Raw genomic sequence first — 233,089 nt, 5'->3', positions numbered from 1 at the left:
GTCCACCATCCCGAGTCATTTAATTCTCAGAGCCCCATGGATCAGGGCGGTGAAATGATCGCAATGGGTAGTCTCACTGTAAAAATAACTTAAAACAAAACCAAGTCTCAGAAACCTTACTTACGTTGCCAAAAGTCACAAACCCCAAAGTAGCAGAGAGGGAGTTTAAACCCAGGCCATTCTGACTCCAAAGCCAGCTCTGTCACCAGGCCCAGGAGACCTGAGCAGGGCAGAGGCCGGGGTCCGGGGCAGGCCCCGGAACCCGCTGTGAGGCAGGAACAGGGCCTTGGGCTTTCTCAGCCTTTCAGGGGCCCGGATGATGTCACTTCCCCAAGGGATTACTGGGCTCATCTCCCAGGCCTTGTCTGGTGTCCAGCAAATTCCAGCAGCCTGGAGGAGGTGGGTGGACCCAAGAGTGGGGAGTAGCAGAAAAGACAGGGCACGGGCGATCATAGTGACAGGCATTTAGTCCCTGAAACAACTGACCATGGAGTTCAATGTGGGGACAGAGAGGAGAGAAGCCAAAGCAGGGGACTGCGCTGGGGGTGGGGGTCGAGCCTCAGTCCCACATTGCCTCGCTGCTTCCTGGCTCCTGCCTCCAAAAATACTGTCCCCTTCCCTGAGATCTTGCTTCTTCCTCCTTCAAAAGTAAGTTTGAGATGTCCCCTCTTTCTACCTCAGCCATCCCCTCCGACCCTTGGATACTTTTTTTGGTCCCCAGAGTGCCAGCAACCAGATCTTCTGACTGAGGAATGGGACACAGGCTGAAGAGTCCTTCAAGCCTCCCTCCATTCCTTCCAAGTCTCCTCCCTCCAGCCTCGTCCAGCTTTAAATACTACCCAAGTGCTGACTGTACAAAAATATTTATCTCCGGCCTGGACGTTTCCCTGAGTTTCCAGGCTCTGGCTGTTCCATGTGTCCACGTGCGTATCTAGAGGACATCTGCAAACAGACATGGTCAGAACCGAATTCCCCATCTTCCCCTTCCCCGCCCCCACCTGGCTCCTTGCAACGTCATCCGCATCTGAGCTGAAGCCACTTCATTTTTTCCCAGTGGCACGAGCTAAACATCTGAAGGCATCTGAACTCTTTTCTCTCCCCCTCACTCCACAGCCAGTCAGTCAGCGAGTCCTGTTGGCTCTACCTTCAACGTGCATCCATGTCCTGACTGCACTGCGCACCGGCACTGCTGCGGGCACCCCCACTCCTGCCTTGGTCAGAGCAGTGGCCTCTGTACTGCCCTTCCTTTGACCTTGACCCTGCATTCTCCTCATCCCAGCCGCAGGCTGGTACTGTAAGCAGCCCTCCTGCTCCTCCACTCCAACCTTCTGATGGCATCCAAGTTCACTGCAATCCCAAAGTCTTTCAAAAACTACCAGCCCTTCATGCTCCTCCCCTCACCTGTTTGCTTTCCCCTCCTGCTATTCTGTGGGCTCACTGCTCCAAGCACATTGTATTTCTCGCAGTTCCCCCAGCATTCTGATCCTGCTCCAGCTTGGAGGCTCTGCAGCAACAGTACCCACTGCCTGGAATGCCCTTCCCCCAGGTAACCTAATCACTTGCCCCTTTAACTCCTTGAGACCTTGATTCAAAAGTCATCTCGTGCTTGCCTTCCCTGAGCTTCCCAGTTGAAACTATAAACCCCGACCTTCCCTAGCCTCCTTCCCTGCTTTATTTTCCTTCACAGAACCTACATCATCTAATGCATTGTGTATCTATTCATTGGAATATCTGCCTCCCCCTTCTAGTCCTATGACAACACTGTCTTTTCTGTCTGTTATTGTTTGCTTTGCTGCCGGGGACGGTGCCCAGGGTGAGACGGGCGCTGAGCAAATGTTGCTTGAGCACCTGTCTTAGAGCCGCTGCTGCCCTGAGCAGTGAAGATGGGATAATGAGTGAAACTTGGCAAAGTCTTTGAAGTTTAAGTCTTGGGCAGCATTTCTCCAACTTTCCTGCATTCAACCTACCGGCAGAGCTCTCAGAATGAAACACTATGGCTCCACCCCTGGATTTTCTAGGGAGGGGCCCCAGGGGTGTGCACAGTGCACAGGCTCCCTGGGTCTTATGAAGGTCATGTGGGGGTTACCTTTTGGTCTTCTGGGATAGACTGAAACACTCTCCAGAAAGCCTGGGGTCTCACTTTCACTGCACTACCCACTCCCCATTAAACAATTGTTTTCACGCCTGTCTCCTCTCTACACAGTGTTTTGGACAGCGACAGCCATGGTCTCAGCACAGCATTAGGGGCCAGTAAATGTCTGAGAGCGCGAATGAATGGAAGGTGAATGAATGATGACAAGACAGATGAATGAATAACGGGACTCTGGTTACAAAGGAATTTCGAGTTCGCGATCTAGGTGGGAAAGTTTCCAAAGACTTCCCCCCGTGCCCCAGGGTTGCAGGAGGGGCTGGTACTTCAGAGGTCGTGACGGTTTGGTTGTCTGTGAAGGTGGCTGCTCCTCCAGCTGCCTGGGGTCGGGCGGGCCGCAGAAACGCAGAGCACTAGGGCTGCGAGGCCACCCACCAGGCTGCACCAAGACGCACTTTTTTTCTGCCGGGTGCAGCCGTTGCCATAGCTACAGACGCGCCCTGGCGATGAGGGGGCGGGGTCATGGTGGCGTCATTCAGAGCGCGACGCTGCCTCCGGCAACTCCCGCCTCCTCCCGCTGAGAGACCCTCGGCCCGCCTCTGGAGCCCTCCACCTGCCCGTCTACCCCCGCTCATCCCCAAAGCGCCGGCTGCGCGCAGGCGCGGTGCCCACCGGGGCGCGCGGGAGAGCCCGCGGAGCGCATGCGCGCTGCCGGGCCCGCCGTCGCTCTGGTGTCGCCGCTGCCACCGTAGCTGCCGTTACCGCCTCCCTGCCGGCAAGTGTGGGAAAGGGGAGCTGAGAACCGCTGCCGCCGTTGCCGCCATGGGGGTGAGTGAGGCAGAGGGAGGAGACGCGAGGCCCCGGAGCGCTCCCCGCTCCACTCGCCCCCTGTACCCCCATTGTTCCTGACCCCCCTTCTCACGTGACCCTGACACCCCCCCGGCCTCCCGTGACTCCCTAGCTCCTAGGTCACCGGACTTACTCATTCTAAGTGTCCCCACGTTCGGCCCAGCCCGGGAATCCCCTGGGGAGCCCCCTTCCCCTGTTCCCCCACCCCATGCCCCCTCGCCCTTCCCGTCGCGTCCGCACTGCCTTCCTGGCTAACCTGTTATCTTCTTGGCCGTCCCCTACCCCCGCGGTGATCTTGGGGTATCCTCCCGTCCCCAGGGGTCACTGTCACCTGGTTGTCACCGGCTTCGCGGCTTGCCCTGGCCTGGGGGCACAGAGGCCCACAGAAAAGAAGGCACTCAGCCAAGGTCACGTAGACAGTGAGACAGTGAGCAGGGGCCAGACCCCGACTCAGTCCCCTGAATCCCTTGCAGCTGAGCTTCCCGCTACTCAGATTCCCAGCAAAGCCGGTTCCCCTACTCTTTCGAAACCTCTCCACCAGGTTCCTCCTGCTTCTGAAACAGTCGCTTCCTTTGCAACAGAGGCCTGCCCCCACGGCCTCCTAGGTGCGTGGAGGGGGTGCTTATTATTACCCGAGTTGTCATGGGCCTTAAGACTTTGCAGGGGGGACGCTGTGTGGAATGTGAGCGGGGTGTTGGGGACGGCCCCAGGAGCAGGTGGATGGAGGCCACCTGTTCCGTGCAGTGCCGCCTGGAGGTGCATGTGACGCCTTTCTCTGGCACGTGCTGGTAGGGGGTTGGCAGAAGCCATGAGTTCACCTTCCTAAGGCCCAGATAGAGTAGTATCTGTCACTCCTAAAAATGTAACCCTTCCTGGGTATATTCCTAGCTTTTACATGGAATTTCCCCCACCTTTAGGGAGCCCTGAGTTTGGAGTGGGAGCCACCTCAGGTCCAGCCCCATTCACTGGCTACTAGCGTGATTCTGTGCTATTGACATGGCCTTTGTGAATTTGAGTGTCCTCGTCTATGTGATGAGGATAATGGTGCTTGCTCCTTAGGGTAGGTGTGAGGATTAGTGGACCCCGGCTGGGTGGCTCAGTTGGTTGGAGTGTCATTCTCTACACCAAAATGTTGCGGGTTCAATCCCAGTCAGAGTGCGTATGGGAGGCAACCAATCGATGTTATACTTGCTCTTTTTCTCTCCCTCTGTCTCTCTTAAAAAAAAAGCCCGGCTGGTGTGGCTCAGTGGATTGAGCGCTGGCTTGTGATCCAAGGGGCCGCCAGTTCGATTCCACCAGGGCACATGTCTGGATTGCAGGCCAGGTCCCCAGTAGGGGGGCGCACGAGAGGCAGCCACACATGGATGTTTCCCTTCCTCTTTCTCCCTTCTCCTTCCCTCCCCTCTCTCTAAAAATAAATAAATAAAATCTTTAACACACACACACATGCATCCTCGGGTGAGGATTTAAAAGAAAAAAAGAGATAGTGGATGTAAATAGCCAAATAGATGCCCCTTAAATAGTGACTTTTATTTTTGCCTGTATTCTCAGCCCTCAGTTATCTGGTATAGATTCGTGCTATTTTTACTTTAACCCACTGGGTTTGTTCCTACTATTATTAACCTGGATTTTTTCCTCAAACAGTTACTGATTGAACGAATCTACTCGTTAGACAAAAACAGTTGTCTAATCCATGCCAAAGCACTTTATGTCGCCCATGTCAAACCACACCCATCACGTTTCAATGCGGGGTCTTGGATACTGCGTGTTTCGTATGTAGAAAATCAAGTCTAGAGACTTGACATACTTAGACTTGGGGGAAAGGTCCCAGACCCAGCTCTAGTTGAAACTAAGTGAGACCTGTGTGCCCAGTATCCCTTGTTAAGTGTCTGCCCAGCACTATAGTCTGGGCAGAAAACAAGAAGCATAACACGCCATTCTGGTTGGACACATCCTCGTCAGCCAGGTTGAAGGCACAGGCCTCAGAGATACCATGGGCCTAGCTTTGCGTGGGGCCCAGTCTTGCCCCTCACGTTTCGCCTGCGTGTTTCTCAGAGAACGGCCCTAACTCCTTTCTTCTGGCCTGAAACCGCCTCAAAAGAGAGACTTGGTTTTTCCTCCCTGAAACAGAGCTGGAACCCTCTCATTATCCTCGGTCCTCAAGGGTGGGGGCTGTGGGCACCCCAGTGCAGTGTTGGGGAGGTCATCCAGCGGCCACGCTGCAGCAGAGGGCCCTGCTGCCTCTGATGGCCAAACTCAGCGGAGAGTGATGTCCCGGGAGCGCCGCGCTGAGTGGCAGCCGCGTGTGGTCTTTCAGAGATGAGGGTGTAGGTGGCTCCCTGCGCCCAGAGCAGAGGTCCTTCCCAGACCTTGGGTACTTTGTGGGCTGGGGACATGAACACTGAAAATCTAGGAGGTGCAAAATCCCTTTTCAGAAAGGCGCCTCCTGCCCCCACCTGGCTGTCTTTTGTTTCTTTAAATTTCTGCATGTCAGAGAACTGAGTGTGGAGATAACCGCTTTGGTGGGAAGGGCAAGGGGAAGAGTTTCGCAGTTGCGTGTAAAAGCATGTATACCACACTTTATAGTAGGTGTTGTATAAATGGGATGGATGGGGTAGTGGAGGGAGCACGGACTCTGGGATTCAAACCTGGATTCACTCTGGGGTGATTCTTCAGGTGTGAATTGAGCACCTGCTGTTTGCAGAGCACCGTGTGCGAGCTGGCAGAGAACGCAGGCGCGCCCCACCTCACAAAGTATGCACTCCACTCATGGAGTGCACGGTCTGGGGACCGGGGAGTGCAGAGTGGTGGTAATAGGGAGCACTCTGTTTGCTGGCTCTGTGACCCTGAGCGTCGTCTGACCTCTCGAAGCCTCAGTTTTCTCATCAAGGAAGTGGGCACACATACCTTGCTGAGTTACGGTGAAGATTAAAATAAATCATCTTTATTAAAGCACTAGCAGAGCGTTTGACCAGTGGGTCCTTGTTCGCCCCATTTTACGGATGAGGAGATTGAGGTTCAGAAGAACTGAGTAACTTGGCCAAAAAGAGGTGAAGTAAGTTCAAAGTCACATAGCTGCCAGGCAGAAGAGCCGAGAAGCAAATCCAGGTCCCCTGACTCACAGTCTCACACTCCTTACGATACAAAGCTCCCTTGGGGAAGACACTTAACCACAGTGAGCGTTACCGTTCACTGTGCTCATTTCCCATTTCAATTAGGAGAATTTTCCTGTGTCCCTGCAGGAGAGTCCCACCTCTCCAACACGGCAAAGCTAATTGGAACAGTAGGAGACCACTTCTGGTGTGTGCCAGGTTTGAGGGGGTCCCCTGCCCGTCTGGCCCAGCCTGCCGCAGCCTGCCTCATGCCCCACACGCAGCAAAGTGCTTAGGGGCTCTCTCGTTGTCTGCAGTGGGCGTCATGGCAGCCCCAAAGCCCACTCCAGGGATTGCCTGGCTTGCCCATTCCCCTGTGAGAATGAGCCTGTAAGTCTCCTGGAGGCCCAGGTTGGCCGTCCAGGTTGCACTGAGAATTACTTCCTTTGTGTGCTTAGAGAGATGAGGTCCTATGGAGGGAACCTGCGTTCCGGGGCTCTCTGGGTCCCCGGAGTCACACTTTCCTTCCGTGCCCCCGATCCTTCAGCTCTGTGCCATGTTAGGAGAGCTGACCAGCGTGCGGTGGAAGAAGGGAGCATGCACCCTCTGTAGAGGTGAGCTGACCCCTGACCCACCATCACAGCTGACCCTGAGGCCAGTGTCGACGCCCACTTTTCTGGAGGTGGAGTTGCTTTCATACACACGCAGGGGTGGCAAGAGGGGTGTCAGCCTGGCCTGGCCAATGCCGAAGCTCGTGTTCTTTCTGCCCTGTCGCACAGCCCTGGGGACTTCATCTCGGGGTTCCCTGTTCCTCACCCCATCTCAGTGTAGGGCTGGGGCTTGGGGGGCGCTGTGCTGGCATGTCACCCAGCTATCACCAGCCAGAAAGGGTGCGAGAAGTGAATTGCTGAATAGCTGCCCGAGGCCTCATCTGGGCCTTGACTGTGGCCGTGCTGAGCAGCGCTCTGACGCCGACGTAGGCTCTCCCGGTGGGAGATGGCGCGACTGGTGGGACAGACACTGGAGCTGGGGCCTGGCCCCTGAGGTGGAGTCTCCCCTCTACTATTTACTCTCTGGGGAACTCGGACTGAGACATGCCTTCCCTTTGAGCCTCGGTGCCCTCTTGTGTGAGGGAGGTGATTTTCCTGCCCTGGGACTTGAACTCGGTAATGCACTTGGCCAGCCGAGTGTGTCTCACTGTTGTCTGGAAACCAAGCCCCTGAAGGAAAAGCTGGAGGCTGCAAAACCTGTGCGCTCTGAGTCTGGCCCCCTGAGTTGTGAAGGCACCTCGTTCTCTGTTGTCTGCTCTTTGCTCCAGAGAGGCGGGCCGGGATCCAGCCAAGCTACCGGCCGGCGCGCAGCCGCAGATAATAAACGGCTGGTGCTGGGTGAGTTCCTGCCCAGAAAAGCAATCCCTGTGAGTTCCTGGTACCAAGCTTTTGCCCCCTGGTTGCTTGAAAGTAGCTGTTAGCAGTGTCATTCCTGGGGGACCGAGGGTGGAATTCATCCTGAGAAACTTTCCCAGCAGCTGGCTTTTCAACTCACCCTTTCCTGGGACTGATCAGTGTCCACTAAGGTGTGACTGGAGGAAGCAGAGCCCTCTCTCTGGTGTGCTCAGAGCCTTTAGGGTGCCTTGCACGCGGCTGGGTGGGCGAGCCCCTCCAGATGGACGTGCTGCTCTGGTCCTTGGGCATGAGAACGAGAGCTGTTGTTTATCGAGGACATGTCGTGTTAACTGTCACGGGCTTCGCTCTTCCAGGTGGGCGTTCGGGGCCCACTTGTCAGATGAGGGAAGGAGGCTGTGTTTGCCTGAAGAGCAGACAGAGGCTGTGGGTAAGGTCTGTCTGGCTCCAGAGCCAGGTTCCCTCCCTGCGGCACCAGCTTCTTACAGGAGCACAAGAGGGTCCATTTAGGCCTGGAGAGAACCCCACGTGAGCCTCAGAGTGGGACATGCTCAGGGTGCAGCGGCGTGCAGTTCACCCCCTGTGCGGTCATTGCCTTCTTTGCTCCCTGCTGCCTGTGTGGCTGCAGTTTGGCCTTGCTGACCACGTGTCGGCATGGCCTCTGTCCCCAGGTGAACCCCTTGGGGCTCTTCGCTCTGCCCCACCACTGCTAGGTGCCCAGCGGACCTCCCTCTGGTCGGCCTTGGCTGAGCCCCGCTCCTGGGGAGGGCTCGGTCTCCTGCAGCTGGAGAACTGTGACCCTGGCTGAGTAGGGGCCCAGCTCCTAGAGGGGCTGCCCCGATCAGTGCTCTGTCTCCTAAGCTGGGAGACACTGAAAAGGGCTTTGAATAAATGAATGCTTGGGGACAGCTGCCATCTCCTCCCTGAAACCTGCCCTGAATCTGTCTAAAATCAGCTGGTCCCTTCGTAGGAGGGGATAGGTGAGGGACTGCCGGGTGCCAGGCTGTGCTGCAGGCATTGCGTCTGGCTCCCACTGCGTGTTCACAGTGACCCAGCAGTCCCCAGGGTCAGTACTCGTACTGACCAGGAAACCACGGCGTCCAGTGAGCGGCATCCCGCACTGGGAGCTGCTGCTGCGGAGGCCAGGTCAGTGGGCTGGGTGCGGAGACAGAGCCTTTGGTTGGCTGAAGTGCTTCAAGGCAGCTTTGCTTTTTCTCTGTTGCAGAGGAAGTCGAGCAAAGCAAAGGAGAAGAAGCAGAAGCGTTTGGAGGAGCGAGCAGCCATGGATGCTGTCTGTGCCAAAGTGGAGGCAGCCAACAGGGTGACTCTCCCCTCCTTCCCAGTCCCTTCCCCCTGGAACTGCTGCTTGGTTTTTCATTTTCCTTCTTTTGGCGCCACCCTGTGGCAGAATTGTGTTACTACCCACCCATATCTGCTGTCTCCTTACTGAGGAAAACAAGCCCTAATGGGTCTGGGAGAGTTAACAGGTGGGCCAGAGACTGGCCTGCATGTGCAGGAAAAGGTGGACCCGAATGCACGAGGCAGCTCCTCTCTGTGGGTCTCCTGGCCAGTAGAGGGTCCGGAGAAATTTTTGTTAGGATTTTGTGTTTTGGGGAGGAAACTTCCCTTGTAAAATGTGGTTTAATTTTCTCATTCATCCCTGCAAACATGTACTGACTGCCCATGAAGTACCAGAAGCTGTTCTGGGACCGGGAAGATTCAGCCACCTGGTTTCCAGGGCCTCCGTCGGGAGAGGAGTGGCTGTGAATCTGAGCCCAGATGGGCCGGCTTGCAGACTGACCCAGAGAGATGCCGGCCATCCTTCCTGCCCCCTTCATGTCCCTTCCGTGTTCTCTCAGCCCACGCAGAAAACAAGCCATATTTAAAAGTCCGTGGCTCAGGGACATGATTTTCCATTCTGAGCTTTGACCGGGTGGTTAGCCGGGGCTTCTTGGAGGTACACAGGTGGTCGGTCGGCCTCTCCTGCTCTGGTGGGTGAGCGGCGAGCTGGTTGGAGGCCTGCAGGCCGGCGCGTGGTTCAGGCTGGTGAAGCGTCTTCCCCGCCTGTCAGATGAAGCTGACAGCTCTCTCCGGCGCCCTCTCCCAAGCCTCCCCCTTACCTGTGATTTCGGAGCTGAGGCAGAGGGAGAGTCCACGTGAGGTCTGACCTGCAGAGGGCTGTGCCGCGAGCACCATTCCTCTGTTCCTTCCTCCACAGCTCAGGGACCCTCTGGAGGCTTTCCCAGTGTTCAAGAAATACGACCGCAATGGGTGAGTGTCCCGCACTCCATCTCCGAGTGCCTCCAGGAACCCACCCCCAGAGTGGGCTTCCTTAGACTCGGGCCTTCCCATTCTCCTCTGTTAGGGAAAAGTAGAAGCGGTGGCCCGCGCCCTGCCAATATAAAGTCCCCCAGTCAGGGTGACAGAAGGATTCGAGAGGGAGCAGAGACTGCGTCATCACAGACTGATGCCCCCGGGACTGGTTATTCTCTCTGGACAAAGAACCACAGGGCTGACACCCTTGAAAAGTCATCCAGGCTGACTCTCCTTTTATACGGGGGAACTGAGGCTCGGAGAAGTTGAAGGAGATTTCTGAGCTTACAGAGTGTCTCTCTGGCAGCTGAGCAGGCTTTTAATTCCCAATTCCATGCTCTTTCCCTCAGTGGTAGCATAAAAGTTAAGAGCCATTGACTGGCTTTGTGACCCTGGAAAATTAAGAAATTTTTCTTAACCTCTCTGTGCCTCAGTTTTCTAATCAGAAAGGGGCCTAATAAAAGTATCTTCCTGAGGGAGTCGGCAGGAGGACCGGACTCCCTGCCCGGAGCTGGCTTTGGCGCGATGGGGTTGCCATCATTGCCGATGCAGTTCACGCAGGGTCTGGGTTCCAGCCCCTCCCCCCTTCCTCTCGCTGTATGAAGTAGGGGCAGGGTCGGTTTGACCAGAGCCTCGCTGGCTGAGGAGGAGAAGGGGGTTATGGTTTCAGAGACTCACAGCTGTGGGTCTGAATCGTAACTGTGCCTCTTATTTACTATATTTAGACAAGTCAGTCACACTCTGCAAGCCTCACTTTTTATTTTTTTAATCTGTTCAATGAAGATGCCAGACTTGCAAGGTGGTTTTTAGGAGGAAAGAGAATTATCCAGCTCTGTAAATAGCAGCTGGTGTGAGTACTTTAATGAACGAGACAGGCAAATGCAAATATATGAGTTACGAAGCAAAGACTAGTTGGCAACATTATGCTTGCCTTTCATAGCTGTACCTGAATTTCATAGTATCACATTAATTTATTCATTCTTCTCCCTGTCTGGGATCAGATGCAGCACAGTTCCTCTGGTGGCTTTGTCATTTGGCTTCCAGGGTGGGGGGGCCTTTGACAGAATTCCGAGGTCCCTGACCATGTAGCTCTTAGTGCCCTGAAGTTCACATTCCCGCCGACCCCCAGGAACACGGACCGGCTCTGAAGCAGTCGTTGCCCGCTGACTGCGGGCCCCTCAGTGCCCGGGGTCACGCGTGGTTGGTGCGGCTGTGGTCCCGCCTTCGCGAACTGGAAGAACTCGGGTGGCGGGGTTTCTTGTGCGTGCGGACTGCCCTCCTGAAAATGTGCAGCTGCCACCGACGCAGCGCTGTGTCTGGGAGTCTCTGGCCGCCTCGTGGTCACTGTGCGGACTGCCCTCCTAAACACGCAGCTACGACCGTCACAGCGCCGTGTCTGGCATTTCTAACTGCCACGTGGTCACTCTGCAAAGAAGGGAAGTGTGCTCTGAGCCAGGAGGTCACAAATTTAGGAGTCCGAGCAATGTGCAGATCACCCGGCATGCCAGTCAGCAGGCGTAGGGGGTGGGACGGCCCCCGCCCGCCCCCCCATAGTGGGGTCATGTCACAGGTCACCGAAGTCCTCCGTAAGGACCTTCGGAATGTGGCACTCACTACCTAGAAAACGTGATTTCACAGTTTGGCCAAAGCATTTAGCTGTAATTTACTTAGTTTCATTTAGAGTAAATGGCAGATTAAGATACCGTACCGCCTACAGCACTTGTTAGTTTAGGGAAGCCCTGTGGGGTTGGATGTGTTGCGCTCTGTTTGGTCAGCCGAGAGCACCTGCCGTGCCCTCGCAGCTGACCAGCACTCCACACAAGGGGGTGTAGGCCGTGGTCTCTTTGGAGGGCCTGAGTCACCCCGATGCTTTCAAAGGACAGTGACGATGAGGAAGAGGCCCCCTGGGAGTCTAGTGAGGTGTCCATTCAGAATTAAAGCAACAGGAAAAATGCCGGGACTAAGGAAATGGGAGAGGGTGGAGAGACAGAGGGGTGGCAGAGAGGGACAGAGCTTTATAAAGTGCCAGTCTGGTAAGGCCCGTGCAGGGGAGGCGGGAAGGGACCTTGTGGTCAGGGGGTGGGCCTGTGATGACAGTTAACGATCTTGGCCCAGAAGGCTTGGTGGCTTCGCAGGCCCCTCTCTAGCTGTGACCAGGGAGGCGTGCTCGGCTGGCCTCTTCGGGGCGGGTTAGGTGAGAGCAGGCTTGCCACCTACCAGGCTTCGGGCGCACGGGCTGAGCAGGGCGAGCCGGCCTCAGACGCCGCCCACTCTTCTCAGGTTAAACGTCTCCATCGAGTGTAAGCGGGTGTCTGGGCTGCAGCCGGCCACCGTGGACTGGGCCTTCGACCTGACCAAAACCAACATGCAGACCATGTAAGCGTGCCCTGGCCGCGGGGCCTCTCCCCTGGCTGGCCTCTCCCTGCATCCCCGGTCCTGACCGCCTGCGCTTTCCCAGGTACGAGCAGAGCGAGTGGGGCTGGAAGGACAGAGAAAAACGGGAGGAGATGACGGATGACCGAGCCTGGTACCTCATTGCTTGGGAAAACAGCTCCATCCCCGTCGCCTTCTCTCACTTCCGGTTTGACGTGGAGTGCGGGGATGAAGTCCTGTATTGGTAGGAGCCTGGCTCGGGGCGGCGTGGGGAGGAGACGCTGGTGCTGCCCTAGGCCCTCTAGCCGGTGGCTCTGTCCGAGGACAGTCTAAGTCCACTGGCCTCCAGGGGCACACCTTCTCCCGACCGGCCCAGCGGCCTCTCCACGTCTGGTCTCTGCTTCCTTCACCCAGCTACGAAGTGCAACTGGAGAGCAAGGTGCGGCGGAGAGGCCTGGGGAAGTTCCTCATACAGATCCTGCAGCTTGTGGCCAATAGGTAAGGGCCACCCCACGTGTGGGGCAGTCGGAGAGAGCTGCCTGCGGTGTCCACTGTGCTGTGCGCTCCGTGAAGGACCAGGCTCAGGGGAAGGTTTTTGAGGAAAGGCTTCTAGACCTCCCTCAGTCAGAGTTCCTTGTCCTGCTGTGACCCCAGATTTTGTACATTCGCTTCAGTTGCAAATGGGGATGCAGAGAGGAAGTGGAGAAGCCAGTCGGGTGGGGAGGGCGACTGCCTGCTCAGTCTCATCGGCACCCTGCCGGAGGGAAGCCCTGGGTGCCGTGGGGGCCCAGACCGGCTGTAGTTGGGGCTCTGGAGTGCTGTAGGCAGACGCACCGGGAGAGGAGGCGCAACTCCGCGCCGTCTCTGCCTTCTCAGCACGCAGATGAAGAAGGTCATGTTGACGGTGTTCAAGCACAACCGCGGTGCCTACCAGTTCTTCAGAGAAGCACTGCAGTAAGGAGCTGGGCCCTGGTGTGGGACCCGCCCCACTGCCTCATTCCTGGTCCTTGCCCGAGTTCCTCCTGGCCAGTGCTCACGGGGGTAGAGGTGGAGGGGGCGAGATGCCTTTGGGCTCGCTCTCCCACCCACCTCCTGCACCCTCACTGCCAGGGTTTGTGAGTGTGGCTGGTGGGGGAGCCCCGGGCCTGGAGTCTGCTCCCTGCAGCCAGTCCTTTCCTCCCACCCGCCCTGCAGGTTTGAGATCGATGACTCTTCCCCCAGCATGTCCGGCTGCTGTGGGGAGGACTGCTCCTATGAGATCCTGAGCCGGAGGACCAAGTTCGGGGACAGTCAGCATTCCCATGCGGGTGGGCACTGTGGTGGCTGCTGCCACTGAGCTCCTCAGCCAGAGTCCTCTCTCCAAGGCCGGCCCTCTCCCAGCCTCACGCTGCTTGTCAGGCGCCCTCAGAGCTGTGGCCTCCTCAGCCCTGCACGTGCCAGGCTACCCCTTCGCTCTCCTGGAACAGCAGGGTGCCAGGGCGGAGCCAGAAGGAGAGGATACTGCGGGAAGAGTCAGTGGAGGCCTGGGCACGGAGTCATCCTCGCTCGGAGGCTGCCCTCTCCTCCGCTCTGTGGCCCTGAGCTCGAGATTCCCTGACTCCGCTGCAGCTGGATTCTTGACAGACCCCCTTCCCCACTCACACGATTGGACAAATGGAGTGTTCGTACCCACCTTTATGGAAGTCCTGGAGCCCTGGGTCAGGGTGTGGCTGGTCCTCAAAGAGGAATGGACTTGGAGTAAGGTCTGGGCACAGAGAGGCTTCAGAGAGCCTCGGGCCTCGTGGACGGAGTGCTCTGATGGAGACGGTGGGTAGGTCTTTGTGCTGCGACACAGGGAAGCAAGGGAGCGCTTGCCAGCTGTGCTTTTGTGGATCCACAGTTCAGAGTGGAGTCGTTCCAGGGGACCAGCCCAGCCGACTCTGGGAAGAAGGCTGCCTCCCGCCCTCCACCGCTGCCGGCGAGAGAGGCCGAGGGGACCGGGAGTAGGTGTCGAGTGGGGCCACCACCGCTTGTTTGGGCTTTCAGACTTTGCTGCTTTTGGACTTTGCTGTATCCTAAGCTTACCTTTTGATCTGTGGCAGCGGCTTGAGTTTTTCATTCACAGGGAAATGTCAGAGGCGCCGCCTGTCCTCTCCATTGTCCCTCACTGCTCTGCCCCTGCCCCCACCCCCAGTCCAGATACCTCCGTTCTCACTCTCAAGGGGGAAGTAACATCAGGGAGCCCCTCGCCTTCCCCCAGAAGGGCCTCGTTGCTGGCAGAGCCCATGCCAGTCCCTCTCACGTCTCGGTGCTGATAGCTCCCTGCAGGTGGAGCGTCCTCCCTCTGCAGAGAGCCCCCAGCCAGCAGCAGGCCCGGCCTGCACTCCCCAGCCTCGCCCCTCGCCGCCTCAGTGAGGCACTAGTGCCACGGCCCTGGTGGGCAGCTCAGGCCGCAGCAGGAATGCCTAGGTGCCCCCCGCCCACCGTGGCAGTGGACTGGTGGTGGTGAGGGGGCGCTTTCCTCTCTTCTCACAGGATAGAGAGGGTGTGGGGTCAGAGCTTGCATTCCCTGGTCTCTAGGCCTTACTCCCCCTCCAGGGAAAAAAGATGACCAAATCCTATTCCAGGAGAAAATACCCAACACGTCCCTGTACACGTCCTTGGGCTCTGCTTTAGGGAGTGTCTTCTAAGTCCTAGCCTTTGTGAAGCTGCTGCCCTGGAGGTCTGTGGGGCCTTCTGCCTCGGAGTCTGTCTGCTCCCAGCCCACCTCCTGCCCTGACTCGGGCTTTGTGCTGATGGGTCTCCCGGCACTGTTCTTGCTTCTCCCCAGGTCCCTGCTGCTGCCAGGTCTCTGTTCATGGCCTCCTCCGCCCAGCCCCGCCCCTGCGGAGCGCTCCGCCTTGCTCTCGACCCTGCCCACAGTGGGCTGGTCATCCCCTGGAGAGGGCACCATGGCTTTACACTGGAACTAGCCCTCCTGCGCCCTTGTCCTGCTGGCTCCCCCCGGGGAGAGTGTCCGTTTCTGGAAGGGCACTGGTGGGCTTCTGGGAATAACGTAACGACAGAGCAAGTTTAGCAAGAGTGTTTCCTCTGATCCCCATTCCTCAAAGGACGTGGAACAACAGTTATTTATTGTCTTAGATCATGGATTTTTGATACCTCCCACTCAAGGGGACCGAAAGGAACCCCCAGTGTAAATCCCACATAAGTGAGTTCAGTGTCCGTGTCCCTTTGTGGTCATGAGACACCTGGCACTGTCTCCATTGGTGGCCACTCGGTGCCATGCCCTGCCCTCTGGGGCTCTGCTGGCCAGTTCCCGAAGGGCTGCTGGGGAGGTCAGGGCTGGGGTGCACGAGGCACTGCCTGAGACCTGCAGGTCACTCTTGTCTGTCAAGCCCGTTGGGTCCCGGCCACCAGGCGGCGTGGGGACTTTCTCCACTGCCCGGCTCGGCTCCGAGGACCCTAGTGGGTCTCTGCCAGGCTTTTTTGTTTGTTGTTCGGGGCACATTAAAATGTTTTTAAAGATTTTTCTTTTAGTTGCATTCACTCTGTTTCAAGTTTTTGTTGATGTCAAATGTGCATATGACCTGTGTACGGTTTTTAACCCTTTCTGGGCTTTTTAGAGAAAACTTTAAAGATAAACTCCTTGATATATATTTTTTCTTTAGCAACTTGTTATCACTGGAATCAAAGGGGAAAAGTAATCTCTTTGCATTGGTGTATTTGTATGTCACAAATAAAAGATGCTTTGTTCAGCTGCTGGGGTGGTGCCTGCTGCTGGGGTGCTGGGTGGCACGGGGCCCCAGGACACACCAGTCCTACTGCGCGCATGCGCGGTGCCACCAGGCCTGCTCCCTGGGAGGCCTGAGACTGAGGGAGCCTTGGGCATTTGGGGCGGGCAGCCAGAGCTGGGAACTGAGACCAAGTACATGTGTTTCTGCCACTTCCCAGAAGCCCTGCGTAGAGGTCAGAGGTCTGAGGGGTGCCTGCTTTGCCTCCCAGAGAGTCCCAAGTGTTGTCACGCCTGATGTCTGTGCCTGCACACTGATTTCAGGCTCCATGTGGAGCTGGGTGGACAAGCGTGCCAGTGTTTCTCCCTTCTACTTGAGTGGATCACTCCGGGTATTCTTTGTCTCTTAGAAAGATTCCAGCCCCCTTGTCCCTCTGCTCACCAAAGGCACAGACTCAGCGGAAGGGCAACTGTCGTCAGGCCTGAAAGGGCAGGAAAGTGCTGGTGGTGGGTTGGGGGACGGAGCAGCCGTACAGCTTCTCTCCCAGGCGGGACCCCTGCCCATCCATCCCAGGCCAGCAGGACAGGCAGGAAGTGGGCCGGGAGCTCGGCTCAGGAGCACTTCCCGTGCACACTGACTGGCTGGCCTGTCGTGCTGCTGCGTGGCCATCACGTCTGCTGCTCCCCGAGCGTGTGCGCTCCAGAGGGTCAGTCGTCCGGGGGAAGAGGAGCAGGGTTGACTGCTGCCGGGCGGCTCCCAGGAGGTCGAGGCCTCAGCCCTGTGGGCAGGGGCACCCCCAGGGGGTGGTCTTCGCAGCTGTGTTATCTTTGAGGCACAAAGAGAGACCTTGGGAAGGGAGAGCGCATTCTGCTGGCTAATCACACAACACATTTCTCATGTGACAAAAAGTTCCTTTTCCCTGAAGGCTGTTTTAATCCCAGGCCAGGAAAACCTTGGAATGACCATCCGATAGTAAATGGCCAAAGTCGGAAAGAGCAGGCCCTTCCTTCATCCTCTGCGCCCTCTACCTTCCTAAGTGGCCAGGGCCCCTCCTTGGTCCTCCACAGAGGCTGCTCCAGCCTCTGCCTCCACCCTTCCCTCCTGCTGCAGCTCCAGGGGCACTTGCAGAAATGCCACACCAGCCAGCAGGGGGAGCAAGAGGCTCCGCTGCCTGGTGAGAGGTCGCAGCCTGAGCTGGTTTTCCCAGTGGAGGAAGCTAGGCGCCAGCTGGTTTCTGCCGCCAGGCTCTGAAGGTGGTCCGTTCACACGCGGGCAGGGTCAGTGCAGTTTCTTGTGCCTCCTCCCTGGTGCCATCCCTCTGCTTCCTGAGGACCAGGTCCGGGCGGACGGGGAGGTGCTGGGGAGGAGCCTCGCAGACCTGACAGCCCGAAGCAGACCTGTTGCCTCTTGGCCGTGCCTGGAGGAAATGGGCATTTGGTGGCAGCGCCCCCTCGGTGCTCCCATGTGCTGGGCAGGGAGGAGTGCTGACTTGACCACAGCCCTGTCCCCTCCCAATGCTCGGGTCCTCAATCTAAAGGTCACGAGAGCCCCAGAGTGTAAAGTAACTTGTTCACGGCCCTCGTGGTCCATGGCAGAGCCAAGATGTGAGCACAGGGCAGGTGTGTTACCCCACAAAAGGGTCAGGTGACCCGAAGCTCGGGAAAGCCCCGGCGGACATGGCGGCAAGCTAAGGAACTGTGCTGTCAGCCTGACTCCCAGCCCCCTGCCCTCCCAAGCTGCCTCCCTGCAGATCTGGGGTGAGGTTGGGCTTCTGCTTCCTGAGGAGAGCCTTCTGCCCCCACAGTCCCCCCAGCAAATGGGAGGCCCCCTTGCTCCTCCCTACCTTGATCTTCATCGTGCTGGGCCAGCGCAGCCCCCGGGACGAGGTTGTCCCCCGACAGGACATTGGTGTCCAGGTGGCCATGGAGGCTGGCGTCACTCTTCAGGACGGAGCTGTAGTTGCCTTGCTGGTCCTCTCCAGGCCCCAAGGACAAACCTGACTTGGTGCCGACCAGCAGGTCGCCCCCGCCTGGGAGACGGGTTACTTCTGTCCCATGCTGGGGGCTGCCAGGAAGGACGGGGACCAGCTGCGAAGACCAGTATCGAGCAGCAGCTGCTGGTGAGGCTGACCCACCAAGGAGGGCCCCCTTCCCGGGTGAAGCCAGCCTTTGCCAAGCTGGAGTTGTCAAACGTGAGCGAGGCGACCCAGTCATTGTCACACATGGCCACTGGTTGTGGGCTGCAGGCCGGAAGGGGTTAACCATCACCTGGCTCCCTGAGGGCAGGCAACCCCTGGCCCACGCCCTCCCTGTGCCTCGGCAGCCCACCTTCCAGGGCTGCAGGACCCTGGGGCTCTTCCAGCCAGGACAACAGGACAGCGGTGTTCCACCAGGGGAGCAGCGGCTCCCTCCCCACCCGCCACTGTCTCTGCACCTCGTCCATGTCACTCTTCGGTCAGATCAGGGCCTGCCCCTGGCCTTCTGGAGCCTGGGAACAGCAGTGCTCCAGGAGTAGACACCCTCCCGCCAGGACCCTATGTCATCCCAGCCCCACCTGCACCCCAGGGTCTCCTTGCTCCTTGTTGGGGACGCCCCAGACCCATGTGGACACAATTTCCCTAACCGACCCTTCTCTTCTAAAGGGGCCAGCCCCTCCTGTCCCTTCCTCTTGCTGGACTTTGCAAGAATTTCTCCCTTTTGCATTCCCAGGTGAAGGGAGGTGACCCTGCAGATCAGTGTTGGACCTGTGGCCAAGACCCCACCCTGGGCCCTCCTCCTTTGGTCACCGAGCACCTTCCAAGACTTTGCTGGGGCTCCGGCTAGTGCTCCTGCCCCAGGGAGACAGCCCCTCAAGGCCTAGAGAGAGGCCGCAGCTGCCCTCAGCGAGGTCCTGAGTGGGCTCTTCCCGGGCAGCCTTTCCCCTGGCCAGCCCTGGGGCTCAGTGCCTGGCACCCACTGAACAGGGCAGGAGAGGCTCCTAGCTCAGGTCCACACCAGCTTTGTGTCAGATGCTCTGGGAGGCAGTAAACTCCAGAAAATATGTGTGTCAGGGGGGTGGGTGCTGGCCCCACCAAGGGATTTTCACCTGCTGGCCCCATAGGGCTGTGGTCGGGCCTGTCCGCAGGACTCATGAGCTCCATGTTTGGACAGAGCAGCTGGTGGGCTGGAGCCTGGCCTGGCCCCCATGGGTCTGGGGTCAGCTCTGGGAGGGGACCTGGGATCTTCCTGGCCCAGACATGGCCATCAGGGCCTGGGTGCCCGGCCCGCAAAGCTGGTCTCAGGAGAAGGGACCAGCTCCCCTGGCAAAGCCATCCCTAAGGTTTGAGATCTATTCCTATTGCCCCACTCAGGAGAGGGAGAGTGGGAGGGCCAGCTTGGGTCTTTCGGTCAAAACCAGAACCCCAGGCTGGGACCTCTGGGCCCCCTCCCCGCCCGCCGATGCAGCAAGACACTCCCAGCTATCCAAGCACAGTGTGTGGTCCTGGGGCGGGAGAGTGCGTAGAGCCGTTGTCAGGATGTTAGAGGAGACCCCCGTCCCGTGGAAGCCTGTTCATGTCCCCAAGTCCCAGGGAGTCTGTCACCCATGGGCGACCTCCCTCACTGGACTGGGGAGACCCCTCTCTTGCTTGCTTATTCTATTGCTGTGAGTGCCCAGTGCGCAGTCTTGGAAAACACGGGAGGAAAAGACCGAAAAACGTCCCCTTCAGACAACACCACTGTTGACAGTTTGTGTTCCCTTCTGCCTTTCATCTGTGCACATCCACTTCTCTAGATGTCGTTTTTTTGTTTTAGAAAGACAAGATCGGCCCTGGCCAGCGTGGCTCAGTTGGCTGGGCGTTGTTCTGTGGAGCAAAGGGCTGCCTGCCGGTTCGATTTCCGGTCGGGGCGCGTGCCTGGGTCGCAGATCCCGGCCCTCGTCTGGGCGTGGGAGAGAGGCAATGGACCAGTGCTTCTCCCCCTCTCTTTCTCCCTCCCTCCTCCTCTCTCTAAAAATAAATGAATAAAATCTTAAAGGAAAAATAAAGGTCAATTCACATTTTTTCTTGCTTTTTTTCTTGTCTGTTTTGGAACCGAGGTGTAACAGGCACAGAGAAATGGGCACAGGTTGTGCCTGCCCAGCCGCTCCGATAGACTAATCACAGAGGGAACACGTTTGTGTAACCAGCACCCAGAAGTGCCAGCAGGCCTCCCCCAGGCCCCCCCGCCACCGGGCACACGCCTCCCCTTGGTCCTGCCCGCTGCTCTTTGTATCCGTAGGGCCACACGGTCTGCTCTTCCACGCCAGGCCTCCGCCTCAGCGCTGCGTCTGTGGGAACCGGCCTTGTCCTAGCTGTGGTCTGTTCTCTTCACTCCCTATGGTGTTCGGTTGTGTAAAGCACCGCAGCGCTCACTACTCTCCCGTTAAAGGCCTGTCTCTGCTCTTTGGGAGGGGTGGGCTGCTGGGGGGCTGGGGGCAGAGCAGAGGCGTTAGTATTCATCCAACAGACCTAGGTGCCACCCCTGCCCTGGAATGGTACTTAACCCCTGCCAGCCTCTTTCTTCCTTTCCAGTGGTGCTTCTGAGAGAAGCCATGTCGAGGGGGCCCTGGGTCCGATGTTCCTGTTCCTTCTCCTCCAGCCCCTGTGAACGAGGGGGACGTGCGTTTCTTCAGGGAGTAACCCCAGGAACGACAGAAAGGCCAGTCCCGTCCTCAGGTATCTCCGGGCCTCCTGGCTGGCTGTGCTCTCTTCCGGGAGTTACTTCTTTGTTCCTAGGACGCACACTTGACAAAGCCCAGTTAGGACAGTAGGGAGATTCCTGTCCCTTCCTAGCTAGAGGCAGGCAGCTGGGGCCTGGACCTCCCAGCCCTGTGGTCTTAGGCTCTGCCCTTTGAGATGGGGAAGGAGGGATTTGGAAGAATCTGTTCTGGGCTGTTTGCCAGAGCCTGGGACAGGGGGAGGCAGGGAGCCAGGTAGGTGGGGGTGGGGCTGGCCTGAGACTGCTGGACATTACCAATCCCCTGCCTGTGGTGCAGAGGGTGGGGGAGGGGGAGGGGGAAGGGGGGGAGGGAGGGCCCTGGGTAGCTCCTCTAGGAGCCCATTCCTCCAGAGGAAGCTCAGGCCCAGCCCACCCTCCGGGGCTCTCACTCTGGGTCTATGGCCACCTTTCTGTCAGCCCCCTTTCTGCCCCCAGGGGCGGAGGTTTCTGTAAAGCTCCGTCTTCCAAGTCCCTTGTCACCCCAGGTCACCCCACCCCGCCGCAGCCTTCTATCCGATTGCCCACAGTATCAAACCTGCAGCTTCTGAAACTCGCATAGCAGCTTGTGTGAGGGTTAAAGCCTGGGGTTGGAGCAGGGACACCTGCGCTGGAGTCCTGCCCAGGCAGCCTTGTAGCTGCACGACCTTCAGCAGGTCTCCTGGTTCTCCGGGCTTATTTCCACCTTTGTAAGAACGTTTGAAATGATAGCATCCCCCTCCTGACCTTGTAGTGAAGACTGAACGAGATGGCGGAGGTGAGGCCTGGGTGGGCTCCATGGCTGGCTCCTCACCCTGCTCCTGTCGGCCTTACACCTGCTGCTCAGTCGGCTGCGTTCGTGAAGGTCTGGGTGTTGGACGTGTGCGGGCCCTTTGGAGACAGTGGTGGACCAGGCAGACTTTGCCCTCGGGTGGCGCCTGTGGAGGGATGGAGACCACTCTATGGGTAGCGCTGCCCCGGGGGCTGCTGGGCACCGAGGCGGCCACACGGGGCCTGGGTGGCCAGTGAAGGCTGACTGACAAAGTGCTGCCCCGACACTTTTGGTCACACCACCGCATCCTCCCCAGCTTCTCACTAAGCGCTTGTTTCCTCTCTCCCCTCAGGAAGGACAGTTCGTTGGCCACGGAGCCCTTGTTTACCGTGTGTTCAGAACACTGGCAGGAACGCAGGACGGCCTCGTAAATACTTTTTTTCCTTCCTTTTTTTTTCTTTTGTTGGTTGGTGGGTGGTGCTGTGGTGGTGGTAGTGGTGGGTGATGGTGTCTAGTAAATATTTGTTGAATGAGCTGTAAGCGGAGGTCTGGAAGTTGGAGCGCTGAAAAAGGAGGGTAGGTAAGAGTTGAAAAGTGTTCTGGGTATTGGCTGGCAAAAAAGTTCATTTAATTTTTTTCCATAAAATAAAGGACACATTTTCCTTCCTTCCTTCCTTCCTTCCTTCCTTCCTTCCTTCCTTCCTTCCTTCCTTCCTTCCTCCCTCCCTCCCTCCCTCCCTCCCTCCCTTCCTTCCTTCCTTCCTTCCTTTCTTCTTTAGAGAGGAGAAGGGAGGGAGAAAGAGAGGGAGAGAAAGCAAACATCAATGTGTGGTTGCCTCTTACACATCCACTACTGGGGACCTGACTTGCAGCCCAGGCATGTGCCCTGACTGGGAATCAAACCAGTGACCCTTTGGTTCACAGACCTCCGCTCAATCCACTGAGCTACACCAACCAGGGAATACTTTTCATTTTCATCAGTAACTTTATTGATTTAGATATTTTGAGTATGTTTCCCACTATTGGTTTCTAATGGCAGAGGCCAGGGGTGCTGCTAAACATCTTCCAATTCATAACATGGCCCCACAGCAAAGGATTATTTGTCCAGAATGTCAGTAGTACCAAGACACATTCAGTCACCACAACTTCTCCATACACTGCACAAATCTTTTTTTGCATTTGTTTTTACCTTTCCTGACATAATAAAGCACAATATACCAAAATGTGTATTTTCTTCCATTTTCAATATTAAAATGGCTGCACAAAAATTCACTAACTTTGATTTTTTAAAAAAAACACACACACTGGATCCTGGCTGGTGTAGCTTAGTGGATTGAGCGCAGGCTGCAAAGCAAAATGTCACGGGTTCGATTCCCAGTCAGGGCACATGTCTGAGTTGCGGGCCAGGTCCCCAGTGGGGGACATGTGAGAGGCAACCACACACTGATGTTTCTGTCTCGCTTTCTTTCTCCTTTCCCCTCTGTCTAAAAATAAATAAATAAAATCTTTAAAAAATACACACTGATATGTCAGTTGCCACAATACAATCTAACAAAATTTTATCACATGAAGACAACTAAGCATTACTAGAGCCATCGTATGGGGAAAGAACCAAACGAACTTTTTGGCCAAATCTACGGAAATAAGGAAAATGCAAAAGAGCAAAAGGCAGGGTGGGGTGGAGACAGGGGCGGCCGGAGTGGGAGAAACCGGTGAACAAGGAGGAATGTATGGAATGGTAAGACATGAGGCTGGAGAATGAGATCCAGAGATTGGGACGTGGTCCAGTAAGCAGTGGGAACCACCAAAATTTAAGTAGGTGTGTGATTTGTTAGATTTATGTTTAAAAAGAAGGAAGGAAGGGATGTAGAGAGAAGGGAGGAAGGCAAGAAGGTGGGTTGCCATTGCGTGGTGACTGGAATTAGAGAGTAAAAGAGGAGGGTTCATTTAGGAACTTAGCGTCAGGCCTTCTGGCCAGAAATAATGGAGGCTTGGCGGAGAGTGAGGCTCTTGAATAGAGAGATTCGAGTGCTGTATGAATGGAGGGAGGAGTCAAGAGTGCCATCTGGGTTTCTACTTATGTGATAGGGTGACCACAGATGTCCATCACGAAGATAGGCGGCTTTGGGGGCGGAGTGTGACCTGCTCCGCCTTCCATGTCCCGCCTATCGGTTGTAGGATGGCGTCGATTGGCTGTTTCGAGGAACGCGCCAAAAACTGACAAGAGCGGGAGGGAGGTGTATCCTGTCGTCATTTCCGTGATATTTTCGGTCCTCCCTTTCCCGGGCGCCCTAGCTCCGGAAATCCGTCCGGGACAGCCATTTTGACTTCCCGACCTTGGACTCTGACGGCTGTCAACCGTCCACCCGGTGCGGTCATGTCTGCGCTGACGCCGCTGCTGCTGAGAGGCCTAACGGGCCCGGCCCGGCGGCTCCTGGTGCCGCGTGCCCAGGTCCATTCCAAGCCTCCGCGGGAGCAGCTCGGGACCATGGTGAGGAGCGGGCCGGCCCGGGAGCCCCGCGGCGGATTCGGGGCCGGCCCGGTCTGGCGCGCTGGACCTCGGCGGCTCCGAGGACGCCCTGCGCGCCGCTGCTCGGCCGGGCGTGTCCGGAGGGCGCTGGGGACAGTGCCCGGGTCACAGCCTGTCGGTCGGTTCACCGGGGGGCCTTAGTGAGCACTTGGTGAGAAACTACTGAGAGGGCAGTGATGTTATAGAAAGTAACGGGGTGGCACTTCGTCAGCGACGGTAGTAATTGCTACCGCGATGAGTTAGTAGGGCAGGGGGCAGCGAATACCCAGCGGGTCTTTGTAATTCGCAGAAATATGGGAGGGTCTAATCCTTAATGACAACTGTCTCCTGTTTGGCGCCTTTATGCCTTGCCTCAATGGCAGAGCCCAGCCTCGAATGCAAGTCTCCGGAACCCAGGCCTGCCGGCCTGCAGCCAGGAGCAGAGCCGGGAGGCCGCTGCGCTTGAGGACTGACACCCGCTGCGCGCCTGCGCTGTGCCAGGCGCTGTGCCCACACTGCCGTGCAGGTCTCAGGCAGCCCTCTCAGGGACCCGAGAGGAAAGGGCCATTACTACTCCGTGGAGCGGTACTGGAATTTAGGAGCAGTGTGTCGACTTGTCAAAAGTCACACCCTTCAGTGGCAAAGAAGGAATTGGGACTCAAGTGTGACTCCAAATTTTGCTGTGACCTTTAACTACTACAGGGAATATGGAAATGGCTGTAGGAAGCCTTTTATCCCCAGCCCCAAAGGTTCCACAACAGTCCTGGAAAGGAGATGGGAAGGGAGGGTTTTTTATTTTATTAATTTTTAGAGAGAAGAGAAGGGAGGGAGAAGAAAGGGACGGAAACATCAGTGTGTGGTTGCCTCCCGAGGGCTCCCTACCTGGGGGACCTGGTATGTGCCCTGTCAGGCATGTGTCCTGACAGGGAACAGAACCGGCGACCTTTGGGTTCCTAGGCCGTTGCTCAATCCACTGAGACACACCAGCCAGGGCAGGGAGGGGTTTTTAAGGCGAGGAAGGGGAGGTGCATTTTTAGAATGATCAGCCCATGCAAGGTTCCTGGATCCCAACAGACCAGCCATAAGCAGGTTTAAACTGTTGCTCCCATCCCTTCCCTTTATTAACTGATGGTGGATTTCTCTGTGGAGCCTAACTAACCTTGCCGGCCCCCACTTCCTTATTTGACCCTTGACCTCGAGGCCTGGGGGAGCCTTAGACCTGCTATGTTTCTTCCTTCTGGAGCCTGAGTCTTCACTCATTGAGGGGGCCTTTGGGCTGGGCTGCCTGGGAAGGCCGCTCAGAAGGCCAGAGGCCTGGGGGGGTTCCTTACCCGGGGCTTCCTTCTCTTGTGCTCTGTGTAGGATCTCGCCATTGGGCTCACCTCCTGCTTCCTGTGCATCCTCCTGCCGGCCGGCTGGGTCTTGTCTCACCTGGAGAGCTACAAGAAGCGGGAGTGAGGGGGCTGCCCTCTCCCTCACCCTGGGACCCGACCACCCTGCCCGTCCTGATGGTGCCCGCTGCATTCCCGGCTCGTGTCCCCAGAGCCCATCCTTCAGTTACAATGACCTCTTCTGCGATCGTGACCTTGATTTCTCCATCGGGACATCCTGGGACCACATATTTCAGTTTATAAGGCCCTGTTTGGTAGGACCCCCCTACCCCTTGTAACAATAAAGTCTATTTAAATCTTGCCTCAGAAACTCATGGTGACTTTGCCCTGGGCTTCTGCCTCCACGCTTCAGCAGAGGTTGCTTTTGGGTGGGGTGTGGAGAAGGGGGCTTGGCTGGTCTCAGGGTCCCACTGGCTGGCTGCCGGTGGGAGGTCTCCGGTGCTCAGACAGTCTCCTTGCTGGCTGGGAGGGCTCTTTTCTCTGTGTGCTTTCGTGATTTGAAATGTTTTCTGGCTTCGTGGGAAAACAAAGCCTGTGGTCCCTGGGCAGCCTTTCGTGCTCATCTTCTCTAGCACCGCTGGTCGCGCCGCTGGTCTCTAGGCTCAGGGCTCTGTGTGTTTGTCTGGCCCCCGTTGGGGTCAGCCTTCCCCCTCAGCAGTCGGTGGGCTGCAGCCATTTCTCAGGTGCCGTTGCCTTTCCTGGTTGGAGGGCTCCATTCTTTTTATCACTATATCCATAAATGCTTATGGGTTTCTTGTTCTCCCGGCTGTTTCTCTGTCCCTTCCCCTTCTTAGCTTGGGAGATTTACTGCTCTTTCATCCCTAGGGCCCTTCCTGGGGGGCTGGGGTGGCTTCCTTAGCTGGGCGATGCACTGCGTGGAGCAGAGTCCTGACGTCGTGTCTGGAAGGAGCTCTCAGACCTGCCGCCCGCACCCCTGGAGGACAGCTCCAGCTCTCCTCTGTGTTCCCTTTGCTGGGGTGAGCTGCGTGATTTCTGAACAGACACAGGGTCAGCGTCCCCCGTGGAGCCAAGGCTGCCAGGACTCCAGGGGCCGGGATGGAGGCAGAGCTGCCGGGTGAGAGCCAGGGGCTCTAGGGTGTGGTTGGCTTTAGGCTCCAGGCATCGGAACACACATCTCCCCAAAGCCTCCGCTGCACGGCTCTCGTTTCCTGATTCATGTTCACAGAAGCTCAAGGTGGACCCTGCTCTCCCTCCCTTTGTCTAATCCTTCTTGGCCTTCTCGTGTGGTGTCCCGTGATGCCTGTGGGGCTCAGTGCCTGGATCCTGTATCAAGTTCAGCTCCTGCCCATGGCTGCTTCCCTGAAGGGTGGGGAGCTGGTCACCTGCCTCCCGAAAGGCTTGTTTGCTTCTACACAGGCCTGGCTTTGTGTGTCTGTGCCTGAAGGGACAGCGCCTAGAATGCTGCGAGGTACTCACAGGTTGGGGTGTCGGCCAGGGGAGGGGCAGCCCAGGTGGGATCTGAAGGGCCTACCTAGTCCAGGATCGGGTGCGACGGCGTGGGGGGCATACACTTGGCACCTGCAGATACCTCAACAGCTCCCTTGTCTTTGGGGGGAGGGGCCTTATGGCCATCCTCTCCCAAACTACGGCGTCACCCCTGTGCCTTGCCTCACTCTGGGAGGCTTTGCCTTTGACACATCTCCAGCAGAGCACTCCAAGCTGCTTGGTCCTCGGTTGGCCTGGGTTGCCATGAACACCGATCAGGCCCTAAGGTAGCGATGTAGCAAGAATGGGACCCCAGGAGAAAAGAGCTGTCTTAAGTTTCTATAGTAATTCCACTGTCCTGCCAAGGATTTTGATTTGGATGTCCCCCACTTTTCATGCTTCTGGAACGCAAAGGGACAGCGGTCCCCCTTGTCCTAGGAGACAGCAGCATGCATGGACATGGTTAGGGTCACACACTTGGGGGTGGAGAGAGAGTTTAGGGTGCAAGTGACCTGTCAGTTTTGAACCCTGTTCTTCCTTTGGTTCTTAGTGTGGTGACTAGGTCTTAAATGTGGTCACATTTCAGTGCCCCTCTCTCACCTCTAACTGAATCGGATGCTGGGGCCATTATTCCCTATGGAGAACGTGAGGCTCCCTGTACTCCCAAACGCCTCTTCTATGTCTGAGGGCTTCGGCCCCATCCCGAGTCTCAGGGGCACTGGCTGGCGGCGCTGGTGTGCACACGGGCGAGGGGCAGATGGCAGCCGTGGCTGCCACTGGAATGTCGAGAGCAGCAGACTGGGAGGCAGAGAGGTCTGGGTTCGAGGCCTGGTTTGGCCACTTACTTTACGACCTTCTGCAAGTCATCCAGCTTCTCTGAGCCTCAGTTTTTATCAAATTAAGGTGGGTGGCCAGGAGAGTAATGTCCTCCCCGAGATGTCCATGCCCTAATCCCTAGAATCTGAATATACCTTACCTGGCACAGGGGACTTTGCAGATGTGATGAAAGGTAAGTGTGTTGAAGTGGTAGGTCACCTGGTGGGCCCCATGTGGTCACGAGTCCTTATGGTGGATGGCAGATGAGGAAGGCAGATGACGGTCATCCCAGAGATGCCACCTGAGGACTCTGCCCCGCTGCCTGCCTGCCTGCGCTGGCTTTGGAGGTCGAGAAGGTGGGCCAGGAGCCAAGGAACACAGTGGCCTGTAGGGACTGGGCGCAACCCTCAGTTTACAGCCAGGAAGCACATGGGGACCTCGGTCCCTGCCACAGCTGCAGGCGACGGAACTCTGCTGCCAGTGTGGGCAGGTAGGAAGGAGGTCCTTCAGAGCCTCCGGAAAGGGTCCCAGGCAGCAGGTGAGTCATTTTTGTCCTGCGTGACCCACACCAGACCTCGGACCTCCAGAACTGTGAAGCTATACACTGTGTTCTTTTAAACCGCTGGGTCGGTGGTGGTCTGTGTATGGCAGCAGTGAGGGAACCAGCACATCACTCTGGTGCTTGGAGGCTCTCCCAGAGAGTCTGGCACACTCAGACTGGGTCCTCAACAGACTTAAGATTCTTTTTTAAAGATTTTATTTATTTTTGGCGGGGAGGGGAGGAAGAAAGAGGGAGATTGCAAAGAGAAACATCGATCGGTTGCATCTCCCATGCCCCCAGTAGGGGATCAGTCTGCAACCCTGGCATGTGCCTTGACCAGGAGGAATCAAACCAGTGACCCTTCACTTGGCCAGATGGTGCCGAACCCACTGAGCCACACCAGTTAGAACCAGACTAAAGATGTTTTGGAGTGTGAGGCATTCATAGGAGGACAGTGCCCCGAGGAAGAGGGTGAGTCTAGGATGGGGAGGTCTCTCCCTTCGCCGCCTCTGCCCCTCCTCTGCTTGCTTTCTGCCTTGGGGGGCCTGGAACCTGCCTGCAAGCACCAACCTGGCCTGCAGGCCTCACGCACAGCCCCTGCCACGCTTCGTCAGTCTGGCCTCTGATTCTGGGGCTGCCACCTCGACCCTTGTGGGTTCCTGCAGCAGCAGCCCCAGGGGTTCATCTGGGGGCAAGCGCACTCCCACTCTCCCATCCAGCAGCTGCCTGCCTCCTAAGCTCAGAAAGGATCGCTGAGCCCTCGTGTTTGGCTAACCTTTGAGGCTTTTTCCTGGCCACAGCCTTCCCAGGGCCCATGCCCGTGTCCTTGTCACCTGGCTTTCTCCACTGAGAGGTGGAAGAGGTTGGGTGGGCCTGGAAGCCATGTGGCCCCCTGGGCCTCTCTGCTATCCTGTAAACCCTTCCTCTGAGGCCAAGGTTTTACGTAATGGGGTCCCGCTATGGGGTCTTCTCTCCCTCCTCCTGACAGAATCCTACAGATGTGGGGTGCAGGTCCGCTGCCCGCCAGCAGGGCTGTGAGGAGGCATCTGTGCCATGTCAGTATCTGCAAAATAAAGCTCTGGGCTGGCGCCTGTCCCCTTTGCCACGGTGTCCCACAACAGCCGGAACCACATTGCCAGTGTGGCTGTTTCTGTACAGACCTCGCCGGCCAGGGGCAGAGGCGCCAGCCGTCTCTGGGTCGGCTGCTGGGAGGCAGAGGCAAGTCTGGGGCTGTGCTGGTGGCTCCTGGCAGGTGTGCAGCTGAGCTTTAGAGGCGTCAGGGCAAGAAGCAAGACTAAAATGGTAAAGAGTAACCCACGGAATGAGGGTAAGAGAGTTATTAGGCACAAGTGAACCAACATAGAAAAGAGTGTGCTCCCTTCCCTGCCATGGACCCTCGTTGAAGGAGGGGGTGGAGAGGTTGGAGTTGTCTTAGAGCTATTTTCAAGATTTTGAAAAGCCTAATAGATATGTTTTTGTCATCAATTGTCTTATTAACCGTTCATAAATACCAGCTCTACTCTACTAACCAATGAGCTGACTGGCAGTCACAGATTTCACTGTCAAAATCCGGAGAAGGAATGGAGTTTGGTAGGCACGGGGTTCAAATTGGGTGGACCCTTTGTTTTCCTGAGTTTGGAAGAAACCCCAAGGCTCAGTGACCCCATAAATAGTAATTTGCAGTGTTTCCGGGACACAGATGGGACATTTGTAGTGTTGGGGTGGGAACGTCACCGTGGGCTGTGTGGTGAGCCAGGCACCACTGCACCTGCCTCCGGGCAGGAGGAAGCGCGTGCGCATGGTCAGTCTCATTCCCCTACTGTCAGGAGCTAAGGGACCTGATGGGGGCCCAGGCAGGCCGCTCCAGCGCCAAAGGCCACTGCGCTGTCATGAAAAAGGCCCTGAACAGGGAAAAGCTAGGAGCCAGAGCTCCGGACTGCGGACCCGCTAGATGGCAAGACCTTCAGCGTTCAAGGCCTTGCCACTTTGCAACCATTTTATTTTTAGGTAATTCACAGGCAACTTTAACGTCACACAGAAAGATCCCGGGTACCCTTTACGTGCTTTCCCCCACGTAACATGGTAACATCTTGCAGAACTAGAGTGTACGTAGCAGGGTACTCACACACACCTGAGATGCGGGATGTTTTCATCTCCACAGAGATCCCGCCTGTTTCCTTTTTACGCTAACACCCACTCTCCTCTGGCCCCCACCTCCTCCTTAACCCCTGGCAGCCACTCGTCTTTTTCATTTTTATCAACTCCCCATTTTTAAAAAGACCTTGCTTTTTTCAATCAGAAGAGCACAGGGTCGAGTTAGGTCCTGAGACTCTGGCCGTGACACGAAGGGAGCGGGTTCTCCCTGCCGGAAGCAGGACACCAAAGCCCGCTCAGAACGCAGGCCTGTGGAGATGGGGTGGTGTCCGGGCACTGATTCCCTGACTCCTCGGCCAGGCGCTCCTCCCTGCCGTGAGTTCGGTACCCAGCGCAGCACTGCTGCCCTGGGTGATTTTAATTTTACCTTCCTACTTATCTCCATCATACAATCCACGTTTCGAATTGCAGAGAAAGGAAAACTGAACTGGCTCCGGGAGGCTCTTTTCAGCCCCAGGAGCTTGGAGAACCTGGGAAGATGGAGCCCAGGAAGTGCGCGGGTGCAAGGTGGGTGGGGCAGCCGTCCCAGCACCAGGCTGCGGCTGAAAGGGCAAACACCCCCTCTAAATGCCTACGCTCGAGGGGTTCCCGTTGCTAGAGGCGTTGCCAAGGAGGGGCCACGAGGAGGGCCTCTCTTCCGGGAGGAGGGCGACTGGTAACCCGGAAGCGATCAGCAGTGCGGCGCTGTTTAAAGATGGCGGCGGAGGAACCTCAGCAGCAGAAGCAGGAGCCGCTGGGTAGCGACTCCGAAGGTACTGACTCGGGGTGGGCTGTGCACCCCGGGCTAGTGGGAGCGATGCTAGGACGCTGGTGCCCAAGGAGGTCAGGGGCGGAGCGGCCGGAGGCTGGGGACGAAGCGCAGGTCGGCCCCTTCCTCCTCCACCGCTGCCGCCGCCTCCCCTCCCCCTCACAATGGAAGGAGCTGCCGCCGCGACCCCCGGCCGGGTTGGCGGAGCAGGCCCGGGTCCGCGGCACTTCTTCCTCACGCGCTCCCGGGGCGGGGCCTGAGCCGCCCCGCCCCTCTCTCAGCCTCCTCAGCGCCGGGCTCCCAGGTCCGCGGCCCGGCAGCTTGGTCGTTTGCGTTCAGGCCGGCTGAGGCCTGTGTCGGTTCCGTCGCCGGCCCGCCTTCCCCAGACCAGCCCGTGTCCGCGCCCGGGAGGGCGTCGTATTACAGCGGACTGCGGAGCACAAAGAACTGGGCGGCCGCTGGGGATGCTGCGGGCATCTGGGGGAGTGAGCGGCCGCGGGTGTGTGCCCCTGAAGACTGCAGCCTGCGTTTCCGGGGGAGCCCCGTCTTCTGCCCTTGCAGCTCTTTTCCGCCTTGCTGTGCATTGTTTTCTTTGATCCCTAAAGAGTTGGCCCTTTCAAAATGGTGCCACTCTTCTTTTTCACCCACGAGTTAGGCCCTGGGGACTGAGTAGGTCTCTTGGGTGAGAGGACAACCCCATTGCAGGTCAGGGGAAGGGACGGGTCTGGGATACTCAGGCCCCAAAGTATTGACCTTAGAAGTCATTTAACACATACACCGGTTCCAGCCGCACATCTGAGGGACTGAGCACTGGGAGATCCAGGCTCCCGGAAGGGACTTGTTCAGGATCACAAAAGATAAGAAGAGCCAGGACCAGAATTCCTGGCTCCTGGCTCCTCGCCGGTGGCTGCTCGGTGGGGTCCACAGGGCGGACCTGCCCAGCTCTCCCATGGGCACGTAATAGTATGCTTGTACGTATCATCTCAGGGTATTTCAGTGGGGGAGGAAGAGGGTGGAATTAGCCTCTCTCTAAAGGGGAGGAAAGCTCCTCTCTAAACCTTCTTGGCAGTGAGGTGGCAGAGGAGAGCTATTGTGGAGAAGAGCTAAGCCTTTGGAATTAGGCACACGGGGGTTTGACCACAGGTCTTTAGTAGTTGTGGTCTTGGGCAGATACTTCACCTGTCTGTATCTGTTTTATCTGTAAAATGGGCACCATTAAGAATACACAGGACAGCAACAGGAGAAAGGGTGTGGGCAAGTAAAGTGCAGGCTCACAGGAAGCTCTCCTCCTCTTACTGTCCTCAGGAGACCCTGCCTAGTCCCGGAGCATCCCCAGTCTGCTAGCAGCGATGCTAGAAGGCCTGGAAGGGGGTGCTAGAGCTGGAGGGACACGCCTTGGGGTGATCACCTCTGCCCCCCCGCATTTTAAAGATGAGAAAACTAAGTAAGACCTGACAGGCAAAGGGCTTTGCCAAGGTTACATAGTTGGGTAGAGTGAAATGGAAGATGTGTGCTTTCAGATTTCAAGCCTGCTCTCCAGGCTGCTTTTGTTCTGGGTCTGGCTGCCTGGAGAGGAGCTAGCCAGGGCCCACAACAACCCTTGGCCGCCTTCCTCCTTCAGGTGTTAACTGTCTTGCCTACGATGAAGCCATCATGGCTCAGCAGGACCGAATTCAACAAGAGGTGAGGGGCTGTGGCCCACTGCCCGTTGTTTTTCTCTGCTTCGGAAGCCCTCTCCTCTCCAAGCTGTGCTGGACACTGGATACCTTTATTGGGGGGTGGGGGCCACTGTTCACCCTTCATGTAGGTGCCCTGGCTGTTCAGTGTGGGCCACTGTAGCCACCTGCCCAGACCATGATGGGTTTCCTGCCATTCCCCCCACCTCCGCCGCAGATTGCTGTGCAGAACCCTCTGGTCTCGGAGCGGCTGGAGCTCTCGGTCCTGTACAAGGAGTACGCTGAGGACGACAACATCTATCAACAGAAGATCAAGGTGGGAGCCTGGCTGAGGGGCAGGGAGAGCCCTGGGTGTGGGCGTGGGCCTGCTTTACTTCTGCTTGTGGGCCCTGGCCTCCTGGAGGGTAGGGTGTCAGGGGCTCCCCTGGTCGCTGATTCTTAGGTGTGCGGACTCTGGAACCAAAGGCCCATAGTAGGCCCTTCAGTGTCTCAGCCGTGGGGTCCTGGTCTGTAAAACTGGGATGAAAGCAGGAGCCTGTGGTGATGAGGCTGTGAGAGAATGACACCTGTTGGGGGGGTGCAGGCCGCTCTCGGGAGGTGGGTGGTCTCGGTGCTCACGGTGGGGCCGAATGGGCTGGGGCTGTGTGGGGCACAGGTGTGGGGCAGGCATGTGCCCCACAGTCTGCTTCTAGGGTCTTTGTGGAGAGGCAGGCAGCAGTGGGGGAAGGGGCCTAGAGCCTTTGTGCCAGGTGTGGTGCTTCATTTACAAACAGGTAAGTTTAACCACTCACTCACCTGTGAGCTGGGGGGTTGAAATGTGGCGGCGTGTGTGAACGGTATCCATTGGCGCGCCCTGGGGTTTAGTAACTTACTTCTCCCCTCCCCCTAAAGATCAGAGATGCTTAGAACCTTTCATGTGAAAGGAGGGGCCTTTGAGTGACCCATGCCAGGGGCCAGGCAGGTCACCTGGGTAACAGATGTCAGCCGGGTCCAGTGGTGAGTGCGGGCACCACAGCCCCGAAAAAGCCAGTAGCAGTGAGTGGAAGCTCCTGAGGCCAGTGGGAGTGACCATGACTGTCACTCCATTGTCGCCAGATCTGTTTTTTCAAGAAGCCAGAAATTATTTTGATATGAGGTCTCCAGACTCCTAACAGTTGGCAGCTGGTTCACATTTAAAATGTGGTGTGGGCCAAACAACACCGCTGCAGCCCAGCTCCAGCTGTGCACGGCCTTGATCAGTGTGCCTGTGATCCACCTGAGGTTTGTGGGGAGGGGAAGGCACTGGCTCGGGGGCCTACAGACCTGGGTTTGGGTCAGGACCACACCACCTCCAGCCATGTGAACTGGGGCGGTCTTCTCAGATCTGGGTAGAGAGGTCTCTGCCTCACAGGACGAGTGTGAGGCTTGCCGAAGGTGACAGTGGTCAGGTGCCAAGCTCAGTGGTTGGTTAGTGGAGTGGAGCCCCAATTTCAAGGCCTACCTGTCCCACTTAGGTTGCCCTGGCAACATTGACAGGGTGGGAGTCTCGGGTTCTTTCCCATCAAGTCATTCAGCAAAAGTTCGGGTGTCTGCATGCTGCGTGTGCGGGAGACCGCCACCCTCACTGTGCGTTGTGCCCGAACCCACCTTTGCTCCCAGGGAGGCACCTGAGTCTGGATGTCATCCAGGGAGTCCTGGATGGCAGGGCTGGAGAGAGTGGGTGACTTTGTGAAATGGACTCTCTGAAGATGAATAGATAATGGCCGCTGGCCGTCAGCCCAGGGCCTGGCAAGGAGTAAGTGCTCAGGAGGAGTATAGTAACTTCTGGAAGCCGTGGTGATTTGGGCTTTGTGAGCTGTTGATTCAACCTGAGTGGGCCATGCTGTGGGCCAGGTGCCGTCCTGGGTACAGCAGGTAGAGTGATGACTTCCACTGACAAATTCCTGCCCGCGTGACACTTCGTGGGAAGACAGGCAGTGAGCTACAGGTGACTGAAATGTCTGCTCCAGGGGACAGTAAGCGCCGTGGAGAAGAGTGAGGCGGGACAGGGAGGGGGTGGAGGGTGCTCGGTGAAGGGCTTGCTGAGAAGGTGGTGTGTGGGTGAGTGAATGGGTAGGCATGCGAGCAGGTTGTGGCGGCCTGGGCAGGAGCGTGCAGGTGATTTGAGGACCAGGGTGGAGGCTGGTGGGGCTGGAGTCGAAGGGGAGGCAGGAATGGGAGATGTGGGGGCTGTAGCCAGAGAAAGGACTCGGGGTATTGTCAGGCTTTGGGGTTGCTCAGGTGGCTGGGGTGAATGGGATGAATGCGGGTGGAGGCATGGAGGCTGCTGTGGAAGCTTTGCGATAAAACCAGCAGGCAGTGGGAGGGACGCTGGGGCCCCGGGCTCCGGGGCTCCAGGGCAGGAGGGTTGAGCAGTGGGAAGCACTTGATACCAGGTGCATTAAGGGTGGTGCCGAAAGGCCCTGCATCGGATTGGATGTGGTGTGAGGATGGCCGTGAGGTTTTAGGCTGACAGGCAGGTTTGCAGTTGATTGGGGGGGAGGCTAGAGGAGCAGGTGCATGGGGAGATCAGGACCCGCCGAGCCAGGCTGGGCAGTTCAGAGGAGGTGTATGTGAGGCCGGCTGGATGTGTGAGTTGAAATGGGAGTTCAGGGCTGAGACGGGTGGACAAAGAGTTACAATTAGGGCTGTTGAAACCCCAAGACTGAGGACATCCAGAGTTGATCAGCAGAAACTGTCCCAGGCCTGAGCAGGGTTGTGTCATTCACGTGACAGTCGCTGTGGACACGTATGTGTCATGACCATCTCTGACAGGTGACACAGTGTGTCTTGAAGGGTGTTACCTGGTTTGGAGGTGCCCTTACCCTCACAGGTTAGAGGGACGAGGAGGAGTGGCGGTAAGGTGGGAGGACAAGGAAAGCGCCCTAAGTCGTGGGAAGTTGTGTGCAGGTGTCTTGGGGTGGGGCCTGAGGAGAGTGGAGGCAGCATGAAGGAGCCGTGGGGGAGCAGGGGAGCTGCCCAGGCCGGGGCGCGAGGCACGTCTGTCAGGCAGCACTGACAGCCCACTCGTGTGGGCTGGTCTGTGGAGTTGGGGGAGGAGACGGGAAGAGATCACACAGGTGGCACCTGTGAGCGGGCAGGTGGAGGTGAGGAGCCGAGGAAGGTTGGTTCCTGTCCCAGCCTGGGGCGTGTGCTCTGGCCTTGCAGGGTTTGAAAGGCTCCATCCATGGGACAAACAGGTCAGGGGCTGGCTCGCTTGCCCGTTTGCTGAGCAGACAGCTCTGCAGGCCCCAGCCATATTCTAGGTGTTGGAGACGGGGCATGTTGTGGCCAGGGGCTCATGCAACTGGTGTGAGCATAATTCACGGTGTCCTAAGGCTTTTGAGCTCTGGGAAGTAGGTCACTGAGTGACTCTCACCATCAGGGACAGCAGCCAAGGGTGGCAGGTAGCTCTTTGGAGCTCAGGTGCCACTGCTGCGGTGTGACGTTCGTCAGGCGGCTCCTTGGCCTGCCTTGGCCCTGGCCAGATGTTGACAGGCAGGGGTGGGGCGGGGCTGCCTCTTTGCAGGACCTCCACAAAAAGTACTCCTACATCCGCAAGACCAGGCCCGATGGGAACTGCTTTTATCGAGCTTTCGGGTTCTCCCACTTGGAGGCGCTGCTGGATGACAGCAAGGAATTGCAGAGGTGAGGAGGGTGGGCACTGAAGGAGGTGGGTGGCACAGCCCCACGAGGGCCTGCGGGGCTCCCTCCTCCTCCCTCCCGATGACCAGGAGGTCTCGCTCCACCAGAGGCCTACGCTGCTGGCGCAGGAGCCCATGCCTGCCTCCCTCTCCCTCATACTGCAGGTTCAAAGCCGTGTCTGCCAAGAGCAAAGAAGACCTGGTGTCCCAGGGCTTCACTGAGTTCACAATTGAGGATTTCCACAATACGGTGAGCCCAGCTGCCTTGCTGCCTGCTCTGCTGGAGTGGAGGGCAGGTGGCCTGGCTGTGGGGGGTCGGCCCAGCTCCTCCCTCATCTTGCCCTCTGTCCCCGCTGGTGGCAGTTCATGGACCTGATCGAGCAGGTGGAGAAGCAGACCTCAGTAGCTGACCTGCTGGCCTCCTTCAACGACCAGAGCACCTCGGACTACCTGGTAGTCTACCTGCGGCTGCTCACCTCTGGCTACCTGCAGCGGGAGAGCAAGTTCTTCGAGCACTTCATCGAGGGCGGGCGGACTGTCAAGGAGTTCTGCCAGCAGGTGCGCCCCCTACTTGTCAGATTCAGGGCCCTCCTCTTTCTGTCCTCTCAGGGTGGGGAGCGCCAGGGCCTGGGGACCAGTGGGGGCGGGGGGGGGGCACTGAGACCTGGGCCCTGACCCACGCCTGTGCCGCAGGAGGTGGAGCCCATGTGCAAGGAGAGCGACCACATCCACATCATCGCCTTGGCCCAGGCCCTCCGCGTCTCCATCCAGGTGGAGTACATGGACCGCGGGGAGGGCGGCGCCACCAACCCGCACATCTTCCCTGAGGGCTCCGAGCCCAAGGTCTACCTTCTCTACCGGCCCGGACACTACGACATCCTGTACAAGTAGGGCCGGCCCTGCCCGCCGCCACCCTGCTGCCCTCCCCTCTGCCAGGCGCTAGACATGTACAGAGGTTTCTGTGTGGTTGTAAATGGTCACATTTCACTCCTCCCTCCCTGTCACACAACCTTCTGTGTTCTATTAAAGGGGATGCTGGTGGTGAGCCGCGTGTGCGTGTCCCTGCTCTGCTGCTGCCTGCCTGGCTGCTCTGTGTCTGGCTGTGCCCCTTCCCCCTGGGTGGGTCCCCACACCTCCCTGCCAGCAGCAGCTTTGAGAGGCTAGGCCTCTTGGGGCACCCCTCCTGGTTATTGGGATTCTGCTTCCATTGTGCCTCCCTCCTTCTGGCTGGCCCCAGGGGCTTCCATGGACGTTTGGAGGTTCCTTGGAGACTCATCCAGGGACCTCGGACCATCAAGGCTTCGAGCTGCTCCCTCATGGGCCCACCTCCATCTGTAGTCAGGCCAGGGCCCCAGACCCCAGCTGCCTGCTTTCCGCCAGGGGTCTGCTCGGTCAAGGACTACTGGGTGGAGAGGGCCAACATGATGCGGGGGGCCTGGCTCAGCAGGTGGTAGGGCTGGGGTGCCTCCAGTGTGCCCCCACCCTGGTGGGGAAGGGGCAGCCTTCAAGCCCCTGCTCGGCTGAGTCCCCAGGTCTAGGCAGGACTTGCTGGGCTACCATCCCCCGTCCACCCCAGGCCCTGTGCCTGTGCCTGCTTTGCACCCCTTTTGCTTGGGCCACAGTGTCTGCATCGCCTGCCTTTCTGCCTTCACCTCCTTTCCTCCCCACCCCAGACTTGTGGGGGCTTAGCCCCCAGGCTGTGAGCTCCTTGGGGGCAGGCCCTCAATAAATGTGAAGTGCTGCTGCCCACCTCCGCCACTGTCTGCTCGCCGAGCGCACTCAGCAGCCCCTGTGGGTTACCTTCCTCACCCAAGCTGGGGCTCGGACAACGGGGGCTGCAACAAAGCGAGGTCTTTATTAGGAGAGTCCTGAGGCTCAGGGGCTGAGGGAAAGGGTCAGGGGGCCAGGTCCAGCTGCAGGCTTCCGTGACCTATTAGAGCTGGGAGCGAGGTCCAGCAGGCCCAGGTGAGTCTGCAGGCAGAGGAGAGAGGTTGGGGGGAGTGGTGGGCTGTGGGCTCCCAGGCTGCCTCCCTGCGTGGGGGTGAGCGGGTGTGTTAGTGCGCAGGGGATTAGTGGGCAGCCACACAGTGGGCCAGGCCCTGCTTACCAGTCCTGGTCAGGGTGTGCAGTGGGTGCCATCAGGCTGGAAGGCAGAGGACACTGAGAACTGGCCCTGGGGGGGCGGGGCAGGGAAGGGGCTGGCGGGCTAGGGAAGGGGCTGGCGGGCTGCGGGCAGAGCCACAGGTACCTACCCACGGGGAAGTAGTGGGGGAGCCGCCGCAGGTAGATGCTTTCATCCTTCTCCAGAAACACACAGATGATCAGCCGGTCCACCTGCACCAGGGCCTGTTCAGCCTGGGGGAAGCCACCCTCCCAGCTCCTGGCTCTTATCACTGTCCCTTTGCCCCCAGGCCCTGAAGGGTGACCTGCTTTGCCTTTGGAATGGCCGCTCAAACTAGGCTATACCCTTGACAGAAGAGGTTCACTGTATGTTAGGAAACCAAAGTGGCTAGACAGAAGGGGAGGGCATGCAGAAAGGACTGTTGTGGCTGGAGGCCCTTGGTCAGGGTACCCTGTGCCCTGGCCCTGGGCAGTGTCTGATAGGCCTGGTCAGTGGGATCCAAATTCGCCTCCCCCCATGCCTTCTGGCCCTCTCAACTGGGCCCAGACCTCACCTTGTCCTTGTGCTGCTCCAGCCACTCCCGCAGCGTGGCCAGCACTACCTCGGCTGCTGCCTCGTTGGGGTAGCCTGGGGACCAGGCAAGAGGGAGAGCCTTGGCTCAGGCCTGCAAAGCACCCACTCCCTGCCCTCTGCGCCCCCCGCCCCACCCCTCTGCGTGCCTGGGCCGGCCACTGCCCGCCCACCCGCCCTTCCTCCTCGCCATGACTCCACTCACCAAATACGCCGGTGGAGATGCAGGGGAATGCCTGGCAGGGGTGGAGGGTAGAGGGGGTTGAGGTCAGCGTCAGCGCCTGGCCCCGCCCACCTGCCTGAGTGGGGCCCTTTCCATCTGCCCCGCTGCTGCCCACACCGACCACAGCCCCGCCCCACCCTGCCCCGCGCGCCCCTCACCACGGAGCGGAGCCGGTGCTCCATCAGTAGGTCGAGGCTGCTCAGGTAGCAGCTGCGGAGCTCGGCAGCCTGGCTAGCGCTGGGCTGTCCGTGTGCGATCGGCCCCACAGTGTGGATGACATCTGCGGGAGGCCACCAGGTCAGGCTGGCCGGGATCGCGGTCCTCGGTTCTCCTGCCAGCCTGCGCCCTCTCCGCCCACCCGAAGTTCCATGGCTCCCCACGGGAGGACCTCACCCCTGGGGGCACACGGCGTGCTCTGAAGTCCAAATCCACGCCTCCATAGACATGGCAGGCCCACGCGGGGTGGCTCCCCACATCTGTGTGCACCGGGCTGAGACGTGGGGTGCCAAGGGGTGCAAGAAGGCCCCGTCCCCTGAGCTCTTCCCCCACCTCCCTTCCTGTCCCTGTCCCTCTCCAGCCTCCATGCACCCCTGTCAGCCTGCTTCTTGGGTGTGCGAGGAGGGGCCAGGTCCCGGCACCTAGGGTTAAGAAGTGCCCCCTGAGGAGGCCTCCAGCAAATCTGGGAGCCGCACCAATGACGCAAGTCTCCCTGTGTGCGCCCCACAGGGATGCAGGTATCTGGACTCACACTTGGCAGGCAGCCGATAGCCGCCAGTGATCTTGGCCTTGCCGGTCTCGCAGTTCTGCAGGGTCCGGCACTCGTCAGTGAGCAGGGGCCCAGCGGCCCGGTGAATGCAGCCGTCCACTGCAGGGGAAGGGCAGTCAGCCGTGGGCTCCCCGCGTCCCGAGCCCGTTTCAGAGATGGCTGAGGCCCACAACAAAATGGCCCCAGTCCCCTCTGTTGTGCTGTGGCTCACGTGGTACCCAGCCTTTCTCCCGCAGCTTCCGGCCGCTCTTATCGCCTCCGACCCCCTCCTCTGCATTGTTTCCCACCTAGGGAAATCGAGGCACCGAGAGGCTACCGCTGACCCAGGCTGACAGTGACGCCGTGTGGCCGGCAGGGGGCGCACCCAGCCCGCCCTGCTCTTTCCTGGAAGCGCATTGAGGGCGCTGGCGAGCAGGGGCCTCCGCGGAGGTGGGCGGCTCTGAGTGGTCCGTGGGAAACGCCACCCAAGCCCGGCCAGGGGTAACCTCTTCCCCTGGGTTCCGCCGGGGTGCGACAGCCGGCATGGTGCACCCGGTCCCAGGGTGCACCGTGGGGAGGCTCAGGCTGCTGCAAAGGCTCTAGGATACACTGTGCAGTTGTGGAAGCTGAGGCCAGAGTGACAAGTGGCAGATTAGGTAGGGGCCTGGAGCCTGGTCTTCCTGGCCCTCCAGGGGCGCACCCTGCTCCTTAACGAGCTGCCTCGTTAGCACATCCGGCTTAATTGGGGTGGGGCCTGGGCTTGTTAGGAGAGAAAGGGTGACTCTGGGGCCTAGCCAGAGACTCTGGGGACCCGGGCCCAGGTAAACAACTCAAGCAGGGCAGGAGGAGCCCTTCAGATCCACCTCTCCTGGGTGCCAGGGCCTGCAGGAGAGGAGGGGCCTGGCCCCACGCAGGCTGGGGTCAAGTCCAGGCTCGCCCATCACAGCCTGTGCCAAGAGGGTGTGTTGGCAAGTCCTTTCCTCTCTCTGAGTGTCTACTGCCTCATCTGGAAAACAGGGACAGTGATGTCTCCTCAGGGGTGGAGTTGGGGTCCTGGCCAGGAGAAGACCACCCTCCCCTGGCAGCTCCCCAGCTCCCACCGCTCCCAGGCTGTGCCTGGAGCTCCCTGGGCACCAGCTGCTGGCTGCTCACAATGCTGGGAAGGACCACTGTCTCTCCATTTTACAGACGCACACAGTGAGGCCCTTCCTCCCCCATCACAGCCCTGCCCCAACGTCTGGGCACAAGTCCAGGGACACCAGCTGGGCCGCCCCCTCTTCTGCTTTCTTTTGTGCCCTGTGGGTCCCAATTAAACCTAATTTTGTGACTTCATTCTAAGCTGGTACCAGATTTCTCAGAGCATCCCACGGCTGGGGTCGAATGGGGCAGAGGAGTCGGGGGAGCCCTGGGGGGCTCGGACTGAGTTCCCGCCCCGTCTGCGGTGCAGGGATCAGGGCAGCTACAGGCCTGGCGTGCAGTGTCCATGTGCAGTATGTCTGCTGTGGGTGGGGGCGCCAGGTGACAGCCCGGCAGGAGCCACAGAGCCGGGCCACTGGGCTCAGATCCCAGCCTTGCCGGTCACAGGGGCGTGACCCAAGGTCCATTCTCTCTGGATCTCAGTGGCCCCATCTGGAAAATGGGATGATAGTAGACAGCCACCTCACAGGGCTGTTGAAAGGATTAGGTGAGTTAACTCCCGTAGGGCAGTGATTTTCAACTGGTGTGCCACCAGAATCTTCAAAACATGACTACGTGACGATTTAGTCAGGGGCACTGCCCTCTTTTCCCTTAGATCGTGAAATGGGCAAAAAAAAAAAAAAAAAAACCCAGCCAACAAACACAACAGTAGCTGTCTATACCTATCTTTTTTGTCAGATCGGCAAAAAGTATACTTTTGGTGTGCTGCAGAAGTTTGGTAATTAGTTTACATGCCATGCGATGAACCTCGATGCTGTAGGTGCTATAGCCAGCGCCTGGCATGAGCGAGTTTGACGTGTGTGCTGGCTCTCATTTGATTGGGACAGCCTGGGCCCGTGCTTGAGGCGTGTGCACCGGGGAGTGCGTGGGGAGGCGGCGTCCAGCCCAGGTGTGTTCAGAGCACAGGGCTGTGTCTGAGCCAGCCCTCCTGGGGCCATCCCAGCCCTGCCCAGTGGTGTCAGCCGCTTGGCACCCAGCTGCTGTGCCAGCTCCCTGTGCTGTCGGCCAGGCAGATGACCTTGGCCGGCTGCAGGGGCCGGGGGTGGCGTGCGGAAGTGGAGCTCTCTGGGATCTGCGTTGCAGGGATTTAATGTTTCCTGCCCAAGTGGACAGGCCCGCAGCCAGGCCTTCAGGGCTGACCTGGGGGCATGAGGTGGGAGGAGGGAGAGGAGCCTCCCGGTGGCCTCCAGTGTGGGGCCGAGCTCTGTGACTGCCGTGCTGGCAGCTGGGGCAGCAGTCCCTCAAAGCCGAGCTGAGGGATGGGCCCTGTCACCACCCCTGGGCCAGAGCCCAGACTGGCCCCTCCTGCCACCTCCCTGTCCACATATCAGCTTTGTGGTCCTCCCACATCTGAGTGACACAGGGGACCCCTGCTGTCTCAGCTCCTGCCCTGTCCCCCCACACCGTCTCTGACACCAGGCTCTGTCCTGGGCTGGTGTGAGGCTAAGCGGAGCCCTGGAGACCACAATGAGGAAGCTTCCTGGGGCTTCATCCCAGAAAGAGCTCCTTCCCCTCCCTCCAGGACCCAGGGGCTTCTGGAAAAAGCTCTGGGCCCTGGCCCCTGGGGCTGCCTGGTGGGAGGGGATGTTCCCAGTACATACCAGCTGAACCCTTTGTCCCCTCCCCGGATCCCTCAGCTGCATTCAGGCAAGCCTCACACCTCCGACTCGACCTCCACCCCACCCAACCAGCAGAAAACCCGAGTCCCTCCTGGAGAGGCCGCCTCCCTTCCAGCAGGTCAGGGCTGGACCCTCCGCCTCCAGAAGCCTGCCCGGGGCCCACCCGGCCTCCTCCACCAGGTGCCGAGCAGTTGCCCTCCATGGTCTTGTTCTGTCCCCACAGCCACCCCAGGAGGGGCTGTTAGTGGTCCTGCTTTAGAGGAGAAGAAACTGGGGCACAGAGAGGGTGAGAGTCTTGCCCAAGGTCACACAGCTGGGCACTCTACTCGTCTAGGGCACCGAAAGGGTCTCCCGCACACCCCCGCCCGGCTGTCTGGCTCCTGCTCGCTGTTCTCACCTTCTCTGGGAAGATGATGTCTGTGCCTGCTGTGTCAGCGTTCCTCCTCATGGCCAGCCCCTGCGGCCGGGCTCCTGCCCTCTCCTCCCGCCGACATTTCCCCCTCCCGACAAAGAGACTACTTCGGGGACCCTTCGTTGCTCAGAGGTCTGTAGCCACTCATCTTGCTTGACTGTCCAGCTGCGCCCACCCAGCAAGGCTGCCTTGGAGACCCTCTGTCTGTGTCCTGCCATGCCCCCCATCTCTTCTGCCTGCTTCCTGAGCTCCTCGGACGCTGCTGCTGCTGCCTCGGACCCCATCTGCCCTCTCTGCCCCAGCCCCGCCGGGCCCCAGGCGCTCCCCCCAGACAAGCCCAGCACCCTGCTTGGGAGCCCAGCAGCCCTCCTGCCAAAAGCTTGGCCTCCACACCCCACACTCGGCCTTCCGGGCTTCCGCTCACACCCAGCCCCAGCCTCCGAGGCTGGGTAGGTAGGGACGCACACGGGGAGAGGCCAGGGCTGAGGCCAGGCCTCCTCACAGCCAGCGGAGCGGAGGCAGGCAGGCTCCTGTGGGGGCCATTTGCCAAAGCGTTTAGGATACATTGGCCGCTATTTAGGGTGCTGTAATATTCATGAAGGGAAGATTAGATATTTAAATTTATTCAGTAATAAATGCATCTCAGTGGGGGAGCATTCCTCATGCTAAACAAACAAGCAAGCAGGGGCTAATTAATTATTTACAGGAACTCGAGGAGGCCTGTGGCCTGTGGGCCAGCGCAGCACTGCCCGGCCCGAGGGCAGGAGACGCAGCCGCCCTCCGTCTTCCCCCACGGCCCTGTCTGGTGGCTGTGGCCCCTGCACACCCCTTCTGGGGTCTCTCTCCCCAGAAATCCTGCCCACGAGCTTGCTGGTGGCTTTGGGCAAGTCACTCCACTTCTCTGAGCCTCAGAACTGGCCGCAGAGAGCTGTGGGGTGGCCTGGGGGTGAGATGGCGGCCAGAGGGACTGAGCAACTCATGCTGGAGCAGAGCGAACAGAGTCGGAGCCCTTCTGCAACGCGCCCACTCCTCCGCCCCTTCACGGCGTCACCTTGCTCTCTGCCCTCCGTGTCCTCGTCTGTGCAAGGTCAGGGGCAGCACCGCGCTCCAGGGGGAGGCTGCGCCGGAGTGCCCTGGGCTTTATCGCTGCCACCCCGTTTTCCAGATGGGGACACCGAGGCCCAGCCACAGGCTCTGTGGTCAGAAGACTGCCTTGCCCCTCACACTCTGAGGCCTCCTGTGCCGGAGAAATGGGATGAATGGTGGGGAGCTGGATGTCCCCAAGAAGGCCCCCAGGGGGTGTGGGTCCTAGAGGTCATGCCCCACCCAGACACCTGGGTGCCCAGCCTGAGGCGAGCCCTCTCCAGCCACTTGATGCCAGGGCTGGAAGGGGCCAGGCCCCGCTGGGCCAAGGTGGAAGCTTGAGTCCAGGGCTGGAAGGGGCCAGGCCCAGCCTGGACAAACAACCCAGCCGGGACCCTGGGCCCTGTACCCCTGCACTGTCCTTCCGTGCTCCTCCCTGGGCCTGACTGAGCCTTGGGGGCCACAGCCCCACGTGACGCCCCAGTGCCAGGACCAGTTCTGTGATTCTGCCCATGCCCTCCTGGTCACTCATTCATTCAACAAATGCACGCCAGCCCCCAGCTCTGTACTAGGCTGGGCCTCAGCCCATTGGCCCGTGGGGGGTGTAGAGCCCACCCTTGCCAGGCCCCACCCTTGCAGTGCCAAGGGGTGGGCGCCCCAGGGAGAAGATGGATGGACGACAGCGCCGTGATGTGATCTGAAATTCATTATGGGGTGAGATCAGCTCCTTAAATGGGGATTTGGAAACATTAGGGCTTCATTATGTACACAACGGCCGCGCCTCATTCATCATGCAAAAATCACTCTCGTTATTAAAACTCCCCGAGGCAGCTGCGTGTGGGGGCTTGGTGGCATCTTGCCCGCGGGGGGCAGGGCACGGCCCCACCGGCCTATGACAGAGCCTCCTGGGGACGGAGCCCCGTTAGCCCTCCGATCCAGGGAGGGCCAGCTGAGGATCCCGCCCGGGAGTGGGGTTCGCCGCTAGGGACTCGGTGCCTCGGTTTCCTCATCTGTAAAGGAGCAAGCTGACAGCGGGCCCCACAGCCGCAAGGTGAGAGGGTGCGAGGCCCTGCGGGGGTGCTCTGTGGGGCCCTGCCGTCCACACGGTGGCGGGAGGGCTGGGGCCTTCACTTAGGGGAAGCACTGTCACTCCCCTGCGGCTCCTCGAGGTCCATGAAACAAAATCCTCAACTCAGAGTGAGGCTGGGGCACCATCTCCCACCCCCAGCACAGCCCCGCCCAGGCCCCGCCCTGCCCACCCCCTGCCCGCCCCCCACCCCCGCCCCCACTCAAGTGTGGCACACGGCAGTGCTCAGAGTTTGTGGGCTGGTGGTTGGCCTTGGGGGCCACCTGCTTTCTCTGAGCCCGGCGCAGCCCAGGGAGGGGCTGGCCACAAACAGCCTGGCCTCGTGGGGCTCGAAGGACACGTGGCCCACCCGCTGTGCCACGCCTGGGAAGCGACTGTGGATTGGTGGCATGGGATGAGGGGAGATAGGGCTGGGCAGAGGGGCTGGGCTGGCCAGTGGACGGGCAGAATACTCAGAGGCTGATCCTCCTGGGCCTGTCCGTCCATGAACAGAGGCGAACAGGAGAGAGAGAGAAGGAAGAGCAGGAGAGGATGAGAAATGGGAGAAGGCACGTGCCAGGGAGACAGGGTGAAAGGGAAATGGAGGGAAAGCAAGTGAGAGAGGGGGACAGCCAGGGGTAGACCCAGGGAGTGAGCTGGAGCCAGCAAGGCGGAGGCAGAGACCCAGTCAGGAACAGAGTCGGCGGCGGAGACAGACACAGAGTGAGAGGCACAGAGAGAAGGGGAGGGAGGGCACCACCTACCCCCCAGGATCGTGGGTGTGAAGAAGAGAGAGGCTGCGCCCAGGGTGTTAGGTTCTACCATGGACTACCATGTGAGGCAGGGCAGGGGGCAGGGATTTGCACACATGCGCACAGGCACCTGGGCTGGGGCAGGGGACCTGGGCGTAGCTGGCCCACACACGGCCTGCACCGAGCACCTACTCTTAGCCCAGAGCTGGACAGACTGGCGCCTGTGCACGCCCCTTGGGGGGACAGCCTGATGGGGAGCAGTTGGTACTTAACCACACAAATGAAGCCTGGCTATTGAGGGTGACCAAGTGCTGGCCCTGGAGGCACAGGGTCTGCTGTGTCCCATTGCTGAGAACACCGCCAGGATGGTGGCAGGCCCTCGGGGCAGGCGTGAAGGGTGGTCTGAGAGCCTGGTTGAGTGCTCAGAATGGCTGTGGCAGGGAGGCTGGGGAGGCCAGGCAGTGCTCTGGGCCAGCAGGAGCATGTGCAAAGGTCCTGGGCCAGAGAGAGCTGCGATGTGTGTGATGGGCCCGGGACACTGGGGTGCAGGGCACACACACGGACCTGCCACGTGGGCTGGGGAGGGGGCTGCAGGTGGGCAGGGGCCAGCCCCTGCAGCGTTGGGTGGGGCCGCTGACCTCCGGACGGAAGCAGGTACCACCGGCAGGGAGCGTGAATGTGAGAGTGGGGGGGGTCGGAGCTCCGTCCTGCTCTGCCCGCCTGCGTCTGCAGTGACCGCCTGACGGCAGCCTGGCCAACCCTCTGGCCAGCCCTCTGGGGCGCTGGCCAGGCGGGAGCAGAGATGGCGGCCACGCCAGCGGAGGAAGGCATCCTGAATTAATCTGTCACTAGAGCTTGGCCGTGGCAGGCGCAGTCATGATTTAGATGAATAATTGAAACGCTCCGATACATTTATTATCCCTTTAGTGCAAAAGTGGCAGAGAAAGACGAGGGGTAATTGAAAAAGCGCGCACAAATCTCCACGAGAAAGCCGGCTCCTTATCGCCGGGTAAACATTTCAGCCCTAATAAACAGGAGAGACACACGTCAGGGCCCTGTCGATTCCCATCCTGATTTAGGACCTGCCTCCCTTCTTACCATACAATAAGAGAGTGTTCAAAATTTTTTTTTTCTATTGAGCCAGTAAAAGGCTCTCCAGGAGGGAGGTGAGAGAGAAGTGGGCCGGGTGGTCTCCAGGCCCCAGGGAGGCTGGAAGGCTGCCGGGCCCCATATGTCTCTCCAGTGCACACACTGGGCCTCCATCTGGTGGGCCTGCCCACCCTCTGTACCTGTTGAGCTCCTATTCAACCGTTAGGGCCCAAGTCAAATGCCCCCTCTGCTGGGAAGCCTTCTGCCAAAACGGGTCTCTCTGAGGGCAGAACTGAGTCCCGAGTCCCATTGTTGAGCCCAGGTACTTCCCACTGTACACACACACACACACACTCAGAGAGAGCCCTGGGAAGGAATGGGGCGTGGGGGGCTTCCCTAAGAGTTATCGTGGCCAGAACCACCTAGTGTGGCCGCAGGGCCTGGTGGAGGCTCAGCCCCGCGGTGAGGCAAGCCCCGGAGCCCTGGACCCTGTGGGGCACGTTCTTTCCACCCCAGCAGCCCCTGGGGGCTTTCACTGAGGTTGGGGGTGCCCGGCCAGCTCCCGCCCCTGCTCCCCAGAGGCTGCAGGCCTCTCCCACTCTGAACCATCACACCCTAGCAGCACAAACTGGGCTCAATGCACCCAAGTCCTGCAGGCCAGGCCCTGGCTGGGCGGCTCAGTCAGTTACAGCGTTGTTCTGCTACGCCAAGGGTGTGGGTTCGACCCCCGCTCAGGGCACATATGAGAAGCAACCAGTGGATGCATGGCCGAGTGGAGCAGCAGACTGATGTTTCTTTCCCTTTCTCTCTCTCTCAAATCAATTAAAAGTAAAAGTAAAAAAGCCTTGCAGGCCAGGCCCCACGCCCCTCTGAGGGCCTCCTTCTGAGCTGAGAGCTGCCCCGGGCCCTGCTGGCTTATCCTGCTGTCCCCTATCCCCCCTCTCCCCCGGCCACAGGACTGGCCGGGCTCCCCAGGGTAGTGAGACCTGTGTCCCAGCTCCTAGAGCAGGACCCAGCACACGCAGGGTGCAACTGACTGCCCCACAAGATCCCCCAGCACCCTGCTCCCAGGAGGGTGAATTCTAGGGGAGACCAGCAGTGAGAACAAGCCCAAGACACCATCCATTCAGGGGGATCAGTTCTGTGGAAAAAGGCACAGGGCAGGGGCGGGGCCAGGTGGGCGGGGGCCAGGCGGGGGGCCAGGTGGGGGGGCCAGGTGGGCGGGGCCCGGTGGGCGGGGCAGCCTCACTCACTGGCCCGCGCAGGCGGAATGGGACTACAGCGTGTTACCTGCCTGGACAGCTAGACCTCTGGATGGGTGGTGATGGAGGAGGGTGGGTGGACGGGTGGGCAGGCAGATAAATGGGTGGTGACAGGAGAGTCGGGGGTGGGTTGAGGCCTGAACCCCTCATGGTGGACTCAGGAGAGAAGGGCCGATTGGGGTCCATCTGGGCAGAGTCAGGCCAGCCTCCGGACCCCCAGCCCCAGACTATACTGTCTGGGTCCCCACCCTGGAAGGCCGGTGGGTTGAGGATGGCCCAGGGCACAGGGCCCACCTGAGGGCGAAGATGGCTCGGGGATCTGGGGCCCCCTCTCTTCCAGTCCCAGGCAGGTGTTGGGCCCCCACCAGCCCCAGCCTCGCCCCTCCCCCACCCCCTCCCCACCACCTGCACCTTGTTCCAGTCACATTAGCAGAGTGACAGGCGCAGCGAGGACTCGCGGCGGCTCCATAAATCTCAGCCAGCGTTAAAAGGCTGGACTCCTCGCCCACTTCCTCCCGGGTCCTGGCTCACCCCATCCATCTCTGCGTCAGCCGGGCCGCACATGGGGGCTGCGCTAGCCTGCGCTCACCCTCAATGACACAGGAAGGGGAGCTAGAAGGACCCCCATGGGCCTTCTGCCCTTAGTCTGGCCGGAGCAGGTGCCCTTTGACCTCCCAGAGAGAGGTCACCAGGCCGTCCATGAGCCACACCCTGTCCTGCCTAAAACCTCAGCGGCTCCCACACCCTCGCCAGCAAGTTCTTAATACACAAGGCCATCCCTGCCTTCACCTGTAGTGCATTCATTCATCCGACCTCCACTTATCGAGCACCTGCTCTGTGGGCCAGACCCCCCTCCAGGTGCCCTCTGAGCTTCTGTTCTCAGGGGAGACAGACTGTAAACAACGAACATCACGGGCCAGTGAATGATGAGGCAGGTCAGCGGGGAGGTGCTCTAAGGAAGTAAAAACTAGAGAGGTGTGAGGGGCCGGGGGAGCAGGGTGGGCAGGGCAGGTGGCTGTAATTTCGGTTAGGGGTCGGGGTCGGCCTCAGTGAGAAGGCACCGTGCAAGTAAAGACTGGTGAGAAGCGAAGGAGCAGCCACGTGGCTGTGTGAGGGGGAGCATTCTGGGCCGCGGAAACAGCCAGTGCAAAGGCCCCGAGGCAGGAGCGGGCCGGCCTGTTCTGGGAAGAAAGGCAGGGGTGTGGTGGGGAGTCTGAGAGGTGGCCGGGGACCTGTGGGCCTTGGCCTTAGCGGAGTTTTGAGCAGGGGAGGGGTGTGACCTGACCTAGGATTTAGAAGGCCCACACCTTTCTGTGAACAGTGAGTGACTAACAATCCAGCTCCTCAGGTGGTCTCAGGCTCTTGCTGCACCGCGAGCCTGCCCTCCCCGGACTGGGCTCTGACCTCTCATTCTCCTGAGCGTCCCTCAGGCCCCACGCTGCCGTCACCCTTCCCAGCACACCATTCCCACCGCTCTCCACCAGCTCTCTCCTCCCCACGCCGGGGGTGCCGGCGGGGCACTACCTCGTTCCAGGAGGAGCCACGTCACGCCCAGGCCTGCACAGGTGCCACTCGCCAAGCGTCACCGTACCTGTGAGCACCGCCCCGACACAGACCACCCTGTGTAGTGAGGGAGGGTACCATCTGGACTGTGAGCTCTGGGAGGGCATGGGCCACACCCCTCCGGCGCCCAGTGGATCTGTCCGGGCACCCAGTTCAAGGCCTGGCACATAGTAGGTGCTCAGTCACCGGGGGTGAACGAGGGGGTGGCTGCGGGTGGAGCATGGCAGGCGTCACAGCAACAGGGCGCCAGGCTCCTCCGAAAGGACAGGCTTCAGAAGAGGGTCCCGATTGTGCCCCATCCTCCAGCAAAGCCCCCTCCCCATTCTCTGAGGCCTCCAGGGTGGCTGTGCCCTCCACAGGGACAGCTGGAGGGTAAGTGGGGAGGGAGGGAAAACATCTCCAGCCACAAACACACCCCGCCCACGTCCTGGCCGGTCACCGACAGCTCTTAGTGCTGCTCTTATTTATTCCTGACCTTCGCTGCCCCTTTTATTTTTCCCCCTTTTAAAACCTGGCCTGGGCCCCGCCACCGCTGCCGTAAACACAGCCCCGGGGATTTATCCTACGGCGCATTAACCCCTGCCCCCTGCCTCACCAATCATCCTGCTGCCTGCGCAGACAGCGGGCGGCCTGGCCACTGCAGCCCGGCGCCGGGGCGAGGGGCTGGGAGGCAGCCTGGGCCCAGCTGGCCAGGGCGAAGGCCCTGGGACACAGGGGTTGCCCCATCCCCGGGCACCTGCTGGCCCTGGCCTGGCTGCGGAGCCTGCCCTGGCCTCCGACCTCCTGCCCAGCTGTCCTGCTGGAAGCCCTGCCTCGTGGTGACCGTGAATAGTGAACACACAGACGGTCTTGAGGGTGAGTGGCCGGCGGGACTCTCCCTGACCACAAGGCCTTGGCCTGCTTTTGGAGCTGAGCACAGGTGACAGTTTTGTCCTCCCAGGCGGGGAAACTGAGGCCAAAGGGGTGCAGAGCACGCCGAGGGCACGTCAGGGTCAGGAGCAGGGCCGGCTTTCCCCATGAACACCTGCCCCCTCCCCAGGTCCTGGCCTGGGCCCTTTAAAACCTTACAGGTTCCCTACCTCCCAGTTACAAACCAGGAGGCCCCTGTTCAGAGGTTGGGGACCTGCCCGGGTCACCCAGCTATAAGGGACCCAGGCCTGCCAAGCAGGGGTTTGGCTTTGCCTACAGGGGTGGCAGACCAGACAAGGCCCAGAGGGTGGGAGGCAGAAAAGGAGGCCAGAGGAGCGCCGGGGGCCACGGGAAGGCTGTGGCAGTGAAGGCCAGCAGCAAGCTGGGCTCAAAGGGCAGGGCGGGGGGAGCAGGAGGAAAGAGGCAGCCGTGGAAGGAGCAGCATCACCCGCACCCCAGGCCCCACCCGTCCCCGCAGCCCGGACCTCAGGAAGGGTTCACTCACCACCGCCGCCTCCGAGCAGGGAGCTGTTGGCTGCAAGAGAGAGAGAAGGCGGGTCAGTCGGGCCTGGTGGGCGAGGTGGGCGCTGCCAGCTGGGCCTCCCTTCTCGGGCACAGAGTCTCCTCTGAGGCCACGCAGAGAAGGGGGAGGTGAAGGGGCGGGACGTCCTCCCCACTGAGGCCTAACAGGGCCTGGGGTCTGGGCGGTGGTGAGGGCGGGCCTCGGAGCCGCCGGGGTCCTGCCCGCTCACCCCGGGGGCAGCTGCACGTGGGGTCTAGAGTGGCAAATGACCGCGGCCACGCGTGTCTATCCTCTCACTCACTCACTCAGTCTCTGCCCCCACACTGTCTCCCGAGGACCTTGGCAAGGGTTGGGCCTGGGGCACAGCTGTGGGACGAACAGGCCGTCCCGGTCCCGGCCTTGGGGGCTCACCGGCCGCAGAGGGCACAGACCCGAAGCTGCTAGGAGACAAGCTGTTGCTGCAGCCTGGGCTGGCGAGCAAGGGGGCGAGGGAAGAGCACCCAAGACCGTGGCCCAGGGCTGGGATGGCGGTGGCCGTGCGGGAGGTTAGGGCCTGGTTCTGGGGCAGTGCAGCGAGGCCAGCCGGTGGGTGACTTGAGGGTCACCTTCCCCGTGCCTCAGTTTCCTCAGAGAGAAAAGGTCGAGGGAGCTCCTGCCCTTTCCCCATCCCTCGACCAGAGCTGGCCAACCAGCTGCCGTGGCTGCCTGTCCATCTGGCTCTGCCCCCTCCCGCCTCTCTGCACGGGGCTGATGGGGCGGGCAGAGTGAAGCTGGCAGCCTCTCCACTGGAATGTCAGGGCCGTTCAGGTCAGTGCCCGCTCTCCAGCAGGGGCTCCAGCGCCTGGCCACACAGCTGCATCTGCGTCAGCTGCCGGCACTGATCAGGGCAGGTGCCGGCAAGTCAGGGCAGGTGCGCCCCAGGCCGCAGCGCTGCCCAGGTGGGGAGGCCAGCTGCGCCACGGCCCTCAGCTCCTCCACCTCTGGCACCGACCCTGCCCCCGGTTGTGTTGTCCCCTCAGCGTGAGGGGACTCACAGCAGAGCCTGCCGTTGTAAGTGGGGGCCGTTTCCGGCTGGCCGGGCTGTGGGCCCTGGGTGCCATTCGGAAGCTGCGGACGCTGCTAAGTGGTGTCGGCGGCTCCGAGTGGCTGGTCTCCCAGAGCTGACAGCGCTCCGCCTGGGGAATAATTAATTCCACAGTCCGAACACCCAGGGCTGCACGTTGCCACGTTACTTGCCAGATTAATACAAGCAGCTAATTAAGATGGAGAGGCGAGGAGCGGCCGCGTGCTCCCAGAGCAGAGCTGGGGGGCTGCGGGGAGCTCGGGGGGGGGGGGAGGTGGTGGTGAGGCAGCTGGAGCAGGAGGAGAGGGGCCACGGACAGACACCCGGGCAGACAGGCCGGTGGCCGAGGGGCTGGGCCCGAAATGGCCCTGGTTGTGGCCTCTGCCCAGGAACATACGTTTGGATGACAGAGTGAGGGCCTCACACATGGGCTCCTGTTTACTGTCATAACAGCCACAGGGAAGGGCTGCTTTCCCCTTTGAGGCTGAGGAAGCCGGGGCACAGGGGTGCGTTGCACGCGGCAGGAGGATTGGAAGGGGGTCTGTCTGACTTGAAGCCAAGCAGAAAAGTAGGCAGACCTCAGGGCAGACTCCCCGGGGGACTGTTGCAGGGAGGCAGCCCTCCGGGCCAGGGCGGGGCCTGCCTGCCCCACACAGAAGGGGAGCTCACAGTAGGCCCGCCCTCACCCCAGTAGGCCGGCCGCGGAGCAGGGGGCTGGGCTGGGCGTGGGACAGCCCTGCCCTGGAGCCCTCAGGGGCATCTCCTGGAGTCTGAGGGGCAGTCCTGGCGGCTGTCTGTCTGAAGCTGCCTTCTGTGGCCCTTCGCCACCTCCCTCATCACCTCCCTCTCTTAATTAACACCGGCTGCAAACGAGCTGGCTCCCACTCTGCTGGCTCAGGGCCAAATGCGTTGGCAGGGAGCCTCAAAGGGGCAGGAGGGGAGGGGCCCTGACCTGCTGTTCCGCAGGCCCCTGTCTGCCCCCTGGACCCTCCGTGTGTGACCCTGCCCCGGAGAGGGAACTGGGGTGAGCCACCTGGTATCCTCTGGGCCAGCAATATCCAGGAGCTGAGGCGGGGGGCCTGGGGCTGAGCTGGGAGAAGGGCCTGCCAGGCGGCCAGGTGGCATTACTGTCACAGGTGGGAAAGGGCAGGTGGGGTGGACACTGGCTCAGACTTGGGCTGCACAGAGGCCCGATCACCACTTGGCCCCGCCTCAGGGGGTGCCTTAGGAGGCTGGTCTGCAGCGTCCCTCGCCTCCAGCCCACCACACTCAGCAGTCCTGTGGGTGGGGACTCGGGGAAGGGCAGCGACCCCATGGCCTGGACCAGGTTGCTCCCCTGCTCTTCCTCAGGGGGGCCCCTGTCTGGCTGTCCCTCCAAGGCCCTGGCTGCCTCTGTACGACTGACTAAGGTCCTCAGCTGGACCAGGCTGCCGGGCTGAATGGCCTGGGGGTTTGCAGAGGACATTGAAAAAGGGGGGCAGTGCCAAGGACACCCACAGGCCATCCCTTGGGTGCGTCACCCAGCCCCCTACCTGAAGCAGGGGGTTCCGGGTCGTCCTCTCCCCAGGCCAGGGCTGCCCTTCCCCCTCCCTGAGCTCGGATGCCGGCCTTGGGATCCCAGCTCCTGCCCCTTCTGCTCTCTGCCCCTCGTGCCCCTCTCAGTTTGGGTTCAGACCCTGAACAACTGTTGAGTAGCCCATTTCTCAGACAGGGAAACTGAGGTGTACAGAGAGCCTGCGTAGGGGTTTGAACAGCACAGTTGCCGGTGGCCCATGTTCTTCACCTCTGTCCCTCCCTGAGTCTGGAAGAGTTCTCAACCCCTCCACTGGGAGGTGTGGTGACGGCCGAGTGGCCCAGTGATATGGGGGTGAGCGTTGGGTTTCCAGTCCAGGCTGGGGCTCTACCCAAGGGACCCAACCTGCCCTGGGAGTCGGGTCTTTGAGCTCACGAGGGGCTCGGTCAGTTGGGCCTGGGCCTCACCCTGGCGGCCCCAGGAGGGGCATGAGCCTCATTCTGGCTTTGGGGGGGTGCAGGTTGCTGGGACAGAGGGAGCACCTTGGGGGCTTGGGGGTGCCTGGTCTGAGTTGGTCGGTCGGCTCCCGCTGCAGCCCGAGGTGGTGCAGCCCCACTGCGTGCCCTGCCGTGGCTGTGCCTGTACCATGCTCCACTGGGCTTGGTTAACTGGCTCCAAGCCTCAGCGCTGGGCCTTGACCTTGGAGTGGAAAGGAGGTCCGCACCACTTGTCGCCAGTCACTGCCAAATCCTCTGTGCCCGATGGTGGCCCTGTAGGTTTGGGGCCTTGGGGCATCTCCCCCTCTCCCACACATTGGACTGGCTCTCCCCTGCCCCCACACAACTGCTCATACAGTGCACACCCCCAAACCCCACTCCACACCTTCTCAGGCCCCGTGCACCTCCTCCGGGGAAACCCAGCCCCTCCCCCACCGGCACTCCCTGTCCCTGTGGGGGCCAGGGTCCATCCCCAGCCTGAGCTCCAACTCCTGACCTAGTTCAGGGGCTGGCATGTGGCCACTGCCCTGTGAAAGGGAGGCTGCTTGGCCACTGTCACTGTAGGTCAGAGGAGGCCCTGGGGGCAAAGGCAGACCCGAGGGCCCCTTCTTCCCTCTCTACTCAAAACAGTTTAATTGGGTGCCAACCACGAGACAGGTGCCACCACGTGTACAGAGAAGCAGCAGACACTGTCCCTGGAGGAGGGAGCTCCGGTCCTGGGGGCGGGGTAAGGAGTCCTCGCCATGGGGAGGGACCTGCTGGGCTGGTGCAGCCCTAAGCCCAGGCAGGCTTCCCAGAGGAGGTGGCCTGTGAGCTGAGGCTGGAGGGAGGCAGCGCCTTCACGGAGAAGGAAAGACACGCAGGGAGGGGCAGGCAAGGGCCCGACGGGGCAGAGTTTTCTTGGAGAGAATGGGGAGCCTGGTGGGCTGGGCCTGACTCTCCACCGCTGAAGGGGGCTCCGAGGGGCTGAGGAGCTGGGGTGGGGGAGGCTCTGGGGCACACAGACACTGCCTCCTCCTCTGGTTACCGCCCCCCCAGCCCCCCTCTGTCCCTGCTCCTGACCGTAGCACCGTGGTAGGAAGACAGCCCCCACCCGGAGGGCCCAGCCCGAGTCTGGGGCCCAGAGCGCTTTTAGGAACCCACGAAAATGTTGTAATTTCTTTTAAGAAAAAAGTGAACTTTAAGGTTGGAGAAAATGTTTTAATATATAATGTTAATATATTTGTCTTTACGCCAATAAAGTAATCAAATCTAACTTTCACATTTTTTGCGGAAGAGGGGCCACCCCGGCAGAAGTGTCTGGGCGGAGGCCAGGCCGGCTCTGGACTCACGTGGGCCCATCCACGTGCACCCCACGTGGGAGACGCCATTACTAACCCACATCGCTGATGTGGCTCTTCTCACGCTGCAGAGCTGAGCATCTTCTAGCCCCTCCCCCCCCAGCTTCTTGATCAAAGCCTGGCCACCGCTCGCTTTGGCCCTGGGAACCGGTCCCTCGCCTGCCTGGCCCATGGACCCCACTGGCCGCATCCTGGCTTCCCCTCTCCCCTCCATCTCTCCCTTAGCCACTCTCCTGATCCTCGCACTCGCTCCGTGCCCCCGTGCCCCAGGGCCTTTGCATGAGCTGGTGGTACCTCTGTGGGGAAGATGCCCTCGCCGCCTCCCACCCTAGGAGTCAGTGCTGAGGAGCGCACCAGCTGCCGGGGTCCAGGACGAGACCCTGGTCACGCCCTCCCGAGGTTATGAATCACTGTCTCCAGCCTCTTTGCCTCCCAGGTGAGCGCCCTCCTGCCTTGCCGCCCCACCACCTCGCCTGGGGTGTCTCATCCACAGCTGTGTCCCCAGCTCCCAGCACAGAGCCCAGTGCACAGCAGGGACCGGCTGGCAATTTACTGAACAAACCAAATAGGTTGTGTATGGGTTGTGCCCAGAATCACTCAGCTAGGCCGCCCAGGGCCTGCCCGGCTTGAAGCCCAGGCTCTTACCCCCCGGGGTCTTGCAGAGGAGCCCACCCCTCGGGCTGGGGCCTCGGGAGCAGGACCTGGGGTGGGGCCTGCAGGCCACAGGGCGGGCCCAAGGGCAGTGGCAGGAGAGGCGTTGGCTTTTCCCTGCTGGGACCGAAACCCTCCAGCTCTGGCTGGTGTGGCAGCGAGGGGCGGGGGTGGGCACCAAGGGAGGACACTGAGGGAGGACAGAGGGCACCGCACGAGGCTGCTGGCAGAGGGGAGACTCAGTGACCTGGGGAAAGCGCTGCGCAGGTGACTGGGCCAGGGAGAGGCCCACCCACGGGCACGGCGGTGACACTGAGCCCGCACAGCCCCGTGTGACTTGTGCCCCAACCTCTGCTCTGAGCACCTTGTCCTGGCCTCCGATGCTGGAGAGGCCGCCAGCCAGGCTTGGGGAACTGGGGGCTGCGGCCCCGCACCCCCGCAGGCCTGGTGCACTGTGCTCCTGCCTCCTTAGTGAGGCCAGGTCCTGGCTCTCTGTCACTGGACAAATATGAATCCAGCCCCTCCTGTGTGCCAGGCTCCGGGACACAGCGGGCGAGGCCCTGCAGGCAGAGCCGTCCTCCAGCAGGGCTGGGAGATGACGGCAGCGGCAGCGAAGAAACAGATGAAAGAACTGGTCCGCACGGCCCGCCGCAGTTGTGAAGGGAGCCAGGGGGAAGGGAGTGGCGGACGGGCGGGCAGGGCTGGTCCACAGGAGTCAAGGGACCAAGGGACCTGCGGGGTAGAGGGAGCCGAGTGAGGAGCACCCCCAGGGGCCAGCCTATGCAAGGGCCCTGAGGCACAGCCAGGTGGCTGCTGCGGCTGCAGCTGAGAGAGTGGGAGTGAGAAGTAGGGGAGAAGGTCAAGGGCAATGGAGGCAGGAGGGGGACCGCTGGCTACTGCACTGTCCAGGGGGTCCCTTTCCAGACCTCCCTGTGTGTCCTGACACGGCGGCCCCTGGGGGTTCACTGCAGCTGGCCAGTTCTGGCCTGGGCCCCCACAGCTCACCTGTGCCCTGGAGCCTGGCCCAGAGCCTGGCACCTGCGAGGTGATGGCTCATTACTGACTGGCTGCCTTGAGCAGCACAGGCAGGTTTCGGGGAGCGGGCTTTGTTCTCGGGAAACCAGTGCCGTTGCCCCCCCACACCCCCCAGGCCAGTGGTGTTCTTGAAGGTGAGTCGTTTAAAACCTGTTTTAGATGAGAAATGCCCCATGGAGTGAATAAAATGTAAAATGTGCTGACTTTTTGAAGATAAAACAAGAGACTTCAAAGGCATCTCAAACTGCTAGAAGTTGCCCAGTTCGACAAGCTCTATCCCCCCAGGCCAAGGTCATCCCCCCCCCCCCCGTCCTCTAAGGTGGGGCTGGCCGCGAAAGTGTGAGGGTTACTGGACATTCCCCAGGCTTGGGGGAGCTGGCGGGGGGCAAGGGGGCTCACTTCTATCGATGCCGACCTCTGGCCTTCACAGGAGCCTCTGCCCATCATCTGAACGCCTGCTCCCCTGCAGGTGCCCTTCCCGCCCGTCTTCCGGTGGGGAGACGGAGGCCCAGGAGGTGAAGTGACTTGCCTGAGGCTACAGCACTTGTGGAGGGGGCCCATTGTCTTAATGCTTTTCCAGGCCTGGTCCTGGGTCCCGCCCCACACTGTGAACTCGAACTCGAGCCTGTTGCTCTACCCACTGGTGCCTCAGTTTCCTGATCTGCAGGGTGGGCAGGTCATTTAACCGACACCCTCATGGGGCAGAGATGACAAAGAATAAAATGCTGTAAAACTGCTGTGGCCTCATATGGTGTCACAGTGGCAATGGGTATGGAAGCTGGAGTCCCTGGGCGCAGGGGGTCCGCAGCTGTCCCTGGTCAGCCAGGGCGAAGGGCGAGGTCAGTCTGGGGACAGGCTGGGTCAATGACAGCAATAATAACGACAGCAGCTTCTTAGCGGGCACACTCTCCAGCGTCCAAGGGAGAGCCGCGGGGACTTCACTAAGTGTGCGGCTCCAGTCACAGACGGGGACACAGGGGCTCCAGCAGGTGCTGGGCCCCAGGCCGCAGGCGTTAGGATTGCGGAGACAGGATTCGAATCCCCCTGGTCTGACTCTGGAGCCGAACACGGAGCTCCCTGCCCGGCCACCCGCGGCTCGTTCGCCTGCAGGACCCAGCCCCTGCCCCTACTCTCTGAGCAAATCCCTGCGATTCTTCAAATCCACTGGGAGGCGTACCCAGCGGGGCTGCCACTTCTAGGGGGCCCCCTCTCACTGGCCCTGATCCCTCTGCCTCCCATAACCTTCACCTCTCGTTCAACCTTATCCACCCGGTTCTTTGGCCCCCTCTGCCCTGGGAGTCCCATCCCCAGGCCTCTCCCTGCAAAAGCCGTCTGGTCAGCCATCAAACTCACAGCTGGCGACTCAGCTGGGATTCCCGCCGGCTCGGGCCTCTCCTGCCTGGGTTCTTTGGACTCTGCCCCTGGAGCCCCAACATCCCAGCTAGCCACCCCCCAAGCTGGACTCCAACCCTCAGACCCCCCAAACCCATCCCCGGGCACCTTCCACCTGTTGGTATTTTGTTACACAAGACATTCATGGATAATATACATCAACCTAAACAGGCAGAAACAAAACGCAAAAGAGAAGTGAGGTGTCTGTGAATGCATCACTCAGATCCAACGAGCCCCTGCTCGCATTTTCCTACAGGACCTCGCAGACGTTAAACAAAAATAAAAATAGTTAATAACGCATCTATCAAGCAGATCCTCTGTGCCAGGCGCTGGGCCAAGCCTTTCAGGTGGATTCTGCACCTCGTCTTCCCCTCCCCCAGAGCCTGTGAGAGGGCGTTATTGTTCCTGCTCTGCAAACGAGGCGCTGCAGGCTGAGCAACTAGCTCAAGGTCGCGCAGCTGCACTGGGAAGTGGGGAGCCAGGGTTCGAATCGGGCCATCGGACTTCCAGGAGACCCTCGAGGGCTGCGGTGGGCAGCCTGGGCCTCCCCTCCCCCGGGAGCCAGAGGGCAGATGCTCAGCGTCCCACCATTAGCATAACCATGAACGTGAGCCTCCCTGAAACCCAGTTACCAGGAGATGGCTTGGGCCCCAGCCAGCTGGGCGCAGTCTCCATCCGCACAGGAGCGAGGGGCTGGGGCCCGAGGGAGCCCTGGCGGGTGGGAGAGCCCATGGCTGATGGAAGACGCCCTGGGAGGGGCTCCTGCTCTGGGTGGTGAGGGTGAGTCCTGAACGCAGACCACTGATCAGTCCCACTGGACCATCTCAACTACCTCAAGGGCAGGTCACAGGTTCTCCTGCCTCCAGTTTGCAGGGTGACCCCAGGCAGCCACCTTGCCCTGTCTGAGCTTCAGTTTAAAACCAGGGGCTGTTTGAGCAGAAAACAAACCCTGGGTTTGCAGGAGGGAAGAGCACTTGCTGGCTCTGACTTTGAACTTCCCCATGAGTGATCGAGGCCTACCCACTGTCTCCTCCCTCCGGGACCCCTGCTCTGCTGCCCCTCCCCCTCCACCGCACCCTTTCCCGTTGATTTCATGTGCACGCACACGCCCCCTGGACCTGCCGCCAGCTCAACAATTACGCCACCGCCACCGCCACCGTGGAGGAGCTGAAGCCTCCCCGCCCCCCCCCACCTGCCGGGAGCCAGCCACCCCGCCATTAGCAGGATATTCCCTAGGTTTGCATGTCTTCATTTTACATACAGTGGAGCCCCTGGGATTGGCTGCTACTGTTCCCACAGTGTATGGGAGACAGACCCAGGCCGGCCCCAGCTGCTCTGGTCAATCTGTTTTCACTGCTGTATAGTATTCTAGGCAGGGATGTCTCATACTCACCCACCCGTCCCCCCACTGACCAACGGGCAAGCGTGGCTGCTTTGTCTCTTGCAAACCCAGCTGCAGGAGCCTCTCTCACACGCCCCGGAGCACACACGTGCCAGGGTTTCCCTCGGGGAGTCGCCGAGGAGGGGGACTGCTGGGCTGTGGTATTCACGCATCTTTCACTCCACTAGTCATTGCCAAATTGCTCTCCAAAGTGGTTGTTCAGATGATCGCTCTAAAATACAAATTAAATCATGCCGCTTCCCTGCTCAAAACTCTCAAATGGCTTCCGATTACACCTAGAATAAAACCCATACTCCCCTCCACGAATGCCTGGCTGCATCCCACACTCTGCCCCCCGCCCCCCATTGTCTGGTCTCCTTCCTCTTCCTCCGATAGGTCTGGCTCTTTCACGCCGAGGAGCCTTGCACGTACTGCTCCCGCCGCCTGGCGCGCTTTTCTGTCAGCTCTTTCCACACTGGCTCCTTCTCATCCTTCAGGTCTCAGTGAAAGTATCACCTCCTCTGAGAGGCCTTCCTTGACTACCCAGGGAAAGTGCCTCCCTCCCTGTTCCTTGTTTATCTCTGTTGGAGCCCACACCACGGTCCTGTGATGATGTCATCCCTGAATTTGTTTGCTGCTGTGTTGCCAGCGTGGCAGCTTGCAGGGAACCTAGTCTTCTTTGGTCATCCCTGTATGTCAACACGGCTCGGCACCGAAGGACTGCCCTTAGTGCCGCTCATTCGTGCAACAGACGTTGATTCGGGCTCGGCCTGTTGGATGCAATGTCTGGAGGGGTGAGCTGTGGGGGAGGGGCTCTGCAGAGGGGGTGTGGCCCAGCTGAGGGCAGAGGGGCAGCCAGGCTCGGCCCCTGGCTTCGGCCATGGCTATGGGGAGCCCCGGCAGGTGCTGGAGCAGGGAAACAGTAGGGTCAGTCTTACACTTTGGAAAGGTCCCCCTCAGAGCTGACCGGGGGCAGGGGCTAGCGGTGGCCACGGATGGGCTGACAGAGGGGCCGGCAGAGAGGCAAGGCCAAGCCCACGGGGACCAATTAGAGGGCCGTGCGAGACGGCAGTGGGTCAGGCATGGCGGGATCCGCTGCCAGTGCGGCCGAATCAGGTCAAGGGAAGGAGCACTTGGTGTGCGAGCCTCCCCTCTCCTGCCCCCGCCCCACCTTCCATGGCAGCAGGAAGCTGGGAGGGAGCCCCCTGATTTCAGAGAGGTCAGCGGAAATCCAGCGGCTCCTCCCTGGGTCCTGGGGAGGCACCCTTGACCTAGCCCTGACCCTCGGGCACAGACGGGAAAGGAAGGCCCTAGAAGGAGAGCAGTGGGAGGAAGGCCTCCAGCTGGAACGCCCTTGTCGCTGCTAGAGCAGGGCGTGCCGCACTGAGGCCCCGCAGACAGCACCGCCTTCTCTATAAGGACGAAGCAAGAGGCAACCATCACGGCCCAGGGGGTTTCCCTTAGACAGCGGGGAGGACTTCCTTGGAAACTGCCCCAGACGCGGCCGGGTGGGCCTGCCTCCCCGGGGCCGCCTGTGACCGGTGCCCGCTGCACCTGACTGGGACTCTCAGGACCAGAGACTCTGTAGGGTGGGGGCAGCGGCTCATCCAAGGTCACTCAGCCACGAAAAGGCAGGTCAGTCTGGCTCCAGGCTGAGTGCTCCTTCAGTGGGAGGGTCCGGGTGCCTGTCTGAAGGGCCAGCAGGGCTGGAGGTGTGGAGAGCCCCCATGCCCTCCCTGCCTCGGACCTGGGGCTCGGGGAGCCCAGAGCACCCCTGCCCTCTAGGCCTCAGGGTGGCCATCTTACCCCCTTCCAGGCCGTGTCCTGTGGGGGACAAGATAGGATGCCCCTGGGCTGGGCGTCCCTCCCCTCTGTCTTCCTGACCTCCCAGCCGGGACTCCTCTCTGAGGAGGGAGGAGGGAGGAGGAGGAAGAGGCTGGCAGTAGCAGCCATTGGTATGCAAGGCCCTGCCTCAGCCCCTCCAAGGCCCAGCCTCTCTGCATGGCCCTTTAAGAGTCCCTCCTAGGCAGCAGTAGCTTGGCAGCTTGGTGGTTGCTGGGCAACCCCATCCTCCCCCCTCATCACTGGCACCCTCCCCCTCCCCCTTTCCCCTCCTCTGTGCCTCCTTCCAGGCCCAGTCTCAGCAGTGCACTTAGCTCAGAGCACGCCAGGCCTGGCTGCACCTGAGCCCGAAGGTGGGGACCTTGAGCGACCCCACCCAGCCCGAGCCCTGGCCCACAGCTCTGTGCCACCAGGACTTGAGGAGGGAGGCCCGGGCTCGGGACACCCCGTTGGTGGGCTCCTCTGCCCCTGCATCTTCCATGGTGGGAGCCTGTTGGGGGCAGGGCAGAGAGGACCCCAGGGGAAGGGCCCAGGGAGAGTTACCAGGGAGGCGCTCAAGAGCCCCTGGGTGGGGAAGAGGCCAAGGTTGTAAACGGGGTGGGGAGGGAGGGGGTGGGGAGGGGCCCAGAGTTCCGAGCCCCGAAAAGAAGGTCAGCAGGGGTCAGAAGAAGCACAGTGATGGGGTGGGGGCACCAGAGGCTGGCCCCAGTAGAGGTCTCTGAGACCCCAATCTCAAAACCTGGCATCTTCCACCCCATGGCCCTTGGCCCAGCCGTCCCCTTCTCCGTCCTCTGGCAGCCTTGGGGACCCCGCCCTCTGGCTCCCCAATATCTTGGGCGTGTGCCCTTGCTTTGTCCCCCAACTGCCTTATCAGGTTTGCTCCTTTGGCCTCACCTCTGCTCCCAGGTCCTCGACCCCCTGCCCAGGGGCGGCTCGCCCTCCGGCCTCCCTGCCTGGGCACATGAGTGGCCCCTGCAGGGCCGTCCTTCAAGACATGGTTCGCTCACACCTCCCTGCCTGAACTTGGGCTGAGGGTAACGGGTGAAGGAGAGTGGAGTCAAGAAGTGCTTAAATCACCCGCAAAAGCACCAGCTCTTCTGGGAAAAACAGCCAGGGAGTGAGCGGGGGAGGGACAGAGCGGGAGCCGGCCCTGGGCATCCGGCGGAGATGCGGGTTGGGGGCGCAGCGATGCCACTTGTGGGGAGAGGAGGAGGCTCCCAAAGGCCGGAGGGCCCATCAGACACAAGCAGGGGCGGGGGCTGTAGCCTCCATCCCCCGGGGGAGGCGGGCTGGCCCGGCGCTGCCTCTGCTCCCGCCTCTTCGGACCCTCTCCACCCACCTGGCGTCCCAATCTCTCCCACCTCACCTCCCGTCGCCCCTCACCCAGGCCCTGCCCCTGCCCCCGCCCTAAGACTGGAAGTGTGTCTGGCCTCCCTCCCACTGAGCCCCCAGCCCACCACTGTCTTAGGGCAGTGCCTAGTTTGAGACAGCTGTCACCATAGCCTGCCAGGGCTGTTCCCTTGGCCACTGGGCAATGTCTAACTGCTCCTGCCATACACCGGGCCCTGTGGCAGATGCTGGGGACACAAGGGGACTGCAGGAGGTGCTGGGGGCGACGGACGCCAACCAAACGCGGCTCCGGCAGTCTGAAGTCTTCGTGGCTGTCTTCCGCGCCACGGGGAAAACACCGGCTGCCCGCCACACCCTGGGCTCAGTGAGTTAGAGTGCCGTCCGGTAGATAAACACTGGAGTTGCACAAGTCACAGGTAGTCACAGACTGACGGAGCTAAGTGCTGCCGAGGGGAAGCTGAGGGAGCAGGGACAATGGGGCCACCTCATTAGGAAAGATGGGGTTCAGGCAGGCCTCTGGGAGGCCAGGACAGTGAGCCCTGGACTGAGGGGAGCAGGAGCTGGCCAGGCGGAGAGGCAGCGCAGGGCAGGGACACGGGGCCCGGCCCCAGTGCCCGGGGCAGGAGTGTGCCCAGAGGCAGGTGGCTGGGGGGGAGGTGTGGTCCCTCCCTGGCCAGCAGCTTCTCTGGGACAGCTGCCCCCGCCACCCCTTCCCGGGTCACACCTGCTCCCAGAGCCCGTCCTCAGGAGTTGCTGGCTTCGTCTTGCCTGGCTTTGATCCCTGGTATGCACCCTTCCTACAGTGCCCTCTCTGGGACTTCTTCCTGGGCTGGGGACTTTGCTCCCCGCCCTCCTTGTGATTCTGCACTGGGGCCCACCCCGCCGCCCTGTACCCTGACCGTGTGCTTGTAGGGAGGGGCCCCGAGCCCCTTGCTGAGCAGGCCGGAAGTGTTAGCTCGCGGTGGGGGTCGGGCACCGCGTGGTGGCCTTAGGACTTGGTCTGAGAAGCCACTTGGATGTCCTGGTCAGGGCAGGTGTGCCCGTGGTTCATGGAAACACCCCTGGGTGCACCAGGGTGTCACTGGAGGCCATAGTCTGGGGTCCTAGAGGGCAGAGATGAAGTTCTTGTGCCCCCAAGCAGGGCTGAGGGTGGCATGACCTTGGTTGACAACAGTCTAACAATGGTGAGACTGTCACACTAGCCCTGGGGGCTCTGTGGTGGCCCCACTGAGGTGAGAAAATTGAGGGGCAGTGAGGCTGGGGTAGCGCCTGGGGTCACGGGCGGGCCCGTGGAGAGCCCAGATCTGGGCCCTGTAGAACGGCAGGCAGGCGGGCAGGGAGGCGGGGGTGCTACAGGCAGAGCCTGCCTGACCTCCGCTGCCCAGTGGGAGGGCCCGCCACACCCAGCTGCTGGACTCTGTGTGTGTGGGGGGGGTGGTTACTGCCACCCTGGGGGCAGGGAGCTGGGGCTTGTTGAGCCCAAGGTTGAAGCCACAAATGGTCCCCAGATGGCTGCTGCCTCGGGCTGAGAGCCCGGCTGGGTGACTGGCTCAGACCTGCTGGGCCGGGGCCCATCACCCTGGCTGGCGCTCACAGGGGCTCGGCAAGCATTTGTGAATGAACCAGTGATCTTTCTGAATCTCAGAACTGGTGGTCCCCGGCTGTGCTCACACTCCCTCCTGGCACTGGAGCCTTCCGAGATAAAGGCCAGGCCCCCCAGGCTTGGTCAAGGCCCTGTGCACCTGGCTGGGCTGACACCATCACCTCCCCACGTCCCGACTCCCATCCCCTGAACGCTGACCCAGGGTCCCTCCTCCCCAAACCACGGTTCTTTCAGGTTGCAGCTCCTGTGAGCAAGCCAGAAGGAGCGTCCGAAGTCTGCCCAGAACGTTCCCCTGACCCTCTGTGACCTGGATGACAGCCACCTCCCTTGGGCAGCTGTCCTTGCCTGTTGCAGCTGACTCGGCCCTGTGTCAGCTGACCCAGGCCCCCAGTGTCCTGGGGTCACTCGGTCATGAGGACGTCTGTCGCAGCGCAACCATGCTGATCCTGCTAAGGCCTGTCTGGGTGCCCTTTGCCCCTGCAGGACTCCCTGCTTGGTCTTTGGCGCTCCCCCAAAGTGCTCGGGACGCGGAGCACCTCCACAAACAGTCTGTGAGCTGTGCAGCCACCAGGCTGAGTTACGGTACATCCGCTCGAGGGAATATCACGCAGCCATTAAGACCACAATTATGAAGATGATATTTTGATACCTGAGAGCAACAGTCAAACAGAGCGGCTTGCACACCACCCACTCTGCCTTGCGGTGCTGAGCGCTGCTCTGGGCCAGCCCTGGGCTTGGCATGTGGGCGGCAGGGGTGGAGAGGGGTCCCTCCTTCAAGGGTGCAGTCGGGAGAGCAGGAAGCACGCACATCATTCCTGAGCAACATGCGCAGTGCCGCGATGGAGGGATGCTGGAGCCCAGGGGCCCCGGCGTCCATCTGGGGGTCCGGGCAGGCAGGAGGGAAACCGCAGCGCTGTAACAACGCCAGCTGACAGCGTGTGGACAAGCCTGGAAGGGCGCAGAGGAACCAAGACTGTGGACGCCACGGGCCAGTGGCATCGTGGGTGATTTTTCTTTCCTTTATTAATGGTATAATGCCATGTGGGCCATAAATAAAAAAAGTGGGAGGCAAAAAAATAATAGCTGTTTGGTGAATTGAGTAGAAATCGGGAGAAGTAAGAAAGGGAGTTAAGGGGAAGTAAATGGGAAGGGAGAGGCAGAGAGGGCAGAAGCACTGAGGACAGGGGTGGCGGCCACAGGAGGGGAAGGCCTCTGTCTGCCCCTGGGCTGGGGGCAGGAGGGGTGGGAAAGCACGGGTGGGGTAAGGGGGCGCAGCATCCCTTCCCTCAGGGGACCCTGGGAATCTCGTCCCCCAGAGGAGAGGTGGCTTGGCCGGGCCTTGAAGGACAGCAGAGAGCACCGCGTGCTGAGCCCCTGGAAGGGTCTGACGTGGCTGGAGCTGGGTCAATGGGTGGGAGGCGTTGGGTTGGTTCTGGGGGGAGGGTCCCAGTCAGACTTCAGGGAGTCTGGGTATGGGCCAGCAAGCAGTTGGGGCCGAGGCGCAGAGGGTGTTGTCGGCAAAGGCAGGGACTGAGAGCAGCCCTCCAGGGAGGGAAATGGATGGCGGGAAGGGATGGCGGAGCTGGAGCTCAGCAGAGAGCTCCTTACTATCCCAGAGGTGGTCAAGAGCAGAGGGACTTTCCAGACTAAGAGGAGGGAGGTTTGGTCCCCCCCCCACACACACCCTACACAACCGGGTGCAGAGTCCCTAAGGAGTGTGCCGGGCACTGCCCCAGCCATCTTCCTGTTCAAGGTCTCCTTCAACCCTCACAAGCACCGTCGGAGGCGTGCGCTTAATGCTCCCATTTCTCTACAGAGAACGCTGAGGCTTGCAGAGATTAAGTAACTTGCTCAAGGTCACAGTTGGGCGGGGTGGGGGCTGGGGGGCTGGGATCCGACCTGCCCCTGCTCACTGAGGCAGCTGGGTGGGGCAGCGCAAAGGGAAGCCGGGGCGTTTAGAATAAATGCAGAGGAGAGGCTATAATGGGGAAAGGGCACCAGGCCAGGAGGAAGGGGTTACTTTCGCAGTAGGGTAGGAGGTTGGGTACCTGTTCGTGAATGAATGCATGGGTGGACGGACAAATGAATGAGTGAATGAATGAAAGAAAAAAATGAATGAGTGGGTACAGAGAAAAGGGGTGTAAGGAGAGGCTGCGCGAGCAAGAACCCCTTTCCCTCTTCCCCGCCCCCGCGCTGGAGGCTGGCTTTGAGAGCCTCCCTCCTCGCCCCGCGAGGGGGCTGGCTTCCAAATCTCCTTCTTCTACCCCCCCAGCCATTTTCGCCACAAGGCAGGGGTAGGAGGCCGCGGAGGCCGTTTCTCCCTGGCTGGGCCCGAGTCCCCGCGCGGCGGCGCAGCCTCCCGCGCCGGGTCCCGCCGGCCAGTGCGCAGCGCGGCGCCCCCGCCCCCGTCGCCGCCTTCCCGCCCGTCCCCCCGCCCCGCTCGCTGCCTCCCCTTTCTCCTTCCCTCCCTCCCCTCTCCGCGCCTGCACGCACGGCCCCCGCCGCCGCCGCCGCCGCGAGGGGAGAGGCGGCCGCCCTGCACTGGTTCCCGGCGCCCTGCTCGCCGCCGCTGCTCGCGCAGGCACTGCTGCCGGCCCTCGCCCCGCCGAGCGCACCCACCCGGGCAGACGCACCCGGCCAGACGCACCCGGCCGCCGGGAACAGCCCCGCGCACAACCCCCGCGACTCCTCCGGGCGCCGGAGCTGGGCAGATGCGCCGCTGCGAGCCCCTCGCCCCGGGCCCGCCACCGCGCTCCGCCGCGCGCCAGGGGCTACACTCCCGGGCCCCCCTGGGCGCCTTCCAGCTTCGGTTCCCGCCCGCTCCTTGGAATAACCCCTGAGGCTTCAGCCTTCGCCGCAAAGTTTCCCGAGGAGACCCGCCTCCCCGGCCGCTGCGCAGGTAAGGAAGGATTCACGGGGTGGGGGCCGGGGGCCGAGAGAGCGGGACGGGGCGCCGGGGCCAGCGAGGTGGGGGCTGGGAGTGCACGGAGGCGGCGCGGGTTCGGGCTGCCCAGCTTTGCCCGGGCGCCGCGGGGGCCGTGTCGCCTTTGGGATTTGGGGCTGGGGCCCCCGCGTCGACAGCGGAGCGCCGGCCCCGCCGCGGGGAGGCGCGGGGTTCGCGGTTGGAGGCTCCACTCTCTGGAGCCGAGGCTGGAAAGGGCGGGGGCTCGGCTAGAGCTCCAGCCGGAGCCCCTCTCTGCGCCCCCGGGGAGGCGGCCCGGCCCGCAAGGGGTCCAGGTTTGGCTGGCGGGTTCCGGCCCCCGCCTCGCACGCAGGAACCAGAGGCTTGGGGCGCGTGGAGAGAGGCAGCCGGCCGGCTCAGGCGCGGCGCTCCGGTTCCCACCAAGCGCTTGAGTCACGGCTGGAGCGAGGTTTTATTTTTAAAACGACTTCAAGGGGGGCATAAGCAGCCTCCAACTTCCCTCCCTGCGCGCGCTGTGTACTGTCAGCCCTGTGCGGGGCAGGGGGCCGGGGCTGTGCACCTGGCGCCGGAACGGCGGGACCGCCGAGCTTGAGTCCCGGGGCTGCGAGGCCCCCCACCCAAGCTGGAGGCCAGGCACACGCCCCTCCTCGTGGGGGACTGGAGGCTCAGGGAAGGAAGCACGGGGAAGAGTCGTTGCCCAGCTGCAGGGAAGCGTGGCTGATCAGAGCCCTCTGAGGAGAAAGTTGTGGAGCTGGAGCCATCAGAGAGCCGCCCAGGCTTCCAGGTGGTCCGCGGGCTGCAAGGCTCTCTGGGATGTGTGGTTTTAAGAGAATACAGCCTGGCTGGGGTGTGCCAGGCCCCTGCAGCCCAAGCCAGAGCCCTGATGTAAATAAATAAAGCCCAGGCAGGGTTTGGGGGTGTGTGTGAAGGTGGGGGTGGGCAGCTGAGTCTGGTTCTGCCCCACCCTGGTGCCGGGACCTTCAGGGAGGAGGAGACCTGCCCCTTCTGGCCCACTTTCCGGGTGGCTTAGGAGTTGGGGAGGAGGCTCGCCTGCGTGGCAGCACCAAGCTCTTCGGGGTGCTGGATGCCTTGGGCAGCGGGCGGTGGGCTGGGGCGTGGCCCTCTCTGCCCAGCAGCTGTGGGGAAGGCGGCCACGCTCAGGGGCTCCGGGCTGTGGTTTCTGGAGTGAGAGCCAAATGCATTGCTTCCTGCCAGCCCCAGGAGGAGAGGCGCAAACATCACCTGTCAGCTGGTGCCGACTCCGTGGGCGACTGTTTGGGGCTTCCTCCGAGGTTTAAAATGGAAATGGTCTGAGATGCAGGGCCTGTGCCCGCAGAGGACACTGCCCAGCAGGGTGGGCAGCGTGGGGACCCTGGTGGGCCTGCAGGGCAGGAGGAGCCGGGGGCCTGTCACATTCTGACTGAGGGGCTGGCCGTGGGCAGGTCTGAGAGCAGGAGAGAGGGGGGGCAGATGGGGATGTGTGTGGGGGGCTCTGTACGTGGCCCCAGCCCGGTGGTCTCACACAGACACAACCGGCCCCACGCGCCCTAGAAGGCCTCCCAGTGGGAGTCCAAGCCAGGTGCGTCCGCAGCTGCCTCGGCCCACAGGCGGCGTGCGCCCTCGCTCCTCCCGCACTTACTGCTTCCAAGCCTCTCCGCCTCACCGAGCCTCAGTTTCCCTCGTTGGTGAGGAGGGGTTGACTGTATTCAACTCTCAAGGCTGAACGTGGGGGGCTCTGGACTGTGTTATAAAATGGGGTGGGGTGGACAGGTACCCTGCTCCTGGGCTGGAGGGGTCCCAGAGGACTGGGCACCCACAGAGCCCTTGGGGGGTTGGGGGAGGTCGGAATCCCAAGGACGTGATGCTGACCGGCAGTGGTGCCCCCCCCCCTCCCCCCCCCCCCGCACACCTTCTAATGAAAGCCCCTGGGGGGCCCCCCAGCTTGTTTGTAAGGGGGAAAGTAGGGAGGGGTGCGGCCGCCCCATCGGCCCGGCTACCAGGTCTGTGTGGGAGGCTGTCAGCCCGAAAGACTCAGCTCTGCAGACTTGGGGCCTGGCGGGTGAGCCCAGGTCGCCTACTGGGTGCCTCTGGTTTGCTGCCTTTGGGGCCCTGCTTCCTTGCCTGCACAGGGGGATATAGTGGCTGCCCCCCCACCAGAGAGGATATGTGGGCACCCCAAGTGTGGGGGAGCAGGGCAGGGCAGGGCACAAAAGGTGGGCAGGTGGTATTTGTGCTCGCTCCTGAGTCAGCTAAGGGATGGACATCGGCGGCCCCGAGCTGTGGCAGTTGTCAAGGAGCTGGCCTGAAGCAGGGGAGGATGCGGCCCCTGGGCACAGTCCCCTCTGCCCAGTCAGGTGTGACAGAGGCTGCAGGCTGACGTGGGGAGGCAGGGAGCTCGGTGCTGGGTGTGGCGTGCTCGGCAGCTCTGGGCCTCTGGGGGGGCAGCCAGTGGACGGGGCGGATGGCTCCGGAGTGGCAGTAAGCAGATAAAGGCCCTGTCCTGCAGTTGGGCGGCCCCACTGTGTATCTCTGGGAGTTGGGGACCTACTGGCTGTTGCCTCCCCAGCCAGCCAGGCTGCCCAGGAGTCAGGGCTGAGGAATGGACCGATCTCCGAGATGGGTCTCTCTGGGGCTGTGTGGGGCTCTGGCCGGGCCAGTCCTTCTGCCCCCACAGTGCTAGGGACTCGCGGTTCCTGGGAAGGGTGTCTCTGCCTGGCCTGCTGATCTGGAACAAGTGACCAGGTCTCGTGGGGCCTCAACACCCTCACCCGTGAGAAGGGGTATGTGTCCATCTTGGGGTACCCGCCATAAGATGATGCCTGTGAATTTCTAGCACAGAGTTTATGCCTGGCCATGGGGGCCCCTGTGTGGGTGACACCTGGCTCATGTGGAGCTTCCAGCTTCTTCAGACCTTAAAGTGGCAGGAAGGACCTACTCGGGCCCCTACCCCAGGCACCAAGGCCCAGAGGGGTCTCTCCCACCTGCTGGCCGCCATGCCTGGCCCTGGTGACAGTGGGAAGGTCCGGGAGTGAGGCGTTGTCAGCTGGGGTGAGGCGGGGGGTCCTGCCTGTGGCCCCCCCTGCGGGGGGTCCTGCCTGTGGCCCCCCCCTGCCCGGGGACGCACTGCGAGGGACTGTGTGGAGGGGCCCGAAGGCTATGGGCGTGGCCGGAGGTCCCAAGTGCCTGTAGAAGGGCGTGAGGGAGTGGCCCCGGGGTGCTCACCCTCCCGAGAGGCTGCCAGGGCTCTGGAGGGTGGGGCTGGCTCAGGCCTAAGTAAGATCTGCTTGTTGCCTTTGGTGCACAACCCTGTCTGGGATTGGGGGGGGTCTCCCTTCCCAGAACCTGGCTTCTCTTTCCCCAGACAACGGGTTCAGGCCTGCTCCTGTTTGTGTGAGGGCACAAGGTGAAGGGCGAGGAGAGTGGACCCGATGGCCAGAGGAGACGGGGCCAAGTACAGCACGACCCCAGGGTGCCCCAACCATGCACCTGCCCCCCAGCCAGCCTGGCCTTCCCCGGCGCAGCTGGAGCGGAGCGGGCTGCACGGACCGGGCCGTGTTTGAGCAGGCCGGTGTCTGCCTGGGCCGGCGGCCGGATGCCTGTTTACGGCTGGGGCGGCCCCCAGAGCCCAGCGGCTCCCCAGGGTCGGCAGCTCTGCGGATGATGTCAGCAGCAGGGGCCTCGGCTCACCTTGCGGAAGTTGTTTGCTGGGTTTGCTGCAGCCCTGGGTTTTGAAACGCCCACTGTGGGGCTCGCAGGCTTGTGTGTGCTGCCCCCACACCCCGCAGAGTTGGGGCCAGGGAGTGTGGGTGAAGGGAGGGAAGGGGGCTTGGGCGAAGGCATTGCTTTGGCTGGTGGGGGTGTTGGCCCACAAGGCACCCTGTTCAGCCCCCCCCAGCTCCCTGGCTTTTCTGTTTTTACCTCCCTCCCTCCCTTTCCTGTTCTTTCTCTCTTTCTCTCTTTCCTTCCTTCCTTCCTTCCTTCCTTCCTTCCTTCCTTCCTTCCTCCCTCCTCCCTCCCTCCCTCCCTCCCTCCCTCCCTTCCTCCCTCCTCCTCCCTCCCTCCCTCCCTCCCTCCCTCCCTCCCTCTTCCCTTCCCTCCCCTCCTCCCTCCCTCCCTCCCTCCCTTCCTTCCTTCCTTCCTTGTGTTGGGCATGGGTTATGGGCTGGGGAGCGTATAGTTGGGAATGGGGGTCAGATGGCAATTGGATGCCCCTCTTCCCACTGTGGAGCCTTGAGCTCTGCAGGTGGGGAGGCAGCCCTGTGAGGCTGGGTGACAGGGGTCTGCTGGGAGCTGGGGTCAGGGAAGGGGGTGCAGGAGCCGAGATGTGAAGCAGGGGCAGGAAGCGGTGAAGAGGAGGGACAGGAGGCAGGGGCCGGGTGGGCAGGACCAAAGGGAGGGGCTGCACGGGACGCCGGGCAGGTGGGGGAGGCACCACGTGCGGGCAGGCGGCCACACATGGGCGTCTGACAGCATGTCCAGGGCTTGTGGCCTGTCTCCTCGGGTCTCTGCAGGACTGTCCCTCTCTGTCGGGACTCTCGGTGGGCCCTTGGAAGGGCGGGCTCCCTGGGCCCAGGGTGCAGGGGTCCCCTATTCCTGAGTGTGACCTGTGTGGACAGGCGGGCCCAGCACTGGGTGGGCCGAGAGCGGGAATGCTTGTGATGGGGGCGGTGGCTCCAGTATAGACTGACAGCTGTCAGTGACAAGCAGGCTTCCTTGGAAACCCTCTCCTGGCTGTGACTGTCCCCCGTGCAGAGATGGGGCGCTGGACAGAGGGATGATGCTGGGGAGGAAGGGACCGAAGGCCAGGTCTCCTGGAGGCACCAGGACCAGCTGTGTGGGGCTCAGCTAACCACTAGGGGACACTGCCTCCCAGGCAGCCCCGCGCCCAGGTGCTCCAGGCTGAGCTCGGAGGAGGGACTCCGAGGCTGGGAGGCAGTGGCAGGCTCTTTGAGTGGATGTCTTTGTGCTTAATTAAAACTGGGATTAAATGGAGGGTCACCGGGGCGCTGGTCCTGGCCATGCCGGCCCCCACTGAGCCCGAGGGCCAGCTCCGTGGCAGCCAGCTCCGTGCTCCTGGTACCCCCCGCCCCGCCTGAATTCATCGCTGGCACCAGACTACAACAGATTTAGCAAACTGAGGGTGGGGGGAGGAGAGAGAGAGAGGGAGAGAGAAAGGAAAGGGGGGCCGACTCTGGAGAGGAGATGGCATTTATCCACACAAGCAAATTGCTCTTGTCGGTTTGTCCCCTGCCGCCCTCCACGCCTCACCCCCTGCGACGCCTGGGAAATGCTGCCTGGAGAAAGGTCCTCAAAATGCCGCTGGGCGCTGGCGCCAGGGTGGGCTTTCCCAGGGGTGGGCGCCAAGGGCTGCTCTGAGGAGGGAGCAGAGAGCTGAGTTCTCAGGGGCGTGGGGGGGAGGGCGGAGCACCGGGCTGCCCTGGGGGACAGCGGGGACAGCGGGGCCGCAGGCCGGTCCTGAGTGGTGGCAGGCTGGTGACGAAGGGGCGCGTCTGTCTCAGGCCCAGGTGCCTCCCTGGGGCCGGGTGCGGGCAGCCCCCAGCGGGTACGCAGTGCCAGGCAGGGCGAGTGAGCGGGCGAAGGAGCGGTGAGCCCGCGCTGGAACCAGCGTCTCAGGACCTGGTGTGGGTGGTAGTGAGGGGCCCGCCTTCCCGCCGGGCCTCCTGGGGGTGCGGAGCTTCCTGCAGGGACACACCCTCCTAGGCCTTGGAGCAAGTGCGGACCAAGGCCCCCACAGGCCCTGCCCAGCAGCTGCCTGCAGGCTTTTCTGGGGAGACCTTGATTTAGAGCAGGCCCCTCTGTGGTCAGTCCTGAGGGACCTGGTCCCGGCTCCAGGAATCTGGCTGCTTCAAGTCCCAGGTTCCTGGGAATTTGCGTCAGGCAGCACCAGGTGGGTTTGGTCTGCCCAGGGCCACGGGCTCCCAGTCTGGGCTGGGCCTCCCCTGCCCTGTGTGGGGGGCTCATCCTCTCAGAGAGGCTGCCCGTGGTGGGCCAGGCGGGGGGCTGGCCGTAGCCGGGTCACCCAAGGTGTGTCCTAGTGGGGCCAGGTCAGGATGGGGACACAGACATGCATCGTGCTAATGCTTCTCGCACGCTCACACACATGCTTCCCCACACACAAGCTCACACCTAACCCTTCTAACCTGTGTTCCCATAGCCACAGGTTAGTTAGTTCATTTCACCCCACTGCGCTGCGAAATGAGTGGTGCTCACATCCCCACCCTCCCCGAGAGCAGGGCTAAGAAGGGGCTTCGTGGCTGCTCCCACCCCGACCCCGGCCCTTGTGCAGCCCCCACCCGTCCTGCCTTCTCCAGACAGAGCCGCTGCTGCCCATGGCCCCTCCCTAGGCCTGTCTCTGGTCACGGGGTGGATGCTAAGGAATGGGCCGCAGGGATGACAGTCTGCTCCCCAAGCCCTGCTCCAGCCCAGGTGGCCTGGCCATTGTCAGCCCTGCGCCTAACCTCTGACCCCAGGAAGGGGGCCCAGCAGTCAGCTGAGCGGGCAGGTGGGCACTCGGTGGGGTTACCGCCTGCAGCCAGCAGAGGGGGCTGGCCATGGACCAGAGAGAGGGCTGCGGGGGTCCCGGAAGCCCTTTCTCTCCTTCCTGAGGCTGCATACCCCGTAGAGTACCCTCCTGCCCCCAGTCACAGCGGGGCTCTCTATGTCTGGGCGTCCCCACTACTGCCGGCCAAGAGTTTAGACAAGGCCCCTAAGGGCCCAGCGGCAGCCTGGCTATGGGACTGTGAGCCCTGAGTCTTGCCGAGGTTGGGGCTGTTCAGAGGCCCGGGCAGCGCCATGCCCCAGCTTCCAGGGGCCTGACTTGTCTTCTTCCTGTTGTGGGGCGGGGGCGGGGATGGGGGGGGGTGGAAGTTCAAGGTGTAGGACAAGGCCTTGTCCAGGGCCATGTAGAGGTCGGACCAACCCTGAGGCAGCAGGCTGCAGAGCAAAAGCACTGAGCACTGGATCTGGGGGACCTGGATTCAAATCACACCTGTTACCTATCATCTGGGTGCCCCTGGATGCCCCACTCCCCCTCTCTGTGCCTCAGTCTCCACACCAGTGAAATGGAACAACATCACACACGCCTCAGGTTGGAGTACAGGCTGAGTGTGGCGGCACCTGTGGACAGGCTTTGTGGGAGGCAGCAGTCACTGAGCCAGTGGCAGGGGCAGCACCAGCCTCAGGCCCTCAGGAGTGACCCACCCTGCCTGGCAGGCAGGCTGGGGACAGCTCCTGAGCTCCCGACAGGCCCCTCATTGGGCAGAGGGAGCCCTGAGGTCTGCAGCCCCAAGGGCAGCAGGCGGACAGACAGGGGAAGGGAGGGCACCCCGATGGCCCAGTTGTGTTGGGGCGTAGGCTGGCCGTGGACAGTTCTGGGGGGAGGGGGAGAACTGAGCGCCTGGCAGCTCTGGGAGGCAGTAGGCGTTGGGGGATGGCAGGAGCCAGAGGGGTTAGGGACCAAGTTGTGGAAAGGGAGTTTGTAGGGCTCAAATGTCACTGTCTCCTAGGCCAGGTCCCCTGGGATGGGGTCAGGCGGGACCCCCTGGGTATCTGCTTGGCACCTCCTGTGAGCCAGGAGTCCAGGTGGAAGCTGGGCCAGGGACCAGTGCGCCGGGTCCCGGGAGGGCGGCCTTGCTGAGCATCTGCGCCCACCCTGCGCCACGGACCCTCCCGTGCAGGGTCCCCGACGCTTCATGGCAGCCCACATCACAGGAGAGGAAGCTGGGGCACAGACAGATAAAAGCGACTGGACCACGGCCACACAGCCCCGACTTGGCATCTCGCAGCCCGGGCCCCACCACATGCCCGAACCAGAGGCAGTGGGCGTCGTCCTGGCGGTAGGGGCCACTCACGCTGCGCTCGCCACGGGCCGGCCGCAGTAACTCGAGTCCCCTAGCGAGCCCCTGAGTTGGGCACTCGTTTATCCTGACGTCACCCCAGGAAGCAGACACGGGCAACGTGACTTGTCCAAGGGACACTGAGGACTGCGGCCCTCTGGGTCCCCACAAAGGCTCTTGAGATGGAAACTGGGACACAGATTGCGGGCGGCCCTGAGGTCTCCAGGGCCTGAGGTTCGTCTCTCCCGCTTTTCCCTGGAACCGCGCCCTTTCCGGAGCTGGGGACCTGCCCGGGGACACGAGCTGTCTCCTCCGGTCTCAGAGTCTTGGCCTCCTGGAGGGTCCCCTGCTGTGCCCACACTCCTGAGGCCTCCCTGTGGGCAGGCCCAGTACTGGCCTCAGTGACATGTGATGCCATGTGACATGAATGGGGGTGTCAGGGGCGGGCTCAGTCTCGGGGTGGGTGTGAATGGGGTGAGCGTCCGGGAGGCCAGGGCATGGCTTTTCCCTCCAGGCCCGTGACGTCAGCGGGTGGCCCAGCTGGGCCCGGCTGCCCGCTGGTGCCCCAGAAGAGCTCGCGCTGCGTCGGGAGGGGGGCCCGGGAGGTCGCCAGCGGCCTGCGGTCACAGAGCAATCTCCATTAGGGCCCGTGAGCGAGCGGCTGCAGCTCCTGGAATCCTATTAAAAGCTTTTTCATTGTTCCCTGTGATACGCTCCCCTCCGTCGGGACCTGGGCATGTTGATAATTTATTTGTGGAAGGGAAAGGGGCGCAGAGTGCAGGAGGGAGGGAAGTGTCATTATTTACTCAGCCGCTTTCTGGGGCGGGAGCCCTTCCTGGGGCAGCTGGAGCGGTGGGCACGGCACCCCCGAGTCAGGAGGTGGGGCCGGGCCTCAGGGAGCTGAGGGCCTGGGCCTGGGCCTCTGAGAGCCAGCCCCCGCCTCCGTCAGAGCCCAAGGGAGTCTCGTGCAGCCTGACCCTGCCGTGGGCTGGGGATGGGAGTGTCTAGGACGTCACGGCCCTGCCCTTGGCGTGGGTGGCCGTGGTGGCAGCCTCCCTGGGTCCTGAGGGCGCAGAGTTCAGAGACGGCTCCTGGGGTCTCCAGGGTGGGAAGGGGACACCAGTTGCCGGGTGGGCTGATTAAGGGACCTCGTATCCCCATAGCCACCAGCTACGTGACTTGCTCAAGTCCCTGCACCGCTGGACACTACAAAACAGGAAGGGACCTCGGCCTCTCTGGGGCAGACGAAATTCAGAACTAACGACATTAGCCCCCCTCACCAAGTTCACACCATGGGGTGGAGTCACTGGCAGAGTCTCATGTAGTGCTTACAACGTCTCTGTCAGCAGAACCCCGCTTCTGCCCTTTTACACCTGAGGAAACTGAGGCACCGTCACCCAGGTTCTAAGCCGCAGGAAAGGGATTTATCTGAACCCGAGCCTCTCAGCGTGGTCATTGATTCCAGTCCCCAGGCCTGAAGAGGGAGCCAGGGTTCTCCCCTGCAGACACCTGAAAGTATTGAACTTGGTGGTCACAGCGGCACCGTGGGGCATGGCCCCCATCACCCCGAGGAAACAGAGGCTCAGAGAGGCGACATCATTTGCACAAAGGCGGGCGGAGCAGGATTTAAACCCGGGCTGGCTCTGGGCTCTCGAAGTATCGCCCGTGCTGGGGGCTGGACTGCCTGGTGCGGGGCCTCGGTGCCCAGGAGGAGGAGCGCAGGGGCTGGGCCCCCACAGAGGGTCAGGCCCCGGGGCTCCGATCGGCCTGAATCCCCTTCACACACTCCCCTGACTGGCTGACTCTTTAAACTGCAATGCTGGGAAAGGCAGCCGGGACACCACAGGGATGCCACCCCCGTGCCCACCTCTAGCACAGATACTGCCAGATGTTTAAAGATTTATGTTTAGCCCTGGCTGGTGTGGCTCAATGGATTGAGCGCTGGCCTGCAAACCTGAGGGTTGTGGGTTCGATTCCCAGTCAGGGCCCAAGCCTGGGTTTCGGGCCAGGTTGCCAGTAGCGGGTGCACAAGAGGCAGCTACACACTGATGTTTCTCTCCCTCTCTTTCTCCCTCCCTTCCCCTCTGTCTAAAAATAAGTAAATAATAAAATCTTTACAAAAATCAAGAATTTATGTTTAATCAAGTCACTCGCCGACCCCGAGATCATCGGTGGTGCCCTGTCTTGAAAACTGGAGTCCAAGCCCCTTGGCCCGGCCTTTCAGACCTTCCCCGCCCGGCCTCCAGTCCCTTCCCCGTTGGGCCTGTGGGTGTCACAGCTCACACCTCGCAGCCTCCAGCGGTGCGGTCCCTTGTCCTGAAAGCCACCTGCGCTCCCCACGTCTAGCGAATGTCACTTTGCCCGTGAGGGCCTTTCTGACTGACAGGAGGGACTGGCCCTTCCTGCCTCCCCTCCCCCGAGCACTTGGCAGGCCCCTCATTTGACGGGTGACACAGGACAGTGCAGGTGGCTGCAGCTCACATCTGCCCCACCTCCAACTGCCTTTCGGCCTCAGGCCCCTGCAAGGTGCTGCTTCCCGGTGCAGCGGGGTCTGGCCTGCACTCCTTCATCCACCCCAGGCTCCTGCGCCCGAAGCGTGCTGATGAGTGGCTTTCTCTTTACAGCTGCTCTGGGAGTGGGTGGCGTTAGCCCATTTTACGAGGAGAAAGGGAGACCCAGGGCGGTTCAGTCACCCGGTGGAGGACACTGGCGAGTCCCAGGAGGAGTCGCAGGCGAAGCTGGGCCCCGGGCAGGCAGGCATTCCCTGAACCCCCTCCCGCCTGCCTGGCATTCGGTGGGGCATTACATGCAGGTCTCCTTTGATTCTCACAGTTGCCCAGGGAGGGATGTACTTGGTGGATCCATTTTACAGGTGAGGAAACTGAGGCTAAGAGAGAGAGATAGGGAGGCAGAGCCCTGGCCTGGAGGCTCCCCGGTGCCCTGGCTAGGGGCAGGGGCTTTTCCCGTGTCCTGTGTGCTTAGAGCTGTCCTTTCAGAGTGGGGGTGGGGCGGGCCCCGCCCCGTGAAGCTCCCCCCCAGGGGCCCTGCCTGGCTCCCAGGCTCGCAGCCTGCCCTGGCTGAGCATCCTCTGGGCGAGAGGACACTGGGGAGGCAGCGCGCCCAGCGGCAGGGCGGGCGTGGGCCCTGCCCCCACGGCAGCTGCCGGCCTGGCCCTGTGGCCTCTCAGACAGACGGGGCCTGTGAGAGCTGGGGGTTTTGGGGGAGAGCTGGGCTCCCGCGGCAGCCGCTCAAAGGCCTCATTGTGGCCGGAGGCTCCGTGGGCAGCCGCCCCCGCTGCAGGCGCCCACAGAGCCCAGCCTTTGTGCCCTGGCACGGCCCCCGCCCTGCCCTGACCCAGGTTCCTGTGTGCCGGGGGCCTCCCTGCTCAGGGGCTGCCTGGGGTGGGGGTAGAGTCCGTGGTGCCAGGACGCGGGGCCGGCATCCCCACTGCTGGCTCACAGACACTGTCTGGGGGCGGGGGAGGGGCTGTGGAGCTGGAGCGTTTATTAGTAATAATAGTAATAATAATGATACAGCAACAGCACAGCAGTAGCAACAACGGCATCTGCGGCCACTCGAACTCCTGCCACACGCCTGCTGGTGGGCATCCGTGCGCCCCACGGAGCCCCCAAAGCAGCCCTGCAGACCGCGGACGGTCATTCGCCCCGCTTTATTTACTTATTTATTTAAAATTTTTAATTTAATTTTAGAGAGAGGAGAAGGGAGGGAGGAAGAGAAGGAGAGAAACACTGGTATGTGAGAGGCACATCAATAGGTTGCTTCTCGCACACCCCCAGCTGGCGACCTGGCCTGCAGCCCAGGCATGTGCCCTGACCGGGAACCAAACCGGCGACCCTTCATCTTGTGGGACAACACCCAACCCACTGAGCCGCGCCGGTTGGGGGGGGCCACAGCCCGTGGTTAAGCCCCAGGTGCTACCACCCTGTCGAGCCCCCGTGGGGATGGCCGCCCTGCCCGGCCTCACTTGATTCTCGCCACAGCCCTGTGTGCCCGGGGCCAGTCAGCCCGTCCGAGGGCTGAAGAGACTGCCGCTCCGAGACGCGGATTGGGGTGCCCTGCAGGGGGCGGTCCTGGGCAGATGGCCTCTCACAGTCCCCACCTGCGTCCTTCCTCGGGCTCCTCCTTCAGGGAAGGTGACCTGGTTGCCTGAACTTTGTGGGTGGGTGGGGTGGTGGAGGAGGTGAGGGGGTCCCAGCAAGAGACTTGAATGACTTTGAGGCTGAGCTCCTCCCCCCCCCGCCCCCCCACGGTCACTCCTGGGACCGGGTGTTACGCCTCCATTGCACAGTAATGAAAACTGAGGCCCGGAAAAGGGGGAGAGGACTGGCCTGGGCACCCCAGCCTCGGGTGCTGACTGGGCCCGAAGGCCGTGCTGTTCCCCAGGACGCCTCTGCTGGCCCTGGGCGGGGGGCGGGGGCGGCCGCGGCGGTGCAGCCGACTCCGAGTCCTTCCTGCGCACCCGGCACTGAGCAGAGAGCTGTGTGACACGTCCTCACGGGGGCCTTACTCGGGAGGCGCTGCTATTATCCCCATGATACAAATGAGGAAGCCGAGGCACCAGCCCCCCAGAGGGTCTCCCAAGTCCACCAGTCCCTCACCCCCACCCCGACCTCCCAGCAGCGGAGGAATGGGGCTCTGAGTGGGGCCAGACAGACAGACAGACAGCTCAGGGACCTTCTGCAGGGCAGGCTGCAGAGCAGCACTATCCTGCTTCTGAGGCCGCCTCTTCATCCTCAGCCAGATCAGTTTCCCCATCTGTGAAATGGGCACCGAGCCTGCGTGGCCCCTTCCTAGGGCCCCATCTGCAGACCCGCTCACTGCTGGGGCCGGGCCGGGCCTCACCTGCCTCCCCCCAGTGCTGCCCTCCCCCAGAGCCTGGAGGCCAGCTCAGGCCTGGATGTGGGATTAGAAATAATGTTAATATTCACAGCATGCGGGCTGGTGAAATGTCAGGGTGGTCGCCTGCTCTTCCCTTGGGCTCTCTCCTGAGGACAGGCAGTCAGGCCCTCGGGCCTTTGTGCCCCAGCACCTCCCGGCCAGGGCCCAGGTGACCCCGCAGGGAAGCCAGGGGCCAGACCCCAGTCCCCCCCAGCCCTGCCAGCTTCCTCCTTATACCCTCACACCAGCCCGGGGAACCTGAGCCCCGGAGACGTAAGCAGTTCCCGGGGGACTCTCAGCCACCCCTCGGGGAGGGCGCTGCCAGACGCCCCTGAGGCCACCACGGGTCCAGCCGGGACTCAGTCCCAGGGCCTGACTCCAAGTCCAGTGCTCTCCCTACTTGCTTTCCTGTGCAGGTCGCCCAAGGACAGATGGACGAGGCCTGCCGCAGCCCGGGGATGCCTGCTGTCCTTTGGGCAGCGGCTTACGTGGCCCTCGGTAGAACGCAGGGCTCAGGTCTCTGTTCTTTCCTGACCACGTGTCCGCGGGTGCTTCGGTGCCCTCCCCCCTCCGTGCCTTGGTTCCCAGGGTTCCCAGGGGGGGCGAGTCCCCCACACAGGGCTGTGTGCAAGGCTGGCACAGCGAGGGGCGCAGGACGGCGGGTTGAGCAGGTCCCCCTCTGGCCACACTCTGCCAGGCTCCAGGTAGCTCAGCCTGCCCTGCTCCCAAGGATCCTGATGGGGGAGACCCAGGCAGGCTGGCAGGACCCCAGGCAGACCACCCACACCTGTGGCACAGGAGCGCAGACTCACAGAGGGAACTGGAGGCAGGCTCTCCTTCGCCCCGATGTCTGGGCTGGGTCCTGTGCACTCCCAGCCTTGCTCTTGTCCCACCTCCACAGGCTTCTCCTTGAAGGTGGCCTTTTCTGCCCCCCAACCCCCGTCCCACCGTCCCATTCCTTAATCCTCTTCACTCAGCCTTGCCAAGGGGGACAGTCTGTGATGTCCTCTACCATGTACTCCAAGGGCGCCACCCTTGGGGTACAGCTCCCAGAGCCCTGGGATCCCCCAGGCCCCTCACCTAGCCACCTCTCAAAGCCTCTCAAAGCCCTGTCCCAAAGACAGGATGACGTGGGCAGAAGTTAGCCCCTTGTGGGCTCCCAGTTAGGGCAGGGAAGGGGCTGGTCCCTCTGGGCGCCCAGTGGGTGACCGGGTGGGTGTGTGGGTCTGCAAGCCAGGGAGGAGCTGAGGAGGAGGCGGGGGACTCTGGCGGTGGCTTGGACTGCCACCTCCTGTGGCGAGAGCCGCGTGGCGGCCCCTCCCTCCCCAGGGCCTGGCACTGACTGAGTCCCGCCGTTCCGGGGCAGGGGCACCCGCGCTGGGACGGCACTCCGGCTCCCGGGCGGGCAGCAGAGCTGACGGCGGATCAGGCTAGCAGCTGTTTGCGGCGAAACTAATCTGTCTGGGCCTGACGGACGGCCACACACCGCCGCTAATGCGATTTCGCATGGGAGAGGCCTGCACAACGAGGGCTGGGTGCGCGCCGGCCCTGGGCCCAGGCGGCACTTCTGTCCGAGCTCTGGGTCCCTGAGCACTCGGGGCGGGGGACAGCAGGCCGGGGCTGGTGGTCTGCTCCCCGCGTGGTGGGCTGCCAGACGCCCCTGAGGCCAAGTCCGTCAGATGGGCAGGGCTGGGGCTCAGCCCTTCGAGTTCTTCTCCACCCCCATGAACACTAATTCATCCTGAAAGGACGGACAGAGTGGCCATGGGCCTCTGGTCTCACTCCAAGGGCTCTGGGGCCTAACTGGGCTCCCCTGGATCCTGGGCCACCCCCCACCCCATCCCTAGGCCGTGTCTTTCCTCCCTGGAGGGGCAGTGAGAGGCTCAGTGAGTGACTTACTCCAGGGCATTGCTGCTCAAAGGAGAGGTGGGGGCTGCTCATGGACGTGGTTGGCAGAGTTCGGTGGACGAGGAGGGCAGGGTCCCTGGGCCAGAGCGAATTTCTCCTAGGGGGGATGCCCTCCCCTCCTCCTTCCAGGGAGGAAGAGCGCCTTCGGAGGTCAGAGGGATGGATCTGGGCAAGCCCCCCACTGCCAGCCTCCATTCCAAATGGGGGGATGCTCGACTCCAAATCTGGAAGGGTGGCAGGAAGTGCAAATGAGTATTGTCTGTTAAAGATCTTTCTGAGCTGGGAGGCCTTGCAACCACGGAGGGGTGGTGAGAACTGTGCTCCTCCCGCTGCGGGAGAGGCCTGCAGCATTGACTTGGAGACCCACCCTCTTTCCAGCCCCACGAGACAGGCAGGATCAGAGTGGCATGGGACCCACGAGGCGTGCCTGCCTACTGCCTTGGGCAGACGGGGCTAATCAACCCCAGCACTCCCTCCTGCTGAGCTGGGGTAGGCGGCCTGGGAAGGGAGGCACCCCAGGCAGGCATTTTGCAGAGGAAGAACGAACAGGGGCTCAGAGGCAGAGCAGCGTGCCACAGCCACCAGCCTCTAGGGGCCGGGATGGGCTTTCAACCCAGTTCTTCTGACTCCAGACCTTCGTGCTTATGGGAGCTGGTGGTCCTGCTCCCCACGTGGAGTTCGGCCACGGTGCCAGAAGGGCCCCCACTGGAGCTCACCCAGCCCCCACTGGACGGGCGCGGTGTGGCCAGGCTATGTCCCCTCCTGGCCTGCTAACCTTGATGGACTGCATCCTGCCTGTGCTCAGTCTAATCACAGCCACTTACATTCTGGGCCCTTGACTGCAGCCAAGCGGTGCATGTGAATGTGGGGTTTGTGATTCCCGCCAGCATGCTGAGCCCGACAGAGGGGTGCATGGGGCTGGAGAGGGTCAGCGGGTTGTCTCAGAGCTGCGGGACGCCAGGGGTGGGGCTCAGGGCCTGGGGGTGGGGGGATGGGCGGGGGGGATGCCCCTGTTCAGCTCCAGGGCTGCCTTTGCACAGCCTCCTGCTTCGTTAGAAGGTAGTTCTGCTGGCGTCCAGGTTACCCTTTTAATTAAGCCAATTAATTAGAGCCTTTAATGAAGCAGATGAACCAGGCCAGGTTCTGCAAATGGCCTGTCACAGCACATGGTTTCCTGCAGGTCAGGATTTGGAGGGGCTGCTAGGCCGGGCCTGCAGTCCTAGGGGGCTGAGAGGCAGTCCAGGGGGGGCTGTGTCACCCGCGGGAGTGTGGCCAGGAACCCAGGCCTGGGGCGGGGAGGCGGGGCTGGTCTGAGGCTGCAGGTGCACTTCTAGACCCCCGTGCCCCGACAGCACAGACAGCCCAGGGCTGAAACTGGTGGTGGGACTGACACGTGGTGGTGGCGGCGGAACCCCCGGGGGGGCCCCTGTGGGGGCCATTCGCTCACTGGGGTTCTCAGCAGGTGCGACTGCCTGGGTGAGGGGGCCTGGGGGAGCTGGAGCTCGGGTCTCTGCCCCTTGACCTCCCGTTCCGCACCGGGGGCTGCGCGCTGAGCACGGCCCAGGGGCCCCTAGCCTGTCCGCAGTTGCAGAAAGAGGTTCGGAGGGCGGAAGGGGTCTGCTCAGCGCCACCCAGCAGCTGGTGGCCGGCCTGAGGTGTGAGGGCACGTCCTGGATTCCTTCCGTGCCACCCTGCCCGCCATCTCGCCACCTCGGGGGCCTGGAGTCAGCTTCCTGGGTGCTGGGCGCTGTGCCGAACGCTCCGCCCAGGTGACGCCACTGAGCCCCGCCCCCAAACACGCTCCGGCCCTTCGTGCGCCCAGCAGAGGGCACGGAGAGCGGTGGGCCTGCCAAGGGCCCGACGGCAGCCTGCTCCGCATGGGGACAGTTGGCTCGGCCACCACAGGGGCCACTCGGGTTAGACAGGGGGAGGGCCGACTGACAGCGGAGCAGGGTCGTCAACAATTTTGTGGAGGAGGGCAGCGGCCACTTCCCCCGGAGACTCCGAGCTCCGCCCTGGCCAGCCCCTTCCGTCCTCGATGAGTCCTCCCGTTGCCACTCATCCTCTCTCTTCTGGAGTGGCCACCCCTCCTCAGGTGCCACTTTCCAGTCAGTTTTTAAGGACATTTAGGGTCTCCTATGAAAAACAAGCCCCCTGAACCTACCGTTTCCCTCTAGCGGCTGCCCTCTTTCTCTCCTCCCCTCCATTGCCAGATTCCTCAGAACCATCAACGATTCTCCCTCTTGCCATTTCCCAACCCATGGCACTCTGGTTCCTAGCTGCCATTTCTTCCTTTTCTGTGCCGATGTTGTCCCCTCCAGGAAGCCCTCCTTGCTTCTCCCAGCCTGGTCCAGAATTTGACTCTCATCATGGCCCACCCGCGTATCTAGAGTGTAGCCTTGGCCCCTGACCCGCTGTGGCCAGCACCCGGCCTGGCGTGGAGGCCAGCCTGGAGGGGGCACTGGTGCAGGGGTGTGGGGCAGCCACTAGCTGTGCCTCCAATTTGTCTCGAGAGGGACACCGTGGGGTGGGCAGGAGACAGGCCTGGGAACAAACGCCATCATCACATCACAGACACCTCTTTACACATCAGCTGGAAGCGGCCCAGTTTCCGGGTGGATGGAGTTGCCCTTCATTAGCAGGAACCGCAGGGACCTGCGCTTTGCACAGGCCGGTGCGGGGGAGGCACAGCTGGAGCGGGGGCGGGCAGTGGCAGGGGCGGCTGGGGGTCTGCCCGGCCCCATCGCGCACGCCTCCCGCCAGGAGGGGAGCGACTCGCCCCAGCGCTGGGAACAGCACCACAGCCTCTGTCTGCAGTCAGCCCCCAGCAGGCAGCAGCACTGCAGGGGCGGGAGCCTCAGCGCCCTCTCTACCCCGGGCGGCCTGTTAGACAAGCAGTGACCGTCCCCGGAGCAGTGGGTGGTGGGCTGTGGAGTGAGTGCCAGGTGTGTCCCCTGCCCCTTTACTGCCTCAGTGTCCCCCTCACTGCAGAGGGCACCGGTCCAGTACAGTGCTTAGCACCTGGCCCGGCTCGTGACTGCCAGGTGTGGTCCAGTGCCTTCAGAGTCGCTGGAGCAGGTGGGGGGGGGCATGCCAGCTCCCACTGACAGCTACGTGTGCAGGGCTCTCAAGAAAGACATCTGGTCAGTTGTTTGGACCTCAGGCCTCCTATCCACAAAATGGGGGCAGGGTATGTTTTTGCTGCCGGGAAGGGGTGGCAGGAGGCTGTATTCGAAGAGGAGGGAGAGGAAAGGGGGCTCAGGAGTCTACCTTGACTTCCTTCGAATGTGCAGCCAAGGCAGCTGGGACCAAGTCTGCTTTGCTCTTGGTCTTCCGGGCCACCCAGGCCCCGGAACCATTCCTGTGTGGCTTCGCCAGAGGAGTGGCGGGTGAGCCCGTGGAGAGGCTGAGGGAACAGAACCCCAGCCCTGTCTGCAGGGTCCTCCCCCCACCCCAGCCCTGCCGCCGCCAGCCCTCCCTCTCACTGCTTCCTGCTCCCCACTCCCCACCCCCAGGCTCTGCTTCAGTGCCAGAAGAAGCAGCCCCCCCACCCAGAGGAAATTCACACCCACAGCCAAACAAGCTGTCTGCAGGGAGGAGGGTGGTGAGGACGGGGGAGCAGCTGTGGGAACAGGAGGCGCTGCAAGAGGATGGACAGACAGATGGAGAGGCAGAGCTCAGGTCTCCATCTGTAAGCGATGGGTGGGGTGGGGGCAGGTGGGCCACCAGCCCAGCCCTCACAGCCCAGAGAGACGGGGCCAGGTGCCGGCAGGCAGGGCCAGCAGGTCGTAGGAGAGAGGGCCCCCTGGGGGGCTCTCCTCACCAGCAGCACCCCGTGAGAACAGTTGAGAACCCAGTGCAGGTGTCAGGCCAGTGATGGTGTGGGGTGGGGGTGGCATGAACCCCAGGCTGAAGTCAGGGGTCTGAGGCACCTGGGGAACGGCCTGTCCCGTGCCCCTGGACAGGCCCTTGGTCTCTCTCTTGTAAAGCACGCCTGTGCCCCCTGACGCTCACAGCTCAAGGCCCTGGGCTTGGGCTGTCTGCACACCCCAGGTTCACTGCCACAAGGACAGCCAGCCACCCCTCCTCAGCCTGGCGGCTCCGCCCAGCCCAAGGCCTGCCCTGGCCCTCCTTTTGGCCTCTGATCACTGCCCTCCGGCTCTCCCCTGGCCACCCCACTATCAGGCCTCTCCCTGCTGCCGGGTGCACCACTCTGCCTACCATGGAATGGGGCTCTCGGTGCGCTCATTTGCTTGATTAGCCCCCGGCAGCCCCAGCGGCCCCTGCACCACTCTGGGCCTCAGCTAGCCCAGAATGAGGTCTCTGGGACCAGCTGGCTGGTGGCTGGATTTAGGGAAGGGGAAGCCCTCTGCACCTGTTCCTCCCCGTTCCCGCCCCTGTGGACTCAGAGTAGGTGGGGTCTGGTGCTCTGGTTGTAGGGGTGGTGCAGGTCCCCTCATCGGCCCTGTTTGGGTGCAGCTCCTGTTCGGTGAGCAGTTTCACCTGCAGAGGTGAAGCGAGAGCCTTGTAGGGAGTGAGCCCTCGGGGCCAGGCTCCGTGGCAGCTCCGAGGACCCCCCGGAGACATGCAGCCCAGTCCTGGCCCTTTCTGGCTAGTGAGGAGGAAGCCTGGCGTGGAGCCAGTGGTCCCTCTTCAGATGCAGAGAGAGGGGTAGAGGGACCGACTTGCTGGTCTGGCTGGTGAAGGCCTGGGGCCTGGACTATAGGGGCGCCTCCCCTCTGCCTGCTGGAGGGGGGTCTTTCAACAGAAAAGTGTGTGTGTGAGGTGGGCAGCCCGGCCTGAGCCCCTGTCAGCTCTGGGCCACAGTGGGGGGCCAGGTCCGGAGAGGGGGCTGAGGGAGACCTTCCCAGAGAGGGGGGCCTGATAAGGCTCTTGTGAGGAGAGTTGAAAGGGAACAGTCCTTCTGACCATTTACTATGTGCTTAGCGTTGTGCTGTGGTTATTATGTTCATGAGCCCACTGAATTCTCCCGGCAGCCCCGAACAGGCAGCAGCACCCCCATTTCACAGGGTGGGAGTGGAGGCCTGAATTGGTGAAGTCACAGGATTTGAACTCGGGCAGGTCCCACCCCAAAGGCGCTCTCCTTCTGCCCCACGCCCTGTGGGCTGCAGCTGCCCAGCTGCACTGCTAGGTGCTTCCCCGTCTGCGGTCAGGAAGGGCAGCCCAGTGCGCCGCTGCCCCCCCCCCCCCCCCCCCCCCCGCGCAGCTCGGCCCTGATCTGTGAGCAACAGCGTGATCTGTTAATAGCGGGCTGCGTTACGTACGATTGCAAACCCATTATAGCCCTATTAATCTAATAGATGACACCCTATCACAGCGCCCAGTGGCACTGTGTTTCTGAGCACTGTCCACCCACGGGATTATTAATTCTCTCATTTGGTGGCTGCTGGAGGAGGTAAGGCATCTGAGCAGGGTGACCTGCTCTTCATGCCCTGGGGGAGCCCTGGGGACCCCTGCCAGCCTGACCACAACCCCTCACTGCTCATCTCAGCTCTCAGCCTGAAGAGGTACCTGGGAGTGGAGGCAGCCTGGGGCTGGGCTTGGCCTGGGCAGTCACCGGTGGGTGGGGCAAGCCGGGGAGGTGGGCCTGTCTTCTGCTCCCCTTTATGCCAGGCTGGGGTGGGAGGCACCTGCAGCCGCACACCTGGATCGAGTGGTGAGTATCAGGGCAGGCCTCTCTCAGGGCCACTGCCGCACGGCTTCTAGAAGGGGCAGCAGATGCCCCAGGCCCAGAGATGCTGTGAGGACACCGGGGAGGGGGCCGCGGCGGAGCTGGCAGCTGCCAAGTGCAGTGGGCGCAGCCCTGTAATTGGGCAGCCTGTTCCCAGATAAGGCCGATGACACTGAACAGCTTCCCGCTCCACACGCGCTTCGGCCGCTCATTTCCTGCTCCCGCAGCCGGCGATGCCAATTACCTCGCCTCCTGCTCGCAGCCGCCGGCAGCTTCTGGAGCCGCCAGACAATTCCTCTGTCATCGGCCTGGCCTGCACCCCCTCCAGAGGGTGGGAGGGCACGGGGAGGGTAGCTGCAGGGTGAATGGGACCAGCAGCGGGGGGTCTGCGCCAGGCAAGGCTGCGGGTCAGTTTGTGACACGTGGGCCCAGGCCACCCCGGGGAAGCCCCGCTTGCTCTCCTGTCCCCATCCCCTGAACCGGGTTTACTGTTCGCTGCATGAGCTGAGCAGCCGGCAAGGGGCATGTGCACAGAACAGACTGCCCCCTCCCTTTTTCCAGCAGCTTCCCTGCCTTATTCTCCCTTCCCTCTGCCCCCTTCCGCTCTCCCTCCCCCACGGTGCAGACCCAGGCCCCTGATGTGAGACCCTGGACAAGTCACTGAGCCCCTCAGGACCGGCTGCCTCTAAAAGGGGTGATGGGGCAGTGCAGCGTGGGTGCGAGGACAGGGTGAGGTGGCATCTCAGGGCACTCAGCTCCCTGGCAGAGAGGACACTCCTTCCCCTTGAGTGCCCAACACTGAGGTCCTGCTTGTTGGGTGAGGACAGGTACCCATTTTGGGGAAACTGAGGCTCAGGCTCGTACAGGTTTTAGTCGATGCCGAAACGATGGAACACTCTGGCCCTTCACCACTGTGACCACCCCCCACAGGACACGTGCTGGGTACGAAGGGGAAGGGGCCGCCTGTCTGAAGGGGCAAAGGCTGGCTCTCGACTCCTCTTGCCCTCACCCTCAGGGGATGGGGGAGAGGCACGGAAGGGTGCGAGCTGTGAAGAGGGAACACTGTGGGTTCCCGCTCCCCTTCGGGTGAAAGTGGCCAGCCCCAGGGCCAAGAGGGGTACAGCAGAGCTGGCTGCCCGCAGGAGCGCTGGGAGGAGGGGCCCCCAAGGTGGGAGGCTGGACAAGGGAGGCGGGTTCACTAGCTCTGAGGGGGCATTCCCAGGCCCTTTCACAGGCAGACCTCGAGGGCTCAGGGTCCCCTAGGCCATCCCTGCCTGCGAGGCACCTCCTCTCTTACTGGGGGAACAGGCAGCACTGAGGCTGTGGGCAGGGAGGTGCCTGTGCCAGGGTAGGGGGCCCACCGGGCCAGCCCTCCATGGTGCAAACAGGGAAACGGAGGCCCAGGCGCACAGGGGGTGGATCAGACAGCCCCTGCAGGGCGAGTCAGACCCCGCCCTTCCTCCAAGTCTAGGTGCATTGCTTTTCCAAGGGGTCTCCGTGGAGTTTTCAGGTGTACCGCGGGGACTCTTGGTCGTGAGAGGCCCATCTCTATGCACTGATTGGTAGTCAGTTACCCCTGACCCAATAGGAGAGAAACGTCGACGACCCTGGGGGCGCGGTCAAGATGCAGGGGGGAGGGGCAAGCTACTTCTGGGGCTCTGGTGGGCCGCGTGCTTGCGTGGGTGGCTGCGCCGACCGACCGAGGAGGGCAGCACAGCGAGGCTACGGCCCCCTCCCCCCCTAGGGGGGAGCGGCCGAACAACTCCCGAAGGGGCAACTAACAGACCAATTAAGCTGCCAATAAAAAATTTAATCAAGTAATAATGCACCTTACTTTGTTTAATTAGTGTTCTGTCAAGTGAATGAATATTTAAGGCGCGGGTGGCGGTGCCAGCATCTGCCCAGCGGGCAGAGAGGCCGAGCCCACATTTCAGTCGTCCTGACAGCTTGGCACTCCGGCATTGATCGCCGCCGCCACCGCCCGCCCGAGAGGCCCGAGGCGGGCGCGTGGGGCGCACGTGGGGCGTGCTTTGTCCCTGCCTGGCAGGCCCGCTACTGCAGGCCGGCCGCAGCCTGGGCGTCGGTTTTCTCATCCGCAAAATGGGGGCCGGTGTCTAGAAGAGCTCTGCCAGTCCTAAAAACATAAGTTTGGACTGGTTTTATTTCTGGAACCTCCCAGGAGGGTGCAGAAGGCATGCGGAGCCTGAGAGCCCTGTCGGTGCTGCCCCTGTCCCCCAAGACTACTGGCTCGGGACATCTGGGGTCTGTCCGCTCCGTGGCTGCAAGGTCAGAGCTGTGTCTGCCTGTGAGATGAGTGGGTATCTGGACTGTAGGTCGCAATTCCACGGTATCCTGGGAGGTGCCCCTCCATGCGCCCCCAGCGTGAGGACTGAGAGCGGGTCTTTCCAGCGCGTGCAAGACTCGCGCCGGGCCTGTCTGGGCTCTACTTCCGTTTACTCACCCTTTCATTCAACAACTTGGGAGGGCCTATGCTCTGTGCATAGCCCAGGCCCTAGCCCAGGGCTTCTTTTCCTAGAAAAGGTGCCACTTGAGCTGCCTCTTGAAGGCCTAGTCTAGGAAATCTGCGAGCTGGCCGGGTCACCCCCCTTCCCACTGGTTTCTACCTGAAATGCGCGCAGCACGGCTTTTGGCGGTAACCAGAGAGCCCTGGGGTCCTGGAGTATAGCCTGCCCCTCGGGGCTCATTTGCAAATTTGCGACGCTGGTGTGTGTGCGCGTGCTACTGCGGCAGGGACAGCGAGGCCAGGATCTCCCTCCACAACTCAAGTATCCTCAGTCGTGGCCTCTTGTCTTCCTGCAAAGGGCAAGGCGCAACCCTGCTCCCCAAACACCTGAGAGTCGCGCGCTGGAAGGACTTTGGTAATTATTTGTTTCAGTTGAGCTGTTTTCAGTGTGGGCTAGGCTGAGTCTTGTAATGAGTATGGATTTGCCAGTAAATAAGTCCCCTGCTTCTAACCCCTGTAATAAATGCATTTGGAGTAATCTGGCGATCACGCGGTGTAATTTGCTGGCTGTCAGGGCAGATTGATGCGCCACACGCTGACTTTGCCGCTGTCCGCCCTTCCTTCACGCTGCGCCTGGGTCCCTGCCCCCTGCTGGAGGCGAGGGCCCTGCTGGGGAAGAGGAGTGGATGTGTTCTGCTCAGACCCCGGTCTGGGGCCTTGCAGTCCCTCCTGCACCCAAGGGTGCAGGCTTTCAAATCATCTGCCTCTGAGCCCGTAGGGCCCCCCTGGGGGCCAGTCCAGGGCTCTGAACTGCCATCAAACTGAAACAAAACGTCCGGTCCCTGGTGCCGTCCTGGGCTGGCTATACTGGATCGTCTGTGGGTGGGGTCCCTGTCTGCATTTAAGAACGGCTCCTCCTGGCCCCAAGTTAGGCAGCCAGGGCACCTTTGGGAGTGTCCTCCAGTGGAACAGCGAGTTCCAGCTATCCTTTTCAGAGGAGTCGACGAAACGCTCTTGTACTTCCTTCCACTGCTTCTGTTGGCTCCTTTTCCAAACAAATGCTGCCTTGTCCACCCCTCTGAGGTGTTTGTCCCGATCTCCACCTGCAATGCCTGGCTGGGGTACCTGTCTCTGCCTGGGGGGTGTCCACTTGACCTTGCTCAAATGCCCCCTCCTTCAAGAAGCCCTCCTAGACTTCCCCAGAAAGGGGTTGCTTCTCTGCACGTCCCTGGCCGGGCATCACGGTGGTTTTTTTTACACAGGGGCCTGGTCCTGCCACACTCTGAGGGCCGCACCTCCCATTGGCTTCTGTAAGCAGCGTGGAGGGGCAGTCTCGGCAGCGAAGCCGCTGTAGAGTGGCCAAGGGCGGGGACGCAGGAGCCAAGCGAACTCTGGCGCTGTGTGCTCTCGGGCTGACTGCGTAACCTCTCTGTGCCCATTTCGTCATCTGAACAGTATGGAGAGTGACACTAATCTGCTCATCAAAGGGTTAATGCTGGCTCCAGAATGAACATTTTTAAAACACCTGGGGCATCGCTTGTGCGTTGGAAGTGCAACTCGCGACACAGCCCACGTGTACAGCAGACACCAGGGAAGCCCAAGGAGTGGAGGAGGAGGGGGAAGGTGTCCAGAAGGAGTGATGCTGTGCTTTTCTTGAAGGATGAATAGGAGTTCGTCATGCAGTGGGAGAAGGGCAGTCTCGGGCGCCCCAGGAAGACTCCATTACTGGCCCGTGACCCTCCTTGACCTCCCCCCCTCTGCTAGCTGAAACTCACGTGGGAATGAACCTCTAGAGGGGTGGGCTTCGGGCGGCACGGGTGTGCGTGCTTCAGGGTGAGGAGCAGGGACGCACGTCAGCATGTGCCAAAACCCGGCAAAACCCTGCCCCCTCCCGACAACACAGCTCTCCACCACCTGTCAGCCAGCAATCATGTTTAATAAAGGCCCCAAATTAGACAGACAGCCGAGCTCAAGCACCTTCGCTCTCACAAAGCAATTAGCACAGACAAAGCCTCCCGCTTCCTTCCTCGCAGGCCCCAGAGAGGGCGGCGGAGGGCGGGCGGGGCCTCCAGGAGCGCTGCGGGGAGGTTTGGAAAGGAACCTGTGATAGACCGAGAGGTGACAATGAGTTGCATCCGAGTGAGGGCTCCTCTGTCACCAGGCAGCCTTGGGGAGAGTGTGTCTTCCCCGCATCTTCCCAGGTGACCGGGCTCTGAACAGCGACACCCACACACCCCAGGTCTCCGCTCCAGCCCCTCTCACTCTCCCTCTCCCGCATCCCCTCCCTCACCTTCTGAGGGCAGCTGCAGGCTGGGTTTACATGAATAAAAACATCAGTCAAAGGGGAAAAAATCCCAAACTGCACAGTCTGGGCTTCGGGACACAAAGCCAGCCAGCCATGTCATGCTGCTGGCCCCGCGTGCCGTGGGCTGCAGGAGGGGCCTCACCCAAGGGACAGCCGCACCCAGAAGCAGACTGTCCAGTGCCTCTGGCCCCGCGGGGAGGGGGGTGTGAGCTCTGAGAGGCCAAGAAGGGTCCACACGGGGCCGGGACCTGGGATCCTGCCTCCCCAGCCTTCTCCTCCCGGCACGGGCAAGCAGGCGCTGTTTTCTCTTGGCCGGAGGCCTCAGGCCCTGCCCTGGCTGGGCCTACAGGGCGGGCGTGTGCACGTGACGCGTGGCCCTCACCCAAGACCTGCCTGCAGGCTCTCACAGAGCTGGCTTCTTCCTCTTTGGCCTTATTAGCACCCGGAGTGTGTCCTGACAACACCAGAGCAGGATGCGGAGTGGGGGCCTCTGGCCAGACATCGGACGGCACGCATAAGGGGGCTGTTCTGAGTTCTCCCCTCCCCTCTGCTCCCCCCAGCAGGCAGCCTGGCTTGGCACCCACAGCCCAGTAGAGAGGCTGGCAGAACGGGGGCTGTCAGCCAGCACGGCGGGCACTCAGTGGCCAGGCGCCCAGAGTTTCACAAGGACCTTCATCATTCACTTGTTCGTTCGTTCGTTCGTTCATTCATTCATTCGTTTGCTAAGTGCATTCGGAGCCCACACACACGTCAGGCAGGAGGAATGCCGCGGTCTCTGAGGCAGATCGGGTCCTGTCCCCATTTCCCTGAGAGGGGTCTCGTGGGGGACAGGCCAGACACAGGGCAGTGACAGTGCTGGGGACATGAGTTTCGATGAAGGAGCCCGGGGCCAGCACCTGACCCAGACACGGGCGCCGTGGGAGGTTTCCCAGAGGAAAAGCGGGCAGCACGCAGGCCTGGAGGTGGGGTGACGGTGGCCGAGCAAAGGGGTGCAGGACCGAGTTCCAGGAGAAGGGCTGGGGTCGGGAGGCCAAGGAGCGAAGGTGCGGGGGTGAAGGGTGGGGGAGTACGGAGCGTGAGAGAGGGGTGCTGCCAGGCCTTGTCAGAGGCTGGGCTCGGCCCAGGGGTGGCTGGGGCCCGGGAGAGCTTCAAGCCAGGGCCCGACGAGGTTAGCTCCGCCTTTTGCGAAGGGTTCCCTCCCTCTCCTTTCCCACTCCCCTCCAAAACCACCCACTCGGTGAGACTGCAGCGTGTGTGGCGGGTGGTGTGCCCCTCCTGAGCTGGAGAAGGTTCAAAAGGTGGAAAGCGGAGAGGCCGCCCTCTCTTCATGCACAGCCAGGCTGAGGGAGAAGGACGCAGCAAGGCTCACACCACGCCCAGTGCCCTGGGCGGCTCAGAGGAGAGCACAGCCAACCCCGCCTCGGGGAGGCTTCCTGGAGGAGGCCGCCTGTGGGGGGCCTGGACAGGTGAACAGGAGCTTGCTAAGTGGCTGTAAAGAGCGTCACCCTGCTTAGGAGAGGTATGCCTGGGAGGTAGGAATGCAGTGAGGCTTTATTATCTTCCTGGTCCCTCCGAGCACTTTAACCTACTTTGTCCTCCAGCTGTCCCTCTGAGGGCCCTGTTTTACAAAAGGGCTGCTAAGCTGCATATATAGATGATATATAGCTGAAGGCAGGTGGCCTGAGGTCACGATGCTGGACAGCAGCAGGGGTGGCATTGGGACCTAGGCGTCCAGCTCCGGTGCCCACACTGACAGCCAGTAGGCCGAGCTGCCCACAGTGCGTACAGGAGGCCAGCGGCAAACACCTGTTGTGTGGTAGGCCGATGCCAGGCCCTGCCAAGGGGCCAAAGTGCCACTGGGATCCAGGCCCCCTCCCCCATGCTGGGCAACCCCTGGGAGACTGCACGAGGTGTCCAGTGACTCCCAATGACCTGTCCTGGTCCATGAGCCAGCGGCCCTCAACCAAGCCAGCCCTGCCTGGGGGCCAGCGTGCCCACCTGTAGGAATGTGCAGCTCCTGGAGGCCGCAGGGGGAGGCCTTGCCCCGGGCGCCCACTCTAGCCTGAACGACAAGGCAGCGTCATTAAGAGGACTCTCGGCCCCCTCCCCGCTGCTTCAGTCTCCCTGGAGAGCCGTGAGGGGGAGTCTATTATCAGGCACATAACAGCTGCTGACGTGAAAATGAAATATAAACTCAATACCTGCGCCTTCCGGCTCCCGCATCACGTCCCCACTACAAGTGACGGCCAACGGCTATCACCCCATCTAACAGGATGAGGTTGGGACAAAGGTCCCCAGCTCCCCAGTGTTTCTCCCTGGGGCTCAGGGGTCCGGAGTGGAGCCCAGGCTCTGCCTCCCTGTCGCTCCTGACGGGCGACGGCGGAGGTGCGCCGTGGCTTGTGCACACCCCCCCCCCGGGGCTGCTGTCTGGCCTGCCAAAGTCTCGGACTCGCCCCCCAGGGGTCTGGCAGGTGTAGCCAGGCTTGGGGACTGGGGGTGGCCCCAGAGCTGTTTGCTTTCCCGGCTGTGACCCCCAAACACTCCCCACACAGGGGTGGCAGGAGGAGGCAGGGGGGGCTGCTCCCTGCTCCCAGCCCTCAGCCAGCAGTCCCCCTGACTTTTACGAGTGGCCTGGCAGTGCGCTGGTCCCTGTTACAAGGCACTCAGGGACCCTGACGACTAATTCGATTTAAAACAGCCTTGCAATAAAAGCTCAGAACGGAAAACTGCCGAGTCTTGGGGGTTATTTAACAAATTGCCTCACAGATAAATACATTAAAATGATTCTCAAAGTGGAGCCCTTCGAAGTTGAAGTAAAATTAAGAAAGTCGAATCAAAATGTAAATCAATGGCGCTGAGACACAGCGTTTGCATTGGCAGGAGCCATGCACGGGGAGCGCCGGCGCGTTGGCAGGGGCTCTGCCTTCTGTTCAGGTGACGCGGCACCTCCGGGCAGAGCCAGAAACCCCTTCGGTCCCAGGCATCCGGGAGCTGCACCCAGTACTCGCCTGGCCCACCCTCTGCCTTCAGGGACCCTCCAGCCTACTGCCCCTGGTCCAGCTCCTGACACATCCCAGCAATTGTGAAATGGGGGTGCCCGCTGCACCCACCTTGCCAGTGGCAGCAAGAAATGAAGGAGGCTGGTGCAGACTGTCAGGGCTCGGTGCTGACAGGGGCCCGCCGTAAACGTGCAGTTGTAGGATGACCGCGGCTGTCACTGCTGTACACATGGTATCTACTGCTGAATGGCCTTACACACCCCTGCAGAGCTGGCCGGGCCAAGTGCCCATTGGATTGACAAGTAAACCACAGCTGGGGAGGCGCAGGCAGAATGGGTAGGGCTTCTGGGCCGAGGGGCTGCCGCCTCCTCCACCTTCCCCAGCCAGCTCGCAGTCCTGATTTCACTGCTCTGTTTGTGCCTCTCTCTTCCTCTCCCTGCTGAGGGCAGAGAAGCTGGGGCCGGGCCAGCTTCCAGCCTGGCTGCACCCCTGCGGCACGCCCCCCTCACACACACCATGGGCCCCTGCCCTTGAGCAGCCCTCCCACCCTGGCCAGCCTCTGGGCTTCGTGAGAGGCGCTCAGAACTGTAAAGGGCTTGGCAGGAGATGGGCACCCATGTGACCCCCTCCCCCAGGCCTGGAGTGGTCCCAGGTGCCAACAGACAGCGTTGTGAATGTTATCTAGACCTGTCTTTTCTGATAGTGCCTGCATTCATCAGTCTGGGAGAAAAGAGAAGAGGGAATCCCCGGGGAGCAGCAGCTGGGCAGGGTGAGGAAGGGTGGGCAGAAGCCAGAGCGGCGGCGGGAGGGTGTGGCTGGCCGCCCCTGGCGCAGCCTTCCTTGGCCTGCTGAGGTGGAAGGAGGGAGAGCGGGAGGGTGCTGCCTCCTCCTCCGCCCCCCCCCCAACTGTGGATATCTTCTCCTGGAACCGCAAGCCCATCTGACACTGAAACAGCTCCGAACCTGGAGGGGAAGGCACTGCCAGGTCTTGCAGAGGGGCGGGCTGTCAACTGTCGCTGTCCAGTGGGGTGACCAGCCTCCCTGAGCTCTCGGGGTTGGCTGGAGAAGGGGATGGGTCTCGGGGTGAGCATGGCCACTGGGAGCCTGGGTGGGGGAGGTGCGGGGCCCTCCCTACCCAAGCCGCTCTCTCAGATGTTGGTCTGCTCTGGTGGGGCAGCTGGGGTTGCCAGCTTTGCCTGCAATGGCCTGACCCCAGCCCACACATGAGGAGGGGGTGCAGTGAACCCCGGGCCTGACCTGGGTGGCTGCATCATCCCAGCGTGTCAGGAGCGATCTCCGTGAACTGCGGGTGTGTGGATGCAACAGGCTTCTTATCGACAGTTGTTAAGTCTTTAGCAAATGGTTGAGGGCGAGAAAATAGCCATCATGAGGATTTATCTTGGAGGCCCAGTCCAAGGTGAGTGAGCTACCCTGACCCTCAGGGCTGGATCAATGTTCCTCCACAGGGGAGCAGGGCAGGCAGGCTGGACACTGGGGGTATTGCTGGGGACGGGTGGGAGTGAGTGGTGTCAGCAAGTGAGACCCAGAGAGGCCAGGTGGCGTCCTCAGGGTCGCACCGCTGGTGGCGACAGAGATGGAAACTGAGTTCCTACCACACCAAGTGGGGCAGCTGAGATGGGAGAATCAGAGCCGAGCTCACCGCGTCTCCAAGGGAGCCAGGCCAGGCCCGGCCCGGCCCAGCTCCCCACCCCCGCAAGCCCAGCCCCTGCGGAGGATCAGGGTTCTTCCTAAGCTGTTCCGAGCTTGAGTTCCCTCCCCCGTGGAATGCAGCTGCAACGCGCGGCAAGGCTGGGCCTCGGGAGGAAATGTGCAGGAAGTGCTTAAAAAAACTACAAAATGCCAAGCAAACAGGAGGCTGGCAGGAAGCTTCTCCCCCCACCCTTCCCCAGGGCCGTCGGAGGGCCACCTGAGGACAGACGGCAGGTTTGGTGGCAAGTCGGGAGGGATGCGGCAGACCGGCCACGCCCACCGCCCGGGAGGAGGAGGAGAAAACGCCGCGACTGAAGCAGCCAGCGCGCACTGGGGCTTCCTGGCTGCCCGGCTGATTGGGGCCGATTTAACAGGACTTTGAAAAATAAAAAAAGTAAAACAGCAAACTGCTGCCTGCTCCTCCCGCTGCAGTAAAAATGGATTTATTTGTTCGTGAAATGAAATTTAATAACTTTGGCGGGAGATGAGGCGTGAACAATAATAGTTTTTTGCTTTCTCGATGCAGAAGGTGGGGAGAGGAGGAAGGGGGAGTGAGGAGGACGTCGCGGGGACACCGTCGGGGAAGGGGGTGCCCCTGCAGCCATGGCCTCCCGGGGCTGGTTAAGGAAACCGAGGAGGGGCTGTCGGTTCTTCGCTCCAGAAGGACAGTGCTTACGCCTCCCAAACCTTCACCTGCCCGTGTGGGCCACACTCGCCCGCCCTTCCCTGTGCGCCGTGCGGGACCCCCGGCCTTCGCCCGGGCTGGGACCTCTGCCTGCGCTGCCTTGTTGCCAAAATCCTATTCATCCCTCAGAGCCCCTCAGAAAAGTCCTCCTGGCAGGCTCCTGTGGTACCCCAGCCGCGGGCAGCCTTCCAGCCGCCCTGGGCCCCCCGGAGCACCGCCCCTCTCGGGATCCCCCCCTCCCCGCCCCCGTGGTTCTCTATAACGGGCAGGGCTGTGTGGGGGCGGGGGCTAAAGTGGGCCCACAGGCCAGATTCCAGTAGCTCTCTGGCAGTGAGTGACACTCGGGGACTTGACCCGTGGCCACCTTTCCCTGGAACCTGGTATGGCCGGGGTGGGGGCTGGGCGGAGGCCAAGGAGAGGCCCCTCGCCAGCTTCCTAGGCAGCCACTGCTGGAAACTGCTGTTCTCTCACGGCTTGTGTCACTTCTCTTGGGCTTCATTTTCCACCCCCGTGTGGAGTGGTTGTAGTGAGGGTCGCCAGGAGACCGGGGCCCTTTGTCAAGCAGGAGGCCTGAGGATCAGGTGTGCCAGAAATCCGGCCCTCGGCCCTCTGTGGGGTCTGTGGGTCCTGAGACCGTGGTGGTGGTGGTGGTGGCTTGGGGTCTTTTGGGGCCCCAGTCAGGCCTCAGCCAGACTGTGTGCAGGTGTGGGAGTGGCAGGCGGCCTGGAAGGGGAACTCAAGGGGCCCCTTGACCCGCCCAGTGGCATTTCCAGGTCCAGGTTCTGAGGCCTGAAGAGCCCCGAGCAGCCACGGGGATTGGCCGGCTGCTGCGCTGTGCGGGCGGGTCGATCACAAAACAAACGCACTATTGACCGACTGCTGCGCACTAAATCCTCCCGGCAGACGCGATGATGTGGGCCCAAATCGACTGCTGAACTCATAACCTGCTCTGCCCTGCCCGCCAGCAGCCAAAGGAGGGGGCAGCGGAGTGGAGGCCTGAGCCGGCCAGACTCTGGGGGCTGTGCAAGGGCCTCCCTTTGTGCTCATGCTGCCCTGAGGTGGGGGGCCGTGCACCCTGGCCTGGGCGGCCCCCTCGGAGGTGCGCGTCGGGGCCAGCCCTTGGAAGCCCTAAGTGCAGGAACCCCAGAAGCTAAAATCAGTGGATCCAAGTCTTTTGTTTTTAATGAAGGTAATTACGTAACATCAGCTACGTATGAAAAACCTATGCGTGGTATCTCTGTGTTATGAAGCATAATGATAAATCATACAGTCAGAACCCGCCATGCAGATGAAGCCCAGGGGTCTCGTACCTGCTGCTGGGTTGGGGGGCTGTGTGGCTCTGGGCGCGTTGCTCCCCTCTCTGTGCCTCGGTCCCCACAACCACGAAATGGGGATAATAAAGAGCACCCCTCCCCCCTCCGGGCTGAGGGTTACATGAGTACAGGTTTCTCAAGCATCGGGAGTGCAGGAAGAGGTGACAGCTTGTGGAACTTGCGGTTCATTTCTTCCTCGCTTCCTGCTGCAGCTTCATCCTCCGTGTGGCCCGGGGGTCCCTCGCCTGGCCTTCTCAGGGTCTGTGAACCCCAGGCTCCCGTGTGGATCTGAATGTGTAGGGGGTCCTAATCCAGTAAGAGAGTCAGATTCTCAAGGTGAGCCCCACTAAAGGGAAGAGCCCCCCTCTGCTGGAACTGCCCCATTTTATGAAGGGTCCTGCAGCCAGAGGGGGGCAGAGCCCCACTGCCAGCCATCGGTTGAGCGGGCAGGCCCAGCCATGGTGGTTCAGAGCCACCTGTCCCTGCTCCAGATGTGGGCCACGTGCAGGGAGCCTGGGGAGGGGGTCAGAGGCCCCCCCCAACTGCAGGTTTCTGAGGGCCTTGGGGCACTATGCACCAACCTTGGGGACCTCGTGAGGGTGGGCACTGGCTGTGTGCTAATGGTGTCCAGTTGTGACCAGTGGACGTGTCCCTGTCACTGTTCTGTGGCCTCTGCAGGGCCCACTGCCCCTAGGCCCAGCCATGCTCTTTTCTGAGGCAGCCCAGACCGGACGTGGGACGCCAGAGATCTGCCTTTGAACCCCACTTGACACTCCCTGGCTGCCTCTCCGGCTGCTCGGCGCCTCAGTTTAGTCATCCGTAAGGTGGACGGAATGAAACTGGGAGGTCTGGGCAAAGATCAGCTGAGGTCACATGTGGAACTTATTAACTTATTAACGCTAAATTAGTGCCAGCCCCCAGCCTGGCCCAGGCACAGGAGGCGCAGCCTAGAGACGGTGCTGGGGGTGCCTGTGCGGCTGGGCTGGGAGCCCGTGTGGTCTGGCGCCTCAGATGGTGTGTGAGTGCGTGTGCGTGGGTTCTCGCCTCCTAAACACGCTTCTCAGGGAGTAAAAGCTGGGCCCCGGCAGGGTAAACACTGCTGCTTAGACAGAGAAGCCCAGCCCTATGCTCCGGGCAGGGAGGCTCCGCAGGACCACCTCTAGGCTCTGGGGTTGGAGAACTGGCTAGGCTGCCGGGGGGGGGGGGGGGGGGGCGGCGCTGGGTCCTGACTACCAGGCAGCCTCAGAAGCCCAGGTACGAGGGAAGCGGAGGCAGCTTGGCCGGCGGGCCACACTCCCACTATGTCTACCCCTGGGGTGACCTGTCAGCTCAGCTAGTCAGAGGGATGTTTTGGGGTGCCCCTCCCCACCCTAGTCCTGCCTCCAAGGCCCCAGAATGCAGTCTGTGGGGTTTTCTCCCCTCTACCGGGGAGTGGGGCTAATGGGGGAGGTTGGGACTGAGAAGGGAGGTCTGGGAACCAAAACCCTGCCCCAACCACCTGCAGGACTGAGGAAGGTGGGTGGGGGACAGTGGGGGGCCGCTGGCCCGGCCTGTCAGGGCCCTTCCCGGGAATGTCGGGCCCGCTGCACAGGCTGGGGGCTGGAGGGGAGAGCCCTCCTGCTGCCCCCCGACACCCCATTTGGACAGAACCTCCTGGGTCTGGACCATTCCCCGGGCGGCATCCAAAACCTGGCACTTGAAACACTTCATTTCTTTGGCTCTTTGTCATAATCCACTGCTCTCATCTTATAGATGGGGACACAGGCTCAGAGAGGCTGAGTGACTCGCCCAAAGCCACACAGCGGGTAGGTGGCAGAGCCACAGACAGGCTCAGACTGGCCCAGAGGTGTGGGCAGAGGTGGATGGGGTGTCTGACCCCCTTGTTCCCTGCCTTCGCTGGCTGGACTCTGGTCCCTTCCCATCCTGATTGGAAGTGATAATCTGCATAGCTCCTGAGGAGGGGGGAGGGGAGACCCCCGACCCGGCCCTGGGTGAAGCTGAAGGCAGCAGCCCAGGGGTCGCCTCCTGCATTGTTCTCACTCCTTTTGGCTGCCTCCTCACCGGCAGCCCCCTCCCGCGTCCCTGCCCCCCTCCCGCCTGCCCACAAGCGGAGGCATCTCCCTGAACCGCAGTCTGACCCTGCTGAGACCACTGTGAACCCCACCTCTGAACCCAACAACCTTCCTGGCTCCAGACCCACCTCCCACTCTCCCCTGCTCCTAGAATAAGCCCCTCCCATGCTCCCTGTCCCCCTTCATCTCACCCTGCAGGTTCCTACTTGCCCAGCAAGGCCCTCTGGCCCCTCATCAGGAGCCCCCCACTGAGGTGTCCCATTCTCCCCATCTTGGGTCAGAAGCCCCCTCACCACACCCTGGCTGAGCCCCTGCAGTCAGGGGGGATCCCCAGTGCCCTGAGAAGCCTCGTCCTCTGTCCCGGCCTGTCTCTGGCACTGAGAGCGGTACCAGGCATATCACAGACAGCCGTTGGCTCTGGGTGGGTGGGTGAGTGACTGAACGTGTCCTCTGAGCTGGGCCCCATGCTGGCACTGGGGGTCAGCATACAGCCACCGTCCACGTGACTCTTGGCCGGATTCAGCTGGTTCCATCCCCACCACAGCCCTACCCGCAGGACTGTGTTATTAACCGTTTTCCGGAGGTGGGGGCTGATGCACAGAGAGGGAAGTGAAATTGCCTGGGGTCACACAGCCAGGATTTAGCAAATAAAAATACCAGATGCCCAATTAAATCTGAATTTCAGAGAAGTAACCAATGGTTTTTGTAGTTGTAAGGACATCCCATGGGATCTTTAGGACTGACTTATGCCCAAAAATATATATATTTGTTGTGTGTCTGAAATGCACATTTAAGTGGGCTCCTGTATGTTATCTGCCAGCCTCAGGAAGGAGAGGTGAGGGAGACCCAGGAGGTGAGCAATCGCCTGGATGGACGAGGCCCAGGGCAGGCAGGGCCTCGGGGCCGCCCCCTCCGCTCAGCAGAGCTGCCTCCGCCAAGTCCCAGACAAGGGCCCGAGGCCGCTCTCCTGCCTCCCCCTGCGTTGCCCCTCTCCTTCTCCGGCTCCTGCCTCGCTCATCTCCTTGGCTTGGGGCTAAGGCTTCCTCATGTGGAAGGGATCCGCACAAGAGTGAATTTTCACAGCTGGGTTATCACCTCCCAAGAATAGGACTGAGTGATGGATGGTAGCTGTCGCCAGGCCCTCCAGCCGTGGGGAGCCGTGGGAGGGAAGGAGGGGGTGGGTGGGGTGAGGGGTCCGCAGACCCCAGCCCCGTGCCCTTGCTCCAGGGCAGCTCCCCAGCCCCGGGTGGGCCCGGGCCCCCAGGAGGAGCCGCCTGCACAGCACCAGCCACACCAGGCCAAGATCTGCCTCCTCCCGCAGGGCAGCCAGGCCCATCCCTGTCCCGAGGGGTCCGAGCGGTGCCTCTGGAGGGACATCCGGGAACCGAGGACGCTGCCACAGGGCTGCTCTGTCCTCTCCCCACCCCCACCTGTGTGCCCCGTTCTCGATTGTTTTTTAGCTTCTTGGTTTTTAAAGGCCCATCGGCCTGGCCTCCGGATCCAGGTGCTCATGGGAGCTGGTGGGGTCGTGGCCGGGCTGCAGGCTGTGGACAGGCGGGGAAGGGCACGGGGATGACTGGTTTCCAGCACACACGTGCACAGCCCAGATGGGGAGGACACACTGGTGGGCACACAGACATACACATGGGCACGCGCGTAGACAGAGGCGCTGGCGTGCACACACCCTGCCCCCTTGGTCTCTGAAGGCACTAACATGGACGTGCAGGTGAAGGGGGCGCTCCAGTTGGTGTCACTGACCTTCATCCCGTGGTCACTTAGCACTGAGCCAACCCTGCCAACGGAGGGCCCCCCGACCCGTGGTTGGGCCTGCCACTGCCCAGGAACCCCAGAGGGCTGCTGCTGGGCCACATGGGCCAAGGGCCTGCTGTGTGCGGTGCGGTGCAGGCTTCAGGGGCCGTCTGGCTCAGCTGGGCCTCCTTCTCCCCTCCCTCCTCAGCTGGGGTCCCAGGGGCTCTGCCCCTAGTCCAGGCAGCCCCCTGTGGGCCCTGTGAGTGGCCTCCCCCTTCCCCAGGCTCGCCCGTGGCCCACAGCTGTGGGCCGAGCACCTTCCGTGCACACCTGGCACCTGGGTGCCTGCCGGAGACAGCCTTCCCTGCCTTCCCCGTCCGGCGGGGTCAGGGCTGTGGCATGTGGCCCAGCCCGGAAGTGCTGGCAGAACAGGCTGTGCGTGGCCTTGCCCAGAGGACGTGGCCCTCCGAAGGGCGACGCACGCGCTCCCTCTCTGCCCAGGTTGGGGATGTGAGACCCTCCTTCCCACCCCGGCCTCTTCTCCAGCCCAGACCCGTCTGCACCTGCGGTGATGCTCTCGGGGTGAGGCGGCCTCGGAATTACATATTAAATGCAGCTGCACCGAAACATGGCCTCAATCCAATTACACCAGGAAACAAGAGGAGCCGTTTAGGCTAATCTGGTTATTCCGGCCCGTCTCCCCCGGCAGCCTCCGAGGGATGCCCAGGAGGGCAGCTGTCCGAGTGGGCAGCGGTGTGAGCTCGGCCCTGTGCCCCCCACAGTCCCGGGGGGCGGCTGTGGCACTGACTGCCGGTCTCTGGGGCAGTCTGCTGGCAAACGCAGCCCCCCTGGCAGGGAAGCCACGGGGCAGTGGAGCGGCTCCTCCACCAGCTCGAAGCCTGGCAGGAGAGTGAGTCCTTTATCCATCATCCTCCTAGTATTCGAGGAGCAGAGAGCGGCGGAGCAGAGAGCGGCGAAGCACCTGTTCTGATGGGGTGGGGGACCAGGGGTGCAGGGAGAGCCGGGGAGGTAGTCGGGGGAGCAAATCTGAAAGATGGTACCCAGTGGGGTGATAGCTGGGAGGGAGCCCCTCTGAGAAAGATGATTCAGAGAGATTGGATGGCAGGATGGAGGGTAGGAGTGGTTGAGGGCTGGGAGGAGCCAGCAGGGACGGAGCCCTAAGCAACCAGGCCACAAGCAGGGAGTTCCCCCTGGAGGAGGTGACCATTGGGGCTTGGGGCAGTGGAGGGCTGGGCCCAAGATCTGGGCCTGGGGGGCTGAACAAGACCATGGAGTTCAGCGCTCATGGACAAAGTGGGGTTCAGATTCCAGTGAGACTCAGGCTCAGGAGCTGAAGACCCCACCTCTGGGCGTAGGTGCTTGGTGGAAGGGTAGGGTCCTGGGCCAGACCCCAGACCTCTGCCCTTCTCCACCCTGCAGCCCTGGGCACCTGACGAGGGGCAGGAGGGTGCTAGGGTGTCACCCAAAGGGTTCCCCTCCAAGAGGAATCTGGGGGGGTTCCTGGACCTCAGCATTCAAGAAGGCGGAGCCCCCTGCCCAGGCTCTTTTCCCTTGCTCGGATTTTGCAGGGCCTGGAGGTAGTGGGGCTCTGAGAAAGGCCAAGCCGAGTCTGTCCCGTGCAGGAGCCCCTCCCTCCCCCACCCGCACCCACCCTGCCTTCTTTCTCCCTTCACCTTCCCCCTAAACACGACGCCCCCCCTCGAGCTGTTCATACCTCCCATGTGCCTGGCCTGCCCGGGTGTTCCCCCATTCCATCCCATTCCCATTCCTTTGGACGGGCACCAGCACCCCCACTTTTCAGGTGAGGAGACCGAGGCTCTTGGAGGCAAAGTGCCTTCCTCCCCAGCAAAAATGAGTGAAGGTTGGGATCTGAACCCAAGTGGGTGCTGCTTCGCCCCAGCGCACTACCTCCACCGTAGGTATCGCCTCCCTTCAGGACCAATGGGGAGGAAGGAGGAAATGGATACACTAGTAAACAATGGGAGGCTGCAGGGCCGGCCGATGGGGTCAGAGGTGGGAGGGGAGACCGAGACCCATGGACTGGGCGATTTCTGGCCCTTCTGCAAGTGTGTGTGCGGGATTGGGGCACTGCCTGGATGCCGCAGCCCCAGGGGCACGAGTGGGTCAGGGCAGACAAGTGGCCCCTGCTGGTGCCTGGGGCAGGGGGACACTGGGTGAGGCGGAGGGCCTGTGCCGGGCAGGGGCCTGCAGGGCCCCCTTCCCCAGGCTCCTGTTATGATGCAAATATGTTGACACACTAATCCCTCCTCCCTCTGCAGCCCACTGGGAGGATCAGCTCAGCACTGGCCAGGGACAGAGCTGAGTCCCCAGGCAAGAGGACACGGGGTGCTCCCACCCAGACTGGAGCGAGGGTGGGAGCGCCTGGGGAGGCTCCCGGACCCCAGGGAGTCGGAAAGAAGGACCCTGGATTCCTGGGGGGTGACTGAAGGGTAAAAGTGACCCCAGCAGTGTCCCGTCCCCCCCTTCACTGTGTGGCCGCAGCTCTGTATAGGGCTGGCTAAGGACCACCGTGGGCGGGGGCTGGGGAAGGCGACTGCTCGGGGCAGGTCACCCCCAGGCTCTGCCATGCGTGCGTGCAGAGTGGTCCCACAGCAGGGGGGTGGTGGGGTTCTGCTGGTCCCTAGGGGGCTAGGCTGGGGGCGTCTGAAGCCCATCCCTGTGCACACGTGCAAGTTCACGCCTGTGTGAGCTTGCGCACATGGAGGTGTGCATGCACAACTGTGCCTGCGGAGATGTGTGTGTGCAGGTGCACACCCCCGCCTTGAGCGGTCCCGTATTGCCGCAGCCGCCCCCTCTCGGCCCCCTTCCCAGGCCGGGGCACAGCAGCCAGCGACAGGCACTCAGCTGCCGAAGGGGACACGGCTATTTCCGGGCCTGGATTCCTGCCAGTGGCAGCGTGAAGTGTGTGCTTGTGTGTGCAAGAGCACACGTGCGTCAGAGTGCCGGGTCGGGGGGTGCTCCTGTCCCGAGTGGCGCTGGGCCCCCTTGGCACCTCCCACCCCGCCTGGTCCGCCTGACCAGACCCCTCCCTTCCCCTCTGCAGCCCCAGGCCTTGGATGGCAGCTGGGATGCAGCAGCCAAGTGTCGGGCAGTGCAGGGCTGAGGCCAAAGGTCCTGGACTTTGCTGACCTCTGCAGAGGCCTTGGGCAGTTTCTTCACCTCCGAACCTCACATCCTTGTCTGTAAAATGGGTGCCCAGCGCCCAGTCAGGAAACCAGCCAGGAGGGCCCCAGTGCGTGGCAGCGGGGTGAGAACAACCACCAGACTGCACGGGACTCGGCCTCAGCCGCCATGTCCCATGCTTTGGGGACCCCAGCACTGTTCCTTACCCAGCCAGGCTGGACAAACCCAAAGCTGCGGCCCAGGTCCAAGGCAGTGATGCCCCAACACCGGTGGGGAGCCGGACCGCCGGATCATTGGACAGTCAAAGACCCCTCCCCAGCTCTGCAAACCCCCTGTGACAATGCAGGGTGGGGCCACCATGTGCAGGGCCGTGGCTGTGTTACGATGTCAGCTAATAACAATAAGTCCTATTTGACAGACTGTCCCATTTTACAGATGAGGGAACTGAGGCTCTAAGAGATGCAGTCGCTTGCATTAGATTCCTCAGCGTGTCTGGGATTCAAGCCCAGGCAGTGCAGCCACAGGGAGGATCCGGGTGCTGGGGACAGGGGGCAGCTGTGTGGAGCAGACAGGATGCCCAAGGCACCACCCCCGAGGGGCTGGCGAGTTTGGCGGGGCTTCACAAGGAGGCAGTTCCCACGCACAGCTGATACTGTCCTGTCCAATTTGGAGCTGATGTGCAAACAAGGCCCAGAGCCTGCTGCTCCCACCCCAAATCAAATCTGGGGCTGGGATTTCTCTGCGGCGGCGGCGGCCTGCCTTCCGGGGAGGGGTGGGGAGGGCCGGCACGGGGGCAAGGGCCAACCTCGGCCTGGGCTGGCGGGCAGGAGTCAGCGAGGACCAGGCCATCTCAGCTGGCTGGGATCTTCCACCCAAATTCAAGTTTAGCACAGCTCGTAAACCTTCCGGGTCTGTCCCTTGCCACCCACCAGGTCCAACCCCAGCTGCACCGGGGCCGGCATGAGGACAGCCTGGCCTTGTGCTCTGTGTGACACTGGGGCAGTGTGGCCCACCTGCCTTGGGGAGAGGGACAGCCACACGCCAGCAGACCTGGGGCCCTGCAGGCCACTGGCCACTGGGGCTGGCTCAAGGCCCAGCCGGGCTGTCCCAGGAGAGGTTCTGCATTGTTAGCCGGGGCCCCGAAGGCCGGGAGGGTCGGGGGGGCCTTGGTGGCTCTTCTGTCAGAAAGGCCCAGCTCAAGTCTCAGCTCCGCCTCTTCCCAGACAGGCTGGCTTAGGTTGGTCCCCTAATTCTCTGGGTCTCTGACATTCCTGGGCAGCCCCAAGCCTCCCCTCCCCCAGCTTCTACTCTCAAGTCCTAACATGCCCCTTCCTCTTCACTGTCCCCCACTGTCCTCCGAGGTGCCGCCTGCCCTCAGGATGAAGTCCAGACCCCTGCCCCGCAGCTGGCTGACTGACCCACCCCCTTGGGTTTGTGCCAGGACGGTCCCGAAGCCGCCCTTCTCCCCACCTGCGGGTCCTGCTGGGGCCTCAGGTGCCGACCACGCACGCTCAGCCCGTGTAGGGAAGCGAGAGGCAGGGAGGCCCCTGTGCCTGCAGTGCAGCTGTCAGCTCCGAGGGGTCTGGGCCCCGGCCAGGTCCCTGGCCAGCTGCCCCAGCTTCCGCAGCCCCTGCAGTTTCCTGGTGGGAGGGAGCCCGCCAGCCCTGTTACCGCCTGTCCCTGCAGGAACTGACGCTGCCCTCTCTCCTCCATGGCCAGGGCACGAGGGGGGGAAATCAGAGAAGCCTTTTCCATGTTGAGACCCCTTCCCTGGCCCCCACATCTCCCAGCCGATGCTCCCTGGAACATGGACGGTCCTAACACAGGGAGCTCTGCGCCCTTCGCCACCCTCTACCCTGGCCCACCCCGGTCAGCTGCAGGCCTGTCCCCACACAGAGGCCACACGGCCACTTTCTGCGCACAGCTGCCGCTGCAACCTACACCCCCAAATGCAGAGCACAGCAAAGCACAGCAAACACCCCCCAAGTGGACGGTGCGGGGCCACAGCTTACCACACCTGTGTGTGGCCCACAGAGGCAGGTAAAAATGAATGAGGGTGCAGTCCAGTGAGGCCCGGGGTTCCTGGGTCTGCAGGAATTGCGCCTGTACAGCCCCGAAGCCCCAGCCCCGAGTCAATGCCCAGGACTCGGCCCTCTCCGCCAGGGTCTCTGGGACACAGAGGGGCAGGTTGGGGCCCCTTCTCCCCTCCCACCCCCAGCCCCACACAACCTCTTGGGCTGTGAGGTCAGGCCAGCCTCCTACGACCGAGCCCCTCGTTCTCCCTGGGCTCCTGCTCGTGGCGGCAGGGAGAACTCTGGCCAAGGGAGGGGCCCCTGGGGTGTGTCTGGCTCCCATCCCTCAACCTGCGTTCTCTGGAAACTGGAATGGCGGCGTCTCACCCCTTGTTGGGGCTCTGGGCTAAGAGGCAGGGAACCAGGTCCCAGGCTGCTAGGAGCTGCCATTGATGATAGTGGCAAAGTGACGGTAGCCCAAGGAGTGCGCACAGCTGGTGCCAGCATTCTGCCAGCCTCACTGCCACAGCCCAGATGCGGACGGCTGGAGGCCGGCTCCCTGGCCCAGGGTGGCCTTCTCTGTGCTAAGGTGGCCCACTGACCACTTTCCTCGGTGCCATTAATGAAGATGAGGAAAGGGAGGGCAGAAAGGTCTTAGCTCCTCGTTTCTGGGGCAAGGAAGAGGTGGAGGGGCCCGGGTGTGTCAGGAGGGAACCACAGGTCCCCTCAGCTGTCTGGGGGCCAGAGAGAGCCCTGCCTGAGGGCGCCCAGCCCAGCGTGGCTGGACAAGGGCCTCCCCCATCACCACAGCCTGGCCTCCTCCTCTCACTCCTCCCATGAGCTCTTTTGTCCCCATGAGTCTCCTGCCCCCACTCCAGGGCCCAGGGGACATTGTTATTCAGAAAGTATTGGGCAAAAATAAAATTGAGCCACCTGGGGACTCCTCCAGGTGAGTCAATAAAAGTCGCTGCCTCCGTTGGGAAGGGACCGAGCAGGCGCCCCGGGAGCCGTGACCAGGAGACGGAGGGCCCTGCATCGAGGGGCTCCACTGCCCAGGACGGGGAGGGGCAGCAGGGACTCCTGTTCAGCCCCAGCCCTGCCCCTCTGAGGCCAAGAGACCTTGGCCGTGGCTGCTGTGGGCCGTGGATTCCTCCCCTGTGAAAGGGAGGCACCAGCAGGCTCCAAGCGGGCCGCTGCGGGTGAAGGGGAAGGTGGGCCTTGGCAGATTCACAGCAGTGTTCAGCGATCGCCTGCCTCGCCTTCGACAGAAGGCTGACTCCTCGCTCATCTGCGTGAGGCAGCTGGGACCACGGCCGTCTGCGGCGGGGCCATGCGGCACCTCCGTCCCTGTGCTTTCCCGGGCAGAGCTGCCCAGCCCAGGGGCTCCCCACGGTGCACCTGCAGCTCCCCTCCTGCCCTGGAGGCCTCTGCACAGCGCCCCCCGGCTTTTACTTTGGCCCCCAACACCCCGAGGCCAGCCCCCTGGCCTCCGCGCCCCATCCCCAGCCTCCCCCTCGCAGGTACCCGGCCCGCCCAGCTCTGTGTCGCATGCGCAGGACGCCGTGAAGGGCTGTGGCCCAGGATGCCCGGCCCTCACAGGTGGTCTCTCCTGGCTTGAGCGGGCCTCCCCTCCTCTCTGAGCTTCGGTTTTTACCGTCAGCCCAGGCTCAGCGCCGGGCTGTTTGTATCGCAGCTGTGTGACCGAGGCAAGTCACTTCATCTGAGTCTCCATTGCCTCGTCTGTGAAATAGGGACAATACGCTCCCTTACAGGGTCGTTAAGGGCAAGCAATGAGCCCGTACCGACAGTAAAAGACATTGAACTTGCCTGGCTCGCAGCAGGCCGGGGATCAGAGTGTGTCACGGGCGGGGTTAGGGGACCGGGCAACGGAGGCGAGGCTGCCTGGGCAGCAGGGGACATGGCAGGTCCCCCACCCAGAGAGGGTCACCCCAAGGGAGGGGCTCCACCTTGCTGTCCTCCCTGCCTCCGAGCTGCTGCTGCTCAGAACAGGACACGGGCGGGTGGTGGTGAAGAGGGTGGCATTTCCGAGCAGCGAAGAGTGCCCGCGGGCTCTGGTCAGACAGAGCAGGGTCCCCGCTTCCCCTCTGCCATGCACCAGCTGTGAGGCCAGGGCTGGGTGCCCAACAGCCGCGGGCAGCCTGGGGTTTCTGCTAAAACTCGAAAAGTCCTGACAAACCAGAACCTGCAGGTCCCCCTGGCCCTGGGCAAGGACCGAACACGCCTGAGTCTCGGTTTCCTCATCTTCAACATGGAGGAGGCACCCCCCAGCTGGTGGAGTGGGGCTGGGACCCCACACGGGACCGGGCGCTGGGGACGCGGTTCTGGCCCCTCGGGGCAGATGGGATGGGCTCAGGTCTCCAGCCCTCAGCTGTCCTTGGGGAATGGAGCAAAGGGGTTTTTCCAACCCTAGGAACCTAATAGCAGTTATTTGTCACGCTTCCAGTGGGTAGGAAAGCCACAAATAAGTAAATTCAGACAGCAGGGCACAATTATTGAGCTGCTGCAGTATTTCCCCATCTGGTCTCAGCCCCGGCCGGCACCAGGTCAATGATAATTTATGACGCAGCCCCAGAAGTGGAGGGGAGGTGGCCAAAAACCACGTTTGCTTGGAGTCACCCTCCCCGTTCCAGACCGGCGCTGTGCTCACAGGTGGCTGTGACGCTGGGCTGGGGAGGCAGCGGGCATCACTGGATGGGGCTGGGCCGCTGGGTAGCCCCAGGTGCTGGTGGCCTCATCCGTGACCACCAGCCAGGCCCACATCCTGTGGCAGGGGAGTCACAGACTGACGTGGGCCCGTGGGCGGCAGGGGGGTCTCTCCACCAAGCGGTTTGCGGTTTGTCTCCTGTGGGAGCCCAGGGAAGCAGGGCCTGGGGAGGGCAGGACTCCTGCACCTGAGGGTGAACCGCAGGGAGGCCGGGAACTGGGGAGGGCAGGGGCAGGGGCCAGTCCGGCGGGGGTCTTGGCCAGGGTCTGATTGGGGGGTGTGGGTGGGCGCAGCTGACGCTATAGCAGAAATCACACCACAGCAGCATCTCACCAGGGCAGGGCCTGGCCGCCTGGAGGAGGAGGAGGAGGGGGAGGGAGGCCGACACGCACAGCACCAGTAAAGAAAGGGGTTCAGGGTGCACTGGGGTCCCCCCCACAGGGGTCCAGCCTGCAGAGCGCTCGCCAGCATTTACCCTGCCTTGGAAGCAGCGGGGCTGCAATTTGGTTTCATAATTTACGCAGCCGATTTCATCGTGTTTCATGTCCTGTCATGTTTCCTGCCGTTACAATTCTGTCCTCCCCTCTGGGGGCCTCAGGACGTTCAACTGGGATGCTGGGGGGGCGGCGGCACCACGCTGAGCTGTCCCCAGGGCGGGAGTGGGAGGGGCCCCGGGAGGAGAGGGCTTTCCCAGGCTTTCTGGCTGCACTGGTTCCCGGGTTCTAGCAGCCACAGCTAACCTGTATGTGCGAGGAGTGCCAGGCTGGTCCCTCCTGTGATCCGCACCACAGGCCCATGAGGGCGCTTCTCTCCTTCACCCTCTCCTGGGTCCCTGACGCTCAGAGACGGGGCACACTGGTCCCAAGCAGCACAGCTTCTGAAGCTGAGGGAGGGGTCTCTGCTCAGGACTCTGGCTTCGGACTGTCCACCACCCACTGTTCCGGTGACTGCCCTCCTAGCCCTGTGGCCACATCCCAGCACTCCACTCAAGGAGGCACCTGAGGCCCAAGACATCAAGGGTGTGTCCAAGGCCCTTGGCATGGAAGCTCACGCCCCGCATGGCCTCTGTCCTGCCTTTCCAGCCATCCTTCTGTCCCCACTGTGACCCCAGTCCCATCTGGGGAGGCCCAGGCTCCATTTTCTGAGAGGAGCTGGGCAGACCCCTAATTTGCAGTGGACAAGGGAGAGGTAGCCTGGCTGCACTCGGTGAATGAAGGGGGCACCCTCCTGAGGGCCTCAGAAAACCACCCTTCCAAGCCGGAGCCCATGGCGTGGCCTGGTGTGGTCTGAAGGCCAGCCCAGCACCCCTCCCCGGCCCCTACCTGCTGGAAACTGGGGCCCCGCCCTCCTGGGGTGGCTGCTGGCCCTGCACAGGGCTGACTGCTCCCTGGCCCTCCTCATGGGCAGGGTGACCGTCTCGGTGGCTGCTGGCTTCACGCCACCTCGAAGGAGCAGCTGTGAAAAGGGCCCGAGGGGGGCTCCAACCTCCACCCACTGAGGCCTCCCCTCTTCTTGTCTTTTCTTTCTGCCTGGCTCTTAAAAAAAATTAAACACGGATGGTTTCGTCTCGGGAGAATTAGTATTCCAGGCAGGGCTGGGGGATGTGACCGGAATGCCAACGCGGGAGCCAGGGAGCGGGGAGGGAAGAGGCACTGGGCCCGGCAGGGGCTCTGGGCTGGGGGCGGCGGGCAGCGACCCTCCTGGGCAGCGAGTGGGCCTCCCGGCCGCGCAGAGGTGGAGGCAGGGTGTGGCGGAGGGGCTGCCTCAGGGCCCGCACTAGGGGAGCGGGCGATGGGGTGACGTGGGGCCGAGGCTGCGTCTGGCCAGGACGCAAAGGGATGTGCTGGGAAGCAAAGGGCAGGGACATGCCTGTCCTCACCATTACAAGTCACTGGCGCGGGGCCAGTGCCCGGCACATAGTAGGCACCTACCAAAGAGAGACAGGTTAGATGGACGTGTGGGCCCCGTGGGCAGCTCCTGGCACATTCTGAAGAGCGTGCATGTGATGGGAGGCTGGCAGGGAACCACTGTGGTTAAACCGGCATCTCAGAGACGGGACTGGGCCCGTGACCGGGGAGGGAGCGCCGCCCTCTAGGCTCTGGCCACGCAGTTGATGCCCACAGAGCAGAGACGAGTGGGTTTGGTCCCAGGATCTGCGGAGGCCCCGGCGCAGCTCCTAGTCCTTCGGTGGACGGTGGAGACCCTGACACTCGTGTCTGTGGGTACAGGGCAGCAACGCCTCAGACTCAGGACGGGGCTGTGGCTGCTGCCGCCACTGTTCATCACCCACATTGAGCTCTTTGTGCTGTGGGCCTGGGCCCTCGTCAGGACTCAGTCGCGTCCGCTGTGGCTGTTGTCACTGCCACTGGCAGTCCTGGCCCTTAAGGGTTGGGGGCTGGGGGTCTAGCCAGAGGAAGCACAGCGTGGCAGCCTCGAGGGAAGGGAGCCAGGGCACCCGGGCCCTGCTCCAGGTGTTCATCTCATCTGACCCCTCTAGGTGGCCGTCCCATCCAGCTGGGGTGGGGGCACCCCGGCGATGGCAGCCTCGCTCACCTTCCGGCACCTCTGCCCGCTGCAGGCTTGTCCCTGAGCTAAACCTTCCCATCGTGCTGTCCTGGTCCTTCCAGTCCGTGGGCCTCCCAGGCAGGTAGGTCTTCCTCGTCTTTGGTCAGCGGCCAGGAGCCCAGGACACAGAGGACCCCGCCCAACAGCCCCGTCCCCGCTGCCCTGGCTGCTTCTCACCCCCCAGCCTCACGACCTGCAGTGCGGCTATGTGTCTGGTGGGGCCCAGACAGAACTGGGGTCTTGTTTGGCCTGACAGGGCAGAAGCAGGGAGGGGCGGGGTGCAGGGTGGCCCTCCTTTCCGTAGCCCGTGGCCCGTCCAGCAACAATCTGGAACAGTCGGCGACCTTGCTCTGCAGACACAAGACCAGGCTGATAGCAGTGTCCTGGGGGGCCCAAGAGGCCAGGCAAAGCTGGCCAGGAACCAGGGAGGGTCAGAGAGGGCTTCCTGGAGGAGGGGTCACTTGTCAGACAGAACTGAATGGGAGCAGGCTCTGGGGGTGAAGACCCCCCAACTGGCGCAGAGCCAGCCGTCTGGTCGCTCACAGTGTGGGGCAGACCCCAGAAGCTGCCCATCCCGGCGCAGGATCATTTCCCTCCAGGAAAAGTGGCTCAGCGGGTGGGAGGCCTGGCAGTGCTGGTTTCAGAAAGTGCCCCTCAACCTGGAGGCCAGGGGTGACTGAGGCCCAAGTGCTTCCCCAAGCTCACACCAGGTCAGTGGCCTGGAAACCCCTTCAGCCTGACGTCCTCCCCGTGTGGGCCTGCAACCCGAGGGTCGCGTGCCTGGGTGGCCCCAGGTCAGGGAGGCTGGGGCTGCAGCCCCGTGCGAGGCTGCTCTCCGGCCCCACTAGCAAAGGTTCCTGGGGCCTCACTGACCGCAACTTCAAAGAGCCTCGTTATTAACAAAAGTGCTCTAGGAATCCTTTTTTATTCCTCCTTTTCTCCTTAAGGCAGGCTCCCCAATGAAAAGGAAAACACACAGAAGCAGCGAGGAGACCCAGGGGAGAGCCCTGCGTGTGCGGGGGGAGGGGGCAGCATCTGTCCGCCCTCACAGGAGGTGTGGGCTTCCTTTATTTATTTAAAAAACTCTCTCTCTTTGTCCCTTCCAGTCCAGTCCGCCTCTCAGGCTGCACTTTAAGTCCTTTTGAAGTGTTACAACCATTTTCTCCTCTTTCAATTAACCACAAGAAAAGGAAGCTAATAGCTTCCTGAGCCACTTGCTGTAAATATTAACAAAGTCTGGCCGCTGGGCCTGGGCACGGGCGCGGCTCCTAGAGGGTGTTTACGGGAAGGAGAGGAGGGGGGCGGGAGAGTTCCAACACCGAGGCGAAAATCCCTTGGCATGGGCTTCTGCTGGCGCAGGGAAAACCAGAGAGCAGGGAGCGCGGACGCCTGTCCCTGGGGGCCAGAGGCGGGTGCAGCTGGTGGGAGGGAAGGGGCCCCCGGAAGGGGAGGCAGCCTCCCGCAGCTGCACCTGAAGTAACTTGGAGGACACAGGGGAGCAGCCTGGAACCCCCAGCTTGAGGCTTTGAGTGGGATTGGTGGTGGAGGTCTTAGGGGAACCGCCTTCTGAATACAGGGGCTGGGGGTGCACACTGGACCCTGGCACCTGCCAGTGCAGGGCTCCTAAGAGAATCCGAGGCCGGTGAGCGGATTGAGGGAAGGGGTGGCAGCGGAGAGGAGCTGCCACGCGTGAGCAGGGCTCCGTGTGTGAGCTGGGTGGCCTGGAGGGACCAGGTCAGCCTCCCAGCTGCACTGCCCGCACCGGCTCAGGGTGGGGAAGGTGGGGCCTCTGGTCTGCTGGCAAAAGCAGGCCAGCTTCCTGAGAAAGACCCGGCCTCCGCTGATAGCACCAGAAATATCATCATTCAGGGTCCCCTTGGCCAGAGCTGCCCGGCGGGGCCCAGCCAGCAGACTGCCTCCTTCTGGGGGGCCAAAGCCCAATGCAGGCCCAGGCCTGTCGCCCCTGTCCCCGCTCATGTTCAGGCGGGCTCTGGCCACTGTGCCCTCCCTTTGGGCTGGGGGGAAGGCCTGTGGAAGGCTGTGAGCCCCCACAACTCAGAGGCAGGGCCACCTGCGGCCACCTCACAGGCCCCGCCTCCAGCAGCTGGGTGCCAGCTGCCCTTGGCTGGCTCTGCCCCCTCCATCTCTCACTGCTCATCTGGCACAGAAGTTCCTGCAGCCACTCACCCTTGCTCAGAGTCAAGTTCAAAGGCTAGAGAGCACTCCAGACGCAGGCGGCCTCTTCAGGCACCTGCCCACTCTTCTGTCCCGCCACGGCCCAAGGGGCAACAGTGCCCACTGGACAGCCTTTCTGTTACTTGGCTGCCCTGTGGGGGCAGCACCCTAAACTGAGAGGGCTGGGCCTCCAGACCCCCCAGGGAGTGCGGGCAAGAGGCTGCTGGGCCCAGTGGGCAGGCAGGTGCCAGGAGTCCAGGCTGACTTGGCCCCTGGTCTGCTCTGCTGGCCTGGCGTCAGGGGACCGGTGTGAATTCCCAGGCTCCCTCTGGCTGTGTAGCTGCCCTGCTCCCCAGGCCCTGGCTCCCACCCACATGTGGAGGGCGGGAGAGAGGGATGTCCAGTCGTGGCAGAAGTCCCATGTTTTTTCTGCTGAAGAAGCTCTGTCCTGGAAGAGCTGGCCCCTGGGTCCCTGGGGCCGCTGGCATCCCTGCTCCGGGCACTGCCCGCCCCGGTTCCCCATGGTCTGTCTCTGAGGGTGGGCTTGGCCGTGGTCCAGGCCCTCTGGCCCAGCAGCGTAGGCCCCCTGAGACCTCCCACTAACTGGCTCTTGCACTCGCTCCAGCCCCCAGCCCCGCAAGTCTGGGCTTTGTCAGAAAACGGTTTAATTAGCGGCTCGGAGGCTCGGAGGGTTCATGCCGAGTGCGCAGCCTCTCTCGCCTCCGCCCTTCCCGCCCGCCCTGTGGGTGCTGCGTGCGGTGCCAAGCCTGGGGGCTGGGTGAGTGAGAAGGCAGCAGTGCAGAGGCCTCCCCGCGGCCCCTGCCCCCCCAAGGCGCCTGGACCCCATGTGCTGCAGCTTGTAGGAGCGCTCAGCGCCTCCGGTGAGCAGGCGTGACTGCAGGGAGGCCTCCGAGTCGGCCCCTCTGCCCAGCCCGGGCCTCCACCCCTGCTCCTGGGGACTCTGCCCCAGCCTGTCACTGGTCCCCTCCCAAGGACCCCAGCACCCTCCTCTGCAGGGCAGCCAGAGCGACCCTTCTAAACTGCAGGCCTGCTCACGCCCCACCTGCCCAGGGCTCCGGCTCCCCACTTCCCTCAGGTTAGAGACAGGCCCTCAGTGGGGCCCTCGAATCCCCCCGCAAGGCCAGAACCCCGTTTCCCACTTCAGCACAGACCACCGCCCTCCCCGAACCCAGAGCTCCGGGACACCCAGGCCTCCCTCCTCTGAGCCTCCACCTAGGCGGTTCCCCCGGCCCGAAATGGCCTCCTCTTCCACCCTCTCTCTGCCTTGCTGACCCCAGGACAGTGCGTGCTCCCAAAGGGAAAAGCTCTCCCTCCCCTGCGCCCCCACCCCCATCCGTGCTGGCACCAGGGCAGGGCCCGCACCCCGCGTGGGGGAGGCGAGCGGGCTGTGGACGGCCATCCCGACCGGAGGAAGTGAGCGGCTCTGGAACAAAACCCAGATCTGAGGCACAAAGAGCCTTTTCATCCCGGAAGGTCGCACACAGAGGCTGACCTCCGCCTGGGAGTCCAAAGGGAAGGAGAGCGCAGGGTCTGGCTCGCGCCCGCTCCGACCGGCTCGCGGCTCCGCATCCTGCCCTCCTCGCCTCTGTCCGGGAGGCGGTGCCCATGGGGTGCACTCGGCACACCGCTCGGCTCAGTCACCAGCCATTACGCCCACCTGGGTTTCCAGCACCACGTCCGAGGCATCTGATTAATAACATGCACATAAAAATCCGTCCTAAGAGCCATAGGTTGAAATGGAGCAGGAGGGCTAATTGCTAATATGAGAATTAATATCAGCGAGGAGCGATCTTTCAGGCCGCCAGGAACTGTAATGATGGAGAGCATTCCCATGGAGGGGGGGTCTGGAGGCCCAAAGGTGGGGCGGCGTGATGTGGGAGTCTGGAGGACCCAGAGCCACAGCACTTGTCACCTGCCCCAGGAAGCCCCACGTGGAACCCGCACCTCCAGGCTGAACCAGGCTGGGCTGTTTGCCACTATAATGCCCTGTGGGTCTCCCACTGGGGCCCCTTGCAAACCAGAGGCTGTTCTGTGGGGCCTCAGGCTCCTGAGGGTCAGGGGCTCCTCTGTGGACCACAGGGTCCCGCACGGTGCCAGGGGTGTGGCTGGACTCAGCGCATGTCCGTGGGATGGATGTGTGGGTAGAGAGATGGACAGACGGATGGATGGATGGATGGATGACCACACAAGAGGCCCAGGGCCACCTTGTATTTGGTCACCGGTATGTGTCTGTTGCGCCCAGACTGGCATTTCATGCGGGCAGAAGCGAACTGGCCTCAAGGCCCTGGCGGTCACGTAGGCCATGCCATCTCAGACAAGTGCCCCCCTCCTTTTTTTAAAGTCCCCATTGCACCCACACAGTGGCCATGGGCCCCCCAGCCATGTGGGTTGTCCTGAGGCTGGGGGAGTGGCAAAGCAGGAGCAACCTGGACGAGGACGGGGTCCCTGCGCCCGTGGGAAGCTCAGTGCTGAGATGCGGGGCTTCCCCCACTGGCGGTGTCTTCTAACACTGTCACCGTGCCACATACAACCACTGCGTAAGCATCGAGAGCAGTTACAAGTGGGAGCTTTTATTACGTTGACCCCAAAATGGTTCTGCAGCACCTGAACACAGACGGGGACCAGACCTGGAGCCGGCTGGGGGCGGGGGCAGGCCACGGCAGTCTTATGGGGGGGGTCCCCGTAAGCTGGCCGAAGAGGCAGGGGCTGAAGAGGGGTCCCCATTTCTGAGTCCTTGGGGCCCCACAGGTTCACTTCCTCCTTGGTCAACTCGACTGACCACCTGGAGAGTCCACGTGCCACCGCTGACTGTCCGCACTGTGGGCTCAGTGGCCCTGACGGCAGGTGTTTGCCAGAAGGGCGCACTTGAGTATTTACTGCTGGGCCTGATGGATGCCAGCAGGCACCGGGATGCGCCCACGAGGAACAAGCCCGTGCCTCCACGCACCGCCGCCCAGGCAGCAGACGTGGGGATACAAAAACACCCCTCGCACGCCCGAGAGGCACCCACTCACCCGGGCGGAACACTCCAGGAGCCCGGTACCCTCGGTGGGGGCTGGGACGTGAGGCGCGCCCAGGGTTCCCAGGAGGCTTGGGGACCACAGGGAAGGCAGGTTTGTGCGACCACACCCCCCCCATGTGGAAGGTGAGGGGTGCTGTCAGATGGACCCCCGCAGGCTGGTGGACCAGGCGGGGCCGGGGGGGTCCCTGGAGGCTGTCGCAGGGCCGCTGCCCCGATCCCGAGGGTTGTCGGGAGGGCCCGATGCTCCCGAGGGAGCGTCTCTGTCACCGGAAGCCGTGACCGTGACTGGCAGCCATGACTGGCCGGAGCCTCTGGGCTCCGAGGACATTGCGGCCCCTGCCCCCGCCCCCTCCCCCGTGGTCTAAAACAATTTCCTCGACCCAGCCAGGGAGGCAGATGACCTCGTTGGACGCTTTCCATCTCTTGCTTTCATAGAGAAATTACAATTTATAATTGGATGAAATCACATGGGTGTAACAGCAATAAAACCTTTCGCCGAGCCCGGCATCCCTCTCAGGAGGGGACTCTGTCCTCATCTTCCCTCCTGTGCAGACCCCACCCTGCCCCTTGATGGGGGCGCCCCCCTCCCCTCACACCCGAGGACTGATGTCCCCTGGGGCTCACTGGTTCTTTCTTAAACCTCCCTGCTCTAGGGGAAGCTTGTCCCAAGAGCTCCCCCGTCCCGTCAACCCCATGAGCCTGCACTGCCCCTGGCCAGCACCCCCTGCCGGGCTGGCTGCCCAGTGGGCAGTGAGCCCCCAGCCTGGGTTTGGGACTTATTAAAACACCCCCCAACCCCAAGCACCTAGAAACTCTTGTTATTTGGAACGGGCCCAGACAAGCCCTTCTCGAGCCGGCCACCTTCGGCCCAGTAACGAAAAGCGCCCAGATGCAGCAGAGCCCGCCTGGGTCCTGTTTCAAACCGGAGCTGACACTCTCAGATGTGTAATGAAAGCGCTTTTCCAAAGAGGGGCTCCTGCAGGGGCAGTGCAGACTCCAGGACACTGGACCTTCGCGGCTAATGAGAGGGTCAGCGAATGAGAGGCAGCCAGGGTGGCGGCCATGCCCTGGGTCTCCGAGGAGGGGCCTCTGGGGTGTGCGGAGCTGACCCTGGCTTGGGAAGCCGGGTGGTCGCAAGAGAGAGGCAGGGACGCACCTCCCCAGGTTTCCCGATGCTCTTGCTTCCTGAGGGTGGTGGGGGAAGGCAGAGCCTGTTCTGGAAGCCGAGGCCACCGTGGCCCAGTTGGACCCTTTGAATGGCAGGAGGGACGGGAGCAGGTGCTGGGGAAGCGGAGCCAGCTCTGGGCCGGAGCTGGGCCCCTGCGGGGCCAGGAGCCCTCAGAACTTCCTTTTTCTCTTCCCAGTCCTTCCACCCCCAGGAAAGGGGGAGCCAGGGCATTGGGAGGCAGAGCTGTGTGTGGCCAGCTGTTTGGTGTCTGGATTTGAAAGGAGAAGGGAGGTGGCGGAGCATCTTCCCAGCCCCCTCCCAGCTCATGGGAAGGAGGCGTTTAGGGGACCGATTCCGAGGGGAGGGGTGGGCTGCAGCCCAGGCAGCCCGCCGCAGGTGGCTCCTACTTCTGGGCCTTAATGACTCCACTTGTTTTTCGGCAGGTGAGGCGGGGAGTGAGTAAAAAGGACTCCTGTTTGGACAGACAAGCCCAGGAAGCGAAGCTGGAGTAACGTGCACCCCCCACCGCCCGCTTCCTCGGCGAGAAAACTTCTCTCCACAAACAGGAGCAGCCGAGCAGACTGAGCCCTCACCTCCCAGGCAGCTTTCCAAAGAGGGGCCTGTGGGGCCTGGCGGCCGGCGGCGTGTGTCAGCAGCTCTGCCCGCTGCGGGTAATGGACCCCCTTTGCCCGGGGACACAGCCTGAGTGGCTGGAGCACCGGGTCCTTGGAGAGTGGCTCCCTCTCCAGTCCGTCACACAAGAGCACTCCCTGCCCTGGGCCCGTTCTGCCCAGTGACTTGAAGGGATTAAAAAAAGAAGAAATTTGGTAAAGGAAAGGGGGCAGAAGCCACGCAGAAGCCCTTTGGAGGAGGTGGCAGCCAGCAGACGGAGAGCGGAAGTTGAGCGAGGACAGGGACAGGCCGCCCCCGCCTGCCCGGGATGGGCGCCAGGCCCTAGGGCATGCCTGGTGAGTGGGGGCCCGGAGCACCCTCGGGCCGTGCACGGGAGTCCGGGGCCTCCGGGGGCACCTCTGCGGACACTCACACGGGCCCCCCGCCCCGGGGGGCAGAGGCCGGCAGCACCTGTGGCCTGAGACCGCACGGAGTGCGCGGCTCTGGACCCCCAGCCACAGGTGACTCCGGGCCCAGCAGAGTCGAGCGTAGGGCCTCCTCCGTGCGCCCCGGGGCGCCCCCAGTGCAACCTCGCACCCCAGGCCTGCGGTCTGCACCCCCAGCACCAGGGCCGTGGGCCCGAATGTGAGTGTGGCCCAGGCCCCCCTGGACCGAAGCATAGCGTCTGGAGCAGCAATCCCGAGAGACCCAGCAGGCTCCAGGACAGCAGCGAAGGAGGTAAGACGGGTAGGGAAGGGCTCGTGGTCCAGGAAGGCCCAGGGGCGCCTTGTGCCCACAGAGGGCGTACAGACGGAACAGCTGGGGCCTGCCCTCAAACTGGGCTGGGTCAAACTGGGGCCTCACAGAGCCCCCCAGGTCTGTAGCTCCACACTCCCCACCCCACACTTGAAGTTCGGGCGGCTAGCCTCTTCTGCTTGCTGGGGGGAAGGGTCATTTGCTACCAGGCGGCCCCACGCTGCTGGGCTCTACTCCAGGGTGGGTGGACCCCAGGTATCAGGGAGCGGACTCTCACGGAGTAAACCGCTGCACGCACACCCCTCCCAGGTCCCTGCTGTCCTCGGAGGGAGGTCTCACCGTGAGCCCCTCCAGGTTGCCCGAAGGAGGCAGCAGGGAGGCCTTGGGGAGGCAGAGCCGTTGGTGACTTAAGCACTGGCGAGGAGGACCCAGGTGAGGTGGGTCCAAAGCCATCAGCCGAGGCCCTGCTCTGGCTGGCCTTCACGCATCGTCTGCTCTGGCTTCAGTTCATCCCCTGGGTTGCCAAGGTTGTGTGTGGGGCCCAGAGGAGAGCACCGAGTCCCTAAGGCCTGCCAGGGCTGGGCTGGGTTGGGGCAGGGTCCCGCCCTGTCCTCCTGGTGCCCAAGGCCAGGAGGGACGACTTGACCCTCCAGAAACAGAAACGCCAGGCCGCCTGGAGCGGAGGCGGCGCCCTGGGCAGGGCAGGGAAGCCCCAGTTCGTTAGCTGGATGGAAACGACACTTCTCTGCGCTGGTCCCCAGGAGAGAGGCTGATTTACGGCCGCACCCGGGCGGGACATTCGTCAGCGCCGCGTGGCGGGCACACTGTCTGCGGGGGCATTAATAGTGTGTTATTAGCCGCCAGCGTGAGAGATGCCCTGCGGACGGGCTGTTTGCCGTTATTCATTATGAAGGCGCCAGCCCGGCAGTGGGGACCGTCAGCGCCTGAGCTTGACCCCTGCCCGCCAGCCTCCCTGCCACGGTCCCTGTTCTCCCTCCAGCCCTGCCAGGGGTTGTGGGGGAGGGGCATCCCTGGGGCTGAGGCCGTGCTGGAAGGGAAGGGCCGGCTGTGGTTCCCCAGGCTTGTGGCCTGACTATTCATGGAGAGCCTGTTCCGGGCCTGGCTCTGCCTCAGGACTGGGCTGTGGAGCCAGTCACATGTGGACGGGTGCCCTGGCCTCCGGTCTGCGAGTGGCTGGACCGTGGGCGCCTCCCTTCCCCTCCCCCACCTGCACGTGCACTGTGGGCTCAGGCTCCACAGGGCAGTGGCCAGCTGGAAAGGACAGGAGTTTGTGAAGGGCCCAGCATGCAGCAGGTGCTCAGGCTGGCCCGCCACTGCCACTGCCCGGCCTGAGTCCACGGGCCAGAGGGGCTGCAGATTCCCTGGTGGCAGAGAGCAGCCCCCAGGAGACCCTGCTCGGCTGGACGTGCCCGCCGTCACGGCCCACGCCAGGCCCCAGGACAGGGTTTGAGAGTCGGTGCCAAGGCCGGAGGAGGTGGGCAGGTCCGCAGCTGCTGTGGGGTTCTCTCTGCCCTGCGCCCGTCCTTCCCCTCTGGGCCTCGGTTTTTCCTCCTCTGTGAGAAGCGGAGGGTCTGTGAGACCCTCTGCCTCCCCAGTCCCAAGAGTGGGCTCCACCCTGTGGGAACCTGTGGGGGTGAGCGGGGAGGGGCTCATCTCTAAGAAAGTGGGGCCAGCCTCTGACGCCTGGAGGCAGACCCATACGTAGTTGGGCGGTTCCAGCTGTGGTCACCCCCATAAGAGGAGATGAGTGGGGGCAGCAGGGGTCTTTCCTGGGTTTGCTCCTTCCCAGGGTGGGGCCTCCCCAGCTGAAGGACAGGTGTGAGATACCTGGGAAGAAAAGACCCAAGTCCAAGGCCTGGGCTTGCGTCCGGCTCCTCTGCCACGCACTGCACGATTCAGACCAGTGCCTCTGCCCCTCTGGGCTGCGGTGCTGAGGGCCCCGGCTCACTGCTACCTGCTGGGGTGGGGCCGAAGGAGGCCCCCAGCCCCCCCCCTTCTTTCACTACTGCCGGGTCCTGGGTTTTAGGCTCTGGGGCCTCCCTTTCAGCATACTCATTCATTCGTCCATCCATCCATCCATCCTTTCATCCATTCAATAAGCATTTGTGAGCACCCCCAGGGCCAGGCTCTGGGTTAGGCCCATGAACAGGATGGAACATGTCCTAACTAGTAGTTTATTATATTCTAGGAGCTGGACAGCCAGTTCACTGTAAGTCAACAGGAGGTCTCCCCAGTACCAGGGCCTGATGTGGTCTGTGCCACACAGCTCCTGGGAGGCCCAGCCCACACCCAGCTCCGAGTCTCTGCTTTATGATCAGCGCACATCACCATACCCGGTCTTTCCGGGTCACCCCACTCCTGTCTTGGCCCCTGGCTGCCGGGACCGCACGGGCTGCTGAGAAGCCCGGCAGTGCAGACCCAGGGGACCCCTTCCCTGTGCTCAGGCGCTGCCCCCTCTGTTCCTTCCTCCCAGCCCCCCAGAATTAAGGCCCTCAGGCCTCTCTCCTACCTCTGAGACTCCCTTGCCTCTCCTTTTTCCTTCGAAAAGAAACCAGGCCCCAGTCTAGGCAGCTTTGCTAAAAATGCACAGACGCAGGGAAATGCCAGGTGCAGGAACCGCTTATTAAATGACGCCGGGAGAGAAAGAGACAAAATTACACGTGTCTCCTTTCATCCCCCCACCCTCTCCTGGCCCTGAACAGTTTAATATCGAACACTGTTATCAATATAATTAACCTCCTAAGACCCAGTTTTAAAGCCTTATTTTTTTAAAGCGATTTGCCTTCTCCGAAGTTCAGGACATCCCAGCGCCCGGCGCCGCCCAGGCAGCCATGAGGCAGGCGAGCTGAGCTGAGCCGGGGTGTGTTTCCAGCGGATTTACATACCTGCCTGCCGCTCCCGCCAGTGATAACTACTGATGCATAATGCATGCAGCATATAATTAGAAAAATAATTAACTTTAGGTTTTCAAAGAATCCCTACCCCCACCCCCCACACATTACAAGTTCTCTGTGGCCCCAGGAGGCAGGTCGGGCGTGAAGTTGGGCAGGGACGGGCTACAAGGGCCTGGAGGGTTGTCTGGGCAGGACCCCGAACCGCACACTCCCCTCCTCACCTACCACGCACACCTGGACCGGCCGGGAAGCACGGTCTGTCGCCAGTGACGGCGCTGGTCCCCGGGCCTGTTCACCTCTCTGCGCCCGGCCCTCTCTCTCTCTCTCTGCTCCACCTTGAACACCACTGTCCTTTATCCTCACAAGAACCCAGGGGCATGGGTCATTCACAGTACCGTGTTACAGATGAAGAACCCAGACCCGAGGCCGCCCTGGAGGTGGAGCCGTGCACTGAGCCAGGCCCTGGCTGGGCTGCCTGCCTCCGAGGGGGAGGGGCTTCCTGGAGGTGGGGGAGCTCTCCCTGGGCCTCCCTGAACACGGGGAGGTGGAGGCCCGTCCTCCTGCCTCCTGACCTTCCGCCCTCCCGATTGCTTATAATGCCGCCACGGAGGTCACTAGGCTGGTGGGGAAGCACTGTGGGCCCCTCATTGACTTAAACAAAGGGGCACTGAGGACCCATCGCAGACCTGGAGGTGAACCTGCCCTGTTGGAGCTCCCTGCTGGGCGGCCCCTGCCTCTCCCCTTCTGGCCTGAAATCTCTTCTGTCCCCGTCTGCCCTGAGGGCCTGGCAAAGGTCAGGGGCAACGCAGGGGCACGGGAAGGGGGAGGGCGAGGGGCCCCTCTGTCCCAGCCTCCACTCCCCGGCCCCGGCTCCCCAGCTCCCCAGCTTGCGTCTGCCGTCCCCCTTCGGGAGCTCAGCTGGCACTAGTGGGTGGGCAGCGCCCTGAATGCGTCCCAGGACCTTGGGCCCCTCCGTGGGGACAGCTGGGACAGCTCTTCTCCCCAAAACCTCCAGCCCTGAGCTCGGCACTGCACGTCGCCCCTCCCTCAGCAGTGCCTTACAGGCGAGGAAACTGAGGCCCAGAGAAGCCACAGGGCTGTCACCGCAGGCCACACGGCAGGGGGCTGGGAAAGCCAGGTTCGAGCCCAGCCCCGCTGTCCGCTCCCCGCGACGGGGAGGCATTTCTAGTACACGTGCCTCCTTCCTAGAGTCTGTGTGGCCCAGAGGCGGGGGCTGTGCGTCCACCCCAGCTTGGGGGGAGGGGCCGAGGACGCACAGTGTGAGGCGAGCAGGGCCACCCAGGGTCACAGCCACACGCACGGCCCACAGCCTCCCTGTCTACTTTGGAGGCTCGGCGGAGCGGGTGAGGGGGAGTGAAGAAGGGGCCGCTGGAGAGCAGAGGAAAGAGAGGAGCGTCGAACACCCAGGCCGGGCTGGTGTGCCTGCGGCAGCGGGAAAACTGCCGCGGTGTTCACACCTCAGGCATGCGTCATGCGCAGGTCGCAGTTACAAGGGTGCTTTGCGCATGTTGTCTTACGGAATCCTCATTGGTAAGTTCCCCTGTAAGGAGAACTGTTCTGACCACACTTGTAGATGAGGAAGCCGAAGCTCAGAAAGGGCAAGGAACTTGCTCAAGGTCACACAGCCCGGAAGTGGCAGAGACAAGACTACAACCCAGGTTTCTCTGTCCTGGAAGGGGGCAGGAGCTAGTGGCAAATGCCAAAAACTGCCCCAGGTAACACCCCACCCCATCCTGCCCCGCCGATGGGGGTCTGAATACCTCCAGCCTGAGCCGCTCACTGCTTCCCCTCCCCCGCCCACCGCCAAGGCAGGACAAGCGTCCTGTCCTGTTGTCAGTCACGAGTTGGCAGGTCATGACTCACACGCCACCGAAGTCTGTGGGATCCGCACAATGACAACAGGTGACCCCGTAAAAGACAGGCGATTTACCGCGTTTAGTTTGATGGCCACGTAAACCATCTCATACACAACCAGGGAATAAACGGGCTGCCTGGCACCTGGGCAGTTACGGGGCTCCTCCGGCGAGGCAAGCTCCCCCTCCCACCCCAGGCCCCGCCCTGAGGGAAGGGGCAGCAGGGGAGCCTTGAGCCAAGATGGATGAGGCCCACAGACGGGACGGAAAGGCCTTGGGTCCCTGCCTCCCAAATGCGACTCGGTTACCCATCAGACATCTCTGCAGTGTGCGATTTACACTGTCATTGATGCCAGGGCCTCTGGAGGCTGAGGGCTGGGCGGCGAGCTGACGTCCGAGACTGGCCTGCCTTTGGCCTGAACAAGCCTGCCCCTGCTCTGGGCGCTGGCCTGGAACAGCTGAGCCCAGGCGCCTCCCAAGTGCTCTCGCCAGGACTCAGCGCTGACAGACCAGGGAGGCTGTGTGTCCTCTGGCCATTTGCCAGGGGCCCAGACAGAGGCTCTCCTGGGCTCGGGCTGGACTCCTGAGACCAAGGCAAGGCTGCTTTTGGGCGGGCCTGCACCCTCCTGTCCTCAGTGCCTGCCCTGGCCCCGACTCTCTGCTCACAAGCAGCTCGAGACAGGACTTCCAGGGCCTGTGCCGTCGTGGTCCTGGCTCTGAGCAGGGGAAGGGGACGGGTGTGCAGGCGGAAACCTGGGCTGGCCGTGACCGCGGGTGGGCGCCTCAGGCTGCTCAGCAGGAAAGTGGGACAGGGCACCTGTGTGTGTGTGACCGGTGGGTGAAGGCACAAACGTGTGCCTGTGAAGAGGGGGTGAGGCTGGAAGGTCCCCCAGGGGCCCGGGTTCCTCCCTGTTGAAGGCTGGTGTTCCCAGGTCCAAGTGACCATCTCCTGCTCTAAGTCCGTCTGTCCTACAGATGGTAGTCTGGTGGTCTTCCCAATCCCGGATCCAACAAGAGGTGGGGGAGTCGGGGGTCCGATAAGGGTGGGGCAGCCTGGGAGACCCATGCTCCGCCCAGATGGGGGGCGCAGGGTGGGCTGGGAAGCATGGTGCAAGGCTCTGGGTGGGAGGCAAGCAGAGGAGAAGTGGCCAGGCTGTCTGGGCAGGGAAACGGACAAGAGCACGACCCAGGGGCAGAGCCAGGGGCTCAACCTGCAGGAAGCGCAGACCAGCTCCATGTTCCGAGAGGCGAGTCTGTGAGTGGGGCAAGACCTGTAGCCTGGGCTGGGCAAGCGCCCTTGGTCCCTCAGGCCAGTGGGTGCTGGTGGGAGGGAGCTTGAGCTGGCTTCAGGGGACCAGAGTGCTGGGCATGGTCTTGTTAGCACCCTCCCCTACTTTCCCCTCTGACTCTAGACACAGACCCCGGGCACCTCCCCACAGTCCTAACTTGCTTCCAGCCAGGTGTCCTGGGCTGACCCCTGACTTGCCTTGGGACCTTATGGACAAAGCTTCTCTGGGAACAGGCCCTGGGCTGGGTTGGTGTGTCAGCCAGCCACGGGCAAAGCCCGAGCCCTCCTCCCCCAAACCCCAGAAGGCCTTGGAGCTGTGGGCGGGGCAAGGCCCTGTAAATGCAAATGGAGCCTGAGTGTGCGGGGACGCCGCCCCTTGTACAAGCAGGTGGTCACTGACGCCCAGCCTCACGGCCAACTCGGCCCGTGGGCCCGGCCCTCCAGCCTCTGAAATTAGCTGAGGACGGTAAAACACTAGTCACCAAACAGCACAGCCTGCAGCCCATGCGCATACAGCGCTTTGAGCCTGGTGCTGGAGATTCTGGCCTTGGAGCGAGTAGTCTCGAGTGAGTTCGCATCTCCAAGCCTCAGGTGTCTCATCTGTTACGTATGAGGCAGCAAGAAGGGCTCCGGCCACAGGTTTGCTGGGAGGGTTGCATGACTTCAGTTTTCACACAGCCCCAGGCAAGGTCACTATTACTGTGTGAGCTGCCATCCCACCAGAGCGGAGTCACAAGTGGCTAGAACACGGGTTGGCATATGGTACGTGATCGATCAACATCTGCTGGGTGGCTGGGTGGCCAGATGCGCGGATGGACGAGTGATGGGAGGGAGGGAGGGAGGGACAGATGGGTGGGCAGACCAAGGGCTCAGTGAGTGGGTGGGTGGGTGGAAGGAGAGACGACAGAGCGGAGAGAAGCTCTCTCTCGGCATCAGGAAACCTAGCGGGGGAGGGGTCACTGGAGCCCGGTCGCGAAGGGCGACAGCAGTTTGCTGGATAGAGAGGAGCAGACCTGGGATAGAGAGAGACCAGGAAGGGGGTTCGAGCTGGGTGAGAAATGGAGACGCCTGGGCACCGGGCCCCACTGACGCCTTCTGGGGGGAGGTGCCCTCCTGCTCTGCGCCCAGGGCCGCCCTCTGCCAAAGAGGCTTTGTGGCCCTGCACTCACACTGCAGACCTTTGCCAGCTGCACGAAGACACCTTCCCCACGGAGGCTGAAAGATAATTTCTCTTTAATTGATTTTTTTACCCCTACGAAATGTAAAATAACGAGGAGAGTCTGTCCTGTAATTTCCCCATTTGTGAAAGCTGACGTTACACCTCCAGTTTCCTCAGAGCGTGGCCCCTCCCTCCTTTAAAAAAAAACCTCATTTCTTTAAATGCAAGGAAACATATATATTTTTCAAGTTTTGTGATTTTGGAAGTGGACAAGGTGTGGAATAATTTTCCACACAGCACGGAACGCAGAGCCAGGGAGGGCACCTCAGATAAAAAGAGATCCTGTAAATACAGGAGAGAAAGCAGCTCTGTCGACACCTTCGTCTTCTGTCTATGAAATGCACGAGCGACAAACAGGACATGTTTTAACACCAGACAATGAAGCGCCCGCTCTCTGCTGCTCACCAGTGACGATGCTGGCAGCTTTTCTAGTCTCTCTCTCTCTCTCTCTCTCACGCACACACACCCTTTGAGCTTGCAGGCCTTCCAGAAACAAGCTTTCCCTTCAAACCCTGGGTCCGAGCCAGGTGTGAGCTCCTCATTCCAGTGAGAAATGGCTCTGAATCCACAAAACTCGCCCTAAGTCCATCCCGCCCAGCTCTGACCAGCCCCTTTCAGCACTGGCTGTAAAAAGTGGCTTCGTGGGAAATCTTGAAGGAAGAAACCAAAGCTGCAGCCTGGCCCTCCCTAAAGTAACCTCACTCGAGGCGCGGAATCGTCATCTGGGAGGGCACACGGCACCTGTGCCCTTTGCGGGCAGCGCCTCGCTCCTGCTGAGATGCAATGCTAGCCAGATGTCGCTGGAGTCCACCCTAAGCCTGACCGGCCACCAGCCTGGGCACTGAGGGGCGTGGTGCCGCGCCGCGAGGCTGGGTTTCTGCCTCACGTCCCTGCCTGCGGTGGCCCGTCAGTGGCGGGCGGTCACTGCCACTCGCTCTCACCGTGCGTGTCTTGTGCTCCTTGCAGGTGCTGAGGCCCCAGGTCAGGTGAGGCCCCGCTCCCCCAGCCATCCACCATGGTGGTGGCGCACCCCGCCGCCGCCGCCACCACCACGACTGCCGCCACCGTCACGGCCACCGTCGTGATGACCACGGCCACCATGGACCTGCGGGACTGGCTCTTCCTCTGCTACGGGCTCATCGCCTTCCTGACGGAGGTCATCGACAGCACCACCTGCCCCTCGGTGTGCCGCTGCGACAACGGCTTCATCTACTGCAACGACCGGGGGCTCACCTCCATCCCCGCCGACATCCCCGATGACGCCACCACCCTCTACCTGCAGAACAACCAGATCAACAACGCCGGCATCCCCCAGGACCTCAAGACCAAGGTCAGTGTGCAGGTCATCTACCTGTACGAGAACGACCTGGACGAGTTCCCCGTCAACCTGCCCCGCTCCCTGCGGGAGCTGCACCTGCAGGACAACAACGTGCGGGCCATCGCCCGGGACTCGCTGTCCCGCCTCCCGCTGCTGGAGAAGCTGCACCTGGACGACAACTCCGTGTCCACCGTCAGCATCGAGGAGGACGCCTTCGCCGACAGCAAGCAGCTCAAGCTGCTCTTCCTGAGCCGCAACCACCTGAGCAGCATCCCCTCGGGGCTGCCCCGCACGCTGGAGGAGCTGCGGCTGGACGACAACCGCATCTCCACCATCCCGCTGCACGCCTTCAAGGGCCTGGACAGCCTCCGGCGCCTGGTGCTGGACGGCAACCTGCTGGCCAACCAGCGCATCGCCGACGACACCTTCAGCCGCCTGCAGAACCTCACCGAGCTCTCGCTGGTGCGCAACTCGCTGGCCGCCCCGCCCCTCAACCTGCCCAGCACCCACCTGCAGAAGCTCTACCTGCAGGACAACGCCATCAGCCACATCCCCTACAACACGCTGGCCAAGATGCGCGCGCTGGAGCGCCTGGACCTGTCCAACAACAACCTCACCACACTGCCGCGTGGCCTGTTCGACGGCCTGCAGAGCCTGGCCCAGCTGCTGCTCCGCAACAACCCCTGGTTCTGCGGCTGCAGCCTCATGTGGCTGCGGGACTGGGTGAAGGCACGGGCGGCCGTGGTCAACGTGCGAGGCCTCATGTGCCAGGGCCCCGAGAAGGTCCGGGGCATGGCCATCAAGGACATCACCAACGAGATGGACGAGTGCTTCGAGATGGGGCCGCAGGGAGGCGTGGCCAACGCTGCCACCAAGACCACGGCCAGCAGCCACACCTCCGCCACCACGCCCCAGGGCTCGCTCTTCACCCTCAAGGCCAAGAGACCGAGGCTGCGCCTCCCTGACTCCAACCTGGACTACCCCATGGCCACGGGTGACGGCGCCAAGGCCCTGGTCATCCACGTGAAGCCCCTGACGGCGGACTCCATCCACATCACGTGGAAGGCCGCACTCCCTGCCTCCTCCTTCCGGCTCAGCTGGCTGCGCCTGGGCCACAGCCCGGCCGTAGGCTCCATCACGGAGACCCTGGTGCAGGGGGACAAGACGGAGTACCTGCTGACGGCCCTGGAGCCCAAGTCCACCTACATCATCTGCATGGTCACCATGGAGACCGGCAACACCTATGTGGCCGATGAGACGCCCGTGTGCGCCAAGGCGGAGACCGCCGACAGCTACGGCCCCACCACCACGCTCAACCAGGAGCAGAACGCCCACCCTATGGCCGGCCTGCCCCTGGCGGCTATCATCGGGGGCGCCGTGGCCCTCGTCTTTCTCTTCCTGGTCCTGGGGGCCATCTGCTGGTACGTGAACCGGGCCAGCGAGCTCCTGACCCGGGAGCGGGCCTACAACCGGGGCAGCCAGAAGAAGGGCAAGTATATGGAGTCGGGGACCAAGAAGGATAACTCCATCCTGGAAATCCGGGGCCCGGGGCTGCAGATGCTGCCCGTCAACCCGTACCACGCTAAAGAGGAGTATGTGGTCCACACCATCTTCCCCTCCAACGGCAGCAGCCTCTGCAAGGGCTCGCACACCATTGGCTACGGCACCACGCGGGGCTACCGCGACGCCGGCATCCCCGACATGGACTATTCCTACACATGATGCCCGGCCTGGCAGGCCCGCCCGGCACCCGCCGCCTCCTGGCCTGCAACCCCTCGCTCTGCCCGGCCTGCTGCCCTCCGACGGGGCAAGGAAAAGAAACCACGATGACCCCCCCCCACCCCAGCGAACAGCAGAGTTTGGGGAGGGTTATCAATTTTCTAGAACACAGCAGTGGGGAAAAATTTTTTTTAAAGGATAGAAGGCAAGAGAGGGGTTTGATGTTGCGGAAGACATAATTTATACCGAATCGTGCCAGCTGGGGAGGGAAGGACTGAAAGTGATACTGCAGGAAGGGTCGGGGCGGGTGGTTTTCCCTGCGAAGGGGGCAGACACTACCTGTACAGCGTCTGTGCGCCGTGCGCCCTGTCCGGGCCGGCACAGGAGGACCGTCAGGGAGGACCAGCCGGCACGGGAGCCCCCACCAGCTCTTGGTGCCGCTGCTCACTGGCAACGACCTGGTGGAAGATTCGCAGGCTCCTCCCAAGGAGAGGGGGGAGGAAGATCTTTCTGTTGGGGAGACGGTGTCCTGAAAGCGCTTCTCCGGTTCCTTCCATACCACTTCCCTTGCAGATTTTCAGAAATATCGCGTCTTTGCATTCTTTGAACAATGCTGTAACCGATTAAAAAGCAAACTCTCTCTTTCCCACGTGAAACCCTCCTTGCGTCCCTGCCCTGCCACGTGCCCTGGAAGCCCCGTGGAGGTGCGTCTACCAGCCTCTCGTCTCAACCTCGCGGCTCTGAGCGCAGATGGGCAGACAGAGCCGCACACGGCCCTGATGACGCTTCCTGGGTCAGTTCGTACCATTTCTTGAGAAAATAGAGTCGTGAAAGTGTTGCTTTCTCCTAACAGTTATTGAGTAAGTAGGCGCCGTGTGTTGGGGGTCAGGATGGGGGGGATGATACCATTCGTCACGGCCGAGGCGCGTCTGTTCTGCACGGCAGGTGCTCTCAGCTTTGCTCCCGTCTCGGGTTGGCCACGCTCCCGTCTGCTGTGGAGACGGTGACCAGTGTGACCGACAGGCTCCTCATCTTCCACACACACACACACGCAGTCACCGCGGTAGCCACTTTCTTTCTTTCTTTTTTAAAGATTTTATTTATTTTTTAGAGAGGGGGAAGGGAGGGAGAAAGAAAGGGAGAGAAACATCAATGTGCGGTTGCCTCTTCCGTGGCAACCACCCTAGATGGTGGCCTGGCCTGCAACCCAGGCATGTGCCCTGACTGGGAATCAAACCGGTGACCTTTGGTTCAAAGGCTGGCGCTCAACCCACTGAGCCACCCCAGCCAGGGCTGCAGCTATTTTCTCTGTGCTCTGTGCTTCCTCCTGGGACAAGGTAATTGGCACAAAGATGTTTTGGTTCTTTTTTTTAAATATCAGATGATTAGACCTAATGGTTTCCATAGCTGCTGAAACAACACCCAGAAAAAGACACGAAAATTCTCGGAAAAGCCCTGGGAGCCAGCACTCCCGATGCAGAACACTCAGCCGTGTGCCCTCCCCCCAGGACCGTTCTGGAGACGCGGCTCCACTCGCCCTCCGAGCCGGCCGGCCTCCCGAGGGGCACTGCCCTGGGCGCTGCCTGAGTCGAGGCTTCATTCCTTCTGGAATCGCCATCGCCATCATTTATCAACCCGCAGCACTGTGTGGCGAGCCGTGAGGTTAAAATGATGATGAAATAATGACAGCAAATCTGGAGACAAGGGGGGACCGGCACCGGAGGTCCTGCTGCCTCCTGCGTCCCCGCACTCAGGAACCTGGGTACCGTCCGTCCACATGCTGCTCATCCCGCACCAGGGAAGAGGATGTTACAGGAGGGACACTGGCCCGAGGGCAAGGAGGCTGAGCAGGGGTCCTGCTCCTGGTGGCGGCGCCTTCAAAAGGCCCTGACTGCTGTGACAAAAGCCAAGGGCAGGAGGACGAGTCTGAACAGCGGTCACAGGGCCACCGTGACAGGCCTGGAGCCCGCTGCTCACCGGGCATGAAAAGATGCAACCGGCCCCTTCAGTGAAGTGCGGGTTGAAAGAAATGGACACAAGCGCCGCATGGGGGTAGAGAAGAGACACGGGGTCTCCATGGCCTCACCAAACGGGGACACCTAACTCCCCAGTCCCAGGAGAGGCCAAGGGGCATGGCCACTTTCCGTTCTAAAACAGACCTTTTCCCCCTCTTCTCATACAGTGAAGTCAGGAGAGAAGTTCTTCCAAGCCTTAATTTCACGTCTGCAGTGCCCCCAGGCACGGGCCTGTTCCCACCCCCGGCAGCTCAGGGAGGAGCAGAGGGGCCCCGCTGGGTGTGGCCCAAGGGAGAGGGTGCACCAGGGGGAGGGTCTTGGCTGGAGGGCAGAAGTCCAAGGTCTCTGCCGTTTCTGAACGAGGTCCCCTCCCTCAAGGCACCAGTCCTGCCTTCTGCCAGTGTCCCAGGAGAATTGGTCCCTGGACACCCCACCATCAGCCCCCTAGTTCCCACTGCCAACATGCTCGGTCTCCCTTCCTCCTTCCTCCACGCCAGGCAGAAGTCAGAGCCTCCCCTCGGAGGCTAGGAAGGCATTTGTGAACAGGAGGAGGGCTACACACCGGGGAGGGGTGGCGGGGGTGCCGCGGAGGGCCTAGACCCAGCCCGTGCTCACCTCCCCCCACCCTCGGTGGGGGCCCTAGCCTCACTCCTGCGCTAACAGGGCTCGGGCGGGGCTCCGGGTGAGCTGCCCCACCCCGGCCCCCTGGGACCGGCTTCCGCAGGCATCGTCCCACCCTTGCAGACGCAGCGCTGGGTGGGGACCAGCCCAGCCAAGTACCCTGGGGCCCGCTCTCCTCTGCCCTAAGCATCCCACCACCTTGGCAGCTCTTTTCTGAGAGCAGGACCCCCAACGCTTGCTGCCTCTCATCCCCCTAAGCCAGGGAGAGCGCCTGGAGCCAGGCCCACTCTGGCTTCGGAGCCAACCACACGACGCAACGAGAGAGCAGGTGCCAGGGCGCCAGTCCCCCGTCCCGAGGACACAAGGCCCACGAAGACAAGCCTGGGGCCTGGGCCTCCACTTTGGTCTAGAATCTGCCTTCCGCGGGCGGCCGGCCTGACCCCTGCTCCTCTAACGAGCTGGGAGAACCTTGCTGGCCTCAGCACTGATGAGGGCATTTTTGTGGCATTTAAGGCAGGTTTAAAGTTTAAGAAAAAAACAAAAAAACCCACGACACTTCTTTGGTTAAGTGGTTTACCCTTCGTGGTAATTAGATGTAGTGATTGGAATCTCTTTTCTATTCCACGGCAATTTTCCTTTAAATTTCCCCTTTAAAAAAAAAAAAAAGGAAAGACGGCAACGAAGGAGGGAGGCGGCAGGGCAGGCGAGTCATTTGCATTTTGCGAATGAGGCCTCTTGTAAGCGCAGCTCAGGCACTGGGCCCAATGTATGGAATGCTTAAGAGATTACTAAGAATAAAATCTATTAATTAGTCATACTCAATCCCACCGACACCATGTGCATCAGAAGCTTCTTTCCTTCCAGTTTCTCCTCCCCTCTTCCCGCGGCCTCCTGCGGAACCCTCCATCTTCTCCAGATTGGCCCCGGCGCCCCAGACCGCCTTGCCTCCCGGTGACCGGGGCCTGCTGACGTGCTGGGGGGTGTCCCCACCCAGGGCTGGGGTGCTGGGTTTGGGGGCAGGAGCTGGGGCACTGGCAGGGGCGGTGACAGCAGCCAGGAAGATGGCAGCGGCTGGGGGCAGCGGCTTCCCCACCCAAAGCCTGCAGGCCACGCCTGCCTTGTGCCTCTTCTCCCTCCCTTGATGGGTTCAGGGGGGCCCCCTCGCCCAAACAAGAGGAGCCCAGGGCCAGGCAGAGTGAGGAGGGGTCTGGGAGGGTGTCCAGAGAGCAGCAGGGAGAGTGTATTTTGTAAATGGCAGCCTCTGTGTCCCCTTCTGTAAAGTGGAGGTGGGCTGAGGGAGTGCCTAGCTTCACCGGGTCAAGCTGGTGCTCCAGGGGTCTCCTGCACTAAACCTGGAAGGTTCTGGCCAATCCAGTACAGGTGACGGAGGGCCAGAGTGGGAGGGCTAGGCCAGATGAGGGACCTCAGTGGGAGCCGAGCGGGCAGGTCAAAGCCTGGGGGAGGGGCTGGGCAATGTGCCCGGGACTGTGACGGAGCCTCCCTCCTTCAGCCCTGGTGAGCTGGAGGGGGGGGCACCCCGCTCCCCCAGCCCCGACAACGGCAGCTCAAGCCTCAAAGCCAACCTAGTCCACTTCAGACACCTGCCTCCTGCTCAATGCACCAGGGAGGAGGACTGGGCATCCGAGGCTCGTGCTTATGAAAAATACAACAAGGAGAATTGGATGCGGCAGACAGGGAGCGGTGAGGCTGGGGCATCTGCTAGAAGGAGGGGCCTCGGGGCGCACAGCAGCCTGAGCCCCCAAGGACCAGGCCACGGCCAGGGCCAGCTGCGGGCAGCCCGTGTGCCCACCCCACTCCTGCAGTCAGTCGGCGCAGGTGATGGGTGACAGACCCCTGGCGCTGGACTGTCGCCAGGTGGAGCGCTAACGAGCAACTCACAGGCCGGCACAGGCCTTCCAGAACGCGGACCAGGAGGCCTCTTTTTTCCTGAGGAGGGATAAAAGGGCTCAAAAATGCAAATCATTACCGTTTACAACCCAGCAAGCCTGCTAAATTGATTAGGAAGATTAAACCCCATGGAGGTGGAGAGAAAGGGGGATTTTTGGAGTTCTGTGAACCAGTGGCCAGTGGCCATGCGTACGGCAGGGATTTTACGGGCCAGGCTCAGGGGCTGTCCCTTCGCAGCTCCCAGGGGGACTGGGGTTCTGTGCAGGCTGACACCACGCAGGCCGGAGCACTCAGGATGATCCTGGGCTCGGGCGCTGCCCTCAGGGAAAGCAGCTTGGCCTCCACGGAGGGACCAGTGCTCCAGCGTCTGAGACAGGGCAGGTTACGTGGCCCACGAGGTCTTTCAGAAGCTGCCCCCACCCCCGGCAGAGACTCTGCCCCTGCCCTCCAGATTCTGTCTGCCTTCCAGGGTCAAAAGGGAGGGGTAATGGCCAGTCCAGTCACTGGAGAGTGGGGTGGGCTCTGGAGCCACGAGCTTTTCTGCGTCCTTTCTGTTCCAGGATGGGTCTGGGTCTGATCCATTCCCTGCAGTCAGTGAAAGGGAAGGGGGCCAACTGTACAGGGAAACTGAACGTCAGGGTAGAGAATCACTGGCCTTGCAAAGGAATCAGGCAGTGAGCTCTCCGTCACTGGGAGCATTCAAGCATTTGATAAGGAGATGGCAGATATTTTCTTGTCTAAGCCTAGACCTGGTTCTTTGACTAGAAGATCCTGGTCCCTACCCTCACTTTATCATCATCCCTCAGGACCCTCTGTGGGAGATGATTACTGTGCTGCTCAGAATGGCCACTGTCCCCTGAAAATCCCAGGTCAAGGCCATCCCACAGTCCCATCAAAGAGTGGCTTGTGCTGCCAGAGATGCCACAAAATCACCATCCTCAGTAGCCAAGAGGCTCCAGGACATACCACTCTACCCAGGAGTCTGGACAGGTTTTGGGATAGTGACCACCCCCCACCGCCGGGGCTGGCTGGCCTGGGCCACCTCCCAGGTCCCAGGCTGCCCCTGGACCTGCTCCCCATGTCACCATCCCACTGGCCATTTCCCCAGCTCGACGTGCCGCAGCCCGGCAGCACTGCTCGGGGCACCTGTTTGAGCATTTACCACTTCTTTCAAACTGTTCCAAGCACTCGCCTGAAAAACCCACTTTTGCTTCTTTAAAAACACAAAAAGATTCCCCAGGCTCCTCATTCCTCCGCCCTCTACTTTCCCCTTCCGCCTTTGCATTTTTGATACATTGTTTCCTCTGGTTTCATACATCCCACCATTGCTGGAGCCGCGCCCACTTTCTCACTGTAACGGTTTGCAGATGCGTCCAGACCTCCCCCCCCCCCCCCCCGCCCTGCAGGCCACAGGGGCCAAGCTGCCTTTGCCCCCACGAGGCAGACCTGGGGTACCTGCTGCCCTGCTCCCCGCTGGACCGCAGGCACACCACGCCTCCTCCACCCCTTGTTACTGAAGTGCCTGGCAGGGGCTGGGAGGGCACAGAGGGTGCCCTGCGGGGCTCGCCCTCCCTTCCTAGCAAAGCCAGCCCCTGAGGCTCTGCAGCCATCGGAGCCACCAGGGTGCCCTGACCCCTGTCCTTCACACACCCGCCCATGCCGTCCCCCACACCTGAAAACCCAAAGAGCTGAGCCCAGAAAGTCCTTGCAGGAAGGTCTTTGCCATCACTGCCCCTAAATCTCTTTTACAGCTGTCAGGGTGGACGGCTGCGCAGGCAGGGCGCCAGGTCCCCGAGCTCCTCCACGCCGGCTTGCTGAGCCCAGCACGGAGCCTGGCACACGCTGCCCGGCGGCCTCCTCTCAGCCCACCTCTCGCTTCCTTGCCCTGCTATGTCTGCCTCCTCGGGCTTGGCGGGCAGGGCCCAGGTGTGTCAGCCACTGCCCGCCTCCTGCCTCCTGCCTCCTGCCCTGCACCTGCCCCTCCGCAGCCCGGCGCGTGGCGGCACTCACTTCCCACGGCTCCTCCTCTCTGAGGCATCCCCCTCTGCCGTCCCTCGGACCCACGGACCGTCAGCTGTGAGCACAGCCAGCCTGGGTGACTCAGTTTCCCCCCTCCAAGCCGAGCCTCTGGTGGGAGACAAAGAGGGTAGAGAACTGGGCGTTCCACCTTGTGTAGCCCTCCCTTCAAGAGTCCCCACATTCTGAGCCATCCACCAGGAGGAACTAACCAACGTTCTGAAGACGGAGAAAAACAAAGGCCGCGGGAGCTGCCGACCAAAGCCCCAGCGGTGCGGGCTGCCTCATGCTCCCCTCCCCGGGGCCTCCCACCTGCCCTGTGCCTGGGGCCATGCCTGCTGAGCGTCCTGGGGACCACCTGCATCTGGCCGGTGTGGCTTCAGAAGGTTCTGGGTGCCCCAGAAGAAGACTAAGCCCTAAAACTAGCCTTAGGTTTTTTTTTACCCGACCCAGCAGGCCCCCTGCCAGCTGTGGCCCCTCTGAGAAGCCCACCCAGCGGCCAGGCCCAGGCGCGGCACTGCGGTGGTGGGGGAGGGGTGTTTGGACCGGGACCCTGGTGCCTTCCAGCTCACAGAGATGCTGCGAGCCGTGGGGAGGGATGTGGGGCGCCCAGCGCCTGAGGTTTGTCATCCGAGGGGGGCGAGAGATGGTGCTGAAGGTTGGGGGAGGCTGCGGGCCGTGAACACGGGCGCGCCGGAGCCGTGCAATTCTGCTGGCTGGCTGGCTGAAGCGAACACCTGCTAATGATGAATGTCACCTGGGCGGGGGAGGGGGAGCTGTGAACAGGGAGGCAAAGGGGGAAAGTAAACTCGAAGCCCAGGCAGGCGTGAGCACTGCAGAGCAAGGTTCTCTAAGAGCCACCACGTCCCTTCTCCCGCACCCCACCCCACCCCCGCCTGTAAAGGTTGCGTGGCATTTCGTATCTCTGAGGATTCTGGAGTCGCAGGCACTCAGCTCATTGTGATCCATGCCCTGTGGTCCAAGGGGGGAGGCTGGGGGAGGCCAGGGGAGGGGTGGGCCCCAGCCAGACCCTGGGGGAGGGCAGGTCCCACTGCTACAGAAGGTGGGTGCCCGGCCGGCCAACAGCGAGGGGAGCGTAGGCCTGGTCTCTCGCAGACCTGAGGCCAAGGTCCTTCCTGCCACCCGAGGGGCCCCTGCCCAGGCACCCCAGCCTCCCTTGTGCCCCTTCCCTCCCCAACCTGCAGAATCAGCCCTGTAGGGCTGCTTGGCTGCACACCCATCTTTGTCTTTTTTCTCGGAAGGGCAAAGCAATCCCAGGGGTCTGAGGGACGGGACCACCCCCACGGCCGCCACCCGAGACCCGGCTGGCTGACCCGGCCCGGCCCCAGGCCCGCCGGCCCCACTCCCAACCTGACCGCCGGACAGGTGTTTCTGGAAAGTGAGACACGCGGACCCCCACCGCGCCGCCAACCCTAACCAAAGTGCGCTGCGACCACCCTCGCCTCCTCCTCGTAGGTGCCTTGAAACTTCACTGTCGAGACGAATGTGATGAACTGTCTGGTCCTGTGTTCTGTCTGTCTGTTTTCATACGAGATGTCCACGTCCACTATCCTTGTCCTTTCTTGAAATAAATAGAAAGATTTAACTTTTACGGTCGTCTCACTGCTGACGCTCGGCTTGGGGCCCAGCACCCCGGGGGCCGGGTGTGTGTCCGCGCACCCACGGTGCTGACTGCCCACAGCCTGTTCCCAGGGGAGCGGCACTGGCCCAGAGGCGGTGGCCTGGCCAGGGGCAAGGCGTCACTCTGGGTTAGGAAGGTCCCCGGGCGCCACTGGAACCAAAATAATGATTCTGCTCTGAGATAAGAGGGACACACTGTGAGTCCGTCACATGAGCCTGCAGGAAGGCAGACCGGCTACAGGCAAACTCCAAGAGGGTCCCCACATGGAGACATTAAAAGGAGCTGCGATTGTCCCTTAGGAGGCTCTGGCACCCACGGGGGCATTCAGATGAGATGGGTTGGGGCCCCCACGGCAATCACAGCTCGGCAGGCCTCACCTGCTGCCTCAAGGAAACCAATGCTGCACCCTGAGAACAGCAGCGGTTTGGGCTCAGTTTAACAGGACTTGTAACTTCGGCCTTAGAGCTGATTTCACGTCTGGGTTCAGGTTAGTGAGCTTTTCCTTCTATTCCAAGGAAGCAAAGTTAGTTCTCAGCGGACGCTGGCGGTGACTCGGGGCTCTCTGGCCCCACAGGTGTCCCTTTCCCCTCACCCTCTCTCGTCCTTCCACCTCCTGGGGGCAGGAGCCAGCCCAGAGGGACCATGCCAAAAAGCACACAGTGGGGGCTCCAGGGGGAAGGGGGGAGGCGCCCACAGGCCTGCCCCCCAGCTAACCTCGCCCACCCCCACACTGGCAGCGGTGAGCAGAGCAGGGCGCCCGGGGCTCCGTTCCAGTCTGGTGGGGGGGGCAGGCGGCGCTGGGCTCTCAAACTGCTCCTCAGCCTCTAGAGTGGACAGAGGCCCTGCCAGTCACAGGCATTTGGAGACCACTGGGTTAATGCCACTGCCGTCCTGCAGGGCCTCTCAGGCAGGGACCTGGCGTCCCGTGGGGTCCCTCCAAACTGAGTTAGACACACATGCTCCAGCACGTACTCCCCGCGCCTCAGTTTCCACGTCTGTAGAATGTGCGTGTGCTGAGCCTCCGTGACAGGGGTGTGACGCAGGGCGTCCCTCTCTCGTCCAGGGAGCGAAAGCCCCGACCCCGGCACACCCCGACCCCAGGCAGGCACCCAGCGGGTTGGCATTTCTCACCGGGAGCCCGGGGTGTCCCAGCAGAGCCCTTGGGGCAGGACAGCAAAGTGCCCCAGGTCTAGCACAGAGGAGAGACGTCCTAGCAAGGGGGGGGCCTGTTCCCCGGACCACCCGATCTCGCCAAGGTCTGCAGCCTGCTCTCTGAAACCTACCGCTGAGGACGGCCAGTTGGCCTGGGCTTCCAGCTGCAGGAGGACAGAGGGTGGGAGGGGGCATCTTAGGTTTTAGTAAGTGCCGCAGGGGAACTGGGTGCCCCTCTGGAGGGTCTCACTGAGACCCCTGGGGGTGTTTCCAGGATCTGTATTTCAGGTTTAATGGAAAGAAGATGCTGCAAACACAACCTACCCATTTTGAGAGGCTGTGGTGCCCCCTGTACCCCTAACCCTTGACCTCATAGGAAAGCAAGCATAGCTGGGCTGCCCCTCAAGGGGGCATGAGCTCAGGACCCTGAAGTGCCCTGTCTCCCTAACGTGTCTTCAGATGGCCCCAGGGAGACAGGGTGGTCTTCCCATGAACCTGGGACCCCACGTATCACTGAGGTTATGGACCGGCGTGGGGGTAACACCCCAGATGGCTGCCCTACCGCCAAGGGCGCACCCCAAAGCCCAGGGCCCTGCTTCTGGAATCCAACTCCTCTAGTTTAGTCTGACTCAGGACTAACAGTTCCAGTGGAGACAGAGGGGGTGGCCACTACCCCCTACACCTGGGCCCTACTGGCTGCAGGTTCTAGATGCTTCCTTCTCGCTGCCTCCACTTCCCAGGCAGGGCCTCTGGCCTCACCAGGCAGCCCAGAGAAGAGGCAACCAAACCCAGGAAGGGTCTAACACTCCAAACCGCGCCCCCAGACCCAAGTTCTGTGGCCCGTTCTTAGCACCTGGCCTAGAAGGTCCCAGAAGCTTCCGAGGCCACCCAGCCAGCCCCCAAATGTGGCCTCAGTAGGTCTGGGCGCGGCTTGCTCATCCACTCTCAGGCGCCCAAAATAAAGTGCGCCCCATGCTGCACACTGGCCGCCTCCCCATCCCCCCCTTCCACAGGCCCAGTCCCCTCGTCGGCATCTGCTCCCCCAGCGCCTGCAGCCCCCAAGGCAGGCGCCGCTGAAGGCCCCTCTCCTGCGGTGGCGGCAAAGTAAATGGGGTCTGCGAGCCGCTCACCGACAGCACAGACGAGCCCGTGCCCCCCCTTCGGAGATTTACAGGGGAAGTGAAATCTTATTTGCACCGCTGCCAAGCTGGGGACGCGATGGAATTATGCCCGGAGAAGAGACCCAGCCGGCCCCTCGCGGCAGCGGCTGCATCGGAGACGGGCTTATTAAAAGCCACAGTGGCCACATTTCAACCTGTTTCAGGTGTTTAAGTTATTTACTGCCACCCAGAATTCAGCGCTAAGTTTTAATCATTTTTATTTCCGAGACGCAGGCGAGTGCCAGAGAGGTCCCCGTACAGGGAACTTCGGGTCTAAATGTTCCCTGCAGAGGGACATGGGGTGCAGGGGCCTGTGAGGAGGCAAGAATGGGGGCCCGAGTGGCAGCAGACGGCCCTGACTCACCCCAGGGTCACACCAGGCCTGGCCAAAGCCCAGATTGACAGGGAAGGCAGGCTCTATGACCTGCACCCCACGTCTGGGGGCCCAGTGATCCCCCCGAGACCCTGTGGGCATTTCTGAAGGCGGCAACCGTGTAACTTCTCTGAGCGGTCACCTCTCTCGGGATCTGACCGCCAACCACACGATCGGCGGGTTTCCACTGAGCACCAACTGTGTGCCAGGCTCAGGTGTCAGATGCAGCAGTGAACGGGGACCCTGAAGACCCCTGCCCAACGGGGTCTTGCCAGCTTCCTCTGATAAGGGCCAATCAAATATTTGTGGTTGGTTGGTTAAAATCTCCGAGGACAAATCAGCCCTTGGAAGAAAAGGCCCTGGTGTGGGGGGCAGCGGTGGGGTGGGGGGGGCAGGGAGGGGTCACGCCCACCACAGGAGGGTCTACTCTCTTAGTCCCCGCAGCAGGGACCACCCCCCAACTGCAGATGAGAGGCACAGGGCCTCTAGGTGTCGACGCCCTGTGTCTTTCATGGAGAACGCGGGGTGAGGGGCCCGCGCCCTGTCTTGCCCTGTCCCCCACCCCTCAGAACTCTCGGGGAGCACACAGCCTCCCCTTCACAGAGAGCTACAGGCAGGGGCCGCACTGTCTGGGGTTCACAGGGCCACGAGGGCCTGCACCCTCAGCAGGGCTGGGTGGAGGGCTGCCTGGCGCCCCCTGCATAGTGGGGATGAAGCCTGTTAGGGCTCAGCCTGGGGGCTAAGCCGCCGCCGTTCCTGAGGCCCCTTCTCCACCTGTTTCCAGATACTCCGGGAAGACCAATGGGAACCTTCCAAGTCCAGGCTGAGCCAAGAGCAGAAATTCTTAATTAGCTTTCCCTTGGACCGGGGCCCTGGCGAATGGATTAGTCGTGGTGGGACCGAGAAAGAGCGTGGAGTCCTCCTTAAAGCTGAAATTACAAACGGGGTGAAGGGCCTGGCGGACGTCACCAGGGACAGCGGGTGCCCAAGCGGGCCCTCCCCAGCTCACCGGGGACTGGCAGATGGAACCTGTCACCAGGAAGGCACAGGAGATGTGCTCCCGGCAAGGCCCAGGTCCCCGGGAAGCTGGCGCAGGGAGACGCTTGGCTCGGCTACGCCGCGTGCCTGAGCCTTCTGCCGACTGAGCTCCCTCCCATGTGGCGGCCCAGACCTGAAGCTCCCTAACTGGGGGGCATTTCCTCAAGGGGTGCCCATCTGTGAAAGGCAGGATGGCGCGGCCGATGGCACCAGGCGTCAGACATCTGTCACCAGGCCCCACCCTTGCTCACCCCCATTTCCACACAGGCCCGCCAAGGTCCACACTTAGGGGGCCTGCCCTTGGCCACAGTGACAGGGATAAGCATTGGTCCTTCCAGGCTCCGCCCACAGCCCGAGTCCGGGCCCACGAGGCCTCACGATGAGGCCTGACTGGGGGTCTGGTCTGTGGGCCTGGAAAGAAAGGCACAGATGAGGCCGGGCAGCCCTGCTGGTTGGAGCGTCACTCTGTTGCACCAGGGTGGCGGGTTCAATCCCTAGTCAGGGCCCGTGCAGGAAGCAGCCAATGAATACATGGGTAGGTGGAACGACAAACTGATGTTTTTCTCTCTCTCTCTAATAGTAACAATTAATAAAAGGAAAAGGAAAAGAAAGGCACAGATGAGCCTGCCCCAGATATCACTGTGGAGAAGCTCCCAGGCAGCTTCCTTCAGGAAGCCTTCCCTGACCCACCCACCAAAGCCTCACACCCTGTACTGTAACCCTGTGGCCCCCACTCTATAGCCAAGGCTTCTAGAAGCGGGGACTGGGTCTTTGTCATTTTACACTCTCTGAATGAAAGGAGGAGGGTGCACCGCCTCAGGCCCAGGCTCTCCTGCTGGCTGGCTTTGCGGGGGGGGGGGACATGAGGGGGGTGGGCAAGCGGAAGGACAACTCGAAGACTCTGAACGGAGACCCAGGTTCCCCGGGACCGAAGCATCTGAAGCATGACTCGTGCTCTCCCCCTTCAGTTTCACCTCCAAGGCCGCACTGCTGTGGTCCCGCCTCGCTGGGCTCTGCAAACACGGGCTGCCCTTGGTGGGCAGGCAGAGAACGGGCACTGGGGGCCCCAGCTCCCCTCTGGCCTCCCTGCTCTCAGCACTGGAAGCTGCACCACACCCAGGGCACCACCTTGGACCCATCCCGGATGCTCCACCTGGCTGCCCCTTCCAGCCGCCCCAGGGTCAGGTCATTACAGGTGTCCCTGTTGCCTGGGCAACATCTCCCTGCTCCAGCTTGCAGCCCCTGCCCCTGCTGAATGAATGAACACAAAGCTGAATGAAAGACTGTGCCGCAAAATACACGGGAGGGAAGCCTAACCCGGGTCTGGGGAGGCTCCTGAGCAGGTGACATCCAGGCCGGGACCCTGAAGCATCTGATTAGAGTCAGCCAGATGACAGGGGGGCGGGGGGGACCCGTGCAAAGGCCAGGAAGGAGAACATGCAGTTATGAGACCCCAAATAATTATTCCGGTCTGAAATGGAGAGGGCAGAAGGAAGCAGGAAAGGCAGGGGAGGTTCTGGGGCCGGATTATGTGGGGGTGCCAGTCGGGGCACCCAGAGAGCCAAGGCCACTACTTCTCCAAGTTGGGGACCCTAGGGCTGCCGGGAGAAGCCATGGTGACAGCCAGCACTCCCCTGTGCTGGGGGTCCCCACCTCCGTGTGGCCTCTGTGAACACTGCCTGACCCCCACTGTGCCGTGTGGGCCGGGCACCAGCCATGGGGTGCAGACAGCGCTGCACCCCCAGGCACTCCACCCCAGGCAGGCCCACAAGGACCAAGGCCACAGCCAGAGAAGCACGTGGACCCTCCCCGCCACCCAGGAGTGTCTTCCTGGCAGCAGGGGTGTCCCTGCTGAGGCTCACTGAGCAGAGTGGAGTTCTGTGTGTTTTCTGGCACAAAGCGAGTGTTTGTAAGCACCTACTACGTGCAGGACTGGTGCAAACTGCAGGGGTGAGCTGGGAAAGGGCCTGCCTCCAGCCGCACCTCGCCCGCGGGAAGAATGATGTCTCATTTCAATTAGCCTTTTCTTGATTACTTGCGAAGTTCTGCATCTTTTCACTTGTTTACTGGCCATTTGTTTTTATCCTTCTGGGAACTGCCCGTCCACATCTCTTGCCCATTTTCCCTATTGATTTGTAGGAGCTCTTCACGTAACTACAGGAGGAGGGAAGCAGCCTTCTCTCGGGGCCTCCCTCCAGGGTCCTCGGGCCCAGGAGAGGCAGGAGGACCGCTATGGGTTTCTGGGGGCTTCCACTGAATCGCCACACCCCCGCCCAGCTCCCAACGGGTCAGCTCCACTGGAAAATGGAGCACCTTGTACAGGTGGGAGCCCCTGCCAGGCCTGCACCTCAGCTGGCAAAACCCAGTTTTTGCTGCATGAGACGTCCACCCTGCCTGCGGCTGGCGGGGTGCCTCTGGTGGCACTCACGGGGAGCCAGCTGGTGCAGCCGGGCGTCTCAGAGGAAGGGGTGACTTTCATCATCCTGGGCCAGTTCCGCAGGGACCGTCCAACAAAGGGCAGGTCCCGAAGCCCCTGGCTGACTCTCCCACCAGAATTCCAGGGTCCCCTGCCCCCTGCTTCTGGCAACAACAGTCTCTACCTAAAAAGTGACTCAGGCCCAGGAGCACACACCTGAGCCCTGGCCCCTCGCCCTTTGCCAAGTGACCTTTCGGGGCTGGGAGTAACCAAACCCCGCGGTTTATTTTCCCTCCCATGCTTTTCCCATCTCAGCAGACAACCCAGGCCGTGAAACTGATTTCCGAAGCCTATAAAGGCAATAACATTTAGGGAGCCTGGAAAAGTAAGAGCCCCTCCTTTCCTCGAGTAATGGCTGCCAGTAACCCTCAGGGGGCCCCTCTGCAGCTGGGGGACGTGCGGCTCGGGGCCAGCCTGCAGACTTCCCTGCGCCAGGTGGTAAATGGCACACGTTCTGGGGGACGCGCAGCAGCCAGGGAGGCTGCAAACCGCCTGCTCTCCTCTCCCTGGACCACCCTGGTCACGGCCACACCAGCTCTCCCCAAACCAAGGAGAGCTCATGGGATCCTCATGCCACCCCCTTCCCCATCCCCCAGTAAGCCTCGGCAGATTGCCGGCCACTGTCCTGGTGCAGGCCAAGGTCACCCCTCTGTGTCCAGAGCAGTGGAAACTGCCTGAGCTAAGGGTGGCCTGCTCGGCATCCCAGGCAGCCCAGCCCATCACCCTGCTCTGCCCCATGCTAGAGTGAACCCTCCGGAAGGACAGATAACACGGCCACAAAGGCAGCCATTGTCACCTGTGGGTGACGGAAGGGGGTGGGGGCCCTACAGGGGCCTGGAGAGCTCATCTCTGCCCCAAGCTCTCCAAACACCACGCCCCGCCCCACCTGGGGCTGACACCACACCTGCTGACCAGGACAGCTGGTACATGGCCGCCTCGTGCCCACTCCCTTCACTCACTCCGAGGTGACGGGCAGAGTGAAGAGCACCCAGGAGACACAGTGGCGGGTGCAGTTCCAGCTTCCTGACCTGCCTGCAGACAAGTCACATAACAGCCCTGCACCACAGCTTCTCGGCCTGAGACGAGGGGACACTGAATGCCACCTCCCGGGTCACGTTTGTGATGTTTGTCCTGGGCTCAGAGCGTTGCTGGGCCAGGGTGGGACCACTGTCTGAGGCTGTGGGCAAGAGGCCGGGCCGGTTATGAGGGCAAAGTGTAGCAGGGGCAGGGGCAGAGGGATGGACCAAGTGACCCCACAGTCTGGTCCAGGTGAATAATGTCGGCAGACAGAGCACCCAGGCAATAAAAACCCCACCTTTGGGGCAGATACACTGTGCAGCCAACAGACCCACAGCCAAGGGGGGGGGGGGGCGGGCATGCAGGGCGCTAGGCTGGCTCTCAGGAGCCCCTCTCGGAAGTCACTCATCCTGGTCCTCCTGCAGGATTAAAACCTGTCACGACACGGAATTAGCCACGGGCTCAGCTCCAGCTTCACTACAAAAAGGGAGAGAGAAGGAGGATCTTCTAACCAGGATCCTCGCTCCCCGCAACAGGCCCCCTTTGGTCTCTGCGGGAACAGAAGGGGCAGGGAAGTGGGGTGCCAGCCCCCGGAGCAGGGGGTGGGCTCGGAGGAGCTCCCCGGCGCCTGTGGGGCCGTGGGCCGGTGTGTGCATGGTGAGCTCTCAGTGGTCGTGGAATTTATGCGGCTGCCTGTGTGGTTCCTACAGCGAGACAAATCTCCAGGCCGCTTTTCTCAGCGGGAACAAGCCTTTTCTTCAAATCAATGGTGACACGTATTTAAGCTGCCATATTAAGGAGGGAAAGATTTTGCCGGCCCCCCAGGGCCCACCCTTATTAGTCACTGGCTCACGTGAAAGAAACTGCAGCGGACCCGGGCGAGGCAGGAGACCCAGAGGCCAGGCCAATGGGCTCCAGAATGGACAGGGACAAACGGGAGGGCGGAGGGCGCCTCCCGCGTCAGAAGCAAGGCCACGCTTCTCGCCCCTCAGAGGGGAGGTACGCTTAGGGAGGAGACTGGAGAGGACTCTGGAGCAAGGAAGGAACCATCTGTAGGAAGACAGGACAGCTGGTGAGGGTACAACAGGTAGAGAATGGAGAAAAAAGGGAGAGAGTAGAGAGAAAGAGAAAGAGGCATTAACCTAATGTTTACATTGACTTCCAAGTTTGGAGCTCTTTAGAACCTAAAATCTTGTTTCCCATTTTGCTATGGCTGCCAGGAAGCTCAAAGCCACATTTCACATTCAGTCGCAATAGACTTGTCAGCCTAGTTTTTGATCTGGTCAAGACCAGAGTAGGTGCCAGGAGCCAAGGTGCCGCATACATCCGGGAAGAGCACCAAACACAAGGTTGGCATACACCAGAAAGGCAGCCATGCTGCCACCCTTGGTGGACCGGACATCAGCCTCCAGCAGCAGGTGGAAGGGCTGAGTGGAAGGCCACAGCTGGGACCCCAGCAAGAGGCTAACGCAGGCGTGTCAAGCTCATTTTCACCGGGGGCCCAATCAGCCTCGAGGTTGCCTTCAAAGGGCCCGATGTGACTTTAGGACTGTACCAATGGAACTCCCTCACTGGGGGCCAGGAGCTCGGCACTGCCACTGGGTAGACACAAGGCGCCAGGCAAGATAAAACAAGGTGGAGCCTTGCGTTGGCCACTGTGGGTTAATGGATTAGAAAGCATGTTCCGAAGACGTCCAGGCCGGCAGGCTCCGGGCGCGGCTCCGGGCGCGGCACGTCCGCGCCAGGTACCCCGGCCTGCGCCCTCCCTGCGCCTCGTCTTTTTACTTCTGTTTCAACGGTTCCCTGGTTTTACTGAGCCTATATCTCAGTGGAAATAGGCGGGTTAAACATTTCTAGGAAATCAATGCTGGCTCAAATGCCCACTTCCTCAGTGACAACAGTCACCACTCATTGAGTTCCAGTGACTTGTCACATTGGCATGCGGCCTCCGAGCCCCTCAACTGCCTTCCGCAGGGACGTCACTCTGCCGGGTTCACAGCTGGGAACACGGAGCTTCAGGGGAGAGGTGGACCCTGGTCAGAGTCACAGGAGCTCGTCGGTGGCCCCAGCAGCCCTGTCCTTTATGTCCCCTGATGCGCTCCCACTCCCACCCCCAAGCCCCAGACCCCAGCACCCTGCTCTGTATGCCAGACGGGGCTCCTACCCCAACTCTTAGGAGGGAGACAAGGCTGTGTTAAGGTCAAGGCCAAGGAGGCTGTGAGAGGTGGTCAGGCAACCCTTTCAATTCCACGACCCCCTGGCCCGCGACCCCCTGGCTCCCGACCCCCGGCCCCCGACCCCCGGCCCCCGGCCCCCGACCCCCGGCCCCCACTCTGACAAGCCCAAGGCTTCACCCTCAGACCGGGGAAGCCCCCGGAGGCTGTTGGCCAGGGTGGAGCTCCGCTGACGGTCCAGGCTGCAAAGCCCTCGTTGCAAATGTCAATTCTGTGCCATTTGCTCCATAGATTTTAATGTTCCTGTTTCTCCTCAACATCCTCGGCAAGGCAGCTCGTGCTTTTCAAAAGGGACGTGGCGTTTGATGATGTTTAAGCCGTGGAGAAGTACAGCCAGGCGGCAGTAATAAAGCAGACGCCAGCCCTGCTGGTGGGGGACGGCTGGCAGCCGGGCCTCTCTCTGCCCACACTTGGCGGAGCTCCTATTTTTATGGCAGTTCCAGTGTCCGCGGCGGGCGGGGGGACGTAGCGACAGAGAGGAGGGTGGGTGCCGCTGTACCTGGACCGCCTGCTGTGGCTGGGAGCAGGGTGCGCTGATGGGGCTTCGATGAGCCGAAGCGGAGGCTGTACCGAGCGAGGAAGGTCAGCGGGTCCACCCAGCCCCCGCCCTCCACGGCCCCCCCCAGTCTGTGCTCACGGCGCCCCGCCCACCGCCAGGCTCCACAGGCCAAGGCCTGTCCTCCTCCAGGCCTGCAGACCCCCAGACCCGGTTCCCGAGTCCTCACTGGCTTCCGCCTCCTGACGTAAATAGCTGTGTCCCCTCCCCTGCCCAGCATGTGCCCACCGGGCAGCCTACTTCCACCCAAGGGTCCTTGTCCCCTGGACCCCGTAGGCAGGCTGTCAAGGCCACCCCTGGAGCAACGTGGGCAGACCCTGTCCACACACGGAGACTGAGGCAGAGGGCCTCCCCCATCCAGAGAGGGCCCTGTGGGTGGTGGTGAGGTGCACTCACAAATAAGAACAACAGGTCTCACCGGCCGAGCCCCTGCAGTGGGAAGATCGGCAGCAGGGGTTCGATTTTCCTCGCAGTGTGCACCCCCAGGGCAGGCGCAGGGGCCAGCGGAGGCCCAGGGAAGCACAGTCAGCACGGCCGATTTTACCCCGACCTGTTCCGAGTGGCCACGGCACTGACCTCCAGAAGCGAGGCTCAGGAAGCAGGGCCTGTGACCTGGCCCCTGTAGCCACCGGGACAGGGCTGTCCCCAGGGCCTGAGGGTGTGGCGGAACCAGTCACTTGCAAAATAAATAAATGAGCCCAAAATGTGAGCTTCTGAAATGGGGGAAGGCCCTGTAGAGGAGAGAGGAAGGGGGGGCGCTGGAGGCTGCTGGGGGCCCTGCAGGCAGCTTCGGCTCAGCCAGCAGAGGCTCCGCGGTGGCCACCGAGGCCTGACAGGGAGCACCGCTGTCACGGCCTCCCAGGGAAGGGGCCAGCCACCATCCTGGCCCTGCATAGGCAGCTCCCACGTGACACACACACTCTTCCCCGTGGAAGTCAGGGCAGACACTGACAACAGGGGCTGGAGCAGCTCACTTGTCCTGCACCCTCACGGTCAGGACACCCCAGATACAGATACAGAAGACTGGGGGTGAGGAGGGGGGCCCTCTGTCGCCGGGGGCTCCACTCACCACTGGGGAGACAGGAGGGAGGCAGCTTTAACCTGCTCAGCAGACTGAGGGGCCAAACCCTGTCCCTGGCGCAAACCTGAGTGCTGAGTGCAGAGTAGGCCCCGTCCCGAGGGTGTGAGCAGCGCCCTGGGGAAGCGGCAAAGCAGCGAGCACAGGGCTGAGGAAGGTCAAGGGTTACGCTGCCCCAGACATATTCTGAGCACCTCCAGCAGCTGTCTCCTTTCACACTCACCGAACCCCAGGGGCATGCGTCCTAGTGCTCTCTTATCCCTGTTTTACAGATGAGAAAACTGAGGCTCAGAGATGTTAAGCAACTTGCCTAAGGTCACACAGCTGGTGCACAATACAGCCGAGAAGTAGGGGGTAAAGGAAGTGGGCTGGATCCTTTGACTCCCTTTTAAGCCATGTGACAGACATCCTGGAGGCCACCCTAAGATGGGACCAGGGTCCGGGTCTGGTGTGTGCATGAGCCCCTCTCGGGCGTCTGGAAAAGCGGGGTCAACTCAACACCCTGGCAAACACCCACGTGGTCTGCACAGAACTGGGTGTCGAGGTGGGGGAGGGAACCCCAGTCCCTGTGTGGCTTCCACGTGCTGCACCAGACCCTCTCACCTCCCAGGGGCACAGGGTGCCCTTCCTTTAGGTGGGCAGGTCAGTCACAGCCTTCCCGGGAGGCCTGAAGCCGACTGGCCAGCCCTCGGCCAAGTGCTGGCAGGTCATTGCGGACAGCAAGCCAAGGGCTACAGATCCAGCCCTTTTCATGCTTGGCCAACTTAATGATCCCCATTAATTTCAAAACACACACATTCCCACAAGCTCTGGCCTCTTCAGCCCAGTGCCCGGGGTGGAGCGTGCTCAGGGTACACGGGGGCAGGTGCTGAGGCCAGCCGGCTCCGAGGGCAGACAGAGCGGCTCACGTGGGCCCCTGAGACCGGGTTCCCGCGGGCCGGGGCCTTGGAGCTCTGGCAGGTGTTTCCTGACTGTGTCTGTCACGAGGGGAGACGGCGGCCAAGGAGGAAGGGCCCAGAGAAGGGAATCAGAAAGGTCCGATTTGCCACTTTCCTGCTGTGTGACCCTGAGAGGGTCACCGTCCCTCTCTGCGCTTCAGGCATTGCCTGTCCGTCCCCCTCTGAGACTGCGAAGGCCGGTGGGGACAGGCACCGAGCCACCGAGGCTCGCATCTCCCGGGCCAGGGGCCTCACACGCGGCTCACGCGGGTCCACCACTGTCCTCATCTGTGCAGAGCTTTTCCTTCCAGCCCTGACTTCCGTGGCCACCGAGGGGCAGGGGCGCCTGGGCTGGGGCAGGAGGAGGGCCCGGCGGGGTCATCGCTGGTTCGCCCACCCCTCCCACTGTCTGCCGGATTCTCAAAGGCAGCGGGTCACTCCTTCGTCCAGCAAACACTTATTGAGATGCAAAACAAAGGGTCACGGGTCCAGGGCCCATGGTCCCCCCTCGTGTCCCCGCAGAAGGGCGGGTGGACGTGGCTAATAAACGGGAGACACGGCAGAGCACCTGGGGCTGGAAGGGCCTGCCGGGGTCCGTGAGCCCCGCCCGCGGGCCACAGCCCGGAGCTCTGGACCAGGCCCCGTGAGCCCTCCAGGGAATCTCAATAATTCAGGAGGAATCCATCATTTATGAATTTATGTAACCACTTCCCGACCTTGTGGAAGCGAGCTGCCCTCCTCTTGCAGTGGTGGAAATTAGGCCTCACACTCCCACAGGCTTCTGGGCTTTCTCGTGCGGGGAGGGGGCCGCCTGAACCCTGGCCTCCCAGGTGGCTTCCCCGGTCATGGACGGCACCCCTCAGCCCCAGCCGGGACCCGAGGGAGCTTCTGGAAAAGCAAACCTCATTGCATTCTCCTTAAACCCCGAGTCCCGAAGCGGGGAGGGCTGGGCTCCCCGCTCTGCCTCTCACCAGTGCCGCAGCCTCCTCGCCAGCGAAACAAGGGAAGGGAAGTGACGTGTGCGGCAGGGGGCACAGCCCCTGGCCCGGACAATCGCTCAGTCAGAAGCTGCCCCCAGCCCAGAAGCAGGGCTCTGTGGGGCAAGCTGGGCACCGGGGCCGGGACGCAGGACCGCCAAGTGCACTATGGGGGCTGGAGCCCACCACAGGCCTCGTGAGGCCGACAAACCTGGATCCAGATATTGGTTCCGCCTCTTTGGCACTGACCGCCTGCCACGCCGCACCACCCACCTTCTCCCTTCCTCTGCAGCGAGGACAGACAACAGCAGGCCCACTCTGGGGACCCACATTTTGTGACCAGAAAAGGGAAGAAGGAAGAGCCATTCCCACCCATCTTCAAAAAAAAAGTCTGGCAGACCACTGCTGTTTGGCTGTGCATCCTGAGGTGGGGTGCTTCACCTCTCTGAGCCTCAGCTTCCCCACTGACCCAGTGTGGCTGATATAACACCAGGAGTCCAGGAGCAGTGGCATGGGGTGTGCATGCAGCCTAGACCGGGAGGGGGACCCTTGGTTCAGGGGCGGCCATGGCTCGTTCCCAGCACCGCGGAGATTCCCCAGGTCCCGCCCGACTCACGCTCCTTGCCGGCACTCTCCTCCGCTGCCCCTGGAATGCCCTTGTCCAAGTTCTGATTCAGGTGCCCCCTTCTCGGCTCAAGTGCCTCCTCCTCCAGGTAGCTTTCCTGATTGCCTCCCGCTCCCCGCAGGCAGGAAGCCCATCTCTCACACACTTCGCTGTCTCTTGTCATTCCCGTGTCTCGTCCTGAACTTTGGGTTGGAGACTGTGTCTCCTGTAGCCCAGGCCCCACCCCAACGCCTGGCATACAACAGACCCCCTGTTTACGTCTGTGTGAGTTCACCTGCCGAGCTGGGGGGCATTATCTCTTTTTCTGAGCCTTGGTCTGGTCATTGAGAATGGGGCTCACAGTCCTGCCTGCCTCACAGAGGCCTCAGGTGGCCAGAGGGGGGTCAGCACGGAGGGAAGGGGCCAGTCCTCACCCGGTGCTCTCCTGGGGACAGGGCCCAGCGAGATCCGCCGCTGCTCCCAGGTCCCCACCTGCCCTCCCTGCCCACTGCGGAGCGGTGGCTGCCGCTGGCAGTGGAGGCAAGCCTCAGCAAACACATTTAAATCTGAAGTGACAGATAAAGTGATTTACGGCGACAGTTTAGCGTCAGATCACTTCCCACAAGGCAGTCGGCGTCCCCGGCCCCCTGCTTGCTAGTCCATCAAGGCGGTCTCTAAATCACAGACTCCTCGCGGTGGCCCAGGGACGGCGAGGGGCCCTCCAGGCAGCGGGGGATGGGGGGGGGAGCGAGGAGTTTGGCTGCCTTGGCTGGAGGAGGGGGCCCGGTGAGCGGCTGGCAGACCACACATCAAAGCCCCCTGACTTCGGGAAACACAGCCACTTCATGCCTTAGTTCAAATAAATAAGTAGCTTAAAAACTCCCAGGGAGGCCGACTTGGGGCCGAGAAACACGGCTTCCCAGTGGGTCTGCACGGCCCCGCCCACGTGCTCGGCGTCAAAGGCCTCACTGACCCCCCCTCGCCTCCCGGCACCTCCCCGCAGAATTAATTGTTCCCTGTGGCGTCCCAGGGCACTCGGTTCAGACCCTGCTTCCAGGGCTTTGTCACATGACATTCTCCTTAGTTGCTCCTGATCTCGACTTTCCAGTGAGAATTTCCCGGGGGCCCCAGAAACGAGTCAGGCCCTGGGCCCAGCACGGGACGAGCCCGGTGATGACCAGTTTTTCAGACGAGGAAACAGAGGCTGTGACATGCGGGGCGGAGGCTGTGGCGCCGCCAGCAGCAACGCTGGGCCTCTGACCCCGCGCCTGGCCCCTGGCCCGTGGCCCTGGCTCGCTGGCCTGGATCCCTTTCCAGTGAAAGATTCTTTCTGCCTTTGCACAAGGCACCACATTCACACCACCACCCCCGCCCCCGTCTGGTTATACCTGAAGGCCAGAGCCAGAAGCCTGACCCCTGGGCTGGCCAAGAATGGGGGTCTTTCTTTGTGCTGGGACACTTCCTGCCTGGGACTCAGCTGTTGGTCGAGAACTAGGGGTCCATAGGCACAGGCTTGGCCCAATGGGAACCTCAAGGGCATGAAAGTGACCCAGGCAAGGTCATAACCTCTCCCGTAGCAAAGAGAAGATGCACACACTCCAGAAGCTAAAGCATCCCCAGGGGTAGGGACCCCTAGACCTGGAAGAGATGCCAGGCATGGCTCTCCCCAGACACAGTCTGGGGGCACAGGCCAAGCTGGAAAGGCAGGCACTGCCCCCCAGAACCTCCTGCTCCACAACGGGGGCCTACAGGGACTCCCCGGCTTATCTTGCCAGTGTGGCAGCCCAATTTAATTAAGATGGATGCCGCGTGCCCCGGTGGGCAGGAGCCGTGGCCAGCACAGATGGCAGGAGCCTGAGACGCTCCGGGTGCTGCTTGAGCAAGCAGCCTTGGCCCACCGGGCTGAGGAGGGCCCAGGGGCGTAGGCACTGTGCCCGAGGACTTGGGGGACTTGGTCCTGACCCCTGCGACCTCAAGCCTGTCGTCCACCAGCCAGGCAGTCCCCCTTCTACCCTCTGCCCCGGCCCTGCCCCCACATACCATACATCACACACACACACACACACACACACACACACGCAACTCAAATGTTGGCACAGGGGGCTAAACAGCAGCCCTGTGCTTCCACTGCGGGGGGACCAGCTGGGAAACACCGTGTGAACTTCCCAAGTCTTGAGAGAGGCCACGGGCTGGGTCCTGAATGTGGGTCACACAGGCAGGAGGGTGCCTGGCTCCTGCCCTCTCCAGGGCCCCCAGCACCCTCCTGAGGGGCAGCCCAAGGATCCTCAGCATGGAGGGTCTTGGGGAGCCCCAACTCCCTTTTCTCTCACAGGCCCTTCCCGGCTCCCCTGAGGTCTCCCCACCCACAGTCCCTGCACCTGGAGCAGAGCCCAGGCAGCAATGGCACCTTCCCCACCCCCGTTCCAACCATGGGGACAAGGAGTGGCACCCCCACAAAACCCAGGAGCTCTGGAGCTGCCCCCAAGCCCCCGGCTTGGTCCGACCCCCGCCAGTCCCCATGGGCCCCTGAGCCCCCGGGGCCCACACTCACATCTGCCTTTAAAACTAAAAATGTAAGACTTTCCTCCCCTGCATAATGGCTCACTCCCTTCTCCCATCCTGGTGGCTCCGCGGTCGGTCGTCGCTGAGAAGCAATTATTCACGGCTAATGATTACAATCAAGTCAAATAGAATTTAATGGACACGTATTCTCTTCCTGCTTGAAACTTTACATATGAATTAAGCACATATGGGTTTCATGAGGCACAAGCCAGATTTATGCAGCCCGGAAAAGCCCCTCTATGCCCCGACTTTTATTCCGCCAATAAACAGGCTGATTTATGGGTGCCTGCAGGAGTGGGGACCGCGATCTCTGCTGCCCCCTGGTGGGAAGTGGGCAACCTGAGCCAAGGCAGTGGGGGTCCCAGGGATGAGGCCCAATGGAGGACCCTTTGCCCCCTAGTGTGGGGCCATGTGCCAAAGCCACCAAGGACCCCTGAGGTCTCACCAGGGCCAAGCTCACCTGAATGCCAGGGCTGGGCAAACACCTGGACAGAGCACCTGGAGGGGGGGCAGGCTCTGTGTGGGAACCCCAAGTCCAAGGCCAGCCTCAGCCATTCCCTGGGGCTCTAGAAGGATTCTGGGTTCTCCCTGCTGTGAGACTCTTCCTAGAAAAAAGGAGCTCCCAGGAAAACATGCCGAGAGATGTTGGGTAAACTGAGGCATGCAGAGGGAGGAGCAAGCTGCTCATCCGTGGGAGACAGCCAGCGCCCCTTTCCGTCGCTGGGGTAGGGCTGGTGCCAGAGTGACGGCTGGGGCATCGATTCCAGCTTTGACAACGGCAGCAGGTGCTGAGCCCTCAGTACGTGCCAGGCGCTGTGTGCACGTCCCAGTTCACGAGCATCGGCGCCTCGTGCCCCCGACACCCTGGAGCTGGGTCTCTACCACCCCCATCCCACAGAGGAGACAGGACCCCAGGCGGGCCTGTGGGAAAGGGGTGACCTTGGAGAGACACGGCAAATGCTGTTGCCCCTGGCCCGGGGCGGTCTAGTGAAGCCGGGACCAAAGTGCTTCTCTGGGCGAGAGGCTGCCAGCACCGCGGCACTCGGAAGCCGGCCAGGCACGGGGTACTCGGGAAGGGTCATTAATCACACCACAGCCCTCCAGAGCCGCCGCCCACTCCATCTGTATCCCACTGACACCCCCGCTCTTGGCCCGCCAACCACCCACCCAGCTGGGAAGGAGCTGATAAGATGCCCCACTTTTCCCTCTGGCCACTTTGCAGCTCAGCTAGGAAAGTGCCAGCAGGTGCCTCCCACACCTTAAGCCAGTGACTGACAAGGCGAGGGACACTGGGCAGGGGGCCTAAGGACTGTCCCCTCAGCCACAGCCCCAGGGCTCGGTCCTTCCACACCAGGCCAACCCCTCCTGGGTCCAGGCGACAAGGTCACCCTTCTCCCCTGGGCTGCTGTGACATCTGCTAACCCAGCTCGGCCTCTCTTAGCTCCATGTCTCCCCAGATGGACTCACAGACCTTGCTGCCGCCCACCATCCTAGAGGCCCAAGGGACATGAGCAAATGTAGCAGAAGAAACCCAAAGGTGACCTGAGCTCCCCCTGCCCAGATCATCCTGCTCCTGGTCACCTGTGCACCGAGACAAGCGATGGCGGGGGAGGGGGGAGACGCGTGCACCTGCAGAGTCCAGCAGACACCGGCAGGCAGACACGCAGAGCGAGGCCACTACCAGAAGTGGACCCAGACCACAAGCAAGCAAGCCAGGAGCAACCGAGCGGCCGCCTCTCCCTGGACCCAGGAGCCCAGTCACTTAGCCAGATCAGCATCGGCACCACCACGCCCCAGAGACTCTTGGCCACCCTACTCCCTGGCCAGCACTGGGGCCAGACACAGCGGCCACAAGCCCAGGGGAGAGAGGAAGGAGATTAGCGACGCTTCTGGGGGTGCTACTGAGCGGGAGCCCAAGACAAGAGGGTCTGCCCAAGTCCCCAAATATTGCGCTAAGAAAGAGGCTCCTTCCTGTGATGCCCAGCTAGCAGGGGGGCCAGGCCTGGGTTCGGCCCCACTCGCCCTTGTCCCATAAACCACTCGCATGCCTGCTGGACTTGACTACACTTGAACGCCCTGCTCCTGACCTTGGCCAGACCACCACTGCCTGGGAGGGCAGCCACCTTCCTCCTTCCTCCAGAGGGGACAGAGCAGCAGTCCCCTCAGCTCATCACAATAAACTGCCAAGCCAGCAAGAGGCGTCGCAGAAAGCTGAGCCTGTGGCCCAGAGGCCTCTGGCCTGCCCCCCCTCACCCGCTCCCTCGCCCGCTGCAGGTCTGCCGGTGTGGGCGGGAGTCCGAGGAAGGAAAGTGGTGGCCGGGGCACCCGCCTTCCTGGAAGGGGAGCCCGGCGAGCTTCCAGCCAGGCTCTCTCTTCCCGGCCGCTAATGGGTCTCGGAGCTGCGAGGCTGCTCGGCCAAGGCGCCCCCGACACGGCGGGTCAGGGTTTCAGGGGAACCGGAGTCAGCTCAGCCGACACACTGGGCTGTGGTGGCGCCAGCAGGCCATCTAGTCCAGCCCCCCCCTCCCCCCAGCCTCGCTGGAGCCAGGTGGCGTCCCTCGTGCGGGCATGGCAGACCAGAGCAAAGGTGACGAGGCGACCAGGTCCCTGGCTCAGGCCAGCCAGGAGCCCCCACTCACCGGCATTGACGATGGCGTCCACCTCCAGCTTGGTGATGTCACCTCGGAACAGGGAGATCTTCTCATTGAGATGTTTGTCCTTCTTGTACTTGGGCTCCTCCACCTTCACGGGCGACCCTGGAATAAGTGGGAGCCGACAGTGGGGTCACAGGAAGGCCCCCAAGGCCGAGCACCCCACCAGTGCCTGCAGGCCAGGCGCCTCCGTCGACTCCCCCCTTTCTAACTGGTCTCCTGAGGACACGGGTTAGGACAGCCCGCAGCGACTGGGCCCCACCACGTGCACCGACATGTGCAACAGGGTGACGCGCAGGCACAGCGTGGACACCGCCCACCCCCCTACAGCTGTGGCGCTGGCCCAGGTGGGTTCGGCGGCTGGCCTGGGCGACCAGTTACCAGGACCGTACTCTGCAGGGCCTGGGCGCTCACTGGCACACGCCCCCGCCAGCCGCTTCACCACAGCTACAAACCCTGGCTCCACAGCCCTTCGGGGGTGGGTCTGGGCTCGGCCTCCCCCAGTGCAATGGGGCTAGAAACCAAACCCGCCACGGGCTGTGTCAGTAAGTAAACGAGGCGATTCAGGCAAAGTGCCCTGCAAGGCAGGCGCTCAGTAAACCCTGCCACCGCTCTCCTTGGCCTGGCCTGCGCCGGTGGCCGGGGGCGCCTCCCCAGCAGGCCTACCTTTCGATGTCTCCTTCCAGGTCGGGACCTTCTTCAGCCTGATGAAGTCCTGGCAGAAGTAGTGTTCCTCCCGCTGCTTGTCACTCAGGCCTTTCAGAAACGCTGCAGGGGCGGGGCGGGCAGGAAGGAGAGTCAAGGCCGCAGGGAGGGTTGCAGTCTGGGGGTCCCCCACTCCCCACAGGCCTCGGGACTCTCACCTCCTCGGAGGATGAAAGCCAGCCCTAGGAGTCCGTCCTCCCCATAGCTCCCAGGGGAGGGGGCGTGGAGGCAGGGGCCTCACCACCTGGGGTCTGGAGTCTGGAAGCCCCTAGAACGTCTGGCCCTGCCCTCTTTGTTCAGGAGGGGAAACTGAGGCCCAGGGAGGGAGAGGGTGTCTCTCAAGCACACAGACCTGAGTTCAGAAACCACCTCTTGCCACTTTCCGGCTGCCGCCAGTGTTCAAGGCCCCTGGCTTCTTCATTTAGAGAGCGGGGGTTAAGACACTTCGCGCAGAATAATTCCAAGCTTACTCACACATGCTGAGGCCAGGAAGGTTGGTGACCCTGAATCCATTACACTATCAATCAGTTACATCATCAATCGGCTACATTATCAGTCCATTACATGATCAATCCATTGCACGATCAATCATTTACATCGTCAATCAGTTACATTACCAACCTGTTATGTGATCGATCACTTAAATTATCGGTTACATCATCAGTGGGTTGCATTATCAATCAGCTACATGGTCAATCAGTTACATCACTGTTGCCATTGTGTGTAGGCTCAGGACACAGGGGCCAAGGCAAAGAGCCGCAGAGCCGCGCAGGTCTGCTGCCTGTTCGCTACACGCCCCCCAGCCTCAGCTGAGGGCTTCTCACTGACAGGTGCCCGCTGGGGCCTCTCCCGGTGGCGTGGCTGGTACACGGGAGCAGCTGGAACTGTCCCCACTCTGCGGGGGAGGAAGTAGGTGCTTGGGGAGGTTAGGAGGCCACCTTGGTCTGGTGAGTGAACAGCCTGTCCCCCCATCCACTCGCGGACTCTGGGTCTGCCCAGGCTGGTTTCCCTGCTCTGGCCTTGGCCCTGGGCCTGGTCTCCCTCTGGGCGGCACCAGGCAGAGTTGCCCAGAGCGCCCCTCTCTGAGGGGCATCCTGAGCCGTGGTCCAGGTTTGCGGCTCACGGGCTCCCCCTGCTGGCCTGAGGCCACCAGGGTGCCCAGGGAGCTGGGCCCAGCCCCACTCGGCTGGACCACACACACTCCCCAGCCGGGGTCCTCCCCACTGACCACTGTAAGGTGGGAGACAACAAACAGCAAAGGCTGAAGACAAGAGACTTGAAAGGCATCAGAAGTGTGCAGAGGTGGGAGGGCCTTTGGAGGAAGTGGTGGGAGAGGAAGGGTCGCCTCCTGGAGCCTTCTGGGCAGATGGCTGCAAAGGGCAGGTATTCAAGGGACAGGCCGGTGCCCTCCAGGCACCCTCTTCCCTGCCGAGGTCACCAGGTGCATCCAAGCCTCTGCTCCTCCAGGACGCTCCTCAAGGGGCGCACGGAGAGGGCCCGGTCCGTGGTCCAGCCCAGTACTCTGGCGGGATTCTTCTAAAAGGCTCACAGCACCCAAAGCCACTTCAGTTTTGGCTCAAACCAGAGCCACACATTCGGCAGCCACCCCCCCCCCCCCCCGCCTTCCCCAGACCCCGACGAAGTGCAGGTCCTGAATTCGGTGCAGACGTGGTCCTGGCCCTGCAGAACCTGCCGTGCAGTGCCGGAGGCGGAGGCTGGCCAGCTCTACACAGCCGGCAAGCAAGCAGTTCAAGGACGTGCCGAGGAAGGTCGGCCACGGGGCTGGGGGACAGGCAGCCAGAACCCCAGCCCGGGGGGCGTCAGAGAGACTCAGAAGAGGGGTGGGCGGCCGCCAGGGCAGGGCAGGGCATTCGGCCAGCAGGAGTAGCACGTTCAGAGTCATGGGTGAGTGACATTCAGGGTGAGGGGCCGGGGCACGAAGGGGGTGGGGAGCACAGGGGTACGACGCCGGGAAGAGGAGCCCCCGAGTGCTGCCGAGGACTGACTTCGTCCCAGGGACACCACGGTCAGACCAAAAACGCCTCCACCAGGTACAGGTGCAGACCCCACACACGTGTGCCGTGTTCATTCTTGCCAAGAGGCCAAGGTGAGCCCACCAGGGAGGGGACCCAGCAGAGCGTTCCCTCGGTCACTGGTGTCCCTGGATGCCCATTTCCCTGCCCCCTTAAGGGGCTGCCCTCCCCCCGGGCACAAGACCCCCACGTGCTGAGAGATGGGCCAAAGGCTTCTCCTTCAAGTCTCCCTTCCGACCTGGCTGGTGTGGCTAATGGATTGAGCTCCAGCCTGCGAAATGAAAAGCCGCCGGTTCGATTCCCCATCAGGGTATGTGCCTGGGTGGCAGACTGGGTACCCCGCTGGCAGCGTGTGAGAGGCAACTGATCAGTATACTGTGCCTCTCTTTCTCCCTGTCTTCCCCTCTCTCTAAAAGCAAATAAGGAAAATCTTTTTTAAAAAAGTTTCCCTTCTTTGTGTATTGGGGAGAGGGAATGGTGGTACGGGGTGGGGTGCTGGTCTTTAGAAGGGGCTAAAGCACTTCTCCCAGCCTCGAGTGTCCTCTTTTGTAAAGAGGGGGTGCAGAGGGCTCCCTTGTGCGTGAAGCGAGAGTAAACAGGCACAGAACACAGCCGCCGGCCGCCGGCGCCACCCAGTGAGGGACGGGCTGTGGGAAGGGAAGGCAGCTCCATGCAGGCTCTGCCTCTCGATGGCAGTTTGAATGCAGGTCAGTCAGCTAACAAATATTTATGGAGCAGCCACCAGGCCTGGAGGTAAGAAGGCCAGGACAGCTTCCTGGAGGAAGCGCCCCCAACTGCCCTGGTCTGCCCCAGGGGCTGCAAATCGCTAGAGAAAATCCCACCACTTAGCACGTGGCTCTCTCTAAATTCTCGATCTCCCCCTGGTGGTCCGTCTTCTCAGCCCCTCCAGCTGCTGCTTTAGAAATCGGTGCCTCCCCCGCATCTCCCCTCTCCCCAGCCTCCTCCACTGGTCCTCCAGCCATCAGATGCTGCCTCCTCTGCCCACCAGGCCAGCAAGCCCCACCCCCCACCCCGACCTGCCCACACCTTGTTCTCCCTGTCAGTCACTGGGCATGAAGGTCCCTCCTCCCAGCCCCGCCCACCTGGCTCACCTTCCGGAGGACTGGCTCCAGCAGCTGCCCCTCCACTGGACTGTCCTGTCTGCCCTGAAACACCCTCTGGTGTCCCATCTTCCCTCAAACACCCTCTGGTGCCCCATCTCTTTTAAAGCAAGACTCTCTCTTAACCCTGCATCCCACACCCGCAGCTGTGGCCTCATTTCTCTGCTCGTCTCCTCCACTGTCTGCATTTTCTCCCTCCTATGCTCCCCCCAGCCACGGCTCTCCGGCCCCACCTCTCCATCAAGGCCAAAGTCAAAAACACCTCACTGGCCACGGCCACGTGGCCCATCCTGTCCTCCCTTGTGCACTCGGCACCTGCAGCCCCGGCAGCCCTGCCAGCCCTGCCAGGAGCCCCCTCCCCTGGATCGCACCAGGCTCGCTGGCCGTCCTTCTCGGTCTCCTAGCTGCCTTCCCGCTTCCTGAAGCCACACCCTCTCCCCAGGTCTTCACAGCAACTCCACGCACTCAAAACCCTTCACGCTTCCAGTCCCAGGCCCTGCCTCCAGCCCCTCGTCACCTTCTGAGCTGCTGATATCTATCCCCCCAGAACCCAAGGAACCAAGCCTTCCGCTCACCCCTGCCAGGGGCCACGCCTCCGCCATTGCTCCCTGGAGCTCGCCAAACCCCCCGCCAACCCCATGTCCATCAGGTCACCAGCTCCTCACACGGTAGCCCAGGAAGCGTAGGAACAGAAGTCAGAAGCCGTCTCTCTGTTCAAAGCTCATGTCCAACTCCGAGTCCCTGCCTGGCCAAATAACAGGCCTGCCTCTCCCCATAAGCCCCTCCTGGGCTACCCTCCCCACGACACTTCATTCTGCCCCTGTACCTGGGTGGGGCAGCCATGAAGCTCACCTGCCAGGCCTTCCACCTTCCAGGCCGTCCAGGCCTCAGGGCCTCTGAACTGGCTGTGCCTGGTTTTCTTACAGGCCCCTCCTCCCCGCCCCCGCCCCCCCCTCCCAGAGCCCCTTCTCTGACCGGTCCGATGCTTTGTTCCTAACTTGACCTCGGCCACACCGGCTCTGTCCTATTTGCTCCGGGTTCCCACCCCTGGCACAGTGCCTGTGTGAACACCATGGAATGAAGCAGGGAGCGAACGAGCTGAGGCCTGGAGTTGAGGGCAAGTTTTCTCAGAGAACAGTCTTTGGGGCAGAGGGAGCGGCAGACACAGAAGCCCTGAGGCAGCACCCGGCGGAGGAGTGGAAGGCAGCCCAGAACAGCCGGGCTGGGGAACGAAAGCCGCACGGAGTCCCATCCGTCCTACCCCAGGAACTCGCAGGCCCTGGTCTAGGCCGCGGCTGTGGTTTCCACCCCCCTCCCGCTCCCAGGTCCCACTGGCCTTGGGCTCAGGACCTCCCAGCACCACGGTCAGGGCAAGTCGGGGCAAGTCGGGCAAGTCACCCAGCCTCTGTGAGCCCCAGGTTTCTCATCTGTGGGGCCGGGGCACGGTGAGCCTGCCCTGGGGCCTGGGCTTGCTGTGACTGCGAGGCCAGGCCGAGCCGGCTGTGGGAGCACTTGGAAGGCTGTAAAATGCAATTCACACAGCAGAGGCCCTCCTTCCTGCAAGTGAGAGAAGACTCAGAGAGAACAAGACAAAACAAATTCTTCGACTTGGGGCACAGTGAGTGGAGGAGCTTTTTAAATTACTTGGGTCCCTATCTTTGCCACCTTGCACAACTGTGACCAAAGACGTCCCCCGTCCGAGGCCTTGGAATGCCCAAGTGCAGGGACCTCGGCCTGCTGGGCAGGCAGCCAGGAAGTGAAGGCACCTGCCGTGACACTGGAGAGACTGGGCAGCTGGGACCCAGACTGACCCCACAGGACGCCCCTGAGCTGAGTCCCTCTGCTGGGCGCAGGCCCTGGGCACCCCATGGAACTGGTCTGGGCTGCCCAGGGACAGCTCAGGTCCCCACCACCTGGCACCCGCCACCACCTGCCTCTCCAGAAGAAGCAGAGCAGGTTCGCCCGGCCACGGGCAAGCCCAGGCAGGGTGCGGCCCTGGGCCCTCCTGCACTGTCCCTCCCCAGGGTCCGTGGCCTGGTCCGAGTGACCAGCAGAGTCAAAAAGACAGCCCCACTTCTCAGAGATGACACAGGAAGACAACCGGTGCTCCCAGCTCTGCCGCCAGCAGCCAGGTGCTGACCCGGGGACACCCGTCAGCCTGTCCCTCCCGCCCACGGTCCCCGAGCACACACTTTTCCCAGGCCAGCATGTGGGGCACCGTGCCCTCATCCCCAGGAGCCTGGCTGCAGCCTGGCTGATCCCCGAGGAGCTCACACACCAGCTGGTCCCTGATTTACGGGGAAGAAGATGACAGCCTTCTCACGTCACCGCTGGGGCTTCCTGTCAGCGGGGCTGCCCCCGGGCCCTCCTCACTGGCTCTGGGGGGAGGAGAAGCTGGGCCTCCTGGGGCCCAGCCTCACACACGCAGAACATGTTCCACTTCCTTTTGCCCGAAAGATAGATGCAGACTTAAAGCACAAGTGAGTTTTATTTTTCTTATAAAAGATGTACAACAGAGGTTTTAATTTTCTTTCTTTTCTGGAGAGGCAAGAGCATTTCACAGCTCAGTGAGACAGGTGTTGTAAAAAGATGTTTGCAGTAAATTTCGACGGGGAGGCCTGACCCCGGACAAAGCTTTCATCGGCTCCTGGGCGCAAGCCGCGCGGGAGGAAGCAGGCTGTGCCAGAACCATAAAGTGCAGCGGGAGAGCGGGAATTCAATGATGTGTTTTAAGAAGTGTCTTTATGGCACTTTGCAAGCCGGTGTTCAGAAAGGTGAGGGCAGGCCGGCGTGGAGGGAGCTCGAGGCTCTTCGGGGGGAGGCCGGGTGGGCAGGGCAGCTAACAGCCCGGCTCTCCGAACGAGGCAGCAGGGACATTAATCAAGTGGGCTTGCCGCCCCCCAAGGGCAGGGTCTTGTCAAAGCCGGGGCACGAGCAGCAGAGACAAAGAGCACAAAGCCCCGGGCCCCTCACCTCCCTCCACTCGGGGATGAGCCAAGGCTGCTCCCGCCGGAACACAGGTGCATGGAGCCCCCCGCCCCCCCCCCCCGTTCCCAGATGCCCGAAAATTTCCCGAAGCAGATAAATCGTCCACCCTGCATGAAATGACAGGCTTGTGATGAGTCCTCGCCCCGGCCCAGTGCACACTGAGGCTGGAACATGAGTCTTATCTTGAGCCGCCAGGGAGAGGAAATGTGACCCAGGACGGGCAGGTTGGGCTCCAGCACCTGAGACCATGGGAGAGGCAAGTTCACTCAAGCTCAGAGTCACCGTGGCCGGAACAGAGCAGAGAGCAGACGGAACCGAGGAGGCCACTGGGGGCCCCCTGTGTACAAATGGTTTTGATGTGATCCAGGCTCAACCTGCAAAACCCAAAGATCGGGTGTGGCTGGCCCTATTTCGCAGATGAGGAAACTGAGGCTCAGGGAGCACAAAAGCAGGAGTGCGGGGCTTGCCCGTGTCTGATGGCGCCAATGCCATTCTCTTCCGGCACACAGCCCTGCCCACACAACCCACAGAGCCGTCGGGAGGACCCGAAGCCCCCTTGCTGGAGGCCAGCCCCCTCCCCTGGTGACACAGTCCTCCTCGGATGCCCCCAGTAGCTGACCTTAAGTCCCTTTACCCGCAACTGCCGTTACAACACAATGTTTCTGCAGTTTTCTGATGAAAAGACACTGCCCGAGGGACTTATAGAAGTTAACCCTGGCCGATGTAACCAGGTCCCGCAGAGGCCCCCGCAAAAGACTGAATGTCTCCTACTCAGGAAGCTCCAGCCTGACGCTGTTTACTTACCTGGGGGGGATGGGCCCACATAAGTGGGCAGTCCGCTGGAAGGTGGGGAAAAGGCCCAGAGCAAGGCAGAATTTGGCCACCTGTCCAGAGGACACACTGGGCTGTGGGACTGGGGCATCCTGTACTCGGGGCCCAGAGTGGGCCCCACCACGCCGCACAGAGAGGGAAACGCTGAGCAAGCACCCGTGAAGGGACCCCTGGGTCAGGGGTCCACCCCTGGCAGAGCCGCTTGTCCAGCCTTTCCAGGGCAGTGGGACCAGCTCCCCAGCTGAGGACACGCACTGCTGAGCGAACCGAAGGCCACGGTGTGGCTGCCACGTGGCGCTTTCCGCAGGGAGAGGGGGCTCTGCCCAGGCACGTGAGGGTTTCCCCACCTCCTGCTCTAATTCCCCACTTTGAACTGGGCATCAACCTTCTTTTTAAGATTTGATTTTATTTATTTTTAGAGAGAGGGGAAGGGAGGGAGAAAGAGAAGGAGAAAAACATCAATGTGTGGCTGCCCCCTACGGGGCACTTGGCCCACTACCCAGGCATGTGCCCTGACTAGGAATCGAACTGGCAATGCTTTGGTTTACAGGCCAGCACTGAATCCACTGAGCCACACCAGCCAGGGCATGGGCATTAACCTTCTGACCTATACATCGGTATCTTATGAGTTTGGTTATTGTGTGCCAGTCTTGGAGAGAGGATGCCTCTGGTGCAGACGGGTGTTTGGAGGCCTATGTAGACATGTCCCCAAAAGAAGGGAGAGCATGTGTCCAGCAAAGACATGTCCATGACACTCAGAGCAGCTTTATTCCCAACAGTCCCACGCTGGAAATCCTAATGCTCATCAATAGGAGCATGGGAACACAGACTGTGGTACGTCCATGCCGTGGAATAGTATACATCAATTAAAAAGAGCAAACGGTCAACACACCCAATAATGTGGACACATTGCAGATGTTACGTACAAGGGGCCCACGCTGCATGCCTCTGTTCCTATGAAGTTCGAGAAGAAATGAACAAACAGAAGAGTAACTGGCTTTAAAGGCTACTGATTGGAAAGGGCCTCAAAGGAACCTCCCAGGGTGATGGCGATGGGAGGTTCTACCTATTGATCAGAGTGGGGAGGCACAGCTGGGTACTTTCACACAAGTACTGACTGTGCGTACACCGAAGGTACGCACACTGGGTGCACTGCACTGTGACTCTGCAGCCAGGTAAACTGAATGTAATGAGGAAAAGGTGTGGTGTCTTCAAGGACCAAAGCTGGGACCCCCATCTGAGGCAGGGTCCAGCTGAGGCAGCACCGCCCAGTGGTCTTAAAAACATGCCCCTAATTCTTTGATGATCTTTGCTTCCCAAGGTGGAGCCCAGTTCCCCTCCCTGGGAAGGTGGGCTGGGCTCCCTGACTTGTTTCTAAGCCTGGGGATAAAGCAGGAAAGATGCTTTGAGGCCTGGAAAACAAGACCGAGAAAAGGCACTGTGGCTTTCAGCTTGGTCTCCTCGTGGTCCCTGGCCTGGGTCACCTGCTCTGGGGGAAGCCCGCTGCCGTGTCCTGAGGACACTCTGGCAGCCCCGTGGAGGCCCCATGTGAAGAACTGAGGCCTCTGGCCATTTCATGTGAGTCGCCTGGGAGGGGCTCGCCCCCAGCCCGAACAGGTCCCAGGCCACCTGAGACCTCTGAGCTGAGCCCCCGGCTGAGTCACTGCCAGGCTCTCAGGCCTCAGAGATGGTGCGGTGTCGGCTGTTGAAGCCCCTTGGTTCCTGGGGTCATGTGTCACCCAGAAGTGATGGATAACTAAAACACATGGAGGTCCCTGTCTCACCCCCAACATACCTGCTGGGGGCTACACACCTGGTGCTGGGGCACCTGGGCCAGGCCGCCCTCCTCACACGCCCCCAAGGAGAAGCCCTGTGAGGGCAGGGTCCTTCCCTGTCTCACTCCCAGCTGAATCTCCAGCACCAGCCGGTGCCGGCCAACATGGAAAGCACTCAATAAAACTGGACCGACCACGTGGATGGGAACCCCAGCTCCAAGCAGAGAGACACAGCAGCAGCCTGGGAATCGCTGCTTCATGAGATCTGGAAGTTTCCAGCAGCACCAAGGAATGGCGGTGGCAAGGAGCTGCACCCTAAAAATCGAGGCAGATCCAGAGCCGGTGCCTGGGCCCCAGGCCTCCCTGGCTCTGTCCCACCACCTGGGTTACTGCTCATTGGCAGAGAAGGAGAAGCAGGGCTCCCTGTGGGGCAGTCCCCCTGCCAGGGGTCTCTGCTTGCTGCCCTGACTGGTGTTCTTGCGCCCAGGGTTGAGGGGATAAGCACTGTGTGTGCTCACAGAGCAAAGTCAAGTGCTTTCTGCGGGCACTTTAAGATCCCAGTGCAGGCCACGCAATTAACAACGGGGCTAAGTCCTCTTGAACTCTACCTCCAATCCCGGGAGGATGCCTTCCCTATACCCCCAACCACCGCCAGTCCAAGGCCTGCCTTCTCAGCCCCATTGGCCAAAGCCACTCCACAGGCGGGCGCAGCCAATGAGCTGCTTTCCCAGCCCTTTTGAAAGGGGATCCAGCCGGGAATGGTCGCTAGGGCCCAGGGAGCAGCCCCTGAAGGGCAGGGGCAGCTGCAACGGGTTCCCCGGGCTATTTGGGGCTCTGCCGGTCAGGCTGCCTCCCTCCCTGGTTCTGTGAGAGAGGGGGGAGGGACATGCCTGTCCTGTGGGGGAGAGGTCACTATTCTCACAGATACAATGCCCCATCTCTGCCCTGCTCCCCAGCCATTCTGCCCTGGGTGCTCCAGGGACTGCTTACAGGTGGCAGGAGGCCAGTGGTGAGGACGAAAGGGCACCAGACCACATGCCCAGAGAGGCAGGCCCTGAGGGGAAGGAGGGTGGAAGTGGGACAGGCCTGCCCTGGAGGCCCCTCCTAGGGGTTATCTGATTCCACCAAGTGGGACTCCGGTCAGAGTCCTATCCCCTCAGCCCATTCCCTGCCACTGTGCCTAAAATGCCACCACTGGAGAAACCACACTATGCCAAGCATGGGGACTTCGGGAAATTAATGTCAGCTCTGTCACAAACTCCCAAGTGACCTTGGGCTATTCGGCTAGAGTACTGGGCCTCAGTGTCCCTCCTGCACAATGGAGAGAGGGGGTACGTCCTGGGTGATCGATAGGGCTGCCCAGTGACCATTCCAGAGGGGCAAGGCCACCTTCTTCACATGGCCCCTGACACGAAACCTGGAGCTGGCCTGCGGTGAACTGTTTTGTGGGGTTGGGAACACGAGGGGCGTGGCTGTGAGTGCGGGAATCCATACCAGGGCACAGGGGGCCTCAACCTCCCCACGTCTCTCAGGTGGAAGAGACTGCTGGTGGGGTGCCGTCCAGCCACGGAAGGCCACGTGGGGCCGCCCTTGCCCCTCGCCCCCCTTCTGCTTACACTTACATTTTGCCTCCTTCCAGTCGGTGGAGGTGTTCAGGTCCACCTTCGCCGCCATGGCCAGGGGGGCCCAGGTGCGCACCCCAGCTCTCCTCCCCACCGCTGCCGCCCCCCAAACCCCAACTCCCGCTGGGGTCCGCGCGCAGAGGCCGGAGGCGCCCAGGGAGGCCGGAGGGCCGCACGCACTGCTGCGGGTCCGCGTGGCACCTACTGAGGGGCCTGGCCAGGGGCGCGGGGCGCCGAGCAGCTGCCCCGCCGCACGCAGCTGTGCCCAGCGGCCGGACACTCGGCCCTGCAGAGACATGGGCAGGCGGCGCGCAGCGGCTCCCCGCCCACTTGAACTTTAATTACGGTGCTCAGGAGAGTCTCTCCCTATTTACTCCGGAACCGGGTGGCGCGTGCCAGCCAGCGGCGTCCGGCTCCAAGCACGCGGGCCGCGCAGCCAGAAGAACCCAGGCGCGTCGCTGAGCACCCTGGAATTTGTAGTCCCGGCCGCCGGATGGGTCTCCGCGCTCGGATACAAACACGTGAGTACCCCGCCCCCCCCACCTCGCCCAGCCCTAGCCCACTCCGTGCCTCGCTAGGCGCCAAGCGGGACTCCCTCTCTCTTCTCATTTAGGCTCTCCTGCCTCTCGCCCGGGTGCTCGATACCAAACTGGGAGAACCGGGCTCGGCCTCCGTGGTGCGAAACCTTTTGCTGCCAGGGGCCCCTGCTGGTCGCGGATGACGTGGGCCGCACCCCATCCTGCCCCCAGTCTCCCGGAGTCCCGGTCGGGCTGGCCCTGGGGAGCTGACAACTGGCGCAAATGCGTACGTCTGGTTCGGCGACTTCCATTACGCCTACGAGCCACCGCCTCCTAGCCCCTGGGGCGGGCAGGTGCGCGGCTAAAGCCGACTCTAGAGCAGCCCCGGAGGCTGGGCGGACGGGATGGAATTTGAAGGTCCAGAACTTGAGTTCCAATTGGCATTTTCCAGTGGAAGAATTGGGATGATTTTTTTTCTTTATATTTTCTCAACACTCCTACAAAGACTGTGAAGATGGATTTTTTTAAAAAATTTTTATTTATTTACTTGTTAGAGAGATGGGAAGGGAGGGAGAGAGGAAGAGAAACATCTGTGTGCGAGAGATCCATCCATCGGTTGCCCCTAGCTCACCCCCAGCCCCGGAACCTGGCCAGCAACCCAGGCATGTGCCCTGATTGGAAGTCCAACTAGTGACCTTTTGGTTCACTGGCCAGTGCTCAATCCACTGAGCCACACCAGCCAGGGCTGAAGATGGATTTTTAATATAAATACTTTTATGTGTTCCTATACCATTAATACTATTTGGTAAGTATAACGGTCAATATTTTTATAACCTCAGGAGAAGGAGCCTTGGTTCCATAGAAGGTTCCAGTACCAGCTCTGCGACCCTGGGGTACACTGGCCCCTTGCAACTTGCTTCTTGAAATGTAAATTATGAATTCAGCATTCGGGTCTGGCAGGTTGTAGACCTACCCCAATGCTTAGGCCTCTGGCGCTGAGTGTGGATGCAGCTGGGAGCACCGCGGCACGGAGGAGGGGATTGTTTAGCACACTTCGGCAGGGGGGAGGATGGTGACCGGACTTGGGAGTGATGGAGGAGAGGGGAAGATTGGAAGCCAGGGTTCAGGAAGCAAGGGCCACCAGCCAGGCCATGCCCTCTCCCAGAAAGGTCAGTGAGATGAGTTCCGGATGTGGTGGTCGGGCCTCCATGCCCAAGGCCACCTCTCCACCTGCCACTTCTCTAAAAACTCAACAGAGCAAGAAAGGCCTTGCCAACTGCAGCCCGGACAGCGACCGGGCACGGGGCACCGGGCACCAGCCGGCACAGAGCTTTAATAAGCACTCTGTCCGTTTGCTCCGCCTCCGTTAATCTGGTATGTGTTCCAACTGCCTGCTGGATGAGGCAGCTCTGTCCCCCTGGCACAGATGAGTGACCTAGACTGGCCCAAGGTCAACGCAGCTTGGGAGGGCTGAGCCCAGACTTCAGTCCAGGTTTTTTGGCTCCCATCTGTGGTCTGCAAAGTGATTACACAGATGTCACTGATTCAGGAAATGAAGCATGTGGGTGACCCTGTGTATTTGTTTTCTATTGCAAATTCAGCAGCTTAAACCACACAGATGCATCTTCAAGTTCTGTAGGAGAATTCTGACGTGGATCTCCCTGGGCTAAAACCGAGGTCCGAGCAGGGCTGTGTTCTGCTCTGGAAACTCTTCTTTGCTGTTCCCAACTTCAGAGACCACCCACATTCCTTGGCTTGCAGCCCACTTCCTGCAGCTTCAAAGCAGGCGACGGTGCTGCGTCTCTGACCGTTCCCCCATGGCGGCCTTCCCTCCGCCTCTCCTCTGCTTCTCTCTTTCATTTTCAAGGACACTCGTGAGCACATGGGGCCCACCAGGGTAACCCATGACAACCTTCCAGCTGAAAGTCCGCCTAATCCCGTCTGCACCTTTAAGTCCTCTTTGCCCTGCAGTGTGACATGTCCACAGGCTCCAGGCATTAGCATGTGGACGTTTTGCGGGCAGTCCTTCTGTCTGACAGACCCTTCCCAGCAAGGTCTGGGGAGGAGGACACAGTGAGAGGCAGAGGCCGGCGGTGGGGTCTCGGTCCCAATCGGGAGGCCGACTCCAACACTGAGCCCGAAATCCATGCCCCCCACAGCCAGGCCGTGGACATGCCCAGACACCCTGGCCATCCGTACCAGTCCCTGTCTTCTTGCTGGGACTCGTCTCTGTTCTCACCAGGCAGCCAGGATAGAGAAGGGGCCAGCTCACAGCGCTCCCTGGTCTGGTCTAAGAGAGGCCTGGCCACACCCCCGAGTGGACACAGGCAGAGAAGCATGATCCACACTGGGCCAGACAGGACCTTGGGTTTCAGCTGGACCTTGTGGAAAGGGTAAAAGTTTGCCGGGTACCAAAGGTGTGTGTGTGGGGGGTTCCGACAAGGGACGCACAGACGCACAGGCAGGGAAGCCTGTGGAATGGCTGCGCTTGCAGCAGGGCCGCAGCACGGGGCCTCGTCAGCTGAGGATTTTTAATGCTGGAGAGGGAGGGGCGTTTGTGCAGAGAACATCCACCTCCTGCTGCTTGTGTTTAAATTAATACTGTGTTTATTAAACTTATAAATCAAAAAAAGAACGAGTTTTTCTGGAACGTCCAACCGCAACTTGCAAATCTAATGTTCTATTTATAAATCTAATTTTTATATAAAAAGAAGAACTACTTTTGCTTATTATTTGATGAATATTTAATTAACTCACAGGTTCAACAGATTAAATTCTAAAAATGAATGCTAATTACAAACGTAGGTAATTAAATTCCCTAATAGATTTAAACTACAGTTTGCAGAGTTGACATAGCTATTCCTCTCACATACCTCAAGTTCACAACAGAAGAGACACATCTAACAAACATATTTTGCTTTTTGGGTCTTTTTTTCTTCACAAGCAGGGAGGGTGCCCGGTGGGGTGGGTGGCGAGGCGCCCTCCCATGCCAAGCTTTTTTTTTTCTAATCAGTTAAACAATTCTTACATCCTAATAGATTAAACTTATAAATACAGTAAATCAGTTCTCTTAAAAATGCTTTTATTTTACTTTACTTATTTATTTTTAGGGAGAGGGGAAGGGAAGGAGGAAGAAAGACAGGGAGAGAAACATCAGTGTGTGGTCGCCTCTCACATGTCCCCACTGGGGACCTGGCCCGCTACCCAGGCATGTGCCCCGACCAGGAATCAAACCAGCGACCCTTTGCTTCGTAGGCCCACAGTCAGTCCAGCGAGCTACACCAGCCAGGACAGTTCTCTTAAATATTCAAATGCTGCTTGTGAATTTAGATCCTTTTTTTTAATATTGTCTAATGTATCTGTTCCTGTGTAATAAACCTCTGAAAACTTACTGCCTCAAAGTAACAACCAGCACATGCCGAGTTGGCAGCGTGGCTGGGATGAGCTGGAAGGTCCATCTGCCGGTCTTGCCTGGTCACCGCCGTGGCTGCAGTCATCTGACAACCCTGCTGGGTCTGGGGGCCCAGGGCGGCCTCACGCACTTGCCTGGCGGCTGATGCTGGCTGTCAGCAAGGCCCCTCAGGTCTGCTCCCTGTTACCTCTCGTCCTCCTGTGGGCCAGCCTGGGCACCTTCTCTGCATCACAGTCTCCAGGCCCTGCTCCATGAGGGTGACAGCAGAGGCCACAATGCCCCTTGAGGCCCGACCCTGAGGTCACACTGTATTACCTCCACCACATCCTGTGAGCCAGTGCAGGTTGCAAAGCCAGCCCATATCCCAGGGAATGGAGCTATAGACTCCCTCTTAACGGGAGGAGCAGCCGAATCCCTTTGCAGAGTGTGGGCATCTAGGAGGAATTATTGCAGGCAGCCTACCACTCATATCCTCTAATTAAAACCACAAACCAAGCCCTGGCTTGTGTGGCTCCGTGGATTGAGTGCTGGCCTGCGAACCCAAGGGTCACAACTTCGATTCCCAGTCAGGGCACGTCCCTGGGTTGCAGGCCAGGTCCCCCCCAACAAGGGGCACATGAGAGGCAACTGCAGCATGATATTTCCCTTTCTTTCTCTCTCCCTCTCTTTAAAGTAAATAAATAAAACCTTTTAAAAATAAATAGATGAAACCACAAACCAGATAGGGCAGATTGACTCAAGCATTTCAGAGCCTTAAGTAAGGGTCCTGGGATGGCTTCACTGGCTTCTGCACCTTTCGGGGCTGCGAAGCCACCTGGAGGAGCAGACTCACCATCTGCAGCAAGAATCGGGACTGCAGTGCAGCCAGGGTTTCCTGCTACTGGTCTGAGTTAGGACAGGAGCGGGACCCAGGGAAATTCTGCCGAACCTAGTGGGAGCCCCGCCCCCACCCACAGCCCATTCCCTTTCCCAGGGGCTTAGTGTTGAAGCCCAGTGCGTCACTGTTTCCTGAGGGTCCTTCACATCTCAGCTCTGCTCCGTGTCACCTGCCACTTCCTTCTTTCTCCTGCCTCACATGGACTGATGAGCCCCTACACCTCCCAGGTCTCCCTGACATCTCAGCTGTGTGATTCCAACTTTGCATGTTGTAATGCTCCTTTAGTATTTTACTTTACCTTCCGTGTTTCATTTTACTGTCTGTTTCACTAGCCAATGTTGTATAATCGTCATTTTGAGGGACGTGAAAGGAAAGGATGGATTATGAGGCATTAAATGTCTGGAGCATGTAGCTATATATATCATGGGCCTCTGGCTGAGGATGCCCCACCTGACTCCTTGCTCAAAGTGACCAGGTCAGTGGTTCTGAGAGGGCCAACTTTCTGTCCCTGGGATGAAGGGCCTCAGAGGGCCCTGGCGCTGGCTGGGGGAGGGCACTAGCTGCCCCTGTGCTGACTTCAAAGAAGGACTGGTAAGGAGGTGACTCCTCAGGGGACATGATGAGTGAAGTGGCTTAAAGTGTACAAAAACCTCAAATAGTGATGTGTGTTATTGTAACAGGGCGCAGCTGGAGGGGAGCCCAAATGGGGATTTGTAATGGGGTCCAGAACTCAAGAGTGTCCAGGAAATAGATATTAGAAAAATATATATATATAGGATGTCCTCACCCCCACAAGTCTGAGCTGGGGGATGGGACACATGGAGCAGGGCCATTGAGAGCTGTTTAGTACAGCAATGCTTTGCAGCTAATCTCTGGCACGGTCAATTTAACATATCTATAATCTCTAACTGGTTTCAAAGATATGTTAAATAGCTGTGACCATGCTTTGAGCCAGGGGGATGGGAGTGAATTCCACTCAGGATGTAACTGGGAGGCAACTCCCCCTGGTTACGGGGCCTGCATAAAAGCTTGCAGATGATCAGGCCATGCCTGCCCGGACTTACTATGGCAGCCTAGTAAAGCTGGAAGAATGTGGGAAAGCTGGCAGGTGTAACTGATTGTGGGAGGAGTCGGAAATGGGGCTGCAGAAGAAGATTGGCGCTGGGATTTAAACCCAGGCATAGCAGCCCATGTGGGGGCTTCTTGGGACCACAGGGCTTTTGGGGGCCATGTGGCTTTGGCAGAAGTTGGGATGCTGCAGCTTTGGGGTGCTCCCTTTTGCCACGTGGCTTAGCAAGCAGGAGAGACTTTGCCTGGAAGAAAAGGGGAAGAAGGACTCTTGCTGGTGGGCCATGAAAAGGTGCCACATGGTTTTGGATTAACTGGAGAACACAGTGGCGACACAGTGGATGGTGTCGGAACCGAGGGGCTGCCCGAACCACGAACTTCTACTTCTTTTCCTGAAATACGGTACCCCAGAATGGGAAAAGGGGAGAAGGAAGGACTGTGCATTTGTGGGTATTCTAAAGGACTTTAGTATTTTTAATGAAGACATTAAGTCATTACTCTATAACTTTTTTAATTTTTTAAAAGATTTTATTTATTTATCTTTAGAGGGAAAGGGAAGGAGAGAGGGAGAGAAACATCACTGTGTGGTTGCCTCTCACATGGCCCCCACTGGGAATCTGGCCCACAACCCAGGCATGTGCCCTGACTGGGAATCGAACCAGAGACCCTTTGGTTCTCAGCTCACACTCAATCCACTGAGCTACACCAACCACAGCTGTATAACTTTTCAAATAAATAATACCTTTGCTCTTCACCAATCTCTGACATTGAGAGACGTCTTTCCCTGGCAGCAGGTAAGGTGAACCTGGTACGGGGTGGGGGACCCCCGGGGCACAAGGGTGGGCCCATTTGGTAATAGTATATCATTCACCCCCCATGTCTGTTCTGTAACATAAGTTTTTTTTTAATTTTATTTATTTTTATTTTTATTTATTTTTAAAAACATTTTAAAGATTTTCTTTATTTATTTTTAGAGAGAAGGGAAGGAGAAAGAGAGGAAGAGAAACATCAGTGTGTGGTTGCCTCTCACATGCCCCCTACTGGAGATCTGGCCTGCAACCCAGGCATGTGCCCTAAGCAGGGGTCAAACTGGTGACCCTTTGGTTCAAACTCTGGTACTCAATCCACTGAGCCGCACCAGCCAGGGCACATTATAACAAGTTTTAACAACATAATTAAAATGAAAGCCCTGCCCTGGCTGGTGCGGCTCAGTGGGTTGAGTGCTGGCCTGGGAACTGAAAGGTTTGATTCCCAGTCAGGGCACAGGCCTGGGTTGCTGGCCAGGTCCCCAGTAGGGGGCGTGTGAGAGGCAATGGCACATTGATGTTTCTCTCCTCCTCATTCTCTCTCCGTTCCCCTCTCTCTAGAAATGAATAAACAAAAAAACTGGACTGTGTCCCAGGCCCTGACTTCAAATTGAACAAATTGTGGGTCTGCCCTGGTGGAAGCAGCATCTAGTGTGGGAGACCCATGGTCAGCAAGTGAACAAGCACAAGACATTTTGGGCAGCAAGACATTTCAGGCGGCCCTGAGAGCTGCCCAGAAAGTGAGCTCAAAGAGCAGAGGAAGACCAACTGGCTGAGGTGAAAGGAAAGGGGGAACAGCAGAGAGGGAGGCGGGACCGCACGCCACCTGGGACGCAGGCTCCATACACGGGGGTGTTGCTGGAGGGCACTGATCAAGGTCATGGACAAGCTGCTTTTTAAAGGGTGCTTCTTGACATCCAAGGAGCCATCAGCATTAGAGATTAAAGACAATGATACTTGCACAAGCATTTGGGGCAGAGCTGGAGAGGAGCAGATGGAACGGGCTGGACTCTGGGTCACGGGGATTCCTACCATCAGCAGAGAAGAGGAAAGCCCAGGAAAAGCCCCCAGGCGAGGGGCGCTGTTCCGGTTACCTGCTGCTGTGTAAGAACAGCCTTAAGCTGCCTCAAGGCTTAAATGGCTGGAAACATTTAATTATATCTCACGATTTTGTGGGTCATAAGTTTGGTTAGGGCTCAGCTAGGTACAGCTGAATTCTTCTGCTCCATATGGCCTCAACTAGGGTCACTCAGTGGTGACTGGGCAGGGTTGGAGGGTCCGAGACCGCTTTCCTCACACGCCTGAGCAGGGAGGGCTAAACGACTGGGCTCTCCACCTTGCTAGCTTGGGCTTCCTCGAACCATGGCTGCCTCGGGTCTGTCCAACTTTTCACCTGGCAGCATGGGGCTCCAAGAGCAAGTGTCTCCAGAGCTAGGAGGTGGACATTGTCAGTTTTATCACTGGCCTGGCAACACTCCACTGTGTTCTATTGGCCGAAGTGGTCCCAGAGCCCGCCAAGTTCCAGGAGGGGACAGACTGCCCCACCTTTCGGTAAGTGGGGAGTCACCGAATTCACACCGTCCTTCATCTCCCGCTGCGCCCTTTGATGACCTCTGGGTGTGGGGCGTCACGTTATGTGCTGTGGTCAATTTAAACCTGCTTGTCGGTAGCAGGTTTCACTCTCAAGCCACAACCAGACTCGGAAATGCAAGAAACGTGCTTTATGTTTCCTTAGATCAGGGTTTCTCAACTTCAGTTCTTACATTTGGAGCGAAATAATTCTGGGGAGCTTCCCTGCGAGGTATATAGGATGTTCAACAGCAACCTTGGCCTCTGCAGCACACCCACCCTCCAAATTACAACCCAGAACGTCTCTGGACACTGCAAAATGTCCCCTGTCAACAAAGCCATCCTCGGCTGAGGGCCACTGCCTTGGGGTCACCTCATTCCGAATCCCAGCCCCCATCCTACCCGGCTGTCAGGGCATCTTATCCCAGTTACAACTGGAGGCACTTCTTCATCCAGCTGATTCCAAATGGGGGAACAGTCTGTGATGCATTTAACCCTGGTGGGAGTGCCGACCCACTGTCTCTCCCAACCCTTGTCAGCGTCCTCGCTGCACTTACCTTGGTGGTCACCTGAAGACAGCAGCTCCCCTCTCATCTCAGCTTGCAACCCTCAGAGGACACTGCCTGGCATCCGAGGCTGCGGGTCCTGTCTGACCCCAGCCATCCATCAACCCCGCACTCCTCTCCCTGTCCCAGTCACAGCTAGGAGACGGCGGGGGGGGGGGGGGGGGTGTTGCAGCGGAGTCTGCCCTCAGTGAGCAGTGTACTCAGTAAACCTGGCAGTGAAAGACAGGACTCGGGGATGCCTGCAAAGTTTTCAGCCCGAACCAGCCCAAGAATGGTGAGGCCATTGATGAGAGGGAAGTCAGGGGGGGGACAACCAGCGGGGAGACCATCAGAAGCTCCGAGATGAACACGTTGGAAAGCCTGACAGCCTCACTGTCAGCCAAGTGAGACATCGAGGGGGCGTTCGGGTGGACAAGCCTGGAACTTGGGAGCAAGATCCCAGTGGAACGCAGACGTGTGGGAGTCGTCCAAGATGGTATTTATAGCCCTGAGACTGGCTGAGATCACTCCAGGAGGCAGTGTGGATGGCAAGGTCCCAGGCTGGGCTCTGGGGCTCTCTGAATAATTATCGGATAATAATTACCATCGTTGCATTCCTTGAAGCATCTGGCACAGTGCCTGGCTGTCACCGAGTCCAGCGGAACGCCGTGGCGCTTTTCTTCCCACCACACTTTCCTGCTAATCGGGACCCAGATTCTGTCTCAGCCGGAGAGCAGGAAGTTAGGATCATTCAGGTAAGCAGGAAAAGACAATATTCTTAGGAATTTCTCGGAACTCAGAAGGGAACTTCGCTCTCACCTGGGGGTGGAAACTTGGCTTGTCTCAAATTCCCACTTCACTAGTGAAAGTTCCTGCAAACACAGAAATTCCATGTTCCACAGACCCCAGAATTCAGAGCTGCACGCCTTCCCTAACCTCCACTCCTCACTCCCATGCCGAGTCCCCAGGTCTAAAAGCTTTATTCTTTCTGATATTGGGAGAACTCTAAACCTGGAAGTTTGGTCTGCAGAGAGCTCGGTCACATGCATAGACCCCTTCAGTCTGTCACCTGCTTCAGGGATGCCCGAGTGGACTCTCCACTTCGCTCCCCGCCCTTGAGAGCGGCGGCACTGGGATACCGGCCTGAATCACTGGAACTGAGGCAATGCCCGCGCCGCAGGCTGCAGTGGGGCTTCTGCTTGTGCCCCAGGGATGTGGGGAAGGGGACACTGCCCGGGCTGCATCACGACCTCCTCATCCACTCAGGAGGGCTGAGTTCACCAAGAGATGTGGGGAAGCCCACGTTGGCAGAAATGATGAGAATGAACATTTCTGAACATTCAGAAGTGACTTTACCATGACACTGATTAAGCTCTGTACCTCATTTATTTTTTATTTATTTTTATTTTTAAAAGGAATGAATTTTTAAAAAGATTTTACTTATTTATCTTGAGAGGGTAAGGGAAGGAGAGAGGGAGAGAAACATCAATGTATGGTTGCCTCTCATGCGTCCCCTGCTGGGAACTGGCCTGCAATCCAGGCCTGTGCCCTGACTGGGAATCGAACCGCAATCCTTTGGTTCGCAGGCCTGTGCTCAATCCACTGAGCTACACCAGCCAGGGCTCATTTTTAAAATTTGCATATTTCTTTTCTGGAAGAAAGCTCTCAAGTTTTTATAAGTTTCAAGTCTGACAAGACTCAAGTATGGGTTATGCTGTTTAATCCTCCTAACAATGTTGGGAAGTCACTTGCACTTCATTATCCCTCTACAGACAACATCACAGAGCGTAGAAAAGCCATCTTCGGGTTCCTTGGAAATTCCACACCTTTTTTCAGCTTTTGCTCCTTCTGTCACCCTTCCTGGAACCCTGTCCCTGGCTGGCTTCTCTGCATTCCACATCTAAGGGGCCTTCACTAACCGCCCACTTTTAGGAGCTCCTTCCTTTCCTGCTACCTTAGGTATTCTCCATCCCTCACCTCTTGCTTTCTTTACGGTACTCACCGTTCTAGAATTATCTTCATTTGTGCATTTATTTTTATTTAACAGATGCATAGAACACTTACTCTGTTGCTAGGCACTGTCCCAAGTGCTTTACAAACACCAAATCATTTAATCCTCACGACTACACTGACATTGAAACTTCTTCATCCCCACTTTAAAATGGAAGAAATCGAAGCACAGAGGGGTTAAGTATGTTGTGTGAAGTCACACAGCTGATGACTTTAAATATTATCTGTTTCTCCCACCAGAAGATCCATGCACGCAGGCAGAGGGTGCATCTCTGGGCTGCCTTGTGTACTGCTGGGCCCCTGTACCCGGAGCAGTGTGTCCCATGTAGGCAGACTCTAAAAACACAGTGTGTGGGAGACGCTACAGCCAGGTCACACAGAGCAGAACAGGAAAGAGGCCTGGAGACTGGCTGTGGGAAGATGATGAAAGGCCTCAAAAAGCCACCGGAGGCAGAGGCAGGGCCAGTCTAAGGAACAAGTGGAACAAGGATGGAATTGGCAAGTGGTCTGCCGAAAGTGCTAGTAAGAAAGGAAAGGTCACGTTGACAAACTTAGTAGATGAATGAGAGACCAGGCCAGAAGCTTCTGAGTCGGCCTGGTATTCTCCCTCCTTCACACTCTGCACCCAGCGCACCAGCAGATCCTGTTGGCACCTCCAAGATGCATCTCAAAACAACTCTTCTCACCCCTTTTGCTTGCCCCTCTTTTGCTCCCACCGTGGCCCAGCCACCATCATGGCTGTCCCAGCTTCCCCCTTACCCTCTTCTACACAGCGGCCAGAGGGATCTGATGAAGTACAGTTGGGCCACATCACTATTCTGCTCATAATCTGCCAGCATGTTCCAAAGTCAACGCGTTGGCTTTCCACCTGCAGAACCTAGCCCTGCTTCTCCTCCAGCTGGTTCTTTCTTCCCTGCTCCCTCCATTTTTGCCACTCCAAGGTAGCTCCTACCCTAGGACCTTTCCATGCTGTTCCCTCTGGCTGCCAGGTTCTTCCACTTTTCATGAAGCTCACTCCTCTGTTTTTCCCCAAAAGTTAACTGCTCACTGAGGTTTGCCCAGGCCCCCTTCACCCAAAGCTCTTTGCACCTCATCCCTAATTTGCTTCCCTACTGTGCTTAAGCAGATACCCCATATAAACTTTTAAAAGTTTGTCTCCTTTGCCAGCACAAGTAACACAAACACTGATTTTTGTCAGTTTTGTTCACTGTGTTTTCCCCAATACCCACAATTAAACCTGACACATAATGGGGCATTCAATACTTGATGGCTTAATGAATGCTTATGAGCCAGGCACTGTGCAATGCACCTGGAACACAGGGTAAAGAAAACAGGCTGGCTGTTGTGGCTCAGTGGATTGAGTGCCCCTGGCCTGAGAACCCAAGGGTCACTGGTTTGATTCCCAGTCAGGACACATGCCTGAGTTGTGGACCAGGTCCCCAGTAGGGAGCATGTGAGAGGCAGCCACGTATGGATGTTTCTCTCCCTTTCTTTCTCCCTCCCCTCTCTAATAAAATCTTAAAAAAAAAAAAAAATCCCAAGGCCCTCCTGGACCTCACAAAATGTGGCACTGATACCAGTTGCTAGTTTAATCTGTGACTGGACACATGTATAACCCACAGTGTTGGGAAACAGGTAGACAGTAATGAGTGTGCTTGTTGGGGGGAACTTGTGCGCTCATCTCAGCCTGAGAGATGAGAGGTTAACCTGGAGGAGCTGGAAAGGGGCTCCCAGCAGGAGCAGCTTGCAGGAGGGCTCAGCACCCAGGAGCCCATCTAGTTCAAGGACGGGAGGTCAGTGCGGCTGGAGTTCAGTGATGGAGGTGATGGACAGGAAAAAAGGGGTGGGCAACGTGGGCCTGCCAAATTAGGTTCTGAGCCGCAAGCTAAAGACTCCGAATTTTAAGCAACGGAGAGGGTCAGCAGGCATGTGAACCTGCGGTGACTTTGTCGGAGGCTGCTGGGGTGTTAGAGGCCGCTGTGGAGACACGCTATTGGCATACAGAGGACACTTAAAACCCTGGGAAGGGATGGCATTAGCCTGAGAAGAGCGATGATGGAGCAGAACCCAAGGCCTTCATCCAAGCCCTCTCCAAGTCCGTCAAGTGGCTCCTTTGTTCTTACCCACAGGTCCAAGTGGGAAAATGAGCATTTAATTCTGCAGGCCCATCTCTCACATTCTATGCCCTTCCTTATGCCTCTCGGTCGGTACTGCCTGCTCTGCCTCCTGCAGTCGAGTTGCAAAGTAAAGCCAAGAGGAGGTCGGGCACCACATTGAGTTCTGTTTCCTTCATCCCTTTACATACAAACAATGGAGGTAGCTCCCTTTGATTAAGTGCTAAATACTGCATACGAACCCCTTTGTGGCCCTAGATTACCTACGCTTTAGCCAAGAGGTTCAGAGAGGGTGCGCGTCTCCACTGAGGGGACTCGGCGAGCCAGCAAAGTGAGATCCCGGGACTGTCCTACCGAAGCCCCAGGGCCTTTACGGCCACGCTGTATTTTTCAACACTCAGAACCCAACAGCTGGGATCCGGGGATGGGCCAGGGAGCTCTCCCAAGGCCCCTCCTGACGGTCACCCTCACCGGCTGGGACCCTCCGGAGCCCAACGCACGGGCAAGAGACCCGGGCTCTCCACCGATAGGGAAGAGCTAGCTAGTCGCCTCGGCTGGACCGCAGCATAAGGAGTCGGGAAGCGGGCCAGAACCCGAGCAACCCCAAAGACCCCGAGCTGCCGGAGCCACCACGGCAGAAGGCAATCGCAGCTTCGGACTCCCACACACCCCACACTCCCCTTAGAAGGGCAGCAATTAGAACTTATCGGCGTAAAGTGTCGGAAACTCTCCGCCCGACAGAATTTTTTTCATCTAAGTCCACCAGCCCAATGGGAAAAGTGGAAATTTCCAGAAAGAAGAGGACCAATGGGCACGGCCGACGCTACTATGACTGGCTGAGCAAGCAACCAATCCCTGTTGCGGATATCCGTCCCTCCCTCCAATCGTGGAGCCTAAGATAGGCGTGGCTTATCTGGGAGCGCCCAATCCCGAAGCTCCTTAGAGGCAGGGCCGAGGGGATTACTTCTGGCTGTTCAATGAAAGAGAAGAGAAGATGATGGGCTAGATTTGAAGCCAATAGTAGAGAAGCAGAGAAAGCCCTTAGAGGAGCGTGGCCAGTGAGCAGACGAGGAAGGGGCGGGATCCGGGGTCCCGGCAGCTTCTAGTAGGTTCCAGAAGGCGGCGCGTGCGGTTGGTAACGCGGAGCGGACGGAGTCGATTCAACCGGGTTCCTGGCTGGGCTATGGAGCAGGTGAAGGGGGAGGGGCAGGCTGAGGCCCGGGGTTCTCATCCAGACCCGTCGAGGCCAGGCCGCGGTTGGAGGAGTGGGGCGGGCACGGGATTGTTGCGGGGGACTAGGGGTAGCCAAGCAGCGTGGAAGGCAAGGGCGTGAGGGCCGCGGCCAGCGGGCGATGAACGATGGAGCCAGGCTCGGCCTCAGGGAGCGTCGGGTCCACTCAGTGCCAGTCGCCTCTCGACTCCGCGATGGGGCCCGAGGGTAGACAGCAGTTTGGCGTGAGTCCGGCCCGCGGCGGCTTGAGGGGTCGTGGCCTAACCCCGGAGGCCTCCCCGGAGGTCGCTCTGGGCTAAGCGGCGGGGGGAGGGGGAATAGAGCCAGCGACTCTGGAAGGGATGGAAGTGGGCGAGGGGCCTCAGAAGGGTCGCGAGGGATCGGGCCCACTTAAGGCAGTTCGGCTTCTGGGGGATAGATGAGAGAATGCCGACTAAGCCGCCTCTCAGGACTTGGCCACAGTTAACTTGAAGGAATGCAGGCAGCGGGGACAGGAATACGCTGGAAGTAGCCGAGGGACTTAGTAGCCAGTTGGGGAAAAGAAGCTGTTTTTCTGCATCTGAAAATCGGAATTGGGAGAATGTTGAGTGCAGGTGTGACAAGCAGCAAGCCGGCTTCTTTGCCTGATGCTGGTAAGGGGAGGTGCAGCTAAAGTCCTTGGAACGAACACCGTCTCCCCCGGCGTTTCACAAATAACATGTGCGGCCCTCCCCCTTCTCTCTCTTTTTTCTTCTGTGCGCGATTCTACAGTAACAGGACAGACACTTTCGAGAGGTCGGTTTCTATTTACACGAGATATTTCGACAGTATAGATGAGCAGCACGAAGTCAGTTTGCCTCTGCTCAGCGTTTTGGGGGTTTGAGTGTGAAGCTGCTGCTGGTTAGTTTCAAGGACTTGGTTATATCCTGAGTGGCTTGAAGGTTGTGACGGGCCTGGAGATTTCTGTGCAATTGGAAGCTGTCATTGAGCTGTAGTGATTGGAGGGGAGGGGGAGAGAAAAGGGCTTGGTTTTGGTGTGATCTACAGAGCTGAACTTTTTGCTGCAGGATAGCTGTTTGTCAAATCTGAGGCCTCTGCTGAATTAAAAGAGAAAGAGCGGAATTGAGAAGAGTAACTTTTTTCACCCTTGTAATTAACTTACCTGGGAATGAGCAGGCTGTGGTATAGACAGGAAAAAGATTTCTGGATTGAGAGACACAACGATGTTGTGTTTTGGTTTTTTTTAATCCCTGTGTTTACCAAAGTAGAAAAAAATTTCTTTTGAAAAATGACACCGCCGGTGTCCGAAGTGCCGGTACAGGTGGGCTGTGAACGGATGCAGGTACAGGTGGGCTGTGAACGGATGCAGGTTTGCCCTAGCAGCTGTGCCGGTGACCTGGCATTTAACTCCTGGGGTTAGAGTCTGCTTTCTTAAACCCACTCCTGAAAATAAACATGTGGCTTCTCTACCTTTTGTTTCTCCTTCAACTTTGAGGAGAAATATTAGAGAAATTCGAGTATCCAAAATTGTATTGTTTTAGAAATAAGTGCACTGCCTTTCAAATAAATCCTACAGTAATACACTGTATTTGCCCCAAGACATACATACAACCATGTAACACTTAACAAAACAGTGCTAACTGCCATGTGCACTGCATGCTGGTATCTTCTCTTCCACTTGATGTTTTGAAGTGCTGGTCATGACCTACAAACTGGGTTTTCTGACTGAGTCTACTCTGTTAGGGAAATGATGATCTTTTTTAAGATTTTATTTATTTACTTTTGGAGAGAAGGGAAGGGAGGAGGGAGAAAGAGGGAAACCTTAGTGTGCGAGAGAGACACTGACCTCTCGCCCCTCGAAAGCCCCCAACTGGGCATCCAACCGGCAGCCTTTGGGTTCACAGGCCTGCGCTCAGTCCACGGAGCCCCACCAGCCAGGGCCAGTTGAACTAACTTTTAGCCTCCATCCTGGGTTCGAAGGTTTTTAATCCCTTGGTTGCGTAAATTTGTTAGTCTCCTTCCTTTTCTCACTTTGAGATTCTCTTTTCTCTGTTGGAGGTCGATGGAGGTCCCCACCTGGTGTGCCTCAGAGTCCAGTCATTGCTCTGAACAGACCGTCGTTGTTGTTTTAATTGATTTGAGAGAGAGGAGCAGCTATATCAGTTGCCTCCTGCCTGTCAGTTGCGCCCTGACAGGAGGTAGAACCAGGGACCTTTTGGTGTGTGGGATGTGCTCCAACCAACCACGCCACACTGGCCAGGGCCACAGAATGCTTTCTTGCATCAGCGTACTGGCCCGTGGGTAGATGACAGATAAGAAAGAATGGTGTAGTAACTAGAATGACAGCTCAGTCTCAGTGGATGTGTTCACATCTGAGGTGTGGCCCTCCCTTTCTTGTAGGGCTACCCTGGTTAGAATAAACCCCTTTAAGCCCTGGCTGGTGTAGCTCAGTGGATTGAGCGCGGGCCTGCAAACCAAAGGATTGCGGTTCGATTCTCAGTCAGGGCACATGTCTGGGTTGCAGGCCAGTTCCCAGCAGGGGACGCATGAGAGGCAACCATACATTGATGAAATAAAATTATTTAAGAGAAAAGAAAAGAATAAACCCCTTTAGTTAGGCCCCTGCTCCGATGGCCGAGGCTCGCTTCACGTACTTAAACTTTTTGGTGTATTTCTGCTTCTTCCCGTCTGAATGTTTGAGAGGATAGGGGGTGAAACCACCAGTAGTGTTTCTACACCCTCCATCCCCTTTGTTATGTATTAAATGTTTAAGCATGGCAAAACCTGCGAGGGGGCTGGCCTCCCTTTACCCATTCAAGAACAGATTGGTTAATCTGCCATGCTGTGACATATGCCACACCTATAAATGGAAACATGTAGACTTTTCTCTGATCGTGGGTGAGCATCTCGATGCTCCTGAGGATGCTGTCCTAAAGCCTTCAGTGCGCACGTGCTCCACTTCCTTTCCGATGGCAGCTTCCGTGAGGAGTGACCAGGCCTGCACCTTGTCTGTCGTTCAGACTCTTTGGGAATCTGTGCAGATGAATTTATTTTTGTGTGGCAGGAACTCCTGAGTATGCCCCTAGAGTGGCTTCATCAGCTCAAAGTAGAGGCTTGGAAGTAGCTCGAGGTCTTACCAACCCACACCGGAGTCAGTGGAAAGCAGTGTCAGGCTGCTTCTGCCTGGTCATTTTCTTTTTTCCTCGCTGATTCCCAGAGGTGTAGAAGTATAAATGAAGTCATCTGTAATTTCTCTTTTCTGATCTATAAAGTAACCTATTCATTGGTAACTAGGGCAAAGAATGAGCATCACATAAAAAGTTGGGACTAAGTGAGTGTATTGTGGAAAGAGACATAAACTGACTCCTTTTCTTCTCAGGTGAATGAGCTGAAAGAGAAGGGCAATAAGGCCCTGAGTGCTGGCAACATCGATGATGCCTTACAGTGCTACTCCGAAGCAATTAAGTTGGACCCCCAGAACCACGTGCTCTACAGCAATCGCTCGGCGGCCTACGCCAAGAAAGGAGACTACCAGAAGGCCTATGAGGATGGTTGCAAAACTGTTGACTTAAAGCCTGACTGGGGCAAGGTAAGCTATGGGTGAGTTGGGGCTCTTTAGACTGCCCAGCAATGCCTTTGGTGTGCAGTTCTTTGTGTGTGTGTGTGGGGGGGGGTTGTTTGTTTGTTTTAGAGAGGGGAAGAGGGGGAGAGAGACAGCAATGGGTGGTTGCTTCTCATGCTCCCTCTACTGGGGACCTGGTCCCTCAACCCAGGTATGTGCCCTGATTGGGAATCGAACCGGCAAATCTTTGGTGCACAGGCTGGCAAACTTGCTAGGGCTTGTGTGCAGTTCTTAATTATCAGGCCCTCCTCTGACCTGGCTTGTTGCCGAGCCCAGTAGCCTAGTCATTTATTACCCATTTAAATACATTCCTTAGAGTGACAGCATATTTCATCAACTCTAAGGTCCCATCAGTTCTCAGGACATGTCCCTTTTTTTTTTGGTACCATTGAGAAAGAATATACTGCCCAAGAAACTAACAACACTTGATCATAAGATGAATTGGGGTTGGGAGGAAGTGCCTCTTTGATATTCGGCTGGATTCTTGAAACGTCAATCTTGGCATTATGTCTTGACCGTTTTATTCTTTGGCCTCCGTGAATGCCCATTTTGTTCCACGAAATATAAACTATATTCTTTTTAGTTCACCTTCTGGATTTACCTCTAGGTGCCCTTTTCAGGCAGGAGTTGCTTAACAACCGGGGTGCGTTCTGAGAACCGAGTCATGGGTATTGTGCTGATATCACAGAGGCATGTACACAAAGCTGAGGGTCTCGCCCGCCACACACCAAGGCTGTGTGGTCCGGCCCAGTGCGCCTGGGCCACAAGCCCGTGCAGATGTTACTGTACTGAATAGTGTAAGCTACCGCAACACAGTGGTATTTCAGTATCTAAACATGTAAACAGCACTAGCTGGTGTGGCTCAGTGGATGGAGTGCTGGCCTGCCAGCCGGAAGGTCACCGGTTGGATTCCCAGTCAGGGCATGAGCCTGGGTTGCAGGCCAGGGCCCAGCTGGGGGTGTGTAAGAGGCAACATGGTGTCTCTCTCTCCCCACTTGCCTAAAAATAAATGATAAGTAAAATCTTAAAAATAAGAAGTAAATTAATGTAAACATAGGAATGGCACGGCAGAATACAGTATAAAAGATTAAAAAATTACACACTCACATACAGGGCACTTAACCCTGATGGAGCCAGAAGAACTAGACTTTGCGCTGGGTGCGTCAGTGAGGGCGGGTGGGTATGAAGGCCGGGGGGCCTTCACTCTGCTGTTCTGCAGACTTTGTAAACTCTGTCTGCTTAGGCCACGCTGAGTTGCTTCAAGAAATGGCATAGCACTGTCAGGATGGCTGCCGTGTCACCAGGCAATAGGGAGTTTTTAGTTTTGTCATGATACTTGGACACCACTGTCGTGACTGAATTCTGCATCTGTCTTTGCTGATTTAAGGGCTATTCTCGAAAAGCAGCTGCTCTCGAGTTCTTAAACAGATTCGAAGAAGCCAAGCGGACCTATGAGGAGGGTTTAAAACATGAAGCAAATAACCCTCAGCTCAAAGAGGGTTTACAGAACATGGAGGCCCGGTTGGCAGGTGGGTGCCTCGAGTACATCGTCGTTTCCCTTTTTTTACTTATTATCTTTAAAAATGGGATTGATTTGGAGGCTTCCCCCCTGAAATGTTGGTCCGCCGCAGAGGCGTGGGATGCAGTGTCTTCGGGAAACCGATGTGCTTTCCTTCGTTTTGAACAGAGAGGAAGTTCATGAACCCTTTCAACATGCCCAACCTGTACCAGAAACTAGAGAGTGATCCCAGGACGAGGGCGCTGCTCAGCGACCCCTCCTACCGCGCACTGATAGAGCAGCTGCGGAACAGGCCGTCCGACCTGGGCACGTGAGTTCGGGCAGCGCGGTTGTCTGGAGACGGGCCTGAGCGCTGGGCTTTCTCCCCAGGGTCCTGTGGTAGGGGCTTCCCTCGTTCAGCCAACAGCCTTTCTGCCTCTGCTTTCTCTCCAAAAAGCAATAGGGGTTTCTTGGTTTGTATTTCTGCAAAGGGCCAGGGGGCATGTAGCAGCGTAACCTGGAATGTCCCTTCCAACCCCCACACGCCTCCTCACTGCTCCTACAACTCTGATCTGGCCCCAGCCGTGTCCTTCCCACACGCGTGGGCCCTGCTGCCTCTGTGGGTTTATTGGGGTACAGACTCGCTCAAAAAGAATGCCAGACATGAAGGAGTATCCCTAAATCTTGCGTTGGTATCTGTTTTTTTTTCTGAATCTCTGTCTGGCTTCCGAGGCCAGATGGAGCATACATACAGCTCGTTTCTTTATACTTGCTGGCTCGAGAAGTAAGTCTGCCTCTGTCACCTTAGTTTAGATGGATTTTTGAAGGGTCAAACATTCCCCAGTGGTACTCACGGTAGGTGCAGAACCCAGCGGTCTTTTGACGGGCGGGAAACTTTTACACACAGTCTTCTGAGCTTCAGCAGCACACGACGTTGAAAGTCAGCTGGGGGAGAGTAATGGTTGTTTTTTTCTCTTTACACCAGGAAACTACAAGACCCTCGGGTCATGACCACTCTCAGTGTCCTCCTGGGGTTCGACCTGGGCAGCATGGATGAGGAGGAGGAGGTCGCAACACCACCACCGCCGCCGCCTCCCAAAAAGGAGACCAAGCCAGAACCAATGGAAGAGGATCTTCCAGAGAATAAGAAGCAGGTCTCGTGTTTTCTCTCGTTACTGTCTCATACAATTGTAACAACCTGGTGGGCATAGAGGTGTCGATAGGACCATCTGTAGGCCTCGGTGGCTGTATATTTTTGGGTGCTTAGTGTGTGCTGAGGTTCTCATCAGTCAGAATGAACGATAGCAGGCGAGTGATTTCATGGGAACCTTGTACCTCAGACTCCGGCAGTGGGCGCCGCCCTTTCATAGCCCCACAGCCACTGCGGTTCTGCCGGGCGGGTCTTGGCCAGGGCAGGCCGGTGTCCTTGTGGGCCATCCTTATCCTTACCTCGACCTGGAAGAACATGGTCTGTGTCGATCCTGAGGCCGCTGCTTCTGTGTTCCAGTTGGACGTGGCGTACGGGTCAGAGTTGGCCACTTAGCAGCTACACTGTCTTCCAGAGCGGGAGGCAAGTGCCTAAATGATGTTTCTCCTCTTTACAAATAAGAGGAGCAGATTGGCGCCAGATTTAGCACCTTTCAATGGATGAGCGTTGGTTGTTTGGGGTGTCTCTGTGCTGGAAATAGGCCCTGTGGTGTGGGTGGTAGTGAGCTGCGCTCAGGACTCGTGCCGCCCGCCCAGCCCCTCCTGTGCGCACACCCCCCCCTCACTGCCGGTCCCTGGCAGCCGAGACCCGGAGGCCGCCACACAGCAGAACCCGGGCCGGGTGCCGCAGTACCAGCTGGTACGGGAGTGCTTTCCTTTTTGAAGTTCATCCAGGTCGAAGGGATTCCTGTACCCTGAAGCCCTCTGTTTCCGGACAGAGCTCCAGCAGAGTAGGTGGAGGGACTTCCAGAGGAAGCAGAGACACTTTTCCTTCCAACAGCTAGTTTCAAAGTTCACTGTTGGAAATGGCCAGCTGGCTGATGCGGGGGCCATGGGTGCGCAGAGCCTGCCTCCGCAGACGCGGCAGTGCGGGTGCTGTTCGGTGCCGTGCCCGTGCGGGCCCCTGCTCTGTCTGCCATCCTGGCAGGTTCGCTCGGCACTCACCCTCCCAAACCCCTGTAGGCCCTGAAAGAGAAAGAGCTGGGGAACGAGGCCTACAAGAAGAAGGACTTCGACGCAGCCCTGAAGCACTATGACAGGGCCAAGGACCTGGACCCCACCAACATGACTTACATGACCAACCAAGCAGGTGAGGCCCCGGGCGAGGGCAGGCGAGCCGGGAAGCAGCCTGGGGCAGAGGGCACCGGCTGACCCTTCTCCCCGACTGTCCCGCCTGGCAGCTGTGTACTTTGAAAAGGGCGACTACAGCAAGTGCAGGGAGCTCTGTGAGAAGGCCATCGAAGTAGGGCGAGAAAACCGGGAGGACTATCGGCAGATTGCCAGGTATGTGCCCCCTTCAGGAGTACCCCGAGCGGTGCGGAGGCTTCAGTGTCCGAGATTTGAATCTCCCTGCGTGGGGGGCGCGGGGGGGGGGGGCTGCTGGCCACAGCATGTGCGGCCTGTTCTCCAGTGTTTGCTAACAGTGGACTGAAAGGAGGCCCCGGGAGTTGGGACAAAGGTATTGGGAGGGCGCGGTGCCCCAGCAGCGGCACAGGCCTTGCCCTTAGTCGCCGGCGTGCTTCGGTGGGGGCTGGCCCGGACGCTGCTCTGCCCCGGCAAGTCCTCCTCCTTGTCTTTGCCAGAGCTTACGCACGAATTGGCAACTCCTACTTCAAAGAAGAAAAATACAAGGATGCCATCCATTTCTATAACAAGTCCCTGGCAGAGCACCGGACACCAGATGTGCTCAAGAAATGCCAACAGGTGAGTAGGGAGGGAAGGGATGTTTATTGTTGTTGTTGTTTCTTAATTTATCACTTCTTTACTTACTGCCACGTAATGCCGAGCCTTAACTCTTTTAAGTTGCTCTTTCATTATATGACACTGTCCTGTTACTTAAAGGATAACACGTTAGGCAATGGCCCAGTTTTTTGGACATCCCTTTTTTTTTTTTAGATTTTATTTATTTTTAGAGAGAGGGGAAGGAAGAGAGGGAGAAGAGAAACATCAGTGTGTGGTTGACTGGGAATCGAACCAGTGACCATTTGGTTCGCAGGCTGGCGCTCAATCCATGGGGCCACACCAGTCAGGGCTGGCCATCCTTTTTTATAATCCAAGATTTCAACCTTTAAATGTGTTAATATGAGGATTGGTGTGCTAACAATGTTAATGGTTTTTATTACAACCCAAGAGTTTATTTACATACCCAAAGAGTTAATGTATTTTTTCAGCTATTATAGGGTGTGTAGGAGGGATGCTTGTATTCACGGAAACATTGGTCAGAAAATAACTTCTGCTGTCAGCGCGTGCGCCCGCTTTCTGTGGGGCGTGTGTTTGTGCCACGTGTACGCCCGTGCCCTTCTGTTCCATGGCAAACCGTGAGGATGAGGTTCTCCTTCTCATTGAAAGTTCTTAAAAACTAAATCTTGCCAGCAATACTCTTTGAAAATTAGATTTCTAATCTGGCTTTTAAAGACCAGTAGTAATGCTTCTGAGAGTGTAAATGACTGTTCCAAGAATTATTACTCTGGCTGTTGTGGCTCAGTGAATGGAGCACTGGCCTGTGAACCAAAAGGTCGCCAGTTTGATTCCCAGTCAGGGCACGTGCCTGGGTTGCAGGCCAGTTCCCCAGTAGGGGGTGTGTGAGAGGCAGCCACACATTGGTGTTTCTCTCCCTCTCCTTCCTCCCTTCCCCTCTCCGAAAATAAATAAGAACTTTTTTTAAAAAAGAAATATTTTTCTTCAGGCAGAGAAAATCTTGAAGGAGCAAGAGCGGCTGGCTTATATAAACCCTGACCTGGCTTTGGAGGAGAAGAACAAAGGCAACGAATGTTTCCAGAAAGGTGCCCACAGCCTGGGCGGGGCGCTGCTGGACGGGAGCGGTGTGGGCGTGCAGGGTGTGCCTGCCTCGGTGGGCGGGGCGTCGTGGTCGTCAGTGCAGTTTTCAGAGTTTCTCCCTTGCCCACCCAGGGGACTATCCCCAAGCCATGAAGCATTATACAGAAGCCATCAAACGGAACCCAAAAGATGCCAAGTTGTACAGCAATCGAGCGGCCTGCTACACCAAGCTCCTGGAGTTTCAGCTGGCACTCAAGGTCGGAGGGGAGGGTCTGGGGTGCACCGTAGCCGTCCTTATGACCTGCGCGTGGGGGTGTGCGTGTCCTCTTCACGTCCTCAGCACCCATGCACTGCTCAGCTCAGCCGCAGAGTCGAGGTGCTGGCGGTGTGCGTGTGAGGTCTGCGAGGTATGGGAGTGGGCAGAAGGAGGCTTACAGTTGCGAGTGTGCCAACCTCAGTTTGTTCTTGTGTTACCACTTACTGTGGTGTTACTTTCCATGGAAACAGCTGGGCACCTGCGTTTGCCCATCCCTGTACGGGACCTGTCTTCCCCAGGCCCTGGCCCAGGGGTGGAGGTGATGGGGAGCATGTGAGAAAGTCGGTCCTTTTCCACCTTTCCCGGTGGTTCACGTTCCCTCTCACCGCGACCCTTCCCCACGTCTGTTTCTGTTTCGTTTTGCCTTCGTGAGATTTAAGTGCACAGGTGGGTGGCCTCAGGTGGATTCATGCTGCTGTGTGACCATCATTGCCATCCTTCGCCAGACCTCCCTCATCCTCCGAAAGCGAAACTCGGCAGCCTGTCCGTGCCGCTCCCCCGCCCTGGCAGCCACTCTCCTGCTTTCTGTGAATGTGATCCTTCAAGGCACCTCATGTGTCTGGGGCCAAACATTTCCCTTACCCGTAACGCGGTCAAGGTTCATGTGGTAGAACGTGCCAGTATTCCTGCCTTTCTAAGGACGTACCACCCTTTGCTCATCCGTTTGTTCGCTGATACACGTTTCCACTTGTGGCTCTTGTGAGTGATTCTGTTACATAGGTGCATCAAAGCTTCAGGTTCCAGTTGTTTTCCACTCCACCAGCAAGGTGGTGGGTGAGGTGGTGGGTCATAGGGTAGTTGGTTAGTTACATTTGTTTCTCTTCCATTTACTGGTGGTTTTCCACAGCGGCCTTACCAGGCCTTACCATTCTTCCCGCTCTGGTGTTCAGCTCAGACGGGTCCGCCGTTCTCGGTCACGTCGGGTGTGGTTAAATGTGGGTGTGCCCGACGCCACGGACTCACTGCTCTCTGCAGCACAAGCTGTTTCGTGCCTCTTTCGGCTCTTTTTTAAGTGCTCTTCAGGAGACAAACCAGGACCATTTTGTGGGAAGGTGGAAGCACGTGATGTGTCTAGAAACACCGTAGTCTGTTGGCTTCATTTTTGTTGCCACTGTCTTCTGGGCCTGTGGCCTGGAGCCGTCGCTGTTGCTGAGAGGACTGGGCAGCGTCCAGCAGGGTGGTTGGCAGAGCAGAGGGTCACGCCATCAGTCACCTGCGGGGGGGGGGGGGGAGTGGCTTTGCTTCTGGTCTCGCAGTCGTGGTGGGAGAGTTGGAATTAGGGCTGGCTGAGCTGACTGCACTGCGCAGCATTATTTTTTACATTAAATTTTGTAGTTTGAAGACATTTCAAACAAAAATACAGAATGCCTGTGTATTTTTCACCCATATTCAATAGTATGAACATCAATCCATTTTTTGCTGAACCGTTTGTGAAAGGAAATTGTATACAGTTTGGTACTTGACCTCCAAACTCACGAATGTGCTCCTCCTGAAACGCGTGTGCGCATGCGCCAACCCCCAACCCGACCCACAGCCCCCAACCTGGTGCTGGGAGTTGGAGGCCGCAGTGCCGCACGCCGGCGTCTGCACTCACAGGGCTCCGCTTGGGCAGCCGTGCGCTCCACGGCTGTTGGTGCCTGAAAAACCCGCGTGTCCGCCTGGTCGTCAGGTTCTCTTTATCTTCTCAAACTAGAAGCTTCCCCACTTTTATTCCCCACTTTTAAAATTCCCCCCCACGTTTTAAGTAACATCAGCCTCCCGGTGAGAAGCCCTGGCCACTAGGGTGGGACGGTCCGTAATCGGATTTGTGGACCCTTGTGGTATCTCGGAACTCGGTCCTCCACCCTCCTCTTGCTGTGCCTGCTGTTAAGTCACCCATGTGCTGTGACTGACGGGCACTGGAGGCAGGAAGTACTGGTAGAGTCTTCCGCGGCGCCTGGGCGTGGTGCGCTGCGTCTTGCCAGGGGAGCGGTCTGCCTTGGGGAGCTTGTGGGAAGGAAAGGGCCTGATTCCCTTTTGCTTCTCCCTAGGACTGTGAAGAGTGTATCCAGCTAGAGCCAACCTTCAGTGAGTGCTTTTTTTCCCCGACTCTACCCCTCCCTTGATCCTGGTCAAAGATCGAGAGAAGAGGCCTGCCAGTGCAGCTCGGTTGGGTGTCGTTCCACGAAGTGAACGGTCACTGGCCGGTTCGATGCCCAGTTGGAGCACATGCCTGGGTTGTGGGTTCTGACCCTGGTTGGGGGCACACACAGGAGGCACCCAGTCAGTGTTTTTCTTCCTTCACCTCTCTTCTGAAGACGAATAAATAAAATATATTTTTTTAAAGATTATTTATTTATTTAGTTTTAGGGAGAGGGGAAGAGAGGAAGAGAAACATCAGTGCATGGTTGCCTCTCATGTGCTCCTTACTGGGGACCTTGTCTGCAACCCAGGCCTGTGCTCTGACTGGGAATCGAACCAGTGACCCTTTAGTTCCCAGGCTAGTGCTCAATTCACTGAGCCACACCAGCCAGGGCTAAATGGAATCCTTTTAAATTTTATTTTAAAATGGGGGTGGGGGGACCACGCTCTCTGTGTGCGTGTGTGTCCTCGTCCTCAGTAGCGGGCCCCAACAGGTGAGGGACTCGGGGGCCGTGCTGTAGGAGGTGCTTCACCTCCCCGCTTCCGTCCGCAGTCAAGGGTTACACACGGAAGGCAGCTGCCCTGGAAGCGATGAAGGACTACACAAAAGCAATGGATGTCTACCAGAAGGCGCTAGAGCTGGACTCCGGCTGCAAGGTGGGCTGCCTCCGGCTTCCAGCGAGTGCTCCCCTCTGCACTGCTCCTTCGGGTCTTTGCCGGGTTCATTCCCTGGTCCTTCCCTTGCCTGTTCTCTGCGTGTCCAGCTCAGCCCTCTGTCAGCTCTGTTATCTCGGATCTGCTCCCGCAAGTTTTGCTAACGCCCTCCGCCTTTGGCTTTGCTGGAACGCAGGAGGCAGCGGATGGGTACCAGCGCTGTATGATGGCCCAGTACAACCGGCACGACAGCCCCGAGGATGTGAAGCGACGGGCCATGGCTGACCCCGAGGTGCAGCAGATCATGAGTGACCCGGCCATGCGGCTCATCCTGGAGCAGATGCAGAAGGACCCTCAGGCCCTGAGCGAGTGAGTGGGGGGGGGGGAGATGGCCTTGGAGGACGGAGCAGTGAGAACGTGCACGAGGTTGGGGCGGGGGTGTCTTGTGTCGCTCTTTCTCAGAACGTGAAAGGTTGGCAGTGGGTGGTGAGCTGGAAGGCTTCGTCTGTGGGCTAGTCCCGATGGCTGAGGAGACCCGTGTTTCGGGAGAAGCTGTGCCCTCGTAAAGTGGAACTGGTCAGGCTCTGACTGCCAGCAACGCGGGCCCTGCGGTTCCCCCGCCAGCGCTGGCCCTTGGCCACCTGCTGCTGCCTTCCAGGGGGTTTGTAGGGGGCATTGCTCCAAGAGCAAGTAAGGCCTCTTTTGGGTTAAGTCTCACTTCAGACTCTGCCTCTTCTTCACTAGACACTTAAAGAACCCTGTGATAGCACAGAAGATCCAGAAGCTCATGGACGTGGGTCTGATTGCGATTCGGTGATGACTCGCTCGTCACCCCCCTTCCCTTTGCCCTCGTGTGGAAAGAGGAGCTGGGACCCCTGCGAGCAGCACAGCACGGAGCCAGAAGGGAGAGGAGGGGAGCAGACAGCGTTTCTCTCTATATTTATACAGACCTGTGGGAACGATGCAGAGACTCGTGTCCGCGTTCCTCCACAGCCGCCGCCTCTGGGGCCTCCCAGCACGTGCATGGTCTCTTCTGCTGTCCTCGAGTTTCATGTCTCTGTCCCCTGTCCCCAGTCACTGTCTCAGCTGCTCTCCCATAGTTGGTTATTTTTTATTTGGGGCAGTGGGCATGTATGGGGAGGGGAGGGTGTTCTTCCCAACCTCAGGTCCGTCCCAGCTGTCTTCACGTTGTTCGCTCCACGTCCCCTCCTCCAATAAAGCAAGCCAGTCGGGCGTGGTTGTATCTTGTGATGTCCTTGAGTGGTTTTTTGCCAAAAGATTTTTTTTTATTTTTAGAGAGAGGGCAAGGGAAGGAGAAAGCGAAACCCCTGCTAGGGACCTGGCCCGCTGCCCTGACTGAGAATCAAACCTGTGACCTCCCAGTTTGCAGACCTGGCCTAAAGAATTGAAATTGGCTGTCCTGCAGGGCTCACAACCTGGATTGGGAGAGGTGTGTCTGAATTGACTAGACTACCAGGGCCCTTTCCAGTGTGGGTTAGCGTGAGCTTGTCTGGGTTCCACTGCTTCGCCGAGGTGGCCACTGGGTGGTGCTGCCACTCAAGGAACTGCTGAAAGCAATGCCAACTCCCCACCTCCCACCGGGATGCTGAGGGGCTAGATTCTGATAAGATGACCATTCAGGTGACTCCCGTGCTGACAGTTCACACCCTGGTCTCAAACCAGAAGCCCCCTGCACCCAGAGAACACTCGATTCTACCCAAGAACCAAAACTGCTGCCACTACAGGAGTTGCTTGGGACCTACCTTTTTCAGAGATCAGATCTGTCCGTGACTAGATGTTTTCGTTTTTAAAGAAATCACTGCTCGCAATTGGGCATAAAGTAATAGCTTCTAATTATATGTTTTCATGGTTGCAACAAACTCTAAAGCCCTCCAACTGGGGCTGCTGTAGGGGCCAGAGTAAAACTTCCTCTTTTGCTCCAAGACAAACTTTCTGGGCTAGGAAGCCGCTGAGGCCAGCAGCTGGCTACACTTCCTGCTCCCTTGACTTTGCATAAACTGGCTTTCCCCTGGGGAGCCCCACATGCCCTGCCCCCACCTGGGTGGCACAGTTAAGAAAGCCTGCCCTCCCCAGGGATTCTGCTGCACCTTTGGTGCTACTGTCTCGAGGCTCAGTTCCCTGTAGCCCTAAACTGATCTTGTGCAAAGGCCAGGTACCTGCTGGGAGCCAGGAGCAAACTACAGCCTGGCTCTCCCAAAGCTAGCATCCCAGTGTGGACTGGGGCAAGGGTAGGAGGGCAGAGATGGGCTACCAGGGACCCTCCGAGGTCACATTTGAGAAGGGACTTGGCAGGACTGAGGTGCTGGTGTACCAGAGATGAGGGTCCTTGCAGGTGGGACAGTGAAGGGTGGCAGGTTTGAAGCCTTCCCTGGAGGCGTAGGCCAGGGCAGTTGAGAGTGATGGGCCAATTTTGTTCAGCTGCGTCCTGGGGCATCTCTGAGATGCACAAGTTTGGAAATAGAGGCCCTTAGCTGGGGATAGGAAAAACTTAAAGAATTTGTTTTTCCTTGGGCCTTCAAGTATCTGGTGACAAAGAGACATTGGGTCTTGAGCCAACTTGACCTGCCAAGTCCTAAATAACCTGGATCTGATCTTTTCGGTCTTGTAGCTGTCCTCAGCATCCCGGTGATGTTGTGTGGCCCAAAGCCACCCACTTCTTGACAGGTTGGAAATGAGAGATGGCTTCCTACAGAGCACGTAGCCACGGACACAAATTGGTGGCTTCTCTTGACCTGAGCAACCGTGAAAATGAGGAGGCCCTTCTGTGATGGGTCCGCCAGCAGCCTCCCTTGCTTTGTGCTCTCGGGGAGCCAAGGCGGGGCCACCCTGGGGCCCTTAGCGGTAGCTGGCAGTTTGCTTCCTGCACCCAGAGTCACCAACCCGCCCTCGGGAGGGGCTGAGCCCGCCCTGATTAGGACGGCAAGGGCTGCCCTCTGAAGGAAGCTCCGAAGAGAAAGCAGAGGAAAAGGAAGCTCTGTAGTCTGCAGGCGTTCAGGCCGAGGTCAAGAGTGGCTGGTGCTCCAACTCCACCTGCCGCCCCAACCTCTTGCCAGCAAGGTAAGCTGGGGCCCTTCTGTTCCTCGCCCTCCCACAGCCCGTCTGCCCAGCATGGCCTCCTCCATACGGAGCCTGGAGAGGTGGACTTCCCACTGCCCTAGAGAGGCCTCAGCTTGCCCAGGATGTTTGGGTCTCGGCTTTGGGCCAGGATTACAATTCTTTTCTGACCTGTGCTGACAACCGTTTCCAGGGTGGGCAGCTGCCAGTGCAGATTCGGGGTGAGTTGTGGCCAGGAGAAGGGATGGAGGCTGTGCTCAGCCCTGCCATCGAGCTGGGTGCTCCTGAGGAAGCCCTTCTTACTCTCACCGGGCCTCCGTCTTCCCGTCTGAGAGATGGCAGTGGGCTGGACCACATGGTCTCTGAGGGTCCATGCAGCTCACCCATCGTGACGATGGGAGGGTTTGCCTGGAACAACTCAGCACCCCGAGTCTTGCTGCCACCATGGGGCATGGCCTGCGGGTTTGCTCTGCCCCCGTGCCTGCCCAGGGCACCGTGGAGCCTCTTCTGCTTGAAGCAGGCAGCCCACCAGGCACAGCACCTTGCCCACTTTGCTTCCTCCCCGCCCCGTCTGCAGCGTCGCCGCAGCCATGGCGGGCATGAAGACGGCCACGGGGGACTACATCGACTCGTCCTGGGAGCTGCGGGTGTTTGTGGGAGAGGAGGACCCTGAGGCGGAGTCGGTCACCCTGCGGGTCACTGGGGAGTCGCACATCGGCGGGGTGCTCCTTAAAATTGTGGAGGAGATCAGTGAGTGTCCCCTGGCCCTGCCGGTGACCTCAGAACCCCGGGGGACGGCTGCAGCTGCGGAACCATGGCGCTTCCCTGCTGCGCAGCCCTCGATAACAGTGTCACAGTGACTCAGGCACCAGCTTAATCATTTGGTTCCAAAAAAGACATCTCCCCCTTATCCCCCTCCCGAGTCTTCCCTCCCTTCCTCCCACTCCAGCTGGTTCTGCTAAGTCCCCAGGGAGCAGACCCGGCCACGGTCCTCCATTTCCCCATTGCTGGGGGGCAGAAGCGGCCGAGCCTGGGCTGAGGAGGAGGCCACATTTTTGGGGTCTGAGGGGAGACCAGACAGGGCTCCTGGGGGCCTGAGGGCCTCCTCCCACACCTCCTCCCCCAGGCGGAAGCCCCAGCAGGCAGGCGGGTGACAGGCCCAGGCTGGGTGGGAGGGCCCTGCCCCCACAGGAAGTTACAGCAGAGCAGCCTGTGGTATCAGCCACTGAAAGGAGCAGGGCCGGGGCCATCTCATCATCTTTCCCTGCCGGGGTGGGGACCGCCCCTTCCTGGGAGACGAAAGGCACAGCCCGATAGCCAGAGCTGGAAGGCAAGCGGGGGAGTGATAGGCCCAGCTGGGAGCCCTTGCGGCCTGTGGGGGGGGTGGGTGGGTCTCCTCAGGCCCAGCCCACCCAAATTCCCCACATGCCTCTGGGGAGGGAGGTCAGGTGGACGGCACAGGGTCCAGTCTGGTCAAAGGGCTGAAGTGCCGAGGGGAGCCTCCCAGAGGCCGGGGCCCAAGGAGACGGTGAAAAGCAGAAGCTGGGATGAGAAGGTTCCCCGGACCGAGACTGGGGGCCGAGTAGTGGAGACCTGGTTGGCCCGGGCATGGCGTGTAGCAAAGCAAGAGGCCTCGACAGGGAGACAGACAGACCCTGCTCTGCCCACCGCAGGGCTCCCAGAGCTGAGTCCCTTCAGCTCTCACCCCCTGCAAAGGGGACGTTGTGTCCAGCCCTCCTGTCCCCACGCACTCCTTAGTGCATGGGGCACCTACTAATGCTCCGCCGAGGGGCGTTTGCTCAGTGTCCATGGGGCCAGGGTGATCACCGCCCACATCTCACTAACTAAAGCCGAGGCGCAGAGAGGTTAAGGGCTCGGCCAAGGTCACAGAACTAGGACCCACTAAGCAGGAGTGCCTGCTCTTGCGTGCCAGGCACAACACTGGGCCCTGCCATAGCCTTTGCCCTGAGCTCCCAGGAATGCCAGGGGTAGGGGCAGTGGGCCAGGGTTTTCAGGGGTACAGGAGGGGCTGCATGGGGGAGCCCAGTGGGCTGGAGCGCGTGAGGTGGGGGCATTAAGATTGGGGCACACAGATTCTAGGTTGGGGGCTCTCTAGGAAGTGATGTAGCAACTGAACCCAGAAGGCTGAGCAGAGTTAGCTAGCTAAGAGCCATTCCACTATGACCTTGACCTAGACCCCAAGCCAACCCAGCCCGGCCCTGTCCTTGGCTTGGGCAGGAGAGGGGCAGTCATCAGAGGCCTCCGACCCCTAAGCGGGTGCTCAGCCCTGGAGCTGGCAGCAGGGCCCTTCGAGGCTGATGGGCGCTGCCCCCCTTTTCCTGTGGTCCCGCAGACCGCAAGCAGGACTGGTCGGACCACGCCATTTGGTGGGAACAGAAAAGGCGATGGCTGCTGCAGACCCACTGGACGCTGGACAAGTACGGGATCCTGGCCGACGCCCGCCTCTTCTTCGGGCCCCAGCACCGGCCGGTCATCCTGCGGCTGCCTAATCGCCGGGCGGTGCGCCTGCGGACCAGCTTCTCCCAGCCCCTCTTCCAGGCTGTGGCTGCCATCTGCCGCCTGCTCAGTGAGTCCCCGGTGGTCCCCACCCTGCCATGCTGCCAGGTTCCTGCAGGGGGGCTGGTCCCCTCCCTTCACAGGCCCGGCTATCCTCCTGTAGTCCTTGCTGCTCTGGCCCCCATCCTGCCTCAGGACTGTGACCTGCCCCAAAGTGCCCATGGCAGGGGGTGGCAGGGAACAGGGCAGCTCCTGGTGCCTGCTGAGGCCGCAGCTTCCCACAGGTGTCCGGCACCCCGAGGAGCTGTCTCTGCTCCGTGCTCCTGAGAAGAAGGAGAAGAAGAAGAAGGAGAAGGAGCCGGAGGAGGAGGTGTTTGACCTGACCAAGGTCGTCCTGGCCGGGGGTGAGCACTGGCTGGGTGGGCCAGGGGCTGGGTGCAGGGGACAGGCCCATGAGGCCCAGGGCTGGGGGCAGGGCCTCGCTGACCCCAGCCTGCTCTCCAGGCGTGGCACCTGCGTTGTTCCGGGGGATGCCAGCCCACTTCTCAGACAGCGTGCAGACAGAGGCCTGCTACCACATGCTGAGCCGGCCGCAGCCACCGCCCGACCCCCTCCTGCTCCAGCGCCTGCCTCGGCCCAGCTCCCTGTTGGACAAGACCCAGCTCCACAGCAGGTGCACTGCCCCCCAGGTCTTTGCCTGGGGCCACACCCACTGCCGTGGCTCACACCCTGCGTGTCTTGCTCACCCCAAATCCGCGCCTCCTGTTCCCAGGCCTTCCCTCTATGTGTGTGCTTGCCCCCAAGCTGCCTGCCCAGCCCCCCACCCCGCCCCAGCACTATGCCTGGCTCAGTCCTGACCCCTGCTTGTGCCGTGGCCCAGGTGGCTGGACTCGTCACGGTGCCTCATGCAGCAGGGCATCAAGTCTGGGGACACACTCTGGCTGCGCTTCAAGTACTACAGCTTCTTCGACCTGGACCCTAAGGTGGGCCGGGTCAGGGACAAGCGGGGTCTGGGCCGATGAGACATGGGGAGCTGGGTCCAGGGGTCAGGGCTCTGAGAATGTTAGAGACTTGTGAGGGTCTGTCTCTGTCCACTTGTCCATCTATATCTGTTTATAACTCTGCTAACACAGCGCTGGGTCTGGGCTGAGGCCAAGGGCGTCAGGGGGAAAATGACCACAGATCTGTGTGGACAGTGGTGAGGGCCCCTGGGAAGCCTGCTCGGGTGGGAGACGCCCAGCACCTGGGCTCAGGGAAGGCTTCCTGGGATGGGGGTGGCACTGGGACCTGCAGGGACAGAGCTGAGTGAGGACCAGGCTTTGAGGCAGGTACCAGTGTGCATCCGTCCCTCCAGGCCAACTGTCTCCTCTGGAAAACCACCAGAACCCCACAGGCAGCCCCTCCAGCCCCTCACGATTCATTACAAAGCCCAGACTTAACATGTCCTGGGTCTTTCCCTTTGCCTCCCGCCCACCCCTCCTCACTAGGAGCTCCCTCTGCTCCCTCTGTCCTGCTGATCGCCCCTCAAACTGAAATCCCAAACCACCCGCTCTTCTCGCTCTTCTCCGTCCTCTGCCCAGCTTCACCTCCTACGGCACCTTCCTCCCCTCCGGGCCTCCCCCTCCCCCCAGCTCTGGAAGGAACCCTTCACTCCTGCCTAAAAGGCTACCTGTGGCCCCAGCTGCCACTCCCGGAGGCCCAGGCTGATTTGGCCCCGCCCACGCCTTTCCCTGGGCATCACCGCCTTCCGTCCTGGGGACTTTCTTGCTCCCTTCTCTCGCCTCTCCTACCTTTTAGGGTTCAGTCGTTTTCATGACTCCATTTTATTTTCTTTATATTAGCTTGGTAGCTGTGCTTTCTTTTTTAAGTCGTTGCTGTAGGGGTCATAGTATACGTGCAGAATTGCCACCCGGTAACGCTCCCGCCTCACCTGTAGTCCAAGAACCTCAACACCAGGATTCCCTCACCTCCCCTCGCTGCTGCGCACCCGCCATTCTGTTCACCGACGCCCCCGGCGCACTGTCGCACTCGTTGCTGCGGTTGTCGTTTCGATGCTGCATTGAGAAGTAACTGGTGTATCATACACTTTGCCCACTGGCAGTGTCCAAGGCGATGGTTTTTATCATATTCACAGGGTCGTGCCACCATCGCCACAACAGACTTGAGAACACACCGGGGAAATCTCCTGCTCATTCGCAGGCACTCCCGGTTTATTCCCCACGCTCCCCGCAGCCCCAGCAACCTCCGGTCTCCTCTCTGTCTCTATGGCTTTGCCTGTCCTGGACTTTTCAGGCCCGTGCGGCTCTTCGTGTCTCGCTTCTTTAACCCAGGGCCATGTGTTCCAGGTGCATCCGTGCCGTGCCGTGTGGATCGGCGCTTTATTTATTGTTTCAAAAAGATGTTATTTATTTATTTTTAGGAAGTGGGGAGGGAGGGAGGGAAGAGAGGGAGAGAAACCTTGGTCAGGTGCCTGTCGCACACCCACAGCCAGGGACCTGGCCTGCAACCCAGGCATGTGATGCGACTGGGAGCTGAACCCATGACCTTTCGCTTTGCAGGATGACACCCAACCCACTGAGCCACACTGGTCAGCACTGTGCTTTATTCATTTTTATGGAGCTGTGCTATAGTTTCGGGTTAAAAACAGCATGATCATGGCTATAAATAGTGACACCTATAAATAGTTTTCTTAGCCAAGCCACAGAGTAAAGATATTTCCTTTTTTGGTCACGTTTTTTATAGTTCACAATTGCTATATTTTTCTTAACCTATTTTTCTACTAATTGTCTATTTGTGCTCAGTCTGAAAAGAGACCCCAACAGGCTATCAGGGGCTGTGGCGTGTCACTGAGGGTTGAGATGCAACGTTCCACGGCCAAGCCCCTCCAACACTGCACCCCAGTGAAAAGACTTCTTTCAGAACGGTTGACCTCGTGAGGATGCCAGTCGGCGTGATTCCCTTCTGGGGACCACGGAACCGTAGCCTTCTATGCCCACCTCACAGCTTCTCTCAGTCCTCTCGCCACTGCTCCCCGGGGAAGGCCACCGGGGCTTCTTGGTTCCTGGACCACCTGTGCTCCTCTCTCTCTCAGCCGACCCCCTCGCTTTGATGGAGCGTATATTTCAATAGCTTCCCCTAGGAGGGCACGAGAGACTTGAACGATTTGAAACTCTGCCTGTCTGCGAAGGTCAGAATTCTGCGCTCGCTCACGTAACAGTTTGGCGAGGTATAGAATTCTAAGTTGGAAACGTTTTCCAGCCAAATTCTGAAGCCACCTTCCCGTCGTCCTCTTGTTCCCAGTGTTGCTGCTGAAAGTTGATGCCGTTTTTATTTCAACCCTTCTCTGTGCGACGCATACGTTTGCTCGATTCCTTGCAGGGAGGGAGCAGGTGTCCGAAACTTTTTAAATCTTCTCTTTATCTCTTGGTGTTCTAAACGTCTCAGTGGTGTGGATCTTTCTCCACACTTGCTGAGTCCTTTCACATTAGAAACCGGGGTCCTTCGGGTCCGGAAATAAGCCCTTTACAATTTCTTCAATAATTTTTCCCCTCCATTTTCTGTTCTTTGTTTTTTTTTTCAGGGACGTAGGAGACATTAGACTTCCTGGACTGATTTTCAAAGAAAGAAATTAGATATTTATCTTTTCTTATTTTTAAGCTCGTTGTCCTTTTGCTCTGCTTTCTGGAGGTTTAATCTCTGCAGCTGTATTTTTAAATTCCAAGAGCTCTTATTTCCCGAGTGTTCTTTTTCAGAGCTCACAGCATTTTGCTGACCACCAGAAGCCCCCCTCCTCCCCCTCCCAGGCACCGCCTCCCACAGAGGCGACAACTGTTGTTAGTTCTGTCACCACAGACGAGCTCTGCACGTGTTTGAAATCTGCACAAATGAAAGTCACCGTCCACACTTGTAGTCTGGCTTCTTTCACTCAGTGTCGTGTGTGTGATTCCTCTGTGTGGTGTATTGGTGTAGTTTATTCTTTCCCATTGGCATGTCGAATCCCGTTATGTCAGTACGCTACAGCTGATTTCCATTCTGCTGCTGAGGGGCATTGGGCAGTTTCCAGATTGGGGCTGTTAAGAACAGAGATGCTATGACCATTTCAGTATATGTCTTTTGGTGAACGTAAGTACATAATTCTTTCATTTTTAAAAGGAAAGAAATGGGGTCCCTGACTGGTGTGGCTCAGTGGGTTGAGTGCTAGCCTACAAACCAAGAGGTTGTCGGTTCGATTCCCAGTTAGGGCACCTGCATGGGTTGTAGGCTGGGTCCCTGGCTGGGGGTGTACGAGAGGAATCAGATCAGTGTATCCCTTGCACACTGATGTTTCTCTCCCTCTCTTTCTCCCTCCCTTCCTCTCGCTCTAAAAGTAAATAATAAAACCTTTAAAAAAGGAAATGGGGAAATTAACTTTTTAAAAAGGATTTTATGTATTTTTAAAGGAAGGGAGGGAGAAAGAGAGGGAGAGAAACATCAGTGTGTGGTTGCCTCTTGCCTGTCCCCTCCTGAGGACCTGGCCCCCAACCCAGGCATGTGCCCTGACCGGGAATCGAACTGGCGACCCTTTGGTTTGTAAGCCAGCACTCAGCCCACTGAGCCACACCAGCCAGGGCTCACGTGGTATTTCTTATCTTTTCCGTTGTAGCCATATAGATGTGTAGTTATCTCATGTGGTTTTCCATTCCTGTGTTTTTTAAAACAGCCGTACTGAAATATAATTTATATACTATAAAAACCACCCATTGTAAGCAGTGCTTATTTTTAGTAAATTTATACAATTGTGCAACTGTCGCCCAGTTTTAGAACGTTTCCGTCAAGCCCGAAAGTTCTCCAGTGCCCATTTGCAGTCACTTCTCCCACACCCGGCCCGTGACGCCGCGATGGGCCTGTTATGTGGCTGTAATTTACACTTCCTTGATGACTCATCCCGTTGAGCCCTTTTTCATATGGCCATTAGCCAGTTGGAAATCCTCTTGTGTGAAGTTTCTGTTCAAGACTTTTGCCAATTTCTGTAAGGACTTGCTTGTCTTTTGCATACTTCTTTGCTGTTCTTTATACAGTTGGTAGATGAATACTTTGTCAGATACATATATTGTGAATACGTTTTCTCTCAATGTTTTTTTTTTTTTTCAAGATTTAATTTATTTTTAGAGAGGGGAAGGGAGGGAGAGAAACATCAGTGAGTGGTTGCCTCTCATGCACCACCCCCTACTGGGGATCTGGCCCGCAGCCCAGGCATGTGCCCTGACTGGGAATCGAACTGGCGACCCTTTGGTTTGCAGGCCGGCACTCAATCCACTGAGCCATACCAGCCAGGGTTTAATGGTTTATTTTGTATATGTGCTGCCAGAGTGAACACTTTAATGGTTTATTTTGATAAACAAAATTCCTAATTTTAATATATTCTGATTTATATTTCTTCTTTTATGATTAATATCTTTTGTGGCCTGTTTAAGAAATATTTTTTTCTGCATCAAGATCTGAAAGATGTAATCTTATTTTTCTCTAAGGGCTTTGTTTTAACTCTCACATTTGACCTGCAATCCATCGGGAACTGATGTTGGTATATGGTGTGAGGTAGGGGTACAGATAAATCCTCCACAGGGACACCCAGTCGACCCAGTGTCATTCTTGGTAAAGAGCGTTCTTTCCCCTGACTGCAGCATCATCTTTGTCCTGAGTCAGGTGAGCGTCCGCGTTTGGGTCTCTCTGGCTCTCTAAGGTTCCACTGGTCAATTTGCTTCTCGTTGTCAATGCCACAGAGTCTTAACTACTCTAACTTTATAATTATGTTCCTTTTTAAAATAGCCTCCTGTTCTTGCTTTATGGGTGCAGTATTTTGTCCCTACAAGGATTTTGACGAGCGTTGGAAGTCTTCTTCTCTCCCTACATGGTCTTTATTTTCTCCAAATCTCTTTTCTTCCTGTTTGTCTCGGTCTGTGGGGTTCATGCTCGTAGCTTTCCATGAAGGTGGGAGATCCTTGCAAGTCCTTTCGTAGTTACAGGGAAGGCTCTTACAAGCCAGATGGGAACCCAGAGTGCATGAATAGGGCTCGTTATTTTGGGGAACCTCCTGGGGGTACCAGGGCAGGAATGCCACTCTTCTGCGGGGTTTTCCCTTTGGCGCGTCAGTTTCTCAGCACTGAACCTTCCGATCTCCCAGCTGGGCATAGAAGGCTCGCTGCCGATGTCCTGGGTGACAAGGGACAAGCCGGGGTGTCTCACCTCTCAGAATGCCAGACTTCTCTTAATTTATCTGTTGTCAGCACCTTGTACCACCCCTCCCAGCTGTGCCTGAAGTACCAAATGCAGGGGCATCTCTGCCTCAGCATCTCAGAGAGAAAATCTCTGGCCTCTGCCAGGTGCCAGCTAGCTGTCACTTGGCTGCAGGGAGTGGAGAGGGACCTGCCCCTTTTGTGTACTTTCTACGGTCCTCGTTGCAGCCCATCCTTGCCTCTCACCCAGGAGATTACCATCCAGAGCCTGTCCTGGGGTCCCCCACGTGGGCTGGATGCCTTGGTCCAGGTCTTTGTTCTTTTTGCTGTTTGCTCTCTCTTATTTTCAAAACTCATCAGTGCCTTTGTGACAGAGCAAGAGGGGAGACCACGAGATCCCAGCAACCTGGTTCCCATTCCCATTTTGCTTCTCATCTTCCAAAACCCTTCCTCTTACCTGCTCTAGGCCTCGCTCTCCTTTGTCATTTCGGGTTTACCTTTTCTACGTCCTTGCTGTCAATTTTGGTGATTTCAGAGGGAGCCTGGGCTCGGGCTTCCACGGCTCTGGGGTGCCCCTTTGAGCTGTGACTGCCTGTTCCTTCTCTCTGTGGTGTTCTTCCCATCAGTCTCCCCTTTAGTGGCCCGTTGTCCTTCTCCACATCTCAGCACAGTATGTCACCTCCTCGGGGAAGGCTTCCTCCTGTGGACGCACCCCCTGCGACCCAGTCCGATTCTCAGTCACAGAACTCAGGCGTCCTCACCTGAGGGCACGACCGCGCTGACCCTGGCGGCTATTTCCTTTATGGCTCCCACCACGTTCCCGAATCATGTTACCTGTTCATCGATGGGTTTGCCACGTCCCCTTCAGCAGTGTGTGGGGCACACAGCAGATGTATAATCAACATCTGTACGAAAAGGTCTAGAAGGAAAAAGGTGCCACTTACCTGGGCAGGTGGGCAGACAGGCTCTAAGGCCTGCGTGGGGCCAATGAACAAACTTGCCACAGCACAGAGGGCAGGCCGAGGGCAGAGGCTCTCCGGCCGGCACGTGGGGTGAGCAGGGCTCTCGACGCCCGGCCAACCCCGCTGCCCCCTCCCGCCGCTCCAGATGGACCCGGTGCGGCTGACCCAGCTGTATGAGCAGGCTCGGTGGGACCTGCTGCTGGAGGAGATCGACTGCACAGAGGAGGAGATGATGGTGTTCGCAGCCCTGCAGGTGCCAGGCAGGCCTTGGGGCTCGGGGTGGCAGGGGCACGGGCCAGTCCCCGGCAGGGAGAATCTCCCAGGGCGGGGCCCCATCTCTAGGGAAGCCCAGCTCAGGGTAGGGTTGGGCAAACGGGCTGCCTGCTGAGCCCTCCCTGGCCACATGCCCCACCCAGTACCACATCAACAAGCTGTCCCAGAGCGGGGAGGTGAGTGAACCGACAGGCACGGACCCGGGACTGGATGATCTAGACGCAGCCCTGAACAACCTGGAGGTGAAGCTGGAGGGGTCAGCGCGCACGGATGTGCTGGTGAGAGGGGCTCTGGTCAGGGATCGGGGGCGGGTGAGGCCCAGAACCGGCCCCTCTGACTCCCCCTCGTCCCCAGGACAGCCTCACCACCATCCCGGAGCTGAAGGACCACCTCCGCATCTTCCGGTGAGTTTGGGGGCAGAGTTGGCAGCCCAGCGGGAGGGGCCCAGTGTAAAGTGACAGAGAGGAGGGAGGAAGGTGGCTGGTCCCCACCTTCCACCTCACCCTCAGGCCCAGAAAGCTCACCCTGAAGGGGTACCGCCAGCACTGGGTGGTGTTCAAGGAGACCACGCTGTCCTACTACAAGAGCCAGGATGAAGCCCCGGGGGACCCTGTTCAGCAACTCAACCTCAAGGGTGAGTGTGGGAAGGCCAGGTGGACACTCTCACCTGCTTCCCCCCCGAGTGCCAGGGAACAGGCTGTGTTCTCAGGCAGACTAGGGCTGGCCTTTCCCGGGGGCGTCACAGGCAGGGCTCCCCCACACTGGCCTCCTAGCCCACCCCTCTCCTTTCTGCAGGCTGCGAGGTGGTCCCTGATGTCAACGTGTCCGGCCAGAAATTCTGCATCAAACTCCTGGTGCCCTCCCCAGAGGGCATGAGTGAGATCTACCTGCGCTGCCAGGATGTGAGCCCTGCGCCTGGGTGGGCAGCCAGGGTGGGCGTGGGGTAGGGGAGGGGTGGTGGGCTGAACCGGAGCCCAGCTGGCCCCTCACCACCCTCCCACCTCCCACCCTAGGAGCAGCAGTACGCGCGCTGGATGGCCGGCTGCCGACTGGCCTCCAAGGGCCGAACCATGGCGGACAGCAGCTACGCCAGCGAGGTGCAGGCCATCCTGGCCTTTCTCAGCCTGCAGCGGACAGGCACTGGGGGCTCCGGCAACCAACCCCAGGGACCTGATGCCTCCCCTGAGGGCCTCAACCCTTACGGCCTTGTTGCGCCCCGCTTCCAGCGAAAGTTCAAGGCCAAACAGGTGCCACAGGGCGTAGGGGTGGGAATGACCTTGGCGTTTACCTGGCCATCCTTGGCCCCTGGATCTCCATAGCAACTTCCTCTGAAAAGCCATGTGCTCCCACATTCCTTCTCCCACCCATGTCCCTCAGCTTGAGTGTGCTGGTCCCTGCCCAGAGGAGAGGGGCTCACCACGGTCCAGCTGCCTACACCCACCTTAGGGCCTGGCTGGGCTCACAGTGGGGAGAGGGAGCACTTGGGTGGCCCAACAGTGGACGCTGCCCCTGCCCTAGGCTTAGCGTCCTGTCTCCCTGATGGGGACAGGCAGGGGGACTCAGGGACTTTGGAAGCCCTCACAGTGTGGTCCTGCAGCTCACCCCACGGATCCTGGAAGCTCACCAGAACGTGGCACAACTCTCGCTGTCGGAGGCCCAGCTGCGCTTCATCCAGGCCTGGCAGTCCCTGCCTGACTTCGGCATCTCCTATGTCATGGTCAGGTAAGAGCCCTGCTCTGCCCCGCCCTCTCCGCCCTCACCTGCTGCCTGGGGTTTGCACCCTGTGTGCCCCACCCCCAACCCTGCGCCCCCACAGCAAACCCAGAGAGGTCAGGCCGGGAGAACAGGAGTACCAGCTCCGTCCCAACGCCGTCCCAACGCCATCCCAACGCCGTTCCAACGCCGTCCCTCTCCAGGCCTGGGTTAGCTGGTCTGTGGGACTGCGCTGACGCTGGCTGCTAGGACAGGGACTGCCCCTCTGCCTGTTTTCCAAGCCAGCAAAGATGATGATGATACAAGAAAGTTATGTAAAGGCATGGACTATTTGCCTGACGCCCCTAAATGTTACGGTGATTGTATCGATCGACTCCCACACTCCAGATGAGGAAGTCGAGGCCCAGAGAACCTAAGGGACCCACTTGCACAGCCTGCTCCTGAGCATCACACCAGGCTGTGTGAGCAGGGGACTTCGCTCACACTCTGTCCTCCTGGGGACCAGGTTCAAGGGCAGCAGGAAAGATGAGATCCTGGGCATCGCCAACAACCGACTGATCCGCATTGACTTGGCCGTGGGCGACGTGGTCAAGACCTGGCGCTTCAGCAACATGCGCCAGTGGAACGTCAACTGGGACATCCGGCAGGTGGGCCCAGAGTGGAGTGGGGGGTGGGGGGGTGAGGGCGGGGCTGGGGGGGGCCAGACCCAGCCAGGGCTGTGCAGGGGCTGCGCCCTCATCCCACTTCCACACGCCCCTCTAACCACCTGCCCTGCAGGTAGCCATCGAGTTTGATGAACACATCAACGTGGCTTTCAGCTGCATATCTGCCAGCTGCCGCATTGTGCACGAGTACATAGGAGGCTACATTTTCCTGTCCACACGGGAGCGCGCCCGAGGGGAGGAGCTGGACGAGGACCTCTTCCTGCAGCTCACAGGAGGCCACGAGGCCTTCTGAGGCCTGTCCTGCTGCCCCTGTCCTGCTCACCACCTGCCATGGCCACTCCTAAGCCCACACACACTGGGACTCACTGCCCACACCTTCTCCAGACATGCGCTGAGCTGGGCACATTCACCGACTGTCACTGGCTTTGTGCCGACCAGGGACTGGGCTGGGCTGGACTCTGCCCTCCCCCAGGTGGGCCCTGAGCGCCCCAACACTGCTCTTCCTCGGTTTGAGTGGTGGAGACTGACACCCCGGACCTCACTGCGGTCCCTGCGCACGCAAGGAAGACCAGCTGTAGCTACAGGATGACAATTCATGGTTTCAAACTGGAGTTTCCTTTTGGTTATCTTTTACATTTCTTATTTTAAAATAAATATTTTATTGTTGGATCATCCTCCTTGCCCTGGAGCTGTGCTTGGGAGTGCTCTGACACTGTGTCTCTTCAGTACCAGCCAAGGAGAGGGGTTTTCCTGAGACAGGGACAAGTCGGTTAGAGAACGGGAGATTGAAGTCAGCTGGGAAAGAGGTAAAGGGCACAGGTTTCGGGCTCAGAACAGGGCACAGTGGAGGTCCTCACGGGTAGGGCGTAGCTGCAGAGCCTCCTTGAAGTACTTGGGAAGCAGGAAGCCATCAGCATTCCCTGGAGTCAGGATCACCCCATTGGCAGAGCGGAAGAAGGGGATGCCATCTGTGCACAGAGCCAGGGATGCAGCCAGGCCCTCTCTGCAGGCCCCAGGCTGCCCCTGCTGTGCCCAGACTCACCTGCCAGGGCCAGGGGCCCATTGATGAACACAGCCACGTCGCAGTTCAGCCGCATGCCTGCAGGGACACCTGGAGCTGGGGTCTGTGGTGCCGGGGGCTGCAGTTATCAAACCTGGCCAGGCTGGGGAGCTGGACTCAGTGGGCAGAAGAGGGTGCCACTGCACACAGGGTATGGGGTGGCTCTGGAGGGGGGCCTGGGAGGAGAGTGGGTGGGAATCTGGGGGGGGCACTGACCACTGATGACACCAGGGTCCCCAGGCAGTCCTGTGGCCAGGTGGATGTGCGTCCTTCTCTGGCAGGACAGGCCCTTGAGCAGGATGGAGGGCCAATACTTCCAGAATGTGCCATGGACAAGTATCAGGGGCAGGTCCCGCGGGGTCTCCAGGGGCATCAGCTCCAACTCAGGTACCTGGTATGGGTGAGGGAATAGGCAGCAGTGAGACCCCCTCCCAGGCAGGGGTCCCGCCTGGCTCTCCCCCGTGTCCTGTTAGCCCCCACCTGCAGGGAGTGACCCTGATTGGCCCGGATGAGAGGGCCCGTGCTGGGGTCCCCCGGCTGCAGGGCAAACCGCTGCTTCCCATTGGTGTCCACCACGCGCTGCACGTCTTCAGCTGAGAAGCTGCGGAACTGGGGCAGCTGCAGGAGGGCGCCCAGGGGCACGAAGCCGCCTGTGGGCACACGGGGTGCTTGGGGCTGAACCTCTCTGGCCTGAGCCAGAGTTACCAGGGGAGACACAGGTGACCAGAACAGAGCCTGGGCTTAAGGGTCACAAGGGGTCATTGGCGTGACCTTGGGAAAGTCTTCCCTCTCCAAGCCTCAGTTTCCTCAACTGACCAGGGAATAGGCTCTGCCTCCTGGAGGGCCCCAAAGATAAAGTGACCCTTTTTAGCACAGTACCTGGCTCAAGGTGGATACTCAGTAAGCCTCCTTTGTACCCCCACCCCCCACCCCGTGCCCACTTTTGGGATAAGTGTTTATGCCCAGAGGCTCCTTTCCCAGTTTGCCCCAAACATGGTATTGGGCTCTGGGTCTTCCCTGTAAATGGAGGGATGTACCTTGCTTGCATGTGGTCCCCACAGGGCCACGGTGGGAGCTGTGGGGGAGAGAAGTTACAAACAGGCTCACACTGCTCCCTGCACTGGAGCCCCTCCAAGCCCCTCACTTACCAGGCCCCATGGGAAGCCCCAGCTTCAGGGCCCCGTGGCGCAGGGCATAGGACAGCGCCTTGGACAGCTGGACATCTCGGTCCTACAAGAGTTCAGAGGTGGCCCCTGGTCCCTGTGGTGATCCTGCCTTGCTGCCCACCCTGAACACTGAGTGACCTGCTGCAGGGGGAGACCAGAGGGAGAGAGAGTCCCTGTGTTCTGCAGAGAATGGTGTGATAGGTCAGCCATCAGTCCCACCCCACCAGCATTTCCCAGAGAGCCAAGACTGAGTCCCCTCACCTCCCCTTTCCACCACGGAGGGCAGGGGGGTAGGGGTGAGGGGCGGGGAACGCACCTGTTCCCGGGGTCTGTGAGCCCTTCTACCCCTGGGCCCTGCTGCTTCCTGCTTCTTCTCTCCAGAGTTCATGATCAAAACCTGTGGGAAGCAGTGGCCTGTGGGGGACTGTGAAGGGCCGTCTCATGACCCCACCCCTGCCCAGAAAGTCAAAAAGCCTCAAGAGGTGAGAGCTGGGAGGGGGGTACTCAGATCGTTAAATTCACCTCCCACCCCCAACTCCCTGGTGCAGAAAGGAACACTGAGGCCCGCAGGCAAGACTTGCCCAAGGTGACACTGTCAGCCACGGAGTCCAGCAAAGCCGAGACCCCCGCACTGCAGGCTCACAGGTCGCCCCGGGAGGCGGGCCTGAGGAGGAGGTGCCGGCGCCCAGACTAAGCGGGCGGCTGATCCGGCGGCCGTGGCAGAACGAACAGGAACAGGGAGAACAGACCGCTAGGCTCACTGCCTCCTACAGCAAGGCGGCTGCCTACGCGAGCTCCGGAGCACCGAAACCCGCCAATGAAAAGCCCGGGAGGGAGGGGCGGGCACTTCCGCTGGGGGGAAGGGGCGGAGACTGCGGGCTGTGTTGGCGGTGAGTCCACGCCGCGGGCTGGAGCTTCCGAGCTCTGGGAGGGGTTCCTGGGAGTCTAGGGTTGGAAACAGGACCCCTGGGTTTGGGAGACATGGACATCAGGGGGTGACTGGAAGAGGACCTCCGGGTGGTAGTGGTGCCCTGGAGTCCCAGGAATGTCTGGCGGCAGGAGTCTCGGGCTCCTGCTGGATGATAAGACACTTTACTGCCCAGGGACATTCAAAAGGGCTGGAAGTATCCTCAGTAGGTCTGTGGGTGGCTGTAGGTACCCCAAGCTGACAGACCTGGCTGTGACCTTCCCCAGAGCTTCCCTGTCCAGACTATGGACCCCGAGGTGTCTCTGCTGCTGCAGTGCCCGCCGGGTGGGCTGCCAGAGCAGCAAGTACGGGCTGAGCTGAGTCCAGCCCACGACCGTCGTCCACTGCCAGGAGGGGACAAGGCCATCGCTGCCGTCTGGGAGAGCAGGTTACAGGCCCAGCCCTGGCTCTTTGATGCTCCCAAGTTCCGCCTGCACTCTGCTGCCCTGGTGCCCACTGGCTCCCAGGGGCCACAGCTGCTTCTGCGTGTGGGCCTGACGTCCTACCGAGACTTCCTGGGCACCAACTGGGCCCGCTCAGCTGCCTGGCTTCGACAGCAGGGGGCTGCTGACTGGGGTGACAAGCAAGCCTATCTGGCAGACCCTCTGGGAGTGGGCGCGGCGCTGACCACTGCGGATGACTTCCTTGTCTTCCTGCGCCGCTCTAAGCGGGTGGCTGAGGCCCCTGGCCTGGTGGATGTGCCTGGTGGGCACCCTGAGCCTCAGGTAAGATGCCAGGTTGGGTGCAAAGGCACAGCGACCCAGAGAACTCAGTTTTTACTCCATTTCTCAGAGGGGGGATTAGCCTGGTACTTCTCTGCAAGTCTCTGCTCAAGGGAGCCCCTCAGCCTCCCCACTGATCCCTTCCCCAGACCTGTCAGAAGCTAGGGAATGGGGCAAGGACCTAGCTGGACCTCTGGTTTTCCCTTTGGAAAAGGAGAGCCTGGGTGAGGAGGCCACCAACACTCACACTGTGCCCTCAGGGCCAGTGAGCATGGGGGAAGGCAGGGCAGGAAGAGGTGGGGAACCGGCTGAGCCTCACCTCTCACAGGCCCTGTGCCCTGGTGACAGCCCTCTGCACAAGGACCTCCCTGGGGAGCTGGTGGTGCATGAACTCTTCTCCAGTGTCCTCCAGGAGATCTGTGATGAGGTGAGTGAGGGGTGACCAGGTCAGGGTGGTGGACTACGAGGGAGGTTGTAGAATAGAACGTGCCAGAATTCCACGACCTCATTCTGGGCTGGTGCGAGGGTCTGCAGGCATGTGGCATTGAGAGAAGAGCTTGGCTTTGCAACTGGGCACACTTGGAGTAGAATTCTATCCGCCATTTCTGTGTGCCTTAGGTTCTTCCTCTTTACAATGTAAACAATGACAAATGTCGCGCCTACTCCCCCCAGGTTTGTTGAAAAGAAAGGTAACTGGAAGTCAATTTATCGACTTCCCTTGCGTGACTGAGCAAATTATCCAATCTCTGGTTCTGGTTTTCCCATCTGTAAAATGAACATGCCCAAGATCCAACATCCTGCGATCCTGGACACTAGAGCTACAAACTGTAAAATGCTGTAGTAACAGGGTAATGCATGTGCTGACCTCCACCGGGAGGGGCAGGGATGTGGGCAGTGAGTACTGACAGGGGGGACCCTGGCCCCAGGTGAACCTGCCACTGCTCACCCTGAGCCAGCCGCAGTTACTGGGCATCGTGCGCAATGAGACCAGTGCAGGCCGTGCCAGTGCCGAGTTCTACGTCCAGTGAGTGAGCTCTGGGGGACAGGGTCCTGTTTCCTGAGGTGGGTGGGTGGTTGAGGGGCAGGGCTGAGACAGCTGGGGCTCCACAAGGACCCTCCAGGGGCTGGGCACCCACCAGGCCATTCTATGTCTTTCTTGTCCAGGTGCAGCCTGACCTCTGAGCAAGTGAGGAAACATTACATGAGTGGGGGACCGGAGGCGCACGAGTCCACAGGAATTATCTTTGTGGAGACACAGGTGTGAGGTGGCAAAGTCTTGCTCCTTGGACAAGGAGCTGGGGTTGGGACTTGCAGAGGCCTGGCGATGCGTGTCCCAGGCCATCAGACAAGGCTCCCAGATCTCTCAGAGCTTTTCTCCAGCGTCAGGAGGCCTCACTGGGGATGCCCAGAGCCCAAGGGAGAGGGCCACGGACATGGTCAGCCTCTTTAGCATGTCTCCTTAGGGACTGTACAGGGCCCAGAACTCTGGGCACAACTGCAAAAGACGCAAGGGCAACGTGTCTGGCTCTCACTGTCTCCCCACAGAACGTGAAGAGGTTGCAGGAGACTGAAATGTGGGCCGAGCTCTGCCCCTCTGCCAAAGGCGCCATCTTCCTCTACAACCGGGTCCAGGGCAGTTCCACCTGAGTCATGTTAGGGTCCCCAGACCTATCACCACAGCTCGAAAGACAATAAAGGACTTTACTCTTGGATTCCGTTGATATGTGCTGTTTCCATGAGACAGAGCCTGCGGGTGAGAGAGACAGGACAAATGACCTGAGGGGAGGGGGGTGGAAGCCCAGCCTCAGTACTGCCCTCTGCATTCTGGGATGAAGGCCATGTTTTCTTGCCAGGCTCTGGTGAGGGTCCGGGTCGACTATGGGGTGGAAGCTGTTCTGTTAAAAGTATCTCATCGCAAAGCAGAGTGACAGCAGATGGCCTCACTGAGTGTCAGGTGTGGTGCGGCCGCTTCCCGCGTGGACCTCCGCGCGGACACCCGCGCTTATCAGCCCGAGCAAAGCACTCCGCTTCTGGAGGTGGCCCGGGACACAGAAGGCCAATGGGCTATGGGGGCAGGGCCTAGTCTCACCACCCTGCTCGGTGGGTGTGTCTGGGTGTGCGAGCCACTGAGAACGTGGAGGCGGGGCCTACATCGGAGCAGAAAATGGCGGCGGCCACGGAATCTGTGAGTGATGGGGGCGGGGCTCGATGTAGCTCCTCCTTCGTTCGCCCCTCAAACTCCCTGGATGGGGTGGGTTGGGGGTTTCTCCGCGCTCGGGGCTGGTCGTACGGACACCGAGGCCAGTGTGGAGAAGGGCCCGGTCAGAACCGGGGCAGGTCCAGGGCGCCGCGGTCTGGTCTTAAGCAAGGAGGCCCCACCTGCTCATGGGTCCTCCGGGCCTGCTTCAGTTTCCCTTCGCAAGTTAATGGAGCCAGCCCCCTTCCCTCTGCCCCAGGGGTGCTTGAGGTCTGGTCCCAATGCAGTCCTCTTTGTGGCCTCTTTTCACCAGCTGTCCGCCTGCCGCCATGCTGCCCCTGTGTCTGTGTCAGCTGTGCCTACGTCGGCTGCGACCCCGCAGCCCTCCCACCCGGCTCTTCGCAGAGGCCGCCCGGCAGCGGTGAGTCGGTCACCGGGGACCCGGTGCCGGCCTGGTCGTTCAGTGGGTTTTGTTGAGGGCCTGCCGAGCTCCAGGCTCTGCCCTAGGTGCTGAGATAGTTGTGATCTCTGTGTCAGGTGTCTTACAGCCTTGTCTCAGGTAACCCTCACCTTCACTACTGAGGATGACATTAAGGGATGGCCATCAAGGGTACTTGGTTATACAGCGAGTTATGAGGCAGATCTGAAGGGTTTTTTGAAAGATTTTTATTTATTTACTTTTAGAGAGAAGGGAAGGGAGGGAGGAAGGAGAGAAATATCAATGTGTGGTTGCCTCTCATGAGGGACCAGGTCCGCAACCCCAGGAGTTGAACCTGCGACCCTTTGGTTCACAGACCTGCATTCAACCCACTGAGCTACACCAGCCAGGGCCAGATATGAAGTTTGAGCCCAAGCCAAACCCAATGCACTTTCCACAACTCCTGTGGTTGTGGAGCATCATAATCCTAACCCACCTGGGGAGGGGGGGGGTGTTTTACAAAAATGCAGATTCCTGGGCCCTGCCCTATTCCTCCAACACTCAAGAAAGAGGGATGGTATGGAGATAGGTCTCCCTCGGTGCCTGTATCTCAGCTCATGGTTGCTGAGTTGAAGAGTGTGGCCCAGGGGGGGCTGGGAGGAGTAGGGAAGGGGTATCTTTTGTGTTTCTTTAGCCCCTGCAGGTTCTGGCTTCTCTCCACAGGTCTGACCCCAGGAACTACTATGAACTGTTAGGGGTGCATCCTGGTGCCAGCACTGAAGAAGTAAAACGAGCTTTCTTCTCCAAGTCCAAAGAGGTACCAGTGGTTCTAGGCAGGGAGGAGGGAGAGGAAGTTTGAGCCAGATGGGGTGCACACCAAATTCCCAGGGATGGAGCTGAGTGGCTCACTCTGGCTGGTGCCACATTCCCTCAGCATGTACAGGGAGGGGGAGGTGCCCTAAGGGCTGAGGTCTGGCATGGTGTGAGGAAAGCCAGGGGTCCTGCCTGGGATTAGTTTTCTTGGCCTGCCTGCTGTTAAGCAAACCTGGACCAGGCAGCAGGTGGAGAGGGAGCAGGAGTGTTTCCCGACTCTCTGGCCTTCTGGAGGGGTGCTCGGCCTGAGGGCCTGAGAGTGAAGGTCACTGTCCAAACAAGGCCTGTGGGGATGATTTGAGCCCTTGTGGGTGGATATTATCAAGATGGGTCCTGGGAAGGAGCGTGGGAAGGGAGATGAGGAGAGTCCTGCCCCATTCCAGCTGCACCCTGACCGGGACCCTGGGAACCCAACCCTGCACAGCCGCTTTGTGGAGCTGAGTGAAGCATACCAAATACTCAGCCGGGAGCAGAGCCGCCGTGAATATGACTACCAACTCCGCTCAGCCACTCCCCCGAAGTCTCCAGGAACCACAGCCCATGCCAAGTCTGCCCATCAAGCACACAGGTACAGTATCTTGCAGCTAACCACTTCCCCTCCAAGTCTCCAGGGGAGCCTCATCCCCACACTGCCCCTGTTTCTCCCTCCCAGCAGCTCCTGGACACCCCCCAATGCACAGTACTGGGCCCAGTTTCACCGTGTGAGGCCTCAGGGACCAGAGTCGAGGCAGCAGCAGCGCAGACACAACAAGCGGGTGCTGGGGTACTGCCTCCTCGTCATGCTGGCCGGCATGGGCCTGCACTATGTTGCCTTCAGGTGCATCCCGGCCTTTCCCGGTGGTGGTGGGCAGAGGGCAAGAGGAGAAGTGAAGCCAAGGGGGGCCAGTCAGATATCCATACCGCCCCTGTGACCTGCACTCCTGTGTCTCTCAGGCTCAGGTTGTGTGAAATAGGTCTCTAGAGCCTATTCTTAGCAAACTAAGGGAGACTGTTCTGTTGTCATTTTAAGTTTGTTTTGTTTTTTATAATTTGCATGTAAGTCCTTGGTGCTGGCTGCCAGGTAGTGATGGAGCCAAAGTCATGCACAAGAAAGAAATGCATCGTGACTGGGCCTCACCAACAACGAAGCTCACTTGTTTGGCAGTCAACTGTCTCCCCACCCCTCTCTCACGTGTCCCGTGACACTGAGGTTCCACTGCAAAGGGACAGAAAGGCGGTGCCCACTGCTAGCAGCCCACCTAGCTCAGTGATGCAGTTAGACATCCAGCCCTCTCTGATCTTCTGTGAGGACCACCCTGTTGTTCAAGTGCTGCGGTCACCACCTTCAACAGGCCAGCCAGAGAGCTGGGTTGTCACTAGACCCTGGATAAGCCTGGACACTCTGTACCCCTTTCCACACCTAGCACAGGCAGTTAGACTGAGGTCCCCACAGACATAAAGCTCTGATGCCCTAGAGTGGGGTGCACAGTGTGTGGGACCTGGGAGACAGCAGGGTTTGGAGGACTCAGGGTTAACTGTACCCCGTGCAGGAAGCTGGAGCAGATGCACCGCAACTTCATGGATGAAAAGGATCGGATCATCACAGCCATCTACAATGACACTCGGGCCCGAGCCAGGTCTGTCCCTGCTCTACCCTGCCCTCTCTTCACTGTCCTGACACCACCCTGTAGGGTCCCGGTTCCAACCACCCCGGTGCTCTCTCCTGCAGGGCCAACAGAGCCAGGCTCCAGCAGGAGCAACAGCAGAGGCAGCAACTGCAGCCACCGCTCGGGCCTCCCCCAGGCCCGGGGATCATGCCCCCCAGCGCCAGTCCTTGAGCCTCTCACCCAGATGGAGCCTCATGTGTATTCCCTCTTGGGACACCCCATTGCCCAAAACGCGTGCAATAAAGTGATTCTCTGCGCTCTTGTCCGACTCCCTCCTTTAGGCCCAGCACCCCCAACCCAGGCCTCGCCTTGGGACAGAGCCCCGCCCTCGGAGTTCTGGTGACTGCGAAGCGGGAGCCCAGCCCCCTGGGTGGTGCGTCCCCTTTACCCTGTTGCAGCAGGAGGGGGGGGCGGTGTATGGAGGGGGCGGGCCCGCCAACGGCCTCGCCCCCACCCGCCCCCGCCCCGCCCCGCCTCTGCCCCGCGGCCCGGGTGGGGAGCGCGTGTCTGGGTCACATGAGCCGCCCGCCAGCCAGCCCGGGCCGGCCCCCTGCTGCCCCCGCCATCCCCGCCACCTCGCCCGCCGCTGCCACCGGCCACCCACCCACTCAGCTCCTTCGGCCACCGCGGCCGCTGCTGCGCTGCACTGCCTGCGCCCAAGGCTCGGGAGAGGGCCGCGGAGGAGCCGCCCCCCGCAACCGGCCCCCGCCCGCCGCGCCCCAGCCCGCGCCATGGGGCTCTGGTTGCCGCCGCCCCCGGCGCCGCCTGGCTAGGACGATGCGGGCGCCCCCGGCGCGCGGCCCCTGTGGGCACCATGAGCCCCTTGCTCCGCCGCCTGCTGCTCGCGGCGCTCCTGCAGCTGGCCCCAGCCCAGGTACGTGCGTCCCCGACATCCTGCCTGCCCGCCAGCCGTGCCCTCTCTCAAGGTTGGCGGAAGTGGAGGCGCGAAGCGGCCTGGGCAGAGGGTATTCGCGGGTCCGACCGCAGATAGGGGCGTAGCAGGAGTTGGAGCGGGGCATCCCCCAGGAGTTGTCCCTCCCCACTGGCCTGCCAGCCCAGCCCCAGGGCCACTCCCCCGCCCCACCCTATCCCCTGGGTGCTACCGCTCGGGGGGTGGAGCTGTGTGGGTGCCTGCAGGACCTGGTTCGGTGCCCCGTGTGCCCCCTTCTGACCTGTAGCCTCCCGAACAAGCCTGGTCGCCAGGCTTGGAGATTGCACTGTGCTGGTAGAGCATGCCTGGCAGGTCGTGGCTAGAGGCAGGTCCCAGGTGTCCAGAAGAGGACAGGTAAAGCTAGAGTGAACCTGGGAACAGAGCGATCTGGAAAAATGTCAGGAGTTGAAGCCTTCTGACTGCAGGGGTAGAGCCGTGGGTCAGTGTAGCCCTAACTAGAATGCACCTGGAGCCCAGTTCTCTTCTCTCCTACAGGCCCCTGCCTCCCCGCCTGAGTCCCCTGGCCACCAGAAGAAAGGTAACGCTAACAACAAAAACTTCACATAGGCAGCACTAGGAAGGTTTGCTGAGTGTCCATCATGTATAATCTCAGCTGTTTTGTAAGATGGCAACTCTTGCCCTGCCCATTTCACAGAAGTTGAAGTTGAGGCTGTGGGATTCCTGGGTTCTGGATGAACAGGTTGGGCGGGCAGAAGTGGGGGCTAGTGGAGGGTGGCTGTGACACAGGAACTGGGGAGAACAGCTGCTGGGCACAGGGGTGGGAGAGCCAGGGAGCAGCTGCAGGAAACCCAGTGGGGACTTAACCTCACGCTTCTCTCCTCAGTGGTGTCATGGATAGATGTGTATGCTCGCGCCACCTGCCAGCCACGGGAGGTGGTAGTGCCCCTAACTCTGGAGCTTGTGGGCACCATGGCCAAGCAGCTGGTACCCAGCTGTGTGACCGTGCAGCGCTGCGGCGGCTGCTGCCCCGACGACGGCCTGGAGTGCGTGCCTACTGGGCAGCACCAAGTCCGAATGCAGGTACCGGGCGGGTGTAGAGGGTCTCACCGGGTGGGATGCCGGTGCTCTGGCGGCTGACACACCAGCAGCCAGAGCCTTGGCAGGTGGGAGAGCTGTTCTCCCTCCAGCCCATGCAGTGTCTCCTTCTCCCTTTCCTCTGTCATTGTCTCTCTCCCTGTTCTCCTGAGCACAGATCCTCATGGTCCGGTACCCGAGCAGTCAGCTGGGGGAAATGTCCCTGGAAGAACACAGCCAGTGTGAATGCAGGTGCCAGCCAGGCCCCACTTCTGAGCTTGCAGAGACCAGGCTTGGGGGGTGCTGGGCATGGTGGTACACCGCAGTGGGGACCAGGTTTCCTTGAGTGGGGCTGGGGTAGGCCTGGGATCTGGGCAAGAGAGTAGGGTACTTGGCTTTCCTGATCCTCCTCCTCCTCGTTTCTGTTGGTCTCTCTTTCAGACCAAAAAAAAAAGAGAGTGCTGTGAAGCCCGACAGGTGAGTCTCCGGGGCTCCTGTTGAGGTGGGGATGGAACCCAGGCCCCGTGCCCAGGATGTAGCGTGTGGGCGGGGCAGGGGCTGTACAAGTGTGTCAGGCAGCTGCCGTCCACTTCCCTCTCTTCCCTCCACTTGTGTCCCCTTGTCCCCTTTCCCTCTGTTCTCCATTCTGTGTGTTCTGACCCACCCCCAGCTCCCTCCAGGGAAGACTCTTCCTTCCTGTCCCAGACATGTTGCTTCTCCTCCTAGGGCTGACACTCCCCGCCACCGTCCCCAGCCCCGCTCTGTTCCGGGCTGGGATTCTGCCCCCGGAGCACCCTCCCAAGCTGACATCACCCATCCCACTCCAGCCCCAGGCCCCTCTGCCCACGCTGTACCCAGCGCCGCCAGCGCCCTGACCCCAGGACCTGCCACTGCCGCTGCAGACGCCGCAGCTTCCTCCGTTGCCAAGGGCGGGGCTTAGAGCTCAACCCAGACACCTGCAGGTAAGGAGTTGTTTGGGAAGGCGGCAAGGCCCTTTTCCTGGAGCACATCCAGGACGAGCCTGCCAGTGGGGTGAGAGCCAGGAAAGGGGGAGCCATTGAATGAGTTGAACAAATATTTAACGAATGCCTGCTGGCGCCGGGGTCAGCATAAATAAGGCTCACATTCTAATGCAGAAGTCCGACACAAGGACACATGATGCCAGCCAAGGCTGTTGGGGTCTGTGGTAAGGGGCACCTGGCATCGTGTTGAGAGGTCAGAGATGTCCTGGAGAAGGTGACATCTGCCTGGAGTAGAAATGAGAGAGACATCTTGCCAGCTCGCAAAGGTCTGCGCCTTCCCAGAAGCCCTTGCATTAGACATTGTCCCACCTTATGGGTTCTGAGAAGCCAGGGGACATAGTGTGAGCCTTGTTCGCCATTGTCTGAGGGCTTCTCACCACCCATCCCTTCCACAGTGAGGCCACCAGTGTGGCATCGTGTGGGCTGGGCCAGCTGGGACTGCTTAGGAGCGTTAGGCAAGAATGAGGTTCACAGAAAGTAACAAAGGGGTGAGTCCAGAGCAGTAGGTGCTGAGGTGTGGCAGCGTGAACAGATGCCCCTTTCCTCTCCTCCTTAGGTGCCGGAAGCTGCGAAAGTGACACATTGCTTTTCAGATTCAGTGGGGCCGCTTTCCTCGCAGGCCATACCTCCGAGAGGCCTAGAGGGCAGCCTGGAGAGAACAGCCCTGCCGCCCCCCCTCCCCAAGACCTCAGCTCAGGCGGACACTGCGTCAGGACTTGGGCCTCTCAGAAGGCTTTCTGGCCACCCCCTGTCTCTGCAAGGTTGCATCCAACATGGTGGGCAGAGTTGGATGAAACTTGGAGGCAAGAGGGATGGTGTACCAGCTTGGGAGAACTTGGGCCCTGTCGAAGCCTTTGACCACTCTGTGCAAGTGAGCATCTTAACTGGCCCCTCCTTGCCCTTGCTAAGGAGACCCTGGTCCTCTGCAAATAATGGGAGTTGGGCTTCGGTATGAGAACTGTGACCCCAGATTCTGATAAAAGAGATGGAAGGAGCTGTCCCTGCCTGTATCACTGTTTGTGACTGTTCAGGCTGGCGGTTCAGGCATGAGTGTGTCACACTGCCTCCTCGACCCGGCGCTTCTTACTCTTCATGTGCAGATGCAGTGGGTGAGGCCCAAGCTCCCACACCAGCTCGCAGACAGAGCCCACATATGTGTGCTTCCCATTCATGTTGTTACTGCCAGGCCCCAGGGAGGCCCTGTCCCCTGCTTATCATCACAAGGGTTTCTTTCTTGTGAGTTTGGGGTGGAAACCAGACCTGCTGAATGACCTTGGCTATCACTGCCCCTCAGTCTGAGCCTCAGGTTTCAACCTGTGCACATAGAGGGAATGGACGATCACGATGGTCCAGGCTTTGGTCCCAAGGAAAGTTTGAATGAATTTTTTCTTTTTTTAAGATTTTATTTATTTTTAGGGAGAGGGGAAGGGAGAAAGGGAGAGAAACATCAATGTGCCAGCGATACACTGATTGGTTGCCTCTCACATATCCCCAACTGGGGACCTGGCCTGCAAATCAGGCATATGCCCTGACTGGGAATTGAACTGGCAACCTTTCAGTTCACAGGCCAACGCTCAATCCACTGAGCCACACCAGCCAGGGCTGTTTGCATGAATCTTGACATCATAGAAAAGAACACCTTCCTCCCTGCCAGGCAGCTCTGTGTTTTAGTCCCTGTTGCTGAACTTACTGTAAGGCCAAGTACCTGCCTTGTATGTTACCAAACATACAAGGGAAGTACCAAAGATACGTGGCTGGTGGGCTTGGTTTGAGAAATAAGACCCCCTCACCCTGACCCCAGTCTTCTCCACCTTCATCTCCCTTTCACCTTGGGTGCCCCTCACCAGCCCCTGCTTGAGACTCTCCGGACCTTTATCTGCCCCAGTCCAAGCTTAGTGCCCAGCCTTCTGCCCGTACAGCCTACAGTGCCACCTGGGCTGAGTGGTGAGGGGTGGTCCAAAGGTCAACTCTGAGTACAAATGGCTTTGTTTTGTGCCGCAGAGGAAGAACATGCATGCAGGGGCAGAGGTTAATCCAAAGTAGCCACCCGCACAGTGTTAGATGGGAGGGTGTGATAATGATCTTGGGCCTGAGGCAAAAGCCAGGTAAACTAGAAGAGAATTCCTGAGATTCATTAGTATTTTCTTATCCCGACAGCCCTGCTGTCAGGGCAAATCCCATAGAGCCCAATCAGATGAGGGTTAGGGACCTAGAGCCGCAGTCTCCTGAGCTCACTTAGACACGCTGGACATGCGCAGTGCTTCGTATGTGCCTCCTTGCTTAGTCCTCAGCTCTGAGGTCAGCTCTGTGACTTCCTTTCTCATAATAGACTGATTGGCCTGGGGATTTGACTTCAAAATCAGCTGTTTCCCTAACACTTAACATATAGGTTTACCGGCCTGTTAACAGCAGGTTCATTACTCCAATCGAGATGTTTGCTGGTACTGGGTCTGGTTGGGGACCCGGCCCGGCCACACCAGTACAGTCTGGTCAGCGGGCAACGTGTACAGGAAAGCCCGGGTGCTGTGCAGGGAAAAGGGACAGTATCATCTGTGGGCCAGGGCCTAGCACTGTCCGCCGTCGCTTCGATCCTACAGGGGCCCTGCAAGGTAGGAGAGTTATCAAGCCCGCGTTACAGCGACGCCAAATTCTGCTAGGCAAAGGAACTTGCTCAAGGTCACAGCCGATCAGTGAGAGGGAGACCCTGAATTCAAACCCAAGTCTCACTTTGAAACCCAGGCTCTTTACACAGCAACTAACTGGGAGTGATGGAACCTAAGGAGACCCAAGGGCGCCGTAGGTGGGCTTAGGGGGCGACATAAAATGGCGTCTCAAGACCCCCTCTGGGAACCCGCGCCCGCCTGACCTTAACTTCACCTCGACCGGAAGTGCCTGCAGCTCTTTCGGAAATCATTTTCACCTAACCTTGCGGACTACAGCTCCACAGGAAGTGGTGTGAATCACGTGGCGCTGCAGGGGCGGAGCTAGAAAAGAGCCGCCCCTGCTGGCCTGTGGCAGCGGGTTTCACGCGGCCCAATGAGGGCGGGCGGCGTGGCCCGGCCTGGTAGCGAGGATAACGCGCCTGCGCAAAGGCGGCAGCACGACTAGAGTTGACTCCGGGGGCGCGGCGAGGAGGTGAGAGGGGGCCACAGCCCAGGCTGGGGGAAGTCGGGGTAAGGGGGCAGGCTGGATCAGGCCGGGGCTCCGAGTGTCAGGGAGGGTTAGGTTACGAGGAAATTTGAGGTTGGGGTAATAGCTGTCTGGGGATGCCGCAGGGGGAGGGTTCTCACGCCGCACGGGGCGGAGCCCCGGGACTTGGGGCGGGACCTAGAACAGAGACCGGTGGGACTTCTGAGCCGGTACCTGTGGAAGGCGGGACTCTGGGTCTGGGGGCGGAACTAGGGCTGGTGAGGGGCGGAGTCTGGACCTTGAAGGAGGGGCTGGAACAGGCGGAAGGCGGAGCCTCGGGTTTGGAAACAGAAGGGGTACAGGACCAGGTGCTGGGGGCGGGGCTTCAGTTGGTGAGTGGCTTGGTTACAGTTAAGAAAAAGGGATCGAGTTCTGTGGAGGGTGGGGCTCCAGGGCCTGGGGCGGAATTACGCCCTCTAAAGGGTGGGGCCAAGGAACCAAACTCAGGGTTAGGCCCAGGTAATGGCCCTGGGCGTCCACGCGGGGGCGGTCTCCGTGGTGGCCGGGCCTGGGAACGGGGTAGACCGAGAACACCCCCAGGAGAGGTTGTGTGGGTGGAGCGGGCTCGGCGGCCACCCGACACTGGACCGGTCTGGGTGCCCCGCAGACCCCCGAGGGCTCAGAGCTGGGGCGGCGCCTCGGGCGGAGGTACAGGGTCGGCCTGGGGGGTATCCCCAGAGGACCGGGGCTCCCCGGAGCCACCCAGCGGCGATGTGTGGGTGCCTCGAGGCCGGCCCCCTGCAGCGGCCGCAGAGATGTGGGTGTACTGGGCAGGGGGCAACTGGGTATGGCGTGAGTGGTGTGGCCCGGTCCAGGCCCCTGCTGTGCAGCCGGAAAGAGTCTGGACTTTTCGTAAAGGAAAGGGTGGGAATTGAACGGAGTTGGGAACCAGGAGGGAAAGAAGGGATGAGGGTGAACAAAGGGGCGGGGCCCTGGCTGCTGTGGCCTCCCCTGACCCCCTCCCCGCGCTGCTGGGGTCCTCGGGCAAGCCCCCTTCTCACTGGACTGGTAAGTGTGGCTGTGGAGTCCGGGGGAGGGGGCGGTAACCCGGAACAAGGGGATCCCCAGGGGCAGGCAAGGTACAGTAGGGTGGAATCCTTCTACTACCTGCAGGTATTCCATGCCCTTCCTGCCCTTCCGGTCGATTGGTCGGTCGGGGTCTGTTCCCGCAGAGACATGAGACTCAGCTGGGTCCTGACAGTACTGTCCATCTGCCTGAGTGCCCTGGCCACAGCTGCGGGGGCCGAGGGCAAACGGAAACTGCAGATCGGGGTCAAGAAGCGGGTAGACCACTGTCCCATCAAATCGCGGAAGGGGGACGTCCTGCACATGCACTACACGGTGGGTGCGGAGGCAGAGTTTTTGGATGTGAGTGGGACTTCTGGGGACCAAAAAGGACTTGGGAGCCAGGTTCCTTTGCCAAGGTGGGTGACCTGGGTCAAGTCCCTTCTCACTTTTGCCTGTTTCCCTCGGTCTACCCTGCTCTTCACTGTCTACTCCCCAGGTTGGTACCAGCAGAGTTACATTACAATGTACTGTGAGCTGCCTAAAGCTCTGTCCCCTTTTAGGACTATGACCACCAATGTTGTTGGGGGACAGCTTGATGAGAGCAGTTGGGTGGGTGGGGGGCATGCATGTCACAGTGGGCCCTCCTGCTCACTGGCCTTCGCATGGTCCCACAGGGGAAGCTGGAAGATGGGACGGAGTTTGACAGCAGTCTGCCCCAGAACCAGCCCTTTGTCTTCTCCCTGGGCACAGGCCAGGTCATCAAGGGCTGGGACCAGGGGCTGCTGGGGTGAGTCAAGAGACCATGGCTGTGGTCTAGGAGGTGAACTGTGGGAAACAAGCCCCAGGGGTGGGGGGCAGGCAGGGAGCCCAAGTGCTGCCATGTGCTGAACATGTGTTCTCCTGCAGGATGTGTGAGGGGGAAAAGCGGAAGCTGGTGATTCCATCAGAGCTGGGTAAGAGGTCCTTCCTGAGTAGGTATAGGGTTTGCAGTGTGTCTGAAGAAGGGTGAAAGCTAGTTCAGCCTCTGCATTGGTCTCCCCCCATGCATTCATTATAATTCATGTTCTCTTCCAAGTTTAGCAGTATCTAGCAGTAAGGACAGGGCAAGACCCTTGGGGCACTGGGCTCTTATGTCCACCTTCTGCCCCTTACCAGGACTGTTAGAGCCCTCCCACCCACTATACCTTCACGTCTGGCTTTGTTACTGTGGTGGGCAGAGGCCTGGTTTCAGCCCGAATGTTTGCAGAACCTCTTTGCCTGACTGCCACTCACTTTGTTTTTTTCTGTGCATCTCTGACAGGGTATGGAGAGCGGGGAGCTCCCCCGAAGATCCCAGGTAATACACCCTCCTGCCTCCTGTCTGTTGTGCCTTCCCACCTCCCTGTGGCCCTGATTCTCATTCTATCTCACTTCTCTACTGCAGGTGGTGCAACCCTAGTGTTCGAAGTGGAGCTGCTCAAAATTGAGCGACGTTCCGAACTGTAGCCAAGCTGGGGAGGGCCAGTGGAGACGCCCCCATCAGGGACCAGACTGTTTCAAAACAAAACAAAAAAAAGCCCTTAAAGCTCATGAAGTGAGCCTGTGTTTGTTTGTGGGCCCTGAGCTACAGAAACCACAGCCCCAGTGTCCCCTCCCTCTCTCTCTCTCAGCATCCTGCACCCTGCTTCTTTTCTAGCTTCAGAGCCTGGGTATCTAGGCTCAGTAGTCTGGGGGGTCAAGATGGCCAGGCCTTGGGGGGCATGGTGGCCCCTGCCCAAAGGGAAAATTGGGTTCTTGCCTGAAGCAGCAACAGTGCTCCCCAAAGCTCCCCAGCCACCTCTAGCTCCTGGTCTGGGAGCCAGCATCGGGCTATTGCCATGACTACGTGGCCCTCAGGAAGGCCTTCGGTCACCTGGGGAGAAGCTAAGCTGGCAACAGTTATAGAGCAGCGTGTCCCCCCTAAAAGAGATCAGCTGAGCCTGTTAGCTACACCAAGGGCATATCCTAGCTTTATTAAAGGGCCCGTGCCGCAGAGTCAATATAAAAACACAAAAAGTCCCATCAGTTTAATAATAATAAAAAACCCCAAAAGTGGAAAACGGGGGGCAGGGAACACCCCTAAGAGAGGGGCATGGGGAGCCCTGCTCATGGCACCAGGCCTGGCCACAGGGCTCCTTGGTATTGCTGTTGCTACGAGGTCAGGGGGCAGCGATTGTCCTGTGGGAGCCACCGTTCACCCGTGTTGAGGACCCTTACTTCTTCTGAGGTGTGCTCAGCTTCTGCATGCCCCGGATCTTGTCCAGCAGGCCAGAGATGAAGGCCTGGACAGGAAGGAGGACATGAAGGAGACCAGATCCCAAGAAGACAGGGGCCCAGGCTTTCTTCCCCCCGCGGTCTGGGGAAACCACTTACCTCAGTGGGTTTGTAACAGTCAACCAGCAGCTCCTGGTGGGACATGGTAGGGGAAATGTAACTGAGTGCCCAAGAACAGGGGCCTAGAGATCACCTGTACCCAGTACCCACTTCCAAGATGACTGGGGCCACCTTGAGGCATAGGAATGCCATAGCTAGGCAAGTGGCATTAGCCCCATTTGATGGAGGCAGAAGCTGAGACTCATTGTCACAAAGCTGCCTGGCTCAGATCAAAGAAGGCCTGGCTCCAGAGTCTTGCTCACCCAACTGGCCCTGCTTCCAGGCAGCCCACTGCACCAGTTACCCTAACCTGACACTGCCAACACCCCACCCACAGCCCCTTTCTCACCTTGACCCTGGCAGCCCGGGTATCATCACTCTCCATGTCCAGGAGCTCATCCACATCAATCTCCAGCTCCGGGATCTCCTCTTCCTGGGGTGGGGGAGGAGGGAGAGACAAGGGCCTGAGTTGGGAGAGAGGGTGTGAGAGGGGTTCGCTGGCTGAGGCCCCTGCTCTATTGCAGGACGAGCCCGCCCTCTCTGCCCAGCAGACAGGAGCAGCTGCTCCAAGGAAGAAAACAGATCAGGCCCGTGCCAAGGCAAACTGCCGGGCTGGGTGGGGGGAGCTTCCTGTGTCTGCCAGTTGGGCACCTCAGGTGCCAGACAGGGCCAGCTAGCTAGGTCTGCGGACCCCGCAGATGTATCTCCCTAACTTCTGGATCCCCCATTTCAACCAGAGCAGGTGGGGCCAGCTGTCTCAACTTATCACAGCCTTTCCCCCTCCCCCAAACACCTGTCACAGCCTCCCAGGAGTGAGGAGGAAGTGAAGGGTGAGAGGTCAGTGAGAAGAACCCAGGTCTGGTAAAGGGGAAACAAAGAGCACATGCTTTGCTGAGGGAGGGGTGCCTGACGCCCCTCCCCCCAAGGAAGTATCTGTCCAGTCTGCAGCCAGTTGCATTCCAGGGCTGGGCTAGGGTAGGCAGCGCAGGGCAAGCCCACTCCTCCGCCCTGCCCCCAGGGGTCTGAGTCACCCTCTGAGCAAGGAAGGAGTCATAGGGTGGAGAACCAGTACCCACAGATCCAGCTAGCCTGCCCCGGGCCAACATGGAGCTACCGGCTAGCCCATTAGGATAACCCAGACGCTTTACAGTGCCCCCACAAGCCACGCTAGCAGGCACTTTAGTGCCTTCCACTGCCAGCCCAGGCTATCCCCATGCCATCCCCATGTCTTCTGCCCAAGGCCCAGGCTATACCAAACTTGACAGGATAGTGGCACGGGGAGAAGACTGGAGTGACTTAGATCAGACAAAAAAAAAAAAAAAAAAGAGCATACAATGGAGGCGGGGAATACTCCAGGTGACAGGCGGGCTCAGAGTGGGATTCTCAGGCGGCCGGACTCGGGACCGACTTCAGAGTGTCGGCGCGGGGTGGGGGACACACCTGGCAGTCGTAGAGGCGAGTGAGCTGCTCCAGAATCCACTCCTCCAGGTTGAGGCGCTTCCGTAACTCCTTGCGATCGTACTTGACCGTGACCTTCCCTTGGCGCCTCACTGGGCCCTCGTCGTCCGCGCTACCCGGGCCCTCGCCTGCAGCCCCAGGAGGGCTCTGAAAGTAGACGCGGGGCCCTGGGCCGCCACTGCCCGGCCCCGGGGCCGGGGCCGCCAACGCCGCGCCCCCTGCGGGGCCGCTGTCCGCCATGGCGGCCGCCGGGGCCACGTGCGCGCGTCCTGCCCCTCCCTGCGCCGCCGCCTCCTGGACGCCCGCCGGCTGGCTGCGGGCCGCTGGCTTGGGTTAGCTGATGAGCTCGGCTCCGCGCGGCTCTGCAGTAAGGGCGGCAGCGGGGGAGCCCGGGGGCAGCTGCAACATGCGGAGCCCCCGGGCCTGGCTTGGCCGAGCCCCGCCCCCTCCCCACCGATCCGCCCGCCCTTTGTCCCCCGCGGCCGCCGCCCGAGCTGCCGCCGCCACCGCCGAAACAGCTTTCTTGTCTCGCTCACTTCCCCCGCCCCCCGACCACACCCCCTTAAAGAGCCAGTCCTGCTGCAGTCCCCTCACCCCCACCCCGCCCCCAGGCAGGGGTTAGGGGAGGGTCTACTTGTCAGGGGTTTGGGCCTGGCTGTCCGCTACTCCTACTAATTTTCCGGCTCTAAATTCGGATATTCTAAGCTCCAAATACCAGGATTTGCGCTCCCATTGAAACCCTAGTATTCTGTCCTCATTGAAGCGAAAACAGGGGCCGTTTGGAAAGGGAGGGGAGTGGGTACTATGTGTAGGGCGGATGTCCGGCGAGAAGATGTGGGAGACCCCCGAAGTCTGGGTCCTGCAGCCCTTGGACCGCGGGGAGCGAGGAGGCTTCTACGCGCGGACCGGCACGTGGACCGGGGTCCTAAGGGTGGAGGAGTAGAGAAGACAGACAGGAGCTGCCCAGGTCCCCGGACGCCCTACT

General features: G+C 60.2%; 13 protein-coding genes across 36 annotated transcripts; 10 read left to right on the top strand and 3 right to left on the bottom strand.

Annotated features, from left to right (window-relative positions):
• The first annotated feature begins 2,649 nt into the window (after positions 1–2,649).
• On the top strand, positions 2,650–15,853 carry NAA40 (N-alpha-acetyltransferase 40, NatD catalytic subunit). Of its 2 annotated transcripts, XM_037140199.2 has the most exons (8): positions 2,650–2,917; positions 8,659–8,754; positions 9,652–9,704; positions 12,027–12,122; positions 12,205–12,363; positions 12,534–12,617; positions 12,996–13,073; positions 13,314–15,853. In XM_037140199.2, the coding sequence occupies exons 1-8, from the start codon at positions 2,912–2,914 to the stop codon at positions 13,453–13,455; spliced, it is 714 nt and encodes a 237-aa protein (XP_036996094.1). In that variant the 5' UTR covers positions 2,650–2,911; the 3' UTR covers positions 13,456–15,853. The 2 variants fall into 2 exon arrangements, with proteins under 2 accessions (XP_036996094.1, XP_036996095.1); XM_037140200.2 differs by lacking the exon at positions 12,027–12,122 and having other exon boundaries at positions 2,832–2,917.
• A 7,765-nt stretch (positions 15,854–23,618) lies between these two features.
• Positions 23,619–25,377, top strand: LOC119045463 (cytochrome c oxidase subunit 8A, mitochondrial). The gene is made up of 2 exons (XM_037140201.2): positions 23,619–23,804; positions 25,185–25,377. Exons 1-2 carry the CDS (start codon positions 23,691–23,693, stop codon positions 25,278–25,280), a joined length of 210 nt encoding a protein of 69 aa, XP_036996096.1. The 5' UTR covers positions 23,619–23,690; the 3' UTR covers positions 25,281–25,377.
• A 5,439-nt stretch (positions 25,378–30,816) lies between these two features.
• On the top strand, positions 30,817–38,005 carry OTUB1 (OTU deubiquitinase, ubiquitin aldehyde binding 1). The gene is made up of 7 exons (XM_037140198.2): positions 30,817–30,922; positions 32,540–32,601; positions 32,812–32,910; positions 36,142–36,260; positions 36,422–36,506; positions 36,620–36,814; positions 36,950–38,005. The coding sequence occupies exons 1-7, from the start codon at positions 30,865–30,867 to the stop codon at positions 37,145–37,147; spliced, it is 816 nt and encodes a 271-aa protein (XP_036996093.1). The 5' UTR covers positions 30,817–30,864; the 3' UTR covers positions 37,148–38,005.
• Positions 38,006–38,092: 87 nt separating this feature from the next.
• On the bottom strand, positions 38,093–170,684 carry MACROD1 (mono-ADP ribosylhydrolase 1). Of its 3 annotated transcripts, XM_037140196.2 has the most exons (11): positions 170,281–170,684; positions 159,872–159,973; positions 159,194–159,310; positions 51,374–51,403; positions 39,920–40,036; positions 39,330–39,451; positions 39,154–39,184; positions 38,932–39,005; positions 38,509–38,590; positions 38,364–38,399; positions 38,093–38,227 (listed from the first exon to the last, which is right to left on the bottom strand). In XM_037140196.2, exons 1-10 carry the CDS (start codon positions 170,576–170,578, stop codon positions 38,395–38,397), a joined length of 978 nt encoding a protein of 325 aa, XP_036996091.2. In that variant the 5' UTR covers positions 170,579–170,684; the 3' UTR covers positions 38,093–38,227; positions 38,364–38,394. The 3 variants fall into 3 exon arrangements, with proteins under 3 accessions (XP_036996091.2, XP_036996090.2, XP_036996092.2); XM_037140195.2 differs by lacking the exon at positions 38,364–38,399; XM_037140197.2 differs by lacking the exon at positions 38,509–38,590 and having other exon boundaries at positions 38,364–38,429.
• Positions 67,553–140,357, top strand: FLRT1 (fibronectin leucine rich transmembrane protein 1). 3 transcript variants are annotated; one of them, XM_037140193.2, is made up of 3 exons: positions 67,553–67,957; positions 120,930–121,836; positions 130,117–140,357. In XM_037140193.2, the coding sequence occupies exon 3, from the start codon at positions 130,166–130,168 to the stop codon at positions 132,188–132,190; it is 2,025 nt and encodes a 674-aa protein (XP_036996088.2). In that variant the 5' UTR covers positions 67,553–67,957; positions 120,930–121,836; positions 130,117–130,165; the 3' UTR covers positions 132,191–140,357. The 3 variants fall into 3 exon arrangements, with proteins under 3 accessions (XP_036996088.2, XP_053515003.1, XP_053515004.1); XM_053659028.1 differs by lacking the exon at positions 120,930–121,836; XM_053659029.1 differs by lacking the exons at positions 67,553–67,957; positions 120,930–121,836 and adding an exon at positions 125,262–125,461.
• A 13,601-nt stretch (positions 170,685–184,285) lies between the features above and the next one.
• STIP1 (stress induced phosphoprotein 1) lies at positions 184,286–197,847 on the top strand. Its single transcript, XM_037140191.2, has 14 exons — positions 184,286–184,391; positions 187,789–187,998; positions 189,419–189,560; positions 189,719–189,860; positions 190,515–190,683; positions 191,699–191,825; positions 191,917–192,019; positions 192,319–192,439; positions 193,422–193,518; positions 193,646–193,770; positions 195,860–195,896; positions 196,504–196,607; positions 196,801–196,973; positions 197,349–197,847. Exons 1-14 carry the CDS (start codon positions 184,383–184,385, stop codon positions 197,419–197,421), a joined length of 1,632 nt encoding a protein of 543 aa, XP_036996086.1. The 5' UTR covers positions 184,286–184,382; the 3' UTR covers positions 197,422–197,847.
• A 1,393-nt stretch (positions 197,848–199,240) lies between these two features.
• Positions 199,241–212,693, top strand: FERMT3 (FERM domain containing kindlin 3). Its single transcript, XM_037140177.2, has 15 exons — positions 199,241–199,682; positions 200,257–200,429; positions 202,033–202,266; positions 202,481–202,600; positions 202,701–202,869; positions 203,077–203,179; positions 209,516–209,623; positions 209,787–209,921; positions 209,998–210,047; positions 210,153–210,277; positions 210,439–210,545; positions 210,657–210,890; positions 211,241–211,365; positions 211,862–212,003; positions 212,134–212,693. The coding sequence occupies exons 2-15, from the start codon at positions 200,270–200,272 to the stop codon at positions 212,311–212,313; spliced, it is 1,992 nt and encodes a 663-aa protein (XP_036996072.2). The 5' UTR covers positions 199,241–199,682; positions 200,257–200,269; the 3' UTR covers positions 212,314–212,693.
• Positions 212,680–215,038, bottom strand: TRPT1 (tRNA phosphotransferase 1). 6 transcript variants are annotated; one of them, XM_037140186.2, is made up of 8 exons: positions 214,770–215,038; positions 214,564–214,644; positions 214,230–214,311; positions 213,562–213,731; positions 213,298–213,472; positions 213,064–213,120; positions 212,879–212,989; positions 212,680–212,771 (listed from the first exon to the last, which is right to left on the bottom strand). In XM_037140186.2, exons 2-8 carry the CDS (start codon positions 214,633–214,635, stop codon positions 212,680–212,682), a joined length of 759 nt encoding a protein of 252 aa, XP_036996081.2. In that variant the 5' UTR covers positions 214,636–214,644; positions 214,770–215,038. The 6 variants fall into 6 exon arrangements, 5 of the variants coding, with proteins under 5 accessions (XP_036996081.2, XP_036996080.2, XP_036996082.2 ...); XM_037140185.2 differs by having other exon boundaries at positions 214,829–215,038; XM_037140187.2 differs by having other exon boundaries at positions 214,997–215,036.
• Positions 215,039–215,092: 54 nt separating this feature from the next.
• On the top strand, positions 215,093–217,648 carry NUDT22 (nudix hydrolase 22). The gene is made up of 6 exons (XM_037140181.2): positions 215,093–215,137; positions 215,442–215,939; positions 216,265–216,363; positions 216,863–216,960; positions 217,101–217,194; positions 217,482–217,648. The coding sequence occupies exons 2-6, from the start codon at positions 215,460–215,462 to the stop codon at positions 217,581–217,583; spliced, it is 873 nt and encodes a 290-aa protein (XP_036996076.2). The 5' UTR covers positions 215,093–215,137; positions 215,442–215,459; the 3' UTR covers positions 217,584–217,648.
• A 207-nt stretch (positions 217,649–217,855) lies between these two features.
• On the top strand, positions 217,856–221,326 carry DNAJC4 (DnaJ heat shock protein family (Hsp40) member C4). Of its 2 annotated transcripts, none has more exons than XM_037140180.2 (7): positions 217,856–218,121; positions 218,447–218,554; positions 219,275–219,368; positions 219,808–219,992; positions 220,080–220,241; positions 220,954–221,040; positions 221,133–221,326. In XM_037140180.2, exons 1-7 carry the CDS (start codon positions 217,871–217,873, stop codon positions 221,239–221,241), a joined length of 996 nt encoding a protein of 331 aa, XP_036996075.2. In that variant the 5' UTR covers positions 217,856–217,870; the 3' UTR covers positions 221,242–221,326. The 2 variants fall into 2 exon arrangements, with proteins under 2 accessions (XP_036996075.2, XP_036996074.2); XM_037140179.2 differs by having other exon boundaries at positions 220,077–220,241.
• A 270-nt stretch (positions 221,327–221,596) lies between these two features.
• On the top strand, positions 221,597–225,058 carry VEGFB (vascular endothelial growth factor B). 3 transcript variants are annotated; one of them, XM_037140188.2, is made up of 7 exons: positions 221,597–221,944; positions 222,497–222,539; positions 222,846–223,042; positions 223,215–223,288; positions 223,478–223,513; positions 223,763–223,998; positions 224,615–225,058. In XM_037140188.2, the coding sequence occupies exons 1-6, from the start codon at positions 221,885–221,887 to the stop codon at positions 223,974–223,976; spliced, it is 624 nt and encodes a 207-aa protein (XP_036996083.1). In that variant the 5' UTR covers positions 221,597–221,884; the 3' UTR covers positions 223,977–223,998; positions 224,615–225,058. The 3 variants fall into 3 exon arrangements, with proteins under 3 accessions (XP_036996083.1, XP_036996084.1, XP_036996085.1); XM_037140189.2 differs by having other exon boundaries at positions 221,797–221,944; positions 223,864–223,998; XM_037140190.2 differs by lacking the exon at positions 223,478–223,513 and having other exon boundaries at positions 221,797–221,944; positions 223,864–223,998.
• A 2,022-nt stretch (positions 225,059–227,080) lies between these two features.
• On the top strand, positions 227,081–229,824 carry LOC119045450 (peptidyl-prolyl cis-trans isomerase FKBP2). 11 transcript variants are annotated; one of them, XM_037140170.2, is made up of 6 exons: positions 227,081–227,193; positions 228,361–228,588; positions 228,930–229,042; positions 229,162–229,208; positions 229,556–229,591; positions 229,679–229,824. In XM_037140170.2, exons 2-6 carry the CDS (start codon positions 228,424–228,426, stop codon positions 229,738–229,740), a joined length of 423 nt encoding a protein of 140 aa, XP_036996065.1. In that variant the 5' UTR covers positions 227,081–227,193; positions 228,361–228,423; the 3' UTR covers positions 229,741–229,824. The 11 variants fall into 11 exon arrangements, 10 of the variants coding, with proteins under 10 accessions (XP_036996065.1, XP_036996064.1, XP_053515092.1 ...); XM_037140169.2 differs by having other exon boundaries at positions 227,085–227,193; positions 228,420–228,588; XM_053659117.1 differs by lacking the exon at positions 227,081–227,193 and adding an exon at positions 227,208–227,231 and having other exon boundaries at positions 228,420–228,588.
• Positions 229,825–230,285: 461 nt separating this feature from the next.
• PPP1R14B (protein phosphatase 1 regulatory inhibitor subunit 14B) lies at positions 230,286–232,567 on the bottom strand. Its single transcript, XM_037140176.2, has 4 exons — positions 232,087–232,567; positions 230,996–231,079; positions 230,647–230,679; positions 230,286–230,555 (listed from the first exon to the last, which is right to left on the bottom strand). The coding sequence occupies exons 1-4, from the start codon at positions 232,342–232,344 to the stop codon at positions 230,487–230,489; spliced, it is 444 nt and encodes a 147-aa protein (XP_036996071.1). The 5' UTR covers positions 232,345–232,567; the 3' UTR covers positions 230,286–230,486.
• Positions 232,568–233,089: the final 522 nt, after the last annotated feature.

The sequence above is a fragment of the Artibeus jamaicensis genome, unplaced genomic scaffold (genome assembly GCF_021234435.1).
Source record: "Artibeus jamaicensis isolate MK-2021 breed Jamaican fruit bat unplaced genomic scaffold, CSHL_Jam_final scaffold_614, whole genome shotgun sequence".
Classification (NCBI taxonomy): Eukaryota; Metazoa; Chordata; class Mammalia; order Chiroptera; family Phyllostomidae; genus Artibeus; species Artibeus jamaicensis.
The sequence above is the reverse complement of the archived record's forward strand: the minus strand, read 5'-3'. Positions and strand labels throughout refer to the sequence as shown.

Excerpts from the sequence above, each read along its gene's own strand:
- NAA40 (XM_037140199.2), top strand. Across the intron at positions 8,755-9,651 it reads AAGTGGAGGCAGCCAACAGG|CTCAGGGACCCTCTGGAGGC; the intron begins GTGACTCTCCCC and ends CTTCCTCCACAG. Across the intron at positions 13,074-13,313 it reads TTCTTCAGAGAAGCACTGCA|GTTTGAGATCGATGACTCTT; the intron begins GTAAGGAGCTGG and ends CCCGCCCTGCAG.
- LOC119045463 (XM_037140201.2), top strand. The coding sequence starts at position 23,691 with ATGTCTGCGCTGACGCCGCTGCTGCTGAGAGGCCTAACGGGCCCGGCC. Across the intron at positions 23,805-25,184 it reads GGGAGCAGCTCGGGACCATG|GATCTCGCCATTGGGCTCAC; the intron begins GTGAGGAGCGGG and ends TGCTCTGTGTAG.
- OTUB1 (XM_037140198.2), top strand. The coding sequence starts at position 30,865 with ATGGCGGCGGAGGAACCTCAGCAGCAGAAGCAGGAGCCGCTGGGTAGC. Across the intron at positions 32,602-32,811 it reads AGGACCGAATTCAACAAGAG|ATTGCTGTGCAGAACCCTCT; the intron begins GTGAGGGGCTGT and ends CCTCCGCCGCAG. Across the intron at positions 36,815-36,949 it reads TCAAGGAGTTCTGCCAGCAG|GAGGTGGAGCCCATGTGCAA; the intron begins GTGCGCCCCCTA and ends CCTGTGCCGCAG.
- FLRT1 (XM_053659028.1), top strand. The coding sequence starts at position 130,166 with ATGGTGGTGGCGCACCCCGCCGCCGCCGCCACCACCACGACTGCCGCC.
- MACROD1 (XM_037140195.2), bottom strand. The coding sequence starts at position 170,578 with ATGTCTCTGCAGGGCCGAGTGTCCGGCCGCTGGGCACAGCTGCGTGCG. Across the intron at positions 39,452-39,919 it reads CTATCGGCTGCCTGCCAAGT|ATGTCATCCACACTGTGGGG; the intron begins GTGAGTCCAGAT and ends GGCCTCCCGCAG. Across the intron at positions 38,591-38,931 it reads TGGAGCAGCACAAGGACAAG|GTGGACCGGCTGATCATCTG; the intron begins GTGAGGTCTGGG and ends GCCCTGGTGCAG.
- STIP1 (XM_037140191.2), top strand. Across the intron at positions 191,826-191,916 it reads TTACATGACCAACCAAGCAG|CTGTGTACTTTGAAAAGGGC; the intron begins GTGAGGCCCCGG and ends CCCGCCTGGCAG. Across the intron at positions 196,974-197,348 it reads GACCCTCAGGCCCTGAGCGA|ACACTTAAAGAACCCTGTGA; the intron begins GTGAGTGGGGGG and ends CTTCTTCACTAG.
- FERMT3 (XM_037140177.2), top strand. The coding sequence starts at position 200,270 with ATGGCGGGCATGAAGACGGCCACGGGGGACTACATCGACTCGTCCTGG. Across the intron at positions 210,278-210,438 it reads TCAGCAACTCAACCTCAAGG|GCTGCGAGGTGGTCCCTGAT; the intron begins GTGAGTGTGGGA and ends TCCTTTCTGCAG. Across the intron at positions 211,366-211,861 it reads ATCTCCTATGTCATGGTCAG|GTTCAAGGGCAGCAGGAAAG; the intron begins GTAAGAGCCCTG and ends CCTGGGGACCAG.
- TRPT1 (XM_037140184.2), bottom strand. The coding sequence starts at position 214,635 with ATGAACTCTGGAGAGAAGAAGCAGGAAGCAGCAGGGCCCAGGGGTAGA. Across the intron at positions 212,990-213,063 it reads TGGGCCCCTGGCCCTGGCAG|ATGGCATCCCCTTCTTCCGC; the intron begins GTGAGTCTGGGC and ends CTCTGTGCACAG. Across the intron at positions 212,772-212,878 it reads TCTGCAGCTACGCCCTACCC|GAAAACCCCTCTCCTTGGCT; the intron begins GTGAGGACCTCC and ends TCCCTGTCTCAG.
- NUDT22 (XM_037140181.2), top strand. The coding sequence starts at position 215,460 with ATGGACCCCGAGGTGTCTCTGCTGCTGCAGTGCCCGCCGGGTGGGCTG. Across the intron at positions 216,364-216,862 it reads TCCAGGAGATCTGTGATGAG|GTGAACCTGCCACTGCTCAC; the intron begins GTGAGTGAGGGG and ends CCCTGGCCCCAG. Across the intron at positions 217,195-217,481 it reads TTATCTTTGTGGAGACACAG|AACGTGAAGAGGTTGCAGGA; the intron begins GTGTGAGGTGGC and ends GTCTCCCCACAG.
- DNAJC4 (XM_037140179.2), top strand. The coding sequence starts at position 217,871 with ATGGCCTCACTGAGTGTCAGGTGTGGTGCGGCCGCTTCCCGCGTGGAC. Across the intron at positions 218,555-219,274 it reads GCAGAGGCCGCCCGGCAGCG|GTCTGACCCCAGGAACTACT; the intron begins GTGAGTCGGTCA and ends TTCTCTCCACAG. Across the intron at positions 221,041-221,132 it reads GACACTCGGGCCCGAGCCAG|GGCCAACAGAGCCAGGCTCC; the intron begins GTCTGTCCCTGC and ends TCTCTCCTGCAG.
- VEGFB (XM_037140188.2), top strand. The coding sequence starts at position 221,885 with ATGAGCCCCTTGCTCCGCCGCCTGCTGCTCGCGGCGCTCCTGCAGCTG. Across the intron at positions 221,945-222,496 it reads TGCAGCTGGCCCCAGCCCAG|GCCCCTGCCTCCCCGCCTGA; the intron begins GTACGTGCGTCC and ends TCTCTCCTACAG. Across the intron at positions 223,289-223,477 it reads CACAGCCAGTGTGAATGCAG|ACCAAAAAAAAAAGAGAGTG; the intron begins GTGCCAGCCAGG and ends TCTCTCTTTCAG.
- LOC119045450 (XM_037140168.2), top strand. The coding sequence starts at position 227,325 with ATGCCGCAGGGGGAGGGTTCTCACGCCGCACGGGGCGGAGCCCCGGGA. Across the intron at positions 229,209-229,555 it reads GGTGATTCCATCAGAGCTGG|GGTATGGAGAGCGGGGAGCT; the intron begins GTAAGAGGTCCT and ends CATCTCTGACAG. Across the intron at positions 229,592-229,678 it reads AGCTCCCCCGAAGATCCCAG|GTGGTGCAACCCTAGTGTTC; the intron begins GTAATACACCCT and ends TCTCTACTGCAG.
- PPP1R14B (XM_037140176.2), bottom strand. The coding sequence starts at position 232,344 with ATGGCGGACAGCGGCCCCGCAGGGGGCGCGGCGTTGGCGGCCCCGGCC. Across the intron at positions 230,680-230,995 it reads CCCGGGCTGCCAGGGTCAAG|GAGCTGCTGGTTGACTGTTA; the intron begins GTGAGAAAGGGG and ends ATGTCCCACCAG. Across the intron at positions 230,556-230,646 it reads ACTGTTACAAACCCACTGAG|GCCTTCATCTCTGGCCTGCT; the intron begins GTAAGTGGTTTC and ends CTTCCTGTCCAG.